The sequence below is a fragment of the Manis pentadactyla genome, chromosome 8 (assembly GCF_030020395.1).
Source record: "Manis pentadactyla isolate mManPen7 chromosome 8, mManPen7.hap1, whole genome shotgun sequence".
Taxonomy (NCBI): Eukaryota; Metazoa; Chordata; class Mammalia; order Pholidota; family Manidae; genus Manis; species Manis pentadactyla.
Window position 1 is genome coordinate 60,158,059 of NC_080026.1, and position 288,358 is coordinate 60,446,416.

Here is a 288,358-nt window from a genome sequence, read left to right on the forward strand (position 1 = left end):
ACAGAAACCCTTTAGGTACTAGGTGAGAAGAGGAAGCCTGTTTTCTTTCACAGAGGCAGGTGGGTTGGATAGCTTGAAAAATGTGATGAAGTTATAGAAGGAAGCTGATCAAGGATAAGTATAAAGATCAAGGATAAGTTAAAAGATTGCTAATCAGTGCTGAAGGTCCAGCCAAATTTGCAGAATATGAATTTGTGGTTATTTCTTTCAGGAACTTAGGTGCAGAAAAGGAGAAAGGGCATAGTTGGACTGATTTAAAGTTAGGAGCTGGTGGAGAGTATGTGTCAAAACATAAAGTGAGGATATTAAAGGGCTATCAAGGAAGCTGAAGGCTAAATCATGGGTTCTAGGCAGCACAGGCAAGGAAATAAAGCTAAAAGAGTGGAAAGGGGGGAAAGGGGGCATTAAGAGACTGAGGCTTGGGTTAGTTGAGAACAGACTAGGGAAAAAGAGACAGATCTGAAAGTTTAAGAGGCTTCTCTATAGATTTAGAAGTAAGAAAGTTTCAGGTAAGATCCAGGTGCAGGTGATGAGGAACTTTGAGAAGTGGGATATAGATTAAGGTTGTTAAAGCACCTTGAAGCCAAGGTCATTCACACAGCTACCGAAGTTGCCCATGATGATGTTAGATAACTTGATAACTCGTTCACCTCAAATTTCCTGATCAAATTCTGAAGTTTTTGGATTTGGGTTTTTTTTAATAGTGGGATGTCAACATGTTGATTTGAAAAATAAATTTATGTATGAATATATAAATTCTTATGAGTAACTATTGCTGAATGTTTTTTGTCATTTTAACTGCACCTTTAGGAGATACTCCTATGCAGAACTTTAAACTACATTTTTGGACAATGTCATTATCCATAGTTGCATACATTTTATTTTTTTAATTTTAAAATTATTTATTTTTGTGAAGTGATTTTATTTTTAAAATTAAAAATTTTTTTATTGAAATGTAGTTGACATAGTTGACATACAATATTTTATTAGTTTCAGGTGTACAACATAGTTATTCAACAATTACACTACTAAGTACTCACCATTGTAAGGGTAGTTACCTTCTCTCCGTATACAGTTATTATAATATTTTTTACTATATTCCCTATACTGTATTTTTAAAAATGATTACTAGGCGGTTGGTAGATGGCAACTGAAAAATGTAGTTCCCTTACGAAAGGAAGACTAGCTTCACTGTAACATAACGGCTAACTGTGCCGGTTCTTGGTTCTGCGTCTTTGCTGACTGTCTAACCTTAGTTATCCTCCTCTGAAGTTACTTATCTTTTTGTGCCTCAGTTTCCTCAACTACAACATGGGAATAATAGTACCTACCTCCTAGGGTCACTGTGAGAAATAGGATTTAAATAAAATGGGAAATACTGAGCACTTCATAAATGTTTGCTATTATTAAAGGGGAGACAAGATACCTAAGTAAATGACAATACAAGGTAATCCTTTGGTATTACATATGAAACATATAGAAAGTAACTGAGGGGCACATAAACTATACTGGGGATAATCAAGGGAGTTTTGTGGTGATAGAGGCAAAAACAAGAAAGTCCGAGAGTTGGACAAATGGCACAGAAGTGGTCAGATCTGTTGAATGCCCATGGTATGGGAGGCACCGTGCTAGCTGTTATACAAATATTATTACATTTAATATCACATCCCTGCGGATAATTTATTTATTTTTCACTGAGGAAAGCGCAGGGAGGTTCGATAACTTGGTCTTGGGCACAAAAGCATGGGACGAAATTAGGATCTTTACTTTAAAAAGTAAGTTGAAATAGCACAAGAGGGACTCAGCAGAAGGAACTTCAAGGAAGTGTGAGATAAACTAGCTGATCATTGAGCATAGTGGGGAGCTGGGAGAGTTGACGCATTTGCAGGAAGGGATCAGATTACAGGGTTTTTGCCCGCCGTATGAGAAGTCTGGACTTGAATCCCTGGGAAATGCTTTCCTCCTGCCACATCGCCGACGTCTAAAGCCCGACTGGTTCCACAAGTGCCCTTTGCGCTCCTCGGGACGCGCGGGGCTGGCTGTGTGCTCCAAAGGCTGACCACGGCGCAGTCATCTGCGCTCTTCAGTGACGTGTGACCGGACCGACCCCACCCCTCCAGCGCCCCCTTGCGTCCGAAGCCTTCCTTTCTCCAGCTTCGCCAACTCATCTTGCATGCCGCCTACCTCCCGTCCCCAGCGGAGGCAGCAGCTTCCTTCCGGCTGCGCCACAAGCCCGGTCACGTGAGTATGAGTTCTCGTGAGTTTAGGTCACGTGCTGAGCCTAACCTGCTTGGAGCTCGGCTTCCGGAAATCTGCGTGTGTGGGAGGGTGCGGTCCCCGCGCGCGTCGGCGGAGCCTCACCGCGGGAATGGTGAGGAGGGCGCGCCGCGGTCTGGCGGGGGTGGCTCAGGGCTATGGCCTCTTTGAGGCTCAGCCCCTCTTCTCGTCCTTTTCGCTGCAGAACGGGATAACCCCCGGCCAGGAGAGGACACCGGCGTCGGAGCCCGTGTGGGAGCGGCCCTGGTCGGTGGAGGAGATCCGCAGAAGCAGCCAGAGCTGGTCGCTGGCGGCCGACGCGGGCGTGAGAGTCTGGCCCCAGGGACGGGAGGGGAGGGCAGACCGCCTGGGATGGCACCCGGCCTGCGAGCTGGAGGATGGAGCCTTGATTCCCTCAACATCCAGTGCGCCCCGCTGCTTCTGATCTTAACGCATCCCTTCTCTCCCTCGAAAACTCCACTGTGGCGGTCTCTTGGCACCAGGGCGTGGGGCTGACCGTAGCCGCTGAGCGCCCCCACTCTGCCTGCTGCCCAGACGCGGAGTTCTTTGCCAGGTTTGGGGTTCTTAGCGATGCACCTGAACGGGGCAGATAGGTTTCCGCCGCGCCGGGGGATGACTGTGGCACTGGTGAGGCGGTTCCAAGTTGGGACCTGGACTGAGTCGGGGGTAGAGGCGTCAGTGTGTTGATATCCTTGTATGGTACTCCTCAGGGCAAGAACCCAAGACGCTCAGAACTGTGATTCTTAAGTCCCATATGAATAGCACTTTCTGGATCAGAGTGGCAGTTTATTTTACCCTTTGTGATCCCTGTACAGTGACAACCAAAAAGGACTTGAAAATTCCTCCGGAAATAAAATAGCAAGTGCTTGTTGACTCCTTGCCACTGTTTTGATGAGCTTTCTTGATGTCTTTCAATTGTTTGGTTTTAGTACTGTCAAAACTTAGCATCCCTTTCACATTCCAACACGCGTAAACACACAGAGGTGAAAGGGAATGGGTTCTTGTTTTGACACGTAATAGATGCATAAAATACTGATACTACTGTACATTTATTTTTTAAATAGCTACTACAGTTTCTGCAGGAATTCTCACAGCAGACTATCTCTAGGACCCATGAAATCAAGAAACAAGTGGATGGACTAATTCGGGAAACTAAAGCCACAGATTGTCGCCTACATAATGTCTTCAATGACTTCCTTATGCTGTCTAATACCCAGTTCATTGAAAACGTGAGTTACTTAGTTACATCGAACTTACACGTAATACTTTTTTCCAGGAGCAGGAGTCATTGTGATACTATGTAATCTATTATTAGGGTCCCTCCCAAATTTTGATAGATACAGGGGTTGTTGGTAATTGAATCTTCTTTCTGTAGGGTTAATCTGTTTTTTAAAATCACTAAAGTGAAGAAAAATTTTTTTTGCCAAGCTTTTAAAAAGTTTAATAATGAAATTTCCTCATATTCTAGTCTTTCCCTTAGTTTTGAGAATAGTCAGCAGTTTTGCTGAACTGTGTGGCACTCAAACAACCCTTGTGCACGTTCTGTAAGGAAAGCCATACACCTGCTTTAATCCTTTGGACACCAGCATGTGGCTGCAGTCACTGTGTCCCTATGTTATGATAAATTATATTAAAGGCATATATGTTTACTTGAAATATTCTCATTAATATTTTGTTGTTATGGCCAAATCTGATACAGACTCATCCTTAAACAATTATTGAGCTTTAACCTGTGTGTAATTTTTGTCTGTATATTGAATTTCAACATGCTAGGCCCTGGTAAAACATAAATTAGAGCCTTTTCTTAGAGAAGATTACAGTTTTCTGTTACACTATAATAATAGAAAGGGCTCAAGTGTGGCTGGAGCTCGGTGAGTGAAGAGGCTATTAAGAGATGAGGATGGAGTGGAAACTTAAGTTGATCTGTATTTCTCATAGGGTGACTGACTATCAGCATTACTTAATTTGTACAAGGATGATTTTGTTAAAGTAGGCTATCTACTGAGATTGTTAGGTGTACAGTAATAGGAAAGGTTTTGAAAATGGAAGGTTGTAAAAAGCCCAAGAATCAGGATTAAGATCAAATACTGTCATGTAGGTATCTTATGCATCATTGTGCATTTTTTAGTAGTTTGGGTTGAAATGCTACTGCTAATAGCTTTTTTAGGGGCTATGTGTGAAATAAAGATCTTAATAAAGGTCTTAGAAGTTTAAAATAAAATGAGAATTCTAGTAAACTCTGTAGTTATTTTCTGATTGTACAGAATGTCCATGCTTGGTCCTGAGCATCTTTCTTACTAGAAGAGGAAGTTTACAGGACTCACCTCTACTGATAGATGCAGCCCCAGCAGTTTTTCACCAAGCTGAATTTGGTGTCCTCTTAAATACACTTGTTGCTCTCATTCTGTACCTTTTCTTGCTGAATTAGGTGCCCAGCTCTTCTCTGTAGTCAGTATTGCAGCTCTAGATTGGGCAAGGAATAGAATTGGGAGGCTTCTTTTGTACCTGATGTGCCTGTATCCCATTGGTACTGGATTGATACCTGATTGATCTTTGACAATGGGGGTGAGTGGGGATTACAAACTTCTCTTTCTGAATCACAGCCTTTAGGCCTTTTTTTTTCTTCAACAGTTCTTTTTTGGCCAAGTTTTCTTAGATTCTGAGTTTTCCATGATTTAGTTTTTGTGGGTTTTTTTTTGTTTTTCTTAATCTTTTTTTTCCTTTTTTTTCTTTTTTTCTTTCTCTTTCTCTTTTTTCTTTTTTGTAATGGTTCTTTATTTCTGTTCACTTCTTGGATTCCGTTTTTCATCCATCTCTCCAGCCCCTTATGCCTCTTCTCCTTCCACCTGCAGCCAGAATTCCACTCTAGATGGGCCTGTTGTCATTGGCAAATTTATCTGCTTCCAAGGCCTCATTATGCCATTACATGTTCTTTTCATTCATTTGTGGCAGAGCATGATGATAACAGTACAGCTAATGCTTAATAAAATTCTGAAAAAATCTACATACTGGAAATACATATGGCAGTGATTTGGCTTTTTATGTGTTTTCCTCAAACCCTGTCACTGGTACTCATTCATGTATTACTTCTGGCTTGAATGATGGTGCCGTTTGTTTCATGGCGGTTTATTGGAAAGAAATTCAAAGTCAGGTTTCTGGATTTTTGTAATTAACCTGGAGTAGCTACCAGGTTGCAAACTGCATTACAGAATTGTGAAACTGAAGAGCAATCAGGACTTTCTAGGGCAACAGAAATTAGTACCTTTAGTAAAGGCTCAAGAGAGGACTCTGAAGGGGGAGAAAGGCTAGTTAACAGTGGCTAGTGCATAAATATGTCATCAGAAAGGAGTACAATTCTTAAAGCTTCATTAATCTGTTAATTTAGCAATTTTGACCTGAAACATTGTGACCTGGTTAATGTCTTCATTAGTAGCACATCCCATAATTATAAGTCTACATTTTTTTATGTGATTTGATGCATCAAACTCCCCTGCTAAATCAAGCCCCATATTTTTGTTAAATGTTGTTTTCCTTGGGCTCGGCACAAGCCTCAGTGAGTATTTGGATGAAGTAATGAGAAAACAGATGAAAAGAGCCAGGGCTGTATATAATCTGTTTAGAAGTCCCTGGCTTCTAGTCCTTTTTTCTCCAGTTCCCTACCTTCCCCTCTTATCCAGTCTCCCTAAATGAGGAAAAATATCCTTTGAGGGGAAATACCAAAGATTGTTCACAATTCTGGGAATAACTACCTGATTTTAAAATTACCAAAAAACACGTGAAGTTCAGCCTGTTAAGGGCAAAGGAATTTAGGGTTGATTATCTGCTGGGTACTGAGTACTTGAGATACATTGTCCAAGTCACCCTTGAAAGATCCCAGGGGATTCATGTATTCGTTGGTTTCTTTGATGTCCTGTTTGACTTTTCCAGCTGTAGGCTGCTGATGTGATATAAGGCAGTTTTTAAAGGTGGGCAGGAAAAAAAGTAGGGTGTTGGTGCTGTTTACACTTCAGTGTGAAGTTCAACCTTTTAGGTGAAATGGTCTTGCTATTTAAAGTCTAAGGTGACCTTGGTAGCTGCTATGTCTAGAAGTCTCAATTTTAAGATAAATACTTTTTTGTTCTTGTCTTTAAAAATCACACTCCAAATTTTTCATCTTTATACAACCATTAGGAAAAAAACCTGGAAAAAGAAGCAGCATCGGAAATTTCAGATGCTAGCAGGAGGGCTAACATCTTTTTGGTGTGTAGTCTGAGTGCCTTGCAGACATTGGGCTTTCAGTTTTTCCTTTCTTATTAAAAAAGTAATGAACACTCTTTGTAGGAAGGATTGACATAGATAAAAAGTATGAAAGTGTAAAACAGACAAAACTACAGAAAGTCAGTTGTAATTACAGCACCCCAACCATTGAATGTTTTGGCCTATGTCTTTCTTTCTAGTCTTTCTTTTTTTTGACGTTAACCTTATCTTTCCCCACCCCATACATCTCTCTCTCTCTCTCTCTCTCTCTCTCTCTCTCTCTCTCTCTCTATATATATATATATATATATATATATATATATTTGTAGGTCTCATTGTAATATTAGCTTATAAGTATTTTAACACATCTTTAAGACTTGTGAACTTATTCTTAATTCCATTGTATGACTATCATAATTTAACAATCCTTTAATATTTATGAAAAAATGGGTAATAGCCACAAATGCTAATAATACACATCACCCTGCATTAACAGATTTTAATAATTTGCCATATTTGCATCAAAGGAACCAACTCCCTATTTTTATTTTTGCCTCAACTCTACACATTTTGGGTGAGGGTTCCTTTGTATCTCTGCCTTTTTATTCTTCCTGCCTAGAGTGGATACATCTGTATGGCTGTGTAGGAGTGTGTGTTGTGTAGGCTGAGGTAGGGGTTGCGTTTTGTGTTTTTCCCTTCTCACTGACTGTGTGTATGGGTGTATATGTGTTTATGTGTGTTCTTTTTTTTTTTTTAATTGGGACCACTTTTATTCTAGAGTGTGAGCCCTCTGATTGATTTAGGGTGTGTCTCCAGGATGTGAGATCTCTGATCTGTTTGGGAGTCGGAGTCTGTGTCCAGGGTGTGAAGTTAGGAGCTGTCTGAATTGTATGACCACTCTGACTTATTATGGACATTTCTGAGCCAAGATCTCTAAGCTACTAAGTGTTCTATGTCCCAAGGCACAATGTTTCTGAATTCTTCTTTTTTTGGGAGAAACTTGTTTATTTCTTTTCCTTCTTTTTTAATTAATTTGTTTTCATTAAGGTATTATTGATATACACTCTTATGAAGGTTTCACATGAAAAAACAATGTGGTTACTACATTTACCCATATTATCAAGTCCCCACCCATACCCGAGTGCAGTCACTGTCCATCAGTGTAGTAAGAAGCCACAGATTCACTATTTGCCTTCTCTGTGCTACAGTTTTCCCCATGATCCCCCACACCATGTGTACTAATCATAATACCCCTCAATCCCCTTCTCCCTCTGTCCCCACCCGTACTCCCACACCCCTACCCTTTGGTAACCACTAGTTCCTTCTTGGAGCCTCTGAGTCTGCTGCTATTTTGTTCCTTCAGTTTTGCTTCGTTGTTATACTCCACAAATGAGGGAAATCATTTGGCACTTGTCTTTCTCCACCTGGCTTATTTCACTGAGCATTATGTCCTCCAGCTCCATCCATGTAGTTGCAAATGGTAGGATTTGTTTCTTTCTTATGGCTGAATAGTACTCCATTGTGTATATGTACCACATCTTTATCCTCTCATCTACTGATGGACACTTAGGTTGCTTCCATACCTTGGCTATTGTAAAAAGTGCTGCGATAAACATAGGGGTGCATATGTCTTTTTGAATCTGAGAAGTTGTATTCTTTGGGTAAATTCCAAGGAGTGGGATTCCAGGGTCAAATGGTATTTCTATTTTTAGTTTTTTGAGGAACCTCCATATTGCTTTCCACAATGGTTGAACTAGCCTCCATTCTCACCGGCAGTGTAGGAGGGTTCCCCTTTCTCCACATCCTCGCCAGCATTTGTTTTTCTTAGTCTTTTTGATGCTGGCCATCCTTACTGGTGTGAGGTGATATCTCATTGTGGTTTTAATTTGCATTTCCCTGATGATTAGTGATGTGGAGCATCTTTTCATGTGTCTGTTGGCCATCTGAATTTCTTCTTTGGAGAACTGTATCTTCATATCCTCTGCCCATTTTTTAATCAGGTTATTTGCTTTTTGGGTATTGAGGCGGGTGAGTTCTTTATATATTTTGGGTGTTAACCCTTTGTTGGATATGTCATTTACAAATATATTCTCCCATACTGTAGGATGCCTTTTTGTTCTGTTGATGGTATCCTTTGCCATACGGAAACGTTTTAGTTTGATGTAGTCCCATGAGTTCATTTTTGCTTTTGTTTCCCTTGCTCGAGGAGAAGCTTTCAGGAAGAAGTTGCTCATGCTTATATTCAGGAGATTTTTGCCTATGTTGTCTTATAGGAGTTTTATGGTTTCATGACTTACATTCAGGTCTTTGATCCATTTCGAGTTTACTTTTGTGTATGGGGTTAAACAATACAGTTTCATTCTCTTGCAAGTAGCTGTCCAGTTTTGCCAACACCAGCTGTTGAAGAGGCTGTCATTTCCCTATTGTGTGTCCATGGCTCCTTTATCATCTATTAATTGACCATATCTGTTTGGGTTTGTATCAGGGCTCTCTAGTCTGTTCCACTGGTCTGTGGTTCTGTTCTTGTGCCGGTACCAAATAGTCTTGATTACTGTGGCTTATTAGTAGAGCTTGAAGTTTGGGAGCATAATCCCCCCAGCTTTATTCTTCCTTCTCAGAATTGCTTTGGCTATTTGGGGTCTTTTGTAGTTCGATATGAATTTTAGAACGATTTTCACTGGTTTGTTGAAGAATGCTGTTGGTATTTTGGTAGGGATTGCATTGAATCTGTAGATTGCTTTAGGCAGGATGGCTATTTGACAATATTAATTCTTCCTATCCATGGGCATGGGATGTGTTTCCATTTATTGGTATCTTCTTTAATTTCTCGCATGAGTGTCTTGTGGTTTTCAGAGTATAGGTCTTTCACTTCCTTGGTTAGGTTTATTCCTAGGTATTTTACTCTTTTTGGTGCAACTGTGAATGGAATTGTTTTCCTGATTTCTTTCTCTGCTAGTTCATTGTTAATGTATAGGAATGCCACAGATTTCTGTGTATTAATTTTGTATCCTGCAACTTTCCTGAATTCAGATATTAGATCTAGTAGTTTTGGAGTGGATTCTTTAGGGTTCTTTCTGTGCAATATCATGTCATCTGGAAACAGGGACAGTTTAACTTCTTCCTTGATAATCTGGATGCCTTTTATTTCTTTGTGTTGTCTGATTGTCATGGCTAGGACCTCCAGTACTATGTTGAATAAAAGTGGGGAGAGTGGGCATCTCTGTCTTGTTTCCAATGTTAGGTGAAAAGCTTTCAGCTTCTTGCTGTTTAGTATGATGTTGGTTGTGAGTTTGTCATATATGGCCTTTATTATGTTGAGGTACTTTCCCTTTACATACATTTTGTTGAGAGTTTTTATCATGAATGGATGTTGAATTTTGTTGAACGCTTTTTCATCATCTATGGAGCGAATCGTGTGGTTTTTGTCCTTTTTCTTGATGTGGTGCATGATGTTGATGGATTTTTGAATGTTGTACCATCTTTGCATCCCTGGAATATATCCCAGTTGATCATGATGGATGATCTTTTTGATGTATTTTTGAATTTGGTTTGCTAATATTTTGATGAGTATTTTTGCATCTATGTTCATCAGGGATATTGGTCTGTAATTTTCTTATTTGGTGGTGTCTTTGCCTGGTTTTGGTGTTAGAGTGATGCTGGCCTCATAGAATGAGTTTGGAAGTATTCCCTCTTCTACTCTTGGAAAACTTTAAGGAGGATGGGTATTAGGTATTCACTAAATGTCTGACAAAATTCAGCGGTGAAGCCATCTGGTCCAGGAGTGTTTTTTTTTTTTTTTTTGAAGTAATTCTTTGAAGTTTATTAAGTAAACGGGATTCTGTACAAAAAGTAGAGTTAATTGAGAAAGACAAGTACCAAATGATTTCACTCATATGTGGAATATAAGAACAAAGGAAAAACTGAAGGAACAACAGTAGCAGAATCACAGAATACAAGAAAGGACTAACAGTTACCAAAGGGAAAGGGACTGGGGAGGGTGGGTGGGGAGGGAGAATGGGGGGGAGAAGAAAGGGGACCTTACGATTACCATGTATAATGGTGGGGGCACAGGGAGGGCTGTGCAACACAGAGAAGACAAGTAGTGATTTTACAGCATCTTACTGTGCTGATGGTCAGTGACTAATGGGGTATGTGGGGGGGGACTTGGTGAAGTGGGGAGTCTAGTAAACATAATGTTCCTCATGTAATTGTAGATTAATGATACAAAAAAAATTCAGTGGAAAAAAAAATAGAGTTAATTGACTACAACACTCATTTCTCCCTATCACTGTTACAGCTCTAGAACTGGCTGATTGCATTATCAATTATAAGCAGTTTAAATCTAAATATACCTTTGTAAAGCAAGGGTTAGACAACTATAAATATACGACTTCTCTGAGACTATTGTCTTGGTTCTGGCCTTGCCATTTTGCCTAATTGTAAAGATAATCTTAGGAATAAGATTACTCTCACATTCAGCAATGGAGCAACCCCAAGTTTAGAGAAAAAGGGAGCAACATTACTAAGTAAGCTAAATGTACCTAGGTGCACTTCAAAGTCCCTAAGTCTTTACTAGACCATACTGTTTAGACTAATGACAATGATCAGTACAATTTTCCTTTAACCCTTGGTCCAACAAAAAAAACAAAGTGGACAGGAGATTAAGTAAATAATTACTTTCTTCCTGTGACTTGGAAAATATGGTGTTTGGCCTTGAAAATCAGGCATTTTGAATACTGTATGAGAAGTCTGTATGTTCCTCCAAAGTCACTAGTCAGATAATATATAACTATTGGTCTTTTTTTTTTTTACTATTTGATTCTATGCACTAATATTTAATAACAAGTAACATTTTTCAAGTACTTACAATGTGTCAGGCTACATGTACAGCAGTTACATTATTTCATTTCATCCAACAACTCTGTAGTAGGTATTATCATTTCCACTTTTCTGATGAGGGAAACAGACTCAGAGAAGTTAATGGGCCCTCTTCTCTCACTACCCATGATTCTGCCCAAGATCACATAGCTAATAAGAGGTAGGACCAAAATTGGAAGTTGGATCTGTTATTAAAAACTTTGGTGTTCAACCAGATAATGGGTATTAATATTTGGGGCAATATTTACCTAGATAACTGGAAAATGCAAAAAATTACCAACAGTGCCATAATGAATAACCAAGAAACAGACCTGAAATACAATTCTTATCTGACAAATGCTTTCTTTTTCTATTCAAATCGGTAATGTATTGATATGTCATTAACACAACTGAGGGATATTATTAGCGAGGGGAGAGGCTACTTTTATTTTTCAGATTTTGGAATAAACAACTTTATCAACTCTCCAGTCCCAATCCAAAATAGTAAAGTTAGTGAGACGATAGCCATCACAGACCTATGCAGCCTATGTAAGAAGCCTGAGTTCTTGCAGATGCAGTTAGTGTCCCAAGCATTTGCAGACGAAGAAAACTTTTCTCTGCTGCGAAAAGTTGTGCCAAAATCGAGTAAGACGGCCAAGGTGTTTATGGGCAGGTCTCCCAGTTTCAAGTCCGTCGAAGTTAGGCCTCATTTCATCCCCGGCACATCCATGAGTCTACATAGACTTTTGCAGAACATCTCTAGAGTCCTGTAGACTTTATCTCGCTGCTTTTAGGAAATCGGTGGGCCTTCAAAGTTAAGCTCGCCTTAGCTAGTAAAAATCTAGATCCAGTGCTTTAATTTCAGAAAATGCTCTTGCTTTAATTTTATTTGAGCGTCCTCAGTGATGGTCTGTGAAGCAAACTAAAGCCTATTTGTCTCCACTTGTAGGGTTCAGAGAGCAGAGCAGGGCCCATGCGCAGCGTCCGGACGGCGCTTGCCCTCAGCCCCCAGGGACGCAGTGTGCAGGGCGTGCCGGGCACCAAGGCGGTGTGCAGGCTGCACACCGCAGCCTGCAAGCTCCGCACTGCTCGTACGGCCATGTTCGCGGGAGTGAGGGGCCCGCGGTGAAGGGCTTGGGGCCGCCAGAGGCTGGATGGGGTTGGGTATGGGGGCCGACTAGGAGTTTTGTTTTTAAGTAGGTTTTTGATTACCAGTACAGTTTTGTTGCTAGTAATTGGTCTGTTCAGATTTTGTTTCTTTCTGGGTCAGCCTTGGAAGGTTGTATTTTTCTGGAAAGTTGTCCATGTCTTCTAGGTTATCCAGTTTGTTAGCATATAATTTTTCATAGTATTCTCTAATAATTCATTGTATTTCTGTGGTGTCCTTAGTGATTTTTTCCTTTGTCATTTCTGATTCTTGTTTATGGGAGTAGATAAGTTTCTTTTTTTCTTGATAAGTCTGGGTAGGGGTTTATCTATTTTGTTATTTTCTCAAAGAACCAGCTCTTGCTTTCATTGATTCTTTCTGTTGTTTTATTCTTCTCTATTTTATTTATTTCTGCTATGATCTTTATTTTGTCCCTCCTTCTACTGACTTTGGGCCTCATTTGTTCTTCCTTTATAGTTTCATTAATTGTGATATTAGAGTATTCATATGGGATTGTTCTTCTTTTCTGAGGTAGGCCTGTATTGCAATATACTTTCCTCTTAGCACAGCCTTCACTGCGTCCCACAGATATTGCAGTGTTGAATTATTGTCGTCATTTGTCTGTAGATATTGCTTGATCTCTGTTTTTATTTGGTCATTGATCCATTGATTATTTAGGAGCATGTTGTGAAGGCTCCATGTATTTGTGGGATTTTTCATTTTCTTTGCATAATTTATTTCTGGTTTCATACCTTTGTGGTCTGAGAAACTGGTTGGTACAATTTTAATCTTTTTGAATTTACCGAGGCTCTTTTTGTGGCCTAGTATTTGATCTATTCTTGAAAATGATCCATGTGCACTTGAGAAGAGTGTGTATTCTGCTGCTTTTGGGTGTAGAGTTCTGTAGATGTCTGTTAGGTCCATCTGTTCTAATGTATTGTTCAGTGCCTCTGTGTCCTTACTTATTTTCTGTCTGGTTGATCTGTCCTTCAGAGTGAGTGGAGTGTTGAAGTCCCCGAGATTGAATGCATTGCATTCTATTTCCCCTTTTAATTTTGTTAGTGTTTGTTTTACAGATGTAGGTGCTCCTGTGTTGGGCACATAGATATTTATAATGGTTATATCTTCTTGTTGGATTGACCCTTTTATCATTATGTAATGTCCTTCTTTGTCTCTTGTGACTTTGTTTGTTTTGAAGTCTATTTTGTTTGATACAAGTACTGCAGCTCCTGTTTTTTTCTCTCTATTAGTTGCATGAAATATCTTTTTCCATACCTTCCCTTTTAATCTGTGTATATCTTTGGGTTTAAAGTGAGTCTCTTTTAGGCAGCATATAGATGGGTCTTGTTTTTTTATCCATTCAGTGACTCTGTGTCTTTTGATTGGTGCATTCAGTCCATTTACGTTTAGGGTGATTATTGATAAGTGTGTATTTATTGCCATTGCAGGCTTTAGATTCATGGTTACCAAAGGTTCAAGGTTAACTTCCTTACTATCTAAGAGTCTATCTTAACTCACTTAATGTGCTATTACAAACACAATCTAAAGGTTTTTTTTTTTCTCTTCATTTTTCTTCCTCCTCCATTCTTTATATATTATGTATCATATTCTGTATTCTTTGTCTATCTCTTGATTGACTTTAGGGATAGTTAATTTAATTTTGCATTTGCTTTAGTAATTAGCTGTTCTCCTTTCTTTACTGTGGTTTTGTTACCTCTGGTGACAGCTATTAAACCTTAGGAAACTTCCATTTGTAGCAGTCCCTGCACAATACACTGCGGAGAAGAAGGTTTGTGGGAGGTAAATTCTCTCAGCTTTTGCTTATCTGGAAATTGTTTAATCCCTCCTTCAAATTTAAATGATAATCTTGCCAGATAAAGTAATCTTGGTTCCAGGCCCTTCTACTTCCTTGCATCAAATACATCATGCCACTCCCTTCTGGCCTGTAAGGTTTCTGCTGAGAAGTCTGATGATAGCCTGATGGACTTTCCTTTGTATGTCATCTTATTTCTCTCTGTGGCTGCTTTTAATAGTCTGTCCTTATCCTTGATCTTTACCATTTTAATTACTATATGTCTTGGTGTTGTCTTCCTTGGGTCCCTTGTGTTGGGAGATCTGTGGATCTCCATGGCCTGAGACACTATCTCCTTCCCCAGATTGGGGAAGTTTTCAGCAATTATCTCCTCCTCAGAGACACTTTCTGTGCCTTTCTCTCTCTCTTCTTCTTATGGTACCCCTGTAAAGCGAATATTGTTCCGTTTAGATTGGTCCCACAGTTCTCTCAATATTCTTTCATTCTTAGAGATCCTTTTTTCTCTCTGTGCCTCAGATTCTTTGTATTCCTCTTCTCTAGTTTCTATTTCATTTATCGTCTCCTCCACCGTAGCCAATCTGCTTTTAATACCCTCCATTGTGCTCTTCAATGAGTGGATCTCCCACTGGAATTCATTCCTGAGTTCTTGAATATCTTTCCATACCTCCATGTTAATGATTTTTATTTTGAACTCCCTTTTAGGAAAATTCATGAGGTCAATGTCATTTAAATCTATCTCAGGAGTTGTATTAATAATTTTACTCTGAACCAGGTTCCTTTGGCATTTCATATTTGTATGTGGCGCCCTCTAGTGCCCAGAGTCTCTACTCTTTGGAGCTGCTCATCTCCTGAAGCAATGTTGGGGGTCACAGGGGAGTGGTATTGATGCCTGGGAAAGGAAAGAGCTGTTTACTTCTTCCCGACTGCTCTGCCTGTCTCTACTTCCTGAACCAGTTAGCCGAGCACACAGGTATAAGCCTCTATGTTTTGCATTTGTAGTTGCTATAGACAGATCTTCCTTCTGGCTGGCGTAATGCAGGGTAGGCTTTGCCAGTTTGTGAGCCAGGTGGGGCTGGCTGGGAGAAAGGCGCAGTAGGCTGCGTATCATGGAGGGGGTCCTTGGAGCTGTGTAGCCAGCCAGGGAGCTGGAGCACCTGGAAATCGTGAAAGCTCCCAGCCTGCTGGGCAGAGTACACCTGGACAATTTTGTCTACCTGTCCTTTCTCCTATGCAGTAAACTCTGTGCAGTCCTTGCCCCTTTAGTAGCCCTCTTGCTAAGGGCTTCCTTGTTAGGAAGTCTCTCAGACTGCCCGCCTTTCTTTTGTCCCAGAGCAGCCAGATATGGATCCCTGGTTTTCACTAGTGGCTGGATTCTCAGTCTCTCCAGGAATTCTGCCTGTCTTAGCTTTCCAACCCCCTAATCATGAGAGTGTCATGCAAGCACCATGAAATGTAGGTTTGTGCTCCCAGAGCAGATCTCCGGAATTAGGTATTCAGTAGTCCCAGGCCTCAACTCCCTCCCCGCTCCGTTTCTCTTCCTCCTGCTGCTGAGCTGGGGTGGGGGAAGGGCTTGGTCCCGCCAGGCCACATCTTTGGTACATTACCCCATTCTGTGAGGTCTGCTCTTTTCTCCAGGTGTATGTAGTCTGGCACAGTCCTCTTTTATGTTGCTCTTTCAGGATTAGTTGTATTAAAAGTATTTTCATATTATATGCAGTTTTAGGAGGAAGCCTCTGTCTCACCTCTCACACTGCCATCTTTAATCCCATCGCCAATGTTTCTGTGTGTGTTCTTGTGAATATAAAATCATGCTTACATGTAATTGTCAGACTGTTTCTTGTTTCTGTCTTTTGTTTATTTGCTGTATGTCAGCATCGCAATCTTAAATGCCAAATTTCTCATGATAGTCTTATAGGTATTTAATAGGTACTTCTCATAAGTCTTAATAGGCAAGTCCCCACGACTACTTATTTTTGGAATTGTCATGGTTGTCCTCGGATTTTTACTCTTCTGTGTGAATTTGAGAATTATTTTGCTGAATTCCACAGAAAATCCTATTAGCATATTGATTGGAATTACATAGAATTACAAATTCAGTGTTTGTGATTGTCCACTAAAAATTATTATAAGCATCTTACTGTTTGGATTTATGATTATTTTTCTTGTAACTAAATTTCAAGAAAAAGAATTCTTAAGTCAGAAGATAGGAATATTTACAAACATTGACTGGATTGGCAGATATTTTTAAAAGGTAGACAATGTCCACTACTGGCAAAGGTTTGGCAAATGGGTATTTGAATACATTGGTGGTGACAGGGTGAGTTATTACACATTTATGGATAGTAATCTGGAAGTACCAACTAAGATTAAATAACAACTTTGTCTTTTGATATAGGAATCCTATTTTTGGGAAGCCTGTAGCAATAAAAGGGCCAGGGCCAAGAATGTATGTGTGTATATGTTTACAGCAGTTTGTTTATAACACCAAAAACTGGAACTCTCCTTAATGTTCACCAATGAGGAACTGTCAGATTAGTTATGGTGAAGTTCATGGCCAAAGAATATTATGCAGATATTTAAGAAATTGAGTCAGATCTGTATCATTGATCTGGAAAGTGGTTTGTGAGAGCTTTAAGTGAAAAACTGGGGCAGAGGAGTGTGTTTACTGGTTGCATTTTTATTCAGAAGCAGAAAGCATGGGAAAACTGCCTATGTCTGTGTGTATTTACATAAGAGCCACAGAAAACATTGAGGAACGCACACCAAGCTTACCTTGGTTATTCTGAGGGTTAGGTTGGATGTAGGGATGGAATGTTTTTAAATATATTCTTCTACATACATCTTTAAATTGGCTTAGTGTTAATTGAGTACAATGAACATACCATAAAATTCTCCCATTTAACAGTTAATACGGCCAGTAGGCTTTAGTAAATTCACAAGTTTTGTAACCATTACCAGTATCTAATTCCAGAGTGTTTTCATCACCCCACTGTTTATAACAAGCATATTTTACTTTGCAGTTTAAAAAACAGTAAAAAGTTAAAAGGAAATCACAATGAGTTGCCAGAACAGTAGCCTTATTTTGGAAAAGAGTCCTGCCTGCCCATGCTAAGTCAGTCAGATGTCTGGCCTTCTAGCAGATCATTGGTGGGGTTGGCCTGTTTTCATATAAATGGGATAATAAAAACTTACCAACCATTTTAAACAAAAGGGTGAAAATAACTGTAACCTTTACCATTTCCATTGATCAAAATACTTCAAGCTCTTGTTACCTAGTAGATAAGTTCTCCCGGATGATGTCCTCAGTAGCCTCACATTTGAGTACCTGTATCATTGCTCTGTCTGCTTTAAGTATTAGGTTAAACAAAAAGGTATGAAAACTGGTATCTTACTGCTTTTGTGACTCTTTGGTCAGCAATGAGATTGAGCTTTTTTTTTTTTTTCATGTTTTCTAGTCATTTATAGTTCTTAATATTTTTAAAATGTAATTTTTTGGTTAATTGATTACTCATCTTTGCTTTTCTGTCCCTGACCAGTAGCCTCAGACATTTGTTGAAAAATCATTCCTTCTGACTGTTGAAGTATTCCTTCCCTGTCTTTGCCCTTTTTTATTGTATGTTGAGTTCTTCCATTATGATTTATTCCCAATGATGTTTATAATTCATTTAAAAGTGGATTTGCTTCCATATTTAGCGTGTATATGATGAAGAAGTGGAGGAGCCAGTACTCAAGCCTGAGGCGGAGAAAGCAGAACAGGTACTTGCATTAAATCTACCATTTAGTTACTAAGTTGGAAGAGAGAAATGGTGGAGATTTGTAATATATCTGGTGGGGGATGGTGGGCGGGGGGAGTATTGGGGGAAATGGGAAAGGCTGCTTCTGAAAGCCCAACAATTAGAATCTTTGGTTTGTATTTTGAAATTTAATGTATTAAGAAATACAAAGTTCCTGAATTCTTGCTTTAGAATAGAGCCTAGGTCCACAGAGATTTTCTGTAGAAGGCCAGACAGTAAATATGTTAGGTTTTGCTGGCCACAATGCTCTCTGTCTCTTCCTCCTTCTTTACCTTCTCGTTCCCTCTTAAAAAAATACCCGTTCTTACCTTGAGGGCTATACAAAAACAGATCGCAGGTGAGTCTGTCATTTGTTAGTTCTTCAAAGACTGTGTTTTCCTATCTTTCTGTTAACTGCTTTGACTCTTATTCCTACCAGTATGAAATGACAGCATGGTGAATGCTGGCATAGTCCACATATTGAGTGCCTTCTGAGTGTCACATGATTAGTAGAGGACACAGAATGTGCAGTGAACAGTTTCTGACTCGAGTCAGATTGCAGGGAGCTGGTGACTTCGAGAAAGACTTTGTCCTTAAGAGGTTATAGTCTTGATTGGGGCAACAGGACAGAGCATGTCAGAGCTGTGTGGCTGCTGTTCTGTAAGTTAAGATGAGAAGGAGCTCAGTGGTGTAAGATAGCAGGGAAAAGCTTCAAGGATGAGATGTTAGCTGGGTGAGGAAAGATGGGCCAGATTCTAAGGCCACTGCAGCAAGAGAGAATGCCGTGAGCTAAGGCTCAGAGTTGGGTTGTACCTGGTATTTTATGGACTGTGTTAGTGGAAGGTATTGGACGTCAGGTAAGGGCAAGGAAAGGGAGTGGAGTAGGAGATTCATAAACAGCCCAAGGAGTTGAGGGGCAGCAGTTTCTACCTTTTGTTCCCTGGTGGCCTCTCATCGTGCAGATGTGCAACCATTCTTCCTGGTGGCTCTCATGTGCCAGGGCCAAAGCCTATGTCAGAGGTTCTCGACTTTCTAGCACTCTGGCAGAAGTTGTACTCTTTTTTTTCCACTTAGGAAAGCACAGTGGAATGTGAGTAAGTTTTATTGTGGGAGTAGCATTTAATCACCTCTAATTTATTCAGAAAATACAAATCACTTGAAAAAGTGGTACTTTATCAGTAACTACTACTTATAACATATGAAGCTATTTAGACTAGACTAGGAAAGGATGTTAAAAACCAGCTATAATTTTGCCTACTAGTCTTTTTTAAAACATTATTTTATTTTTAATAGTACTCAAGGATTTGCTCACTATTTAAATGCAATGGTATCTGGTTACACCAGATCAGGGTACAATTTTAAAGTGATAAGTATTTAGGGAATTATTTTTTAAAAGCCATTATATATTTATTTCACAAACATGTTTCACACATGTAGTACAATGATAGGTATTTAACTATAACCAAGCATACCAGAGTGGAAAAAAGATGCAGCCAAAACAAAAAAGTTAAATTAGACAGACTTCCATACTAGAGGTAAAGTATAAAATAACTCACAGGGATTTCCCTTTTGGCCCTCAGAACAATACTGTATAGTTTGGTTCTTCCTATAATTATGTTATCAACTTTTAGAATATTTGTGAAGAGGAGAAATGACACAATTTTTTTTTCAATATTTCCCACAACTGGTGACACAGTTGAGTGTCTGAGGGGACTGTCATTGAGAGCTGCTATTGTAGGAAATGGACACCTGTGGAATATTTTCAGCAGGTTGGTGATGTCCAGACTTTTATAGGGGGGGGCATTGTTCTAGGGTGAGGTAAAGGATAGATGAGAGATGAAACTGTGAAACAGATAATTGAAAATGACATCTCTGGCTGAAGCTTTTTCTTTTAAAAATTGTCCACAGTACCATTAACCAAGGTTAGTGGGATACAGTCATGGTGAAGCTAAAGGTCTAGGTCCTTTATTCCAACAGCAGGAAGTAAAATGCTGTTTGAGGGCTTATGATGTGTCAGTTGATTGCTAGGTGCCTTTATGTAAGTTATCTGGCTGAACCCTAACACAATGGTTGTGCTTTTGTCTTTGAAGATAATGAATCTGGAGCTCTGGTACCTTAGGTAGTTGGATCCATGACCTGAAATGACAAGCTTGGAATTTAAAACTTACTCCAAAGTCTGTGTTGAGCCATTCAGCAGAACCTGACTTTTGTTAACATTTTTGAGATATTTATGGGGAGCATTAGTTTAGGCATTAGAAGATAGTCACAGTATTTTATTAGGGTGGTATCAATTTATCAGAGATCCATACTGAGTAGTAGTTTTTTGTAGGAGAAGACCCGGGAACAGAAAGAAGTGGATTTGATTCCTAAAGTTCAGGAGGCTGTGAACTATGGTTTACAAGTATTGGACAGTGCATTTGAGCAACTGGATATAAAAGCAGGAAACTCAGACTCTGAAGAAGATGATGCTAATGAACGGGTGGAACTGATCCTTGAACCAAAGGTAAAAACATTCAATTCCCTTATTTATATTGTTAACACCTTTTATGTTTTTTGGGTACTTTATTTGGACACAGAATTAGGAAGACATGGACCTTGCTTTGAGGAAGTGAGCATGTCATGTAGCAATGTCATGTTGAAAGACATTTGCTTTACTCGAGTATTTACATCGAGCACTTACTAGGTACCAGGCAGGATGCCAAGTAGGGAAGTACAAAGGTGCAGGACATCATTCTTGTTCTCTTGATGTTTATTGCAGCATTAGCAGATGGCAGGAGAGAAAAGATACGTATATGAGTCACCATTGTGAGTGCTCTTAGAGAGAACTGACTTCCAGCTGGGGAAATCAGGGTAAAGATGAGACTTGAACTGGTATTTAAAGGATGAAGAAAGAGGCTCATGACAGGTAGAGATTTTGGGAACCTGAAACTCAGTACCTTGCTTTTAGGGAGATTGTGGAGGTGTGGAAAGACGTTTGGGTTGTTCGGTTTTGGCTATTATGTGTAATGCTGCTGTAAGCATTCATGAACAGACTGTTAGCCTAGCAGGTAGTTATTGCTCTCCTGTTGGCAAAGGAGACAATTGGGGCAACATAGAGCCGCTCAGAAGTAAACACAAAAGGTCGCTGTATTGATTTTGAGAGTCCTGGCATCCAGTGCTTTATGAGGTGAAATATGCCACAAAACCACAAAACATGCCAAAAAACTCTACTAGAAGTCACTTGTATCTTAGCACACTTCTCTTCTGATTGGAGCTTCCAGTGTCATACCAAGTTGGGGCCGGTCCTTTAGCACTGTACATTTGCTGGCTTGCTTTGCCACTGCAGAGATGTAGAAGTCGGCAGGGACCCTAGGAAACAGTGCCTGCCAGACATATTACTTCCAAGTCGGACTTCACCTTCTCTTTGACAGGAAAATGTGGGAACACCCTCTGAGTCAGTGAAACAGTTAGCCCAATTAGCGCTTTGGTTTCTATGCATTAAATTGGTTGCCATTGTGTCTTTAACCTTTACATTAACCTTGCCAGAATTTCTGTTGTGTGAAGCATCAGAATTGTTCTCCCCTGTCCCCCAGGTGTCTTTTCGTTAGGAAGGAGATATGGCCAAAAGTCACGCCTGGTAAAGGAGAAGTTAGCTTTTTCTGTGGCAGGTGGAGATGGAATGTTGTCCTAGGGTGGAGCACTTTCTTAACCATAATTTTTAATGCGTGTGGTGGGTGGGGCTCAGAAGTAGAAGACTGAAGTGGACAGATCTCCAACATGTGTCATTATGTACACAGTCTCCTCCGCTTTATTTGGTTTAATCACCTAGTCTTAATTTACCGAATTTGCTTTACTGAATTACACAGTGTGAACCTCTGGGAGATACTGTTCTCTTCTTCGGGTTATTTTTTCTCCCAGGTAGGTTCTCATCAGTCTTTCAGATGTGTTCCTTTAGCTCACTGTGGGGAGTGCAGGTATCTGCGTAGTTGCTGTTCTGTGCCTTTTCATCCAGCCCTTGCTGTATGTGCTCTGTTCAGCCTTCTTTTTGCTCTGATGTAGCATGAAAGAGTCCTCCTCGAGTCCCTTGCTGCCTTGTTGGTGACCTGTCTATCCACTCCCCACCCCAACCCCACAAAACCCTGGACATACCTACCCACAGTCAAATAAAAGTGTTTGAGTTATTTCCTCATTGTGCTTTTCTCCAAATTTAGGATTCTTAACTGATCATTTTCAAGATTGATTTGTGGATTTTTGCTCACCAGTGCTGTTTTTTAGGGAGGCAGGTAGGGTTAGGACTCATCTGAGCAGGTCAGAGCTTAGTTTCTTTCCTTGGTCCTCCTCCTTCTGCACAGGGTATGCCCCTTCTTTTCTGGTTACTGCTGTGGATGAACTTCTTGCTTGCCTTTGCTGTTTTTGTTACTGTAATTAAGCACTCGAGATTCTGTGTGATTCAACTTTACTTTGCCATCTTTACTGAGGATTTGACCTTTTTTATATCAGTGGATTGGGTTTTTTTTTTTTGGACTTTTATTCCTGTGTTTCTTACTCTCCACTTTTATTAAAGTAACTTTTTGAAGTAGTCCGATGGAACAAAATGGAAAACTATTTTTTTATCTATAATGGCTATTTCTTTTCATTACTTACAGGATCTATACATTGATCGTCCTTTACCTTATTTAATTGGGTCAAAGCTATTCATGGAGCAGGAAGACGTGGGTCTTGGAGAGTTGTCTAGTGAAGGTACTCTTTTGCACCAAACATTTTTGTTACTTTTAACATTTATATCTTAACATGTATTTTAAAATAATTTCAAACTTTACATTAATATAAGAACAGTACAAAGAACCCCCTTATATCCTTCACCCCGATCTACCAGTTGATAACCTATTACATTTTTTTTGTCATTCTCTCTATATATAAATAGTATTTTTTTTTAACTGATTTGCAAGACATCATGCCTTATTATCCCAAAATGTCTGTGTATTTTCTGAGAATAAGGACATTCTCTTACATAGCCACAGTGTATTATCAAAGTCAGAATTTTTACTGGACATAATACTATTAGGTAATCCTTACTTATATTGAGATTTTGCCAGTTGTCCTAATAATGTCCTTTTGTAGTCTCTTTTTTCCTCTGGCTTAGGATCCAATTCATGATCACTCACCGTGTTTAGTTGTAAATCTCTCTTAGTCTTCTTTTAGTCTGTTACAATCTTGGTATTTTTGAAGAGTACAGACCAGGTTTTTTTCTTGGTAATTAATTATAGTTTTTTTTGGTAATTAATTGTCTTGTGGGGAGATACTCTGAGGCTATATAAATGTTCCACTGCTCACTACAGTGAAGATACTTTTAAGTCTAGTTAATGGGTAATGGTTTTATCTGAATCTCTGTGATGCTGCTGTATGGTGGTTTGGGATTTTGAGAAGGAACTCAGGACATTTTCTTATGAATATTGGCAATATCCCTTCTCTTGATTCAAAGCAGAAGGTTCAGTAGGCAGCGATCGTGGCAGTATTGTGGACAGTGACGAAGAGAATGAAGAAGAGGTAAGTGCTGTTTGGTGTCTCCAGCTCATGGTGGGAAGGAAACTTAGGGGGTATTTAGTAGGCTAAGTAAATAACATAGCTGTGAATTAGCAATCTGTTTTCATAAATCCTTTAACAGTGGTAGTGTCCATGTCCTAAAGTTTTTCCTTGGAATTTCCTCTTTGTCTTGTGTGTACACAAACAAAGAAAACTACTTTACTCCCTTTTACCATTACCCTTTTTCCCACCTTTGCACCCAAGTCCTCTTCTTACTGGTATGTCCTGAGGGTGGCAGTTTAGATATTTTGGTGGAATCTCTGCCTGAGGTATATATAGTCTTTGAGTAAGTTCTATATTTGAATAATTCTACAGAAAAACATTCACATTTAAAACTTTTTTACTGTAAAGCCTCTAGACCAGAAGAATGCATCCACTTACATTTTAGTTTTGCTTCTGACTCTAGTATATCCATGGAGTCCTTGCTCTGACTCCTTGCTCTAGGATCTCAGGATCTGAGGACCTTGACTATTGTATCTGGAGATGTCCCTTTCTTTAGACATGGTCATTGCAGAGGGCAGAGCGTTCAAAGGATAGTTCTTGAGTGTGGATTTCTAAAAGGAGACAGTATTGTATGCATGCTTCTCTCTTCCCTTCCCTCTTTCTTTCCACAGTTCCTCGCCATAGCCTTCCTTCCACCCATGCTCCAAACAAAATACCTTAACAGTAGGAAATAAGCTTTTCCTGAGTAATCTCACTATAGCTGATGGTCACTAGTTGAATCCTTTGCATTTAGCCATCAATGCAGCTGTTTACCTAATTGCTGGTAGCAAACAACTGATGTTTCCTTTTTGGGCCAGATGAAGTTAGTTATCTTACTTAGAAGGAATATAGAGAGTGGAGTCCAAAATGTGAAATAAACCAACTTCTGATAATTTAGGTAATGAAATGTATAAATCCAAAGGCTAGAAATAATACTTCAGATAGATATGAACAAATTGTTAGAGATACTTAAATTGACCACAAAAATTACATGTTAGACAGGACAACCCTCAGGCATATTGGTAACTAATCTACCATATCTGCACTTTGATACTTCAGGTGACAGTAATCAGTACAAAGAGATCGAGTATTGATGTGCCCTGGAAACTTATACCTGATGTAACTTCTGTGCTCTTGAGCAAAGCCTTTATTAATGTTGCAGGAGAGGCGTTGTGTATTTTCCTCGGTTCTTGTGCCCGCTGCAACAAAGAATTGAAGGGCAGAGACACAGTAGTGAAGCAGAGTAAAAGTTTGATTTTAAAGTTCCTTAGAAAGTAAAGGCAACCTCAGAGAGAGAGGAGCTCCCTGAAAGGTTGGGAAAAGTTAGTTACGCACTCTAAGTGTGGGTGACCTCAGAGAGAGGAGCACTGAAAGGTTGGGGGTTCCCCCTTTTAAGGATTTCAGGAATGTGACAAAGGTCTGGGGTGTGGACTTATTAAGTGGTCTCAAGTATCTTTGATGACACATTAAGTTTCTCATCAGTCCTCTAGGTAATTCTGCAAAACTAGCTTAACAAGAAATTTACTGCTTTACTTCCCTCCCCGGATAGCAGCTTCCTGTTTTGGGAGCACATCAATCAAGACTGTCTGCACCTTCCTCCAAGGTGGACAGAGTTATTTGTTTGTTGTTTGCTAAAGAGTATGTTAAGAATTTTTCTTTTAACTTCCTGGATTTTTTCAAAATGCAATTTTGGCTTTAAGGTGGTATCTCCCTGCCTTTATTATGCTGTTTATAGGTGGGCCTTTTAGCAGGCTAGAGTAAATCTTACAATGGCACAATGAAGAACATGGGCTGTGCTCAGATATTTCTCTTTATCTGGGGAATATTCAAACATTCCAGGCCAAGTTGCTTCTGACCTTTTGAGCTTTAACTGATTAACTCATTAACTCAGTCTTTTCTGTCTTTCTAGTTTTAACCGATTAATTGAGTCCTTTCTAGGGGGTTTTACTGACCTTCTCTCTTTCCATCCCACTCATATCTATTTTCCTGCCTAACATTAACAACAAAGCTTTTTTCTCCTAAAGGAGTCAGATGAAGATTTTGCCAACCGTAGTGACAATGATCAAAACCGGGTAAGCTTCATGTATTGAAGTGATTTGACTTTGAAATTTACTTGAAATGTAACATACATTCTAAATACATGCTAGAATTAACTTTTGAATGGCTTATGGGAAAGTAAGCATTTATCCCTGTTTACAACTAATTTTCCTTCAAGCATTTCATGTTTTTAGGCTAAGGCTCAGTACCCCCCACTACATATTTCTCCAGTTTTGCTTTATGTTTTATTTTCTTTTTTCTTGAGAAGCAAAAAATTTAAAAAGCAAAATTGGGAAACAAAGCCTCTGAAAGAAGACCCAGGTACCCAAACTGAATTTTTCACATGAATCTTCCTCCCCTGTTTAAAAATAGAGACAATAGAGCAGTAATGTTAGGAACACTCAAAAGATGAAAATCTTCTAATCCTACTGCCTTAGCATAGTTGTCTTAATTTTTGTATACCTTTCTAAGGTATCTATGAAACATCTTTTCATAATATGCATAGTTTATTTTCTACTATCATATTTCCTACATATCATAAGGGTTTCCTTGTTATTGTCTTTGTAATTTCCTTTGCAAACTTCTGTATTCTAAGAATACTGATAAAATGATGCTGTCATAGTCCCTAAATGTAAATGGAAAACAGTTTATTTTGGGGATTTTATTTTTGAGAGAATGCTACATCTAGTCTTTTCACACATAAAAACCCTTTGCTTATGTGAACTGTTGCCTTAAGAATAAGGTGGTGTAGAGTTACATTAAAGGCTCTTGATACTATTATCTGGTGGACATTCCAGATTATAGATCATGTGTAATGATTTTCCTACAATATCATCATTGCTGGGATTATGATTTTTGCTACCATAGTATATGTACAGTGGTATACAGTAATCCTCCCTTATCCACGGGTGACATGTTCCAGGACTCCCAGTCTGAATGGGGGAAACTGCAAATAGTACTCAGTGTGCCTTAAACCATGGATAGTACTGAACCCTATGTTCTTTTCCTATATGTCCGTACTTACAGTACAGTTTATAAATTAGGCACAGTAAGAGAGTAACAACTAATAAAATTGAACAATCATAACCATATACTCTAATGAAAGTTATGTGGATGTAGTCTCTTTCTCTCAAAATATCTTACTTTACTGTACCTTCTTGTGATGATGTGAGATGATAAAATGCCTACATGATGAGATGAAGTGAGATGAATGGCTTAGGCATTGTGATCTAGCGTGAGGCTACTATTGATCTGTTGATTCATAGGAGAATCATTTAGTCCCAGAACATGGTTGACCATGGGTAACTTAAACTGCAAACGTGAAATTGGGTAAGGGGGGAACTACTGTATTGAGGTCACCCTAATTTTGCATTTCAGCTTCCTAATTAGGAAATAATTTTTCACAAACATTTTCAACTGTCAAATGAAGGATTTAGTACTTTTTGGTTGGTACTTATATTTTTTCCAGTTGTATTTACAGATGTTGCTAGTCTCTATAATCTTAATTCTTCTTTAAAGGATATTTATTTCTATGGAATTTATTACTGAGATCCATAGATTCAAACAGTTTTTCAAACAATACAATATAGTGATTAAAAAAAGTATCAGCTTAACCTTTTGTATTGAAAGAGACACTGTTTTTGTGTGCCACAGCTAACCTCAAAGTTCTAAGGATTGAATTAGTTAATAAAGTGCTTTAGCATAGTGCCTGATGGTTTATTGATTTTAACATTAAAAGAATTGTTCTATACAAATTATCCATATCAGTAGTTGTTTTTATAAAAGCTAGAACTTAACCGTTAAGCTTAGTTTGAGCCTTCTAATCCTCATCTTCTCACTCTCCAGGGGTGCCTGGTGGTGTGATCTGAGAGTATCTATTTCCAAGTGTTTTTCTTTGCTTCTACAAATACAGCTGTGTCCATAGAAATGGTGGAGTGGGCCGGGTGGCACACCGGGTTTCCCAACAGCATTTATTTTCCTCAGTGCTTTGGATGGTCCCTCCGGTTGTTACAGCTTATTACTTTTAACTTAGCATTCTTATTAAGATAAAACCCTATTTAGTTTATTCATTTCTCTAGTGATGGACATTGTTAGTATTTAATATTTTGCTCTTCTTGCACTGAAATTAAGCCTTGAGTGTTAACTTGTTCCAGCACATTGACTGCTTTATAACTTCTGCTTTATCATCATCATTTAACAAGCTGCTTACCATTTTGCCTTCAAAGCGGAACGGCAGTATCTCTTTTCAGCTTGGTGACCTTATCTAATTGTTCTAACATGGTGGTTTATACTCTTAGCACACTGCACAGATGAGTGATGAAGAGGAGGAGGACGATGGTTGTGACATTTTTGCTGACTCTGAGAAGGAGGAGGAAGATACTGAGGACACTGAAGAAAATACTAGACCTGTAAGAAAGATTGGTATTTGCTATCTCGTGCCAAGGTTTTAGAAATGGTACCTAGGCCTCATTTCCTTATTGTGATTTATGTTTATAACTCTCTCACTTTGCATACTTGTCATTTCATTTACACTTTTGAAAATAATGGTTGAGAATCCCAGGCTGCTTTACAAATACTACTTTTTCTTCCAAATGTTAAAATTTTACAAGTCACATAATTCAAAATGCATTCAGTTCCAGAGTTTTAAAACCCTAAAGTCCCTCCTCCCCCCACCCCAAGTGCTTTATGGAAGCTTTCTTATCTAGCTCTTCAAGTATTAAAGTGAAGTATTAACAAGGTAGGGAAATAAGGAGCATCTTCCTTTGAAGGACCACCGAGTCCTGCTTCTTGGTGACCTGTATAGGGTGCATCTGTTTACATTCAGTTAGTTAAACCCTGTTTCTCATCAGTTCAATTTATTTGCTGTTTTTTACATAATTTTGTTAGGTGTCTGGAAGTAAACTGTATTAATTTGTATGTCACCAAAAGTGATTATTTTGATTATTTCTGCTGATAGACAAAAAGTAGACCTACATCGTTTGCTGATGAGCTGGCTGCTAGAATCAATGGGGGTGCCTGGAGCCAGAAAGAAGAGGAGCAGATAAGTAAGCCACTGAGATGAGTTAATGGTGGTGGGGAAGTGCAAGACCCTCTGCTGGGCTTTACGGAGGATAGACTTCTCTGTTTAATTTACTGAGGCATGAGAGGCTTAAACTGTAGTTCTTATTCTTTTTTTGGTTTCTAGACTCTTTGATAACTGAACACTGAGGAACTCTGAAGAAAAATGTACATATGCACATTTTGTATGCAATTTCAGGGGACTGATAGATGTCACAGAGAACCATGGGGTCCAGATTAAGACTCTCTTGCTTAATATTTACTTTTATCTTTTGACTACATAAAAATATACTATATAGTATATACTAGTGATTTAAGAGGGTAAAGAGATGTCAGAATAATTCTTTTCAGCAGGTGCAGTCCTGGTATGCACATACCTTAGGATGTAAGCTGAAGCTTTCTGCCTTGGAAAGAGGCACTATTGAGATACAAAGTTGATGTCTTGCTCTAAGATTAGGAGCCATGAGGATGACAGGCCTGTGTGTAAAGAAGCAGTGGGTAAACACCGAGGGTAGACTGAATATGGTTAAAACTGTGAACTATTCCTCAAGTCTTGTCTCCAGGAGAAGCAAAACCTCGGGAGACAGTAAAAGAGAAGAAGGAAAGAACTCCCTCAGATGGTTAGGCCTCTTCTCTCCAGTCTGCTATTTTGGGAGGCACTGAACTCAGGCACATGGTTGTTGTAATTCATAAAGTACCTCTATAAGTGCTGACAGATTGGGTCTTTTGCCATTCATGTTTCCAAAGCATTTAAAAGCATGCTTTGGGTTGCTGGGAGGAGATGTGGGTATGTATTAGAAATACTGTAAAATCTGAATTAATAGATGTAGCAACCATTAGTTATCTTTCCAGAATTCTTTAGAAGTATAGAAACTAGGGATCTCTAGCATTTGTTCTCAGTAAAGAATATGTTAGGTGCTTTCATAGTAAACCAGAGCATCCACTATGATCCTGCTTGTGACTGTGTCAGTACATAAATGTCTCTTCAGTCTGCCCTTTCTTTCTTCAAGTTCTTGGTGGGGTAGGTCTTGAATTATTTGGAAAAAAAACCCCCATATATTTACTAGTTTTAAAAAAGGGGTAAATCTAGATGGTGGGAATACCCGTGGAATTCCTCCTGCTCCAGACATTACAGACTTGAGGATGGGAACCCACAGAGCCTTTTAAGGGATTTGGTGGACTGTTGAATGAGTTTCTGTTGTGAAATTTCTGGCTGCCAATACCCATCTTTATCCCTCCCTGCAAAGCTTTCTTTCTGTTTGCTAGATGAAGGCGATAACTTCTTTGTGCCCCCCAAGCTGACTGATGAAGACTTCTCACCATTTGGCTCCAGAGGCGGCCTGTTCAGTGGAGGGAAGGGACTTTTTGATGGGGAGGAAGAGGTAGGTGAGTTGGTGGTAAGCAGTGAAGCTCTCCAAAGCTTTGTCATGGGTCCACAGGGAAGAAATGCACTTTGGTCCATTGGCAGGAAAAAATGGCTTCTTAGTTAGAAGTTACTTCTACTTCCGTATTTTGAGACATTTTAAACTAAGAATCACAAAGTGAAAAACAGTGTATCCTGATACCCTTTGTGAGGTGGGAAGAGGATGTGAGAGTATAAGTAGTAAATAATTTTCTTGATTAGGCATTTCTCATCTGTCATTCTTCTTCCATGTTTGTATTTAACTCCTGGACAGACCAGATTATTTAAGGTCTGATTTTGCCATAGTCTTAACTTTGGAACTGGTTTTCTGGCAGAACAGTAAATATATATCTTTACACTTTACAAGGATCTTTTCTTTAGAAATCAAGTGCAGCTACCATGTCCTGTGCTGTTTTGAAATCTGTGTCGTGTACCTTCTTATGAGCAGAGCGACCTCTTCACGGAAGCGCCTCAGGATCAGGAAGCTCGAGCCTCCATTAATGCAGGTGAGCTTGGACTGGGGCTGACTCTGCTTCTTCCTGAACAGATTTCCAAAACTGCTTACCTCTCGCTAGGAGATAGAACCCCTGAGGCTGTTCCCAGGCCTTGCTTCTTAGTTAGGCAGGAAGCTGTTGTGTTTGCCTTGGTCTAGTTAAAAGCAGTTCATCTTCACTAATCCATGTCTTGCAGAAAAGCAAAAAGCACCAACTGTAGATTCACATCAGTTTTGCTTCTTTCTTAGAACTCATACAAAGTCAAACGAAAAGTACTCTATAGTGGTGTTGAGGATATTTTATGTAATTGTTTAATTTAAACATTTCTAAAGTTCCATGTAAGTTGGAGATCAGTAAATCCCCAGTCCAGTGTGCATCAGAATCATCCTTGGAGCACACATTAAAAAAGAAACAGCTGGTAATATTTATTCCATTAGTTCTGTGTTAGTTCTGGTGAATTGAGAATTAGTTCTTTTAAGTGACCTTACCTCCCCAGGCCATGAGTCGTCAGATTTTGTACTTGCTTTGATGCTGGCTGACTTGACTGTCCTGCAGGCCATGCTCTCCACTTTCTGGCACCAGTGACTTGCCTCGTTTCCCTATTTCCTGTTAACTGTCTTCATTTTTTTTCACTGATGTCTCAGATTTCTAGCTGCTCTCTTTTACCTGCTCATTCTCATCAAATCAGAATGGATAGAGTTGATTGAGGAGCCTGCTTGCGCATACCCCGCCTCCCACATCTGTGCTCTGCACCTTCCTTGGCCTCCGCTGCAAACCCCACCGCTATTGTTGATCAGAGTCAGAGTGATCTTGCATGGGAATCACAGATTAAATTGTATTAGGACTAAGAAAAAAGTCATGACATCAGTAGAGAAAACTAAGTAAGCTGAGGAATTTTTAAATGGCTCTAGAGGAAAAATTTGTTTAAAAAGGTCTCCTGTTAGCTATGTATTGTGTTGTACATATTTCAGGCAAGTGCATTTAATGAGTCATTTTCTGTTGAAATGATTTTCTTTTTCTTTCTCACCTTAGCATCTTCATCCTCAATACCTGCAAAGAAAATCCCAGCAGGAGCTGTTTCGGTATTTTTAGGTATCGAACTTAGGGTTTGTTTTTTAAAACCATCTAAGTGTGTTGGGTCATTTTTAAAGTTTCATTAGCTAAGACGTGGCTTGAGAGCATGAGGAGCTTCCAAGGGCATCTGACTGCCTACAGAAAGAGCTTGTTTACTGGCATTAGTTCATATTCTCTTAGAAACCAGTGGCCTTGGACTTTTTAGTGTTCCACTGACCAGGTGATTCTGTAGCACAGAAGGATAGGGGCTATTGGGTTCTTTTAATGGTTTTGTGGATGAACCGAAACAAAGTTCTTGGTGGGTGATACTGGTTTTTTTTTCTGTAAAGTCAGGAGGCCCACCCACACTGGCTCACAGTTGTGGCTGTCCTGTCCCTCCACCCACAGGGGACACTGATGTGTTTGGTGCCACCTCTGCTCCGTCACTGAAGGAACCCCAGAAGCACGAGCAGCCCACCGCAGGGCAAAGCCCATACCTTGCAGCGCCCACTGGCCTCTTTGATGATACTGATGACGACAACACCTTTTTTGCAGCATCATCTAGCAAGTCTTCCATGACAGGTACCTGCTTCTGCCTCTTTTTTTGGGAATGTAGCCAGAAGAAGAACGTCAACCTAAAAAGGACAGAATGCTCCTCTGGTTCTGTAGCTTGTGCAGTGCAGAACCCCTCCTCGCTCAGAGCAGTCTCATCTCCACCTAAATAGTTACGGTGCCCTGGAGGTCTCTGTTTTATGAGCCAATCTTTTTTTGCTTTGGAAACCAATCACTAGGATTCTTTCTTTTAGAGAGAGCTGAAATCTGTTCCCCTGTAATGTCTGCTGCTCAAAGTTTCTAGTTCTGACCTTTGGAATTACAGGAAAATGTTCATTACACTTTGTTCTAGCAGCCCTTAGTAAAATATTTGAGCAGAAGGTCACATGCTAGCTGTTCTCTGTGCCAGAACAGAAAGCCCAGGTAACCTTGACCTTTTCTTAATATGACAAGGATTCCAGCCCCTTGGTCCCTGTGGCACTCTCCTCTCTTTTCACGGTTAAGCCAGTGTGCTCATAAAAGTCACTCCTCTAAACCAGCTGTTCTTTCATGTGTGGGTGACTCTCCCAGGACTCTTGTCAAAGATTCAGATTCAGTGGGTGTGGGTTGGTACTGGGAATTCTATGTTCTAACGACTTCTCTGGTGGGCAGAGATTGCTGCTCTGTGGATGGCACTTGGAAGAGCAAGGCTTGGGTCCATTGGGTGCTTTTCCAGAAAAAGGTAGACCACTAATGTGCACAGGATTTCCAGCAACTTGAGAAAAGTTGGACGAGATGGACCAGGATGCACTGAGAGGCAGGTGAGGGAAGGAAGGACAGAAGCAGAAACATGAGGGAAATAATACCTCGTTATTTTAGAAAGAGTATAAATACAGACATAATACAGGCAAATGTAGGCCGACAAGATGAGGTGATTGTAAATAAAGGCAATAGTGCATCTCTTGGCCTGGAGCTTTTCACTTAGTGGATATCATTGAGAACTGATTTGGAATCATGAATAAGTTGACAGTTCTTGCTCTCCTGGAACTTTCATGAGTCATTGTCCTCGTTTCAGTGCCACAGTCCTCACTTGGTGCAATAGTGCTATGGTAGTTAAAGGTTGGGAACTGCCCAGTATTTCATCAGAGGGTAAATTGTGGTCCCTCCACTCTGAAATTTTGTGAAGCTTTTACAAAGGATGAAGGCTAAAATTTTGGCACGGGAAGATTCCCCATGTACATTAAGTGGAAAATGCAAATTATGTTATCATTTATAACCTTACTTGTGAATAACTAAAGTTAATAAACGTTAGTATATGCTTTGGGGAAGTTAAAAGCATGTATATCAAACTGTCCCTGATGGCCGTCATGTTTGGATGGGCAGGTAGAGCTACAGGGGTGTTTCCAGTATTTGCTTTTATGTGCCTCTGTATAATTTGACTTTAAAAAAAGCAGGGGACAACCTTCACATCTCAGAGTCCTAGAGTGGTTGACTCTCAAATGGTATTTTTCTCTTATAGGTGTCTCTTTGCCTTTTAAGCCAGTCCAAGCTACTCGTAAGCGTGGCGTGGGAGCCAGATGATTAAGCAGTCTGTCCCGTGTTTCATTTGAGCTGCTGTTGTGGTCTTTGAAAAATTCCAGTTTAGTTCACATAATATTTCTTCAAGCTTGTAAAAAAATAACACACTTTCTGTTTATTGTTTGGGAAGAGTTTTTTTGTCTGGATTTTGTGGAGGCATTTTTGACCTTCATGTAATTTTATGCTCTGGTGTCTTTCTAAAGAAAAAGTCACATCCATTGCCAATATCTTTGATGATGAGGAAGGATATCTGTTCAAAGACAAAGCAGTGGCTTTGCCAGAAGCTACTGTGAATCAGACAGATGAACACCAAGCAAGAGCAAAAAAAAAGGTGAGCGTGCGGGAAGACTAAACACAGGAGTATTGATTCCGGGCATCTTGTTAATTCATTTGGAACTCAGAGGGAAGTATTGTTTCCTTTTGTGTGTGTAATGTTCAAACACAGAAAATTGAAAGAAAAGTACAGTGAGCGCCCACAGAACTACCACTCAGGCTCAGTAGTTGTATTTTGCTTGCTCATTGGTTTTACCCTCCATTGATAGCATTTGTCTGACCGTGTTGGGGGGTGCAAAAGAATGCTTTTTTAATTCTTTCATTTCTTCATGTTTCTTACCTGGCGTTCTCTTCCTCCTCTACCACTCTTTTAATATACTATAGGAATAGGATCATGGGTTCTCCATTCAGCCGACATTCTAGAGTCCATGAGTGTCGTCATCTTTTTTATACTCTAAATGCCCTGGATTTGGCCGGTGGGATGTGTCCGCATTTGTCTTTAAGCTCTTCTGGCTGCTCTCCCTTCCCTTGCTGCCCTGCACAGCTTGATCTTTCTAAAGCACATCTTGTGTCCTGTCCTCTCCATGATATCCTGACCTTCTCGCTGCCAGCCACCTAGGTCTCAGCACTCACACCCTGGCAGGATCCTAGGGCTGTCCACCCTTGCTGACTTCAGTCACGTGTGTCCCATTTGTGCCCATTTGTGTGTCAGGTGGGCGGTCTGTCCTACTTTCTGATCCACCTGATGTACCCACCCGCTGCTTCACCTTAGTTTTCTCTTCTCACACACAGCTGCCCCTGCAGAGAATGTTCTTGCTTGTACCATCTCCCAAGTCCAGGCCTTGTCTGTCCTAAGAAATTTACTTTATCAATGAACTTTTTCTTCTCTCTTTCCTATATACCAAATTTTAAATTCTTTCTTATGATACTTGTCCTTTTGTATTATTCTTTGTACACACTTGATACATGTCCACAGCATCTCCTTTGCCCTGGTGCATGGCCTGGTGCCTTATCCTAGCAGAGACTGCTTACACTTTCTAAATGAATGATTGAATGTACCCTTGTTTCCAGGTGTCTTATTTAACTCTCTCATTTTTTTTTTCTTCAAAGATTGCCATATCTTCCAGCAAAAATCTCAAGCTCTCATCAGAAACAAAGACTCAGAAAGGCTTATTTTCAGATGAGGAGGACTCTGAGGTAAGAAATTCTTTTTCTTAGTTCTGGGAATTAGTCCTTTGATATGACTTAAGAAACTGTTTCTGAATCAGGATTTTGTCAGAAAGATGCAAGACTTTATTAAAGACTTTAGTTCCTTCTTTGAAAATATTGTCTTGAACACATGGCCTTTAGAAAGCATTATGTATGTAGTACTTCTCACTGTTGGGTTTGAATCCAGTTTATGTCCTAGGAGGAAAACATTCTGCTCAGGATGTTCAAATTTAAGGCTGTTTGTTGACCAACAGTACAGTGAGGTGCTTGTACCAGAATGGAAATCAGCACACTACTTCCTTTTTTAGTAGCACTAAATAGCAGGCTTAGTGACATATTTCAGCATAGCCTTTTCTCTCGTAACCAGTGTCGGTTTGTGGGCTGGCATCTGCCTGAAGTACCCTTCCAGTGGAACAGTACTGGTTTCCAAAAGTGTCACTGACTTGTCTGACTCCCACAGGCCCACATCCCTTTGGAGATAATTTTCAGCTAGGTATTTAGGGGTTCGAAGCCTGTCTGTCTGAGAAGGTAGTGAGCAGTAATAAGTCCCACGCACAGAAAGATATGTGGACATAGCAGAAGTTTACGTGTAATTTCAAGAAGCCGTGAACCCTGGGTCAAGCTTTCTGGTTACTTTGCACTAACAGCCAGGATGAACACACAGCTCTTTGGAACAGAGTGATTGCCATTGATGTAAATAAAGCCTTTTGAGGCTTATTTTTTTATTAACAGCCAGTGTACAGAAGATAGGAATGAAAAAGCCCACTTAAAGCAAACTAGTGACACATGAGCACTGCAAACTGGGACCTCAGACTCTGGTCTTAACCCACACTCTCACTTCCTCATCATTAAGCCCCCGCACTCCCCACCTCCACCTCCGTCTCCTATCCCTCCCTCTGGAAATACACTTTCCAGAATCTGGATGGCTTGCTTCCTCACTTTTTTCCAGTACCCTATGAGGCTTCCCCCAATGACCCTTTGCATGATAGCAAGCCTGCCAGCACACACCACACACTGCTTAGCCCGCTTTTCTGCTTTATTGTTCTCCACAGTATGTACTGCCATGTGACATTTCATGTCAACATGCTCATTGTCACCTTACTTGTTCATTGCCTTGGCTAGAATAAGCTCTGTGAGGGCAAGCAGTTTTGTTTTCTGCTTATACCCCTAACATCTAGACTGGTGCTTGGCACCTGGTAAGTCATCAAGTAGTTGTCAACTATATTAAAACAAACAAACATGCACCAATTTCAGACTTAAAAGGTGTTTCAGTTACTTAATACTATGAAATAATACACCAAAACTTAGAGGCTTAAAATACCAGTAAGTTTTATTACCTTTTAAGGTTCTAGAAGGACTCAGCTAAGTACTTTTTTACTTAGGGTTTCTCATACAGTTCCAGTCTGAAGGTGGCCAGGCTGAGAGTTGTCTCACCCACATATCTGGTGCCTGCATAGGAAAGACTCAAACAGCTGGGACTCTTGGGGCACCCCGTTTGTCTCTCTGTGGTCTCTCAGCATGGCAGCTTCGGGAAAGCTGTATTCTCACATGGTGGCCCAGGGCTTCAAAGTAAGATTCCCACATTAGCTGCACGGAAGCTGTATTGCTTTCTGTAACCCGGCCTCCGAAGTGAGCGTTATCATTGCTGCCACACTCTGTGGTCAGGGCTGTCACAAAGACCTGCCCTGGTCCAAGGGCAGGCAGCACAGACTCCACCTCATTATGGTAGAGTGTAAAAGAATTTGTGGACAGGTCTTAATACCATCACCAAAGGCTTTGTCCCATGAGTATTATCATAGACTGTTTTTTTTTGGATGCTGTTGGAGTACTTGGTCAAGGAGAGGTAAAACCAATGCAGTCTAGGAGAGAAAACTTTAGACAAGGGTTGATTTTTGTTTGTTTGTTTCACTCCTGCCTCTGTATCTCAAGTGTGGAGTTAAAACTTGCTCTGTGAAATCATTTTGGAAACTTGTTTGAGGTAACGGAAAAGCCTTTTTTTATTACACCAAAGAAGATTAATGTCAAAGGTCCAAAACCGTGAAGTTAAACTTGTTTTGTTTGTTTATTATTCATTCATTCATTGACTTATTAAAGCAGTAGAACCATTTTCCTAAGTGAAATCTTGCCAATGTGTAAAATGCAGGAGAAGCATGAGAAGCCTGGAGTCCGCCCGTGTGACCTCTTACACCTGAACAGGCCCATGAAACTCCGTGAGGCCCAGGCAAAAAACCACTGGGCTGAAAGGAGCTCTTTTCAATTAGTGATTTCATTAGGCTGTATTTGGAGAGTAGACTGATTCCATAGTAAGAAATATTTTCCAAAGAGCACTTAGAAATTATGTTCTTATCCTAGTTAATTGTCTGGCTCTTGTGTATTGAAGTTTTTCTTCGGGAGAGAATAGTCCTCCTATTTTTGTTTCTGATTCATGGAGCTAAATTTGCAGATCTTTCTTTGCTTTATAGGTTGATCCTTTATAGCATTTTGAAAATTTCTTCAGAGTCTACCAGGTCTTTCTCTACTTTGCAACATCTCCTAGCTATAGTTCAATCGGAAATATCAAATATTTTAAAATAAAAATTTTTGTTGATTTGAAAGAGATAGCATACTCTTATAAAAGGGCAGAGGAGTGTTAGTAAAACAAAATCGTAACATCCAGCATTTTGGGAATGTAGCCTCTATTTCTGTTACTGAATTTAATATCTTTGTAGACAAGGAAAAGGAAGTCATTCTCATTCTTTTTAGTCTGATAGAAGATTGACTGGAAAATTTCCTCCACCTTAAGCCATCCAAGTGGGAATGTAGAAAACTCTGAGTCCCAATGAGACCCCCTGGAGTTCATGTGGGTCTCTCCCTTCTCATATAGAAGTATTTCTGTTGCATACAGCCGGAAGCATGGACCTCAAGGTCTGTCTCAGCCAGCTTCTCTGTTTTTTAAATTTTATTTTAAAAAAGGAAAAGTTTTATTAGGGAAAGTAAAGGACCTAAGCTTGAACCTACCAGCATCCCTCTTTGACAGGGACCTAGACCTGGCCATTATGTCATAGTCTTTAGAGTTTCATATCTGACTGGTACTCAAAACCAATACATCTTGCTAACTGAGAACTTTAATCTTGATCCAACAGGATTTGTTTTCTTCTCAAAATGTGAGTAAGCCGAAAGATGCATCTCTCCTGCCCAGCAAACCCCCAATGTCAGCCTCATTTTTCGATGATGAAGATGAAGAGGTAAACTCTGTTACTGCAACAGAAGATCATCAACTTTCTAATAAGTAGAAAACCACTGCTGATGTAGCTTTATAGCCAGAGGCTCACTCAGTAGAACAAGGTGCTAGAGAAGCAGTCACGCTATCTGAGGCTTATATAACAAAGATATTTTGGATTTATTTCATAAGTTTTTTAACTTAAGTGACTCTTCCTAGGTTCTGTTGGCTGTGCAGTGGGCAGGACATTGAATTCTTGACCCAGATATCATTTTTGAAATCTGCCTTTAAGAGGATAAAAAGAATACTTTGTAATTCTCTTAAACCCAGTGATACAAGAATGTCTTGGGTAAAGTGAGAGTGGAGTGGAGAAGGCTATATCTCACCTTGCTTTTCTTTCCACCGTGAATGAGAGCAAAGTGGGGAAAGAAATCAGGAAGAAGACAAAACAGACCTTCCCTCCATGCAGCGTTGTGCAGTGGCTTAGCTCATGGGCTTTGCGTCAGACCCCTGTGTGCATATCCCAGCTCTTCCACTTGCAATTTAGGGACCTTGGACCAGCAACTTCACTTTTCTGAATCTCATATGGTGTAGTAATATATAGGATTTTGTGACAGCTTAAACAGCTGATGTACAGTGTTTTGGGCACAGAACCTGGCACTAGTAGATGCAGAGTAAAGGTTAGTTCCTATCATTAGTATCCCCATTGGATGCCAGTTCATTTTCTCATGGCCTTTCCTATCTTCCCACACTCTCCTTAAAGCCTGCCTTTTTTTGAATCTTTACATTTCATGACTATTCACCTAGGATATTGTTAAAGAGTGTTTCTCTAACTTGGGCTCAGGCCCTGTGATGATTTTGGTTCCATTACCTTAATGAAAGTACCTTAAAAGGTACTTTTGGGGTGCTTGACTATACAATTATTGACAAATGCCATTGAACCTATTAGAAGCAGCTCTTTAGTAGGCTAGTGATGTTATTTAGTAAACTACTTCATCAGTTTTATTGTCTCTTTGAAATTAACCAGAAACAGTCATTCCTTTCTTCTGTTCCATGTGTGGGTCTTTATTTTAAATACATGTAAGGGATTAGAGAAAGCTCTTTATTTCTCTTCTTCTGTCTGTTGCTCCAGTTTCTAATTCATAGAAAGAATGGTGCAAGTTGCTGTCTGCTGCAGGGGCCTGTGGGGCTCTGCTGCCCACATAGGCTGCAGGTCCTCCCTACAGAGTCTAGAGGGCCTGCCCCAGCAGGTTTGGGTGGGACCAGGCTTCCTCCCATTTCTTTGAGCTTGTCTCCCACATTACCATCCCCCCCCACAAGTGTTCTACCTTTGAGTTCTAAGGTATCTGTTTACCTTCTGTGGATAGAGTATACAGTTAGAAGATTGTAGGCTATTGTTATGGGATTATACATAAGAGAGAAGTGGGATTTATAAGAATTTTGTGATACTCCCCCTGCCCCCTGCAAGAGATGTTACATATATTCTGTACCTGACTAGAAACTTAAAACAATCTGATCTGAGAGACTATCTTAGACCCTTAGTTTCATGTGTATGAAGTTTTAACTGTATGAACATTTTGCCATTTGTTTTTTAGGATAATCTTTTTGGGACTACAGCTGGTAAGAAACAGACATCATCTCTACTAACTCAGAGTCAAGAGAAATCAAAATCCTCTGAGCCCTCTAGAAAAAAAGCATCTGCCTTATTGTTCAGCAGTGATGATGAGGAGGTGGGTTGACAGTTTCTCCTCGAAAAGAGTAAGAGATAGTTTTATGGGATTTAGGAGTTAAAGCTATCCTAAACATTTTCTTTTTCTATCTTTTTTACATCTAGTGAAGTTCAGTCACCAAAGACTTGTATGTTCACAGGACTTGTTGTTTTTTTGAAGAAAGGTACTTAATATACTAACTTAAAAGGTTAATCTTTTCAAAATGGTTAGGAATAAAATATGTCCCTGAAATTGTAATATATGCTAATCAAATGAGTTAGGCCTTATTTTAACTTGTTAAATGATCACTGTGTTTAGTTAAGAACTATAGCTAGACGTAGGTGTATGCTTTTGCAAGTTGAACTCCTTTTTTATGAGTCTTGATCCATTTGCTATATCTACATACATATAAGCAGAGCCAGTGGTGAATATAATTTATCTGCTGTTCAGATTGAGCTATACAGAAAAAGACTTCATACATAATATTAAAAACGCTAAGCATTAAAAATCTTCATTATTATAATTACTCCTCTTTATTTTAATATCATAGGCAAGTTATGAGGGTATGATGTAGATAGATAAACCATAGGTATCTTAATGTTTTTTATGAAAAGCAACTTAAAATTATACAACGTAATTTGTTTTTTCTACTCAAATGTATGAATTTATCATGGATTTTCCTTTTTTTTTATTCTTAGCATTGTTGGTAGTTGTTGATTCTCCCTGTAGTAATGGCCTGTCATCATGGTAGGACGTTTTCCTACCATAGTATTACTGTGGTTCAGGGAAAGTAAAAACATTTGCCAGAGCCAGGAGCTACAGTTCTGGCCAAGTGAAGGGTAACCCAGGGTCTTGATCAGTGACTCTCAACCTTGTCTGCCCATTGGAATCACCTGTAGAACTTTAAAGAGTAGTGATACTGGATTCCATCAGTAGATATTCTGAATTATTTAATTTGGGTATGGTCTATCATTGGAATTTCCTAAAACTCTGTAAGAGATTCTAGCATGTAGTCACTGTTGAGTGTCACTGTTCTAGAGAAACATTTCCCAAAGCAAAAAGTGTGGAGAAATCACCTGGGCATCCTGTTACAAATGCAGGTTCTGATTCAGAAAGTTGGGGTGAAATCTGAGATTCTACATAACCCAAGATGTTTCCTGTGGACCCCACTTTGATTTCTGAAGCCCTAGACTCTAGAGACCAAAGGACCACTTGGCAAGCACTCAAGAGTTACTTGATATGAAGGGGTGAGCATAGCCAGGTGGGGTTTCCCTTAAATACTTTCTAAAGGCCAGATTCAGACTTGTGGTTAAAAAAGGTCACTAGCAGCTTCATTTACATGAGGTTTTTACACATTTTTTTCCAACCTGCTTTGAGGTTTTTAAATTAAAATATCACTTTCCTCCAAGTGTTAATTTTTTTTCAACACTCTTCCTTCTCATTCCCCTCTAAAATTAATTTTCAACCCCCTAAAGTAGATAATTTCCCTTATCCTAACACACAACAGAACCATAGAGGGGGGAAACATTGTAGCAGGCAGTGGAGGAGAAAGGCAAGTGAATGTCTGTAAGGCTAGAGAACCCAGCTGTCTAGATTTGACTTCAAAGAAGTCCTGGACGTCAGCTTTCTTCAAGAGTAATGTACTTAATTTAATGCTTAGTTTAAATACAACTTTGTTTAATGATGAATGTTATTTTATTTCCCAGGTTCCTTAGTCTAAATTATTACTGGATTTTAACATACATTTTATATTTTAAGGACCAGTGGAATATTACTGATTCACAGACCAACTCATCATCTGATAATAGGTCTAAAGGAGAACTTCGGGACTCTGGGACCACCCAGGTCCAGGAGGCCAAGGCTGTGAAAAAGACCAGCCTGTTTGAGGACGATGATGAAGATGACCTGTTTGTTATTGCTAAGGACAGGTGAGCTAGTCATGGAAAGAACTGATTTAATTAGTGTCTCAGTGTCTGTGGTAGCAAGTATAAAGGTACAGTTGACCCTTGAACAACACAGGTTTGAACTGCAGTGGATCCACTTAGATATTATTATAAGACTACAGTATATAATACATGTAGTAATATAGAATATGTGTTAATTGAGTGTTTGTGTTGTCTGTGAGACTTGGTCAACAGTAGGCTGTTAGTGGTTAAGTTTGGGGGGAGTTAAAGGTTATGTGTGGATTTTCAGCTGTGGGACAGATGACAACATGCCCCTAAATGTCATGTTGTCCAAGTGTCAGATGTATTTGATTCACAAGGTGCCGTTGCTTGGGGTGACATGATAATCACTCATTACCCAGTAGTCATAAAAATAAATATGTTGATTTTCACTTGTAAGGTGTCCTTCCCCGATACTGGGCATTGTTTTTTGTTGTGGGATCCTTACCTAATTTCTTCTGCCTAACTTTTTTCACTTTAACCCTAAAATACCATCTTTCTTAGTTTGTTAGAGATTTAAGTACAATTTGTTGTCTTTTGTTTGTTTTTCCTCTGGGAAATCCTAAAGAATGCAAAGTGTGGTTGAGGGTATGTAAGTTTGTCATTTGAACAGAAATACCCTCAGCCTCAGCATTGATACACGTCCTGTTAGGAGAATGGTTTTCTACAGTGCTGTGTTTATCACACCAGTTGCTGGTAAGTGTTAGCTGATTCACATTAACACTTGGCCTGAAGCCAGCAGGAAGTCTGAGCATAAGATGTGGTTGGTGTAACATGCTGCCAGATTAGCTGTGCATCTAGAATAATTCCCTTACAAATACAGAATATGTGTACTTTTTCCTCAAGAGCTTTAAATGATTACTGTGGAATTCAACTGAATGATAGTACCATAAAGAGGTAATTGATGGGACATATAAATCCTGTGGGTTGGTGCGATTAAGCCTTAATTTTGATTTGATAGATTCAAAAGTACCTCATATTTCTATCTCTAAATATTGTAATCATTTAAAATCTCACCGTTTCTTTTAGGCCCTGGTGACTTTACCCTTGAGTTTATCTTTTGCCTATGGTTAAGAATATAGGCTCAGGAATTCCAGTACCTGATAAATTCTGGCCCTGCCAGTTCCTTTCTGAATAACAATAACCTTGGGCAAGTTACCAGAGTTCTCTGGGCCTGAGTTTTCTCATCAGTTACACAAAAATAATAATAGTACCTCTCACATAGGATCATTGAGAGGATTAAATGAAATCCAAAAAATGGGAAATGCTTAGCACAATTGTTAGATTGCAGTCACTTAACATGTTACCATTTATCATCATGACTGCAGAGGAAATAACATTACATTCCTTTATTTTTCTTGCACTCTCTCTCCTGAGATATGCTCTTCTTCCCTTCTTACCTGACCAGCTTCCTTCAAGACTCAGTTTAAGCCCTCTCTTATAAGAATCCTTTCTTGACCTAAAAGACAGGTGAGAGAGAGAAGAAAAAGAGTTAAAGTCTAGAGCAAAAATAATTCCCTCTGTATATGCCCCTCATCTGTGGTCGTGTTGCACTTGAGCATTTTCTAGGTTGTGTAGAACTTATGTTACATATGTGCCCTGTCTCCCTTTGCCCCCTACCACGCACACATGGTCACTAGTTTAGAGATCTGCAAACGTCTCACTTGGAGGTTCCAATATCAGCTACACCCAATACTTAGCTTTCATTAATGCTTTCTCTGCTCCAGATTTATTCCATTTCTAGTTGGTTTTAAAGTTGTCTATAAAGTTTTGTATATGGGCATTTTTCTGAGTAAATAATTCCTAACTTTCATCAGATTCTCTAAAATTGCTTTTACAATTTTTAGACACTAACAAATGTGAGGAAGGATGTGGAGGAACCTTCATACATTGCTGGGGGAATGTAAAATGGTGCAGCCACTTTGGGAAACAGTTGTTCCTTAAAAAGTTAAACCTGGAGTTACCATAGGACTTAACTTCATTTTTAGGTATAGGTCAAGAAAAATGAAAACCTGTCCACACAAAAACTTGCACATGAATGTTCATCACAGCATTGTACATAGTAACTGAAAAGCCCATCAACTGATGAAACAATAAGCAAAATGAATTCCGCCCATACAATGAGAAGGAACAAAATATTGAGACATGCCACAACATCGATGAACTGTGTTAACTGAAAGAAGCCAGTCACAGAAGACCACATGTATGAGTCCATTGGTATATAATGTCCAGACAGATAAATCCATAGCCACAGAAAATAAATTAGTGTTTGCCTGAGGCTGAGGGGAAAGGAGAATTGGGAGTGAATGTTAACAGGTAGGGTTTCATTTTGGGTTGTTGGAAATACTGTGAACTTAGATTATGGTGACTATGCTCAACTCCAAATATACTAAAAATCAGTGAATTGTACACTTTTATAAAAGTGTAAGATTTATGGCATGTAAATTATATCTCACAACCATTCTAAAAAAAGAAAGAAGCTTTATGACCCTAATGAAGTTGTGAAATATTATCTTAGCAAGGCATTCAAATGCCCTGGCTTGCCTGGCAGCCCTGCTTTGTTCCTTTCATTCCAGTATGATTATTAATAACTTTCCCTTTCACTCTCAAAAGTGCCTGGTTTAGACCCATAGACTCTATGGTCATCGAAATGTTTTCTCTGCACCTTTTAAATAAATCAAAATACTTAACCTGTTACTTATAATGAGAAATACTGTAGCTCACTGAACAAGCACATGTTTTCCTGAGGACAGGTCGCCACGGGAGGCCCCCATTTAACCAGCAGTAGCTGAGAGTTAGGGAATGAGGCCGAGGGTAAGGATTGTAGTCTTTTATGTAACTTTGTCCAGAGAGCTAACTAGCTTTTCTCTAGTAGCTTGCCTTCAGAATCAGTCATCAGATGTCTTGTGGGTTGTTCTCAGGGGTTTTGGTTGGTTAGTTTGTTTAGAAATTCTTGTTTGGAAGATAATGAGTAAGATTTTCTGCTATAGCTGCTTTATGAGGTGTTCGGCACTCTTCAGGCATCTGATATAGTCATTAATACTTTGTGATCATTCATCACCTAGTAGTCGGATATTTTGGTTATCATTTGTGTAACTCTGTATTGGTATATGTCCTTAAAGGCATACTAGGTACCACCTTACTGTGCCGTTACAAATTGGCTCTTTCCTTTAATAACTTTTTCAAAGTGCAGACTTAGTTTGTAACTGTCCTTTAGTGTATGTGTCCAGTGAAAGTGCACTCAACTGTTTGGTTGATCCTTAGTTTTTTTGTTTTTTTGTAAGATGTAGATAGACATCAATATTAAGCTAACAAATAAGTTACATAGATTTTGCCTTGTTAATTATAATTTCTAATAGAAGTAGATGGATATAGTGAACAATTTACTAAAGTGACTTACTATTACTGTGCTTTTTTCCTAGCTGTAAATGATTTTGAGGTTTTCATTACTTTGGTAATTCTCTAGTATGTTAGTTGTATAATTCCTTATCATATAGTAAAAACCAGTCCAGTGCTAAGCCTCCCTGTGTTTCTTCACTTTCATATTATTTCTGTTCCTGATGATGTACTGATGAATAGTTGTTCTGGCATTTACTGAGCACCTTGTGTGTAGGGGCCTGCCAGAATCCCAGGTAAGGAGGTAGGTGAAGACAGGCTAGAGGAAGGTGGTGAGGAGAGCTGTGACCGCATTTCGGCTCTGGTTGTCCAACATGGGGTAGGAGCTGGGTGCCTAGTGATGTGATGAACAGGGAAATGAGTTCTGCTTTTCCAGCTCTGAGAGGTTTGTCTGGTGGGGATGGAAAGGGATGGATTTGGGGTTTGAAGGGAAAGCAGGGGAATGCTTGGAAAGACAGGATTAGGTGGCCAAGGAGGTACCAGGTCATAGCCCAAAGCAGGCCCTGGCCCTGTAATCTTTTGACAGCTGCCTTCTGACCACTTTGGAAATAGGCGCTCATGTTCTCTGTTTCTTCCTGTGCCTAAGAAGTTGTGAGAGAGAGTGCTAGTAGTGTCATGTGCCTCACAAAGCTAACAGCTAGTGCACCCGCACCGTATCAGAAATAACTAACAAGGGCCAGGTTGAGGAGGGCCTTAGCTCTTCTGCATAAGGGTGGGGGTCAGAGGCTGATGACTTGCTAGGCACAAATCGCACCTACTTCAAAGGTTTTTCTTACTTGCTTTCAGTTGTATAAGGTCAGCCGATAGCTCGGGTACTTTAGTGGCAGGTGGGTTCGTAGAGGTGTGACCTAGAAACAATACTGTATTTTTTTAAATCCTATTTGCCTTTATTTTGGTCTTTCATCTGTTTGTGTAGCCGAAAGAAGACCCAGAGAGTATCACTGCTCTTCGAAGAGGATGCCGATAGTGGAAGTTCTCTGTTTGGCTCTCCTCCTGCATCTGTTCCTCCTGCAACAAAGGTATTCTTAACCTCTTAGGCTCAGGAAACATCCTTGAGGTGGTGTTACAGAATAGTGATACTCCCTGAATCAGCTCCTAAAACCTGACCTTGGAAAACTTGTTTTCCTAGTTTTAGAAAGATAGCTTCTGGTTAGTGGTATTTTACAGATGAAGCACACATAAAAAAGCCTGGAGAAAAGGACTCCTGCGTGTCTGCAGCCCATTCAGTGTCAGGTATAGTCTTCGGGGGGCAGAGTACCAATGGAAGGAAATTCTGACACGTGCTACCACATGGATCAACCTTGAGCACATTATACTGAATGACGTAAGCCAGCACAAAAAGGCAAATACTATATGATTCCACTTACGTGAAGTACCTAGAACAGTCAAATTCAGAGACAGAAAGTAGAATGGTGGTTGCCAGGGTAGCAGAAGGGGGAAATGGGCTGCTGTTTCAGTTTTGCAAGATAATTCTGGAGATGGTTGCATAACAGTGCCATTATTCTTAACACCACTATCTATACGCTCAAATGGTTAAGATGGAAAAATTTATATTGTGTGTTTTTTACCACAGTTAAAGTTTTTAAAAAAATTAATATATGTGATAAGAAAAAAGGAGTTAATCAGTGGCTCTGTGGTCTTAATGTCCTTCCAGTGATTTTCTCTAAATGGCATTGTTACCACAGTTACCTAAGCTAAAACATAGCAATCTCATGTTATGTCATGAGTATTAGAGAATGAGAGGAAGGTGTCATTAACGTAATGCTTGTCTGGAACCTAGACACACTGGAAGCCTTCTTTATGGCCTGTCATTAATCCCTCCCCAGCACATTCCTGAAGTATGTGCACATAGAACAGTGAGGCCAAGCACTTTTTTATTGCCAACTGACAGTTGCTAACAGTGAACTTTCTAGGCTAGGCCCCATGGAGACCTCTTTACCTGTGCCGGGTTAGCCTAAAAGGCCAAGAATCCAGCCAGCTCACAGCCTGCTGTGACGGTCTTCCGACCCAACTTGAGACCACTCCAGTTTGGCATGGATGAGGGCAGAAAGTCCTGCAAGACAGGGAAGGACATATGAGCCCCCAGGGAAACTTCCCGTGTTGGAACAGCCACAGAAGCCAAAATTGCAACTCCTACCCCCAAGCTTGATGAAGAATCTCACTCTCCCACCGTGGTGATGGGTGACCACATTCCTGAAACCTGTGTGTCCTTAGGGACCTGGTTTCTCCTTGTGTACAACGAAGGAGGCATATGGCAGTAAAAGAACCCACAACTTCCTGTTTCTAGAGGCAGATACTTGGTTCTTCTTCTATACCTACTAAATATTTTCTTTTTAAAGTTTATTTTAAATTACAGTGTAAGACACAGATGTCTTATTTATTTGTTTGTTTGTCTATTTGGTTACTTATTTATTTATTTATTTTGATATCATTAATGTACAATTACTTGAACAACATTATGGTTATAGACTTCCCCTATTATCAAGTCCCTCCCACATACCCCATTACAGTCACTGTCCATCAGCTTAGTAAGATGCTATAGAATCATTACTTGTCTTCTCTGTATATACTGCCTTCCCCATGTCCCCACCCTCCTACATTATGTGTGCTAATCATAATGCCCTGTTTTCCCCCTTATCCCTCCCTTCCCACCCATCCTCCCCAGTCCCTTTCCCTTTGGTAACTGTTAGTCCATTCTTGGGATCTGTGAGTCTGCTGCTGTTTTGTTCCTTCAGTTTTTTCTTTCTTGTTATACTCCACAGATGAGTGAAATCATTTGATACTTGTCTTTCTCCACCCGGCTTATTTCGCTGAGGATAATACCCTCTAGCTCCATCCATGTTGTTGCAAATAGTAGGATTTGTTTTCTTCTTATGGCTGAATAATATTCCATTGTGTATATGTACCACATCTTCTTTATCCATTCATCTACTGATGGACACTTAGGTTGCTTCCATTTTTTGGCTATTGTAAATGGTGCTGCAATAAACATAGGAGTGCATATGTCTTTTTCCAACTGGGCTCCTGCATTCTTAGGGTAAATTCATCAGAGTGGAATTCCTGGGTCAAATGTTATTTCTATTTTGATCTTTTTGAGAAACCTCCATACTGCTTTCCACAATGGTTGAACTAGTTTACATTCCCACCAGCAGTGTAGAGGGATTCCCCTTTCTCCACATCGTCGCCAACATTTGTTGTTGTTTGTCTTTTGGATGTTGGCTATCCTAACTGGTGTGAAGTGATATCTCATTGTGGTTTTAATTTGCATTTCTCTGATGATTAGCAATGTGGAGCATCTTTTCGTGTGTCGGTTGGCCATCTGAATTTCTTCTTTGAAAAAGTGTCTGTTCAGATCATGTGCCCATTTTTCTTGGATTATTTGCTTTTTGTTTGTGGAAGTGTGTGAGCTCTTTATATATTTTGGGTGTCAACCCTTTATTGGATATGTCATTTATGAATATATTCTCCCATACTGTAGGACGTTTTATTGTTCTACTGATGGTATCCTTTCTTGTACAGAAGCTTTTTAGTTTGATGCAGTCCCATGAGGTCATTCTTGCTTTTGTTTCCCTTGCCCGGGGAGATATGTTCATGAAGAAGTCACTCATGTTTATGTCCAATAGATTTTTGCTTATGTTTTTTTCTAAGAGTTTTCTGGTTTCATAACTTACATTCAGGTCTTTGATCCTTTTTCGAGTTTACTTTCGTGTATGGGGTTAGACAATGAATGATCCAGTTTCATTGTCTTACATGTAGCTGTCCAGTTTTGCCAACACCAGCTGTTGAAGAGGCTATCATTTCCCCAGTGTATGTCCATGGCTCCTTTATCATATATTAATCAACCATATATGTTTGGGTTAATATCTGCACTCTCTATTCTGTTCCACTGGTCTGTGGGTCTGTTCTTGTGCCAGTACCAAATTGTCTTGATTACAGTGGCTTTGTAGTAGAGCTTGAAGTTGGGAAGTGAGATCCCCCTGCTTTATTCTTCCTTCTCAGGATTGCTTTGGCTATTTGGGGTCTTTTGTGGTTCCATACGAACTTTAGAACTATTTGTTCCAGTTTGTTGAAGAATGCTGTTGGTATTTTGATAGGGATTGCATTGAATCTGTAGATTGCTTTAGGCAGGATGGCCATTTTGACAATATTAATTCTTTCTAGGCAAGAGCATGGGATGAGTTTCCATTTGTTAGTGTCCTCTTGAATTTCTCTTAAGAGTGTCTTGTAGTTTTCAGGGTATAGGTCTTTCACTTCCTTGGTTAAGTTTATTCCTAGGTATTTTATTCTTTTGATGCAATTGTGAATCGAATTTTTTTCCTGATTTCTCTTTCTGCTACTTCATTGTTAGTGTATAGGAATGCAACAGATTTCTGTGTATTAATTTTGTATCCTGCAACTTTGCTGAATTCAGATATTAGTTCTAGTAGTTTTGGAGTGGAGTCTTTAGGGTTTTTTACATACAATATCATGTCATCTGCAAATAGTGACAGTTTGACCTCTTCTTAATCAATCTGGATTCCTTGTATTTCTTTGTTTTGTCTTAATTGCCATGGCTGGGACCTCCAGTACTATGAAGAATAACAGTGGGGAAGAGTGGGCATCCCTGTCTTGTTCCCGATCTTAGGTGAAAAGCTTTCCGCTTCTTGCTGTTAAGTATGGTGTTGGTGGTGTGTTTGTCATATATGGCCTTTGTTATGTTGAGGTATTTGCCCTCTATACCCATTTTGTTGAGAGTTTTTATCATGAATGGATGGTGAATTTTGTTGAATGCTTTTTCAGCATCTATGGAGAAGATCATGTGGTTTTTGTCCTTTTTGTTGATGTGGTGGATGATGTTGATGGATTTTCAAATGTTGTACCATCCTTGCATCCCTGAGATGAATCCCACTTGGTCATGGTGTATGATCCTCTTGATGTATTTTTGAATTTGGTTTGCTAATATTTTGTTGAGTATTTTTGCATCTATTTTTATCAGGGTATTGGTCTGTAATTTTCTTATTTGGTAGTGTGTTTGCCTGGTTTTGGTGTTAGTGTGATGCTGGCTTCATAGAATGAGTTTGGAAGTATTCGCTCCTCTACTCTCTGGAAAACTTTGAAGAAGATGGGTATTAGGTCTTCTCTATATGTCTGATAAAATTCAGCGGTGAATCCATCTGGTCTGGGGTTTTTGTTCTTGGGTAGATTTTTGATTTACTGGTTCAGTTTTGTTGCTGGTAATTGGTCTGTTTAGATTTTCTGTTTCTTCCTTGGTCAATCTTGGAAGGTTGTATTTTTCTAGGAAGATGTCCATTTCTTCTAGGTTTTCCAGTTTGTTAGCATATAGAGTCTCATAGTATTCTCTAATAATTCTTTGTTTTTCTGTGGGGTATGTTGTGATTTTTCGTTTCTTATATCTGATTCTGTTTATGTGTGTAGATTCTCTTTTTCTCTTAATAAGTCTGGAGATTGGCTTATGTATTTTGTTTATTTTCTCAAAAAAGCAGCTCTTGGTTTCATTGATTTTTTCTGTTGTTTTATTCTTCTCAATTTTATTTATTTCTTCTCTGATCTTTATTATGTCCCTCCTGCTGACTTTGGGCCTCATTTGTTCTTCTTTTTCCAGTTTCAATAATTGTGACTTTAAACTGTTCATTTAGGATTATTCTTCCTTCCTTAAATAGGTCGTGATTGCTATATACTTTCCTCTTTGAACTGCCTTTGCTTCATCCCATAGAAGTTGGGGCTTTGGGCTGTTGTTTTTATTTGTCTCCATATATTGTTCAATCTCCATTTTAATTTGTTCGTTGATCCACTGATTATTTAGGAGCATGTTAAGCCTCCATGTGTTTGTGAGCCTTTTTGTTTTCTTTGTACAATTTATTTTTATTTTTATACCTTTGTGATCTGAGAAGTTGGTTGGTAGAATTTCAGTCTTTTTGAATTTACTGAGTCTCTTTTTGTGGCCTAGTATGTGGTCTATTCTGGAATGTGTTCCATGTGCACTTGAGAAGAATGTGTATCCTGCTGCTTTTGGGTGTAGAGATCTATAGATGTCTGTTAGGTCCATCTGTTCTAGTGTTATTCAGTGCCTCTGTGTCCTTACTTCTTTTCTGTCTGATTGATCTGTCCTTTGGAGTGAATGGTGTGTTGAAGTCTCCTAAAACGAATGCATTGCATTCTATTTCCTCCTTTAATTCTGTTAGTATTTGTTTCACAAATGTTGGTGCTCCTGTGTTGGGTGCATAGATATTTATAATGGTTATATCCTCTTGTTGGACTGACCCCTTTATCAGTATGTAATGTCCTTCTTTATCTCTTGTTACTTTCTTTGTTTTGAAGTCTATTTTGTCTGATACAAGTACTGCAACACCTGCTTTTCTCTCCCTCTTGTTTGCATGAAATATCTTTTTCCAACCCTTCACTTTTAGTCTTTGTATGTCTTTGGGTTTGAGATGAGTCTTTTGTAAGCAGCATGTAGATGGGTCTTACTTTTTTATCCATTGTATTACTCTGTGTCTTTTGATTGGTACACTCAGTCCATTTATATTTAGGGTGATTATCAATTGATATGTACTTACTGTCATTGAATGCTTTGGATCGTGGTTACCAAAGGTTCAAGGTTAGCTTCTTTACTATCTTACTGTCTAACTTAACTCACTTATTGAGCTATTATAAACACATTCTGATGATTCTTCATTTCTCTCCCTTCTTCTTCCTACTCCACTCTTTATATGTTAGGTGTTTTATTCTGTACTCTTTTGTGTTTCCCTTGACTGCTTTTGTGGATAGCTGATTTTATTTTTTTGCCGTTAGTTAGTATTTGGTTTCCCTGCTTTCTTTGCTGTGGTTTTATTTTCTCTGGTGACATCTATTTAGCCTTAAGAGTGCTTCCATCTAGAGCAGTCCTGTTAACATACCCTACCCTGTTGTGGTGGTTTGTGGGAGGTAAATTCCCTTAAGTTTTGCTTATCTGGAAATTGTTTAATCCCCCCTTCAAATTTAAATGATAGTGTTGGTGGACCCATTCTTGGTTCAAGACCCTTCTGTTTTCATTGCATTAAATATATCATGCCATTCTCTTCTGACCTGTAAGGTTTCCATTGAGAAGTCTGATGATAGGCTGGTGGGTTTTCCTTTGTAGGTGATCTTTTTTCTCTCTCTGTCTGCCTTTAATACCCTGTCATTGTCTTTGGTCTTTGCCATTTTAATTATTGTATGTCTTGGTGTTGTTCTCCTTGGGTCCCTTCTGTTGGGAGATCTGTGGGCTTCTATGGTCTGAGAGACTATTTCCTTCCCCAGTTTAGGGAAGCTGTCAGCAGTCATTTCTTCAAAGACACTTTCTATCCCTTTTTCTCTCTCTCCTTACTCTGGTACCCCTATTATGCAAATATTGTTCTGTTTGGATTGGTCACACAGTTCTCTTAATATTCTCATTCCTAGGGATCCTTTTATCTCTCTCTGCCTCAGCTCCTCTGTATTACTGTTCTCTGATTGCTATTCCATTAACAGTCTCTTGCACCTCATCCAGTATGCTCTTAAGTCCTTCTGGTCATTGCTTCATTTCTGTTTTCTCCCTCTGGACTTCATCCCTTACATCTTGCATAATTCTCTGCAGCTCTATCTGCATGGTTATGACTTGTATTTTGAATTCTTTTTCAGGAAGATTGTTTATATCTATCTTGCCAGGCCCTCTTTTTGGCATTGTTTGAGTTATTTTGGACTGGACCAGGATCTTCTGCCTTTTCATGGCGATAGAAGTGATTGCCGGCCAGTGGTGCATGTGTCAGCTAGGAGAACAAAGTCCTTTCCTGCTTGCTGGTCACCTTGCTCTTCTCTGCTACCTGTGCCGGTTACCTGCACACAGGTAGCAGTCTCTGGGTTAATCCCCTGTGCTGCTGTGGGTGGGGTGGCCCTTGGGATAGCCTAGGGCACTGCGGGGTGTCACAGACGCACCAGGTTTGTTCTCTTTTGAGAAGGGCACCCCTTTGTGCTTTCCGGAACCTCCCGCTTCCTCTACCTGTGCCGGGCAGCTGCTTGTTGGCGGCACCCTCTGGGTCTAGACTGGTTAGCTGCACTCTGGGAGAAGACTCTATGTGGTTGTTGTGGGTGGGGCTGCTTCCTGGCTGGTCCACAGCCGTGGCGGGTCAGCTGGCTTGCTTCTAGTCCTGGTTGGGGAGAATGAATGGCAGGCTGCTTCTAGTGCTTGTGGGGGAGAATGAATGGCAGGCTGCTTATAGTCTTGAGGGGCTTCAGAGCTGCATTATCCCCCAGGGGTTTAGGGCACCTGAAGTTCCTTAAGATTCTAGCCTGCTGGGTTGAGTGTGCCAGGACGATTTTGTCCACCTGTTAAACTCTTGTCCCTACAAGACTTTTAAAACTGGCTTTTCTTTTGTCCCCAGGGAGCCAGCTGTGGGGACCCACTTGCAGTCTCCGTCTCAGATTTTACTTTTCCATTTCTCTAATATCTAGTATACCTTGTGCTGTGTGTCTGTGCTCCTGGTGCAGATTACTAGGGCTGGTTATTTAGCAGTCCTGTGCTTCAACTCTCTCCCCCCTCTGATTCTTTTCCTCCCACCATTGAGTTTGGGTGGGGGGAGTGCACAAGTCCCGCTGTGTCACAGCTTTGTATCTTACCCTTTTTGTGAGATGCTGAGTTCTCACAAATGTAGATGTAGTTTGGCTGTTGTACTGTATCTTCTGGTCTCTCTTTTAGGAATAGTTGTATTTGCTGTATTTTCGAAATATATATGGTTTTGGGAAGAGATTTCCGCCACCCTACTCACGCCACCATCTTGAGTTCTCCCTGATTTGTAATCAGTTTAGCACTTTTTTATATTGTGAATTACAAAGTAAAGTGGTATTTCTCTTTCCTCTGAAACATTAGCTTTCTTTTCCATGGTGATCTGTCATCTGCAAGAGATGGCATAAGGCTGTGGATAAGGCTTCTGGCTACATCTGGGAACCAGTGATTACCTCCTGTTTCTATAAACCTTTTCTTATTTTCTAACTTTCCTTTTATTCTTTGTGTTCAGCAACTTAGGTTTAATCTCTCTTCTAGGGCCTGTGAAGAACATTGCATATCCTTTTACTGTTAGAGGCTCCGTGGGGCTACAGTGATAGAAATGCTGTATTTTATTATTGTGTGACATTGTCTTGCCCACGTTTTCATGAGGACCTTTTCTGTGTCCAGAAGCCCCTGGCTTACCCCAGTCATAACCGAGCCCACACTTGTGCTCTCCTGTGCTACCATCTCTCTGCTTGAGTATAAGCACCGTGAAGATGGGGGCCAGGTTTGTTTTGTTCACCATTGTATCTGTACTACTTAGCATATTACTTTGCACATAGTAGGCACTTGAAAAATTATCTCTCTTCAAAGGAGCTTGTTTTTCCTACAGTTTAACCACTCTGAAAGTAGGATACACCTCTTAAGATCAGTGGCATGTTAATTGAGAGTTGTTTTTTTTTGTCCTTAGTGGTTCATATAGTACTAGTGGTTCTTAAATCAGTGGCATCTTACCTGAAATGTGATATACTTCTTGTGGAATGAATAAATGCTGCATCTTAGATTATTTTAGAGATTCTTATAATTGCATAATACAGTGTAAGCCTTTGAAAATTTAAGTGTCTGATTTTGTCAATTAGGTTTCTCTTAGAGACTTATGTATTAGTTAAATACTAGGAAATACATGATCCTCTCCCAATGACTGGCATTTGTGTTGTCTTTATGACGTAGAAGTTATAGTTCATGAGCAACCTGTATGTATCAGTGTTTGTATATATATATATAATGGTAGGAAGGAAGGACCCATGGCTTTTAACTGTTTGGAAAAATTATTTTTGTCTATGAATTATCTGTACAGGACTCTTTATTGGAGCAGCCAATGAAGAACTAGCTCAGGGTTTTGTTACCTGGGAGCAGATGTGATTAGCTGTAGAGCCCCGAAACATGCATGTGGCAGTTACAGAATTAATGAAGAGCTTGGGAGGCCCCACAATAGAATTTGTATTTCCAGGTGATACTTAATTTTTTCCTTATTATTTCCATTTTTAGGAAGGACCTTTGACACTCTCTTCTCAGCAAGCAGCCAAGCATTCTGATTTACTTTCTTCATCTTCCCCATTGGACAAAGGAACCAAAAATAGAACCAAAACTGTTCTTAGCCTATATGATGAGGAAGAGGATAAAACAGAGGATCAGAGCAGCATCCAAGTGCCAAAGAGAGTAGGAACGGTGAGCAAAAAGTAGTACAGTTCATGTTTTGAAAGAATAAAAGAATCTCATTTCATGATGTTAGTTCTCTCATGTGAGTTGCTGAAGAATTGAAGGTTCCAGTTTCTCTACATCCTCATCAACACTTGTAGACTTTTTGATATTAGCCAAGTGTTAGTGGGGATGTGGAGAAACTACAACCTTCCTCATTCATTGCTCTTGGGAATGTAAGATGCTGCAGCCACTTTGGAAGACAGTTTGGTGGTTCCTCATATTGTTAAACGTAAGAGTCACTACATGACCTTGCAGTTCCACTACTAGGTATGTATGCAAGAAATGAAAATATACATTCATACAAAAACTTTAATGTTTCCAACAGCATTATTCAAAATAGCCTAAAGGTGGAAACAGTTTAAATAAATGTTCATTAACTGATGTGGTGTTACTATACAATATTATTAGGCATTAAAAATAGTTATTTATAACATGGATGAACCTTGACAACACATGCTGAATCAAAGAAGCCAATGACGAAAGACAGATATGGTATGATTCCATTTATTTAAAATGCCCTGATAGACAAATCTATAGAGATAGAAAATAGATCAGTGGTTGCCTGGGTGTAAGGAAAGGGGCAGACAGGAACAGAGAGTGATTACTAATAAATAGATTTGGGAGATCTTTCTGGGGTGATGAGAATGTTCTGAACTTGGATTGTGATGGTATTTGCACAGCTATAAATATACTAAAAATCATTAAAGTATACACTTTTAAATAGAGTTTTTTGGACTGTGAATAATACCCAATTGAGATACTGAACAACAACAACAGGTGGTAGGCCATAGGTTACCAGTGCTTTTTCTAAATCAAACTGAGGATATAGTCGATGTTGATTTCTATAAGGAAATGTTTAAAGAATTTTTTTATTACATAAATAGTACAACCCTGTTTATAAATGAGGACTACATCGAGTGAATATGAATAATTTGCTATATTTTCTTCCAGTCTTTTACTGTATATGATTTTGTACTACGATTCTCATAGTTGTGAAACTTACAAATGTAGTTGCTATGTTACACTGGTTTTTATTTATAATCAACAATAATTATTAGTTAATTTTTAATGTGACACATTTTGTCTTAAGTGAGTTTTGTTTAATCTGTGGGTGTGATAGTAAAGAAGAAATAGGGAGAATTTTATAATGTAAAGTCTGGGGCATTATAGTATCAAACCAAGTAATGTGAACAGTAACTTTCAAATGTCAGATGTCTTAGTAAACCAAAAGAACTTGTTTGGAATCTGAAGGTAGTGGGATAAGAGGTGGATGGGTATAGGGGAAGGTTGGCCAGTCATACCTCTGCAGTTCTTTGGACTTCAATGCTGACAGGTTAGGGGGATACATGCTGGACCACCATGTAGTTTCTGGTATTAAGTCTTTTCTTCCCTTTGGGGATGAAATGGAGAGAACTTCTTTAAGTTTGTGTGTTTTTACCCCTAAAATGTTTCTCACTGTGGAACTAATGGATTGTTTTTAAAATAAAACATTGAGATGCTACACAAATGTTGAACAATGATCTTTCCAGATTATGTTTATGTTACTGTACTTATAAATACGTTCTCCCCTTTTTTTGTTAGTTCTGTAATATTCTATCATATTAGTGTGTCACTCCTTTCTGGTTAGGACTTAGGCTGTGTCCAACCTTTAGCCATTATAAACAAAGCTGCGTTGTTGTTGTTTCATCTTTACATCTGTGTGTGATTCTCATAAGGTAAATCCTTAGAACATCCCTCTTTCTCCCAGGGCTCCAATCCTGATGCCTGGCCCAAAAGCACAGGTGTCTTTCAGGATGAAGAACTCCTTTTCAGTCATAAGCTCCAGGACAATGACCCAGATGTTGACCTTTTCTCCAGCACCAAAAAAACCAGGGTCAGTTACAAATGGTTCTCCACATCGTGGCTTTGCTATTGTATTAGAAATTATCTCAGCTGCTGACCTTGTTCTTTGTCATTTGTTTTGGTTTGAATGTTGAATTTGAGTTTATACTCTACTCTAGTTCTTAGAGCCAAGTGTTGGGAGCCTTTTTGGGGATGATGAAGATGACGATCTGTTCAGCTCTGCCAAGTTGAAGCCTTTGGTACCAGCCTTTTATTCTCAATACTGGGGAAAGAGCGGAAAGATTTCTGGCAAAGGAAATTAATGTCCAGTTACACGGTTAAGGAAAATACACGGAATTGTGGTGCTTACCAGTAAATGAAAGGCAGATAATGTATTGTTCGTATTGTCCCCTTCTTAAGTTCCCTAACAGTAACTAACTCACGTTCTCTTACTGTATTTTATGTTTGTTTGGTTTTTAAGTTGCTTATTGAAAGACCAGTGCATACAATATGATGACTAACTATTCATGCCTTTCAGGTGCAGAACCTTAAATCTGAGTGTTAGCTTGTGTATGTCACCTTTTTCCCCCTGCCCAGTAGATTTTATAAGTTCTGTTTTCTTTTTATCATAGAGAGGGCTCCTAAGAAAGTCAGTCTTTAGAATGATATTTCTGAAAAGCCGCCTTTGTGTTGGTTCAAAACCTTCATTTGAGAAGTGACTTTTAAAACTCAGAAGCCAGGGCCTTTTTTTGCAATATGACTTTACTTTAAAATTTCTAAGATACTTGACAGACTTTTGGTATTCTTTTTCTTTAAAGATACCTGAAAAGAAGAAGGTAGTGAAAAAAGACCACTCTATTTCCTCTTTTAAGAATGAGAAACATCTTGAGTCCACTCAAGGTATCAAAGAAAAAAGTGAATGGAAACTGGAAACACCTCAGGTTAGAACCGATCTCTTTAAGGACTTCTGGCTCTTGTTTGCATCCCCGTATAGATTAACTCCATCATGCAGGCCCAAGGGTATTCAGAGTTCTCTTAATTAAGGGGGAAACAGCGACTAGGATGACCTCTTTTCCTTGACTGTATTTTTCAACCCTGCTCATCTCTCCCCTCCTCACTCCACACTCCATTCCTATGAATCTGTGCTTACTAATAATTTTTTGAAGTACTTCCATTCGATTCCAAGATAAAGTTGAGGTATGGTGAAGAACCTTCTTCCCACCAGAACCCCTGGCTCTCCCTTTGGTTTACCTAGAATTAAATATCAGTTACATCCCGTTTCTTGGTTCCCCCTCTGTTACCACTCCTGAGATCATTGCTGATAGGCGTCCGCCCTCAGCAGTCTTGTCTGTGGAGTGCTTCCTGAAGGCAGCCCAGAACTGGAAAGTGAGTACTGGGTCAAGCTGGCTGCTGCCCCTGGATGTCTCACTGAGGCCTGAGTGTCCTGGGCTCTGACAGCAAGGCGCTAGGACAAGCACATATCCAGTGATTTGTCCCAAGTCTCAGCTGCTTTGGCTTCTAGAACCACTGCATTAGGCTGTGTGTGAATTTCTGTCTGCTCTGTAATATTTGCCATGTGAGATTCCCAGCTTGATAATTTCCCCAGCTGGTCAGGTTTTGGTGCTCTGATACCCTAACAGTCTTAGGAATTCTATTCATGGTCTCCATCTCCCTTATTCTGTATGCAGTCTGACAGCCTTCTACTTGTCCAGTGGATAAGGAGGCATAAGTGAAGTGATGTCAGTGAAATGTTGTGAGGCCCCAGGAGACATCTGAATGCCTTTCCCATTAGAGAACTACAGAAAGTGACAGCTTTCCTCCATCACACATTTATTTACAGGCATAAATTTAATCCAAGGAACATTTTCTATTTCCGTAATGGGTTTTTAACTGAATGTAATTTCACGCAGGACTTACCAGATCCCGTTCCATTTAAAACCAAAGAGCCATCCCCTCGGATCTGGAAAATACAAGTAATTATACCATGTCTGGAATCTTCATTGCCTGCCTTGTGGCATCTGTAAACTTTTTGGGGTTTTAACTTTTGTCAGCTGCTGCCAGGCATGTCTCATCTCTTCCCCACCCTCTAGTTGTTGCTGCTGTGTGCTGTCTGTAATGTCCTTTCTTTGGTCCCAGTGGTGGGTACAGGTAGCCTTCTGTTTTAGTTCTAAGACTAGATCAGGAGACTATCCTGCATTTCTCTTTCTCCTCTCGTATTATACGTTATGTACAATGAGTCTCTCACTGTGTGTCATAATAATAATAACAGACTGCTGTGTTTAAGAAAACATACAGAAAAGTGTCATTTTTCTTCTTTAGGCAGATTTAACGATTAATCCAGCAGCCTTGCTACCTGCAGTGACTCCGCAGATCTCTGGAACAAGACCTGTTTTGCCTGAATTGGCTTTCCCTTCATCTGAACCTGGGAGGACCCACAGTCTGGGAAATATGCCCACTCTTTCTGGAAGTGGGGAGGCCGGTGTGAGTTTTGATCTTCCAGCTCAGGCAGACACTCTACACAGTGCAAACAAGGTGATGCAACCACCTCTGCTTGCTTGCTTCCCTTTTTTTTAACCAGAACAACTTGTATGTTTCTTCCTAGTCCATCAGTTACACACATTAGGCTGACCCTAACTCCCCATATGAAGGAGGCATCTCATCTTTCCTTCATCTTTTCTGTCCTTCTTCCACCTCCCTAACTCTGTGTCCACTTCCCCATTTGTTTGATTTACATCCTAATCAGTAGCCACACTGAAGTCCCACTACCTCCAGGCTCTCCTGCACTGCCACTTGAAAGGCTTCTAAACACAGAGCAGATCATGTCCCTCTCTGATGGTCTCTCACTGCCCATTTGAGTTTGAGCTCCTCAGTTTGATATTAAAGCCTTTTATAATCCATGCTAACCAAAGCATCCAACTTTCCCACTAGTCACCCCATACGGCGAGGCTAAACTCCAGTCATATCAGACACCATTCCCTGCACACACATTTCCCTGCCTGCTGCTGCCACCAGCCTGGCTGCTTCCCCTGTCAGGAACACTCCTCCTCACGGACAGCTCTGCTCACACTTAACTATCTCTTCTGCCCCCTTATCCTGGGTTCTCTCCTCTGAGATCCCATGGCAATCTTTGCCTGACTCAGGCAGTCAGACGATCACACTGTTTCAGAGGCTGTGGTCTTGTGCCAGGTGGACTGTGAGCTCTTTGAGGTTTTGCTTTCCTTTTAGTTGGTTCTCTTTTATCTATCCAGTCTTCCTTCTCTAGGAAGTTTCAGCTGATCTCTGAGCAAGCAGCAGCAGCTAGGATGACCCTGGAAAATACATTCATTTCAGGTGTTTCCAAATCTGTTTTCCATGAAAAATAAAAGAGCCTTCCTTTTGTTACATATATTCTTTGTTAGCTTATTTATTTATTTTGGTTAAATTTAAGTTGGCTGCTTCTTAAAATTATTTGTGAAATTTCCTTGAAATAGGCAAATACAGTCAAGTACTTTGCCCAGAGTACTTTTTACCTTCTCAGAATTACTTGATTGTGTATTCTGGAAATTATCACAGACATTGTGTTTAATGGCTAAAAAGTAACTGTATTTTAAGGTTATATTAAAAGTTATGATTTCTAAAGCCACAATTTTTATGTGAAATATTTAACATTTTAATTAGGGTTTGTTGACTTGAAAGAAAGAGCATAGCACCTTAGATCACCTCTCTTCCTTTATTCTCTTATGTCTCCCTGCTCCTGGAGCCTGAGTTTAGGCTAGACCCTTTAGTAAAGATTAGTATCAGCATTCCCTCTGATTCTTACTTGTTTTGAAAGATACTCACATTTAAATCAAAGGGCAGAGTAGGGCTCCAGGGAGGGTTGTAGGACACAGTACCAACATGCCTGCTTTGCAGGGTTCCCACAGTAGATGAAGCCTTTTGTATGAAATTGAACAGAAATTTCCCTTCAGGAGACTGAAAAAATGGATAACACGAAAGGATCAAGAACGACTTAGCTTTCGAGTCCTAGAAGCTATTAAATTCCTCTGGAACTCTTTTAAGAAATAACCTCTTCTGTGTCTTAGTATCTTGATTAAAGTGGACCAGATAACCTTATCATATTTTGAATTGCTAATTATTTGCTATATTTGCTTTGAAAACTTTTTTTTTTAAATCATCAGATCAGCATTTGGTTTTTGCCATTGCAGAGCCGAGTCAAAGTCAGAGGGAAGCGCAGACCACAGACCCGCGCGGCTCGGCGGTTGGCTGCCCAGGAGTCCAGTGAGGCTGAGGACATGAGTGTCCCCAAAGGATCTGTTGCACAGTTGGCAGATGGCACCATTTCACCAGATCGCTGTCAGCCACAGCCCACAGCTGGTGGAAAAGACTCTGAGGAAGCTGTGGCAACTGCTACTCCACCTTGGGCAGGTGGTCCCGTGCTTGGAATGGACGGAAACTCCTTTGCAAAATCTTTGGGTCAGCCTCATAAGGATGATATTTTTGATTCTGAAGACATTTTTTCCAAGGGCTCTGGTTCTCAGTCCACTGGGAGAAAAACAGTCTTGGTGAAGGCAGCAGAGAGCCTTGCTACACTTCCAGGGGGAAGTAAAGAAAAGAGCTCCGTGTTTCCTGCTCTAGGTGAGGCAGGCAGTGATGATGATCTCTTTCAGTCTGTTACACCAAAACCAACAAGGAAAACAAATCCCTTCCCTCTCCTGAAAGATGAGGATGATCTCTTTATAGACCAGAAGGGTAAGAAAAATGAGTCAAAATCCAACCATCAACAGGATGTCATCTCAAAATCACAAGATATTTTTGAGGTAATAAGACATAAAAATATGTTTTGTGCTTGTTCTATGTTAAGGGAAAAAATACCTGATTGGCTTATTTGATGACATTAATGTACATTACATTTGCATAATTAAGATTGCATTAAGCTTGATTCATTGCTGTCTGATCACTATTTGCTTAGTAACTACAATAAGGTTTTCTTATTAATAACTCTGAAACTTACCTAGAAGTAGTATTTCGTTTCATGTAGGGGGTAGTTCCTGGTTAGCCATAACCACTGGTACAGGTCTTGGTTTTTGTCGTTTTTACCAGAATGTCAGTGCAGTTTCCTTGGCATGCCACTCTGACATATATAAACCACTATTGGTACAGCTTGAGAGTTGAACCTCAGGTTCGTGGGAAAACAGGTCCTGGCTGGGGCTGACGATTTAGTGCAGCGGTAAGGCCTTCAGAGGTCAGGTACTCTCTGGCGGGGGTTACTGAGCATCCAGGAACGGGCACAGGGAGAAGGAGAACCAGCATTGTGCTCCTCAGAGTTCTTAGGGAGGAGAGGGGACTACAGGCAGGGCCACAGATAAATAAGAAGTTTTCAGACAAAGTTAAGTGTCATAAAGAAAACAATCCAAGGCCTTGGGACAAGAATGACCAATAGGGAGGGGAGAAGCTCCTGCATGTGGAGTGGTAGAGAAGGCTGCTCCGCACAGCTGGCGTTTGAGCTGAGACAGGCCTGAGAAGGACCAGGGCTGGCAGAGATCCTGGAATAGTGCATTCCAGGCTGAGGGGGCAGTAAAATCAAATTTTTTTAAAATTTAAAATTGTTTCATTTTTTGGCTTAACAAGGATGATATATTTGCTACAGAAGCAATTCAACCCTCACAAAAAACAAGAGAGAAGGAAAGAACATTTGAATCCAACTTGTTTGATGATAATATTGACATCTTTGCTGACTTAACTGTAAAACCAAAAGAAAAGTCCAAAAAGAAAGTGGAAGCCAAGTCTATATTTGCTGATGATATGGGTAAGTTTGACTGTCTTCATATGCCATAGAAAGTCATTCGTTCAGTGACTTGATTATTTCTCCTGCTACCTTTGTCTTGGCCCTTGCCTGGACAGTGTTCCCCAGTGGGTTTCCTTTGGCATGCTATCTAACCCTGAGTTAGGCTGAGGATGGACAAGTGAATGGATTAGTCATTTTGGTGAAACAACTTTTTGGTATGATGGACATTAAGGAATTTGAAGGGGTGGAATCTGATTTTTAAGTATAACTTAGTTTGTATCTTAGTACACCCACTGCCAATTACCTGGAACACTCTGATTATGAAAGGAGACCAGAAACTACCCCACAGGCTAAAGTAGATTGAGGTGGCTGTCTCGGGTGTGAGGTATTTGATCGAGTCAGAGTCCTAACAGGAGAGTGAGCATCAGTGGTTTAGAGAATGGAGGGGCAGTGCAGGAGAGCAGGACTATATAGGAAAGCAGGTTATAACTCATACATTGCATCTCACCAAAGATCTCTGTGTGTAAACATACTCATTTTCTCTCCATGGCATAACTACTTTACTAAGGGCCAAGCCAAATGTCCCATAAACCTAAATGTACAGCTTCTCGTATGTCCTTAGTCAGTAGACAGGGCTTGAGCTGGGGCCAAATACTCATTTACTACTTCTCTCCTTCCTCCTCCAGGGGTTGATCTGGGGGTTAACTGGGAGAAAGCTAGTGTTGCAGGGCCACACTGGGTCTGTTCCCACGCGAACTTTGTGCTTTGTCTCCACATGCTTCCCATTACCTGGGGTGCAGAAGAAACTTCATTTTTTTAATTATAAAAAAAGTAATCCATGCCTATTTTAAAGATTAATACTATTTGGGAAATGTAAAAGTGAAAACCCCGAGAGGTAACCATTATTTCAAGTTTGGTATGTATCCTTTCAGGCACTGTGATACTAACATAGATTTGTATACATATAATATATATTTATTTTTTCCAAAATAAGATTATTTCTGAGTTTTCTCTATTAACACTGTGGTCCTTAACATTTGTGTGTATATATCTTTACTTAAACATGCTGAAATCTCTAGGATAGAATCCTAGCAGTAACATACTGGGTTAGGAACATTACTAAGATGAACCATGAAACACTGGAGTCAGTGGAACACTAAACAGGAATGGAGTCATCAAGGCTTACATTCATACCACTTGCATTGATATACCTCAGACTGATGCATTTATTCTAAAAGAGGGCAACTCCTATTTTGAATTTCCCTTTGCTTACTTTTATTGCTCTTAAAATCCAATGGGAAAAGAATGTAGAATGAAGTATAATGTTACATATCATAAAGTTGGAGTGGATTGGAGATCGTTTTCTTTTCCCTTTCCCTCTCTTGCATATGTACATATATACCTTTGTAGCTGAGAAAATTGTACTCGGAAAGAACCTGTGGCTGGTATGTGATCATAAAACTTAATTAGTTGCAGAGCCAGGACCCAAATTAGGAGGCTTGGCTCTATCATAGTGTTTTTTGGTGTCCCATACTGTTACCAGACTTGAGTCACTGGTGGTTTGTGTAGATGCACCTTAAAAGCACTCATTTTCTTGCCTATTCACATCTCTTTTTCTTTCTTTCTTTCTCTTTTTCTTTTTAAAGATGACATATTCTCCTCTGGTGTCCAGGCTAAGACAACCAAACCGAAAAGTCGATCCTCACAGGCAGTGCCTGAACTAAAATCTGAACAGAAGGTGTCAAACATATTTGATGATCCCTTGAACGCTTTTGGAGACCAGTAGAATGAACGGGGTATCATATCTAATCCTTCAGCTACATCTTTGAGTTAATGATGCTATCTTAGGTGCCCATTGTCTTAACTGAACTATATAAGCAAATACTGAAACAGCTAGCTTACCTCTTATCCAGTGTACTTTGTATTTTTCTGCAGTGGTTTTAATCATGGCCTAATACTGCAAAACAAAAATAAATGTTTCACAATGTTGTTGTGGTTTTTTTGTTGTTTTTTTCCCCTTTAAACTATATTTTAATTAGCCTTGGTAGGATCACAGTATGATTTAGGGCATGTTGAAGAATAAATGTATTTGTGCCTTTCATGGGTGGGCAGGGAATCCTAGAAGTAGAAGATGCCAGACAAATGGCCAGGAGTCTTTCTAACCTGGATGGGACCCCAAGCTTAGTCAGAGCCTGGACAAGTAATAAAGTAAGAGGATGTGAGATTATATACTTGATGATTCTTTGCAATAGGAGAGGGGGATTTCCTCTGATTGCACTGAATTATAAGATGCCTGTACAGTTTCACTGAAGCCAGGTCTGGTAAATTATGGCATTCTACTGTCTTTTTTTGTAAATAAAGTTTTATTGGAACACACCATATCCATTCATTTACATATTATTTATGGCTGTTTTTACCCTACCTACAATACTAGAGGCTAAATAGTTGTGACAGTGGATAGCCTACAAAGCCTAAGATACATTTTCTCCCTGGCAGAAACACTATGCTGACCCTTGCTCTAAGGCATCCATTGCCATTCCTTGGAGCTTTGCATTATTTTGTGAAAGAAGCAGAATGAACCCATGTAATGGTAGGGAGAAGTGCCGAGGGTGGAAATGTCAGCTTCTGGAGCAGCACTGTTCCATAGAACTCTACATTGATGGGAGTGTTCTGTAACTGTTCTGTCCAGTGTGGTAGCCACTAGCCTGTGGATGACTGCACCCCCCCACCCTCTCCAGTCTGTGTTTCCTATGCTGTGCCATATTTGTGCTGAGTATTCAATCTATACCACAGCACAAACTTTGTAGGCAGGCCCAGTTGGTTTCACCAGTCCTGAAACCACCGACTTCTTCTTTGGGCACTTTTAAGATTGAACTGGGAGTTGTTCATGCTCAAGAGTTCAAAAGAATTTGTACAGCTCCCACAGATCAGCTGTTTGCCCTACTGTGTGCTAGGAGAGCGACTTGATGGCAGAGGTGGGTGCTTACTAGTTGCCTTCTCCTTTTCCCTGTCCCTTTTGTCCACCTACCTTCTGTCTGCTAGGTTACTTGTGTACATAGTTTTCTGCTCCAAGTCTGGGCCTACTGTGGGGCTGACTCAGAAGCATTTGTTAAACATGTTGCTTTTTTTTTTTTTGGAGTGATGGAATCTAATGGTCTACCGTTAAGATTGATTCCAGGAAATTTATGAGACAGTTGAGTCAGAAAATATGCCAATTGCTATTTTGAGAGGTTTGAAAGTGGGAGGGAACCTAATAGTCCAATTGTAGGTACTTTGCATGTTATTTAATTTGGTCTCTATAATTACCAGATAGGTAATGGCCTCAATTTACAGATAAGACAGAAATCTGGAAGCAGTGCAGAATAATGGAACAAGTTTGGATTTTTGTATTGAGACCTAGATTTAAATCTCCTTCTCCCACATAAGAGTTTATTGAGTATATGCAAATTGTTTTACCTCTCTTAGTGTCTATTTCCTTCCATGTCTAGTAGGGGTTTCAGTACCAACCTTGCAGGAATGTGATGGGAGAGAATATGCAAAGTCCCTTGTTAACTATAGAATACTTGAAAAATGGTAGATGATGATAATGAGAAAGAATAATTTGGCCAAAGTAACAGAGTGGTCCAGTGTTGGAACCCAAGGCTTTAAATCCAACTACCAGACTCCTAAGCCCCCATGCTCTCAGTCATCCCTGACAAGTGGGGAGGCAGGTTGAGAAAATTTTTTATTAAGTAAGATCCAGTTCATCACAGGCACTATTTTAGAGTCTAGTATGAAAAGATAATCATCTCTGTCTTCAAGGGGCTGCAGTCTATTCGGTGTTGGAGTTTAAGAAGGAACAGTGGAAGAGAGCCAAAAGATGAATGAAAACCCCATGCCTCATCATAAACCTTCGTGTATGCTCAGTAGTTTGTTGGATTGTGGAGATAAATTGGGGAATGGGGTCTTAGAAGGAGAAAGGGCAGAGATTGGGTGCTGGGGTTCATCTTAGACTCGTTGCTCTGAGCCAAAAGATGAAGATGAGTTAAACTGCTGTGGGAGGAAGATTATGTTCATTGTCAGCTGAGTAATCCACCAAGTCAAACAGGCCAGTTTGGTTGGAAAATCTTCAAAGGTTGCATTTAGAACACTTGAGAGAAACAGGGAGAAAGGAGCGGGGGACTGTTTTCAGGCTGGGAGGTTTGTCAGTAGCTTGGGAATTAATGCGGGGTGGGGGTCGGAAACGGGAAGCGGGGTGGCTGGGCTTAACCCAAAGCTGGGATTTAACAGCTCAGGGTGTCCACTCGAATACCCTGGCCTACAGGTCTTAGTAAATTTGGTGAGGAGTAAATGGGTAAGACTTCAGAGGGTTGTTTGCTTTCACCCTTGTTTTCATCCAGGCATTAGCAATGGCCCCCGATTTCAGGTTAGGGAAGTGAGGCCTGAAACGTTAGGGAACAGTGAAGCTCTGGAAACGGTGTCTGTTAAAGGTGGGACGACCCAGGATGCACTGGCAGTGCACAGGCTTTGGAAAGGCCATCGACTGATCGACTGGACATCGTCTGCCGGGGACCCTCCTTACCCCACCACATGGCACCTCTTTTAAGGGCAACCTAGAATGGTCTAGGGAAGGCGCTGTACACACTCTTTGCCGGCCGAAGCCAGTCCCGCACAGTTCCCAGCGGGCTGTGCGGCTTGTCTCCAGCCCTACGGGTTCTGTCCTAGTCAGGTTGTCATCTTAGTAATAAAGGGTTAACATCCGGGCCCCTCGTAACCAACAACCACCGCCGAATGCAAATGAAGCTGCATCTCCCGAGCAACCGCCGGCGTCCGCAGCTAGGCCCCGCCTCCGTTCCCCGCTGATTGGAGAGCGACGCGCGCGCCGGCGAGTGATTGGTACGCGGTGTCACGAAGCAGCTGGGTGTGACGGCAGCGGTGCGTTGCTAGTAGTTCCTGGAGCGGCTTTGCTCGCAGGACTGCGCCTCCGTGTAAGCCTGCGGTCAGGAGAGGGAGTGGACGAGAAAGCCGCGGAGGGCGCCCGGGCTGCGCGGGCCGCTGAGCCTGGCCGCGCTGCTGCCACTGGCTGCCCTACGCAGGGCAGCCGGGCCTGCCTCTTCCGCCGCCGCAGCTGCCCCGGCGTCTAGTCGACAACACATCCTTTGCTTTCCGTCCCTCCGCAAGCGCGACGCGGGGTGCTGCGCCCCTCCCGACGGATGCTGATTTCCAAGTCGCCGACTCTGTCGTGGGGTCTGACAGCTGCCCTCCAGGTCAGGCCGGTGCGTCTGGGTAGTCGGAGAGTATCTTGCAGGAACGCGGGCTGCTCAGGTGACCCGGTAGTCTTCAAGTGCTGTGCATTGAAGGCTCCTGTAGACGTTGGATCCGAAGGATTTCCCTGTTCCACTAGGAAATTGATTCCAGCCTAGAGTTTAGCATATGGATGATGTGTATATAATTCTGTAACCCGTATTTATAACTTAGGGATAGTTTCACACATTAGTAAAAACGGTCAATATTTTTAATGGCTACAGAGCTTTCTGGATCTCTATGCTGGGGGAAAAGTTTAAAAGAGGTGTCTTTTGTGGCTAGTATTCTATAGAACAGAGGATAAAACTGACTCCGAGTTTCTGAAATTATTCAGCGCTATACTATCTTCCTTTTATTTTTGGTGTGTTGTTTAGAAGTTTTTCAAAAGAGAGGTTTTGGAAGTTGATTGAGAAATGGTTTTTTGATACCATTACTCTTAATAACTATCTATTTTTTAAATAATTGGTAAAAATTCTAGAAGTACTTTTCTCTTTACCAGTCATCTGCCTCTTCCTCTCCCATAAATTAGCTGTTCTTGTTCTTGCATCGTTTCCAATCCTGTCTTTGAGTCTTCATTGCCCTTTCTTTTCTAACATCATGGGGTTCTGTAATATGCTGTCTAGCATGACCACACACGACCGCAGAAGCTATCTATAAACCCAGCTTTTAATATACTAGCCAGGTCTTTGACCTGCTGGAGCTTCCATTTGCTCCTCTGCTGTCGTCTAGTGTTCCAGCCTGGCTTAACCAGATTTCATGGCCTCATTTTGTCCTCTGTTACGGTGATTTGTACTGCTGAGAAGTGTAACTGTTTTCTAGGCATACATTTCAGTTTTGCATTTGGTTACCAACCTTGCTTCCTTTGGGTATTTGAAACGCCAAATTTACGGTGGGTGTTCTGTTGCAGGTAGTGCTATACTAGGCAGCTGTCTTTCTTTCAGCCCGTAGTTACTTTACCTATTCTTGTGATAGGTGAAAGACGTCCAAATCTCTCATTCTGTTACCTTCTCCCACTCCCAGCTTGTTTATTATATCCAGGGTATTGCTGTGGGAGAGTACTGTGTGAAGGAAATGCTCCTTTTATCTTCTGTCTCTAAAATTCCTTGGGCAGGCCCGGATCACCCATGCTTTTATTTCTGTAATGGTGATTTCAGCATTCCTGACCCCTGACTTCTGTTGCTAGAACTGCTGCTGTGTAGGTGGGAGTGCTGTTGGCTTTGGGAGAACAGACTCTGATAATTCTGTAGTACATTCTTATTTAAAATATAATATAGTATGATAAGTATATTCTTAAGAATCCACATGTTATCCTAATCATACTATAAAACCGGTTTCCATGAGGGGTCAAGAAGAGGTGTTAGGGATTAGCTGTGTACAAACTCAGTTTTCCTACAGGCATTTCAATGTATTAAAGGTATAAGAAATAAAACCTAAAAAATACAGCCATTTATTTAAAAGTAATGACCTTTTACCCCTATCACCAGCAGTATTAGCATGGTGCTTTGTATTATTATATTTGCTCATTATTTTGATAGTGTAACAGCACTCAGAGCAGCTGTACTGGCAGTGACAAAACTTGTCTTCCTGTAAAGCCAACTCTTTAGAACCATTGGCAGTCTGCACAGTGCAATTCAGGTTCCCTGATTAATTATCCAATTAGTGTTATAAAAATTCACACTATTGCAGATATATCTGTATGTGTATGTATGTTACGACCTGGATAAACTTTGGTGGACTTAATTTGGAGTGAATCATAACAGGTTCCCATGGGAAATTAGCACTCCTCCAAACTAACTTCTGGAGAATAAGCAAACATTCCTTCATCTCTACAACAGGGATGATACCTTACCTATGTCACAGGTTTGTTTTAAGGATGAGTTGAGAGAGTGAATATTTATTTACTCTCTCTTTGAACAAATCTTTAATGAGTGCCATATTACAGAACTGTGTGCTAGGTGATAGGCTGGTAAATCAGAAGCAGTCCTTCAAGTAACTTATAGTTAAGTAGAGTAAAAAAACATGTTAAAAATGAAATTGGTTGTAAAAAACAAATTCACTGCAGAGTATCAGGTGACCGTAATACTCAACTAAGAAGTACTGCAACCAGTTGTGGGGCAGAGAGGAAGACTCAAAATTCTCACTGGTTAAGTGGGAGTTCGTCATATGCAAAAGTAATTCTTTAACAAGACATACTCAAGGTGCTGTGCTGTTTCTCAAGAAACATAAATGACCAGTAATCACTTGAAAAATTATTCTACCTCACTGGTAATCAAAGACAGGCAAATTTACATATAGTAAATATATTCTTCCCTGGTCAAATTGGCAAGGATTTTTGTTTTACATAATAACATCTGGTACTGACTAGAGTGTTGGAAAATGGGCCTCTAACAGTGGTGACAGAAGTTTCTTTCAGGAGGATAACTTAGCAAAATTCTTAAAAACCTTAAAAATGTGCATACTTCACCAATTTTGTTTCCACAAGTAGACTTAATAAAGTGTATTATTTTTTATTTATTTTATTTTTTTATTTTGGTATCATTCATCTACAATTACATGAGGAACATTATGTTTACTAGACTCTCCCCTTCACCAAGTCCCCCACACATACCCCATTAGTCACTGTCCATCAGCATAGTGAGATGCTGTAAAATCACTACTTGTCTTCTCTGTGTTGCACAGCCCTCCCCGTGCCCCACCTCCACATTATACATGCTAATTGTAAGGCCCCCTTTCTTCTCCCCCACTTCTCCCTCCCTTCCCACCCATCCTCCCCAGTCCCTTTCCCTTTGGTAACTGTTAGTCCTTTCTTGGGTTCTGTGAGTCTGCTGCTGTTTTGTTCCTTCAGTTTTTGCTTTTTTCTTATACTCCACAGATGAGTGAAATCATTTGATACTTGTCTTTTTCCACCTGGCTGATTTCACTGAGCACGATACCCTCTTGCTCCATCCATGTTGTTGAAAATGGTAGGGTATGTTTTCTTCTTATGGCTGAATAATATTCCATTGTGTATATGTACCACATCTTCTTTATCCATTCATCTACTGATGGACACTTAGGTTGCTTCCATTTCTTGGCTATTGTAAATAGTGCTGCGATAAACATAGGGGTGCATCTGTCTTTTTCAAACTGGGCCGCTGCATTCTTAGGGTAAATTCCTAGAAGTGGGATTCCTGGGTCAATTGGTATTTCTATTTTGAGCTTTCTGAGGAACCTCCATACTGCTTTCCACAATGGTTGAACTAATTTACATTTTCACCATTAGTGTAGGAGGGTTCCCCTTTCTCCACAACCTCGCCAACATTTGTTGTTGTTTGTCTTTTGGATGGTGGCGATCCTTACTGGTGTGAGGTGATATCTCATTGTGGTTTTAATTTGCATTTCTCTGATGACAAGTGATGTGGAGCATCTTTTCATGTGCCTGTTGGCCATCTGGATTTCTTCTTTGGAGAACTGTCTGTTCAGCTCCTCTGCCCATTTTTTAATTGGATTGTTCACTTTTTGTTTGTTGAAGTGCATGAGCTCTTTATATATTTTGGATGTCAACCCTTTGTTGGATCTGTCATTTATGAATATGTTCTCCCATACAGTAGGGTACCTTTTTCTTCTATTGGTGGTGTCATTTGCTATACAGAAGCTTTTCAGCTGATAGAGTCCCACTTGTTCATTGTTGCTTTTGTTTCCCTTGCCCGGGGAGATATGTTCATGAAGAAGTCACTCATGTTTATGTCCAAGAGATTTTTGCCTATGTTTTTTTTTAAGAGTTTTATGGTTTCATGGCTTACATTCAGGTCTTTGATCCATTTCGAGTTTACTTTTGTGTGTGGGGTTAGACAGTTTCATTCTCAGAGTGCTGAGGGAGCCAGGAAGTCGCTGCGAATGATACCACCATGCAGGGAATGGTGACTCTCAGGCGGGGGCAGGTGGGCCAGGAGAGATCTCATAGACGACCTTGAGACTTGGAATAGGTGTTCACAGTCCTTATTTATATTAATTTTCAAGCAATCAGTGTTATTAACTTTATTATTTTGGGCTTTATGAATTTTTACCTAGACAAAGTCATCCTGAATGCCCATTTTTATAAACTTTATTCTTTTAACATTTATTGCTTAATGTTTCCCATTTTTAATAACTTCTAATGACTGCAATTGCATTTTATTAACATATAGCTTATTTTAATATATATAAATATCTAGATATAAATAAATATCTACTATAAATACCATCTTTGGGCATATATTTTAATCCACAGTTCAAATGATTTAAGATAGTGTCAAGTAGAAACACTGGGTGAGATGATGTAGATATTTTTAAAACTCTTGATTCATGTTACTTACTGAACTGCTTTACTGAAAGGTTTTAACACTCCCACTAGCAGGGTATTGAGTGGCCATGTTAGGGCATCCTTGCCAATGTTGGGTGTTTTTAAAAAAGAAAGGACCTGATTTAACAGGTGGAAAACATCTCATTGTTGTCTTTCTTTGCTTGTTTAAATTATTAGTGAATTTTTAGTGATGTTGGTTTGTTCTTATTTTTCCCTTTAAATCTTTATTAGCTTCTTTTGTAAATCGGCTGTACATCTCCCTTTCCCAGTAATCTTTTGGGATTTTACTACTTTTTTCCCCTGATTCCTTTATATAGTTTATATATGAAAGAAAGTAACCTTATGTGTTATATTTGTCAAAAAGACGTTTCCAGTTTTCAGTTATTTCTTTCACTTTATATGTAACTTATTTTGATATGATTTCAGACTAAAAGAAAAAATATAGGAGTACAAAGAATTACCACATATCCTTTACTACAATTCACCAGTTGTTTATATTAGCTTTATCATACTCTGCATGTATACATATGCATTTTTGTTTTTTTTTTCTGATTCATTTGAGTCAAAGTTGTATATTTCCTAAAACCAGGGCATTCTCTTATGTAACCACAGTAAAATTGTCAGGGAATTTAATAAATGATACAGTGTTGTTATCTAAGTCACAATTCATATTGCATTTTTAACCATTGCCCCTACTATAAAGTCTTTTTTTGTTCTTTTGCTTTTCCTGTCCAGTGTCCAGTGAAAATCTCACTGAATTTTTTTTTATTTGCATGATGTATATTGTCTTTGCCAAGGATTATGTGATCTTGTGCCAAAACTAAGACAACCATTTGGAATGGATGGAGATGATGAAGTCTTGTCCTTATAGCATGGCCACATGTTATTGCTGTTAGGTGGTGTAAAACACCAAGTTGGTATAGTTAATAAAATGAGCTATGATATAAGGGATTGTTAATAAGTCAAGCTCCCCAAATGAAGTGCTGTGGGAAGTCTGAGTTACTGACTGCTGAAAAATGGGGTGGTGAATAACAGGCAAGGGGAGCTTGTTTCTTTAGTTTCCTTTAATCTGAAATCGTTTTCAACCTCTTTGTCATTCTTGACATTGGTATTTTTGAAGAGTACAGACCAGTTGTTTTCTAGAATGTCCCTCAAAATTTATGCTTGTCTGAAGTTTCCTCATGATTGGATTGAGGTTATACATTTTAGACAGGGATAACACAAAAGCTGTTTTTGTTTTTCTCAGTATAACGTATTAGGAGCCACCTGATGATAGTTCCAATATTGGTGATAACATTAAATACTTGTTTAATTTGCTATCTGCTAGAGTTCTTCACTGCCAAGATACAGTTTTCCCTTTGAAGTTAATAATTATTGACATAAAAATATCCTGTTCCTCATCAAACTTTCACCTGCTAGTTTTAGCATCCAATAATGATTTTCCAACTCCATTCTTTCTTCTGTGTTTATTAATTGGCATTCTGCTATTAAGAAGAGCTTTCCTTCCTCTCCCCTTATTTGAATGATTCATAGATATAGTCTTACTTAGTGGCCTATAATTCATTACTCTATTTTGGTACTCCAGTTGTTACAAATTTGGTCCATATGAGCTTTTTGAAGATGGCTCCTGTACCCTTTTTATGTCTCCACAAATGCTTTGAGCACTTACGTGCTTTCTTGCACAAAAAGATGCTCCAGGCTCAGTTTGTATGCCTCAGCCCTGGAATCAGCTCTTCTCCAAGGAGCCTTGTTCCTATTAATGGAGAACAAGATCTGAGTGCATGACGTATTAATGCAACCAGTGTGTCATTACATCTAGGCCTTGTTAGTGGACAGAGCCAGTATATATATTTTTATGTGTATATATACACATGCACAACATCTGTATTTTTTTACTTATATATCTATACACATGTATATATATTAACTGATGTAATATTGATATTAATGTTAATTGAACACCATTCTAGTGTCACTTCTTAATATTGAATTTTGTCAAATACTTTCGCATCTTGCTTATTCATGGTGCAAAGATATTTTCCTATGTTTATTTTTAGGAGTTTTATAGATTTAGGTTTAATTCTCTGATCCATCTCAAACTATTTTTTGTTTATGGTATGAGATAGGGGTTGATGCTCATCTTTTTTTCTATGTTGATGTCCAGTTGCTCCAGCACTATTTGTTGAAAAGACTTTCCATTTCCTATTGAATTGCTTTGGTGCCTCTTCTGAAAATTAATTGACCATGTAAGTATCAATATATTCCTGAACTCTGTAGTCTGATCTATTTGTCATTCCTTAAACCTGGGCCATACTATGCTAATTGCTGTAGCTTTACAATAAGTCCTGAAGTCTGTAGTGTAAGTCCTTCAATTTTATTATTTTTCAAAATTGTTTGGCTGTCATAGATCCTTCAAATTTCCATATAAATTTTAGAATCCAGTGACCGACCAGTTTCTATAAAAATGCCTGATAAGAAGATGAATGGAATTCTGATTTGGGCAGAATCCACATTTTTACAGTATTGAATCTTCCAAATTGCAAACAAAGTGTATGTTGTCATTTATTTAGGTATTTAATTCCTTTCAGCAGTGTTTTATAGTTTTCAGTGTATGAGGCATGTTTGTTTTTTGTTAAAAGTATTCATAATTGCTCTGTTTTTTGACATTAAAAATTTTTTTAATTTCATTTTCTTCTTGTTGCTTTTATATAGAAATACATTTGAAATTTGTGTATTGACCTTGCATCTTGCAGTCTTGCTAAATTGATTTAGATTAACTTTGGCTAAACTAATTTAGATTTTCTTAGGAGTTTCTTTGTTACCAATTATGTAGCTTATGAAAAGAAACAGTTTTACAACTTCCTTCCCAATTTTTATACCTAGTTAGGACCTTTTGTGTATTGTTTACTAGAAGTGGTCCAAGTGGGCATACTTGCCATGTTGCCAGTCATAGAGGGAAAATTTTCAGGATTTCATTGTTAAATATGTTTGCTGTGGGTTTACACGGTTACAGACATTTCTTTCCAGTGTGCTGAGGTTTTTTTTTTTAACTCAGAATGGATGTTGATTTTTGTCAAATGCCTCTGTTGCATCTCTTGTTATGTTAAAAGACCTTAATTCTGTTAATGTTAATGTATTATATTAATATAATGTATTATGTTAAAAGACATGTGAACCCAAGTTTATACTCCGGGGATAAACCCAACGTGGGTTTTTTTTTAAAGTTACTAGTTTTGCTTTTTCTGTTAGTTTGCCAAGAATGTCTTCAACAATATTCATAAACTAAGTTCATAATTTGTAATTTTCTATTAATTTTTCAAGGCTTTGCTTATAGGTTTATGCAAACCACCTAAAAATGAGTCGGGAAGTATTTTCTCCTTCATTTTCTTCCTCATATATTTGATGGAATTCACCAGCGAGACTATCTGAGCTTTGAGTTTTCATTTTGCAAAAAGAAAACTAACCAGTTCAACTTATTTAATAGATATGTGGCTTTTCATATTTTTTGTTTTTTTTTGTTTTTTTGTTTTTTTTTTAATTTTGTATATCCATCAATTTATTTTATATAGTTTTTTTTTTTTAGATAATTATTTTTTATTGAAGGGTAGTTGACGCACAATATTACATTACATTAGTTTCAAGTGTACAACACAGTGATAAAACATTTATATACATGACAATTCTAGGTTCCAGCTATTACCCTACCAAGCTGCTACAATATCTTGACTACATTCCTTATGCTATACATTACATCCCGGTTATTTTACCATTGGACGTCTGTCCTTTTTTTTTTTTTTTTTTTTTAATGAGGGCATCTCTCATATTTATTGATCAAATGGTTGTTAACGACAATAAAATTCTGTATAGGGGAGTCAATGCTCAATGCACAATCATTAATCCACCCCAAGCCTAATTTTCGTCAGTCTCCAATCTTCTGAGGCATAACAAACAAGTTCTTACATGGAGAACAAATTCTTACATAATAAATAAGTTACATAGTGAACATTACAAGGGCAGTCATCACAGAAACTTTCGGTTTTGATCATGCATTATGAACTATAAACAGTTCAAATATGAATACTCATTTGGTTTTTATACTTGATTTATATGTGGATACCACATTTCTCTCTTTATTATTATTATTTTTAATAAAATGCTGAAGTGGTAGGTAGATACAAGATAAAGGTAGAAAACATAGTTTAGTGTTGTAAGAGAGCAAATGTAGATGATCAGGTGTGTGCCTGTAGACTATGTGTTAATCCAAGCTAGACGAGGGCAATAAAACATCCACGTATGCAGAAGATTTCTCTCAGAACGGGGGGGTGAGGTTCTAAGACTCACCTCTGTTGATCCCCAATTTCTCACCTGATGACCCCCTGCGACTGTGGCTGTCTTAGGTTGTTCCTCCCTTGAGAAATCTTACCCGTCTCTGGCTAACCAGTCATCTTCTGGGGTCATACAGGGAAATGTAAAGTTGGTAAGTGAGAGAGAAGCCTTATTGTTTGAAATGGTTAGCTTTTTACTTCTTTGCATATTTATGCCCTGTGGCTTCTATGCCCAGCATTTGTCTTGAGGTATCTTTACCACTTGGAAGAATTATGATACTCGGTAAATTTGATATGAGGCACGAATTCTATTTAAGGGTTGTAATTAGGAAGGAAGAAGAAAAGCTATAGAAGTAGCAGACGGAAGAAAACATGGGAAGATTGATTATTTCTTTGACATATCTTCTTGTAGAGTAACTTCAGCATGTATAGGTTTTAATCTACTACTTAAATTGCGCACACACATTAACATAATAGGAGTATAGTTACATAACCAAAGCATACCTGTAATTACCAGCCATCTCCAGTGAAACCAAGAAAACGAGTTAGGCACCTTAGGCATTTGTGAAAACTTATCTATGATATGGTGGATATTGTCCAACTGAACTTGAACAGTCTGAGAGAAATCAGACAAATTAAAACAACCCATTCCTGGGGAATGTTCACATCCCTTATGTTCTTTTAACAGTAAATAGCCTGTAGTTGAAAGATTTTGGAGCGCTACAATTTGCACTTCTCCTAATTCTTGGCTGAGTTCCAACAGTATAGATCCAGTCAAATTTGTCGTTTTACTGTATGCACAGGCCAGCTTAGATATCTCCTTCATTCCCATGGCAAGTCCAGGAGCTGGTGGGATGAGTGCATCTACAGCTGTAGCAGTGCGTGGATCTTTGTTGGGGTTTTTTGATGATCATCTTCTGGCATGAGTCTTCCAGAGAGTGCTGATGTTGGAAGTTCTTTTTCATATCGTATCTTAGTTCATTTTCGGGGTAGCCCAATTAGGCTTTGATCTTCTGTATAAATGCAAACAGACCCTTTGCCTACACTTTTATATGCCCTTTATACCCTTGTGTAGAACTCATTGGAGGTCACCACACAGGAACTGCCCTTTTTTTTGGTTTTGTTTTGTTTTGTTTTTGGTATCACTAATCTACACTTACATGACAAATATTATGTTTACTAGGCTCTCCCCTATACCAGGTCTCCCCTATAAAACCCTTTACAGTCACTGTCCATCAGCATAGCAAAATGTTGTAGAATCACTACTTGCCTTCTCTGTGTTGTACAGCCCTCCCTTTTCTCCTACCCCCCATGCATGTTAATCTTAATACCCCCCTACTTCTCCCACCCCCTTATCCCTCCCTACCCACCCATCCTTCCCAGTCCCTTTCCCTTTGGTACCTGTTAGTCCATTCTTGAGTTCTGTGATTCTGGTGCTGTTTTGTTCCTTCAGTTTTTCCTTTGTTCTTATATTCCACAGATAAGTGAAATCATTTGGTATTTCTCTTTCTCTGCTTGGCTTGTTTCACTGAGCAAAATACCCTCCAGCTCCATCCATGTTGCTGCAAATGGTTGGATTTGCCCTTTTCTTATGGCTGAGTAGTATTCCATTGTGTATATGTACCACATCTTCTTTATCCATTCATCTATCGATGGACATTTAGGTTGCTTCCAATTCTTGGCTATTGTAAATAGTGCTGCGATAAACATAGGGGTGCACTGATCTTTCTCATACTTGATTGCTGCATTCTTAGGGTAAATTCCTAGGAGTGCAATTCCTGGGTCAAATGGTAAGTCTGTTTTGAGCATTTTGATGTACCTCCATACTGCTTTCCACAATGGTTGAACTAACTTACATTCCCACCAGCAGTGTAGGAGGGTTCCCCTTTCTCCACAGCCTCGCCAACATTTGTTGTTGTTTGTCTTTTGGATGGCAGCCATCCTTACTGGTGTGAGGTGATACCTCATTGTAGTTTTAATTTGCATTTCTCTGATAATTAGCGATGTGGAGCATCTTTTCATGTGTCTGTTGGCCATCTGTATTTCTTTTTTGGAGAACTGTCCATTCAGTTCCTCTGCCCATTTTTTAATTGGGTTATTTGTTTTTTGTTTGTTGAGTCGTGTGAGCTCTTTATATATTCTGGACGTCAAGCCTTTATCGGATGTGTCATTTTCAAATATATTCTCCCATACTGTAGGGATCCTTTTTGTTCTATTGATGGTGTCTTTTGCTGTACAGAAGCTTTTCAGCTTAATATAGTCCCACTTACTCATTTTTGCTGTTGTTTTCCTTGCCCGGGGAGATATGTTCAAGAAGAGGTCACTCATATTTATGTCTAAGAGGTTTTTGCCTATGTTTTCTTCCAAGAGTTTAATGGTTTCATGACTTACATTCAGGTCTTTGATCCATTTTGAGTTTACTTTTGTATATGGGGTTAGACAATGGTCCAGTTTCATTCTCCTACATGTAGCTGTCCAGTTTTGCCAGCACCACCTGTTGAAGAGACTGTCATTTCGCCATTGTATGTCCATGGCTCCTTTATCAAATATTAATTGACCATATATGTCTGGGTTAATGTCTGGATTCTCTAGTCTGTTCCAATGGTCTGTGGCTCTGTTCTTGTGCCAGTACCAAATTGTCTTGATTACTAAGGCTTTATAGTAGAGCTTGAAGTTGGGGAGTGAGATCCCCCCTACTTTATTCTTCTTTCTCAGGATTGCTTTGGCTATTCGGGGTCTTTGGTGTTTCCATATGAATTTTTGAATTGTTTGTTCCAGTTCATTGAAGAATGTTGCTGGTAGTTTCATAGGGATTGCATCAAATCTGTATATTGCTTTGGGCAGGATGGCCATTTTGACGATATTAATTCTTCCTAGCCACGAGCATGGGATGAGTTTCCATCTGTTAGTGTCCCCTTTAATTTCTCTTAAGAGTGACTTGTAGTTTTCAGAGTATAAGTCTTTCACTTCTTTGGTTAGGTGTATTCCTAGGTATTTTTTTTTTTTGATGCAATTGTGAATGGAGTTGTTTTCCTGATTTCTCTTTCTGTTGGTTCATTGTTAGTATATAGGAAAGCCACAGATTTCTGTGTGTTGATTTTGTATCCTGCAACTTTGCTGTATTCTGATATCAGTTCTAGTAGTTTTGGGGTGGAGTCTTTAGGGTTTTTTATGTACAGTATCATGTCATCTGCAAATAGTGACAGTTTAACTTCTTCTTTACCAATCTGGATTCCTTGTATTTCTTTATTTTGTCTGATTGCCGTGGCTAGGACCTCCAGTACTATGTTGAATAACAGTGGGGAGAGTGGGCATCCCTGTCTAGTTCCCGATCTCAGAGGAAATGCTTTCAGCTTCTCGCTGTTCAGTATAATGTTGGCTGTGGGTTTATCAATGATGGCCTTTATTATGTTGAGGTACTTGCCCTCTATTCCCATTTTGCTGAGAGTTTTTATCATGAATGGATGTTGAACTTTGTCAAATGCTTTTTCAGCATCTATGGAGATGATCATGTGGTTTTTGTCTTTCTTTTTGTTGATGTGGTGGATGATGTTGATGGACTTTCGAATGTTGTACCATCCTTGCATCCCTGGGATGAATCCCACTTGGTCATGGTGTATGATCCTTTTGATGTATTTTTGAATTCGGTTTGCTAATATTTTGTTGAGTATTTTTGCATCTACGTTCATCAGGGATATTGGTCTGTAGTTTTCTTTTTTGGTGGGGTCTTTGCCTGGTTTTGGTATTAGGGTGATGTTAGCTTCATAGAATGAGTTTGGGAGTATCCCCTCCTCCTCTATTTTTTGGAAAACTTTAAGGAGAATGGGTATTATGTCTTCCCTGAATGTCTGATAAAATTCCGAGGTAAATCCATCTGGCCCGGGGGTTTTGTTCTTTGGTAGTTTTTTGATTACCGCTTCAATTTCGTTGCTGGTAATTGGTCTGTTTAGATTTTCTGTTTCTTCCTGGGTCAATCTTGGAAGGTTATATTTTTCTAGGAAGTTGTCCATTTCTCCTAGGTTTCCCAGCTTGTTAGCATATAGGTTTTCATAGTATTCTCCAATAATTCTTTGCATTTCCGTGGGGTCCGTCTTGATTTTTCCTTTCTCGTTTCTGATACTGTTGATTTGTGTTGACTCTCTTTTCTTCTTAATAAGTCTGGCTAGAGGCTTATCTATTTTGTTTATTTTCTCGAAGACCCAGCTCTTGGTTTCATTGATTTTTGCTATTGTTTTATTCTTCTCAATTTTATTTATTTCTTCTCTGATCTTTATTATGTCCCTCCTTCTGCTGACCTTAGGCCTCATCTGTTCTTCTTTTTCCAATTTCGATAATTGTGACATTAGACCATTCATTTGGGATTGCTCTTCCTTTTTTAAATATGCTTGGATTGCTATATACTTTCCTCTTAAGACTGCTTTTGCTGTGTCCCACAGAAGTTGGGGCTTAGTGTTGTTGTTGTCATTTGTTTCCATATATTGCTGGATCTCCATTTTGATTTGGTCATTGATCCATTGATTATTTAGGAGCGTGTTGTTAAGCCTCCATGTGTTTGTGAGCCTCTTTGCTTTCTTTGTACAGTTTATTTCTAGTTTTATGCCTTTGTGGTCTGAAAAGTTGGTTGGTAGGATTTCAATCTTTTGGAATTTTCTGAGGCTCTTTTTGTGGCCTAGTATGTGGTCTGTTGTGGAGAATGTTCCATGTGTACTTGAGAAGAATGTATATCCTGTTGCTTTTGGATGTAGAGTTCTATAGATGTCTCTTAGGTCCATCTGCTCTACTGTGTTGTTCAGTGCTTCCGTGTCCTTACTTATTTTCTGCCCAGTGTATCTATCCTTTGGGGTGAGTGGTGTGTTGAAGTCTCCTAGAATGAATGCATTGCAGTCTATATCCCCCTTTAGTTCTGTTAGTATTTGTTTCACATATGCTGGTGCTCCTGTGTTGGGTGTATATATATTTAGAATGGTTATATCCTCTTGTTTGACTGAGCCCTTTATCATTATGTAGTGTCCTTCTTTATCTCTTGTTACTTTCTTTGTTTTGAAGTCTATTTTGTCTGATATTAGTACTGCAACCCCTGCTTTCTTCTCACTGTTGTTTGCTTGAAATATGTTTTTCTATCCCTTGACTTTTAGTCTGTACATGTCTTTGGGTTTGAGGTGAGTTTCTTGTAAGCAGTATATAGATGGGTCTTGCTTTTTTATCCATTCTGTTACTCTGTGTCTTTTGATTGGTGCATTCAACCCATTAACATTTAGGGTGACTATTGAAAGATATGTACTTGTTGCCATTGCTGGCTTTAAATTCGTGGTTACCAAAGGTTCAAGGTTAGCCTCTTTAGTACCTTACTGCCTACCTTAGCTCGCTTATTGAGCTGTTATATACACTGTCTGGAGATTCTTTTCTTCTCTCCCTTCTTGTTCCTCCTCCTCGATTCTTCATAAGTTGGGTGTTTTGTGCTGTGCTCTTTCTAGGAGTGCTCCCATCTAGAGCAGTCCCTGTAAGATGTTCTGTAGAGGTGGTTTGTGGAAAGCAAATTCCCTCAGCTTTTGTTTGTCTGGGAATTGTTTAATCCCACCGTCATATTTGAATGATAGTCGTGCTGGATACAGTATCCTTGGTTCAAGGCCCTTCTGTTTCATTGTATTAAATATATCATGCCATTCTCTTCTGGCCTGTAGGGTTTCTGTTGAGAAATCTGACGTTAGCCTGATGGGTTTCCCTTTATAGGTGAGCTTTTTCTCTCTAGCTGCCTTTAACACTCTTTCCTTGTCCTTGATCTTTGCCATTTTAATTATTATGTGTCTAGGTGTTGTCCTCCTTGGATCCTTTCTGTTGGGGGTTCTGTGTATTTCCGTGGTCTGTTCGATTACTTCCTCCCCCAGTGTGGGGAAGTTTTCAGCAATTATTTCTTCTAAGATACTTTCCATCTCTTTTCCTCTCTCTTCTTCTTCTGGGACCCCTATAATACGGATATTATTCCTTTTGGATTGGTCACACAGTTCTCTTAATATTGTTTCATTCCTGGAGATCCTTTTGTCTCTCTCTATGTCAGCTTCTATGCGTTCCTGTTCTCTGATTTCAATTCCATCAATGGCCTCTTGCATTCTATCCATTCTGCTTATAAACCCTTCCAGAGTTTGTTTCATTTCTGCGATCTCCTTTCTGGCATCTGTGATCTCCCTCCGGACTTCATCCCATTTCTCTTGCGTATTTCTCTGCATCTCTGTCAGCATGTTTATGATTCTTATTTTGAATTCTTTTTCAGGAAGACTGGTTAGGTCTGTCTCCTTCTCTGGTGTTGTCTCTGTGATCTTTGTCTGCCTGTAGCTTTGCCTTTTCATGGTGATAGGAATAGTTTGCAGAGCTGGGACGAGTGACGGCTGGAAGGACTTCCTTTGTTGTTGGTTTGTGGCCCTCCTCTCCTGGGAGAACAGCGCCCTCTAGTGGCTTGTGCTGCGCAGCTGCGCGCAGACAGGGTTTCTGCTTCCTGCCCGGCTGCTATGGAGTTAATCTCCGCTGTTGCTGTGGGCGTGGCCTGGCTCGGGCAGCTACTCCAAAGTGGTGGAGTCGCGTTGGAGCAGGAGCGGCTAGGAGGCTATTTATCTCCGTAAGGGGCCTCCCTGCTCCCTGCAGCCCAGGGGTTAGGGTGTCCAGAGATCCCCGGATTCCCTACCTCTCGATTAAGTGTCCTGCCCTGCCCCTTTAAGACTTCCAAAAAGCACCCGCCAAAACAAAACAACGACCACCAAAAGAAAAAAAAAATTTTTTTTTAATTAAAAGAAAAAGGTGGTCGCTCGTTTTTCTTTATTCTCCGGTGCCAGCCTCAGGCCTCTGGTCACCGGTCTTGCTGCCCTGTTTCCCTAGTATTGGGGTCCCTATCCCTTTAAGACTCCCAAAAAGCGCTTGCCAAAAAAAAAAAAAAAAATTGTTGCTCGCTTTTCTGGTATCCTCCTGCACCAGGCCACCAGTGCCTGCTCACTGTTCTTGCTGCCCTGTTTCCCTATTATTGGGGTCCCTATCCTTTAAGACTTCCAAAAAGCGCTCGCCAAAACAAAACAGCAAAAAAGCAAAAAAAAAATGGTCTCGCTCTTTTCTTATGTCCTCCGGCACCCGGCCTCCAGTGCCCGCTCACTGTTCTTGCTGCCCTGTTTTCCTAGCTTCCAGGGCCCTGCGCTCTGGCCCGGATGGCGGGGGCTGGGTGTTCGGTAGTCCTGGGCTCTGTCTCCCTCCCGCTCTGCCTACTCTTCTCCCGCCGGGAGCTGGGGGGAGGGGCGCTCGGGTCCCCCCGGGCCGGGGCTTGTATCTTACCCCCTTCTCGAGGCGCTGGGTTCTCTCAGGTGTGGATGTGGTCTGGATATTGTCCTGTGTCCTCTGGTCTTTATTCTAGGAAGGGTTGTCTTTGTTATATTTTCATAGATATATGTTGTTTTGGGAGGAGATTTCCGCTGCTCTACTCACGCCGCCATCTTCCTGGAATAGTCCGTGGCTATTCATATTTTTAAAATTTCATCTTATATCAGTTGTGGAAAGTTGTGTGTTCCTTGTCATTAGTGTTTTTATGGTATTATATTTTTTCATCCTCTTACTTTTACCTGTGTTTTTATATTCAAAGTGCATCTTTTGTAGATATAATATAGTTGGGTCTTGGGTTTTTCTTTTTCTTTCTTTCTCCCCAGTCTACCTATCTCTACTTTTTTTTTTTTTTTTTTTTTTAATAATTATTTTTTATTGAAGGGTAGTTGACACACAGTATTACATTACATGAGTTTCACGTGTACAACACAGTGGTAGAACATTTATATACATAATTCTAGGTTCCAGCTATCACCCTACCAAGCTGTGACAATATCTTGACTATATTCCTTATGCTATACATTACATCCTGGTTACTAATTTATTTTACCATTGGAAGTCTGTCCTTTTTTTTTTTTTTTTTTTGTGAGGGCATCTCTCATATTTATTGATCAAATGGTTGTTAACGACAATAAAATTCTGTATAGGGGAGTCAATGCTCAAGGCACAATCATTATTCCACCCCAAGCCTAATTTTTGTCAGTCTCCAATCTTCTGAGGCATAACAAACAAGTTTTTACATGTAGAACAAATTCTTACATAATGAATAAGTTACATAGTGAACAGTACAAGGGCAGTCATCACAGAAACTTTCAGTTTTGCTCATGCATTATGAACTATAAACAGTCAGTTCAAATATGAATACTCATTTGGTTTTTATACTTGATTTATATGTGGATACCACATTTCTCTCTTTATTATTATTATTTTTAATAAAATGCTGAAGTGGTAGGTAGATACAAGATAAAGGTAGAAAACATAGTTTAGTGTTGTAAGAAAGCACATGTAGATGATCAGGTGTGTGCCTGTAGACTATGTGTTAATCCAAGCTAGACCAGGGCAATAAAACATCCACGTATGCACAAGATTTCTCTCAGAACAGGGGGGGTGAGGTTCTAAGCCTCACCTCTGTTGATCCCCAATTTCTCACCTGATGGCCCCCCTGCGACTGTGCCTGTCTTAGGTTGTTCCTCCCTTGAGGAATCTTACCCGTCTCTGGCTAACCAGTCATCTTCCGGGGCCATACAGGGAAATGTGAAGTTGGTAAGTGAGAGAGAAGCCTTATTGTTTGAAAAAGTTAGCTTTTTACTTCTTTGCATATTTATGCCCTGTGGCTTCTATGCCCAGCATTTGTCTTGATGTATCTTTACCACTTGGAAGAATTATGATACTCGGTAAATTTGATATGAGGCACGAATTCTATTTAAGGGTTGTAATTAGGAAGGAAGAAGAAAAGCTATAGAAGTAGCAGGCGGAAGAAAACATGGGAAAATTGATTATTTCTTTGATATATCTTCTTGTAGAGTAACTTCAGCATGTATAGGTTTTAAGCTACTACTTCAATTGCACACACACATTAACATAATAGGAGTATAGTTACATAACCAAAGCATATCTGTAATTACCAGCCATCTGCAGTGAAACCAAGAAAACCAGTTAGGCACCTTAGGCATTTGTGAAAACTTATCTATGATATGGTGGATATTGTCCAAATGAACTTGAACAGTCTGAGAGAAATCAGACAAATTAAAACAACCCATTCCTGGGGACTGTTCACATGCCATATGTTCTTTTAACAATAAATAGTTTGTAGTTGTAAGACTTTGGAGCGCTACAATTTGCACTTCTCCAAATTCTTGGTTGAGTTCCAACAGTATAGATCCAGTCCAATTTTGTTGTTTTACTGCATGCACAGGCCAGCTTAGATATCTCCTTCCTCATTCCCATGGCAAGTCCAGGAACTGGTGGGATGAGTGCATCTACAGCTGTAGCAGTGCGTGGATCTTTGTTGGGGTTTTTTGATGATCATCTTCTGGCATGAGTCTTCCAGAGAGTGCAGATGTTGGAAATTCTTTTTCATATCGTATCTTAGTTCATTTTCGGGGTAGCCCAATTAGGCTTTGATCCTCTGTATAAACACAAACAGACCCTTTGCCTACACTTTTATATGCCCTTTATACCCTTGTGTAGAACTCATTGGAGGTTACCACACAGGAACTGCCCCTTTTTTTTTTTTTTTTTTTTGCTATCACTAATCTACACTTACATGACGAATATTATGTTTACTAGGCTCTCCCCTATACCAGGTCTCCCCTATAAACCCCTTTACAGTCACTGTCCATCAGCATAGCAAAATGTTGTAGAATCACTACTTGCCTTCTCTGTGTTGTACAGCCCTCCCCTTTCTCCTACCCCCCCATGCATGTTAATCTTAATACCCCCCTACTTCTCCCCCCCTTATCCCTCCCTACCCACCCATCCTCCCCAGTCCCTTTCCCTTTGGTACCTGTTAGTCCATTCTTGAGTTCTGTGATTCTGCTGCTGTTTTGTTCCTTCAGTTTTTCCTTTGTTCTTATATTCCACAGATAAGTGAAATCATTTGGTATTTCTCTTTCTCCGCTTGGCTTGTTTCACTGAGCATAATACCCTCCAGCTCCATCCATGTTGCTGCAAATGATTGGATTTGCCCTTTTCTTATAGCTGAGTAGTATTCCATTGTGTATATGTACCACATCTTCTTTATCCATTCATCTATTGATGGACATTTAGGTTGCTTCCAATTCTTGGCTATTGTAAATAGTGCTGCGATAAACATAGGGGTGCATCTGTCTTTCTCAACCTTGATTGCTGCATTCTTAGGGTAAATTCCTAGGAGTGGAATTCCTGGGTCAAATGGTAAGTCTGTTTTGAGCATTTTGATGTACCTCCATACTGCTTTCCACAATGGTTGAACTAACTTACATTCCCACCAGCAGTGTAGGAGGGTTCCCCTTTCTCCACAGCCTCGCCAACATTTGTTGTTGTTTGTCTTTTGGATGGCAGCCATCCTTACTGGTGTGAGGTGATACCTCATTGTAGTTTTAATTTGCATTTCTCTGATAATTAGCGATGTGGAGCATCTTTTCATGTGTCTGTTGGCCATCTGTATTTCTTTTTTGGAGAACTGTCTGTTCAGTTCCTCTGCCCATTTTTTAATTGGGTTACTTGTTTTTTGTTTGTTGAGGCGTGAGAGCTCCTTATATATTCTGGACGTCAAGCCTTTATCGGATGTGTCATTTTCAAATATATTCTCCCATACTGTAGGGATCCTTCTTGTTCTATTGATGGTGTCTTTTGCTGTACAGAAGCTTTTCAGCTTAATATAGTCCCACTTACTCATTTTTGCTGTTGTTTTCCTTGCCCGGGGAGATATGTTCAAGAAGAGGTCACTCATGTTTATGTCTAAGAGGTTTTCGCCTATGTTTTCTTCCAAGAGTTTAATGGTTTCATGGCTTACATTCAGGTCTTTGATCCATTTTGAGTTTACTTTTGTATATGGGGTTAGACAATGGTCCAGTTTCATTCTCCTACATGTAGCTGTCCAGTTTTGCCAGCACCACCTGTTGAAGAGACTGTCATTTCGCCATTGTATGTCCATGGCTCCTTTATCAAATATTAATTGACCATATATGTCTGGGTTAATGTCTGGATTCTCTAGTCTGTTCCAATGGTCTGTGGCTCTGTTCTTGTGCCAGTACCAAATTGTCTTGATTACTAAGGCTTTATAGTAGAGCTTGAAGTTGGGGAGTGAGATCCCCCCTACTTTATTCTTCTTTCTCAGGATTGCTTTGGCTATTCGGGGTCTTTGGTGTTTCCATATGAATTTTTGAATTGTTTGTTCCAGTTCATTGAAGAATGTTGCTGGTAGTTTCATAGGGATTGCATCAAATCTGTATATTGCTTTGGGCAGGATGGCCATTTTAACGATATTAATTCTTCCTAGCCACGAGCATGGGATGAGTTTCCATCTGTTAGTGTCCCCTTTAATTTCTCTTAAGAGTGACTTGTAGTTTTCAGAGTATAAGTCTTTCACTTCTTTGGTTAGGTTTATTCCTAGGTATTTTATTTTTTTTGATGCAATTGTGAATGGAGTTGTTTTCCTGATTTCTCTTTCTGTTGGTTCATTGTTAGTATGTAGGAAAGCTACAGATTTCTGTGTGTTGATTTTGTATCCTGCAACTTTGCTGTATTCCGATATCAGTTCTAGTAGTTTTGGGGTGGAGTCTTTAGCGTTTTTTATGTACAGTATCATGTCATCTGCAAATAGTGACAGTTTAACTTCTTCTTTACCAATCTGGATTCCTTGTATTTCTTTATTTTGTCTGATTGCCGTGGCTAGGACCTCCAGTACTATGTTAAATAACAGTGGAGAGAGTGGGCATCCCTGTCTAGTTCCCGATCTCAGAGGAAATGCTTTCAGCTTCTCGCTGTTCAATATAATGTTGGCTGTGGGTTTATCATAGATGGCCTTTATTATGTTGAGGTACTTGCCCTCTATTCCCATTTTGCTGAGAGTTTTTAACATGAATGGATGTTGAACTTTGTCAAATGCTTTTTCAGCATCTATGGAGATGATCATGTGGTTTTTGTCTTTCTTTTTGTTGATGTGGTGGATGATGTTGATGGACTTTCGAATGTTGTACCATCCTTGCATCCCTGGAATGAATCCCACTTGGTCATGGTGTATGATCCTTTTGATGTATTTTTGAATTCGGTTTGCTAATATTTTGTTGAGTATTTTTGCATCTACGTTCATCAGGGATATTGGTCTGTAGTTTTCTTTTTTGGTGGGGTCTTTGCCTGGTTTTGGTATTAGGGTGATGTTAGCTTCATAGAATGAGTTTGGGAGTATCCCCTCCTCCTCTATTTTTTGGAAAACTTTAAGGAGAATGGGTATTATGTCTTCCCTGTATGTCTGATAAAATTCCGAGGTAAATCCATCTGGCCCGGGGGTTTTGTTCTTTGGTAGTTTTTTGATTACCTCTTCAATTTCGTTGCTGGTAATTGGTCTGTTTAGATTTTCTGTTTCTTCCTGGGTCAATCTTGGAAGGTTATATTTTTCTAGGAAGTTGTCCATTTCTCCTAGGTTTCCCAGCTTGTTAGCATATAGGTTTTCATAGTATTCTCCAATAATTCTTTGCATTTCCGTGGGGTCCGTCGTGATTTTTCCTTTCTCGTTTCTGATACTGTTGATTTGTGTTGACTCTCTTTTCTTCTTAATAAGTCTGGCTAGAGGCTTATCTATTTTGTTTATTTTCTCGAAGACCCAGCTCTTGGTTTCATTGATTTTTGCTATTGTTTTATTCTTCTCAATTTTATTTATTTCTTCTCTGATCTTTATTATGTCCCTCCTTCTGCTGACCTTAGGCCTCATCTGTTCTTCTTTTTCCAATTTCGATAATTGTGACATTAGACCATTCATTTGGGATTGCTCTTCCTTTTTTAAATATGCTTGGATTGCTATATACTTTCCTCTTAAGACTGCTTTTGCTGTGTCCCACAGAAGTTGGGGCTTAGTGTTGTTGTTGTCATTTGTTTCCATATATTGCTGGATCTCCATTTTGATTTGGTCATTGATCCATTGATTATTTAGGAGCGTGTTGTTAAGCCTCCATGTGTTTGTGAGCCTCTTTGCTTTCTTTGTACAGTTTATTTCTAGTTTTATGCCTTTGTGGTCTGAAAAGTTGGTTGGTAGGATTTCAATCTTTTGGAATTTTCTGAGGCTCTTTTTGTGGCCTAGTATGTGGTCTGTTGTAGAGAATGTTCCATGTGTACTTGAGAAGAATGTATATCCTGTTGCTTTTGGATGTAGAGTTCTATAGATGTCTCTTAGGTCCATCTGCTCTACTGTGTTGTTCAGTGCTTCCGTGTCCTTACTTATTTTCTGCCCAGTGTATCTATCCTTTGGGGTGAGTGGTGTGTTGAAGTCTCCTAGAATGAATGCATTGCAGTCTATATCCCCCTTTAGTTCTGTTAGTATTTGTTTCACATATGCTGGTGCTCCTGTGTTGGGTGTATATATATTTAGAATGGTTATATCCTCTTGTTTGACTGAGCCCTTTATCATTATGTAGTGTCCTTCTTTATCTCTTGTTACTTTCTTTGTTTTGAAGTCTATTTTGTCTGATATTAGTACTGCAACCCCTGCTTTCTTCTCACTGTTGTTTGCTTGAAATATGTTTTTCTATCCCTTGACTTTTAGTCTGTACATGTCTTTGGGTTTGAGGTGAGTTTCTTGTAAGCAGTATATAGATGGGTCTTGCTTTTTTATCCATTCTGTTACTCTGTGTCTTTTGATTGGTGCATTCAACCCATTAAAATTTAGGGTGACTATTGAAAGATATGTACTTGTTGCCATTGCTGGCTTTAAATTCGTGGTTACCAAAGGTTCAAGGTTAGCCTCTTTAGTACCTTACTGCCTACCTTAGCTCGCTTATTGAGCTGTTATATACACTGTCTGGAGATTCTTTTCTTCTCTCCCTTCTTGTTCCTCCTCCTCGATTCTTCATAAGTTGGGTGTTTTGTGCTGTGCTCTTTCTAGGAGTGCTCCCATCTAGAGCAGTCCCTGTAAGATGTTCTGTAGAGGTGGTTTGTGGGTAGCAAATTCCCTCAGCTTTTGTTTGTCTGGGAATTGTTTAATCCCACCGTCATATTTGAATGATAGTCGTGCTGGATACAGTATCCTTGGTTCAAGGCCCTTCTGTTTCATTGTATTAAATATATCATGCCATTCTCTTCTGGCCTGTAGGGTTTCTGTTGAGAAATCTGACGTTAGCCTGATGGGTTTCCCTTTATAGGTGAGCTTTTTCTCTCTAGCTGCCTTTAACACTCTTTCCTTGTCCTTGATCTTTGCCATTTTAATTATTATGTGTCTAGGTGTTGTCCTCCTTGGATCCTTTCTGTTGGGGGTTCTGTGTATTTCCGTGGTCTGTTCGATTATTTCCTCCCCCAGTTTGGGGAAGTTTTCAGCAATTATTTCTTCTAAGATACTTTCCATCTCTTTTCCTCTCTCTTCTTCTTCTGGGACCCCTATAATATGGATATTGTTCCTTTTGGATTGGTCACACAGTTCTCTTAATATTGTTTCATTCCTGGAGATCCTTTTGTCTCTCTCTATGTCAGCTTCTATGCGTTCCTGTTCTCTGATTTCAATTCCATCAATGGCCTCTTGCATTCTATCCATTCTGCTTATAAACCCTTCCAGAGTTTGTTTCATTTCTGCGATCTCCTTTCTGGCATCTGTGATCTCCTTCCGGACTTCATCCCATTTCTCTTGCGTATTTCTCTGCATCTCTGTCAGCATGTTTATGATTCTTATTTTGAATTCTTTTTCAGGAAGACTGGTTAGGTCTGTCTCCTTCTCTGGTGTTGTCTCTGTGATCTTTGTCTGCCTGTAGCTTTGCCTTTTCATGGTGATAGGAATAGTCTGCAGAACTGGGACGAGTGACGGCTGGAAGGACTTCCTTTCTTGTTGGTTTGTGGCCCTCCCCTCCTGGGAGAACAGCGGCCTCTAGTGACTTGTGCTGCGCAGCTGCGCGCAGACAGGGTTTCTGCTTCCTGCCCGGCTGCTATGGAGTTAATCTCCGCTGTTGCTGTGGGCGTGGCCTGGCTCGGGCAGCTACTCCAAAATGGTGGAGTCGCGTTGGAGCAGGAGCTGCTGGGAGGCTATTTATCTCCGTAAGGGACCTCCCTGCTCCCTGCAGCCCAGGGGTTAGGGTGCCCAGAGATCCCGGATTCCCTACCTCTGGATTAAGTGACCCGCCCTGCCCCTTTAAGACTTCCATAAAGCACCCGCCAAAACAAAACAACGACCACAATAAAAAACAAGAAAAAAATTTTTTTAATTAAAAAAAAAAAAAAAATTTTTAATTAAAAAAAAAAAGGTGGTCGTTCGTTTTTCTTTATTCTCCGGTGCCAGCCTCAGGCCTCTGCTCACCGGTCTTTCTGCCCTGTTTCCCTAATATTGGGGTCCCTGTCCCTTTAAGACTTCCAAAAAGCGCTCGCCAAAACAAAGCAGCAAAAAAGCAAAAAAAAAAAAAATGGTCGCGCGCTTTTCTTATGTCCTCTGTCGCCCAGCCTTCAGTGCCTGCTCACTGTTCTTGCTGCCCTGTTTTCCCAGTATCGAGGGCCCTGCACTCTGGCCCGGATTTCTGGGGCTGGGTGTTCGGCAGCCCTGGGCTCCGTCTCCCTCCCGCTCTGCCTGCTCTTCTCCCGCCGGGAGCTGGGGGGAGGGGCGCTCGGCTCCCGCGGGGCTGGGGCTTGTATCTTACCCCCTTCGCGAGGCGCTGGGTTCTCTCAGGTGCGGATGTGGTCTGGATATTGTCCTGTGTCCTCTGGTCTTTATTCTAGGAAGGGTTGTCTTTGTTATATTTTCATAGATATATGTTGTTTTGGGAGGAGATTTCCGCTGCTCTACTCACGCCGCCATCTTCCGCCCCCCCCATCTCTACTTTTTGATTGGAATATTTAGTCCTTTATATTTGATATACTTACTAATAGAAAGTTCATCCTCATTATTCATGGGTTCTACATCTGCAAATTTCCCTGCTTGCCAAAATTTATTTGTAACCCCCAAATCAGTATCTGTGGCAGCCTCATGGTCATTCATGGACATGCACAGAGCAGGGAAGGATTTGTTGTCTGACGTGCGTGCTCATGACTTAGATTGAACAAGTCATACTCTGCTTTCTTGTTTCAGTTCTTGCATTGTAAATGTGTCCTTTTTGCAGTCTTCAGTGCCTTCTTTTTCACATGCCATGTATTTATGACTGTTTAAAATTGCCCTCAGCAAAGTGCTGATGTGCTGTCTAGCCTTTCTAAGTATAGGAAGCTGTGAAGTGCCTTAATAGAGAAAACAAATGTTAGATAAACTTCCTTCAGGCATGAGTTGTAGTGCTATTGGTCATAGTTCAATGTTAATCAACAAACAAATGTTAGATAAACTTCCTTCAGGCATGAGTTGTGCTATTGGTCATAGTTCAATGTTAATCAACAATGTATATTTACTAATAAATAAGGTGTCTTGAAACAGAAACAAACATAAAACAAGTTTATGTATTGATTGGTTGACTAAAGTGTGACCAGAGGCTCACAGGAACCTCACCTGTATTTTCCCTAGGAGCAGTGGTTTCATATTCACTACTTCAGTATTTGTGGCAACTTATAAAACATAACTCCTATGAATAATGAGAATTGACTGCAGTTGGGTTTAGCTCTCTTTTTTCTTTTTCTGATACACTCTTTTCTCCTCCTTTATAGAGCTAATTGAATGTTTCTTAGTAGATGATTTACCAATGTTTTTTTACTGGTTGCATTTGCATTTACCACATGCATCCTTATATCCATTTATCCTAGTCTTGGAGTTAATATTATACCACTTCTCACAAAACATAACCCTTTGCAACATTATACCATTCCCATCCTGTTCATTGTGCTATTGTTATCATAGATTTTATATGTATTAACATTAAAAGCCCCAGTGTTTTACTTCTTGCATTAAAAGCCAGTATCTTCTAAAGAAATTAAGAGGAGAAAATGATAGTTCTTTATATTACCTATATATTGAACATTTCTGGTACCCTTCATTCCTTTTTGGAGATCCTAGTTTTTATCAGGTATGTAACTTGCTGGGGAAGAATTTCCTTAGTTTTTGTTAATCTGAACATCTTTATTTTGCCTTCATTTTTGAAGGATACTTTTGCTGCATATGGAATTCTGGGCTGAGAGTTTTTCTTTCAGCATTATCGGTATTTCGTTGTTTTTTTTGCTTTTTTAATGATAAAAAGTCAGCTATTATTCATATTGTTACTGTTATTGTTGTCATTGTTATTGTTATTTGTTTCTAGGTGTTTTCAAGATTTTTCTCTTTATATTTGGTTTCCAGCAGTTTATTATGCTCAAGGGCAGTTCTGTTTATATTGATCCTACTTATTGTGCACTGAGTTTCTTGGATTTGTAAGTCAATATTTTTAATCAGATTTGGGAAGTTTTTGACTATTGCATCTTCAGATATTTTTCTGCTCCAGATTCACTTTCTTCCAGCTCTGTGTGTCCAGTTACGTGTATGTTGGACTGCTTGATATTATCTCACAGGTTTGTGAGAGTTCATTTTTCTCTAATCTTTTTTTTTCTACTTTTCAGCATGGGTAGTTTGTATTTGTCTGTCTTCTGTTTACTGACTTTTCTGCTATCTCCAATCTACTGTTAAGGTCATCCAGTGAGTTTTTAATTTTAATTTTCATTCTTTTCAATTCTAGGATTTCCATTCTGTTTCATAGTTTTTATTTCTCAATTGAGATTTCTACTCATTAAGACCATGTTTTCTCATTTTCTCTTGCCTGCAGTGGGTAACAGCTGAAATAAACCTGTTTTTTCTGATATTATTGTAGTTATCCCTGTTTTCTTTTGATTAAGACATAACATCTTTAATTCTTTTACTTGCAACTTTTTGTGTTATTCGTTGGATATGTCTTGTGTAAGCAGTATAGACCTGGAACTATTTATATTTTATAAAAAAATCATAATCTTTTAATTGGCCATTTTTATTCAATTTAATTCAAATTAGAATTATTGGTATATTTGCAGTGATACCTGCCATTTTACTTTGCGCTTTCTGTTTCACTTCTCTGTGCTCCTTTTCTCTTATTTGTTCTCCTTTAAAAAAATTTGAGGTTTTGCTCTTTTTATTTTTAGGGTTTTTTCTTGTTTGTTTTCATTGGTTTGGGAGTTAACAAAGCTCAAATTATCAATGTCTTAATTGTCTTCCAAGAAAATGCAAGTCTTTAAAATATTTTAACTATAAAGACCTCTCCTTCCTCATGCCTTAACTTAAGCTCTTTTGGTTTTTCAGACTTCTACTTTTCTCTCATTTGTTTAAACCCACAAATTGCAAACTTACTTGTAGCATGTGAAATGTTTGTTTATATGCATGCTTACGAGTATGTTCATATCATTCCTTCTGGTATCTTATTATCTCCTTTTCTGAGATAACTTTTCATTTTTCTGCAGTTTCTTTAATGAAGGTCTGTTGGTAATAAACTCTCTGTTATTATTTACTTGGAAATATGTTTATTTCATCTTAATTCTTGAAGGATAGTTTTGCTGTATGTCCAGTGCTAGATGAGAGTTACATTTTCTCTGTGCTTTGAAGATAAGCTGTTGTCTTCTGGCTTTCCTTGTTGCTGGGGAGAATTCTCTAGTCAAATCTAATTGTAGTAATCAGTCCTTTCTCTCTGGCTGTTTTAAAATCTTTCCTTTGACTTTATTTTGCATTCTCTATAGTGTGTCTAGGTATTCAGTTCTTTTTGTCATTTCAGCTCTACTACCAGAACATAATCCTACACAAAACTTAAGCTCCAAGTCACATTTCTTGACAATGTGGTACTTTGCATTTTTATATAGTTTGTAACTAGTGTTATCAAGGTGAAAAAAAAGAATAGTTCTTCCTTCTTATCACATCATGTTCAAATCACACACATATTGAAAGAATCACTATGCTGGCAATATCTATGCATTCATTAAGTTGCAGTGGTAAATACTTTCATATTTTTATTTGTTTCATAAGTTGGTACCACTCCATATCATTAGTCAGCCCCTGACCACATCAGGCTGTGGTATAATTAGAAAATGGTACTTTCACTATTTTTTTTTGCAATATATTTACCCCAGATTTCCAAGAAAACATCCTTAGTACAGTCTTTCGCTATTGTCTCAGCAATTCAAGTGTTATTTTGTGTAAGTCTGTGGAGCATTAAAGTTACATGTAAATAACTGAACATCAGCTTCTGTTGGTTTTTTAATTTAATATTCTTCAAAATCATTATTTTGTCTTTGAACTCATTTCTTTTTCATGTAAGTAACAAGTAAATTTTAATAGTTCCTTTGCTTTGTAAGCCAGTATAGCCAGTAGCTTTTTCCTACACCCTCCTGGAGGTTAAAGAGAGCTCGGAGGACAAGCTGAAGCATCTGTTTATCTGTGGCTGTTTGTTTAATGTCTGTGGGCATTGGGAGGACAGAAACGCTGTGTGTTTCATTCACTATTTTTCTCAGCGCCCAGCCCCCTAAATGATGTCTAAATGTTCTATCAGCTTTGGCTGAATTAATAATTGCTGATGTCTGTGCTCATCTTGCTCCTTCAGGAACAGAGACTGATGCATTCGTTTCCTAGGGCTGCTGAAACAATCACTGCAAACGAGGGGGCTTAAAACAGCAGACATTTATCCTCTCCCAGTGCTGGAGGCTAAAAGTCTGGAATGAAGGTGTTGGCAGGGCCACCTCCCTCTAAGGATCTAGGGGAGGACCCTTCCTTATCTCTCTCTTTTAGCTTCCCACGTTGCTGGCAGTTTTTATTTGTTTCATAAGTTGGTACCACTCCATATCATTAGTCAGTCCCTGACCGCATCAGGCTGTGGTATAATTAGAAAATGGTACTTTTATTATTTTTTTTGTAACATATTTACCCCAAATTTCCAAGAAAACATCCTTAGTACAGTCTTTGGTATTGTGTCAGCAATTCAAGTGTTATTTTTGTGTAAGTCTGTGGGGCATTAAAGTTACATGTTGGCTTCCTTGGCTTGTAGATGTGTTACTCCAGTCTCTGCGTCTTGTCACCTGACATTCTTCCCCTGTGTCTCTGTGTCTTGTCTCATAAGCACACATGCCATATTGAATTAAGAGCTCACCCTACTCCAGTCTGACCTCATCCCAGTTTAACTATTATGTTGCCCAATGGTTTTATGAACAAAGAGGATGTGCTGACAGGAATAGAGATTATGCATGGGCTCAGCACATGGACTTCTGTTCACCGAGGCTGGCCCTGCTGTGGCCACTGCTGAGTGCCTAGTCTCCCAGCAGCAGAGACCAACACTAAGGCCTCAGTGTGGCACCATTTTTCAGGGTAATCAGCCAGCTACCTGAAGGCAGATTACACTGGACTCTGTCACGGAAAGAACAGTAAGAGCAGTGTTTTTTTCATGCTAGAATAGATACTATATATTCATTTGCTTTTCCTGCACACAGTGCCTCTACCAAAGCCACTAGCCATGGACCTACAGAATGTCCTACCTACTGTCCGGAAGTCTACACAGCATTGTTTCTGATCAAAGAACTCACTTTGAGGCAAATGATTTCTGGCAGTGGGCTCATGCTCCTACTATTTACTGGTCCTAACATATCCCTCATCATCATCCTGAAGCAGCCAGCTTGATAGAGCAGTGTTTTTAATGGACAGATAGTATTTTTGATAGCTTGATAGAATGGCCTTTTGAAGACTCAGTTAGCAGTGCCATCTAGGGCTCAGGGGTGGGCAGTGGTCTCCAGGAGGTTGTTCCAAGTTAATGTCCTAATACATGGTGCTGTTCCTGTCATAGCCAGGGTTCCGTAATGAAGGGCTAGGGATGGGAGTGGCACTACTCACTATTACCTCTAGTGACACACTGGCACAGTTTTTGCTTCCTGCCTGCAACCTTATCCTTTGCTGGTCTCAAGGTCTTAGTAGCTCTCTTCACAATGTTGTCTGGTGCTCAGTGAGGTCTCCCCATCTGTCATCTTGAGTCTTCCGTGAAGGACAGCAGATGATGGAACTATTTGCAGACTGTGGAATCTAGAGGAATTGCTATGGAATATGTAACAAGTTGTTTAGACACTTTTAGTGAAGATTCCTTATCTGAAAAGCATAAATAAGAATATGCTTCCTTCAAAGGGTTACATTGAAATTCAAATGAGGTGATGAGAGTACATATCTTACTGCTTAGACCTGGTATACATGCTGGCACTAATTTCTATCACTGTCTCTTCATTTGGGGAATTTTTCTCCTATGATCACTTGAGTTATTTCTGTCTTGCTGTGTATTCCATAATTTGTTTCTGAAATTCCTTCCATGTATTCCATTTTTATGCTCTGCATCCTTTATAATTTTAATTACTGCTGTTTTCCCCTCAGACTTCTGGAAAAGTTCCTTTAGCCAGTTTTCTAAACCATTAAATTGTTTTTCTGTCCACTTCTCACTTTAGGGGTTTCAACTGAGTAATTGTGTTTTTTATCTGAAAGGAAGCTTTTATTATTTTAGATTATTTAATATTCACACAATCTCCCTTTTGAAAACAAATGTTTTTCTACTATAGAGCAGTACATATTCATAAAAATTTAGATAGTAGCTACTGCTAGCATTTGGATGAATACTTGCCAGGGCATTTTTAATTGTATATATGTTGTATATGTATAAATATGTATATATATATATGCACATGTATGATGAAAGATCTCACTACAATGCTTTGTTACCTCCTTATTCCAGACACTTCAATATTTCAAGTTGTGAAGAAATCTGTAAGTTTTAAAAAATCAGTATTAGATATTTATTTCATTATATAAGCCCATGTGTCAGGATGAGAAGTTAGAAGTAGGATGGATTATAGACTGGGGACAATTTTCAGAATAACTTAGTTTTACTTCTCCTTGGTACCCGAAACTAAGATACCACCACTTCTGCTTTTGCTTGACCAAACTCTGGACAAATGAGGAAATGGGAAAGGGGAGGTGGGGCAGGGAGAGTGGGTATTGGAAGTTGCCCGATCCTGGGATGTACTTTGGCTGCTTCTGCCCAGTGTTACAGATATGTTTGAGTCCCTTAGGTATGCTAATCCCTCTGCCAGGCACTGTCTGTCTGTCTGCATAGTGGGGAGTTAGGTGTGGTCACCGACACTTCAGTTGCTGCACTCAGTGGCAGTAGTGAGATCTGCATAGGGGCTGTTTGGGGGCTTGGAGGAGAAGAATAGCTTTATTTGGGTTTTGGGGGAAGGTTTGCTGGGGGAGGTGACATCTGGATTGAAGATCATCCAATTAAGAAAAGATGGAAAGAGAAAAGTACATGATCAAACTACAAAATAACATGGGGTATAGACAGAGAAATGTAAGTACAATGTTTCTGAAATGTAAAGTTCAGTACTGGGGAGTAATGAGAGATGAGATGAGGTTTTAGAAAGTAAGCAGGGACCTGCCAGAACACGAAATGTCTTAGATTTCAACTAAAGGGCACAAACTTTATTATGAAGATAATGGAGAGACATTGAAGAATTTTAGTAAGAAGGTGCCGTGATCAACTAGGGCAGTTTGCATTGAGATGGAAAGCAGACTCGTATTTTTCTGATGAAATTGGCAGACTTACATGTGATTAATGACTTGTGACTTATAAGTGATAGAGGAGTGGTAACAAATTATGCTGTTAATATTGTAGCCACATGTAGTAAAATAAAGTTTAAATATAAATGATATGTTTACATAAGATAACAATTTCCTCACTTGCAGCAGCCACATTTCTAGGGTTTAGTGACATGTTACTGTGGCTACCCTTTTGGGAAGCACAGATATAGAACGTTTGCTTCATTGTAGACGGTTTTGTTGGGAAGTGCTAGTCTAGAATAATTCATAGATTTCTTGCTCTAATAGATTCAGAAAATAGAAAAGGAGTGGTATATAGGAGAAAGTGACGAGTTACGTTGCTCTAAGTGGAGTTGATTAGCAGGGGGTGATACATGTGTTCAATAGGAGTGAAGAGGGTAGGAGGTAAACAGGAAGTTTGAAAAGAAGGCTGAGGTTTGGAGTCCTCACCAAAGAAGTTGACTGAAATACAATGACCAGGAAAAGCATTGCTGGAGGTGCTGAGGTTGGAACCTGTACATTTGCAATAGCAATGAAATATGCAACTGTGTAATTATTTTCTTCCTCAAAGCCTAACTGTAGGATTCCTGAACACAGGTTACAGGATTGGCCCACAATGTTGTCCAGTATAGTAGTAAGATTCAAAGATGAAAGGAGTTGACAGTTTGGCTAGAGAATGATTCAGATAATCAGCCATGGGGTCTAAATGTAAGGAGATGAATGGAGCCAGGGGCCAGTCAACTAGGAGTAAATGGAGGACATAGGGGACAGGATAGCACCATTCTGTCACATTGTTGTTGGGACTGAAGTGAAGCAAAAAGGATGTGGTAGCATATGAACTTCTGGTCAGAAAGTGATGTTGGAGCTTAAGAACTGGAAGATTTTTGATATTGGATGTTACAGGTAATGGTAAGTCATCCTAGTGAGGACTAGAAGAAAGCAGCAGCCTCCTCTGCAAGAGAGAAATAAAAATGCTGTGTGGTTAGAGTGTCTTTCAGGCTGTAAGATCCTGAATTTGCCCTGGATGATGCCAGAATCTGTGATAGGGAGTGTAAGGTAAAATCGAGCCAAAATGACCAGGCGAGGAGGCAACAAAGGAGCTAAAGTTTAATAGGGCGCAATCCCAGGTGATGTTCACTGGTCTGGTTAGTCACAGGCCAGAGAAGTTGTGCCCTGCAGGGCAGGCAGTGAGTTTATAAAGAAGTTAGGGGGAGGGAGAGCATAGGTCTACAGTGGTGCGAGGATTGGCTAGCCTAAGGCACGTGTCATTGGCCCTTACAGTAGACAAAGAACTAGAAAGTTACTACTCCTTTTCCAGATTGGGAGGGGGCAGCAGCTGGGGATTTTGGCACGTCATCAGGCCAGAATCTGTTGGTCTCTTTCCCTTACTAGGCCGGTGTTGGGGGCTTTGCTGCCCCCTTTCCTTATTTGGTGAGGGCTGAGCTCGTCTGACATGCTCACCCCTCCCTCTGGTGCCACCAGCCTTACATTCCAGCCTTTTGATTATAATGGGCGCCGACTCTATCTGGCTACTTCTGGCTGAGGAGGGGGGGCACGGGCAAGGTTAAGGCTCGTGGGAGGCCGGAGGAGGCTTGGAGGGAAGGGGCGAGTACTGATGTACCAGCATAGTCTTGTGCATCTCTACCGTCTGACCTCTCTATTGGTGGCCGGAGGTTCCAGCAGATATGTTGTCCTTGTCTCTCAGGACAGACATATCCAGCATGATTACCCAGGCTTCACCTCATCCAGTACTGTTCTCCAGGCAATGAGAGACAGACTGAGGCTAGTTCGTAGCAGGTATCCTGGATGAAGGAATGGAAAGAGGAGCATTGGGTGGGACAAGGGGGTATCTTTCCTTGGGGATTTGGTGGAGGGTCTGGTACCCAGCAAATGGTATTGCCGAGTCCTCCTGGGCAGCCAGTTTGGAAATCTCTTAACATTATAGCAGCCCAGTACAATTGGTCTCCCTGCTGACAAGGTATCTTTTGAAAGTAGCATGTCTGGGGGACCAATTGGTATAGTTGGAGCATACCTGATATGATGCCCTGGTTACAGACCCAGTTTGCCAGAGCCAGATAGGTCGTTGTGGCCAGCACCAGTGCGAGTAAGGTGCAAATGGAGGGGCCCTGTCTCTCTAGACCTCCACCTGTCATGACTGGGCGCTTGTTTGAGCCTGGAGATGTGGTACCACGGGGAGTGTCCCAATAGCTTGGCAGCCGTGGGAGTGGTAAGGATTACCATGTACGGTCCCATCCACCATGGTTGGAGTGACCGAGGTTGGAGTTAAGAAGGACTTCATCTCTCAGCTGCAGAACCTCTGTGATTCCTGGATCCAAGGGGGAGGTGGGTTGAGGCAGGAACTGGTCCGCATGTTCCCTGAGAAGATGTCTTAGGAGTGAGAAGTAAGGCAGGTAGGGGGCTAGAGGGGGTGGAGTTGTAGGCAGGTCTGTGTTTAGAAGGAAGGGTCTACCATACATTAACTCAAAGGCACTTAGTCCGGTGGGTCCCCTAGGGGCTGCTTGCAATAGGGTGAGAGCAATTGGGAGTAGGTCTGGCCAGGAGGTCTTTATCTCTAAGGAGAATTTGGTAAGTTGATCCTTGAGAAGGCCATTGGCCCTTTCCACCTTACCCGAGGATTGAGGGTGATAGGGTATGTGTAGTTTCCAGGAGATATTTAGAGTCAGCCACCAGTTGTGTGACCTTTGAGATGAAAGCTGGTCTGTTGTCTGACTGGAGTGACATCAGGAGGCCAAAACAAGGGATGATGTGTTCCACCAATGTCTTTGCCACCACCAATGCAGTCTCTTGGCAGGTAGGAAAGGCCTCGATCCAACCTGAAAATGTATCAACCATGAACAGTAAATATCTGAACTTTCTGTGTCTAGGCATGTGGGTAAAATCAATCTGCCAATCCTGTCCAGGTAGTGCTCCCCGCAGCTGGTGGAGGGCTGCATGGCGTTTGAGGGCGCCTTGAGAAGAAACATGATGACAGGTGGTGCAAGCCATATGTACCTGGTAAATGGTCTTTCGGAGCCCAGGTGGGGCAAAGATAGGGAAGAGAAACCTGTACGTAGCCTCCGGACCAATATGGAGGAATTGGTAAACTGTAGATATGATTTCCCTGGCCTGGGCCTGGGGAAGGGCTATCCTGTCCTTAAGATGTATCCATCCCTGTTGTTCAGCCATTCCACCCCGGTCTAAAAGTTGCTGTTTTTCCTCTTTGGAATAATTAGGAGTTATAGAGAGGAGAGAAACAATACTGGGGAATAATCAGGACCTGAGGTTAGTTGTCGGGCAGTAGCATTGGCTCGAGCATTCCCTTTAGTGACCAGGTCAGTACCTGTCTGGTGTCCCCGGCAATGAACAATAGCCACCTCCTTGGGTTCCTGTAAGGCCTGGAGTAGGTGATGAATTGTTTTACCATTTACAATCGGGTAGTGAGGAATCCCCTTTCCTTCCAAATCACCACATGGCTGTGTGCAATTAAGAAAGCATACTCTGAGTCGGTGTAAATGGTTACTTTAAGATCCGCCGTCAACTGTAAGGCTCGGGTGAGGGCTACTAGTCCTGCCTTTTGGAGGAGGTCCCCATTGGCAGGGGAGCCACCTCCACTATTTCTGAGGAGGAGGAAACTACTGCGTAGGCCGCCCACCTGCACCCATTTGAATCTCTGAGCTTCCATTTACTAACAGAGTTAAGTCCGGGTCAGTGAGAGGCATGTCCTGGAGACCCTCGCATGGGAGTCAAAGGGTTTCCACCAGCTCCGTGCAGGAGTGGCTGGGCGTGGCAGATGAACTGGCAGGAGGAAGGAGGGTGGTTGGGTCTAATGATGGTGACACCTGTAAAGTTAACTCGGGGTGTTCAATAAATAGGAGGTGAAATTCCTGCACTCGTGATGGGCTGAGAGAGGGCAAAGATTTGTGTCCCAGAAGGTCCTGTAAATGATGTGAAGAGTATACAGTTATCACCTGTAGGAGGGTTAGTTTCAGAGCTTCTTTGGCGAAGCACGCTGCCGCTGCCAGGGCTCTAAGGCAGGGTTGCCACTCCTTAGCGGTGGGATCCAGTTGTTTTGACAGGATCAGTGTCCGGGTCCTACTGGCTGTACCAGCACCCCAGTTGCTATTCCTGTCTTTTCTGTAGTATATAAGAGAAATGGTTTGTTAGGGTTGGGCAGCATAAGTGGAGTTGAGGAGAGGAGGGCTTATTGGTCGGGTTGGGGCATCTCTTTGCAAGTCATGGCTGCACTGGAAGGAAGATCCCAGAGGCTCATGAGCTCCAGACCGGTCTTTGGTGTGATGAGACCCCTGTTCTGTCAGTTGTAGGGCCGCCGCAAAGGCTTGAGTCCGGGATGCCATCCTCCTCTCATGTTCTTCATCATGGGCATTAAAGACTTTAAAGGCCATGGTTACCAGGTCACGGAGTGGAGTCTGGAACCCATCCTCTGCCTTTTTGAACTTACGTCTTATGTTTGGGGCTGACTGTGTAATAAAATGAGTAGCCAACACCGTGGATCCCAAAGATGAGTCAGGGTCAAGGTGGGTATGTATAGAGAGAGCCTCTGTGAGCCAGTTAAGGAAACAGGCTGGGTTCTCATCAGGTCTCTGAGTAATCTCTCTCAGCTTATCATAATTAATGACCTTTTGAGCTGTCTTATTCATACCTTCCAGTAAATACTGGAGTATTTGGTCCCACTGAATTTCCCCATCTTGGGTATTATAGTCCCATTGGGGGTCTGTGGGAGGAACCGCCTCCATCCCAGTTGGCTTGGCCTAATCTATGTTATGTGCCTTGTTTGCACAATGTCGGGTGGCAGAGGTAACACGGTCATATTCCTCAGAGGTAAGAGTAGAGGTTAGGATAACATGTATATCATGCTAGGTAAGTTCGTAGGCCCGAGTTAGGTAGTCAAACTCTTTGGTATAAACTGTGGGGTTCAAGGAAAAAGAGCCCAGGCATTTTTCAATCTGGGAAAAGTCTCCTAGGGAAAAAGGGGCATGAACCTGGACAACCCCTTCTGCACCTGCAACCTCTCAGAGAGGGGCTACTAGTTGGGCGTTTGTTTGGGGCGGCCGCTGGACCTTGGATCTGGTGACCGGAGGGCTAGACCAACTGGGCGCTAAGGGCGGCATGGGCACATAAGATTGTGGTGGGGTGGGAACAGGAAGTGAAGGACAAGATGGTGGTGATGCCAGAAGAGGAGGATACAAACAGGGAACAGGGGTGCGGGGAGGGGTGTGGGGTTGGGAGAGAAAGGAAGTATGTCTGTGCTAGGAGGAGTCTTGTCCATGGCTTCCAGAACTGGAGGGCAGGAAGAGCCTATTCTGGTGGGGAAAGAGAGTGGTGAAGGCAGAAGGAGAGGGGGAGGGGGTGGCACAGACACCAGAAGGAGAGAGGAGCAGGAAGATGGCGTGGCTGAGAACGAAGGACCTAAAGATTGCAGTGAAGCATGTGAGGACAAAGGACCTAAAGATGGTGGCGATGCAGGTGAGGACAAAGAACCTAAAGATGGTGGTGACGTGTGTGAGGACAAGGGACCTAAAGATGGCGGTGACACTAGGGGGAGGGGATCGTGGGCTAATGGAGGTGGGCAACCGAGGTCCTCTGGTGGATCTCAAAAGGAGGAAGGACTGGGCAGAGTAAGAGGCTGACAATCCTTAACTGGAGATCAGGCAAGGAGAACCTGGGTCATTGAACACTTAACGTAAAGGTCAGGGTGGGAGTGCAATATCCAAAAGTCCTGGACATATGGGACTTCAGACCACTTCCCATTTCGGTGACAGAAGTTAGTTAGGTCGGTGAGGAGGCTAAAATCGAAAGTTCCCTCTGGGGGCCAGTGAGATTGATTGTCCAGAGGATACTGGGGCCAAGTCTGGGAACAGAGTCAGACCAGTTTCCATTTATGGGTCTCCTCCACTATATCTAGGGTCGTCAGATTGCATATGAGGCACCGCAGAGGGGTCTGAGCCTCCAATTTAGAGGACTGGTTCCCCATGTCTGTTACCTGTTTCCCGGAGCTCCTAAACTGGCGAGCCTAGTGTCCCAAACTCGCTCACATTAGGAGGAGACAGGGAAGTTATCGTACTCTTCCCTGGAGATCTGGGAGCCCGTATGAGGACATCTTCTCTGTCTTGGGACCAGGACAGGCTCAATGCCTGGAGAACCTGGACGTAGCTAGGATTTTGAAGTTAACTGATCCAGGTGGAGACAGGACTGGGACAACAGACCGGAGGAAAGGAGGGACTCACCAAATTGCCGTCCGAGGTGCTGAGAGTAGGCAGAGGTCCCAGATCGGGGAAGGAGGTGTGGGAGCTACCAGTGGCTGGCTGGAGCCCTGCACCTTATCTGCTTCCCAGGTTTCAGCACCAGATAGATGTAAGATCGAGCTGAAATGACCAGGCAAGGAGGCAACAAAGGAGCCAAAAGTTTAATAGGGCGCAATCCCAGGTGATGTTCACTGGTCTGGTTAGTCACAGGCTGGAGGAGTCGCACCCAGCAGGGCAGGCAGTGAGTTTATAAAGAAATTAGGGGGAGGGAGAGCATAGGTCTACAGTGGCGCGAGGATTGGCTAGCCTAAGGCATGTGTCATTGGCCTTTACAGTAGACAAAGGACTAGAAAGTTACTACTCCTTTCCCAGGTTGGGAGGGGGCAGCAGCCGGGGATTTTGGCACGTCATCAGGCCGGAATCTGTTGGTCTCCTTCCCTTACTAGGCCAGGGTTGGGGGTTTTTGCTGCCCCCTTTCCTTATTTGGTGAGGGCTGAGCTCATCTGACATGCTCACCCCTCCCTCTGGTACCTCCAACCTTACAGGGAGAAGAAGGTCAGATTCTTCAGTACGTGCAACCAGGAGGTTTAGCACTGAGCATAGCAGTGAAGAGATAAAGCTAAGCGGTATGAAATTTGAAAGAAAGAGGGGTTTTTATACAAGGAGAAGGAATAATGAATTAGAAACAGGAGTGAGCAGCCAGGAGTGTGCATCCCAGTCTCTATGCTGTTTTACCTGGAGCACAGGACAACAGGTGGCCCCATTGGAAAGGGCAGCAGAGAGGGAAGTGTCTGTGGGAAACAAGGAAGTGGACGAAGCATTTAGGGAAGTCATGGGGGCTTCCAAGAGTTTACTGTGGGATGGGGGCCTGAGGGAGAAGTTGGAGAGATAGAGGAATTGGAAGGGAGCAGAAAAGATAGAGTTGAGGAGCTCAAGGAAGATGGGTACACAGAGTGGTGACCAGAAAGGCCAAGAATAATAATGGGGACAATGATGGGGAGCTTGCTGGCTGTGTGCTAGACACTACTTGCTCTGTACCTCTGTATTCCTGGGGATATACCTGATCCGTCACTCCCCTAATACTTGTTGATTCCCTCCTATAAAGTAGGTATTGTGCCAGGTTTTAGAGACAGAAAACAGATACAGTCTCACCTCTTAGAGTACTTACAGTCTAGTGGGGAAGGAGGACACCAAACACATCAGTTCCAAATGATGTGTGATATATGCCATGGCAGAAGGTCAGCATGCTCGGAGATACACAGGCCAGGTTGGAGGCACAGAGGAGTGATCTGTCTACAGGGATTCAGTGTTGGGGTCCAGCTGGGGAACCTTGGCAAAGGGGTTTAGGATGATGGCCTGAGGTCCACAAGCCTCAGCACCACGGGGTTCATGTTTGGAGAATCTGCTTTGGGGATTCTGTCTTCATGGCACTGGGTCAGGTAAGACTGAGGCCCACTTTTATTCAGACTGTCATTGGTCAACAGCGGTTGGAGAGATTAACCTCTGGGATACGTGACAGAGTGAGAGCTATCCTCAGCTTGTTGCCTTCACAAGATTTTCAAGTATTGTTTTCATCATTTAGTTTCATGTACCAATTTTTCAAACTTGAGTTTTCTATTTGGAACTTAGGAAAATTTACTTCTCTCTGAAACTTAGGAAAAAGGTATATTACGGAGAACAGAGGAGTAAGAAACCCATCATGAGTTTTGCCACGAGGGTCCCCAGTGAAGTAAAACAAGGGCTTCACATTGGAGAAAGGGTGATCCCTCTGGAAGGGATGACAGGTAAACTCAAAGTGCTCCATCTGTCAGTGCGGAGGAGAGTTTCGTGACTGCACTTGCAGGGGGTTCAGCGCCGGAGTGGGAGCTCGGCCCCCTCACGTGGTCATTGAGCACCCCGGCATCCTCCTTACCAGAGAAGGCTGGTGCTCCTAGTCAAGCAACTTGACAACTTCAAACCTGTTATTATTGAATTTCTAATCATAAAATATTTAAGCTAAGATAGATTACTTTTCTCTTTAATTTCTAACATGTTAGCCCATCTCTCACCCTCGGTTTTTTGGATTCTTGGTTTTTCTGCAGTCTCATAGTGCAGAAAAAAGGTGGTAGATTTGGATTTAGGAGGCAGGCCTACATTATAGTCCCAGCTTTAAACATGTGAGCCTTCTGAGCTAGCATACATCTCAGTCACCCTAATCCTTTACTTTTTTATCTGTAAAATGAGGAGAAAATAGTGCCTACCTCCTAGGGTTGCTGTGAGGATGAAGTCCCTAGCACAGTACCTTGCACATAGTAAGTGCTCAACTTATGTTACCTGTTAGTATTCTTATTTTTATTATTGTATTACCATATAGCCATTATTATTATTGGTATAATAGAAATTGAGATGAGGTCTCTACTACAGGAAGCTGGTAAATCTCTCTTTCCCCCTTCTCTCTCTTTTCTGCCCCCACTGTCTCCCTCCCTCTCTGTGTCTCAACAGACAGGATTCAGTCACTTTGTAAAGCACTTGCAGTTCACCGACTGACCAGACCATGGCACTCCTGCCTCAGTAGATGGTTTTATACAGTATGTTCGTATGTGAGGAAGAGCCACCTTACAGGACCCATTATTGTTCACTGCAGTGCAGGTGTGGGCCTGACAGGGGCGTTCCTGCATGTGGATGTTGTGTTCTGTGCCATTGAAAACAATTTTCCGTTAAGTGTATAAATTCAGCAAATATACCGCTACTTTTAATAGCCTTCTAATATCCGAAGACTAATGTTTGGCCTTCAAGAGCTACTTAGTAAACATACAAGCCTTGGGTACCTCCTTTTCACTTAACTGCTGCAGATTCCTGGAGGTAGTTGTGAGGATTAGTCTGTCTGCAAGTGCATAGCTTAGTACAGAGTATGAAAACAATAAATACTATATTTTATGTTCCTAAGGAGAATGCTTTTATCTAATATTAGACCTTCTTTAAACTAAAAATGTGTTTTATAATAAGCCATTTGTCAGTTTAATTGACAGTGTTTTTTTTTTCTTAGTGCTCCAGAAAATAATGATGCATTTTACAGTTAAAGATGCTTAGATTTGATGAACAGTGGTTCAAAAATAGGAAATATATCCATTATTTCCTTATTGGCTTTCCATAGCGCCTTGAACCACTGAGTGTTCTTACTGATGCTCCTATACTCTTCAGAAATTCTATCCAGAGCTGTTCAAAGTGTGGTGCTGGAACAGCACCAGTCTGTGGATGTTTGCTATCTGAAGCAAGATAAACTTAGAGAACTTGAGAGTAAACATTTAGAAACTTTCAAAGCAGTTTGATGGCTGGCTGTGACATTCCAGAGTGTGACCAGTGGTTTGGTCTTATTGAACAGGGTATGGACCAGGGAGGAATTCACATAGGGAGCCTCACATATTGCAAACTGCACACACGCCACGTGCAGCTGGATGAGTTGGGACCTGTGACATGTTAAGGTTTATTTATCAACAATAACTCTAAAGAATATGAAAATCTGAGAATATGTAACCATTTATTTCTTTTTATTAATTGTTAATTTTATAGCCATTTTCATTTTTAATCAAGCCTACTTAAAAAATCATTAAGACATTGGGATCAAACTGCCTCTTTGTAGTTCAACCATTTTTGATAGCACTTTCCCCTCTAACCATTTTCAGCATGTCATAACAGTTGTTAAATTATCAGTTCCATATTATCATAAAATGAAATGAATAATCCAAAATTTAATACATTAACCTTTACATAATTAAAAATTCTTACTACATCACTATGCACACTGTTAAGTTCATTTGGTGGTTTTGTTTTGTCTTTTAATAACAAGACTTCTTCGATGAACCAATATGTTGATGTATTTCATGGCATGAATTCCTTAATCTGTATGACTACCTAAGACTGCATTTTTGTCATTTCAGCTCTACTACCAGAACATAATCCTACACAAAACTTAAGCTCCAAGTCACATTTCTTGACAATGTAGTACTTTGCATTTTTATATAGTTTGTAACCAGTGTTATCAAGGTGAAAAAAGGAATAGTTCTTCCTTTTTATCACATCATGTTCAAATCACGCACATACTAAAAGAATCACTATGCTAGCAATATCTATGACTTCATTAAGTTGTAATGGTAAATACTTTGCTATTTTTATTTGTTTCATAAGTTGGTACCACTCCATATCATTAGTCCCTGACTGAATCAGGCTGTGGTATAATTAGAAAATGGTACTTTCACTATTTTTTTTGTAACATATTTACCCCAAATTTCCAAGAAAACATCCTTAGTACAGTCTTTTGCTATTGTCTCAGCAATTCAAGTGTTATTTTATGTAAGTCTGTGGGGCATTAAAGTTACATGTAAATAACTGAACATCAGCTTCTGTTGGTTGTTTAATTTAATATTCTTCAAAGTCATTATTTTGTCTTTGAACTCATTTCTTTTTCATGTAAATAACAAGTAAATTTTAATAGTTCCTTTGCTTTGTAAGCTAGTATATCCAGTACCTTTTTGCAATTAACACAAGTGTGGTTTTAGCAGTTCACAACCGGTAATGGCTATAAAGCTCAATACATGAGGAATCAAAAGTTCCAGGTGAAATTAGCATGAACTCTGTTGGTCTTCATTTCTTTGCAGTCACTTCCATTATCATCATTTGGTTAACCACACAGTTACAGTCAGAAAGCTTTGTCTTTTCTTAACAAGACCATCCAGTGAAGCTTGTTTTGCCATCAGTATATTAAGGTTAAAAATGAATAATACGAATGTATTTGCATTATTTGCCTAATATTAAATTATAAATTAAAAAACAGATTTTCAAAGAAGCAGTGTTTTTTAAATTCAGTGAGGTTTTTTTTTTTTTATCAATATTTCCCTTTATGGATCATGCTTTTAGTGTCAAGTCTAAGAACTCATCACTTAGCCTAAGTCACAAGGAATTTTTCCTGTGTTTTCTAAGACTTCTGTAGTGAAATGTTTTATATTTAAGTCCATAATCCATTTTGAGTTAGTTTTTGTATAAAGTGTGAGGTTTAGGTCAAGGTGCAGTGTTTTATTTTCTACATATGTCCAATTGTTTCAACACCATTTGTTGAAAAGGCTATTCTTCTTCCATTGAATTGATTTTGCATCTTTGTCAAAAATCATCGGGCATATTTGTATGGACCTATTTCTGGTTTTGTATTCTGTTGCATTTATCTATGTGTCTATCCTTTTCCAATATACACTTTGGATTCCTGTAGTTATGTAGTAAGTCTTAACATTGGATACACTTATGCTTTCCACTTTATTCTTCTTTTTCAAAATTGTTTTAACTATTATGGTGTCTGTGCCTTCCTATATAAATTTTAGAATTAGCTTGTCTATCTCTACAGAAAAATTTGCAGGGATTTTAATAGGAATTGCTTTAAATCTATAGATCAATCTGGGGAGAACTGACATCTTTACTATGTTGATGCTTCCAACCCATGAACATGTTATGTCTCTGTTTATTTAGGTCTTTGATTTCTTAAATCAGTATTTTGTCATTTTCAACATTCAAATCCTGTATGTGAATTTTTTTTTAGATTTACCCTATTTTGTTTTCTTTGGAGCGATTGTATTGTGTTTTTACTGTTAGCTTCCAGATGGTCATTGTTAGTATATAGAAATGCAATAGATTTTTGCATATTGATCTGTATCATGTGATCTTGTTGAACTCACTTATTGGTTCTAAGAGGATTTTTTGTCTTCTTTTTTAATTCCTTGGTGTTTTCTATATAGACAGTCATTCCATCTGCAAATAGGAGCAAATGTTATTTGTTTCTTCACATCTATATGCCTCTTATTTCTTTTCCTGGCTTTATTGTGCTATTTAGAACTTCAAGTTCTGTGTTGAATACAGGAGGTGAGAGCAGACATTCTTGCTATCACTGATATTGGGGGGAAGCAAATTAAAACCATTCATCCTCTGAAAGACCCTATAAAGAGGATGAAATGGTCAGCTACAAACTTGGAAAAACTTCAACATAGGTCTTATATTTGGAATATATAAAGAACCCTCAAGACTCAAAGGTTAAAAAAAACCAAAACAGGAGGGGCGGAAGATGGCGGCGTGAGTAGAGCAGCGGAAATCTCCTCCCAAAACAACATATATCTATGAAAATATAACAAAGACAACCCTTCCTAGAATAAAGACCAGAGGACACAGGACAATATCCAGACCACATCCACACCTGAGAGAACCCAGCGCCTCGCGAAGGGGGTAAGATACAAGTCCCAGCCCCGCGGGAGCCGAGCGCCCCTCCCCCCAGCTCCCGGCGGGAGAAGAGCAGGCAGAGCGGGAGGGAGACGGAGCCCAGGGCTGCCGAACACCCAGCACCAGCCATCCGGGCCAGAGTGTAGGGCCCTCGATACTGGGAAAACAGGGCAGCAAGAACAGTGAGCAGGCACTGGAGGCTGGGCGACAGAGGGCATAAGAAAAGCGCGCGACCATTTTTTTTTTTTGCTTTTTTGCTGCTTTGTTTTGGCGAGCGCTGTTTGGAAGTCTTAAAGGGACAGGGACCCCAATATTAGGGAAACAGGGCAGAAAGACCGGTGAGCAGAGGCCTGAGGCTGGCACCGGAGAATAAAGAAAAACGAACGACCACCTTTTTTTTTTTTTAAATAAAAATTTTTTTTTTTTTTAATTAAAAAAATTTTTTTTTTCTTGTTTTTTTTTGTGGTCATTGTTTTGTTTTGGCGGGTGCTTTTTGGAAGTCTTAAAGGGGCAGGGCGGGCCACTTAATCCAGAGGTAGGGAATCCGGGACCTCTGGGCACCCTAACCCCTGGGCTGCAGGGAGCAGGGAGGCCCCTTACGGAGATAAATAGCCTCCCAGCAGCTCCTGCTCCAACGCGACTCCACCATTTTGGAGTAGCTGCCCGAGCCAGGCCACGCCCACAGCAACAGCGGAGATTAACTCCATAGCAGCCGGGCAGGAAGCAGAAACCCTGTCTGCGCGCAGCTGCGCAGGACAAGCCACTAGAGGCCGCTGTTCTCCCAGGAGAGGAGGGCCACAAACCAACAAGAAAGGAAGTCCTTCCAGCCGTCACTCGTCCCAGTTCTGCAGACTATTCCTATCACCATGAAAAGGCAAAGCTACAGGCAGACAAAGATCACAGAGACAACACCAGAGAAGGAGACAGACCTAACCAGTCTTCCTGACAAAGAATTCAAAATAAGAATCATAAACATGCTGACAGAGATGCAGAGAAATACGCAAGAAAAATGGGATGAAGTCCGGAAAGAGATCACAGATGCCAGAAAGGAGATTGCAGAAATGAAACAAACTCTGGAAGGGTTTATAAGCAGAATGGATAGAATGCAAGAGGCCATTGATGGAATTGAAATCAGAGAACAGGAACGCATGGAAGCTGACATAGAGAGAGACAAAAGGATCTCCAGGAATGAAACAATATTAAGAGAACTGTGTGACCAATCTAAAAGGAGCAATATCCGTATTATAGGGGTCCCAGAAGAAGAAGAGAGAGGCAAAGAGATGGAAAGTATCTTAGAAGAAATAATTGCTGAAAACTTCCCCACACTGGGGGAGGAAGTAATCAAACAGACCACGGAAATACACAGAACCCCCAACAGAAAGGAACCAAGAAGGGCAACACCAAGACACATAATAATTAAAATGGCAAAGATCAAGGACAAGGAAAGAGTGTTAAAGGCAGCTAGAGAGAAAAAGGTCACCTATAAAGGGAAACCCATCAGGCTAATGTCAGATTTCTCAACAGAAACCCTACAGGCCAGAAGAGAATGGCATGATATATTTAATACAATGAAACAGAAGGGCCTTGAACCAAGGATACTGTATCCAGCACGACTATCATTCAAATATGACGGTGGGATTAAACAATTCCCAGACAAACAAAAGCTGAGGGAATTTGCTTTCCACAAACCACCTCTACAGAACATCTTACAGGGACTGCTCTAGATGGGAGCACTCCTAGAAGGAGCACAGCACAAAACACCCAACATATGAAGAATCGAGGAGGAGGAACAAGAAGGGAGAGAAGAAAAGAATCTCCAGACAGTGTATATAACAGCTCAATAAGCGAGCTAAGTTAGGCAGTAAGACACTAAAGAGGCTAACCTTGAACCTTTGGTAACCACGAATTTAAAGCCTGCAATGGCAATAAGTACATATCTTTCAATAGTCACCCTAAATGTTAATGGGTTGAATGCACCAATCAAAAGACACAGAGTAACAGAATGGATAAAAAAGCAAGACCCATCTATATGCTGCTTACAAGAAACTCACCTCAAACCCAAAGACATGTACAGACTAAAAGTCAAGGGATGGAAAAACATATTTCAAGCAAACAACAGTGAGAAGAAAGCAGGGGTTGCAGTACTAATATCAGACAAAATAGACTTCAAAACAAAGAAAGTAACAAGAGATAAAGAAGGACACTACATAATGATAAAGGGCTCAGTCAAACAAGAGGATATAACCATTCTAAATATATATGCACCCAACACAGGAGCACCAGCATATGTGAAACAAATACTAACAGAACTAAAGGGGGATATAGACTGCAATGCATTCATTCTAGGAGACTTCAACACACCACTCACCCCAAAGGATAGATCCACTGGGCAGAAAATAAGTAAGGACACGGAAGCACTGAACAACACAGTAGAGCAGATGGACCTAATAGACATCTATAGAACTCTACATCCAAAAGCAGCGGGATATACATTCTTCTCAAGTGCACATGGAACATTCTCCAGAATAGACCACATATTAGGCCACGAAAAGAGCCTCAGAAAATTCCAAAAGATTGAAATCCTACCAACCAACTTTTCAGACCACAAAGGCATTAAACTAGAAATAAACTGTACAAAGAAAGCAAAGAGGCTCACGAACACATGGAGGCTTAACAACATGCTCCTAAATAATCAATGGATCAATGACCAAATCAAAATGGAGATCCAGCAATATATGGAAACAAATGACAACAACAACACTAAGCCCCAACTTCTGTGGGACACAGCAAAAGCAGTATTAAGAGGAAAGTATATAGCAATCCAAGCATATTTAAAAAAGGAAGAGCAATCCCAAATGAATGGTCTAATGTCACAATTATCGAAATTGGAAAAAGAAGAACAGATGAGGCCTAAGGTCAGCAGAAGGAGGGACATAATAAAGATCAGAGAAGAAATAAATAAAATTGAGAAGAATAAAACAATAGCAAAAATCAATGAAACCAAGAGCTGGTTCTTCGAGAAAATAAACAAAATAGATAAGCCTCTAGCCAGACTTATTAAGAAGAAAAGAGAGTCAACACAAATCAACAGTATCAGAAACAAGAAAGGAAAAATCACGACGGACCCCACGGAAATGCAAAGAATTATTGGAGAATACTATGAAAACCTATATGCTAACAAGCTGGGAAACCTAGGAGAAATGGACAACTTCCTAGAAAAATATAACCTTCCAAGATTGACCCAGGAAGAAACAGAAAATCTAAACAGACCAATTACCAGCAACGAAATTGAAGAGGTAATCAAAAAACTACCAAAGAACAAAACCCCCGGGCCAGATGGATTTACCTCGGAATTTTATCAGACATACAGGGAAGACATAATACCCATTCTCCTTAAAGTCTTCCAAAAAATAGAGGAGGAGGGGATACTCCCAAACTCATTCTATGAAGCTAACATCACCCTAATAGCAAAACCAGGCAAAGACCCCACCAAAAAAGAAAACTACAGACCAATATCCCTGATGAACGTAGATGCAAAAATACTCAACAAAATATTAGCAAACCGAATTCAAAAATACATCAAAAGGATCATACACCATGACCAAGTGGGATTCATTCCAGGGATGCAAGGATGGTACAACATTCGAAAGTCCATCAACATCATCCACCACATCAACAAAAAGAAAGACAAAAACCACATGATCATCTCAATAGATGCTGAAAAAGCATTTGACAAAGTTCAACATCCATTCATGTTAAAAACTCTCAGCAAAATGGGAATAGAGGGCAAGTACCTCAACATAATAAAGGCCATCTATGATAAACCCACAGCCAACATTATATTGAACAGCGAGAAGCTGAAAGCATTTCCTCTGAGATCGGGAACTAGACAGGGATGCCCACTCTCTCCACTGTTATTTAACATAGTACTGGAGGTCCTAGCCACGGCAATCAGACAAAATAAAGAAATACAAGGAATCCAGATTGGTAAAGAAGAAGTTAAACTGTCACTATTTGCAGATGACATGATACTGTACATAAAAAACCCTAAAGACTCCACCCCAAAACTACTAGAACTGATATCGGAATACAGCAAAGTTGCAGGATACAAAATCAACACACAGAAATCTGTGGCTTTCCTATATACTAACAATGAACCAACAGAGAGAGAAATCAGGAAAACAACTCCATTCACAATTGCATCAAAAAAAATAAAATACCTAGGAATAAACCTAACCAAAGAAGTGAAAGACTTATACTCTGAAAACTACAAGTCACTCTTAAGAGAAATTAAAGGGGACACTAACAGATGGAAACTCATCCCATGCTCGTGGCTAGGAAGAATTAATATCGTCAAAATGGCCATCCTGCCCAAAGCAATATACAGATTTGATGCAATCCCTATGAAACTACCAGCAACATTCTTCAATGAACTGGAACAAATAATTCAAAAATTCATATGGAAACACCAAAGACCCCGAATAGCCAAAGCAATCCTGAGAAAGAAGAATAAAGTAGGGGGGATCTCACTCCCCAACTTCAAGCTCTACTATAAAGCCATAGTAATCAAGACAATTTGGTACTGGCACAAGAGCAGAGCCACAGACCAATGGAACAGACTAGAGAATCCAGACATTAACCCAGACATATATGGTCAATTAATATTTGATAAAGGAGCCATGGACATACAATGGCAAAATGACAGTCTCTTCAACAGGTGGTGCTGGCAAAACTGGACAGCTACATGTAGGAGAATGAAACTGGACCATTGTCTGACCCCATATACAAAAGTAAACTCAAAATGGATCAAAGACCTGAACGTAAGCCATGAAACCATTAAACTCCTGGAAGAAAACATAGGCGAAAACCTCTTAGACATAAACATGAGTGACCTCTTCTTGAACATATCTCCCCGGGCAAGGAAAACAACAGCAAAAATGAGTAAGTGGGACTATATTAAGCTGAAAAGCTTCTGTACAGCAAAAGACACCATCAATAGAACAAGAAGGATCCCTACAGTATGGGAGAATATATTTGAAAATGACACATCCGATAAAGGCTTGACGTCCAGAATATATAAGGAGCTCTCACGCCTCAACAAACAAAAAACAAATAACCCAATTAAAAAATGGGCAGAGGAACTGAACAGACAGTTCTCCAAAAAAGAAATACAGATGGCCAACAGACACATGAAAAGGTGCTCCACATCGCTAATTATCAGAGAAATGCAAATTAAAACTACAATGAGGTATCACCTCACACCAGTAAGGATGGCTGCCATCCAAAAGACAAACAACAACAAATGTTGGCGAGGCTGTGGAGAAAGGGGAACCCTCCTGCACTGCTGGTGGGAATGTAAGTTAGTTCAACCATTGTGGAAAGCAGTATGTAGGTACATCAAAATGCTCAAAACAGACTTACCATTTGACCCAGGAATTGCACTCCTAGGAATTTACCCTAAGAATGCAGCAATCAAGTTTGAGAAAGACAGATGCACCCCTATGTTTATTGCAGCACTATTTACAATAGCCAAGAATTGGAAGCAACCTAAATGTCCATCAATAGATGAATGGATAAAGAAGATGTGGTACATATACACAATGGAATACTACTCAGCTATAAGAAAAGGGCAAATCCAATCATTTGCAGCAACATGGATGGAGCTGGAGGGTATTATGCTCAGTGAAACAAGCCAAGCGGAGAAAGAGAAATACCAAATGATTTCACTTATCTGTGGAATATAAGAACAAAGGAAAAACTGAAGGAACAAAACAGCAGCAGAATCACAGAACTCAAGAATGGACTAACAGGTACCAAAGGGAAAGGGACTGGGGAGGATGGGTGGGTAGGGAGGGATAAGGGGGGGAGAAGTAGGGGGGTATTAAGACTAACATGCATGGGGGGTAGGAGAAAAGGGAGGGCTGTACAACACAGAGAAGGCAAGTAGTGATTCTACAACATTTTGCTATGCTGATGGACAGTGACTGTAAAGGGGTTTATAGGGGAGACCTGGTATAGGGGAGAGCCTAGTAAACATAATATTCGTCATGTAAGTGTAGATCAGTGATAGAAAAAAAAAAAAAAAAAAAGGGCAGTTCCTGTGTGGTAACCTCCAACGAGTTCTACACAAGGGTATAAAGGGCATATAAAAGTGTAGGCAAAGGGTCTGTTTGTGTTTATACAGAGGATCAAAGCCTAATTGGGCTACCCCGAAAATGAACTAAGATACGATATGAAAAAGAACTTCCAACATCTGCACCCTCTGGAAGACTCATGCCAGAAGATGATCATCAAAAAACCCCAACAAAGATCCACGCACTGCTACAGCTGTAGATGCACTCATCCCACCAGTTCCTGGACCTGCCATGGGAATGAGGAAGGAGATATCTAAGCTGGCCTGTGCATACAGTAAAACAACAAAATTGGACTGGATCTATACTGTTGGAACTCAACCAAGAATTTGGAGAAGTGCAAATTGTAGCGCTCCAAAGTCTTACAACTACAAACTATTTATTGTTAAAAGAACATATGGCATGTGAACAGTCCCCAGGAATGGGTTGTTTTAATTTGTCTGATTTCTCTCAGACTGTTCAAGTTCATTTGGACAATATCCACCATATCATAGATAAGTTTTCACAAATGCCTAAGGTGCCTAACTGGTTTTCTTGGTTTCACTGCAGATGGCTGGTAATTACAGATATGCTTTGGTTATGTAACTATACTCCTATTATGTTAATGTGTGTGTGCAATTTAAGTAGTAGCTTAAAACCTATACATGCTGAAGTTACTCTACAAGAAGATATATCAAAGAAATAATCAATCTTCCCATGTTTTCTTCCGCCTGCTACTTCTATAGCTTTTCTTCTTCCTTCCTAATTACAACCCTTAAATAGAATTCGTGCCTCATATCAAATTTACCGAGTATCATAATTCTTCCAAGTGGTAAAGATACCTCAAGACAAATGCTGGGCATAGAAGCCACAGGGCATAAATATGCAAAGAAGTAAAAAGCTAACTTTTTCAAACAATAAGGCTTCTCTCTCACTTACCAACTTCACATTTCCCTGTATGGCCCCGGAAGATGACTGGTTAGCCAGAGACGGGTAAGATTCCTCAAGGGAGGAACAACCTAAGACAGGCACAGTCGCAGGGGGGCCATCAGGTGAGAAATTGGGGATCAACAGAGGTGAGGCTTAGAACCTCACCCCCCCGTTCTGAGAGAAATCTTCTGCATACGTGGATGTTTTATTGCCCTGGTCTAGCTTGGATTAACACATAGTCTACAGGCACACACCTGATCATCTACATGTGCTCTCTTACAACACTAAACTATGTTTTCTACCTTTATCTTGTATCTACCTACCACTTCAGCATTTTATTAAAAATAATAATAATAAAGAGAGAAATGTGGTATCCACATATAAATCAAGTATAAAAACCAAATGAGTATTCATATTTGAACTGACTGTTTATAGTTCATAATGCATGAGCAAAACCGAAAGTTTCTGTGATGACTGCCCTTGTACTGTTCACTATGTAACTTATTCATTATGTAAGAATTTGTTCTACATGTAAAAACTTGTTTGTTATGCCTCAGAAGATTGGAGACTGACAAAAATTAGGCTTGGGGTGGAATAATGATTGTGCATTGAGCATTGACTCCCCTATACAGAATTTTATTGTCGTTAACAACCATTTGATCAATAAATATGAGAGATGCCCTCACAAAAAAAAAAGGACAGACTTCCAATGGTAAAATAAATTAGTAACCGGGATATAATGTATAGCATAAGGAATATAGTCAAGATATTGTAACAGCCTGGTAGGGTGATAGCTGGAACCTAGAATTATGTATATAAATGTTCTACCACTGTGTTGTACACTTGAAACTCATGTAATGTAATACTGTGTGTCAACTACCCTTCAATAAAAAATAATTATTAAAAAAAAAAAAAAAAAACCAAAACAAAAAAGCAATCCAGTTAGAAAATGGGTAAAGGACAGGAATAGATACTTCACCAAAGGGGATATATAGATGACAGATAAGCACATGCTCAGCTTCACTTGCCTTTAGGGAAATGCAATTAAAGATCTGATGAAATATTATTAGACATCTATCAGAAAGGCTAATGAAAAAGTAGTGACAGCACTGAATGCTGGTAAAGATTTGAAGAAATTGGATTAATCATACATTACTTGTGGGAATGTAGAATGGCATACCCATTCTGGAAAACAGATTTACAATTTCTTTAAAAAAAAAACTAAACTAAATTAAACTTACCCCAGCAACAGTGTTCGTGGTTTTTTATCCCAGAGATATGAAAACATTTTCACAAAAACCTGGACATAAATCTTCATAGCAGATATTTTCATAATAGGCAAAACTGAAACAACTTAGATGTCTTCAACAACTGCTACATGTCCACAGCATGGAACTATTTAGCAATAAAAAGAAGTGAGCTATTGATACAACCTAGTCACAAGGAATTAGTGTGAATGAAAAAAACCTCAGAAGGTTAGATATACTATAGGATTCCATTCATATACTCTTGAAATAAAAAGGTTATATATAGAGAGAATAGATAACTAGTTGCCAAGGGTTAGGAGTTGGGGTGGGTGGGTAGTTCTAATGTTCTAATCAAGAGTTACATACCTTGACTGTCATATGAATCTTCACATGGTGGTAACATTGCATAGAACTGCACACACTCACACAGAAATGATTGCATATAAAACTAACAAAATCTGAATAAGCTCTGGATTGTACCAATGTCAATTTCCAGATTTTGATATTATACTACAGTTATATAAGATAGTATAATTGGGGGAAATTAGGTGCAAGATACACAGGATTTCTCTGTACCTTTTTTTTTCAGCTTACTGTGCATAACTGTTTCAAAATAAAACATTTTTAAAGGCTTAAGTTTTTAAATTAAAAAATGACAAGTTATAAAAATAAAGGAATGCTTACATTTCTCTAATTTTTCTGTACTTTGGGGATAAAATTTCTTGAGTCAACATGGTCTTGCTGCATGTGACTGGTCCTCACCTTGCACCACATGTGTCTCTGCAGGCAGGTTTCATTATCACCCGAGCTGTTCTACATCTTGTTCCACTGACGGTGATCCTTGAATCTGCGCTACCGTCAGATTGCCAGAAGAGTTTCTAAACGTATACTCCCAGTTTCTGGACTCATCTCATTGTTGAATAATAATAACAGCCCTTTGCAGACCTGCAGTAGCTCAGCAACCACACTGGGTAGTGCTAGTCTCCATGCACAGGTGCAGAATTTGGTGTTGAGCCAACTGTTCATCAGGGTCTCCATTTGAGTTAAGAGGGCTCTTTATATGAGAAACAGCTGTGTTATTAGTGTGGCCAGAAAAAGTCTTCTGTGCTTCTGAGTTTTCCAGAATTACAATGCTGCTTTAAGTTCTCTCTTCGGAGAATAGGAATGTAGACATAGGGGCGAATTTGTTATTTATTTTGGAGAACATTTCTTGTTATAAATGATTGCTTCCTGCTTTTTAGTGGAAACCCATTTAAGCAAGTCTTATCCACTAGACTAGGTTAAAAATAATACATTTTATTATGATTGAAAAGGAGACCATTCTGGTTAAATCTTGACATCTTGCTTACTGGAAAGAAGTATGAGTATGCAATGTATGGGTTTATGTTTTTCCCCTCTATGGATAATACAAAATTACTGTCATCCTGTTGTAGTTCAATATCATGAATATAGTGACCCAAGTGAGAGAACAGCATCACAGCATGGTTCAAATAAAGGTAAGCGCGACCACATACATTCTAGTAAGAATAATGAATATAAAAATTAACATTGTATAGCACATTACAATTTATAAATCTCTTTTACCTACATAAGTTCATTGAATTCTCACCAAGTAGACATTAGTTTTTGCTTTATTACTGATGAAGTATTTCAAGTTCAGAGCAATGAAGTCTGTTCTCAGAGGTCATTCAGATAGCAAGTGGGGGAGCCAAGACTCAAACTGAAGTCTCCCGGTGCCCAAACACACACTTTGTCCGTAATGCTGTGTTATTTAAGTAACATATCTGATGTTGTTTTTCATAACTTTCTGGATAGCAATTTTGTGATATTTACTTGCCAGTAAAATGTCAAAATTTTTGGCAGGTCTAAAAAGATAGCATATCACAGATTAGTTATTAATCATTACTGGGTGTAGTCAAGAGAGTATGGATAATGAAAACAAACAGGTACTCCTCAATCTTTCAGTTGACCAGTTTTTTAGGCCAATGTTGTATGAATGATGTGAAATGCATTTTATTTGAACCAAGGTTGCCTGAGAGACCTGAGGCTACATTAAAAAAAAAAAGTTTGAACTTGATTTATCCTGGGAAAATATAAGGACATAGAGATTGAGAGTCAGTTTCCCTTCCGTGCAGTTAAGCCTTCAGTTAACTAGTTCTAGACCAAGAACTTTATTGTGATCATTTATCCTCATGATAGTTCTAAAAATTATATTCATTTAAAGAAGTTCTTAGTTAATTAAATGTTTGCTCTTCTTAGGAACTTTACTTTTGGTTGAAAATTACAACTGTGTTCTCTGAAAGTGGATACTGGTATCCAATTACTTAACCTTCTGTTGTTTTTCATATATATTTGTATAGGAGCAGTTTTACTTTTGTTATCAAGTCGTACTTAAAGTTCTTGAGAAGCTACTGACTTTCAATTAAGAAAGACTTCTGTTGCCTCACTCTTGAAATTACCAAATGGCTTGGAGACTCCTCATAAAGAACATGTTCAAGCTGTGCTGAAGCGATTTGCTTATGCAGACAATGTGTTTTCTTGGGATATCATTTAATTTTCTTTCTGACAGCTCCCTGAAGGCATTATCATCTGATTTAGGGTGAACAGTGTTTACCCATTGATCTTACTTAGATAATATCAAAATTTTCTCCCATTTTTTCCAATAAAACTAAAGCTACATAGAACAACTCAGCCTATTTTGTTGAAGGGATTACAGAGCCCAATAAAGGATTTACACTATATTCATTAATATTTTATTTGGAAAGACAGCTAAAGGGAGCTGAGGATTTCCAGGACCTCATAAAGCCCTTACTCTGGGAGAACACAAAAGGCTCATAGACTCTAAGATGCCATCATCTTATAGGCATTTCAAGACAGATACTTATGCATGGGTTTTAGCTAGAATCTCCTTTTAGTTGGTATTTGAATAACTCAGTTCCCTAAGAGTCCAATTAAGAGGGAGTAACTTTCTCCACAAATTGGATTCCGTTTTCCTGACCTCCACATTCCTGGGGGTCCCCCTGGGGCCTCAGAGGACAAGCTGTCTTTCTAGAGCAGCTGGACAAGGACCTGTTGGTCTGGGAAGCATGTCAGGATGGCACAGGTCCTCCTCTCCTTCACATGAACACACTGGTCAACAGTCCAAAACTGAAATAGAGGTATGTATAGAAAGTCCAAGAGGAAATTTTTGCCTGGCTTGAGTTCTTTCCTATCCCACCCTAACACTTAACATATTACTCATTCTGCTTTGTTAAAAGCAAATACTACATTTTTCTTGCCTCTTACTCTGCCCTTTAGCTAACCAATAAACTTTGATATAGGCATTACTGTATAATTCTGAGGGTCTCTTATGCCAGATATATTTTTAAACTAAGATCTATGATAGTTATTTTTTTCTTCAGAGTTCTATTAAATCATTTCTTTCCATTACTGCCCCACCTCTGCTGTAACATTTAGAAGTTGGCACTGGGAATCAGATCTTGGAAACCCAAATTCGTAGTTGTGAAAACAGTTCCATATTCTGTTTTTGAAAAGATGTGGCCATTATTACATTCATTTTATTATAGGACTTTGCCTCATACAGTTAGTGATATTTTGGTCAGGGAATTTTAGTGACTAGGTATATCTGATTATAAGTTGTAAAGCAATTGATACATGTCTTTGTACAGTATAATTCAGTAGAGATCAGAATATTCCATGTATTATATTGAGGATATTTCTAATATTAATTTGTAAATCTTGAATTTTTAAGAAGCTTGTTTTCTTCCCTTGGCTAAATGAATACTTGAATTGGTTGAATTAAAATTAATAATTTTCATTTAAAAAATAATTATATGTCAGAAATGTATTTTGTATTAAATCAAATTGTGACTCCACCTGTTTATATTGTTCACATAAATAATAGTCTATGGTAAATATTAATTTAATTTTGATAATTGGCCTTTAATTTTTGTACCCCTAATTTAGTTTTCTCTGTTATTGTAAAATAATAGATATAATATACAACAATATTCCTGAGAAGGATTCTATGGTATGATCTAAATGAAAATACTGTGTTTTGCCTGAAGTACTTTTATTATTTGGATTTGAAACGTTCTTGTAAAGAAAAATTTCACAATTCTTGCTGGTAAGCATGTCTCTTCTTTAATGTATGCCTCATATTTTTGTAGCTGGACTAATGTTTAGATTTTCAGAGAAATTAAATAAGTAAAATATGGAAATAGTGATTGAATTTGTTTTTATTTCATTTTTGGGAAGTGAATTCCAAATTGAAAACTTTTGACTAATTGAAATACTAAGTTTCAAACCAACAGTAAATCAATTTTTGCCTAGGATATGAATATGAAACTCCACTGACACCTTTGTGAATATATGACTGCTTCTGTGGGGAAGCTTTTAAAATATTTATGTATGAGCATATATGTGTTTATTAACTTTCAACTTAAAATACATATTTTTAAATGTGCATGTGCTTGATGGACTTCTGTGTTGAACCAGAGCTTTTCAGAAATAAACATTGTAGGTTTCTTTCTCATGTAAGTCTTGGTAATTTATTTTTCTTTGGACCTTTCACCCCCAGTCTGTCTAGAACATTACTGAATTTTCAATTAAGTTTACATTTGCTATGCAAAGGTCAGTTCAGTGATTTATTTTTATTGAAAAATCTCAAAGGGAAACACCTTAAGTAACTCTAAAAAAAGTTTCATTTCCTACCTTAGTTTTCTTAAACCTTGGGAAGAACTAATTTTCTTCTATACTGTCTTGATGTTCAAGTAATTGACCTAGAAGATTTGGAAAGTATCCATTAAGTAAAAACAGGTCAGTGGTATTCAATGGGGGTGATGGATTGCTCAGTGGAATACTCAGTTTGTTTACAGCTACAATAAAAAAGCAGCAAGTAATGATCATATAATGAGACAATTTGAATTAGAAGGGATCTTAAAAGATACCTAATGCAACTGTCATATCTGAGACTTGAATGGGATTAAGAACATTTTTTAGAAACTACTAGCAGCATCCTATTTGAAGGTGAAAAAATAGTCTTCCCATTAACAAGACAATTGAGTATTGCTTTAGAGTTATCTAGCTAATGCAATAAAACTGTAAAGAATAATTGGTATAAATACTGGAAACTTAGAACAAAATGATCTTCTGTGTATTTGCCACATAGAAATAGTAGACTCAACCAAAATAGAGTATTAGAAAAGTCATTAAGAGGTCTGGGTACAAGGTAGTACATAAAAATTGATCTCTATATCAGGGTTAAGCAACTATGACTTTCAAGTCAATTCTGACCTGTTGCCTGTTTTGTAAATAAAGTTTGGTGCCCATTTGTTTACATATTGTCTATGGCTGCTTTTGTGCTACAATAGCAACAGCCAAGTTAAGTGGTGACAGAGATGATGTGGCCTATAAAACCTAAAATATTTACCCTTTGGCCCTTAAAAGAAAAAGTCTGCCAACCCCTGTTCTTTATCTATGGTAGGAAATATATCTCCGAGCAACAGGGATACATAAAATAAATATTTTATAAAATATATAAAATACTCAAACTTACCATGAACTTGACCAGTTGATGCTCACATACTAAATGAACAGTAAATGCATGAAAAGAACAAAGATGTTTTTGAAATTTACTTAGGGAAGGGAGAGGGTTCATCTTAGCAATATTAAGAGTATTGTCTAAAGTCACAGTGATTACAACAACGTGATTCTAGTACAGGGACACATAACTGGATCAATGGAACAAAATAGTCCAGAAATAGACTCAACAGATTCATATATTTATGAATTTATTATATGCTAAAAGTAGCATTTGAAACCCAGAGCTTCAAAATATATTAAGCAAAAACTAGTAGAACTGATAAAACTGGAAAGATAGACAAATCTACAATTATAGTAGATTCCACCATTCCTCTCTTTAGTTGATAGAATAAATAGACAGAAAATCAGTAAAGATATAAAAGATTTTAATAACAGTATGAATCAGCTTGATCTAATTGTCATTTATAGAACATTGCACCCAACTACAGCAGAGTACACATTTTTTCAAGTGCGCATTGAGCATTTACCAAGAAAGATTATATTTTGCATCATAAAATAAATCTCAGTATAATTCAAAGGAAAGGAATTGTATATTTTTGGATTTAACCAGAAATCAATAACATAAAGATATTTCAAAAAATCCAAAGTATTTAGAAATTAACAATGTACTTATTAGTAATCCATGGGTCAAAGAAAAAAGTCTTAAGACGAATCAGAAAATATTTAAAAATAAATGAAAGTGAAAACACAACATCATAACTTCTGGGATGCAGTGACATGTAGGGGGAAAGTCATGTACTTGGTTTGGACCGTGTTGAACTTCTATGCGTATGGGACCTCCACGTGGCTCTACAAGCCTGATGTTTATAAGATCACTGAGCTGAAGAAGAACCTAGATCTGGGGGAAAGTTTGCCCTGAAAGTAATGCTTCAAGACACGGGAATGGATGTGCTCCCCAGAGAAAGTGAGACGGAGGCCAAAGGCAGGCGAATGAACGTCAACATTCATCACCTTGTCTGCCCTTCGTGGCCCAGTCTAAAAACCACTTCTTCCATGATGCTGCCTAACATTCATCTTCCCCTCCTCTGAACCCTTCATCAGTGCTTCTCAAACTCTCTGGTGAAGGACCTGTTTTATTTACATACAGATGGACCCCAAACAGCCAAAATAGCCAACCTTGAAAAGTGTGGTGGGCTAATTTGAGAGCAGCAGCTGAAACTGGAGGAGTATTGCCATTGCCCAGTTCAAAAGTGAAGAAGTGCAAAGAGTGCTTGGTGAGGGCTGGGGCAGTCTAGTTCTTATCCACTCTGAAAACCGGCCATCCAGGACTCTAGAACACAGTCCCACACTGAGGAGAAACTACAATCAAAACTGAGTGGAACAGATTTAATAAGAATGAAGAAAACAGAAGGTCCAGGTAAAAGTGAGTGAGGGGAACAGAGCTGGTGAACCTCAGCAGGCAAGTTCAATGAAGGTACAAGAGCTATCTGAACAAACCACCTAAAAGTTTGGGAAAACTAAATCCACATAAAAAAATGACCAACAGGAAGTATCATGATCAAGTCCCACATAAGTTACTGTAAGAAAAAAAAAAGGGGCTAAGGATAGCATCCCTACAGACAATAAAGGTATATCAGAAAGACGTGCTCAAAAGACAGACTGAAACTCTGACCTAGCATTTCAAAATGAGCTTAAAGACACTAGGAACATTACGACACTGAAGAACCACAAAGATCAGGATTAGAAAAAAATTCAAAATAGTATGACATCAAGAATTGGAGCAAAAATATAAGAAATGAAGATTGAACTAGAAGGAACACAAGTAAATAAACAGTAACTTACGCCGTAAGGGAAATAGGAGGTTTAGAGGATGAACAATTTCAAAACAAAATGAAGAAAGAAAACAACTTGACAGCATGGCAAACATCAATATTGGAACATCACAGGACACACACAAGCATATAAAATGAGCTTGACCAGTACCAAGAAATGTTTTGGTAAAATTAGTGAAGTTTGAAAAAAAAAATGCTTTGGGCATCTATACAAGAAGAATAAAATTAAATTATTATCAAACTTTTTTTATGGTAATACTTTATAACAAAAAAATGAAGTAATATGTTTAAGATATTCAAGGAAATAAAATACGAGCCAAGGAATTTATATCTAATAAAACTGACCTTGATGTATAGAAGGCAAAAATTGATGGGAGAGTTCAGAGAAAATTGTTTTTAAGAGCCCTTCCTAAAGAATCTATTAAAGAACATGCTTCAAATAACCAAAATGCTTGGAGAATCACTGACAAACGTAAGTATTTCTAATTATATATTTGTATATATAATATATATAAAATGCTTTATACATATTTAATGCTAATAAGTATATGCATATATATATTTTGAAATATAAATGAAATATACCTGAAACTAATGTTATATGTCAGTTATACCTCAAAAAAAATGGAAGAAAAGAGATTATTATGAATGAGTTTATACCAGTAAATTTGAAATGGACAGAGTCCTAGAAAAATAATAAAACCAACACAATCAAAATAGAAAACCGTAACTGAAATGAAAAGGGGATGTGAACTCAACAGCCCAAGCAGGTTTATTACTAAACCTGAGAGGGACCCCTCTTTTCTGGCCGGCAGAACAAAGAAGGGGTCTCTAACAGGTCAAGAGGCTTTTTATGGCCAGGGTTTTTGGCGGACTTTCTGAGAGGAGGGGTCAGGGTGTGCTTGCAGCTTGCTGATGTGTCCTCTGGAGAATGCTTGTAGCCTAGGTAAGATGAAACCTAGGTCCTGCTGTGATGGTGGGTGGCCGTATTCAAAAAGGTGGTATTCCTGTCCATATTCTATCAATAACAGGTCTACATTTTCAGAAGTACTGATTCATAATTAAAATCATTCTTCACTGACAAGTTCTACAAAATAATTAAAAATTACTCCAATCTTACACAATTCTTTGAGAGAAAAGACAAAGTTAAGCATAACATTGGTACCAAAACCCAAAAAAGAAAACTATGAGAACAAGACAGGCCAATTTCATTCATGCATGTATGTATCCTAAACAAAGTAGTAGCAAGCTGAATTTAGAAATAAACTGTTAAAAGATCATTTTTAAAGAAAGTATAATTACTACTCTCATAATTTAAAATATATACAATTCAAATATTTCATTTAATTCATCACTTAATGAGAGAACTCAAGCTGGTTCACAAGAAAATTAAAAAAACACACATAAATGCTGAAATTTTCAAATAGATAATAAACTAGCTTTTACCATAGAGGGTAGAAAGAAGAATCAGTTGTCCCTCCACTGGTCAGAATTCACTCATATGTCTATGGATAAGAATCATTTGTATCAGTATTAGTTATCTACAATTTACAGAGTTGCAAAGTAGCTCAAAGACTATGTAATATGTAGTTCCCATAAAATGAGAAAACCTAAAATTAGAAAATTCTTAGTCTTTCAGTTGAGAACACCAAATAATCTTGGTCCATTTCAAAGCCTTTCACAATTTTTCCTGACAATATACAAAGTATTTTATGTCATGATCAACTGGGTTTATTCTAGGAATGCCATATTGGTTTGACATTGTAAAATCAATGAATGCAGTTCATCACACTAATGAATCAAAGGAGAAAATCCTATGGACAGCTGAATAGATGTGGAAAAAAATTCTGATGGAATTTGATTTCTATTCTTGGTTTTGATGAAGAAAATTCTTAGCACATTAGAAGGGGGTTGCCTTAATCTGCAGGTAGGTAGCCAGAGCTAATGTATAGCAGTCATTCATTTCATCGTAAAGTACCATTCCACTCCTACAAATCAAGGACTATCTTGGACTTTTCTGAAAAATGGGTAGGAGTGGACCTGGGGAAAGCTGAGTCTGACACACAGCCGGGCTTGATAATAACCCCAAAGAAACAACTATATGTCCTTTTTATGCAAAAGATCATGTCTTCCTCACTGGTAGTAATTCTTAAGTTCTTTCTTAAGAAGGAGTGGATTTGGTTAATTATAATTAACCCCATAGAAATTATTATTTCTTCCCAGGATCACCACTAAGATGTTAGCAATCCAGAACCAATCCTCTTACAAATCCAATGTGTAAAAGGCACTTCCCAGGCCAAACAGAAATGCATGTGCTAGCAGTATTTATTCTCCTGGGTAATACATCTGAAAAGCACAGTGGTCTAGTGTTAAAGTGCTTTTTTCCAGGGTATTCTGTTTATATGAAGCAGAAAATGAAGCGACACATTAAAGCTATTTGCAACAAAGGGCTAAATCAAAGAGGCACAGCATTTCAGAGTCTATGCATTACTGGTGTGGGTCACTTAGTGACTGTCCAAGCTGGATTGCCAATGAGAACAGGGGGCACACTGCCCAGGATGCCCAGGCTGGCATACTTACAGGAACGGCTCATTTTTTTGAGTGTACTAATGGCCTCAGGGGAGACAATGCCTGTGCCCACAGGCACTGACTGCTGGCTCCACTGGCATTTGGGGACAATAGCCCCCCTAACTTCCCAAGTCAAGTTCTGTGGGGCAGAGTTGCCAGGGGGTAAAGAGACTGCCAAGGCTTCCAACAGAGACAAGGGCCATGAACAAGGGTTGCCTAAGGGAGGCCCGTAGGGAGCAGAGTTCTTCCTGTTTCCTCTGGTTCTAGACCTTCGGGGTAAGGATGTCAAATTGAGAGTAAGCAGATGGAATGACAAACTGTAAAAATAGGTTGAACACAGTAGTGCAGTAAGAACCAGTGGTCTGGGAATACAAGTCATTGGGTGGGTCAGCAGTTTTAGTGAGAAGTGTCCTCAGCAGCTTGCTGTAGGGAGGAGGCCAGGACTCGAGCTGTGCCTGTGGCCCAGAGGTGGCATACCCAGGAACCGGAGCATGAGGAGCCCAGGGGGCCTGAGGGGCAAGGAGCAGTGCGAGAGTGCCTGGTAAAGCTGGGAGACAGGCTGGGGGTCCTCTGGGCTGAGAAGGCTGGTGGCACTCTAGTCTGGCTTTATTGAGACTTCTGCTCCTGGTAAGTCATGACATATTTCTAGTACCCTCTCCTTTCACTCTCACACATGCCTCAGTTGCCCTCAGCTGGAGACATGGGCATTCATAAAGGTGCCCACCTCCTGGGACTTCTCCACTTGCCCTGCCACCTTTCCTCAGAGCAGGGCAGGAGGGAACACTGTCACTCTGCCCATAGCCCTCTCCTACCAAATGTGAGCAAAGGTATGAAATAGATGCCTATTGATGAAGAATTACACATCTTTGTCCCTCACTGGACTGGCCCCCACACTCCTACAGTGAATGTACCACTTCCATGACAAATATAAACATTATGCAGCTATCCGCTAGTGGCCATCCTGTGAGCTCTCTGAGAGCTCTCCTGGGCTTCATCCTGCTTGGAGACACTATTACCGAGCACAACACCTTACAGAGTAAGCTGGTCCCCAGTAAATGTAGGCGAATGAAGAATGAATGGACAGAGAAACTGAGATCACTTAACTATCATATAATATCAGTACTTTGGAGTACTATTCATACCATACACATTGGCTTATGACATGGGTATACCATCCTGAAATACTAAGGCATGTTCCAGAGAAACTAGCCCCCTAAGGCTGAGAGAAGCTTTCTTTGAGCAAAGACGTTTTAGAGATACTGCATTCCACATGCCCCCCTTGAGTTCCACTGTGCACATCAGTATATTAGTATCTGATGATGGAGGAGAACCTGCATGTGGAAAGGTCATCACTCAGCCTCTGGTATGAATGTGGGACTATAAGGAGAGCAATGAGGGAATTAAATCTCTCAATGTAATAACAGGCTAGTTTGTGTCTCTTCAGTGGATGTATAGAAATTCGATTAGGTGGATTAGAGTTCATCCTCCAGTGGTTTTTTTTAAGATGCACAAAATTACTTTCTCAGCATTGAGTGATGTTGTGGAAGAATTTAGTGTTTGAAAATATAATTCTTATACAACTAGACAGTGAGCACATTTAATTGTTTCATTTAACCCATTAATGGGTGAAGCAGCAGGAAGACGAAAGGACTGGGCTGGATCGAGGAGCAAGAATTATGTTCCCCAAGCCTTGGCAACTCACTTCTTTTTTTAAATCTTTTAAATTTTTATTTTGGTATCATTAATCTACAATTACATGAGGAATATTATGTTTACTAGACTCCCCCCATCACCAAGTCCCCTCACATACCCCATTACAGTCTCTGTCCATCAGCGTAGTAAGATGCTATAGAGTCACTACTTGTCTTCTCTGTGTTGTAATGCCCCTCCCGGTGCCCCCCCTCATTATACATGCTAATCATAATGCCCCCTTTCTTCCCCCCTCCCCCTTATGCCTCCCTTCCCACCCATCCTCCCCAGTCCCTTTCTCTTTGGTAACTGTTAGTGCATTCTTGGGTTCTGTGAGTCTCCTGCTGTTTTGCTCCTTCAGTTTTTGCTTTGTTCTTATACTCCATCGATGAGTGAAATCATTTGATACTTGTCTTTCTCTGTCTGGCTGATTTCACTGGACATAATACCCTCTAGCTCCATCCATGTTGTTGCAAATGGTAGGATTTGTTTTCTTCTTATGGCTGAATAATATTCCATTGTGTATATGTACCACATCTTCTTTATCCATTCATCTACTGATGGACACTTAGGTTGCTTCCATTTCTTGGCTATTGTAAATAGTGCTGCGATAAACATAGGGATGCATATGTCTTTTTCAAACTGGGCTGCTGCATTCTTAGAGTAAATTCCTAGAAGTGGAATTCCTGCATCAAATGGTATTTCTATTTTGAGCTTTTTGAGGAACCTTCATACTGCTTTCCACAATGGTTGAACTAGTTTACATTCCCACCAGCAGTGTAGGAGGGTTCCCATTTCTCCACAACCTCGCCAACATTTGTTATTGTTTGTCTTTTGGATGGTGGTGATCCTTACTGGTGTGAGGTGATATCTCATTGTGGTTTTAATTTGCATTTCTCTGATGACAGCGATGTGGAGCATCTTTTCATGTATCTGTTGGCCATCTGAATTGCTTCTTTAGAGAACTGTCTGTTCAGCTCCTCTGCCCATTTTTTGATTGGATTATTTGCTTTTTGTTTGTTGAGGTGTGTGAGCTCTTTATATATTTTGGATGTCAACCCTTTGTTGGATCTGTCATTTATGAATATATTCTCCTATACTGTAGGATGCCTTTTTGTTCTATTGGTGGTGTCCTTTGCTGTACAGAAGCTTTTCAGCCTGATATATAGTCCCACTTGTTCACTTTTGCCTTTGTTTCCCTTGCCCAGGGAGATATGTTCATGAAGAAGTCACTCATGTTTATGTCCAAGAGATTTTTGCCTATGTTTTTTTCTAACAGTTTTATGGTTTCATGACTTACATTCAGGTCTTTGATCCATTTCAAATTTACTTTGTGTATGGGGTTAGACAGTGATCCAGTTTCATTCTCCTACATGTAGCTGTCCAGTTTTGCCAACACCAGCTGTTGAAGAGGCTGTTATTTCCCCACTGTATGTCCATGGCTCCTTTATCATATATTAATTGACCATACACGTTTGAGTTAATGTCTGGACTCTCTATCCTTTTCCACTGGTCTGTGGGTCTGTTCTTGTGCCAGTACCAAATTGTCTTGATTACTGTGGCTTTGTAGTAGAGCTTGAAGTTGGGAAGCGAGATCCCCCCTGCTTTATTCTTCCTTCTCAGGATTGCTTTGGCTATTCAGGGTCTTTTGTGGTTCCATATGAATTTTAGAACGATTTTTTCCAGTTCGTTAACGAATGCTGTTGGTATTTTGATAGGGATTGCACTGTATCTGTAGATTGCTTTAGGCAGGATGGCCATTTTGACAATATTAATTCTTCCTAGCCAAGAGCATGGGATGAGTTTCCATTTGTTAATGTCCTTTTGAATTTCTCTTAAGAGTGTCTTGTAGTTTTCGGGGTATAGGTCTTTCACTTCCTTGGTTAGGTTTATTCCTAGGTATTTTATTCTTTTTGATGGAATTTTGAATAAAATTGTTTTCCTGATTTGTCTTTCTGCTAGTTCATCATTAGTTTATAGGAAAGCAACAGATTTCTCTCTATTAATTTTGTATCATGCAACTTTGCTCAATTCGGATATTCCAGTAGTTTTGGAGTGGAGTCTTTAGGTTTTTTTTATGTACAATATCATGTCATCTGCAAATAATGACACTTTGACTTCTTTACCAATCTGGATGCCTTGTATTTCTTTGTTTTGTCTGATTGCCATGGCTAGGACCTCCAGTACTATGTTGAATAACAGTGGGGAGAGTGGGCATCCCTGTCTTGTTCCTGATCTTAGAGGAAAGGCTTTCAGCTTCTCTCTGTTAAGTATGATTTTGGCTGTGGGTTTGTCATATATGGCCTTTATTATGTTGAGGTACTTGCCCTCTATACCCATTTTGTTGAGAGTTTTTATCATGAATGGATGTTGAATTTTGTCTAATGCTTTTTCAGCCTCTATGGAGATGATCATATGATTTTTGTCCTTTTTGTTAATGTGGTGGATGATGTTGATGGATTTTCGAATGTTCTACCATCCTTGCATACCTGAGATGAATCCCACTTGATCATGGTGTATGATCTTCTTGATGTATTTTTGAATTCGGTTTGCTAATATTTTGTTGAGTATTTTTCCATCTATGTTCATAAAGAATATTTCTGTAATTTTATTTTTTGGTGGAGTCTTTGCCTGGTTTGGTATTAGGGTGATGCTGGCTTCATAGAATGAGTTTGAAAGTATTCCCTCCTCTTCTATTTTTGGTAAAACATTAAGGAGAATGGGTAGTATGTCTTCTCTATATGTGTGATCAAATTCAGTGGTAAATCCATCTGGCCTGGAGGTTTTGTTCTTGGGTAGTTTTTTGATTACTGATTCAATTTTGTTGCTGGTAATTGGTCTGTTTAGATTATCTGTTTCTTCCTTAGTCAGTCTTGGAAGGTTGTATTTTTCTAGGAAGCTGTCCATTTCTTCTAGGTTTTCCAGTTTGTTAGCAAATAGATTCTCATAGTATTCTCTAATAGGTCTGTATTTCTGTGGGGTCCATCATGATTTTTCCTTTCTCATTTCTGATTCTCTTTATGTGTGTCTATTCTCTTTTTCTCTTAATAAGTCTGGCTAGGGGCTTGTCTATTTTGTTTATTTTCTCAAACAACCAGCTCTCGGTTTAATTGATTTTTTTCTATTGTTTTATTCTTCTCAATTTTATATATTTCTTCTCTGATCTTTATTATGTCCCTCCTTCTGCTGACTTTGGGCCTCATTTCTTCTTCTTTTTCCAATCTCAATAATTGTGACTTTAGACTATTCATTTGGGATTGTTCTTCCTTCTGTAAATAGGTCTGGATTGCTGTATACTTTCCTCTTAGAACTGCCTTTGCTGCATCCCATAGAAGTTCGAGCTTTAGGCTGTTGTTGTCATTTGTTTCCATATATTGCTTGATCCCTATTTTAATTTGGTCATTGATCCATTGATTATTTAGGAGCATATTGTAAAGCCTCTATGTGTTTGTGAGCCCTTTTGTTTTCTTTGCACAATTTATTTCTAGTTTCATACCTTTGTGGTCTGAGAAGTTGGTTGTTAGAATTCCAATCTTTTTGAATTTACTGAGGCTCTTTTTGTGACCTAGTATGTGGTCTATTCTGGAAAATGTTCCATGTGCACTTGAGAAGAATGTGTATCCTGCTGCTTTTGGATGTAGAGCTCTATAGATGTCTGGTAGGTCCATATGTTCTAGTGTGTTGTTCAGTGCCTCTGTGTCCTTACTTATTTTCTGTGTAGTGGATCTCTCCTTCAAAGTGAGTGGTGTGTTGAAGTCTCCTAGAACGAATGCATTGCATTCCATTTCCTCCTTTAATTCTGTTAGTATTTGTTTCACATATGTTGGTGCTCCTGTATTGGGTGCATATATATTTATAATGGTTATATCCTCTTGTTGGACTGACCCCTTTATCATTATGTAGTGTCCTTCTTTATCTCTTGTGACTCTCTGTTTTGAAGTCTATTTTGTGTGATACAAGTACTGTAACACCTGCTTTTTTCTTCCTCTTGTTTGCATGAATTATTTTTTTCCATCCCTTGACTTTTAGTCTGTGTGTGTCCTTGGGTTTGACATGAGTCTCTTGTAGGCAGTATATGGATGGGTCTTGCTTTTTTATCCATTCTATTAGTCTGTGTCTTTTTATTGGTGCATTCAGTCCATTTACATTTAGGGTGATTATTGAAAGATATATACTTATTGCCATTGCAGACTTTAGATTCATGGTTCCCAAAGGTTCAAGGGCAGCTTCTTTACTATCTAATCATCTTACTTAACTCACTTATTAGGCTATTATAAGTACAGTCTGGTGATTCTTTGTTTCTCTCCCTTCTTATTCTTCCTCCTCCATTCTTTAGATGTTAGGTGTTTTAATCTGTATTCTTTTGTGTTTCCTTTGACTGCTTTTGTGTATAGTTGATTTTATTTTTTGCCTTTAGTTAGTATTTGGTTGTTCTGCTTTCTTTGGTGTGATTTTATTTTCTCTGGTGACATCTATTTAGCCTTTGGAGTGCTTCCATCTAGAGCAGTCCCTCCACCATAGCCTGTAGAGTTGGTTTGTAGGAGGCAAATTCCCTCAATTTTTGCTTGTCTGGGAATTGTTTAATCTGTCCTTCATATTTAAATGATAATCATGCTGGGTACAGTATTCTTGGTTCAAGGCCCTTCTGTTTCATTGCATTAAATATATCATGCCATTCTCTTCTGGCCTGTAAGGTTTTTGTTGCGAAGTCTGATGATAGCCTGATGGGTTTTTCTTTGTAGGTCATCTTTTTTCTCTCTCAGGCTGCCTTTAATATTCTGTCTTTCTCTTTGATCTTTCCATTTTAATTACTATATGTCTTGGTGTTGTTCTCCTTGGATCCCTTTTGTTGGGAGATCTATAGGCTTCCATGGTCTGAGAGACTATTTCCTCCCCCAGTTTAGGGAAGTTTTCAGCAATAATTTTTTCAAAGACACTTCTTTCAATCCCTTTTTCTCTCTCTTCTTCTTCTGGTACCCCTATAATATGAATATTGTTCCATTTGGATTGGTCACACAGTTCTCTTAATATTCTTTCACTCCTGGAGATCCTTTTATCTCTCTCTGCCTCAGCTTCTCTGTGTTCCTGTTCTCTGATTTCTATTCCTTTAATGGCCTCTTGAACCTCATCCAGTCTGCTCTTAATTCCTTTCAGAGATTGTTTTATTTCTGTATTCTCCCTCCCAACTTGATCCTTTAGCTCTTACATAATTCTCTGCAGGTCCATCAGCATGGTTATTACCTTATTTTGAATTCTTTTTCAGGAAGATTGGTTAAATCTATCTCCCCAGGCCCTCTCTCAGAGGTTGTCTGGGTGATTCTGGGCTGGACCAAATTCTTCTGCCTTTTCATGACAATAGAGATAGTCATAGGCAGGTAGCACATATGTTAGCTGGGAGAACAAAGTCCCTTCCTGCTTGCTGGTCACCTTGCCCTTCTCCACTGCCCGTGCCAGTCATCCACACACCAGGAGCAGGCTCTGGGTTAATTTCCTGGGCCATGGTCAGTAGGGCTGCCCAGAGCCCTGTGGGGAGTGGCTGGTGTGCTGAGTGTGCTCTTCTGTGAGAACAGCACGCTTTCGTTCCCTGACCCAGCTTCCTCTGTCTACACAGGGCAGCTGCTTGCCAGTGGCTGCTTTTCCATCTGGCCCAGGTGTCTGTTTGCTGGAAGAAGGCTCTGCACAGCTGCTGTGGGTGCAGCCACTCCCAGGTTGCTCTGCCGGGGTCGCACGGGAGGGGGAATGAATGGCAGGACATTTATCGCCATGAGGGGCTTCAGAGCTGCATTGCCTCCCAGGTGATTATGGTGCTTGAAGTTCCCCGGGATTCCCAGCTGCTGGGCTGAGTGTGCCGGGACGATTCCATCCAGCTGTGAAGACCCTTTCCCTTTAAGACTTTCAAAAAGCACTCACTTTTCTTTTGTCCCAGGGGAGCCGGCTGCAGGGACCCACTCATAGATTTTACTTTTCCGTTTCCCTAATATCCAGCACACCATGCAATGTGTGTCTGTGCTCCTGGTGCGGATGACTAGGGCTGGTTATTTAGCAGCCCTGCACTTCCACTCCCTTCCTGCTCCAACTCTTCTCTTCCCGCCAGTGAGCTCAGGTCAGAGGAGTGCTCGGGTCCCACTGGGCCGCAGCTTGTATCTTACCCCCTTTGTGAGATGCAGAGTTCTTGCAGATGTATATGTAGCCTGGCTGTTGTACTGTATCCTCTGGTCTCTCTGTTAGGCATAGTTTTATTTGTTGTATTTTCAAAAATATATATGATTTTGGGAGGAGATTTCCGCTATCGTACACTCACCGCCATCTTCCCCAAATCCTGGCAACTCACTTTTAAACTTGTTTTGTCCCATTACCGTTTTTTGAGTGTCTGTCTCCCCTGTAGTTCTTATTTAGTGAAACATAATTTTCATCTGGTGAGACTCCTTGCCACCTACTGCATGTTTCCTGTCCTCTTTGAGTGGCTTCCAGAGTCAGTCCTTTGTCCTTTGAAAAACAAGCCCTTCTCTCTACCATGTAATGCTGAAGGGTGCTGCATGGAGGAGTCAGCCAGCAGCTTGGACTTGGCTCTGTCATCTCTAAACGTGTCCTCCGTGTATGCCCATGAGCCTCAACTTCAAGCAGTTGAAAGTTCTAAATGAATAAATGCAAATAACTTACTTTCATGATGCATTTTCTTGTACTTTGGTGAAACACACTCCCGCAAATGCTCTTTCACTTTCAGAGAAACTGAGTGCCACAACAAGGCCGAGAATAAATAGCTGAAGTACAGTCACAGAGGGCCCTCAGGAATGCCCTTTGTTTTGGAATGAAGAGACATTTTGTGAATGTCATTGCAATGCACTCTAGAGTTGGTACATACATAACATTTGACAGATGGAATAGCTCCCTGGGCTCCATTCTCTCCCAGGCCATTTTTCAAGAGAGGCAAGCTGGTGGTAATAATGAATGTACAATCACCATTTTAACTCCTATTGCTGTTTGTGTAAGACATTTGGGGGAAATCTTGGTTAAGCTAATCCTTCTGAATTTTGGAATTCTTGTTTCACTTAGCAGCTTCTGCTGATGACAGATACACCAAAGATTACTGGTTAAAAATAAGTCACAGTGTATGTCAACCCCAGGACTCTGCTCTCCATGTGAGTAGTAGCTCAAACACTGTAAAGCCCCCTGCTGTGCTTGTCTCAGGGAGCTGGAGAAGGTGCCAGTGAGGAAAGGTGCGGAAAGGTGAACTCAGAGCCCTGTTCATCCTGGAACCTCACCAGCGGCGACTGAGAGCAATCTGAAATAAAAGGAAAAAGGACGAAGGGAGGACAGAGGGGTAAAGTATCAATCCTTGAATCAAAATTGGAGCTCACTGTTGCACATGGGCGCCTTTATAACACTGCTGTTGAGTGTAAAGCACTTTTCACGCTTGACCTGGCTTGTATGGATTTTGGCCTTTCCCTGCCCTGTCCACAGGGTCCCCTGTTGAGGGGGAGGTCTGTGTGTGACTGCCCATGATAGGAAGGAGGTGCATGGGTGTTCCCTGAAGTCGGTGTGGCGCCTGATCCTTTCAGACATTAGTCAGACTCAGAGGCCAGTTCTGCGTAACGCTGTTTCCTGAGCCAGAAACATTTTGATCTGTCTAGAGCACACACCAGCCTTGCACTCCAGGCCGTTGAGGACAAGTGTGGGCATCAGGCTGGCTGGGCAGGGCCTGTTGCTGGGATCAGCTCTCATTTGTCTCTTTCTCGGTCATATACTAAATTCTTTCTAACCCACAGTCCCTTTCAGACAAGGGATGGCTAGCACAAGGGTGGGTTTAGAAGAGGCACATCTCAGAACTTTTATTCTCTGATTAACAGGGTGAATTTCCTCTTGCAAAAAAGCCAGTCTTCCCACCCCCTGCCAGTGCGCTCACCTGAGGAAATTAAAAAAATAGACCGCAATTTTAAAAGTTTATCTTTGGGGAATAATTACACTACTTAACTCTGAATTAATCTTGGCCAAACATATTTCCAACTTTGCTGTATTCATTTTGTATTGTCAGAAACATTAATTAAATGAGTGAATAAATAAATATTACAATGGGCAGCAGACCGAGTTCACCCTAACTGTAGATATTCGTGGAATGCCTGTTCTTTGTGTGACCTGTCAGGGAGAGTAGCACCAGCCTCCTCAGGACCTGAGATCTGTCCTTTCCTGCAAGACAGGATGACAGCACAGAGTGGATACTCCCGCCTATCCCCTTCTCTGAAACTCACAGTAACCCCATGGAGAGAGAGAAAGAGGGAGGGAGGGAGGGAGATTGATCGGTTGATCAGTCCTCATTTGGCAATGAGGACTCTGAGTCAGGCCTCGTTCACATCCTTTACAACCACCTCAAAATGGTCTTCCTGCTGGTAAACTCTGTGCACATCAACCATGACCCCACCACCCACCCACATGCCACATGCCACAGCCATGGCATATGTCTTCCTGGAGAGCCAGCTCTCTCTAAAGGACACCTCAAATGAGGTTCCTTTGCTCAAAAGCCTGGTGTGGCTCCCTGCTAAGTAACCAGCATGTTCAAACCACCTGGGTCAGCCGACTGTGGAGTTTTCTCAACTGGCACAGCCTTCTGCCTCCTGTGGAAGGGAACTAGTTGAGAGCAGCTCTCACATCTGGGGCTGGAAGGGAGGGGAGCTGGCAAACAAGTCTCCTTTGAGGTTCTGGGTCTGCCTCTGGGACAGACAGGCTCTGCTCTCCCTGGGCCCAGGCGCTGAGCAGGGACAAGGCTGAAAGTCTGAGGCCAGGGACAGCTGCCCACAGGGCTTCTAGATGAGGAGGCCATTGCTCCAGCCAAACACTCTACAGGAAGCAACGCCAGGCTGTGAGACATCCTAATGGATCCTTAACCTCTCACGGCGACTGGCACAGCAGGCGAAGAGCTCAAAGGGCATGTGGACCCTTCCAGCACATGGGGAGCCATAAACCCACGGGGGAGGCCCTCAACCTGGAGGTTCTTGGTGGAGGTCGTCACTGTGCGTGGGGTGCAGTGCCCCGGGCAGGCTTCCCCCACACAGGCTCTCTTGCAGAGCCACACACGCTGCTGGCACTCATCAGGTCGTAAATCACTGTCCCGCAGTGACTTCAGCTGGGATAGCTCCACAGCTGGAAGAATTTTCTTTTTTTCCCCCAAACTTAACACATCATAAAACACAGGGATTTGGGGAATGAGAACAATCAGGAGGTGTTTTCACCTCTGACGCTCTTCTGGGAAAGCTTAGAAGTTGAGGTTCAGAGTCTGTTGTCTCCTCACCATCCAGCCTCACAGCAAACACTGAGAATGGCCATTTCCACAGGTCCCCAGACCCTTTCTGGACCAGTGGGCCAGTGGCCCAATGTCAGCTGACCAAGCCAGATCTAGGTCAGAAAAAGGCCATGGTTTCCTCTCCAGGGCAATCTTGAATTTGTGACGTGGGTTGACAGTAAACAAGTTTGTCCTGGAACTCATACTGAATCTTCTGTACTTTTTGAGTCTGTCAGCATCTGCTTCTGGCCTGGGTAGTTCACATCTTATCTATGATCCCACAGATGTCTGATACCTGCTTCCCAGCCATAGTGGGCAGAACACCTACCAGAAGCTCCTTCCCCAAGCAGAACGTCCAGGTTCAGGATAGGCAATAGGTGGTCTGTGAAGGTAGCTACCACTGAGTCCCCCCTTCCTTACCAACTGCCCTGTTATGAGAGCACTGTCACTCCCTGACGCCTTGACTCAGGTCTGGTCTTTGACTGACTTTGACCAATAAATGTAGACAAAGTGACAGTTGTAAGCCAGTCTCCTGGGTCTGGTCCTTAAGAAGACTGGCAGCTTCTGCTCCTTCTTGGGAAATCTGTGTCATGCTATAAAGAAGCTTGGGCTAGCTGATTTGTACTAAGAGGCTATGTGAAGAGAGTGGCCCATATGGTTGAGCACCCAGCTGTGAAACAGTGATGGCTGTAAGATTTTAGGTTAGGAAAAAAATAGAGGAGGCACATCTCGACAACAACACAGGCTTATTGGAGATAAAACTTGCAGAGGGGTTCTCCAGCAAAGGACTGAAGCCCTTTCACTTACAGGCTGGGGTAGATATAGGGCAGAGGGAGGAAGTACTTCAGGTGGTGGGAAATTTTGTGGTTACTGTTGCTAGGGGTTGCTAGTTCAAGTCGCATTGATAAGGGCCAAGCAGGATATTTTCAAGGCTTGAGCTCAAGCGGCAAATTGCTATTCTTCACAAAATGGAGATGGTGTTAAGATGGTGAATCTCATGCTAACAATGGCATTTGCTTAAGGAGCTTGCTGCCAAGATCAGGTGGGTTGGCATGGGTAGAGTGCTCAGCATAGAGCCAGGCACATAGTAAGCTCTGGGCCAGTGCTCCCTTTCTTCTCCTCAGTTCCCTTGCCCATCTGATTCCAGAGACGCCATCTTTGATTCTGGCAGCCTGAGGGCCAAGAAGATTAACACTTCTCTGCTGCAGGATGTGTGGGCCCAGCCTCAGTTCCAGTGTGAGAAAGGAGAACACTGTGTTGGTTCAGACAGAAGTGTAGATATACCACTTCCAATCCTGAGCGACTTGGCAGGCACACATCACATTGTGGCAGTCACCTTTTGACCCTTCACCAAGGCCCTTCCTGGGACAGCCAGGTGGGCAGCACGGCCATCTTCCAAATGTCAAGATGATGAGCTGGAATGCTTACGATTTGCCCAAGGCAGCTGGGAGAAAGCCAGATCAGGGTCTATGTGTGAACATGGATAGCTTGTCAAAGCAAAACTGCGCCAGACATTTGTTAAAAACAGCAAGGCAGATTTTATTTAAACAACTGCAGTAGGGAAGAGAGACTTCACTATAGAAGCGAGCTCAACACTGAGTCAAGCAAAGACAGCTAGAGATTTATACCCAAAGGGCAGAGTGAAGAGGTCAGTGATGGAAATTACTGTGAGGCACTGGATGAAACATCAAGGGTGAGGAAGTCTTGGTAAACTGGGCTCAGCAGGCCAAGCAGGAGGCCTCATCAGGAAGAGGGCTTGGAGAACCTGATTGGATTTTGCCGAGGAGTCTTTGCCAAGCCACAACCTCTACTTCTTATCAGATCAAGATTCTCCAATACGAGTTTTATAAGCTCTGCTTTCATTCATTAATTCACTTACCTCTCTCTCTTCCTCTCTTTCATTTAGTAAATATTATTGAGCATTTTCTAAGTGTCAAGGGCAACTTAATAAGCAGAAGTAGATACAGGGCCTGTTCACATAGTACTTTCAAACTTATCAGGAAGATTAAAATGCATACCTCTGAAACTGTCACAATGCCTCTTTGAAAAGATGAGAAGTCTGAAAGGAAGGGGGTGCCGGCAGAACATTTGGCAGAGGGACCAGACCTATTCTCAGTGTTCAGGACCAGTGCCATGAGGGGAGCGAGGTTTGAGCTGAGGTCCGCTGGTTGAGTGGGTCACTTTGCCATGCAGAAGAGAGAGTGGCTGCAGCCAGGCACTGGTGCAAGGGGCAGTGGGCTGTGTCCAAGGGCAGGAAGGAGCCGAAGAGGGCTGGAGATGGCAAGTGGAGGGCAAGGGCTGCGGGCGCCGGCCCTGGGCTCTGGGGCTCATGGGGACTGTACCCCATGACCAGAGCTCCTCCTGGAAAGCAGGGGCAGGGTCGTCTTCTTGGAGTGAGGGGGACTGTGGGCAAAGGGAGGTTTTAGGAGAACGAAGGTTAAAATATTCGTTTTGAAGGGCAGGAGAGCAAGTTGATGAAAGCATGGTAGGTTTGAAATAAGACATTTGAGATGTTGAAAAAGGGACCCATAGTGTTTGTCCACTTCATCTCTTTCTCTCTCCCATATGTGTGTGTGTGTGTGTGTGTATGTGTGTGTGTGTGGTGTTTGCACATCCTAATATATATGCATTTCAAACTTCATCTATGTGGTTATATGTGTGTATACATATAGTTATATATACATATTAGCATATATATGTATATATGTATGCTTGCATGTGGGATATATATATGATTATATGTATGCAAGCATATGTATATATATGATAATACATATACACATACACATATATAATTATTTATATGTATGATTTTCAGCTGAAGTTAAGTAGTGTGAGAACAGGCCTAGAGGTGAGAAACAGCACAGTGACTTCAAGGATCTGTAAGCCATTTAGCCTGACTGGAGCCAAGGGTGAAGAGGAAGGGCAGCTTAGCTTATGTCAATGAGGGTGACCAAAGAGAAGGAGCAGATGGGACGTATTAGCTTCTCTGGATAAAGGTCACCTTAATTGGAGACTGGGGATGATTGCACACCAGTGAAATGGTAATTTCCCCCTGCTGGGACTTGCAGAATGCTGGGGGACCCACCTGCTTATGCATGGCCCAACAGCCTCCTGAGAGCATTTCTCTTAGTATAAAGTGGTGTTTTTCAAAACCACCAGTCCCATGAGTCTGAGGAAAAAGGCCAAGTAAGTTGAAAAAAAAAAAAAAGTTCCAAATTCTCTTTTCCTCTCCTTGGGGCAATTGTCTTTATTAAAGTTTCCTTGGTATGTGAAGCTGTGAGAAGTGTTGCAGTTCAGCAACACTGAAACCTTTTTTAACCCAGAGTCAAACTTGTGTGTTCTGCATAATGCCTGTTACCACCTGGGACGCTTGGTTCCCTCTAATATGGCATGAGAAACACTAGCTAAGATACCATGTTTCCAGAGGCTCCTCTTCTCATTTAAATATGTTGCCCGGGAGTAGCACGTTGGCGCATTAACACACATACAGTACTCTGAAGGAATGCAGTAGAATCCCGTCTGCAAGCATCCCTGTTCAGCAGAGTGGCTGCCCCCACCCCCTGCTACCCACAGATGAATCAGACTGGAAGCTCGTGGGCTGCCAGAAGAGATGTATATGGAGAAGGTGGGCTGAGGAAGTGCTGGGAAAGGCTGTAAACTGCCTCAGGGCCCAGACTGGGGGAGGGAGACTGAGATGATTTTCTAGGAAATGGCACTTTAATAGGACCTTGAATGAAAGCTGAGTCTTTGATCAGTGGTACTGGGGGAGAAAGGGTTCCCCCAGGTGAAGGAAAGGATGGTAACCTTTTTCAGGCAGAAAGTTGTAACTCCAGTTCAGGAGTATCGAGGAGCCTGTCATTGGGGATACAGATTTGGAATCAAGGTATTCCATGTGTTTAGTCAACATAAGCAGTGGGGGTCGGGGTGGCATTGTGCAAAGCAGTGGTTCTCACGTTTCCTTTCTCTCACACTTGAGGGATGTGGCACATGCATCAGTAACTCTGGCTCACTCAGGCAGTCATTCTTATTTGGGGAGGTAAGAGGAGGGTGAGAATGGGCATGTGCTTTTTGGAAAAGCCTCTTTAGTGACTTTGATAGATGCCTGTATTAATCATGTCTTTTATTTTCTGAATTCTCATGCTTTGACATCTTGGGGCCTTGCTGTCTCCTCTAGGACTAGTCAGTTCCTGAAGACAGTAAACAATTCACCCATGAGTGTGTTTTTCAAGTACAAACCAACTAACCATTCCAGAGTGGATAGGGCCACTATCCACCTGCCCTAATCACTCCAGGGCCAGGTACCAGACAGTAGGGCTGCCCCTGTGCCCCAGAACCTGTTGAGATTATTCAAACTAGCCAATCCTAAGCCTTTTCACCCTGCCTCACCCAGTATTTCCCATGGAAACTGCAGTAAAGGCTTTTGCCCATGTTTTCCCCTCCCTCTGTATCCTGACCGATCCTGGGGCTTCGCTGTGTGGTCCTGCAGGGTGGGCTGTGCCTCCTGTTTCTAGGGACTTATTTTACAGATTTCTTCCTTCATGACAATCATTTCATGCCCACATGTCTTATCACACCTGTTTCAAACAACCAGGTACCCTTACAACAGCCCCTATGGGTAGGCTGACCAGAACAGTCCTTCTTGACACCTATTGCCCTACATAATTATCTATTAATCACCCTTCATTCTCAGAAGTGCCCCAGTTTAGATGATAAGTTTAAAGGGCCATGCCTCCCTGTTGAGAATTACAGGTGAAATGTAACAAGAGAGGAAGGTTAAGGAAAGAATTCTGGAGATTCCCAGGAAGGAGACAAAAGATTGATATGAGGGAGGAGGAGAGCCTGCGCTTGTCACATCAGAGAAATTGAGACTTGGGAAGTCACAGGCGCAACACATCTTGGAGAAGGTGAAGAGCGTGAGAATCATGAGGGAGCCGTTGTACCTGGTCTGCAAGGTGTGCAGAGCTGGGACACAAAGCAGTGGGGCCGAGGAAGATTGGGGGCAAAGTGGGAAGTGGTGATTGGATAGTTCATCATTCAGCAGGGAAGGAGATGAGGCAGGAATCTGAAAGGCAACAAGGTTGAGGAAATGTTTTATTTTAAGTGGATAAACTCAGTGTTCATGAGTTTTGTGGAGGAAAAAAAGATTACAAGACAGAGCACACATGCAGAAAGGACAGTCTCTTCAACAAATGATACTGGAAAAACTGGACATATACACATGCAAAAAATGAAATTGGATCTTAATCTTACACCATAAGTAAAATTAATTCAAAATGGATTAAAAAATAAAATGTAAGACCTGAAACTAAAACTCAGAGAAAATAGGGAGAAAAAACAACATGGATGAACCTAGAGGATATTATGTTAAGTGAAATAAGCCAGTCACAGAAGGATAAATACTGCATGTTCCTGCTTATAGGAGCGATCCAAAGCTCAGACTCATAGGAGCAGAGAATAGAATGGCTGGTGCCAGAGGCTGAGGGAGGGGGAAAAGGGGAGTTGTTTCTTAGTGGTTATTGTGTCTGTTATGTAAGATGAATAAGTTCTAGAGATCTGTTATATAACACATATGGTATATAACCATATGGTATTGGATCCTCGAGGTATGTTAAGAGGATAGATCTTATTTTAAAGGTTCCTACCAGAAATGCACACACACACACACATACACACACACACACACAAGTACTTCGGGGCATTGTCTTGGAAGTGATGTGTATTTCAGCGCCTTGGTGACCTGGTTGTAGTGATGGTGTAATGGATGTATGCATACACCGGAACTCATCAAGATGTATAATTAAATGTGTCCATGTTTTTGTATATTTAAATACCTCAATAAAGCTAAAAAAAAGAGTTAAAAGAGGTTACAAGCCAGAAAAATGAAAACAGGTCAGGAAGGAATCAGGAAGCAAGGAATCCAGAGTCTGGGGGAAAAAGGTCTTCTTGAAAAGAGAACAGATATTTCTTCATAAAGACCCACTGGGGGAAGATAGAGGCATTGAGGAAAAGGGGAGAAAAGGTGAGAACATCATTATCAGATGAAATTCCCAATAAATTATGAAGTGCACTCATGTAGCACGAGTTCAGGAAGCGGGAGTGGGCTTGGTGGACTTGGGGAGAGGATGAAGACTGGGACCAGCTGCTGGGGGAGTCTGCAGGAACACCAGCAGGAATGAAGGGCTGGGCTGTACGGCAACCTCCAGGGGCCAGAGGAGGCTAGCAAGGACTGGCTTGTCATGGAGCCAAGATACACAGTTACACAGCTTCCCTCCGTGCCGCATGGGCCGGGTCAGGGGAGGGGAGGGCAGGTGGTGGTTCATCCAGTGCTGGTGCCTGACAAGGCAGGAATGGAAAACTCCAGGCGTCTGGAGCTGCAGGTGAGGACAGGGATCAAAATGATTATAGGAGGGACCTGCAGGACAGAAAGAAATGGGTGACATTTCTAGGAATAAAAAGCAGGTGAACAAGGACTAGAGAGAGGTGAGAGGGCAGGCAGATTGTGGGCAACATCAGAGGGCTTGGCCTTGAAGCTGGAATGATTCTGGGAGAGACCCAAGGTGAGGGCATGTCTATGTGTGTCATTGAAAAGAGGAATCAGAGGTCACCAGAGCACCTGGGGAGCAGAATCCAGAAGAGTCAGCACCATGGAGGTTGCTGTCCTATCCTCACTTCAGCCTGGAGAGGCAAAGAAAGGGGCAGAGTAAAGAGCACTCTGGGGCCCTCATCCCCTGAGAAGACACGGAGCTTTGGGAGAGTGGTGATGGTGGGGAGACAGTCGGGCAGATGGTGCCTCAGGAGGCGGCATTGTTTTCCAAGGATGTGGTGAAAATGTCGGCGTGGGGTGGGCATAGATAAGACAGTGGGACTGTAGTATGGTGGGGGTTCTAAAATGGGAGGTAAAGTTCTGCTTCCTTTATGAGTGTTCCAAGTGTTGGTGCCAATTCACAGAATAATATGTGTGATGGGACAAGGTAAATATGAGAAACAGGGTCTGTTTTTGATAAAGTAATCAGTATTCTCAAGATGGGGAGATGGAAAGGTAGAGAGATTTGAGGGTGCTAAGCTCCAATATGATGGAAAAATGATGTTTAGAATTCATGAAGTCACCAGGAGTTGCAACTGGCATAAACGTGGAAAGGAGAGCAGAGAATCGGGGGCTACAATTTTATAACAGCAGGCGGATGGGTGAGGTTGCTGGATGGCCGTGCAGTGGAGATGACAGTCTAAGGGACAGGTTGGAAAGTCAGTGAAGAGTCTGGATCTTGGGGAGAGATCAGGGCTACATGCATACATTTAGGCACTGTTGACATCGAGGAGACAGGAAAAGGCTTGAGAGTGCACATGGGATAGTGCAGACAGAAAAAGGAAGAGCTAAAAACCAAGAACTTACAATGTGACAGCTGGGAAGATGGTGACACTCCAGCAGAGAAGACAAAGCCAGAGCTGCCTACCGTGTGGCAGGAGAGCCAGGGGAGGGGTCTTCAGGGGGCAGTGCTTCAGGAATGAGGGAGAGGACAGTGGAGTCAGATGCTCCTGAAAACGAGAGGAAGGTGAAGACTAGGAGCTGATCAGTGGGATGGAAAATAGGTTGAAGAAGAAATAAAAGAATGCAGCCTCAGGAAACTGAAGGGCTACATGAACTTCTAACATTGTGCCATCAGAGTCCCAGAAGAAGAGGAAAAGGAAGGTGGGACTGAGGAAGTATTCTAAGAAATAATGGCTGAAGTTTTCCCAAATATGGAAAATGACATAAACATACAGATTAAGAAGCTGAGCAAACCCCAAACAGGGTAAGCCTAAATAAATCAATGAAAAGATACATCATAGCGAAACATCTGAAAAGTAGAGACAAATAAAAAGCTATGATAGCAGCGAGAAATGACACATCACATATAGGAGAAAACAATTAGAATAGCAGTGGATTTCTCATTTGAAACTCTAAAGGCCAAGAAATGGAACAGCACATTTTAAGTGCTGAAAGAGAAGAGCCTAGAATCCTATGTCTAGTGAAAATATCCTTCAGAAATGAAGGGGAAATCAAAATTTTGCAAGCCACATTTCTGACAGAGGACTCATATCTAGAATACACAAAGAACTGTCAAAACTCCACTGTAAAAAATAAACTAGTCAGAAAATGGGCAAAAGCCCTAAAGATACATTTCACAGAAGAGGGTATATGCATGGCAAATAAGCAATGCAAAGATGTTCAACATCACCAGCCTCTAGGGAAATGCAAATTAAAACCCTAATGAGCATTGTGCAGAGCCAAAAAAGCCAGTATCAAAAGGTCACAGATTGTATGGTTTCAGTTATAAAATATTGTTCAAATGATTATCTAACAGAGGTGGAGAACAAATCGGTGGTGCTAGGATTAGTGAAGGGGGTGTGTGAGTGCGAATACAAGGGGTGGGATGAGGGGGGTCTTTGTGGTGGTGGAACAGGTCTGGCTGTTGGTGGTCACACAAATCTAACGGGTTAAAATGGCATTCAATTATCGCACACACATTGTGCCAGTGGCAATTCTGAGTCTTGATATTGTACTATGTTTAGGTAAGATGCAACCATTGAGGAGACTAGATGAAGGGTACGTGGGACCTCTATACCAATTGTAATTGCTTGTCCATGTGTAGCTATTTCAAAATAAAAAGTGAAGTCAATCAACCCGTCAATCCAATGAAATAAAAGCACAAGAGAGGAAAGATGACCTTCAAAGGAACTACAGAGAGACAGTAGACTTCCTACAGGCAGCAAGAGATGCCAGGAATAAATGGAGTGACCATTTCAAAATGCCAGTGGGAGACTGTTAGCACTTGACTTTCATATGCTAAACTGAAAAATGAGGTAAGAATACAAAGATGTACAAAGACCATGAAAGTTACATCCATCAGATGCACAATAAGGGAGGTATTACCAAAACATGTTCAGTCCTTGCTTTCCATAGCAGTGGAACGCTCAAAAGACAATGTATAAGTGGAAACCATGAAAAACTGTGTTAATAATCAGTGAAGAAAGCTGTGATTGCTCTGTGACTTTTAAAAAATTTTGTCAGTCATTAAAACAGTAGTATCTTCTTGCTTGTCATAAATACATAAGAAAATGAAAAATACAGTAGAACAAATATACATTTGATACACTGCAACTTAAAACATTAGAAACATGGAGAATCAAAGTGGTCTTATTTCCTTGTAGGGAGCTTGTGAAGAGTACAGTTGACCCTTGAACAAGGTGTTGGTGCCACCTACCTCCTGGGCAGATGAAAATCCATGAATAACTTTTGACTTCCCCAAAACTTAACTCCGAATAGCCAACTGTTGACCAGAGCCTTACTGATAGCAGAAACAGCCGAGTAACATACGTTTTGTATGTGTATTATATATGTGTTTTTTTGTATGTGTATTATATATCATGTTCTTATAATAAAGTAACTTAGAGAAAAAATATTTTTTCAAATTATTTCAAATCTCTACAAATTGTCCCCATGTATTTATTGAAAAAAATCTGCAGATAAGTGGACCTGCACAGTTCAGACCCATGTTTGTCAAGGTTCGGCTATAGGATGACCAGTTGCTTGCCTGTTCAAAGTCAGTTTAATGCCTTATCACTTTTTGTTTCTTTGCTGCATTTTCATCATTCTTTTGGCTAATATATTTTCTTGTGATTATCCCATCAGTTACTTTTATAAATAGTTACTTTCACTCTTCTTCTTAAATCCATTTTTATAAAATGTCCTTGGGAGATAAGGAGAGACCACATCTGCATGCTTGCTGTCTGGCCATGAACTGAGTAACACATGTGCAGCAACCGATTGCTGACCGGCCTTGAAAGATTCCCAGTGACTGATCACCAATCATGATTGGCAGACAGAAGGGCTAGCAGCAAATTCATATTTTTGCAACTTCTCACAGTTAATATAGCATTATAGTGTAAATTTGAACTGTGAGGTTAGGCCACAGATGTTATTTCATAGCCAAGAAATCCACAGGAACACACATCGCAGTCAACACTGACAACTAAAGACAAAGGAAAAATCTTGAAAGCAGGGCCACTGAAATTCATGCAGCTCGGCACAGTGCAAAAGGACACTACTTGTGATTCACAGTACAAACTTGGCCTGAGAGGGTCCATCAGAAATTATAACTAACTTTTGATTATGAAAATTAAAAGTAATATTTTGTATCGAATGATAATAGGTAAAACTGACTGTAGACAGAAATTACAAATTGAGGACAGAGGCCACGGGTGCATCATTATGCCTGGCAAGATGCTTGTCATACTTGGAATAGAGATAATGAATGAGGTAGATTTACTCAGAGAAAAACGTAAAGTTTGGTAGTTTGGAAAGGCAAGGGTAGTTGTTATTCTTAGAAAAATAACGTCTGAACCATAAGAGAAGCAAAAATTAACTATGCAGGAAAAATGAAAATAAATCCAGAAGCAACAGAAAAGTATGGAAAACAGAAACTGTAAAATAAAATAGCTGAAATCCAAATATATCAGGACAAAAAAGCAAGCAGATAAACTTGCCTATTAAAAAATAGGTATCATCAGGTTTAAAATGTTTAAGTCCATCTATATTCTGCTTACATGTGACACAACTTTAAACAAAATCACACAGAAATATCAAGGGATGTAAACAAATAAAATATATCAGGCAAACACAAACCTAAATAACGATAGTGACAAGATATTAGGACCAGATAAAACACAATTTAAGGCAAATGGCATTTGGGGAATAACGTAGGACAATACATTATCCTGAAAGGAACAATAAGCAGTTCCAAGCTGTACACACTTCTCGTAGCCCTGGAATACCAAAAACAGTATCACTTCAACACACATAAAGCAAAAAACAATGGAATTTTAAAAAGTGCAAAACTATAATCATAATGGGAGACTTTAACTTACTTCTATACAAACTGAAAGCAATACACACAGATAAGACTATTAGTAAGGAAATGGAGAATCCAAGCAACATCCCCCTGCTTGGTCTGCTAAATCAGTACACAATCTTGCAATCAGCAGGGCAGTTTTCTTAATCTGCCTTTCATGGGCTGGTGCACCTTTCTAATGGGGACAACAGCTGCAGTAACAGAAGACAAAACTCACTGTCCTTGAAAACTTAAGGAGTAACTGCAATGACATGAGGTAAACTAGAAACCCCTGAGAGGAGGCATCTTAAGCGTCATTCTGCATTAGTGCTCGAAGCCTCCAGATTCTTGTCTGGAAAACTGGCAGGGGAACCGCCCATGGTCTGCTTCCCAGGAGTATGGCTGGGCCAGGGAGGAGAGGAGGTGAAGGGACTTCTAGCACAGTTAAATGCCATCTATGCACCAGGGTCAGGGTTTGCTAATCTGACCCTGTCCTTGTGCAGCTGGCCCAAAATGCTGTTGGGTTCAGAGAGGGTAAGAGACCAGTGAAGGCTGGGCAGCAGATTAAATCAGCCGCAGTATGAGTTTGAGACTGGTCCTTTGGGAGGAATGTCTGGTCTGAGCAGGAGCAATTTTGTACTGGAAATGAGGGAACTGGGAGTATCCAGGTCATCCGAGTCCAGCTAATTAAGACTGAGTCACCCTGACGGGAAGTCTGGGAGGCTGATAGCTGGGGACAAGCAGCCTAGATGCTATCGTGCCCTGGACCCTGAGACCTGAATGCTCAGCCTGCCCTGGATGGCTCTGCCAGGCCATGGAAGCTCAGTGGAGGATGCTAGGCTCTCCCTCCATGCCTGCCCTCGCCTTCCTGGTGGGTAAGCCACTTATTCCCAATGGCTGGCCCACTCTGTAGACCCCACCCCAGCCAGTGCTGGAAGGCATGCAGGTCCCCCTCTTTGCAATGAAGAAAGAAAGGGTACTTCTGGGGAAGGGGGAGCCTGGGAGCAGAAGGATTGGGTCACAATGATTTTCTATTGCTCTGTAACATGTCACAAGTTTAGCAACTTAATACCTCATTACCATCTCACAGTTCTGTAGGTGAGAGGTATGGGTGGGTTCCACTGGGCTCTCTGTCTAAAGTCCCACAGGACTGAAATAGCTTGGTCAGGAGGCTCTGGGGGAAAATCTGCTTCCAAGGTCTCTTGGGTTGTTGACAGAATTAGGGTCCTGGTGATTTGGGGACCAAGGTCCCCACTTTCTTGCTGGCTGATGCCTAGGACAGCTCTCAGCTCCTTGTGGCCACCCTCAGGTCCTGCCCTCTCCCCTCCATTGCAGCAAAGTGCACCATCCTCCATGCCCAAGCCCCCTCACACTTCAAATCTCTCTATGTCATATCCCGCCAGCCAGAAAACTGCTTTTTATGGTCCCTATCTGAAGGCCACTGCCATCCACACAGTCCCTCTGTTGCAAAGCAGCCTTACTGTGGGAGTGCTGTCTCAGCTCACAAGTCTTACCCACACTCACAGGAAGGAGACTGTGTAGGGCAGGGTCTTTAGGGGTCGCCTTGGCATTCCACCCCCCAACCACTGGGGTAGAAGAGGCAATCCAGGATGATATGCCTGAAAGGAGCCTCCTGGCGCTGGCAAGATGTGGAGTCTGATTTGGGGGTGTCTTTAGGCCTGGCTTCTGTGAGCCTCCCAGCAGTGAGGAAATCGGGGAGGCTGCCACCCTGGGAGTCAAGAGAATGAACTTTGATGCCAGCTGAGCTGTGTTCACCACTTCTTGCTGTATCAGGTACTCAGAGTCATCCCCACACCCACTGGCTTGAACACCATTTATGTATTTCAGGAAGCTGCAGTGCAGATTGGGGCAGGACTCGGAAGGGAATGTGTGTCGGCTCCACCTGCTGCCAGAGGGGGTGGCAGGACAGGGCTGAACGGGCCACTTCTAAGATGTCTTGGCTCGTGGCTGGGGAGCTGTTGCTGGCTGGCAGCAGGGAGCTCGGCTGAGCTGAGCTGGGGCCTGGGTTCCATGTGAGCCCCTCCACATGGGCTTCCTCATGGAATGGGGACAAGTTCCAAGGGCATCGTCCCAAGAGACAGGCAGAGGATGCTCCCCCCATTTCTTATGGGCTGCCCCCAAACTGTCACTGTCACTTCTGCTCTGTTCTCGTGGCCAGGCAGCCCCAGCCCCCGATTCAAAGACTGGGGGCATAAACCCCACCTCTCAGTGGAGGGAGTGACAAAGAATTTTGGGATCAGAGAATGTTTAGGAACTGCCACCCCCGCCCTCTGACTTCACCAAAGCCTGAACCTTGGGGTCTTACTTTCCTCATTGGGAAAGTAGTTCAAACAACACATTCCTCCCCGAGTTGCTGTGAGGGAGGTTAAAGCAGGAAGAGGCCCCGTCCTTGAGTCCGATATGCACAGGGGCCTCACTTTGCCATGCCCTTTGCCATGTTGGGAACCAGTGTGTCTGACCTGAGGGACAGTAGAAGAAGGCCTCGGTCAGCTCCACCTGGAGGGAGAGCCCCCCTCGAATGCTGCTCCAGGTGCTGGAGGCCAGGCCCGGGACCCTCCCAGGAAACCAAAGATCAGCATGCTTGTGGGTTGGCCTGGGCAGCAGGAGACTACGAGGGGGAGCCCCGCCTCTACTCCTTAGCCAGGAGGATAGACAGAGGGACTTGGGGGTGCCTGGTGGGACTCGGGCAGTAGCACCTGGGCAGGTGTGCCTCCCTGCAGCTGTGGGTGGTGGCCAGGTCCCTTCCTGGGCCCACTGTGACAAATGCAGAGTCAGGTTGCTATTCAGGCTGTCGGCATCAGAGAACACCCAGAAGACCCTCTGAATGCTGGAGCCCTGGCCCCATCCTCGCCCTGGAGAGGGTGGTTCAGTTTCCTCCAATGAGAGCAGGGAGCTTCTGTGGCTGGGGGGTCATTACCACCCCCACTACCCCCATGGAGGGAGGCCCAAGCTGACGCCTTCAGATCTGCTGTCCTACTGACTGCTGGGACATCATTCTCCAGAGGCAGCAAGCTGTGCTCCAGTCATGGGCTGGGAACGGGTGGCTCTCTGTCAGCCTCCAGTCTCGGAGCAGCCTCTCTTCAGGTTTCCCACCACAGCACCCTGTTTAGGAGAGCAACATGCCATACTTGCCCTTCAGCATGGAAAGAAGGGAAACTATTGTTGAGTCTCTCTTTTGTGCCAGGCACAGTGTTAAACATGTCTTTAGGGAAACTGGGGCTCATAAAGCCAAGGGAAAGACACAGTGTGTTAGTTATCTATGGCTGCATAACAAATCACTCCAAATGTAGAGGCTTAAAACATCATTTATCACCTCTCCATTTCTGTGGGTCAGGAACATAGGCATGGCTTAGCTGGGCCCCCTGGCCAGGGTTGCTCATGGGCTCCATCTCAGTGTTGGCTGAGGCTGTGGTCTCATTTCATGGCTCAACTGGAGAGGGTGTACTGCCAAGCTCACTCAGTGGATGGTGGCACAATTCGGTTACTTGCTACCTTCTTGGCTGAAGCCTATCTCAGGGATTCCTTGTCGTGCAGACCTCTCCCCAGGGCAGCTCACAGCAGGGCACCTGGCTCCCATTGGAACAACTGAGAAAGCAAGAGAGGGCACAAGGAGTGGAACCCAGAGTCATTTTTGTAACCAAATTTTGGAAGTGACATCACTTCACTTTTACAATATTCATTAGAAGAAAGCCAGTAGAGACAGCTCATATTCAAGATGTGAGATTCAAGAGTGTGAACACCAAGGGGGGGAGCACAACCAGGATAACAGGGGACAGAACTGGCCCCCTCTCTCTCTGCAGCATCTATGCTACAAAACCACCCACCACACACGTACACACACACCACACCCATGCACACTCACACAAACAGACCACCACACACACAAACCTCAAACACCACATACATGCACACACACACACACATGCACACATTCACACACCCAGCACACCACATATATGCACACATACTCATACACACCACACACCTCACATGCACACACATGTGTATGCACATGCACACACACACCACATTCACGCACACTCATACACACCACACATACATGTACATACACACCACATGCATACACATACCACACAGCACATATACATGCACATACTCACACCCACCCCCCACACCCCACATGCACTTTCATACACTCACATACTCCATTGTTGGGAGGAGGCTGAGGACACAGTAGGTATGACAATGATCTTTGAGAATTGGGGTTCTGGTGTCATTTAGAAAATCATAAGTACTAAAAATAGAATTATGGGCCAATTGATTCTGTTTCAAATTAGATCCTAGTTCAAGAAGTCACCTGTGACTGTTCTGAAAATTGGCATAGTTTGTGGCACTTAGCAGAACCAAGACCCCAGTCATGCAGCATGGGCTTGGGGTCACTCGCTGGCAGCGTGGGTAGTTAGCTTTCTGTGTGACGGGGGCACCTACCTCAAGGCTTGGAGCCTGGCATGTTCTAGGCCATTAGCGAATGTGACCTCATCCTGTTTCCCTTTCAGACAATTTGGCTGTCCTTACAGTCACCACATCATTTTTTGAAAAAGAAACATTGCTTTATGGCTGCTGATGGCCAGCTCCAAGATAGGACCAGCCAGAAGGAGGCTAGGAAAGTTTGTGTGAGGGGGCAGGTGTGAGTAGGGGCCTTTGATATATGCTCTTGGTGTGTGGCAGAGATGGACGGGGAGAGGGAGAGATATGAAATGAACCCCATCAACCAGGATGCAGTTGCTGATCATGTCCACTAGGTGGCACTGCCTGCCTGAGCAGCTGCCATGTGGGTGCCAAGAGCCTGTGCTGGGAGGCAGGCTCCCCTGACTGACCCACCCACTCTCAACTTCTGATCTGTGTCCTCTGCTCCGTTCTGAGCCAGAAGTTCATGGCCAATAGATGAGCCTCAGCTGGAAACTGCTGCCACCAGATTTGAATCCTATTTGAGCACCTTCTCAGGCTGTACTTACTAATTTCCAGGAGGAAGGAAAGTCTTCATTTGCCCTATGCAGAGCACTTTACACACATTATGGCTTTGGATCTTCACAACTACCTCTCAGGTGAGGAAACTGAGGTTCAGAGAAGTTCAGCAATTGCCCAGGGTCACACAGACTTGAGGTACAGGAGGCCACTCTCTTCCTGTGCAGCTGCCTGGGCCCTGCCCCAGGCTGGGGGAATGAGGTTGTGCTGGGTACAAGGCAGAGAACTTGTGGGTGCACCAGGATCAAAGGAACTAGAGAAGACTTGGGGCAGATGTGGAGAGGCTTCTGCAGTTGGGGGCTTTGCTCCTCCCCTGTCTGCTGGTGCAGGTGTGGCTGGACCCTATTTGTGCCGTCAGTGGCTTTCCGTATGAAAGGGGCTTGTGGCCAATTGCTAGACCCTGTCCACACGAGTTTGCAGCCTGTTGGCCCCTATTTGTGCCATCAGTGGCTACTCCCTTCTTAGAGGGCTCATGCTCCCTGGGCAGCCAGAGCCCCCAGTGGGCCTCATGCTTAGTTCTGTATTGCTCCTACTTGGCCCCAGTAGGAATCTGAGGAGATCAGGAATCCAGGAATCAGGCTGGAGCTCTGAGCCCTGTTTCCCCTGGGCCGAATCCCTGTAGACTGGTTAGGACAAAGAGAAATCTGCTGGGAGGAGGCCCATGAGCCCCCAGCTGCCCTCAGAGGTGGGCATGAATGACTTCAGGGAGAAGGGAATGCACATAGCATAGGGCTTGTCTGGGGGTGGCCACTGTGATTCCACAACTGCCAAGTTTTCCCACATTGGATGCCTCCTGCGGGCACCCAACACCCTTATACTAACAATTCTAGAGCCCTGGACTGAGGCAGGAGCCTTTCCACTGGGCACATCTTGGCCAACTTGGGATACGGAAGTGTTGGAGCTGGGAAGGAAGCCCTGGGGGAGTTTAAAGGGGGGTTAGAGGAAGGGAAGGGGCAGGCTTCTCCCCTGAACTTCTGCAAGGCTCCCAAACCCTGATAAGGAAATCCAGGATGCCCTACATTCCCTGAGGTTAGAAAATGTGGCCCTATGGGGAGGGAGGCACAGGCTGGGAGAGGAACAGCTGCTCCACACCAGCCCCTGAGCCAAGCTGCCTGGCTAAATCCTGGCAGAAACCTGCCAAAAGAGCTGGCTTTGCCCAGGGAGCAACAGCACAGGCAGAGGGGCAAAGGCGCCACCCAGGCTCACAAGCCACTGTGGGCTAGACTTCCAGCGCATGCGTCCTGCCTGGGGACACAGAGCCTGGGCAGCGGCTCAGGGCTCAGTGGAAGGATCCCCATCCAGGCATGCCCTGGCCTGGCCTGCTCAACCTGCCATTTCCTCATACACAGCCTGTCCCCTAGGAAGCTGCCACTGCTGCCCTCTCTTCTGCCCTGAGGCATTCCCAGGGCTGTCCACACAGCCCAGACAGAGCATCTGTCTCCGCCCATCACAGCCGGTTGGTCATCCAGCTCAGCCTGCTTTTATGTCTGAAACACATGAAGTCACCTCCCTCGGTTCCCCACTGCTCTGCCCTACTTGTGGTGACCACACCCCACATTTGGTCTCCTGCTTCCAGACTCACCTGCCACAGGTCCACATGCCCAATTCCACTCCAGAAATATCCAGTGAGAATCTCTTATGAGGCTGTGCACTGTCCCACAGGGAATGATTCCCACACGGACAGCAAAATGCCGTCTCCTTCAGCGCCACCCTTCCGCTGGGGCTCCCCATCACTTATAATCCAGAGTGCTGTCCCCTCAGTGACACTCAGCAGGCCCCAAAGGCGCAGGACCTCTGGCCCCTGCCTGTCTCTGCAGCCCACGACACCCCCCACCCATCCCCGCCTCTCGGCAGGCAGCCTGGGCTGAGCAGTGAGCCTCAGTGGTGTCTCCGCCTCTGTGTCAGGACGGGCTTGGCAGGGTAGGAGGTGGGAACAGGCTTACTGAGGGGGCCCTGGAAAGGGAGGAAGGTCCCTACATTTCACTCTGGAGCCTGGGGACATATAAAACACATATTTGGTCTTTGTTCCTGGTTCCTGGCACAAAGTTCCTAAAACCCTGGGAATTTCGTGAGTGATAGAATCATCTTTTGTTATTCATAAGGAGCCCCTTTTCACCTTACTTGAGTTTATATCTCACAAACACGGGGACCACGTGGGCCCTCAGAGCCTTTAAGGGAAGGGTTGGCCCCGGAAAAACCACACACAGGACAGGGTTGGAACTTCTAGCTCCAGCCATTCCTGACCCTTTGGGAGAGAAGGGGGCCAGAGATTGAGTTCAGTCAGCTGGGTGGTGATCTAATCAATCATGCTTATGTAAGGAAACCCCAAGAAGAACCCTCAAACAAGGCAGCAGGAGGGGCTTCTGGGCTGGTGAGCACGTGGATATGCTGGGAGAAGCCATGGAGGCTGCGCCCTGCCAGACCTTGTGTCATGCTTGTGTCCTGTATAATGAACTGTATTAGTAAGCCTCTTCCCAAGTTCTGTGAGTTTTTCTGACAAATTACTAAACTTTTAGGGGTGGTTCGTGGACACTGGCATGTGCAGTCTTCTGAGCAGAGGACGCCTGAGACTTGCCGCTGTAGTCGAGCTTGAGGTGGTCTGAGGGATGAGCTCTCATCCTGTGGGGTCTGCTGAACTTCAGCTGTGTCAGAACTGGGTTGAACTGTAGCACACCCAGTGGGTGTCAGAGAGCTGGATGGCATGGCCAGCAGCCTCCTTCTCCCACCTCGCCTCCTACATTCTTACCCCAACAGTGTCACAGACGCTGGTGGGTGGCCCCAGATGCCATCCTGAGGGGGTGTGAACCTGTGCAAGAAGCAGGAGGCACAGGGCAGCACCACCCTCTGGAGGCCAGAGGGCTGCAAAGGGTCAGACTCACCAGGGAGTGGGGAGAGAGGGCGGCCTGATCCTGTGGGGAGGCTCAGCACTAAAGCTCAGGCCAGAAGAGGGCTGTCACTGGGATTGCTGTGTAGCACCCAGGGGACCTGCAGCTGGACACAGCAGCCATTCACTGCACAGCCTCTGTGAAGTACTGGGGTACTCAGTATGATGCCCACCACCAGGTCCGTCCATGTGGTCAAAAATAGCAAAAAAGCACTCTTTGTCATGGCTAAGTAACATTCCATTGAATCTAAAAACTAAAGTGAACAAAACAGAAACAGACTTATAAACATGGAGAAGAAACTGGTGGTTGCCATAGGGAAGTGAGATAGGGAGATGGGTAAAATGGGTGAAGGGGATTAAGAGGTACAAACTTCCAATTATAAAGTAAATAGGTCACAGGGATGAAAAGTACAGCATAGGGAATATAGTCACTAATACTCTAATAACTTTATATGGTGGCAGGTGGTAATTACACTTACATTAGTGAGCATTTTGTAATGTGTATAATTGTCAAGTCACTATATTGCACATCTGAAACTAATATAATATTTTATGTCAACTATACTTCCATAAAAATAGCGCTGCCTGAGAGAGCTGACTCAAATCCAGCTGCTTTTCATTTTCTCAATGAACAATTGGAATTTCAAGAGGTTTATTGTGTGCACATCAAGGCTGGGCTGAGTGATATTCAGAGATGCCCAGAAGGATCAGATCTGAGAGGTCCCCCCAGTGGGAGGACAGTACAGGCATTGGCACCAGCCTCAGGGGCCTGATACCCCTGGACCTCTTGCCTGGAGCCCTTCACAATGAATCCTCAGCTGGACTCCTCAGCCACTGGCCAAGGACCCTGAGCATGTGTACTCACTGCCTAGGGCTGCTGTAACCACCACTGGGGGGCTGAAACAACAGACATTTATTTTCTCAGGAGTGGAGGCTGGAAGTCCTAGATCTGTGCCCAAATTTCCTCTTCCTGTGAGGATACCAGGCGTATTGGATTAGGGCCCACCCTAAATACCTTGTTTTAACTTAATTACCTCTTTAAAGATCTTATTTCCAAATATGGTTACATTCTGAGATCCAGGGCTTTAGGATTTTGACTTATGAATTTGGGGACAACTAATGACAGCATCCCAAGAGAGAAATGGATCTCAGAGACTTGGGGAAAATTCTCTCTTTAAAGATGGGTTGGAATGCTCCCCTTCCAGCCTAGTGGGTCTGAAAGGGAGGGTGATCTGACCACCAGCTCTCCCTGGTTAGCTCCTGGTTACCGTGGGGGGCTCATAGTTAAGGAAAGCTGAGGGATGGGATAATGGAAACTATTTCTGTTTGTCTATTGTTTTAAAGATCAGAGTGGGCCAGCCTAGGCCCCAGGCTCAGTGATGGCTGAACCAGGGGTGGCCAGTATGGCCGTGTTGGGCACTGGGGTCTTCTTTCTACAGATCATGACTCTGGAATGTGTGAAGTCCCCACAACTACTATTTGGCCAGTTAGGAACTAGCTCTGCTGCAACAACTCTAGCATGTTCTGGGTCTTTCACATTGGTTTTCCTTTTTCCAAACTCCCTCCATGAGAAGGGGCTTCTGGTGCATTGAGAGCTCAGATGTTTGCTGGCTTTTGTCTGCTGAGCTTGGCTGTGGCCTGGGAACAGGACATGGTAGCAGGAATCAGGGCAACTGGAAAATCACAAAAACATGTGTTTTGATGATGTAAACTCTCTAGTCTATAAAGAAATCCAAGTGATGTGAAGGGAATGCAGCCAGAGATCCCAGGCCCCTCCTGTTCCTACCTCTGTGTCTGGGAAAAATACCAACTCCTCCAGGTGCACAGCAAGGCCCCGACCACAGGAGAAACTCAGATGGGCCCTCAGGACCATGGGAGAGGCATGCTGTAGCTCTGTCTCTTCACTTCCTCATGATCTCCTCACAAGATTACCATACACACAAGAGCTGATCAACAGAGTCCTCCTGATTGATTGGCTGCAAAATTTTGGTTGGTTAGTGTGTGGATGCTATTGGTTTGTTCAGCTGATATTTACTGAGTCCTTCCTGAGTGCTTGTTGAGGCCCTACAGCAGTGGTTCCTCATGTGTGGCCACCAGATGAGCTGTATTGGCATTATTAAGACTGGAAGTTGGAAATGCAAATTCTCAGGCTCCATCCCAGCTTCACTAATCAGAAATTCTGGGTCTCTGGGGGATCCCAGCACTGTCCTTTAACAAACCCTAACAGGAATGCTGATGCACCCTCCAGTTTGAGAACTGCTGCCCTAGAGTATGATCAGCACTGGGGATGAAGGACAAAGTGGTCCACATATTGAGCGGGTCACAGGGAAGTAGAGGGACAGGAGGGAAAGGCAATGAGGTAGAGAAGTGGGCCAGAGCCAGGTTAGGAAGATCATTTTCCTTGAAACTTTTGGGGAGCCACTGACGTATTTTAAACTGGGATTGTGTTGGACATTTAGAAAGATCTCGAGGACTGAGTTGAGGGTGGGTTGGAAGGGATCCAGCTGTTAGGAGGCTGGTATGATGCTAGTCCAGACAAAACGTGATGAGAGTCAGAATTAGGGAAAGGATGCTGTGAAGGGCAGGGGTGGCTGGATTTGGGAAATATTAGGCAAAGGCTACGCATAATGCTAACTCCTTGGTGGGGTAGACATCTCAAATGATTCCCAGGTTTCTGGCGTGGAGACTGGGTGGTGGTGACACCATTCTCTGGGTCAGGGAACAGTAGGAGTGAGTTTGGAGGAATCAGTGCTGAGTTCAGTCCAGGACATGGTAAGTTTGAGCTGCTGTGAAACGTTCAGATTGGAACACAGGTCTGGTGCCAGAGGAGATGGGGCTGGAGGCACAGGGAAGTGGGAGGGGCTCTCTGGGGAGCACAGAGTGGGGCCCAGGCCCGGCCTTATATAAGCACAGCCCCTGCGATACTGTGGTCCACTGAATCACCGCTGGCTTGAGTGCAGTGATGCAAAAGCATCGGGGACTTCGTGTGCAGAGGGCAGGGAACAAGCTCTGCTACTCCAGCTGGGCGGGGCTGCGGGAAGGAGGAGGCCCCCTGCGAGGCAGGGCAGCCGGACTGCCAGGAACACCGTCCCCATGCTCCCTCCACCGACGGAGGCAGAGCTGCCTGAATGAGGGCAACAGGCCTCCTCAGGGTGCAGAGCCCATGTCAAGGTGGCGCCTCTAGAAGAGACAGAGCAGGAAGGAGCGTGGCCTGGGACCCGTCGGAGGTAGTGGGTGGAGGGGTCGTTCTGCCTGCCGAGCAGGGGTAGAGGGAGCAGGTACACTGTTCCCGGCCGCACTCCATCTGGGGGACTCTCGGTAGCTCCCCGAGAGAGAGACAGAGAACAGGACTGCCAAGACTTAGAAGGGGCTTCCTGACTTCAGAGCCATTGCTTATCCCAGATGCCCCTCCCCTAGCGATGTCTTGGGGAAGCTGGACTCCATTTTGGGCATATTGTAGATGGGGCCCTTCTCTCGGAAGCTGGGTTTGATTGACTGCAGAAGTCCCCCCAACAGTGAGATGGGGTGATTCTGTGACTCATTCTCCAGGCAGTGGCACCCGCTGTTAGTGGTCGAGGTGGGCAGGTCATAGCCTGTCTTCGCCAGACATCACTTCATGGAACAGGGTACCTTGAGACAGCCTTCCATCTCAATGGACAGGGGTGGTTGTGGTGGTGGGTTCAGACTTTATTCCATTCTCCTTTCATTCATCTGCATTTTTGCTTTGGTTCTGGTTCTCGGGAAGGGGGAGACACCTGGGACTATCGTGAGCATGAAAAGGGTGGGCACAGGCAGTGCCAAAGTCCCTTGCGCAGCCCTGTACTGAGCCTGCTAACTAGTCAGTGACAGCGCATGATCTGAGGATGGCCCAGGGCAAGTCTACACCTCCCAGGGAGCCCTGTGAGGGCAGGTGCTGCACAGACAGGTCACATGAATGTCTCATGCTCCTGACTCTGGCACCTATGGCCTGGCAGTAATGAGACACAGATGGATACTTGTAATGGCAGGTGGAGGGTGTGGTGTGAGGGCTGGTGTGGTGGATGTGTTGGAGCGGGCACAGAAAGGTGCATGACTCGGGATAGCTCATGGGATGTTGTCTGATAACTGCCAGTAAAGAGGGGAGGGAAGACCCTTCCCAGCTGGGGAGAGGTGGTGTTAGATGCTGGTGGGGCCAGGGCCCTCGGGCAGGCTGCAGGAGTTCCCAGTGGTTCCGCATGACTGGTGAAGCGAAGGGGAGGCCAGGAGTGGAGGGAGATAAGGTGGGGCTAGCAAGGGCCCTTGCAGGGTGCCCTGAGGAGCTGCACTCTACTTGGCAGGAGACAAGAGCTCTTAAAAGACTTTATGCTGGGAAGTGGGGGCATAATTTTAGCAAGACATATTCTGTAGGAGTGGCCTGGAGTATGTGTGACAAGGATACAACTAGGTCAGGGGGAATGGACGGGGAGAAGAAAGCGTGGCCAGATAGGAGGTGGGACCAGCAGGAATCAGAGGCTGAGTGGGGACAGTGTCTCCTCGGGGCTTAGAAGATTTGAGACCCTTACTCCCTTGGTGTTAAAGGTGAGCCCAGAGGCTTCATCCCAGGGGTCTGGCTCTGATGCAGGCTTTAGTCAGAGTGAGAGGCGCATGATCAGAGCTGAAAGACGAAATGTGACTCTAACCTGGCTCTTGTTGACTCCATAAATTGTGTTTTCCACTCCTTCCAGAGTCCTCCCCACTTTCCCAATTCTAAAATTCATCTTTGCGCGCGCGCGCACACACACACACACATGCACACACACACACACGCACATGGCTACATTCAATACATTCAGTAATTAAGCCCTGCTTGAATGGAGAGGCCCATTAGTGATGGACATGCTTAAGGTGACAACTCTTGACCGCAAAGTCACCCAGCACAGACCTGCTCACCCTGCAGCCCACAGGAAGCCAGCTCCCTTGAGTCGGGGAGTATCTTTGGGAAGAAGAAGGTGCAGCACAGGGTCATTTTCTCAGGCATTTGAGGAGACTGGAGCTGGGCTTTAAGACAGACAGACATGGTTGGGTTTTTGTGGGTAAGTGATCATGAGCCAATGTCTGTTTCCTCAGCTATAAAATGGAAGAATCAGCAGAGAATCCCGATCTCGTGCCGTGTTGTGACTGTGAGATGGGAAGGATCGGGTTCTGTGGTTGGCACCGTACCTGGCCATGCTGGCGCTCCAGAAGAGGCAGCATCCATCGGCATCAGTTTTGACAGCTGCCACCTCCCCTCATCGTCCCTGTCGTCGTCATTGCTGTCGTTAACCTTCCCACTTCCTTGGTTTTACAGCCTGGTCAGGCCCTGTGCCTGCATGCCAGCAGCCCATGTAAACCTGGGGACGGTGAGTGGGGAGAACAGTAATGAATACAGATGGCTCCCCTGGCACCGCGGAGGCTGCTGTTAGCATCCCATCCTCCCAGCGCTAACTGCCCTGTTACCTCCGGAGCTGCTGTTGGAAGACTGGCCTGATGAAGACAGATGATGGCAGGGGCCCTGCTGCGCTAGCGCAGAGCCCAGCCTTTAATCAGAATTCTGCTGGCTGCCAGAGCTCAGTGATTGGAGGCAGGTGCTTAGTGCAACTTAAATAAAATGTTGAGTTAATAAGGACAGTTGACAAGGATATTACAAGTCCCCTGTCCAAGTTTTCAACAGGAATTTGAAAGCAACTTGGAGGCCTGAGAAAGTAACTTCATTTCTTATCTTTCTCTTCAAAAACAAGAAAAATGAATTCTTTTTTACAAGTTTATTTATTTTGGTGCTGCGATCTTAAGATGACAAACATATCTGTGTGACACTCATTATGTCCCCCATCACTGATGTGGGTCGCATTAGCCTGGGCCGTCATGCTGGCCTTTTGAGGAAGCACCCCCAGGTGAACACAGTCAAATGCCCAGGGACATAGACACTGGGCCTTGAACAGCAAAATCAGGACCCATGGGTCCCGAGATTCCCCCTAGTGTCTGGCCCATCATCCAGCTTAGGTCAGGAGGATGTGGCACACAAACTAGAGAAAGAAGTAAGGTAAAGATCTGTCCATATATCCCCAGGCTCAGAAAGTTAAGCTTCAGGCATTTAAAAAAATCTGAGACCCCAAGACTCTCACACCAGCAGGTATGTGGGAGTTCTGCTGGGGTGCAGGCAATGGCACTGCAGCCAGCCCTCTGGGCTCCCCACCTGTATGACCCCGCCCCAGTGGCCACAGCCCTGCTCTTCCTGCTGGGGGACAAAAGGCAAGTCACCACAGGCTGGCTTTCTGTGCTCTTTGATTTGGCCTCAGGTCCTCCAGTTACTTACCCTGCAACCCCTCCATCCTCCAGCTAGAGCCCATGGATAAGTCGACTGGAACTTTCCAAGCCCATCCCTTCCTTCTTCACTATTCCACACAAGAGTAAAAACTCATCTGTCATTTCTGGACCCCACCTGATCATCCAGGGATTTGAATGTGATTCCCAGGAAGACAGAAGAAGGAGTGTATCCTGAGCCTGAGAAGCGTCTCTAAGGGGGCACTGGCTGGGCAGTGGGCTGAGGGTGGTGTCGGGACAGTGTGATGCAGCCTCTGGGTGGTGGCCGATTTCTGAGGTTTTAGAACAAGTGGTGTCACTCCTTGAGAGGCAGTGTGGATTGGCAGGAAGACACATGTTTTGGGGTCCAGAGAAGCTGGGACTGAATCCTAGATCTGCCTTTTACTATTTGTTTCACTGTGGATGAGCCATCTAATCTCTTCAAGTTCCATTTCTGCACAGACGTGAGTTGACTTCAGTAAACATTCCACTTATTAGAGGAGATGAGGTGACTACAGAGAAGCCTGGCACACAGGCTCAGAGGACAGGCAGGAATCAAGGCAGGTGTGGCTGCCCAGGTGAGCTGGGAGTATGGGGGCCTGGGCCAGTTCTGCTGACACTGCCCTGAACTGCCTCAGTCCTTGAACCCTGGTGGTTCAAGCTGGTGGAGCTCACAGCTGGATGGTGGAGTTTAGGGGACATGGCCAAGTTGGCATAGGGGCAGGAAGATGGACAAGCCTCACCCACTCTCTCAGGTTCTGTGATGTGGCCTGCATCCCCCCAAGACTCACACCACAGCTGTTTCTCCAAGCATGAAAGGACGTTCAGAGGCTTGGTACCCAACTAAGAGGACAAGTAGTCCAGTACCCCTTCATCTGCTTTCTGAGGAATCCTAGGGACTGGAGGTGAGGTCTGTGGGATTTCAGGTGCCTGGAAGGAATGAGCTGGGTAACCACAGGCCCTGCCTCAGCCACTTCTCTGCAGCCACAATCAGGCTCCTCGCGCTGAGTCCTACTGTGCAGTGAGGAGACCTCTGACAGCCCCAGGGAGGACCCCGTGGGGGTCGGCTCTGGCCTTGCCCATCTGGCTCTGGCCCCGAGCATCCCATGCCTGGATCAGAGGAAGGAGGAAGAGGCTGACTGATTGATTGACTTTTATGTCACAAAAACCCAAAGGGAAGAGGAAGGAGGTAGTTGTCTTGGTGATTAATTTTGGGATCTTGGGTGATAACAGAAGGTCATTTGTCTTTTGCTTTTAATCAGGATTCCATGGAGAAAAGCTGGGGTCTGTTGCTAGACATCCTGCTGGTTTGGGAGCCACGGTCCCAGCTGCCCTAGCCACAGGGGCCCGGTGGCAGTTCACCCGCAGCTTGCTCTACCAGAGATGTGAGAGAAATGGTACATGCCAAGAGTACGGTCTCAGATCAGATAGATGTGGGTTTGAGCTCGACCTCCCCTCCTTTCCAGCTGGGGCTTCTCTATGGCTTTGCCAGGCCACAGTGCTTCTGTTCAAAAGGAAATCAAGGTCTACTGCTGAGGCCATTGTGAGGATACAACAAAACAATTTTTGCAAAACTCCTGGAACAAAGGTTGGCAAACTGTCCTTGTAAAGGGCCAGATAGTAAATATTTCAGGCTTCACAGGCCACACTGTCTCTGTTACAACTACTCAACTCTGCTGTTGTAGCCTGAAAGAAGCCGTAGATGAAATATAAGTGAGTGGATATAGTTGTGTTCCAATAAAACTTTATTGACAAAGAGAGTGGGCTGGATTTGGCCCACCAGCCTTTATGGGTGGAACTGTCCTAGAAAATGGTAGGTCCCTTCTCTTAGAGGATGCTGGACTGGGTGATAAAGAAATTGAAGAACACATTCAATGAAAGTGGGCACTGAGAACAGTAAGAAGGAAGAAGAAGAGAGAGGCTTAGAATGTCTACTCAGAGAATTATTGGGTTGCACCACAGAGCTTCTGCTCCAGCATGTCACACTGGCCATGGGCAGCCTGCCTTGAACACCCCATCTCTTGCAGGGGTCCAGAGGGAGTTATGGAGGGTGTGCTGGGTCACTGGGTGGGGCTCATATGAGTGCATTGAGTGGTGCCCCATCATCTCAGGCCATGACCGACCATCACTCCAAACTGGATGACAGGTGCCACTGCTGGGAGCCCTGACCAGAGGGCTCTGAGCTGGACCCCTGCAGCATTGTCTGGGCCTGGCAGTGGTCATGCTTGCTCAGGTGGGACTGTGCCTCTGGCCCCTTCCTGTCCATGGGAAGCTCTTTGGAGATGGCTCCAGACCATATGGATGCTCTCTATGCCAAGCTCTCTCATCCAGGCTGCAATCGATGTTACTGGTCTCACATTTCCCGCCTTTGCTTTACAGTCAGAAGTAGGAGTCTCCAGTCCATCTATCTGGGACTGGGAGCTGGAGCAAGGCTCAGGGGACAAGCTGGGAGCTAGGGTGAGGCTGGGCCATAGTCTCCAGAGTCACAAGAACTTGAGTGAGTGTGGGAGGCAGAGGAAGATGTGACCGATACATGGAGATGTTATCTTGCCTCATGTGCAAGGGTCTGAGCTCTGCCATTCACTCAGATGGCCCCCACCTTGTACCTGCCTTTTGGGGGACAGGAGCAGAGCAGTTATCCTTATGGAGCTCACAGTGTAGTGGGCCCAGAGCCTGGGAAACAGAATAAGAGTTGAAGCTGTTCAGGGTTACATTTTCTTTTATTTTCCTGTATGTTTTGATATTTTTCATTATTCAGAATTGTCTGTGAATTTTAATCTTTTTTTTTTTTAATGACAGAGATATAGACACTCAGAACTTCCCAAGTATCCTAGTGGATCATAAATATGTTGCAATCAACATGAGAATCACCCACCCCCAGGGCCCTTCCCTCCCTCCTGCCCTGAAAGCAGGGCCCTGGAAGATGAAGGCTCTGGGGTGCTGGCAGCATGTGGCTGGGATCTGACAGACACACCCTCTGTGGCCAGCTCTGGGCCCAGAGAGGAGCATCCCCCCACGGTACCTGGCTAAGTGAGACCTGTCATCTCCCCTGAGGCACAGCAGACGGTCACCCTTTCATGCCTGTCTCTTGGACTTCGGCAATGTGGGCTTTCTCAGCCTGCAGTCCCAGCTGTGCTTTCTGAGGACCCATTAGCAGAGGGATGGAGCCTGAAGGAAGTCTGCTCCCCCAACCCTGCCTGGCCCCACAGTCTTTAATTAGAGCATGACACAAGTGGTCCATAATTTCCGCCCAAGCCCTGCTTTGATTTCCCCAGCACAAACAAGGCTCAGGGACCACTGATAAGGGGCAGAGGGGACAGAGAAGAGAGCCCAGCAGTTCTGCAGTACAGGCCAAGGCATTGCACAGCCCATGTTGCTAATCCCTTAATGAGGGCCTGGTGGCTGCAGAGGGCAGGGGCCAGGGAAGCAAGAGGTGGTGGAGCACAGTCTGGGCTGCACTGAAGTCCCGGGAATGCCTGACATTAACAAACAGCCCATGGTGACTGCTCTTCCCTCTATGAAGCTCATGGAAACTTGTGCTAATTAGAGACAGAGCAACTTAGCTCTGGAGAGGAAACTGTTTTTGAAATCTCAAGGCCTCCAGCGACAATATTTTAGAACTGTGACATTAACATAAACAGTCCATGGTAAGTGGGCAGGACAAGAATGTGCTGGCCCAGCACAGCCCCTGCACCCATGCCTGCCAGAGGGATGAAGGGTAGGATCGGGGGTAGGACAGTCCAGCCACAGAGCACGGCCAGCTAGTATGGCTAGCACGATCATTTGCTATGGCTAGAGGTTTCCGTTTTGCTATTTCAATTTTCAGGACAGCCTGGAAAGGCACATGTCACTGCCCCCATGTGACAGATTAAGAATCTTTCTCTTGGGCCCTTAAAAAAGGTGCCAAATGTCACACAGCTGATAGTGGCAGAAGCAGGACTTGAATCTAAGCTTATCTGGTTCCAAAATGCAGTTAAGAACCACTTCGACGGCACAGCTGCTCCGAGTGTTGAGAGCTGGGCTCAGGTGATGCACCAGGCTGGCTGGGCCAATCTTGGGTCCTCATCGTTCCTGTCTGCTCTGCTGCTCCCCGACTCTGACCTGCAATCTGTTGGTGCTGGGCCAGTCCTGACCAGGCCAGCGCCATGGGGCAAGCCCCGTCTTCAGTGAGAGGTGGGCACCAGCCTCAGTCTGCCACAGGCTCAGCCTCTTGGCCAGGACTGGGCTCTGACATAGGAGGGGTGACACCGCCTGTTGAGTGTGTTATGTCCAGGCTGCGAGACTGCCCCACACCCATCCGGGAGCCGGATCCATTCCCCAAGTCCTGCCCATACCCATGCTGGACACCCACACATGGGCATGGATGGAAATGTGGCCTGTCCCTCCCTCTGCTCTCTCAGAGGCTAGGTGCTGCTCAAACTTGAGCAGCCTGCCTGTACTCTGGATGGAGGCCATGATCACTCTCTCCCTGGGCTGCAGAGAGCTCCATCAGCTGAGTCTGCAAGGCTGGTAAGATGTTGAGACAGTATTTCTGTGTGATCCCCACCTGAGTTCTTTGTACTCCCCTGTGCTCATGAGAACGGAGGGAGGCCAGATGATGTCAGCTCATTGTTGGAGTTCCACAGGAGGGAACTGATCTCCGAACAGAGGGGATTCTTTTAGGAGGAAAGATGGAAAAAACTTAGGACTCAACTCTCTGTTTCCTTACCCTGCTTTAATTTTTTCATTAAACTTCGTGTGTCTGTGTGTGCGTGTGTATGTGTATTTAATATCTTTCTTCTCACTTTAGAGCACACGTGCCATGAGAACAGGAACTTTGCCCACTGCTGTATCACTAAGGCCTGGGCAGTGACCCTGGCTTGGTGTAATCAAGATGCTCAAAGCTGAGCTGTTGAGTAAAGGCAGGGAGGAAGGAAGGTCTGTCCTCAAAGCTAAGGGTCAGAATGTTGTGATTTAGAGTGTGCTGTAGGGACCAGCAGACCTGGGCTGATGTCCTGGCTTGAGGACATGAGCACTTGCTGTCAGAGTTTCAACTGGAGTGTGGAAGCCATGACAGATGCTTGCCGAATGGATGAGCAAACAGCCCTGAAAGGTACATGTTGTCATCCTGAATTTGCAGAGCGAGAAACTCAAAAGTTGCCTGTGGTTTTCACAAGGTCGCAGACATACTGGGTAAACAGCTATAGACCTCCCAAGCGAGGAAATTGTCATTTGTTGCCAATCTTTACTACATCTCATATTTTGCTTTTAATTTGGCTTTTAAGAAGTTAACTCATTTCTTGTTAACAAACAAATTAAAAGTACATTAAAAAATCTAAGCTCACTTACTAAGCCAATACTTATTCATGTTGAATTCATTGGTACCCAGATGACAACATGACTTTTTAAAGCTTTTTGCATAAAGTTACCACTGCACTTGAAACAGATTACAGAACTGTGTTTATTTTTCTAAGACACCAATTTGCAATAGTAGGTTGTTTGCTAAAAACAATTCCACTTATTAAGACACTTCAGTTTCCTGAAACAAAGTGGACATCATGTCCCAGGCACCACTGTCCTTATAAAGTCAGTGATGTAAGAAGTTAGTTTCCCGTTGAGACAACATCCAGATCTGAAAACCTTAGTCAAGAGGTTTCTCCCTGCCAGTCATATCCAAAAGTCCCTGAGCACCTGCAGGGAAATTTTCACAAGAGCCTTTTCAAGATGTATCCACATGTATCCCACTCAGAGAGGGTGGGACACTCGCCCAAGATCACAAGAGCTGTTGGGTGAGGAGGTGGAATTCAACCCCAGTTCTAACCACTTTTACTCCCTTCAGTTGTCCTGGAGTTTGCAGTAGCAAATTGCTCCCTGCTGTGCTGGGAAGTAGAGGGATCTGGGTTCTAGGACTGGAGGAGCAAGAAAGTGCCTCCAGCCTGATGCTCCACTGTGCTGCTTGGCCCAAAGACCTTTCTCCCAGTGTCAGTCCGGGGAAAGGAAATCTCAGGGCAAAATACCTCTAAAAACTAAAATCAGCCAAAGGGAGAAATAAAGTTTAAAATCGTTTATTTCTCACAAACTGCAGTCCCAGTCCGTCTTTCTTCTCTGCTCCAGCAGCAACCACACCGGCCTTCCCCCCTCATCTCTCAGGTACAGATGAGCCCTCCGTTGCCCAGGTAATCACCCATTGATATGGAGATGAACTTCTCCACCCCTGAGGAAAGATGCAAATGCACTAAAGCCATACTTCTTTCCACTTCTGAATGCCTATTGATATGCAGATATACTAAAGCCAGGTGACATATTCTGGAAATGCGACAATTTTACCCACACTACACCCTTCCAGAAGTCTCGCCTTAACAATTTACTCGATCCCCCTCTTTTGACCAATCTCGTAACACGCAGTAGCAACTGCAATAAAATCTTGATAATCTTCAAGCCAGATGATTCAGCCTATGCAGATTAAGCAAATGTACTTTACAGCACAATCTCTCACTAAGCACAAAATACGTTTTTACACTTGTTTACTCATTTTTAACAATCATGCTAGATTGCTCACAAAACTTTTATCAAACATTAGAACCAAGTCAAGCCTCTCTTTAAACATTATTTTCTTAACAACAGCAACACAGTCATAATTCTCAAGCCAGAGGATTCAGCTAGGTTCAAAATCCCATGCAGATGAAGTCCAAAGCTGTCCATTCCAGTCATCACGCGGCAGCTGCAGCCAGAGGGCGCATCTAGGACACAAAGACCATAGAAGCAAATAACCATGATCGTCCGGGGCCAATTTGCTGTAATTACAGGAATAAACAAAAGGCCAGCTTTCAGGCCTTTTCCTCAAGGTGCCAGAAGAGCCAGCCATTGCAGATCTATGTGTTGAAATGTCTTGGGCTACGTCCATTTTACTCCTAATTGCTGCACCCATCTTTGCAACACATGTCCAATAAAGTGGGTACCTCAATTGCTCAGTAACCGGTAACCGACCATAGGCAGCAGAGAGACACTCTAGGCCCCTCTTGGTGGTTTGCTGATCTGCACAATGTGGAGGGCGCTCCTTCTGAGCTTGGCTGACTTCTTCAAAGGTGAAAGACAAGCTACATCGATGGGCCCACATTGTCTTTTGAGGTGTCTGTGCCACGCACGGCACTCCGTAGCCTTTGGGTCCAGTCTCGCACCCACCCTGTGATGGGATAGGAGGTTATTACCTTGGTCAGAGCTGTTCTGGCGACAGCCTCTGTAGTCAGCAAGGCGTGGTACACAGCAGCCAGTTGCTTCAAGGTGACCCGGACCTCTGCTCCTTTCCACGGTTGTGGCCAGGCTCCAGCCGGCAGCAAGAGCAGCAGCAGTGGCAGAAGCAGTAGCCTTAGGCTCGAGCCACGGGCTGGGGTCGGTGTGGCCAGCAGCGGTGGTGGCGCCTCCACAACCACACGAGTGTAGACACACGTCCCTCGGCATGAGTGCCGCTTCTCTCCATCATTTCTAGGGGAGGCCCTCCCAAAGGTCGCACCCATTGTGACAGATTTTGGGTTCACAGGAATCCTGCTGACTGCACCAATTGTCAGTCCGGGGAAAGGAACTCTCAGGGCAAAATACCTCTAAAAACTAAAATCAGTCAAAGGGAAAAATAAAGTTTAAAACCCGTTCATTTCTCACAAACTGCAGTCTCAGTCCGTCTTCTTTGCTCTAGCAGCAACCACACTGGCCCTCCCCCTCACCTCTCAGGTACAGACAAACCCTCGGTTGCCCAGGTAATCACCCATTGATATGGAGATAAACTTCTCCACCCCTGAGGAAAGATGCAAATGTACTAAAGCCATACTTCTTTCCACTTTTGAACGCCTATTGATATTAAAGCCAAGCAAGATATTCGGGAAATGCTACAATTTTACCCACACCCAGCATGGACACTGCCTCCTGGTATCGCATCAATCTGGGGTGTGTGCACTGTTTTTAGGGGTCCCAGGGGCTTCTGATGGAGCCAGTGGGAACCCCTCCCAGATGCACCCCCGAGTTCGTCCTGTGCTTCCTGGGTGACAGTGGTCTCTTGCTAAACTGCGTGGCTGTCAGGGGTTATACACCTAGTGTCAGGGAGGCCAGGGATGTGATGCAAATTCATTAACTTGACAACTACTTATGAAGCCCTTATGTTGTTTTAGGCTCTGGGACTATAGCATTGTAGACAATAGAAAAGAATTCCAGTCTTTAGGGAAATTACATTTAGAGATACCATGACCCAGGGGTTAAAGATACCACAGACCCTGGGGCCAGACAGGGCTGGATAGAATCCTTGCTTTGCCATTTATAAGCTGGTCATTAGGGCAAGTCACTGTAAGTCTGGGGAGTGGAAATCCCAGGGCAAAATACCTCTTAAAAACCAAAATCAGTCAAAGGGAGAAATAAAGTTTAAAACCCATTTATTGCTTACAAACTGCAGTCCAGGGCCCTCTCTCTCCCGTGCTCTGCAACAAGCAAGCAAGCCAGCCAGCCCCTCCCCTCACCTCTCAGGTACAGATGTGCCTTGGGTTGCTCAGGTAATTACCCATTGACATGGAGATGAACTCTCCACCCCTGAGGATATGCAAATGAACCAAAGCCAGGCGAGATATTTTGGAAATGTTACAATTTTACCCACAGTCACTTACTGTCTGTGGGCCTATTTCCCCACCTGCAAAAGGACCTCAGTGCTTGCCTTAGGGGAGATACTGAATGGATCTGTGGATTAATATTTGGAAAGTACTTAGAGCCGAGCTTGGGCCTATGGAGGCACCATGGAAGCACAGTATGTTGCCAGCAAAGGGGAGGATCCAAGAATGAGCAACACATGAGTCAAATGTGTAGTTTCAGTGGGGAGAGACGCCATGGAGGAAATGGTAGAGCAGAGGACAGGGATGGGGAGTTTGTATGTGCGTATGTTGGAGGAGGTCAAGGAAGGCTGCAGATTTGAAGGAGAGGAGGCACAAGAGTGTTCTAGAAATGGGGACAGCACACACATATTCCTTCAGCCTCTGCCTAATGTTGAGACAGGGACCATGGTTGTAGTCCGAGTAGGGTGAGGGCCTCCGGGAAAAGCAGGACGGAATATTTACAGTCAGAGCAATGTAACAATGGGCAAAGAAGTCCCTACTGAAACTCTGTGCTAAGCATTATGCAAAGTCAAGGTTACACTAATTCTCTAGGGTAAAGATATAGACATCTTCAGTGAGATCAGTTAAAGGTCAAAAGGCCAGGAGCAACTTGGCCTAGGATGTTTGAGTGTTCTGCAAGGGTATCAGCACAACCCATGACTCTGCTGTCAGCCCTGGCAATCCGACTATGACCCAGCCCACCTTGAGGACAAGGGCAGGTGGTACAAGTCCACACCCGTAAGCCTTTTTGGATGTTCTCAAAAAATCCTCAATTGCCTATAAAACCTCTAGACAATGCACCACCACAGGCTCTCTTGTCCCCTCCTGGCATGAGCCAGGAGCTCTATTATCTCACTTTATTTCTAAGTAAAAGCCTCCTTGCTCTCTTACCTTGAGTGTTTGTGAAGCCCATTCTTCGGCTTCGTAATCAAGAACTCTGGCATCAGTGTGATCTGGTCTATATCATTTTGTCTTCTTTTTAGTTGAAAAAAAATATAGATACTCACACTCCTGTCCTGCACTCCAATCCTCTCACGCTTCCTCTGTCCTCTATATGGGAAGACCAGTCTCCATCCTTGTAGGTCACCCAGTGAGGCTCAGCTGAGGATTCGCCTCCTCTGGGGGTTCTCCCTGCCCCAGGCTGGATCAAGGGCTCCTTAATTGATGCCTGGCATGTAGGTTGCCACTCTCCAGACTGCCTTTGAGGGCAAGGCCAGAGGTCCACCCTCCCTTTGCACACTGGAGACCCTCAGTGATTCTCCCTGAGAGACGCCCTGCACTTTCCCCTTAAAGGTGTTCAAAGGATGCGTGCCAAACCAGTGGACAAGTGGTCCACTAAACAGGCAGAAATCCCTCAGGCCACAGAGGCAGGCTTGCCTTGGGTCAAGAGGTCAACTTTGCCCTTTCCCTGGAGTCCCTGCAGCCAGTCCCAGGCTGCTGTCAGAGGCTCAGCCACTGGGTGGCAGTGCCAAGCAGGGGCCCACGCCCTCCCCATCAGCTGGCTCTGATCAGAATTCCGGGAATGCAGGGCTCAGGGCCTACAGGAGAGGCGTCCTGAGTGGAGATACGCTCTCACCTCATCCTTCAGGGCACCATTAAAGCTGCAGTATCTCTTGCCAGGTGCCACCACTGGACTTCAGAGAGCCCAGAGGGCCTTGTCCCTTTTTAATCATAGATCCTGTGGTTGTCAGTAGTTTGCAGTCTCCACTCAGCCTGGGATTTAGTGGCAGGTGCCTCTAAGCAGTTCCCCAGAGCCCATCACCAGCATCCCATGAGAAAGAAGGAAAATAATTTGTTCCCCCATCCAAAAAATCTTTGTAGAGAAAATAGGCCCAGCCTTAGATGTGTGCCAATTCCCTTCAGTTTGATCTTTCTCTGAAGAAGTGAGAAAGTGCAGAGGTTTCCCCCTGGGTGGGAGTGAAGCATGACAAGAGCCAGGGAAGTTGGCAGGGCTGTCCTGGGTAAAGCTCTGGCATCCGGCCAGCTTGGCAGAGGGCAGAAGCGTTTCAGTTGTCCTGATGCAACTTCCTGAGCTTGATGCTGCAGACCCACATGCGGCACACTGCAGATGGGAATCTAGCCGCCAGAGAGGCGGCACTCTCCCACTGACCTCGAGTCCGTGGACACTTGCCAGCATTTACTGAGCACCACTGTGTGCGGGGCACTTCCTCCAGTGATGGTGACTCTGGTGGAGCAAAGCCCTGATTCTGGCTGGTGTGTCACAAGGCATGGAAGTGGGTTCAGGTGTGCTCTCTCACCTGCTAAGTGAAGAGCATCACCTTGATGGCCTGCGGGATACTTCCTGATTCAGAATCCGAAGTCCTCATGTGGAAGTTTGAGTTGGATGGTGCCTGACTTCTGGATATTGGGAATCATCCACACAACCGGAGGCATGCTCACTGTTCGACTCAGATCAGAGAAGTGCCTTGCATAGGTCCCTCCACCTTGTTGGAAGAAAACTGGGCCGTCAAGTTAAATGCTTTTCCTGTTCCTGAGGAAATCAAAATAGATATCTTGGCCTCCATTTCCAGGAGCTGGAGTTTCCTGTGTTTTGTATGGAGGGGTGACCTTGGAGTGCAGTGGGGCCTTGAGCCCCCAGCAGGCTGCCTCCCATCCACTGGCTACTGGCAAAAATGGGCATGAGGTGGCCATTGGGCTCCAGCCTGCCTGGAGGAAGACAGAGCAGCCAGCGTTTCTGGGCAGCGGTGGGTGTGGACTCTGGCGGGGTTAGGGTTGCTGGCAGGGCAGAATCCCTGGCCCAAGTATGCCCTGGCCATGACCCCAGAGGAGCTCTGGACATCCCTTGCAGTGGTAGCTGCCCCTGGTGACCCTCTGATGAGAATGTGGCCTTGATGAGCCCCCTTCAGCTGTGTTCAAAGAGGAGAGGGCCATCAGGGCCTTGGAGCCCCGAGCTGGGGGTTCAAACTGAAGGAAGGGGCATCCAATGAGCAGGGCTGGGCAGAGCCATGGGAGTCGGGGGACACCCCAACTCACCTGAGCCAAGTACAGCAACCCAGGCCCTTCTGGTTCTGATGCCCTGATGCTGCCCGCTTCCCTTCAGGAGACTGAACCACTGGGTGACATGCCTGTAGAAAACTGGTCCGCCTCCACAGGAGGTTGCTGGCAGACTTGGAGGGCTGGGTGGTGGGTGGTGTAGGTTAGGTTTTTGGCACCCCAGATAGAAAAGACTCTGTTCTGTTGGAGGAGAGCTACACAGGGGCCTCATGGGAGCACTGGGCCCATGGAGGTGCATGGCGATCCTGAGATGAAGATTTGGGAGGATGGGGGGATGATGTGGCCTGCCTGGCAAGGTGCAGCCCTATCACTGTGAGTGGCACAATGCCCCTGCCCAGACCAGTTGTGTCATCCCTGAGAGGCAGGAGAACCTTGCCTTTCGTGGGGTGCACACTCTTGAGTTTGGCTCCCGGCCTTCCCCAGGAAGTCACAGAGCCATGGAATCTTGGAGAGAGTGGGAATCCCGCTGCAGTGTCCCCCCAAAGGCCATCTCCTGCAGCCTCAGTGGGTCCTGCCTGGTCACTCTGGTTGTGCTGGCCTGTGCATGTTTTCTGGCCTGTGCATGTTTGCTCTGTATCCTGAGAAACAGTGGCCATTAGACATGGCACAGGACTCTTTGTAGAACCTGCTCAATCCTTTGCCTCATACTTGCCCACTTCTTTCTCTTATTCTCACTGATGCTTTTCTGTTTGGCTGAGGGTGTCCCCCCATCCTCACTGCTTCCTCCTAGGCCTTTCTGCCCATAGGCCTCCCAGCTTTCCACTGGACAGTGCTCTACTTATCAGGATGAGAGTATGGGGGTCCTCCCAAAGTTGAGATTCCATGAGGCTGAGAACAGCCACAGGCAGGATCCTCCTCAGAGTGCTCAGTGCCCTGGTGGCATGGGAGCTCCACTCCCTCCACACGGTCTCCCTACCTTGATAGGGTGTGGGCCCTGGGAGCCCCTTAGGGCTGCAGAGGGATGAATCCAGCTCAAGGCTCTGTCAAGTGTCAGTTGCCAGGCTCTGAATTTGCCATTCTAGGCACTGAGTTCCTGTGTGTCTCACCTCCAGAACATTCTTTCATCCAGAGCATTCACCACCAAAGGAAATGGATCCTGAGAGGCCTTAATTGGCTCTGGGCAGCCCACCTGAGCACATGTAGGGCAGAAAAGACCAAAGGGCCAAGACCAAGGGACTGTCCTGGGATGAGCTGGAGGTCATGTCCAGATCTCCAAATCCCAGAACTGAGTCCAAAGAGAAAGCTGGGTTGGAAGGAAGGGTAAGAGAATCAGAACAGGGTCTTAGCAGGGTGGCTGCAGAGCAAGGAGGAGCCTAGTGGTTGGCTTCACCTTCAGTGGCCATGTGGGCATGTGAGGAAGGTTCGGTGGTCCTGGGAACCCATCTCACCCCATGCAAGCATATGTCACCCCACCCATGTGTCCAGGCCTAACGGGAGAGACCCCCTCAGAGGGGACCTCAGCAGGTGACCCTGAATTTTTGGCACTGTGTCCTGAGGCTCAAAGGATCACAGCAGCCATGGCCCAGGAAGGGCAGGGCCTCCATGACTGCAGGCTCAGGAGACTAAGGAGCTAGTGGGGTGGACAGGTTAGAGCATCAGTAGGAAAGAGGCATGGGGAGGCCACAGACAGCAGGACAGGGGAGTCTCTCCAAAGACACCCGGGGCGTGAGAAGCCCAGGTGGCCAGCAGGGTCTGTGTCCCCTACTAAAGAGCATCGTGAGGACACAGGTGTGTTCATCCCTGCCCCCGCCACTCTCTGCCAAAGGGTCTGCTCAGCGGCTGGGTGTGAGGGGGAGAAATCCCAGGGCTCATGGCAGAACCTGTCAGAGGAATAGAGAGGGCTGGAAGTCCTGTGTGGCCCAGCAGGTGCGGGAGTGGAGCAGAGAGGTGGGACTCAGAGTACAGGGCCACCCAGGCCTGCAGCAGGTGGGGAAAGGGTCAGCACCACACAGAACATTGTTCAGGGGAAGCAGAGTGCCAGCACCTGGCCCTGAGGGCCAGAGGGAAGTGGGCATCAGGCTGAGCAGGGAACCCACCCCACTGGGCCCTAGTCAGCCAGAATGAGGCTCCCCACACAAAAGGGAGAGACCAGCCCACCCTGTTTGGGGGTGTCTGAGTCCTGAGGAAGCCCACACGTGGGGCCAACAGATTCTGGGTGGTGGACAGTGCAGGGGGACATGTGAGGAGGGATGTGTTGGTACCAGGAGCTGTTCTTGAGAATATTCTCTCTTAATCTCCACATGGGGCCTCTAAGCTTGTTTTAGCTTGAGGGCATAAGGAAAGGCTCCTGTCACGTGCCTGGGATCACACAGCCACTTGGAAGGGGCCCAGAGATGTGGATTTAGTTCAGTGGGCCCCCAGGCTCTGTGCAGGCCAATGCATCTCAAGGAGGTGGGAGAGGAATTCTGAGGGCCAGAGGAATCCTCACAAAGGGCTGCATCAGCCAGGAGCCTGGCCTGCCTGCTAGAGCCTCCTCCAGCTCTCTCCCTGCAGGCTGTCCCCTGTGATCTGGGCCAGACAAGGTGCCATGCGAGGCTGGGGCTGCGGTTGCTGTGGAGCAAGAGAGCTGGAAGCCGATGTGGGAAACTTCTGCCTGAGGGGAGAGGCTCAAATGACCACTGGGCCCCTGAGTATGAGGCCTGTTTTCCTGCTGCCTTCTAGAATGGAGAAGGGATTCTGGGGTAAGGCCTGCCTGGTTGCAGCAGCCAAGGTATGAACAGTGATCCTGCTGGCTGCCTGTCTCTCCCCTGTCACATGGCCCTGAGAGCTGGTGCCGCCCTCCTGAAGGACCATGGCTTCTCCTGGGAAACAGGGTTTTGGGGCCATGACCTTTCTCCATGGAACCCTGCTCTGTGAGGAGGGATTGTGGGTGGGCATGAGAGAGTGTCAGGTGAGTGGGTGCCTTTGGATGTGGGGATCTCATGTAGAGAGGTGACCAGTGGGGATGTGCATGCAGGAAGAGAAACGGGGGTGGGTCCACCCATGGGCATGAAGGGGTGAGGGCTGTGTGTGGGGTGTGTAAAGTGTGGTGCACCTGAGTAGGTGACAGGGGCCGTGGAGGGCCTGTGAGGCTGGAGGTGGGAGGTGTTGCAGGAAATGGTGCTGGGCACTGTGGTTTGCTTTGAGGGTGGATGGATGAGGGATCAGAGTCAGGGAAGCCTGTCCTCAACTGGTCTCAACACCCAAGGTTTTTCTGGGCTTTCCCAGAGAGGGGCGACCTGGAGGGCTGGGGGCAGGCAGTGAGGGTGTAGTGCAGGGGCCAGTGTGCAGGAGGATGCAGAGGCAGGGCACCTTGTTGGGCCCTGGGCGCTTGTCCTGCGGGGGCCGGAGCTCCAGGGCTGGAGCCCTGCGAGAAAGGGAAGGGGCAAGGGCCAGTGGCATGGGCTGGGGGACATTGGAGGTGGGACAGTAGGACTCTATGGCAAATTGAAGACAGGGAGTGAAGGCCAGGGGACACTGCAGAGGAGGTCTCTGCAGACAGTAGGCGCCTTTGAATTCGTTGACTGATTCACATCACTTGTTTGTTAGTGGTGCCAGTGGGCAGAGGGGGTCCTCAAGAGATGTGTCAGCATGTGTGTGTCTGTGACAGAGAGAAAGAGAGAAACAGTGCACTCTCCACACCCTGCAAGCGTGGTCCCCCTGCAGCAGGGACCCATGTTGAGTGAAGCTGCATCGGCATGACCAGCAGAGGGCGCTGTGCCATCGAGTGGCATAGGCCACCCTGCCCCTTCCTGGCCCAACAGCTGGAAGACATATTTTTACATTTCTGAGGGCTTGCCCACCTCTGGCAGTGCTCAGATGGTAATCTAGCCCCAGTCCTAGCTGACAAACCGTCCTCACCTCATCACCTCATCACCTCCTATGCTAATAATACCACTGGATGTCACACCCAGAGAGGCCTGGGGCTCCTGAAGCTCTCAGCGCCATTCAGACCTGAAAAAGGCATGCACTATCCCTGATGAGAAGGCATCTGAAGCCAGGTGTGAAAATACAGCCAGACAAAGGGATGGTGTCCCAGTCCACACTGAAAGAGCAAAGTGGATCATGGAGGCCGGGGGCTTAAACCAGGGCTTTATAGCAGAGCCCAGGGGGGGACACCCAGCACAGACTGGCTCCATTCTTGTAAGCTCTGTGGTCCTGGGGTCTCCCACCAGGGTGTGGTTTGCTTGGGAGTAGGGATATGTGGTGTGGGGTGGCATTAAAGGCAAAGAAAGGGGTCCCTGGGAACAGCTGCTAGGACCCTCAGGTCAAGGCAGGGGCCCCAGAGGGTGCTGCTTCACCTCTGCTCAGATATGTCACTCTGTATCTTGAACTCATTCCACATGAAGAGCACTCTATTGAGGCAAGAATGGGTGCTGAGGTGGCCCAGAGGAGGGGTTCAGTTCAGCCTGGGAGTTGGGGGGTTGTCTGGCAGGGCTTCCAATGTCTGAACTGGGTTCTGAAGTATGACTAGGAGTTGGTTGGATAAGTGGGTAGTGATATATGCTTTCTAAGCCTGTGTTACACAGGTAGGAAGTGGGAGTCATGTGGGAGGAGGAAGGTGGGGGAAGGCCAGCAGGTTCATGTCAAAAGTTAAGGCTGAAAAGCCCCTGTGGGGTGCTCAGGCAGCTGTACTCACATGTATTGGACCTGAGGGCTAATGGCAGGCTCAGGAGGTGGGTGGTGTTAGCTCTAGGGCAATGGAACTGAAAGAGCTAGAGGTTGTTCACTATACACAGCTGAGTTGGCCCAAAGTCCTACACTGGTATTTCTAGACATGCCCTTAAGACAAACCAAATCCCGAAATCTGGGCTCTTTCAGCCCAACTTTTCTAGAGCTCAGGATTCCATTTGTAAAGTGGAATTGGGCATTGGGAGGAGGGAGTGATGATAACCCCCCAAAGGGCTGTTGTGAGGATTGGATGAGATGATATTTTTAAGTCCTTCTCCAAGTGCCTCACACATAGTAGGGGCCAAGAAATGTTAACATGATTATGATTATTATCCCAGGGTTTCTGCAGGGAGGAAGATGGGAGAAGACTTAAGTAAGTTATTTAATTTTGCACCTTTTTCTCTAGGCATGAAGTAATGTTACTTTTTTATGGATGAAGAAGCAGGTGAGCTGAACTGCCACTTGCCCAGGTCACACAGCTGGATATCAGTGAGGCTGGGAACTAGCACAGACAGGTCCACCTCTCCCAGCCTGAGGGGCAGCCCCAGCTGGAGCCGCAGTGCACAAGCAGGAGCCTCCTGGGGCTGTGGGACTCATCCCTGGCATGGCGCTCTGGCCTGGTTGCCTGAGTAGAGACAGAAAGTAGCTGTGCTTAATTATCATCATCTTCAGTAACAGCAAAGAAGGGGAAAGGAACCCAAGCAAACGTGTTGCCTGCAGCCTGCCCCCACCCAGCACTCTGGGCTGGCTTGCTGCCGCGGCTCGTCTGTGATTGGCCAGCCATGGAAGGAGAGAGCAGGGAAAGCAGCCCAGGGTCTGCAGGCCTGCAGCCCGCCGGCCAGTTAGGAGCCTGCAGACTGCAGTGGGCCCTGGCCTGGAGATCTGCTAAGTATCCTGACGGCTCTGGGGGAAGAGCCTGTGAGCCAGGCAGGAGTGGGGGACCTGGGAGGAGCCCGCTGCAGGACCCCATAGTAGTTGAGAGGTTAGGGGGTGAATGTTAGGGGACACCAAGCAGAGGTCATAAAGGTAGTGTGCAGGCCAGATTCATTCTGTCAGTGTATTTTATTTGGCTTACAGAATGCTTCTCAAAAAATCTTTAAAATTATTTCCCAACATTTTTATATAAAAATCGAGATTAGCAGTTTCTTTTTTTTTTTTTTTGTGAGGGCATCTCTCATATTTATTGATCAAATGGTTGTTAACAACAATAAAATTCTGTATGGGGAGTCAGTGCTCAATGCACAATCATTAATCCACCCCAAGCCTAATTTTCGTCAGTCTCCAATCTTCTGAAGCATAACAAACAAGTTCTTACATGGAGAACAAATTCTTACACAGTGAATAAGTTACATGGTGAACAGTACAAGGGCAGTCATCACAGAAACCTTCGGCTTTGCTCACGCACTATGAACTATTTAACAGTCATTTCAAATATGAATACTCATTTGATTTTTATACCTGATTTACATGTGGATACCACATTTCACTCTTTATTATTATTATTTTTAATAAAATGCTGAAGCGGTAGGTAGATACAAGACAAAGGTAGAAAACATAGTTTAGTGTTGTAAGGGAGCAAATGTAGATTATCAGGTGAGTGCCTGTAGACTATGTGTTAATCCAAGCCAGACAAGGGCAATAAAACACCCACGTATGCAGAAGATTTCTCTCAGAACAGGGGGGGCGAGGTTCTAAGCCTCACCTCTGTTGATCCCCAATTTCTCACCTGATGGCCCCCCTGCGACTATGCCTGTCTTAGGTTGTTCCTCCCTTGAGGAATCTTACCCGTCTCTGGCTAATCAGTCATCTTCCGGGGCCATACAGGGAAATGTAAAGTTGGTAAGTTAGAGGGAAGCCTTATTGTTTGAAAAGGTTAGCTTTTTACTTCTTTGCATATTTATGCCCTGTGGCTTCTATGCCCAGCCTTTGTCTTGAGGTACCTTTACCACTTGGAAGAATTATGATACTCGGTAAATTTGATATGAGGGACAAATTCTATTTAAGGGTTGTAATTAGGAAGGAAGAAGAAAAGCTATAGAAGTAGCAGGCGGAAGAAAACCTGGGAAGATTGATTATTCCTTTGACATATCTTCTTGTAGAGTAACTTCAGCATGTATAGGTTTTAAACTACTAATTAAATTGCGCACACACATTAACATAATAGGAGTACAGTTACATAACCAAAGCATACCTGTAATTACCATCCATCTCCAGTGAAACCAAGAAAACCAGTTAGGCACCTTAGGCATTTGTGAAAACTTATCTATGATATGGTGGATATTGTCCAACTGAACTTGAACAGTCTGAGAGAAATCAGACAAATTAAAACAACCCATTCCTGGGGACTGTTCACATCCCATATGTTCTTTTAATAGTAAATAGTCTGTAGTTGTAAGATTTTGGAGCACTAAAATTTGCACTTCTCCTAATTTTTGGTTGAGTTCCAACAGTATAGATCCAGTCAAATTTGTTGTTTTACTGTATGCACAGGCCAGCTTAGATATCTCCTTTTTCATTCCCATGGCAAGTCCAGGAACTGGTGGGATGAGTGCATCTACACCTGTAGCAGTGCGTGGATCTTTGTTGGGGTTTTTTGATGATCATCTTCTGGCATGAGTCTTCCAGAGAGTGCTGATGTTGGAAGTTCTCTTTAATATCGTATCTTAGTTCATTTTCGGGGTTGCCAAATTAGGCTTTGATCCTCTGTATAAACACAAACAGACCCTTTGCCTACACTTTTATATGCCCTTTATACCCTTGTGTAGAACTCATTGGAGGTCACCACATAGGAACTGCCTTTTTTTTTTTTTTTTGGTATCATTAATCTACACTTACATGACGAATATTATGTTTACTAGGCTCTCCCCTATACCAGGTCCCCCCTATAAACCCCTTTACAGTCACTGTCCGTCAGCATAGCAAAATGTTGTAGAATCACTACTTATCTTCTCTGTGTTGTACAGCCCTCCCTTTTCTACCCCCCATGCACGCTAATCTTAATACCCCCCTCCTTCTTCCCCCCTTTATCCCTCCCTACCTACCCATCCTCCCCAGTCCCTTTCCCTTTGGTACCTGTTAGTCCATTCTGGAGTTCTGTGATTCTGGTGCTGTTTTGTTCCTTCAGTTTTTCCTTTGTTCTTATATTCCACAGATGAGGGAAATCATTTGGTATTTCTCTTTCTCCGCTTGGCTTGTTTCACTGAGCATAATACCCTCCAGCTCCATCCATGTTGCTACAAATGGTAGGATTTGCCCTTTTCTTATGGCTGAGTAGTATTCCATTGTGTATATGTACCACATCTTCTTTATCCATTCATCTATCGATGGACATTTAGGTTGCTTCCAATTCTTGGCTATTGTAAATAGTGCTGCGATAAACATAGGGGTGCATTGGTCTTTCTCAAACTTGATTGCTGCATTCTTAGGGTAAATTTCTAGGAGTGCAATTCCTGGGTCAAATGGTAAGTCTGTTTTGAGCATTTTGATGTACCTCCATACTGCTTTCCACAATGGTTGAACTAACTTACATTCCCACCAGCAGTGTAGGAGGGTTCCCCTTTCTCCACAGCCTCGCCAACATTTGTTGTTGTTTGTCTTTTGGATGGCAGCCATCCTTACTGGTGTGAGGTGATACCTCATTGTAGTTTTAATTTGCATTTCTCTGATAATTAGCGATGTGGAGCATCTTTTCATGTGTCTGTTGGCCATCTGTATTTCTTTTTTGGAGAACTGTCTGTTCAGTTCCTCCGCCCATTTTTTAATTGGGTTATTTGTTTTTTGTTTGTTGAGGCATGTGAGCTCGTTATATATTCTGGACGTCAAGCCTTTATCAGATGTGTCATTTTCAAATATATTCTCCCATACTGTAGGGATCCTTTTTGTTCTATTGATGGTGTCTTTTGCTGTACAGAAGCTTTTCAGCTTAATATAGTCCCACTTACTCATTTTTGCTGTTGTTTTCCTTGCCCGGGGAGATATGTTCAAGAAGAGGTCACTCATGTTTATATCTAAGAGGTTTTCGCCTATGTTTTCTTCCAAGAGTTTAATGGTTTCATGACTTACATTCAGGTCTTTGATCCATTTTGAGTTTACTTTTGTATATGGGGTTAGACAGTGGTCCAGTTTCATTCTCCTACATGTAGCTGTCCAGTTTTGCCAGCACCACCTGTTGAAGAGACTGTCATTTTGCCATTGTATGTCCATGGCTCCTTTATCAAATATTAATTGACCATACATGTCTGGGTTAATGTCTGGATTCTCTAGTCTGTTCCATTGGTCTGTGGCTCTGCTCTTGTGCCAGTACCAAACTGTCTTGATTACTAAGGCTTTATAGTAGAGCTTGAAGTTGGGGAGTGAGATCCCCCCTACTTTATTCTTCTTTCTCAAGATTGCTTTGGCTATTCGGGGTCTTTGGTGTTTCCATATGAATTTTTGAATTATTTGTTCCAGTTCATTGAAGAATGTTGCTGGTAGTTTCATAGGGATTGCATCAAATCTGTATATTGCTTTGGGCAGGATGGCCATTTTGATGATATTAATTCTTCCTAGCCACGAGCACGGGTTGAGTTTCCATCTGTTAGTGTCCCCTTTAATTTCTCTTAAGAGTGACTTGTAGTTTTCAGAGTATAAGTCTTTTACTTCTTTGGTTAGGTTTATTCCTAGGTATTTTATTTTTTTTGATGTAATTGTGAATGGAGTTGCTTTCCTGATTTCTCTTTCTGTTGGTTCATTGTTAGTGTATAGGAAAGCCACAGATTTCTGTGTGTTGATTTTGTATCCTGCAACTTTGCTGTATTCCGATATCAGTTCTAGTAGTTTTGGGGTGGAGTCTTTAGGGTTTTTTATGTACAGTATCATGTTATCTACAAATAGTGACAGTTTAACTTCTTCTTTACCAATCTGGATTCCTTGTATTTTTTTGTTTTGTCTGATTGCCGTGGATAGGACCTCCAGTACTATGTTAAATAACAGTGGGGATAGTGGGCATCCCTGTCTAGTTCCCGATCTCAGAGGAAATGCTTTCAGCTTCTCGCTGTTCAGTATGATGTTGGCTGTGGGTTTATCATAGATGGCCTTTATTATGTTGAGGTACTTGCCCTCTATTAACATTTTGCTGAGAGTTTTTATCATGAATGGATGTTGAACTTTGTCAAAGGCTTTTTCAGCATCTATGGAGATGATCATGTGGTTTTTGTCTTTCTTTTTGTTGATGTGGTGGATGATGTTGATGGACTTTCGAATGTTGTACCATCCTTGCATCCCTGGGATGAATCCCACTTGTTCATGGTGTACGATCCTTTTGATGTATTTTGAATTCGGTTTGCTAATATTTTGTTGAGTAGTTTTGCATCTACGTTCATCAGGGATATTGGTCTGCAGTTTTCTTTTTTGGTGGGGTCTTTGCCTGGTTTTGGTATTAGGGTGATGTTAGCTTCATAGAATGAGTTTGGGAGTATCCCCTCCTCCTCTATTTTTTGGAAAACTTTGTGGAGAATGGGTATTATGTCTTCCCTGTATGTCTGATAAAATTCCAAGGTAAATCCATCTGGCCTGGGGGTCTTGTTCTTTGGTAGTTTTTTGATTACCGCTTCAATTTCGTTGCTGGTAATTGGTCTGTTTAGATTTTCTGTTTCTTTCTGGGTCAGTCTTGGAAGGTTATATTTTTCTAGGAAGTTGTCCATTTCTCCTAGGTTTCCCAGCTTGTTAGCATATAGGTTTTCATAGTATTCTCTAATAATTCTTTGTATTTCTCTGGGGTCCATCGTGATTTTTCCTTTCTCGTTTCTGATACTGTTGATTTGTGTTGACTCTCTTTTCCTCTTAGTAAGTCTGGCTAGAGGCTTATCTATTTTGTTTATTTTCTCGAAGAACCAGCTCTTGGTTTCATTGATTTTTGCTATTGTTTTATTCTTCTCAATTGTATTTATTTCTTCTCTGATCTTTATTATGTCCCTCCCTCTGCTGACCTTAGGCCTCATTTGTTCTTCTTTTTCCAATTTTGATAATTGTGACATTAGACCATTCATTTGGGATTGTTCTTCCTTTTTTAACTATGCTTGGATTGCTATATTCTTTCCTCTTAAAACTGCTCTTGCTGTGTCCCACAGAAGTTGGGACTTAGTGTTGTTGTCATTTGTTTCCATATATTGCTGGATCTCCATTTTGATTTGGTCACTGATCCATTGATTATTTAGGAGTGTGTTGTTAAGCCTCCATGTGTTTGTGAGCATTTTTGCTTTCTTTGTACAGTTTATTTCTAGTTTTATGCCTTTGTGGTCTGAAAAGTTGGTTGGTAGGATTTCAATCTTTTGGAATTTACTGAGGCTCTTTTTGTGGCCTAGTATGTGGTCTTTTCTGGAGAAAGTTCCATGTGCACTTGAGAAGAATGTGTATCCTGTTGCTTTTGGATATAGAGTTCCGTAGATGTCTATTAGGTCCATCTGCTCTACTGTGTTGTTCAGTGCTTCCGTGTCCTTACTTATTTTCTGCCCAGTGGATCTATCCTTTGGGGTGAGTGGTGTGTTGAAGTCTCCTAGAATGAATGCATTGCAGTCTATTTCCCCCTTTAGTTCTGTTAGTATTTGTTTCACATATGCTGGTGCTCCTGTGTTGGGTGCATATATATTTAGAATGGTTATATCCTCTTGTTTGACTGAGCCCTTTATCATTATGTAGTGTCCTTCTTCTTTATCTCTTGTTACTTTCTTTGTTTTGAAGTCTATTTTGTCTGATATTAGTACTGCAACCCTGCTTTCTTCTCGCTGTTGTTTACCTGAGATATGTTTTTCCATCCCTTGACTTTTAGTCTGTATATGTCTTTGGGTTTGAGGTGAGTTTCTTGTAAGCAGCATATAGATGGGTCTAGCTTTTTTATCCATTCTATTACTCTGTGTCTTTTATTTGGTGCATTCAGTCCATTAACATTTACGGTGACTATTGAAAGATATGTACTTATTGCCATTGCAGGCTTTAAATTCGTGCTTACCAAAGGTTCAAGGTCAGCCTCTTTAGTACCTTACTGCCTAACTTAGCTCGCTTATTGAGCTGTTATATACACTGTCTGGAGATTCTTTTCTTCTCTCCCTTCTTATTCCTCCTCCTCCATTCTTCATATGTTGGGTGTTTTGTGCTGTGCTCTTTCTAGGAGTGCTCCCATCTAGAGCAGTCCCTGTAAGATGTCCTGTAGAGGTGGTTTGTGGGTAGCAAATTCCCTCAGCTTTTGTTTGTCTGGGAATTGTTTAATCCCACCGTCATATTTAAATGATAGTCGTGCTGGATACAGTGTCCTTGGTTCAAGACCCTTCTGTTTAAATGCATTAAGTATATCATGCCATTCTCTTCTGGCCTGTAGAGTTTCTGTTGAGAAGTCTGATGTTAGCCTGATGGGTTTTCCTTTATAGGTGACCTTTTTCTCTCTAGCTGCATTTAAAACTCTTTCCTTGTCCTTGATCTTTGCTGTTTTAATTATAATGTGTCTTGGTGTTGCCCTCCTTGGATCCTTTCTGTTGGGGGTTCTGTGTATTTCCGTGGTCTGTTCGATTACTTCCTCCCCCAGTTTGGGGAAGTTTTCAGCAATTATTTCTTCCAAGATACTTTCTGTCCCTTTTCCTCTCTCTTCTTCTTCTGGTACCCCAATAATATGGATATTGTTCCTTTTGGATTGGTCACACAGTCTCTTAATATTGTTTCATTCCTGTAGATCCTTTTATCTCTCTCTATGTCAGCTTCTATGTGTTCCTGTTCTCTGGTTTCAATTCCATCAATGGCCTCTTGCATCCTATCCATTCTGCTTATAAACCCTTCCAGAGTTTGTTTCATTTCTATGATCTCCTTTCTGGCATCTGTGATCTCCCTCCAGACTTCATCCCATATCTCTTGCGTATCTCTCTGCATCTCTGTCAGCATGTTTATGATTTTTATTTTGAATTCTTTGTCAGGAAGACTGGTTAGGTCTGTCTCCTTCTCTGGTGTTGTCTCTGTGATCTTTGTCTGCCTGTAGCTTTGCCTTTTCATGGTGATAGGAATAGTTTGCAGAGCTGGGACGAGTGACGGCTGGAAGAACTTCCCTTCTTGTTGGTTTGTGGCCCTCCTCTCCTGGGAGAACAGCGACCTCTAGTGGCTTGTGCTGCGCAGCTGCGCGCAGACAGGGCTTCTGCTTCCTGCCCGGCTGCTATGGAGTTAATCTCCGCTGTTGCTGTGGGCGTGGGCTGGCTTGGGCAGCTGCTCCAATGTGGTGGAGTCGAGTTGGAGGGGGAGCTGCTGGGAGGCTATTTATCTCCGTAAGGGGCCTCCCTGCTCCCTGCAGCCCAAGGGATTAGGGTGCTCAGAGATCCCCAGATTCCATACCTCTGGATTAAGTGTCCTGCCCTGCCCCTTTAAGACTTCCAAAAAGCACACGCCAAAACAAAACAATGACCACACACACAAAAAAAATTTAAATTAAAATAAAATAATAATAAATAAAAAATGGCCGCTCGTTTTTCTTTATTCTTCGGCGCCAGCCTCAGGCATCTGCTCACCAGTCTTGCTGCCCTGTTTCCCTAGTATTGGGGTTCCTAACCCTTTAAGACTTCCAAAAAGCGCTCGCCAAAACAAAAGAGCAAAAAAAAAAAAAAAAAAAATGACCGCTTGCTTTTCTTATGTCCAGGCCTCCGGTACCCGCTCACTGTTCTTGCTGCCCTGTTTTCCTAGTATCCAGGGCCCCACGCACGCACTGTGTCTGCGCTCTGGTCCGGATGGCTGGGGCTGGGTGTTCGGCATTCCTGGGCTCCGTCTCCCTCCCGCTCTGCCTACTCTTCTCCCGCTGGGAGCTGAGGGGAGGGTCGCTTGGGTCCCGCGGGGCCGGGGCTTGTATCTTACCCCCTTTAAGAGGCACTGGGTTCTTGCAAGTGTGGATGTGGTCTCGATGTTGTCGTGTGTCCTCTGGTCTTTATTCTGGGAAGAGTTGTCTTTGTTATATTTTCATAGATATATGTGGTTTTGGGAGGAGATTTCCGCTGCTCTACTCACGCCGCCATCTTGGCTCCACCTGGCAGTTTCTTTTTAAAAAATTGGAAGAGCTGGCCATGCTGTGTGAAAGGAGAAGAGTTCCCCAACCTAGTTGGTGAATGAGTTATTGCAGACCCACCATTCTCTATAGCACTCCCCTTCACTGCTTATGTTCCCTGTCTGGATCTCTTTGGGCAACTCTGTTAACATGGTCCTCCACCATTTATGGGGACGCCCTCCATGAACCCTCAGCCCCTTGCCCCTGACCCTCAATCTGACTATAATCCTAGTGGCCCTAGAAAGGAGCACAGGGGATGTGACAGGCACCCAAGGTCATCGGTCTCAGCTGACTGGAGCAGAGTCAGTACTAAGAGTGGGGACAAGGATCGGGCTACTCCATCCCCTGTGACAGCAATTCAGGGGGTTTAGGCTGGGAACTTGGTGGGAGCAGCCACCACAGGACCCAAGGGGCTGCTGGCAGATTGGCCTCTGACCTCTCTTATGCCGAGAGAGAAAGCCAAAGCTGATTTTCCCCAAGCACATCACTGACACAGGGAAATACCACGCACCCTTAGCGAGATGAAGAGGAAGGGCAAAAGTAGTTTCCTGAAATCTGCACAAACTTCCAGGACAGAAAACAGATAGGCAGCTCTTCTCCGCCCCAAGCTGATGGGAGGCAGGGACAGGGAAGGCGGGGCCTCTGCAGCTCCCAGGGGCAGGGAGAGGGCGCACACTCTAGGAAGGGCAGTGATGGCTCCATGGTGTCAGGACGCAGCCTGCAGGTAGATGAGAGGCAAGCGCTGGGCTGAGTGTGGTCTGGCTGAGCAGTGGGGCAAGACCTACCTCAGCAGGACTGCAGGTGGCCCTGTGCACAGAGCAACTGCTGCTTGGGGAACAGGACCCTGGAGGTGATCAGGCGGGGCGGGGCGGGAAAGAGAGACAGACAGAGAGACAGAGAGGAGACAATGAGACAGTGATGTAAATGGAGATGCAGAGACACACAGAGAGACAGAGACAGAGAGGAAGAGACAGAGAAGGAAAGGGAGAGAAATAGACAGAGAGACAGGCAGAGACAGAGACAGATAGAGAATGAGAAAAAGACAGCTGGAAGACAGCAGTGGGTGCAGGAGGTTGCCTTGTGCTATGGGCTCCAGCCTGACTTGGGACAAGCTGGGTGTCCACCCCAACTCCCAAGGCCCCCCTAGAGCTGGCTGCCTGTACCACCTCTCCCCCTCCAGTGCCTGCATGTTCTGGCTCTCGCTGGTGCTGCAGAGTGCCCTGGGCTAACAATGTGACACATACTAGGTGCTTTAGTCCCCTGCCACCAGGTCCCTGTTTGCCAGGGAAAGAGCCCTGGAAAGGCCTCCGCCAGCCTGGAGATGTGCTGGGAAAGGACCCCCGTGATTAGATGGGCTTTTGCAGATGGCCAGTATGGAGCAAGTAGGCCCAATGCCTTGCTCAGCAGCAGGACCCTGCAGGAAGGCTTGGCCACGTCACTGAACTCAGCCTGGGGCTACAGGCCCAACCCACCAAAAGGGACTTGTCCTCGAGGCCCCATGAACTGGGGCTTGGGGCTGCATCGACAATACAATCCAAGCCATATCTTCCTGTGTTGGATGACCAAGCCATGATAAATTTGGAGAGTAATAATATCAGAACTTTGCAGACCATCTGCCAACATCTCACAGCAGATTGGCTTCACACAGTCAGAGTGGCATGACCCCAAGTGCATGCAGCCTGGACCAGCCTGGATCCCTGCTGCAGTGGGTAAGGTGGAGATGTGGTCTGGATGCTGAGAGCATCTCATTATAGGCTGGTGATGGGGAGCCTCCAAGGGCATGGTTTGGAATCCCATGAGCAGACATTATGGGTGGAAGTGCCCCAAGGGGGTTGTGGCCAAAGCTGAACTATGGTTATTCACGCTGTGGTTTCCAGCTGCTTCCAAAGCTGCCTTTGCCAGCTGGGGCTGGAGTGAGTTATGTCTCCTGTCATGGGTCTCAGTTTCCCCAGTTTTTGCAAGATGCTGGTCATTCTTCTCTGATTCTAACATTCTTCAGAGCAAGCTTGATGGCTGCACCCAGCACATCCTGGAGATGGAGCTTCTGTATCAGATGGTTCCTTTCCACATGACTAGGCTGTATAACACAGAGGATCAGGGACTGAAACAGGCCCGTATGGGGTTGGCTTCACCTCATTTCTGTGGCCTTTGTTGGCTACATCAACACAGAAACCCCTTCTGTGTGAAAGCCCTGCTGAAGGAGATCAGAATGTGTTGGGGTAAAGCCTCCAGGAGATTGAGGTCTAGGGACCACGCTGTGTTCAGGCACCCAGTTTAGGGGACCTTCTCCCCGTCGGGTGGCCTCTGAGCTGTCCTGAGCCCACCGTGCCCTCATGACCTCCTGGACTGAACCTGGGTAGCCCTCTGTTTCCTGCACAGGACATTCCTCTGGTTTGTGGAGACTCCTTTGTAGCCCCAAGGCCCTTTGCCTCTGCACTGCGGCCAGCTGTGATGGAGACACTCACTGGGCTCTGCCATAGCCTGAAGGCGGGCTGTGCTGGGTGGTGGCACCAGCTCAGACCCTACACTGAGCACCGCTTCTGCTTGCCCCTCCCGCCGCTCAGAGGTGATGGCCTGGCTCGCCACGTGACCTTGTCCCACGCATACACAGCACCATGTATAAACCAGCCACACAGAGGCACATACTGTTTTTGGCTCCTGTATCCTTCTTCATTTCTGTTTTAAAAATTATGCCTGTACAGCATGTTTAATGTATATATTTCCATAATCCCATCCTTATACCTAAAGAGACTCGAGGAGACTTCAGAAGGTAATTTGATTTCAGGATGAATAATATTGACCAGGCCAGCCTAAAAGGGAGCCTCGACAGACAGTCACACTGAACGCATGGGCCCTGTGTCCTGGGTAGGTAGTTCTCACAGTGCACCACGTGGGTTCCATGGTCGCCTTCAGAGACCCCCACCTGCTCACCTTACAGAGAGGGGACGGGAGGGGAGTTCATTTGCATACACTCTTGGTTTTTCTGCTTCCTGGCTCTCTCCAAGGTCCAAAGGACTCCCTGGCTGGAGGACAGGCCTTTCCAGGCTATACCTTCTTAGACATCCTGGTTCATGCATCTCCATGGCTCTTGTAGAATGAGAAGCAAGGGGACTGCCTGCCGATCTCAAGAAGCTGCGAGCAAGGGCTCACCATCCAGCATAAGGGCAAAGGGCTGCTTCAGGTTCACTAGTATTACTGAATCAAATCAAGGCATCTGAGCAAAGGCTCCAGGGATTGTGGATAAAGGGGGAAGATGGGGCCTATTTTTTGTCTGTTGAAACAATTCATTTTAAAGAAAGACTGATGAGTACTAAGACATATCTGTGGGAGCAGGTGTGTCAGCCACCCCAGGATAGGTGTCTGATCGTTAGTTATTTGTGTTCATTACACACATATGCACATAAACACATAGAGATAAATAGATGAAGAAGGAAATGACAGTCACAAATTTGTACCACTCAGGGGCATTTAGCAACTGGTAAGTTTCTTCTAGTTTTAGATACCTAGCTTGGAGACACATAACAGAGGGTCTTTTCTGAACACTGTTGTACCATCATTGTGCCAGGTAATGCTGTGGGAACTTCATTTTGCCTGCACTTCTAATTATGTCTGTTCATAAATTCCTGGAAGGGGAACCACAGGTGGGAAGAGTGTGAGCATGTTAAATATTTATTGCCAACTTGTCTTCCAGAAAGTCTGAGTCACTATATTTGTTCTCCAGGAGCGTGGCAGTGCCCACCACAAGACTTTAAAAAAGAATCAGGGCTGGAAATGACCCAAAACTTAATCTGGTGCCCAGATATTCAGTGACTTCATGCCAGTCCAATCCCCGATTGAAGCAGGTGCTCCCCAGCAGGTGCTCCCTGCTGAAGCTTCAGGGACAGAGATCTTGCTCCCTGCAGGTAAGGCTGCACATCTGCAGTCTGTCAGGTTGAGTCTGCATGCTCTTGGCCACCACGTAACTTCCCACCTAAGGCTGCCTGAAGCAGTAAAGGGTTTGTATGCTGGCTGGGCCTGTGCCCACCCCTCTGTCACCTGTGCCAGCCGCGGCAGACTGCGTTCAGTATCCCTTTGTCGATTTGGGGAACTTCTTTAAGAAACAAACAGCAAAAGTATGAGTACAAAATTAGGTAAACAAGTGATTATTTCTTTTAAATGGAGAAGAATCACATCAAATGACAAATTTAAAAAAGCTGATAAATGACATCAGAAAATCCTTCAGAAACACAATTTTTTCTAGCTACAGACATACTTCTATAATCTTTTCCTTACATTTTTGGCTGAGTATTCTTTGTTCTCTTCATATGACAATGATTTTCTATAGTCATAAAAAAAATTCAGTCTTTCTTCAGGCTGATCAAAAACATACAAACATTTTTTGGGGTAGTTCAGAAAAAATAGCATTCAACTTCATAACCTATTGGTAATGATGTTATGATATTATTATCAAATTTGGGGAATAATTGTATCATGTTGCTATCATACCCAAGCTGTCAAAGTTTAGAGCATTTCAAGTTTTCCACATGGTTATTAATGATGATGTTCACATCAATGTCCATGTTAGAATGGCATTAATGAGACTGGTGCTTTCTTTGTTACTGTCAGCTCCAGTCAGTTCAGAAAGAAATTTAAATATCTTCGCAATATCTTCGTGTGCTCACTCCCCCTTGTTAGATTACTAAACACTCCAAGAGCCTATTTATTACATTTATTAGAGATTTAACTTTTTCTTTTCATGATAAAATCTGAACATTTAAAAATATATTGTGATTAACAATTTCTATTGATTCCATTGCTCATCTTTGTAACTTATATTGTATTAATTTTTATCTGATTTTTCTCAGTGTCTTAATTAAAAATTTAAGTAAGACAAATCATATTTCTATCTAAATTGGGAGACTATAACTTCTTATTTATTTTATTGCAACCTTTTAAAAACAGCCTTCCAAATTATAGCTTTAACGATATATTCCTAACTGAGATTCTTGGCTGCATCCCCAAATGCCAGAGACCCCATCAGTGTCACCTGACAAGACAGAGTAGCAGGGACAGAGGAGAAGCCCCAAAGCGAAGAGAAGCCTATCTCACTTCCTTACAATGCTGCAGCCGTTCATGGGACCTTGGAAGGAGCTCCTGCAAATTGGAGTCTGTCCTGAGAGTGTCATTAGCTTGAAGGTAAATTTATTTCTGACATCAGTCCTGGATTGCAACCTTCCCACCAGTTCTGCCCTATCCAAAGGACTTTGGGCCTTTGCACCCCAAAGCCTGAGACTGGGCACTGGCCAGCCCCAGAGAAGGAAATGGGTGACTGTGCCTTAGCAGGCCAGGCATGGCAGGCTTGACCATATTCATTGTTCAACTTTACCAGTGCGCTAAGAACCCCCGTAACTTCCGACAAACGGGCTCTCTCATATTGGAGTGCCTATAGATCTGTGACTGTACGTGAGAAAAGACCTTGGCTCTGTCTTATGTAGATGACAGACTCTTTAACCTCACCTCAGGTTTATTTTTGTCCTTAAAAATCAATATAATTCAAGAGAATGAAATAACAAGCCACAGACTAGGAGAAAATATTTACAGAAGACATGTCTGATAAAGGACTTATGTAAAATATACAAAGAAATCTTAAAATGCAGCAATAAGAAAATGAACAACCCGATTACAGTATGGGCAAAATATTATATATACTGTATGCTTCCAATTATACGACATTCTGGAAAAGGTGAAACTGTAGAGACAGCAGAGAGATCAGTGATTTCCAGGGGTTGTGGAGAGAAAGGGATGAACTGCAGGAGCACAGAGGCTCTCTAGGGTAGTGAGACTATTCTGTATGGTACTGTCAGTGTGCATGCCCATTGCCATACACCTGTGCAAACCCATGGAATGTGCAATACTGAGGGTGAACCCTAACGTAAACTATAGACTCTGGATGTAATGACGTGTCAGTACAGGTTTATCGATGATAACAAAAGTACCTCTCTGGTGGGGGATGTTGATAATGGGAGGCTGCGCATAGGGGCCACGGCAGGAGCATTTGGGAAGGCTCTGTAATTTCATCTCAGTTTTGCTGTGAATCTAAAACTCCTCTAAAAGTCTATTTAATAATCAATATATTCAATGATTTTATAAGTTACTTTAGTAGCCACGTGTAAGTAATCCATTCAATCACTATTTACTAACCCTGTTATATACTAGATGTGAACAAGGCGGCAGGGACATGGTAGAGAAACAAGCTGAGGGGCTCTGTGAACATGGCCTTGTAATCCTACAGGGAACACACTCATCCAGAAGTACACAGAACAGATTAAAATTAGAATTGCTGTAAGTGCTTTCTGTGGCCCTGTGTTTCACAGGACAGTGGGTGGGGGTGCTCAAGCTAGTCTAGAGGGGTCCTCCCTAAGGAAGGCGCATCGAAGCCTGGAAGGTGGGTGGATGCACTCAAGTCAAGAAACTGGGAGCAAGAAGCCAGAGAAAAAGACAGTGTGGAGGCCTGGAGTGGGCCAGGGCTCTGGGGAACTGAATGTCAACTGAGGCTGCAGACAGGGCAGGGCCAGTCCTGCTGGGCCAGGGTCCATGCCAGGGTTCCAGATCTCTCTCCAGGTGCATCAGAAAGACTTGACAGGCTTTAAGTGGAGAAGTGAAATGATCATATTTGTATTTCAAAAATATTATACTGGCGCAGAGAAAGCAAATGCCAAATGATTTCCCTCATTTGTGGAGTATAACAACGAAGCAAAACTGAAGGAACAAAATGGCAGCAGACTCAGAGACTCCAAGAATGAACTAGTGGTTACCAAAGGGGAGGGGTGTGGGGCGAGTGGGAGGGAGGGAGAAGGGGATTGAGGGACATTATGTTTAGTACACATGGTGTGGGGGATCACGGGGAGAACAGTGCAGCACAGAGAAGGCACATAGTGGATCTGTGGCATCTTGCTGCACTGATGGACAGTGATTGCAATGGGATATGGGGGGGACTTGATAATAATGGGTAAATGTAGTAACCACACTGTTTTTTATGTGAAACCTTCATAAGAGCGTATATCAAACATACCTTAATAAAAAAAAAGTTATAAAAAAGTATCATACTGGCTAGTCCACAGAATGGACTCAGGGGCAGGAGTAGGAATGGGTGACCGATTAAGGGGTCATCATAGTAATGCATACAGGAAAGCACGCCAGCCTGTGGGGACCGAGCCAGGAAGTTTCTCAGGTGACACAGGGATAGTGTCGGGGAGAAAGTGTTAGGGACTGCGATGGAGATCACTGCAGGAGAAACAGACCTGGATGCAGACACTGGGCCGTTACTGAGGGCGTGCTGAGTGCCAGGGGCTGACAAACTGGCCGAGCTAGATGGGCCTGGGAGGCACGCATCTGGAGCCAGGCTCACAGCCTGCGCTGGAGACATAAATCTGAGCAGATAGATGGTAATTGGATCCATGTGGCGGATGAAATCATCTAAGGGGAACGTGTGGGCTGAGGAGAGCAGGGAACAGGGCCACAGTCACTGCCACATCTGTAGCTGTGGGGAGACAGAGGCAGGAGCCTTCACAGGGATTATCAGAGACACAATGGACAGCAAGATCTAGCTCGCCAGATTGGCTCCATGCTCTCCAGATGACAGGGCTTCCCACCAAACAAAGTCCCCATGAGTCCTCACCTAACCCTGAGAGGCAAGCATGCTTGTACCCACTGGAGGCTTTGCAGTGCAGAGGAAGGGGTGGGATTGGCAATCACAGACACCGAGGCTGAGATTCACAGGGTAATAATTTCAGCCCCCGAGAACTGTGGGGATCAAATGACACGGTGCATTTACAAAGCACCAGGCACTGTGCCTGACACATGGCTGTGGAGGTTTTAAAGAGACTCATATATAACACCCCATTATTCCCTTCCTCTGCCACATCCAGCTGAGAAATGAGACACACGGGACAGATCGCTGGAGGTTGACTGATGGTGTTCCTGCCGACCCAGCAGGCTGTGGCCCTGGGGTCCACAGAGCTGCTACCCCCCAAGAACCCTGAAAGTATCCTTCCTGCCACTTTGTGTGGCCGGCAGGGTAGTCAGACTTACCCTGAGCAGAAGGGGAAGACCAGGAGGGAGGAGCCTTCAGAGCAGGCTCCTGAATGGCTCTGTATGGCTCTGTATGGCTCCACTCCTCCAAACTAGAACTGAGGACATTGCTGCCAGTCATCACCACCAGAGGTGAGGGGAGGGAGACAAGGAGAGTCACTCTGGGGAGGTCTCCCCACATGCATCATAAAGCCTGGGGAGAAAGGGTTCTTCCTTGATCATACTCCCACTAGTAGGTCATCATAAATACTGAGCCCCTTGACCTCAGTTTACACATAAAGACAAGGAGGTCTGGAGGAGAGGGGGACAGCTAACAAGCAGGGAGCATGGATTGAACACAGGAGACCTTGTTCTAGGCCTGTCTGCCAGGTGTACTTGGCATTTGTAGCTGAAGACTGGGTGTGGTGCCCCCTCCTCCTGTCCCCATGAGTCCTGGGTGGGTCCTGGGTGTATATCTGTGCTGGGATCATGTGAAAGTTCCAGCCTCTTACCCAGGCAGCTCTTCTCTGACCTCTGCTGCGGATCAACATTTGGCCATGGGAGCAGCTCTGGCCATGTCCCAACTGTCTGCTTTAGGTACTGTTTGCAGAGTCACAGGATGGTGGCTCTTTCTGTCCTGTTGGTTTTGTCTACCAGACATGAAGTCTGGGTCACAGTTGCCAGAATCTGGGGCCAGCTTCCCCCCATGTGGTGCTTGGGTCCCTGGGATGTGGCCACAGTGTGGGTGGAGTATGTTGACCTGGGCATCTCCAGCTGGCTGTGCTCAGGGGACCAAAGAGGTAAGCCACAGCCCTGTGGGGAGCTCATGTACTTCATTCTGTTCATGGCTCAGTGCAGCCCACCCTGGCAGGCATCAGGGCCCTTGACACATTTGCCCTGTCTGTCTCCAAAGGCTCCTCTCCTTCTCCTCAATCCCTCTCTCTGGCCAAGGATCTCTTGCCCTTGTCAATCCTCCTCAGAGCCACACATCTCACCTGTCAGGGCCACTTATGACAGCTGGCTCTGCAATCGGGTAAGTGGACAGCAGAGATACAAATGGCATATGTATGTGTGTGTCAGGATGGGGAAAGCAGAGTGAGCTCTGGCTGGAATTCCCTGTCCCTGCCCCCCACAGGTGAGGCATTCTCACCTGCCTTTCATGCCAGGCCAGTCAGCCATTCAAAGTAATGACCAGAATAACTTGTTTGGCAGGCATGTGTCTTGTTTTATTAATTTGTGGTACTTCGGTCAGGCTGGAGGAAGTTCAGTCTCAGTAACGTTGGAGACTTCTCTGCATCTGAGCTTATGAAGGTTTCAGAAGTTCTATGCAGAGCAGGTCTGGGGAGCATGCAGGGTCCCAGCCTGCATGGTCTTATTGGGCCCAGTGGCTCCACTTGCTCTGCACCACAAGGCCCTCTGAAGAGGACAGCTCCAAGCCTGAGTGGGACCTCCCTATGCAGCCACTTCCCTCAGAAGTCTTTCACTTCCCTGTGGTGTTGACATCTGGCTGGGAAGGGTCTCCTCTCCTCTAGGGATCCCTGGGATTCTGGCTCCTTTCCAGTCTGGACAATCTCTCCTCTCCAAACCCTCCTCTCTGGTTTTGGCAGCAGACTCCCTTCCTTCTGCCATCACGCCTTCAGGCTTCTGAAGGACAAAGGTCAGGAATGGAGATGTCTCTGGGCAGCTTCTGCTTCCTGTCCTGTTGCAGAAGCATGAAGGCTGACTTCAAGCCTAGAACAGGAGAGGGGACATAGAACTGACAGAAGTCACATGTCAGCCAGGTGACCCTGCATTGGTCTGTCCTGCACTTAATCTCATTGCTTTCCTGTTTGTGATCTCCTTGCTGCTCTGGCAGAACTGCAGTGCCGGCATCTTTGGGAGAACCTGGGGGGTGTGGCACTGAGCCTCAGGGAGTAAACTTTGCACAGCGATTACCAGCCAAGGTAGCTAAGTGAAAACATGGTTTATTTTTGAAGTCCTTATTGCATAAGGAGAGACCCTAAATCAGCTGTTACATTGCACTGATTGCAGAATTCACAAGAGGAGCTGGAGGTTTGGGATGGGATTCTCCACTCTGTTCTGCAAAGTTTACCTTCCTGGTTGCTCTGTCTGCTATGTCTAGTTCTAGCCCTGTGGGTGACCCCATAGTCCCCCTGATACTAAGACAGAGATATCTCTTCCTCCTTGTACTACACTCACTTTACTCTTTTCTGCTCCCCACCAGGAGGACCCCAACCTGGCTTCATGCGAGGGGTCAACTCCCTGCTGAGAGGCCCCTGCTGGACCCTGGGGTAGAGCAGACAGGACAAGGGGCCTTCACAGTGCTTCCCTGAGTGATGCAAAGATGATCAGACATTTCACCCTCCCCATATTTACTAAGAGTATCTATCCTTTGTCATCCTAGCCTGGTGTATGCCTGGCCCAAGAGGAGGAAGGAGAAAGGAGAAAAGAAAAATAAAAACCTATCACATATTATAAAAAGCAAACAAAGATGTATTTTGAAGGAGAAGAAAACCTTGTTCCTGAATTTTAAAAATGACAAGCAAAACTTTCAGGAATTCTCTGGACCACAGCCCCCTTTAGGTCTGTGTACTGAATGCCCAAAGTCATTTTTTCATTCATTGGAGATACGTTGGTTAGAAAATTTGAAACATGCTGACTTCAAGCATTTAATCTTTTCCTTGTTGTTTCTTTGGTAGTTTTCTCTCTTTTTTTAAATTTATGTTTATCCAAGTCATGCATGTACAGAGTTTTAGAAGTTAAATATTTCTGTAAAGCTTATAATGAAAAACAGCAGCTCTCCCCACTCCTGCTTCTCACTCCCCAGAGACCAACACTTTGAATTCATGTTGATTCTCCTATGTTTTCCTCTTTACTTTAAAATAACATGCTCAGACTGCCATTTCTCAGTTTTCCTGTTTAAATGCTGTTCAATGAATTCCTATCATGGAAGAGGAGAATTAAACTCTTTCAAACCACCTCCCCATGTGCCTTTGTGTCTTTCTGTCTTCTCCTCAGCCACCACCCTGGTAGTTATACTGTAGTTTTTGGCCCCATCAATAGTCGGCATTTACACAGTTATGACTGTGTTCGTATTTTTCACAGCTAAACCATGTAATGCAGGCTTCTTATTTTGTACAACTCTTTATTTTGCTTGGAATAAAGATTGCCAAATTTTCCCTTTGTTCAGTGTTCTATGACAATTCGTTCCTAGAATGGGCTGAAGGGGGCGCCCCTGTGGTTTGTTTGCATAGGTGCACTGCTGAGACCTCAGCTGCCTTCCAGGGCAGGCTGGCTGCTCTCCGTCCTGCTGCCCTGCTGTGGTCTTGGAGTCCTAGGGACCCCTTGGACTTCCTGTCTTGGCTCCCTGTTTGTCGAATCCAATGCCTTCTTCATTTTCTCCCTCGTTTGAGTGAAATACCTACTCCAACAGCTTCTTGAGAAACATTCTGTATTAGGGAAGTTGGTTTTGAGAGCCTGCACAGACAAAAAGGGGTTATTCCACCCTCCTATTTGATTGGAAGCTTGGTTGACTATTCTTGACCCTCAGACTTTGAAGCCTTTGCTACCGCCCTTTGGCTCACAGAGAAGCTGTTGAGAAGACAGATGCTGTTCTCTGCTCTTTCCTTCACACGAGGCTAGTTTCCTCTCCCGTTTCTTTAAGAATTTTCTTTTATCCTTGGAGAGCTCTGGTGTGAGTCTCATTTCATATGGGGGCACTTGTGGGTCCTTTCAAACCAGAGGTTCCTTACTGTTACTCATAAATTTGTATATTTTCTTCTTATTTTCTACCTCCCCCCTCCATATATTTTCTCTGTTCTCTTTTCTAAACATTTCTGTTTTTCAATTATGGACCCCCTGGGCTGATTTTCTAATTCCTGTAGCTTTTCTCTCTTACATTCCATCTCTTTGTGTTCTTTCTTTTGGAAGATGTCTTGAACTTTCTATTAAAGCTTTTATGGATCTCTGCCATTTTAACTTTCAAGAATACTTTTAAAATTCTGATTGATCTTTTAAAGATTTATTTTGTTATTATTTTTAAAGCAATTCTTTGATGGTTTTCGTCTTTGACCTTATAATAGGGGTAAGGTTGTAACACATGTCTTGGAAGCTCTATGCACGTGGGTGGGGCTTTGCTGGAGGAGGGTTGGGCTGGGCAATTTTACTGGGGACTCTGGACTGCCAGTAGCTGTATACGTTTTATTGGGCTGGCCAATATTCCCAGAGAAGAATCATTGAGTATCCCGCATAGGGATTATAAACTTGGCTCCTAGTTCTCAGGGTGAGAGAGGGGCAGGTTGTGGGATGCAGCATTCAGTATGTTGACTTTCACTTCATCCTTGTTGTGAACCTGGTGTCCTCACCTGCATCTGTGCCCATGGTTCCAGAGCCCATGGGTCCCTCTCACTGGACAGCAGAGCCCTATCTTCTGCTAGGATGATGGGGAGATAGTTTCTCATCTGTACAGAGTAGGGCAAGGGACCTTGAGTCAAAACATAATACTCATTTTAACCAATCCTCTGTTTCCAGCCCCACCCACACCAGTACTTGCAGAAACCCCTGTGGCGTCCAGTCCCTGGCCCGTCTGTGACTCTGGTGTACTTCAGTTTGCTTCCAGGCTTTCCATGCCCCCTTGCTGGTCTCAGGCTCCTCAGCTCTGCTGCATCATGACCAATGCCACTGTTTTCCAGATTCCGAGATGGTATCCCTGTTGCTTCCTGCCCATTTTCTAAGTCTGTCAAGATTTCTTGCCTTGTTTTCCCTCCTCTACTGCAGTTTAGTGTACTTTCAGGAGGGAATAGAGATACACATGCCAAAGTGGTGCCAGGTGCTGGGGAACCTCCGGGCCTTTCTTTGCTTGGTTCCCATCTGGAGACTCCTCGCACCCTGTGTTGCCCTGGCCCTGCCCAGCCTGGGGACCAGCTGCCCTTCTGCCTCTGCCTCTGGTGCAGGCAGGAGGTGAGTGATTCCTTCAGCAGGTCCTAAATCAGGGGTACAGGCTTTAGACCCTGGGGGTTAGTTGGTACCTGCTGTATTTTTCTTGACCTTTGGAGTCTCTGCCCAAACCAAGCCTGGAAGAGTTCTCCTTCAGCATCTAACCTTCCTCGCCCTTACCTTAATGTTTATTCATATTCTTTACCCATTGCCCTACTGGATTGTTTTCTTATGATCTGTAAGAGCTATTCTTGGCTGCTAATCTTTTGCTCATTAGAAAATTCTGAATGCTAGTTTTTTTTTTTTACTTTATTATGTGTTTTGATCTATGGAAGTTTTTGATTTTTATGAGATTAATCTGTTGGTTGTTTCCTTTATGGCTTTTGGGTGTTGAATCTTCTGTCCTAGGGAAGGGAATCCCCACCCTAAATTTACAAAAATCTTTTTTTCCACTTAAAATTCTCATGATTTTGTTTTTCATTTAGCTCTTTCAAGCATTTATTTTTATGACCAAAAAAATGCATTCTATGTAGCAAATCAGTCAACACAGAAATATATAACAGAATAACAATATAACAACACCTCTTATCACTTCCAGCCCAGCTTCCTTAGGTTACCAAAGTTAGCAGTTGGAGGTCATCACACCTTCCTTATGCTAATCCAAATGTGAATTCAGATATATGGGATTTGTTTTTGTTTTGCTTGACAAGAAGGGGAAGATGATATTTAATCAGAAACTAGCATTTTTTTTTACTTTAACATAGATTTTATTGAAGTATTTAAAAAACATTTGTAATTGATGTTTTTATTGAGATAACTGTAGGTTCATATGTAGTTGTAAACAGTGATACAGAGATATTCTGGGTACAGTTTACCTGGTTTCTTCTGGTGGTAACATCTTGTCAAACTGTAGTGTAATACCACAGGCAGGATAGTGACATTAAGACATTCTTATCCTCAGCTTTACTTGTACTTATTTGTGTATGTGTGCCTGTATACAATTTTTTCCCATGGGTGGGTTCATGTATCCACCACCAAAATCAAGATACAGAGCAATTCCGTCATCATCAGGATCCTTCCTGCTGTCCTGTTATAACCACCCTCTTCCTTCCTACCCCCACCTCATACACAACTTCACCTTCTTCCTAACTTTTTCCCCCCACCTCAAGGTGTTCCAATTACCTTATTACTGAATGACCAGCTACCCCTAAACTTAGTGGCCAAAACCAATAATTTATTGTATGACATTTTGTGATTATAGGATTAGTATTTGGGCCAGGGAATAGCAGTGATGACTCGTTTATGTCTGGGATGACAATGTCTGGGAACTCAGCTAGGATGACTCAGACTTCTGGGGGCTAAAAAGGTGAAGGGCTGGTCCAGAATCTTCCATTCTCTCCCTCTTTCCCCAGGGCCTCTCCACATTGGCAAGCATGGACTTCCTTGCAGAATGGTGTCCTCAGGATAGTCAAACTTCTCTCAGAGCAGCTCAGGGCTTCAAGAGAGAGGCAGAAGAATCTGCTGTCCCTCAAAGGCTCAGACTGGAACTGGCATAATTTGACTTCTGCCATATTCTGTTAGTCAAAGCATTAAAATCCAGCCCAGATTCACGGGAGGAGGCACAGACCCCACCTCTCAATGGGAAGGGTACTGAGGCTTTATAATAAACTTTTTTTACACATATGTGGATACTCAATAATGCTAGTGCTGTTTATTTTATTATGCTTTGTTTATTTATTGAATTGAAATCATACTTCTTTTTCTGTATGGTCTATTCTGAGAGGTTCACTGATTCATATGTTCTTTCCTCCCTGAAACTGTTATGTTTTCATTCTTATGGCATTATAATTTTGACATCTAGTAAGGCTTATACTCCATCATTGGCTCCACTGCCCCAGAACTTGCTGGCAATTCTAGCTTCTTTACACATTCTGGTGAACTTTGGGTTAGCTTTTCATATGCTATAGAAATCATGGTGGGATTTGCACTGTAATGGCTCAAAATATATGTAAATAATTAAAGGATAACTTCTACCTTCACAAGATCATTTCTTTCCTTTAAAGACATTATACATCTATTTATTAAGTCCTTAAAAATTTTTTTCACTCCAGTTTTTCAATTTTCCTCACACAGGTGTTCTATGTTTTGTAAATGGATTCCTAAGCATTTTATGGATGTTTTTGTTATTGCAAATAAAGTTAATTTCATTATTTTTTGTAGTTGTGTCAGTATGTAAGATTTGTCAACATTCCTCTTACATCTGGAGAAGTAATGAAAGTTTCATTGGTTGCAGTGTTTTTTAAAGATAAACCTCTTGGATTCCTTCAGTAACGGTAGTACTAATGATGTTAGTACGTCTTTTACTCTGATGGTCATAGCTGTTGTGAACACTTCTTGTTTTATTGCCTTGATGAATACTTCAACTCATGCTGAAGGTTGGATAGTGGTGACAGCAAGAGGCATTGTGAATAAAATTGTAACATTTCCAGAGTATCTTGCCTGACTTTAGTGCATTTTCATATCCTCAGGGGTAGAGAGAAATTCATTTCCATGTCAATGAGTAATTACCTGGGCAACCTAGGGGAGGGCGTATCTGTACCTGAGAGGTGAGGGGAGGGCAGATTTTGCTTCTGCTGGACCAGGAAAGAGAGACGGCCCCAGACTGCAGTTTGTGAGTAATAAGCCCTTTGACCAATTTTGGTTTTTAGAGGTATTTTGCCCTGGGATTTCCTCTCCCTGGACTTACAGGTATCCTTTCCCTTTTCCTGTCTTTAGTGGTAATATACTGTCCACTCACTTTTCAGTACATTATGTAATAGAATCTTCTGGTATAAAACCTTCCTCAAGTTAAAGAATTTCCCATCTATTCCAGTTTAGTTCAGAGTTACTATCATAAATAGGATTTGAATTTTTTTCAAATGCCTTTCTTATGCCTTTTAAAATGATCATATGGATTTTCTCCTTTAATTTTCTAACAATAAATATCATGGGCAGATTTTCAAATGTCAAACACTTCTTGCCTTCCTGGGATTAAACTCTATATGGAGATGAAGTAGTAATCTCTCCAGGCCATGGTTCGAAGAATGTACTCGGGGAAAGCCAGTGTGAAGGGCTCCTCTCTCAGCAAACAGGCCATGGTTTGAAGAATGTCCTTGGGGAAAGGCAGTGTGAAGGGCTCTTCTCTCAGAGATCATTGCCCAGGGTTAGCTGAGGTCCAAAGTCTGGAAAGAGTTGTATATGCTCAGTTCAGCTTTTATAGGGGTTTGCAGAGGGTCAGTATCTCCCATTTCAGTTCTGTCCTTTTCCTACTTTCTGTATTTCATTTATTTTTACTTTTCTTAATAATGCAAAAATGCACAATTTCACAAATGAATCTTTTATGTGCTTCATGGTTCTTTCATTAAGATAGATACTTATAAATGGAATTACTGGGTCAGTGTGTTCTTGATCTGTATTGCAAAGCTTGCTTTACAAAAGACTGTACTAACTGACGTCAATTGACAGCAATATAGAAAAGTGTGTTTGATTGCACCTAAGTCAGTCTGATTACTACTAAACCTTAAATCTTGATTAATGTACAGTTGGAAAAGAGTTTACACCTCATACTCTTTACATTTATTTAAGAGTGAACATTTTTGAAAATAAACTTTTAATTTTATAACAGTTTTAGATTTATAGAATTGTGTGAAGACAATGCAGAGTTCTTGTATACCCAATATCCAGATTCCTTACTATTAACATCTTACATTAGTAGAGTATCTTTGTCACAAATAATGAACCAATACTGATACATTATTATTTTTTTAAATTAAGGTATTACTGATATAAAATCTTATGAAGGTTTCACATGAGCAACTTTGTGGTTTCAACATTCACCAATATTACCAGGTCCCCACCACCCCATTGCAATCACTGCCCATCAGTTTTTACTTGTCTTCTCCATGCTATACTGCCTTCCCCATGACCCACCTACATTATGTGTACTAATCATAATGCCCTTAATCTCCTTTTCCCTCCCTCCCCAACCACCTTTCCTAATCCCTTCCCTTTGGTAAATGCTAGTCGCTCCATGGAGTCTGTGAGTCTGCTGCTGTTTTGTTCCTTCAGTTTTTGCTTTGTTCTTATGCTCCACAGATGAGTGAAATCATTTGGTACTTGTCTTTCTCCGCCTGGCTTATTTCACTGAGCATAATGCCCTCTAGCTCCATCCATGTTGTTGCAAATGGTAGGATTTGTTTTCTTCTTATGGTGTATAAGTACCACTGTGTATATGTTCCACATCTTCTTTATCCATTCATCTATTGATGGACACTTAGATTGCTTCCATTTCTTGACTATTGTAAATAGTGCTGTGATTAACATAGGGGTGCATACGTCTTTTTGTTTTTTGGGTGTTGAAGTGTGTGAGTTCTTCATATATTTTGGATGTTAACCCCTTATTGGATAAGTCATATATGAGTATATTACCCCATACTGTAGGATGCCTTTTTGTTCTGCTGATGGTGTCCTTTGATTTTTAGTTTGATGTAGTCCCATTTGTTCATTTTTGCTTTTGTTTCCCTTGCCTGAGGAGAAGTGTTCAGGAAAAAATTGCTCATGTTTATATTCAAGAGGTTTTTACCTATGTTTTCTTCTATGAGTTTTATGGTTTCATGACTTTCATTAAGATCTTTGATCCATTTTGAGTTTACTGATGGAGTTAGACAATAATCCAGTTTCATTCTCTTACATGTAGCTGTTCAGTTTTGCAGTTGTTGAAGAAGCTGCCATTTAGCTATTGTAGATCCATGGCTGCTTTATTGTATATTAATTAGCCATATATGTGTGGGTTTATGTCTGGGCTCTCCATTCTGTTCCACCGATCTTTGGGTCTGTTCTTGTGACAGTACCAAATTGTTTTGATTACTGTGGTTTTGTCGTAGAGCTTAAAGTTAGGGAGTATAATCCCCTCAGCTTTATTCTTCCTTCTCAGGATTGCCTTTTTGAGGTCTTTTATGGTTTCATATGAATTTTAGAACTATTTGTTCTAGTTCATTGAAGAATGTTGTTGGTATTTTGATAAGGATTGCATTAAATTTATAGATTTCTTTAGGCAGGATGACCATTTTGACAATACTAATTCTTTGTATCCATGAGCATTGGATGTATTTCCATTTACTGGTGTCTTCTTTGGTTTCTCTCAAAGTGTGAACCATTGTTTCTTCTCTTGAAAGGGTGAGTAATTAGTGTTGTTTTGGTTTTGATTTTCCATGTCAAAAAAAGTAAAATGGCAAAAATGTTCTATTTTCTCTGAGAGCTGCTTTTGACAGCCTAGAAGCCTGGTGGGGTTAGTGAGAAGATTGATGTATGACATTTATATATGGGGTTTGGGAAGATGTTGTTAGTTTTATAAACCTATTTCTTTGATCTCAGTAGATATGGATTGGTCACTGGTGGTAGTTAAACCATAAAATAACCCAGACAAAGTTCCTATCCACTTCTACTGAAGAGTTCATGATAGGCCATAGCAAAATGTGCATGTGTAACTTCTCTTGGAAGGTGGGTGGGGGAAAGATATAAATGTGTGCAGACTGCTGCTCCAGGGCATGGAGGTGAGGAGGAGCTGTGCAGTTGTACACTCTGGACACTGAGCAAGGATAAAGCTGTCTCTGCTCCCAGCTTGTATGAATTAGGGAAAACAGTATGTACCAAGTGATAGCAGAGCAAAGAGGTAGGTTAAAGGAAATGGTTCTATTAAACTTTTTAAACTTGATAAAATATGTCAGAGCAACCATGAAAGACTGCTGCCAATAGAGTGGCAAGGAGTATAGGCCTTTATCTGAGGTGGCATGTGCAGTGGGGGCTGGGGTGGGGGAGTGGAGCAAGGCACCTCCGGGGCCCAAACACAGCACACTTTCTTTGGTGCAGCTGGATCAGCTGGGAAGAGCCAGATCCTGTGTCGAGGTCAGTGCCCAGGCAGAACCCATTACTATAGGATGAAGGGGAATGGGTGTGGGGGTCCTATTAGATCTGTTAGCCCCTCCTTACTTCCTTAGCATCCACAAATTTGCCTCTTAATTGCTGTCGCGCCTCTAGCTAAACTTTCACTCCACCTTGTCCCTTCTTTATTTAGGACATTCACACACGAACAGCTCCCTCTGCCTGTGGTACTTCCCCTGACACTGAACCTGACCTCCCCCCTTCATGTTTTACTCTATCTACCACCTGGGGTGAGGTTAAAGACCCCACCAGGACACAAACATAAGCACTTCTCGGTCTGCCTCCCTTCTGCCCCGGTGCCCGCTCCACCAGGTCTCAGTAGAATGGCCCTCCCTCAGCACACTCGGCTGCTTCCCATGACCCAGCTACACTCTCCTGGAGGTTAAAGAGAGCTCCCAGGACAAGCTGAAGCATCTGTTTATCTGTGGCTGTTTGTTTAATGTCTGTGGGCATTGGGAGGACAGAAATGCTGTGTGTTTCATTCACTAGTTTTCTCAGTGCCCAGCCCCCTAAATGATGTCTAAATGTTCTATCAGCTTTGGCTGAATTAATAATTACTGATGTCTGTGCTCATCTTGCTCCTTCAGGAACAGAGACTGATGCATTCGTTTCCTAGGGCTGCTGAAACAATCACTGCAAACGAGGGGGCTTAAAACAGCAGACATTTATCCTCTCCCAGTGCTGGAGACTAAAGTCTGGAATGAAGGTGTTGGCAGGGCCACCCTCCCTCTAAGGCTCTAGGGGAGGGCCCTTCCTTATCTCTCTCTTTTAGCTTCCCACATTGCTGGCAGTCCTTGGCATTCCTTGGCTTGTAGATGTGTCACTCCAGTCTCTGACTCTTGTCACCTGACATTCTTCCCCTATGTCTCTGTGTCTTTTCTCATAAGCACACATGTCATATTGAATTAAGAGCCCACCCTACTCCAGTCTGACCTCATCCCAGTTTAACTAATTATACCAGCAATGGTCATATTTCCAAGTAAGACCTTATTCTGAAATTACAGGAAGGACATTGATTTGGGGGATGCTGTCCAACCCAGCACAACCAGTAAGTCTCCCTTTTTGCCCTGAGTGATTGCTGGCGTGATGGCCCTTGCATGGCCTCTTGTCCAGACACCCATGGGCTCCCATGGAACAGCTTGTGCTCCAGGATTGGTGCCCTTTGATGTACCATAGGAAGTTGTGGTGGAACAAAGAACAGCTGAGGACTGCTGAGAGAGGAAACGCAGTCTTGCACTGACAATCCAGAAGGGAGGGTTCAAATCCAGGTTCCCCTGAAGTCAGCAAGTGCGTGTTTCTTCTGTGCATTCTGCAAATCAAGAATGGGAGGGCTGGCTCCTGCCTGTCAGGACTGGCCTGAGGTCTTCCCTGCTAATGTGGCGCATCTTTCTCATGGGATCTGAGTACTGTTTTGGATCCTTCTTGAATCATGTCGTTTGAATTGCAACTTGTCTGCAGAATGGGATGCAGCCTGGTCCCACTTTGCCAGCATAAAGGGCCTGAGTATGTGACCTTGAGCATGGACATATTTGAGGTCTAGAACACATAGGTCAGAGCAGTAGGAAGTGGGCCTCAGACAGACTCCTCTAACACCTTGGGGTCAGATATGTCCTGGGGCAACTGGCAAGCCCCAGTCTCTAAACAGACTCACACTCCATCACATTTTGTCATTGCCAGTGGTATGGAGGGGGATGTGTGTGGGGGTAAGCTTGGCTTGGTCTCCAGGAAGCAAAAAGAATAAATACAAAAGCAATTGTCTGCAGGAGACTAGAGGGGTTGGGGCTGTGATGATTGGGGAGGTCAGAGTGTCTCCGCAGTTGGTTTTCAAGAATGTAAATCTGTAGCACGCTGCTAGAGAGATAGAAGTAATACTTGTCAAGTAAAACCATGGATACTGTATTTTTAAAACACAGCTTTATTGACATAATTCATGTACCATACAATTCACCCATTTAAAGCATTTAATTGGATGGCCCCCTCAACAATTTTAGAGCATCTGCATTACCCCAGGAAACCCTGCACCCCTTAGCTGTAACTCCTCCATTCCCCAGCTGTAGGAAACCACTAAGCTACTTTCTCTCTCTGTAGATTTGCCTACTCCGGACATTTTCTATAAATCAAACCATATAATATGTAGACTTTTGTGACTGGCTTCTTTCACTTAGCATGTGACACTACATCATTCCTTTTTATGGCTGAATAACCATTCTATGGTGAGACCTCATTTTGTTTATATGTTCATCTTTTGATAGACATTTGGGTTTACACCTTTATTTGGCTATTGTGAATAATGTTATTAATTCATATGCAAGATTTTGTGTGGTCAGATGTTTTCATTTCTCTTGAGTATATACCTAGGGGGACTTTTTGAGTCATATGGTAACTCTATGTTTAATCTTTTGAGAAGCTGCCATAGCAGTTGCTCCATAGCAGCTGCACCGTTTTGCATCCCTATCAGCAGTGTAAGAGGGTTCTGATTGTGCCAATACTTGTAATTATCTGACCTGTTGATTCCTAGTGGGTATGAAGCGGTATCTCATTATGGTTTTGGTTTGCAGCTCCCTGATGGCTAATGATGTTGAGCATCTTTTCATGTGCTTATTGGCCATTTGTTATCTTCTTTGGAGAAATCTCTATTTAGATCCTTTGCCCATTTTTTAAAGTGGGTAATTTGTGTTTTAATTATTCAATTGCAATGGTTCTTTACTATCCTAGATACATGTCCCTTATAAGATGTATGATTTGCAAAAATTTTCTTCCATTCTATGTTGATTTTTCACTTTATTGGTGGTGTCCTTTGAAGAATAAACGTTTTTAATTTTGATGAATTCTAATTTATCTGTTTTTTCTTCTGTTGCTCACGCTTTTGGTTTATATCTAAGAATCCTTTGCTAAAGCCAAGTTCACAAAGGTTTATGCTTGTTTTCTTCTAAGATTGAATGGTCTTAGCTCTTACATTTAGGTCTTTGATGGATTTTGATTTAAAACCATAGATATGCCTTACAAGAGCAAGATATTTGGAAGGAATATGTAGGACAACTGATCCAATGACAAATGTGTGTTTTACACAGATTTGTCAGCTTCAAAATTTCATTTCTGTATGTTCATTTATTTATACACACACATATAAAATTAATGGCAATACAATAATAGCTATTGTGGCCACAGGTTCGATGGTGTATAAATGTGGAGTAGAGCAATAAATTGAAATGTGACACCCACTTAACAATGAATTCCACATATTCTTGAGACCACCGCCCTTTGGAGATCACCCCCACTTAAAGATCAAAGAGAGCTGCGAGACTTTTGACTGACAGCATTAAAAATATGGCAGAATATGTGAGCCGAGATATATATTCTCTCTCTAATTTAGGGGAACCCAGAACAAAGAAAGCCTGGAGCAGATTCCGTGGACAGAGTTTTGAGCAGGAGGAGACACTACTAAATTGTGGGGGGTTGGTAGGGCGGTTGTGCCTGGCAGCCAGGAAATACGTGCCGTCATCCCCCATAGGATTGCCCTTACAAAACACGTTCAAAGATAAGATCATGAAGAATATCCAGACGGCAATCAGCAATGGCAGAGCGTAAAACCCCAAGCATGGGCCCTTCTGAGTACGAGGTCTGGTGGGACTGTATCAGTCGCCCACCACAGGGCCAGTCCTGGTGTCCCACGAGATTAGCTGGGAGACAGGGCTGAGGTAGCAGCCCAGTGAGGGGAGTGGGACACACTGTAGCCCTCATGGTGCTGAGGAAGGTCACCGCTGGACGCTCCAGAGGGTCCCATTTCAGAGAGCTGCTCGAGCCATCGCAGCCGTGCAGACCATTGCTTAAAAGAAGGAGTTGCGATCAAGGAGTGACTCACCCCACTAGAAACGGGCAGCTGGCCAGGTGATCCCTCAAGGTCCTGCCCTCCCCTGGGAGCTGGAGAGGAAGGGGAAGGGGCGGGGAGAAAAAGAAAGAAACCTTGAATTTTCACCAAAGAGGTGAAATTTCACAGTGGAAATGACTAAGTTACTTTGACTTGGTACTATTACATTCACTGGTCTCAAATCCAATTAAGGTTTGAGCTTTGCTCTAAGTAAAGTTCACCGCGAAGGCTAAAACGACTGCATTTGTTTATACAGCTGCCATCCACGGACTCACTGCAGTGGTGCAGCCTCCACACTGGCACTTATCAGAGCTTACTCCAGGCCAGGCAAGGTGCTAAGCTTCTTACGCGGTCACACTGAATTGTCATAACAACTGCCCATGTCAAGTACGGCTTCGGTGCCACTTTTTGCAAGCGGAAACTTGAGCAGGTGGAATATTTCAGCCAAGGCCATGGGGCTGCACTTCAAATGTGGTGGAGCTAGAATCAAACCTGGATAGCTCTGGCCCCACCCTCACTCCCACCCACAAGTAGGGTCCTGGTCTTCCTTTTAGTCTGAAAACTTTTCTGAGTGTTGTGTCCTCTTCCTGAGGCAAACAGTTTGAGAATGCACCAAATGAAGAGGGAGTCATTAGGGTGACAGCTCGGAGACGTGTGGTGAGGGCAACTGGGGCACAGGTGCCCTAGCATAGGTGGCCCCTCACTGGTCGGCCGAGCTAAAGGACAGATGATGGGGGCTGTGGTGTCCAAGAAAGGAGCTATGCCCTTCCTGCCTAGTTAGTGAATCATGAAGGACCTTGTGGCCCCTGTCAGAGGATTTGTCAGGCACTGGGGGAGCCTCAGAGTGATCTCTACCAACGTGCGGGCAGCCCACAGAGCACTTTCCTTGGGGCGGCCATGGATATTCATCTTTGGGGATCACAGGTCTCTAAAAAGTTGATTAAAGCAATCACCCTCTCTTTCTAAACCAGAGTATTATTATAATTTTGCACATAATTGCCAGGGAATCTCAGACAGTCCCGTGCCCATGGAGGAAGTCGGTTGGGCAGCACAGGTGCCCCTGCCAATGTGAGAGCAGACACACCCCGAGCAGAAAGTCTCCATCTGGAGCAAAAACTTCCGAGAAGTGTATTTCTTGCTAGGGTGACAGAGGAGTGGAGGAAGAATACTGTAGGGAGACTTTGCAGAGCCAAGAGCCTGTACCAGGGACCTGGGGCTTCTGACTTCCCGACAGTACTGGGTAGGGCCACTCCTGTCACCCCAGATATTACATTTTCTCAAGATATTGGCATCTACAGAGAACAATTTATATATAGTGGCCAGGGTAATTATTTTTCTGATCTAAGTATGTTTTTAACTAATAAGATGTTGACTCCCTTCTCTGTGTCACAAAACATTGCAGACCAACCACAAAACTCTTAAAAGAAAACATAGGCAAAAATCTCTTGAATATAAACATGAGCAACTTTTTCCTGAAAGCATCTTCTTGGGCAAGGGAAACAAAATAAAAAATGAACAAATGGAACTACATCATGCTAAAAAGCTTCTGTACAGCAAAGGACACCATCAGCAGAACAAAAAGGCATCCTACAGTATGGGAGAATATATTTGTAAATGACATATCCAACAAGGGGGTTAACATCCAAAATATATAAAGAACTCACACACCTCAACACCCAAAAAATAAATAACCCTATTAAAAAATGGGTGGAGGGTATGAACAGACAGTTCTCCAAAGAAGAAATTCAGATGGCCAACAGACACATGAAAAGATGCTCCACATTGCTAATTATCAGGGAAATGCAAATTAAAACCACAGTGAGATATCACCTCACACCAGTAAGGATGGCCAACATAGAAAGGACTAAGAACAACAAATGCTAGCAAGGATGCGGAGAAATGGGAACCCTCTTATACTGCTGGTGGGAATGTAAACTAGTTCAACCATTGTGGAAAGCAATGTGAAAGTTCCTCAAAAAACTAAAAATGGAAATACCATTTGACCCAGGAATTCCACTCCTAGGAATTTACCCAAAGATAACAACTTCTCACATTCAAAAAGACATATGCACCCCTATGTTTATTGCAGCACTATTTACAATAGCCAAGATATGGAAGCAACCTAAGTGCCTGTCAGTAGATGAATGGATAAAGAAGAGGTCATACATATACACAATGGAATACTATTCAGCCATAAGAAAGAAACAAATCCTATCATTTGCAACAACATGGATGGAGCTAGAGGGTATTATGCTCAGTGAAATAAGTCAGGCAGAGAAAGACAAATACCAAATGATCTCCCTCACTTGTGGAGTATAACAACAAAGCAAAACTGAAGGAACAAAATAGCAGACTCACAGACTCCAAGAAGGGACTAGTGGTTACCAATGGTGAGGGGTTGGGGAGGACAGATGGGGAGAGAGGGAGAAGAGGATTGTCGGGTATCATGATTGGTGCACATGGTGTGTGTGGGGTTATGGGGAAGACAGTGTAGCTCAGAGAAGACAAACAGGGACTCTGTGGCATCTTACTACACTGATGGACTGTGACTGTAATGGGGTATGGGTGCGGACTCGATAATGAGGGTGAATGTAATAACCACATTGTTTTTCTTGTGAAACCTTTGTAAGAGTGTATATCAATGATACCTTAATAAAAAAAAACACTTATCACTATTATATTATTATCTTCTTGATTCTAATACAATTATAGATGATATGGTAGGTTCCAAAAATGTGTCTATAAAAAGGCATGCTGGAAGAAAGTTTTAAAGGGGAACATTTGAAACATAAAATGTGGTCTCATACCTCAAAAATACAGTCCTCATCCTTGACTAGTAATTATATATCTGTTTACTGAATGAGTATTTCTTGATGACATATATATAGGCCAACTGGGGAATATAAAGGTTATTTAAAAATTGAAGAAGTCTAAGCCGGCAAGTTTGTGCTAATCTACGATGGCAGCCCCAGGAAACAAGTACAGAAGTATACAAATAAAATAAAACATGATAAAAGCAAGTGGAATATGCAATATGGTTTCAACTATGAAACCATTCAACAAATATTTACTGAGTATCTGTATGCCAGGCATTTTTCTGGGAAAGCATCAGTGAGCTAAGCAGATTGAGGCCCCTGCACTCATGATGCTTTTATTCTAGCTATATTCTGTTTAGGGAAGGCTCTTTAACCTTTACCAAGGAGTATTCATGTCTATAACTATATCAGAAGCAATTATTAAGCACAGCTGGGATAAAGACATCACTCAGAGATTGAAGATTATATAACATCTTGGGAAGAGCTTACTCTCCATGGAGAATGTAAGCCCTAGATTTCCAGACAGGAGATACTGTTTTTTAACATGGATAGCTGAAGAATGACATTCAGGATTTTATAACCTTCAGATTCTATTCAGCTAATGGGAGATATTGAAATTGTCTGCTCAGCTGCAATGGAAAATTGACCTTCTATAAACAAACACAAGGAATTCTACTTAAATGGAACAGCATTCAAGTTTGGAAAAAATAAGTAAATAAAGGAAATTTTTCTCATAAAAAAAATAGAAGAAGTCGTAAGTTTCTTCATTTCTGCAAGTTATGAATATATATTCTTACAAAAGGACATAAAAACTGGTTAACAAATGTATAGCTATCTGTGTGAATTCAGAGGAGGGCTAGAGTATAGGCAGCCTAGTGACCAACTGCATACTGTAATACTTCACAACTTAATTAATGGTTTAAGTCAACTCATAGCCAAATGAAGGCTAACAATGGCAACAAAAGTGTTTCCAAGCCTTCGATTCATATTAACATAATCTTCAGATGTACAGACTGGCAGGTTAAATTAAGCCATCTCAAAAATGATTAAATAAAAAATTTAACAAACAATACCTGGAGTTATGCTTTAGCTCTTTTTCCCATAATATTGCACAATTTCCACATCAAATCATTTTTACTTACTTATATTTTGACAATAAAATTTTTCATTGCCAAATCCCCCACAAAAATCATTGCAGAGCACTGTGATCCAGGTCCTTCCCATGTGTGTCTGGAACCAGCATGTCACTGGTAGAGTTCTCTGGGAAGCAGGCTCTGAGTCTCAGATTTCTGTGCAGGAAATTCACTGGGAGTGCTGTCAGAACGACACACGTGAAGGGTTACAGAGGCAGGCTTGGGCAGAGAGAGAAGGTGGGCCATGAGGCAGTTCCAACAGATGCCTCAGCCACCCACACGAGGAGGACAGGTGAGAACATGGCCATGTGGAGTAGTGCTGAATTGGGTGAGACGTGGGACCTTTGGGTCCCTGCACTGGCCAGTCGCTGACTGTGGGCTGGCCCTAGGAGCACAGCTATCGCCTCAGCTTTGAGCTGTCAGTAGCCAACACTCGGGCTGTGAGGGAATAGGGACTGGGTCCTAAATGGGCGGGGGCTCTCAGTGCCCCACAGTCTCCACTACCAAACCACGCAGCTGTGTCACTCTGACCTGGAAAGTAACCATTTAATCCAGTTTATGAAGATCAGTTCACAGAGGCTGTGCTTGTGTGTTCACTCCTTTTAATGACCAAGGAGCTGCATCTGTTGAGTGATGCTGTTGTTAGATGCTGCTGGGGTAACTGAGTGATGCTAACTTCCTAGAATTTCTGTGATTCCATCTACCCCTGACAGGGCAATCCAGGATACAGGGAAGACATGCCAGCGTCATGCCAGTCAGGATTGTTCTCTTGCTCTGGACTCACTACAGAAATAAGAGTCCCCCATGCTGGCCTGCTCAGGCCATCTGGAGTTGGAAAAGCGGATGGAAACAAGGCCAGGACCCCTGTAGATGATCAGTGAGCACCAGCCATTTGAAGCTTAGCCAGGGAGCAGGAGCCAGACAGGGGGCTGGCTGGTGTCTGGGCTTGGTTTGTCTGGAGGAATCGCTGGCAGGGCCCAGGCCAGACTGGGCTCTTTTGAGAAGCAATGCAGGTAAAGAAATTTCGACTTCTTATGGTACCTGGAGCTCATGAAGCACAAGGCATTGACTCAAAACAAACAAGCTCTCAAGACACTGGTCATCATGACAATAATGGTGATGATGATGGTGATAATGACAAGAGCTGACATTTATTTCAGAGCTCCCATGGACCAGGGTCTAGGCTAAGTAGTTTGCATGAACTATCTCCACTAATCCTCCTGACAAATCTATAAAGTAGATCCTACTTTTATCCCTATTGTACGGTGGGGAAACTTATCATAAAACTAGTTACACTGCTCAAATTACATAACTTGTAAGTGATGAACCATTATTTAAACCAGGACCATCTTCTCCCAGGCCCTGAGTTCTTCCCCAGACCCTCTGTTTCTCATTAAATGGTGTTGTCATTCACCCAGTTGCTTGGGTCAAATTCCCTAGGTCATTCTCTAGGTCTCCTGTTATTAAACATCTAGCACTAGTTTACCAGCCAGTCTCATAAACTTTACCCTGAACATCTCTCCTCAACGTAGTTACTTAGCATTGTCTCCCAACCTACCGTTGTGTCAGTCAGAATGAACTAGATTATGTCTCAGTGACAAAAACTCTCAACTCTCAGTGGCTTACAATAAACAAAGCTATTTCTTGCTCTTGCTATGCATGAATTGCAAGTCAGTAGGAGGACTCTGCTCCATGTCATCCTCACCTAAGGACCCAGATGGACAGAGTTTCTAGAATGTGTAATGCCACCATGGTATGGCAAAGAAAGGGACATTCGTGTACTAACTCTTACTTCTCATGCATTACTGGTGGAAGCAAACTACATGTCTCTGCCTAACTTTACAGGGCTGGGAGGTGCATGAGGATCCAAGAGGAGACCTGGAGACAGGTGAGCAGCATGCATTACTGCCCAGTCACTGTAGATCCGGTCTCCATTCTCTCTTGCACAAAGGACTTCAACAGCCTCAAACTGGCGTGTTTCTGCCCTTGCTCTTGTAACCCCTTCTCCACGTACGATCTAAAGCATATACCAGATCACTTTACACTTAGGCTTGAAATCTTCAAATAGCTTCCATTTATTCTACAAGAAAAGTACACATTTTCACCCTGGCTTCCAAGGATCCAAAACAAGGGTCAGCAAATTATGGCCTTCTGCCCAAATCTGGCCAGCCACCTGTCTTTGTCAATAGAAGACAAACACAGCCACACTTTACTGGAACAGAGCCACATTTGTTCATTTACGTATTGCCTATGGCTGCTTTTATGATAAACAGCAGAACTGAATAGATATGACAGAGACAAGATGACCACAAAGCTTCAATATCTACAAATTGGTGCCTTACAGAGAGAGTCTGCTGATTCCTGTCCTCAGTGGCCTGGACTCTGCCTCCCCTCGAGATGTTGTCTCCTCTCACTCCTGCTTACTTCCTCCAGCCACACTGGACTGCCTGTTACTTCTCAGAATGCCCAGCTCACTCCCACCTTAGGACCATTGCACATTCCATCCTTCTGCCCTGAAACCTTTCCTTCACTTTTTAACATGGCTCATTCCTTCTGTCCATCTGGCTTCTTCTCTGATTACCCCTCCTCAGGACATCCTGCTGGTCTATAACAGCACCTCCTCAAACTTGTTGCTCTTTAATCCATTCTTCAGAGATTTCCTCTCCACTTGAAATTTTATTTACTGACATGTTTCCCATCTTTTCCCATATTAAGGTCTATGAGGTCTTGAAGTTTTGGGTTGAGCAACAGAGTGGTCTCATACCTTGATAATCTCTCAATTCATGTCTTCTGTATCTCTCATTTCAAGCTGCCTAGTATCCTTCTGGGAGGACATTTTTAATTTTTGGCCTCAGCTCTAAAGAGAATATATTTCCATGAGATTTTCAACATTGCTTTACTTCTGAGGATTTCAATTTTTGCATTTTAGGGTCAAGGACAATAGTGGTATTATTATGCCTTTTTAAAAAACGCTTCAAGCAAATTCCGGTCATCTCTGGGAGGCAAACTTTGAACATCTCTGCAGTCCCCAAGGAGAACAATCTTCTGTACTTTGAAGCCAAATAGGATTTTTGAAAGGAAGTTATAGTCAATTGAAAACTCTCAGTGGAGCGTGAAGAGCAGAGGGTTCCCCATGGCGGGGCTGCAGCTAGGCCTGCCCAGGCTGGACGTGCCATTCCCAGCTGGAGAGGGACCGCACAGACAGTAGGGTGGGCATGCTGGAGCCTGCCTGGGCCTCAGACCTGACTGTGAGCTCAGAGAGAACTCAGAAGATGCAACATTTCTTCTTCATCTTTGCAATAGGCTTGGCCACTTTTGAATTAGTTTGAGTAAAATAGAATAGGCAGGATAAAAATAAAATAAGACTTCACTCACCTTTTTCCAGATCAAGATGTTCTCAAATATGGCAGAAACAGATGGATATGACAGAGGTGAGGCTACTGATGGTTAGGGTAGGTGTCTAAGAGGGATGCTGGTATCAAGAACCCCTGTCTTCCTGCCATGAGCTCCCTGACCACCCTCCCCTGCTTGACTGTGTGGGAGGGCTGTTGAGAAGGACTGCTGCCTGTCTGCTGGCCAGCCCCTGGGTTCCCTCACCATGCTCACATGACCTCCTGCAATCCTCATCCTTGGTTTCCTGCTCAGGTACTGGAGCTCTGGGCCCTTCGCTGGAGTCCCCTGTGCTCTGCTCTGTCTCCCCTCAAATGATCCCATTTGCCCGCTCTTGACAATAAAGTCCAAGCTTAGCTGAGCATTCCAGGCCATTTGCAACCTGTCCAAGATCATCTCCGCTTTATCTCCTACTTGGATCTACTCTGCATTTAACCAATTGGACATCCACCTATTTCTCAAAGGCCTGGCTTTGCTCTATTCCCTGCTTTAGTTTGAGCTTTTCCCAATTCCCTGGCATCTCCTACTTCTGCCTACAGGAACATCTCATCCTCCAGGCCTGATTCCGTGTCACCTGTCCTTTGAAAGTCTGTTGGGCCCCTTGGAACCCCACTGCGGGCAACCGCACCCCTACTGTGACTTGTGCCTGGCTGTGACTATACATGCCTTTCCTCTTCCTAGAGGCTCTGCAGAAACATGGCAAAATCTGTTCATCTGTATTCAACCCCCTCCACTGGCCCTGAACCATGCCTGGCCCAGATAGTGGGGTAGAGGCTATTTATGGAATCAACAAATGGCCTGAGACAGGGACTGGTGAGTTAATTCACACTGAGAGGTAAACACCTGATAAGGTTTCATGTGTAGCCTTCCCAGAAAGCTTGTTTTCTCTGGGAGGTGAAGGTGGGAGGGGAAGGTGGCATGAAATAGGTGTGGTGGAAGGGAAGGAAGCCTAAGTCAGAGAAGGCACCCTGGCCATGGTCTTGTGCAAGCCTGACTGATTGACTGGGGTGATTGATTGGGGTGATCAGTTGGGATGATTGGTTGGGGTGATTGGGGTGATTGGTTGGGGTTATCCCTCAAGCACTGTTAAGGGGCTGGGAGGCTCTGTGGATCCCTGTTCTGGGATCTGGCTGACTAGGGAGCCACATCTGTTGTTATCTGTGTGGCACACCTGAGTACTCCCACCTCTGCCACTGGTGCGAGCCTCAGAGACAGGGGAGGAGGCAGGTCCTGGCTCCAGGGATCATGTGAGCAGGGCCTGGAGAGGGGACAGGAGTGCCTGCCCAGGCCCTGGCAGTGCTCCTATGGAGGCTGTCTGATGCCCAGGCAGGCTGAGTGAATCTGCACTCTCACCTTGGTCACCTGCACTGAGTGGGAAGCCTGTCCTGTGCCCTGGCCTTGTGACCCTGGGCCTCTGTGTGGTTGTAAAGCACCGCCTCACCTGTATAGCCTTCTTTGTGTGACCTGTTGACATGACCCCCCAGCCACGCCCCCTGTGGTCCCAACCACACACATATTCTGGACCCAGACACACTCAGGGGTCTTCCTTCATTCCAGCCCCCACACTCAAGGGTCTAGAAGCTTCCACAGGTACGATCAGTTACAGTCAATCATTGGTCTTCTGGAAAGCTCACTTGGACATGGTTCTGACAGGGGTAGGGCAGTCGGCAGGTTGCTTGGTTCCCATTCCTGTGCAGCCCACCACTTTTAAATAAATTATTATTTTTAATTGAAGCATATTTGACATATTAGTTTCAGGTGTACAGCATAGGGATTCAATAATTACATATACCATGAAATATTTGCCATAATAAGTGTAGTTACCCACTGTACCACAGTTACTGCAGTATTAGTGACTATATTCCTCTTGCTGTACTTTCCTCCTGGTGACTAGTTAATTTTGTAATTGGAAGTTTGTGCCTCATTATCCCATTCACCTATGTTGCCCCCCACAGGTGGCACCCACCAGTTCTGTATTTGCCAGTCTATTTCTGTGTTTGTTTGTTCATTTGCTTTGTTTTTAGATGCCACAGATGAGTGAAACTATGTGGCCTAGTGCCTTCCCCACCTGTGTTCATGGAGGAAGGCCCAGAAGGTCCCTGGGCAAGCTCACAGGCTGCTGCTCCTCTCCAGGGGCTGAGCAGAATGGCTCCAATCTTGAAGTCCTTCTGAAGGCCAGGAGCTGCTATGCAGAGGGGAGCAAAGGACTGTCACTAAAATCCTGGACGACGGGTATAGAGAAGCAGGGAACCTGAGGAATCATGAAGGGTGGGGCTGTGGCGACCAGGTGGGGACAGGGACTGACCAGGGCAAGCTGGGCCCACTGTCCCTGCTGGATGGGCTTAAAATTGTAGGCTTCCTAGCAGATGGCCCAGAGGCCAGTGTCACCTCCAGGACACCTCCACTGAGCAGAAAGAAGGCAAGAAGAAAAGGCTCTGAAAGAGCCAAGTGCAGGTGAAAGGGGACAGAAAATCTCTGGTGACACATCACAGCATTAAAGGTCAGCCATCCGCTGCTCTCCAAGCAGACTCATGGGCATGTGGGGCTGGGGTCAGGATGGGGGCCATGATGCAGCCGTGGTGGAACAGTCCTCATGGTTCCCACCGAAATGGTGCAGAGCCCATCCTGTGGTCTCCAAACTCATATCACAGCCACATCTTAGACCAACAGCTTGGGGTCCTCCGGTCCACCCACCCAACAAGGACACCAGTTCACATGCTGGTGAGTCCCTCCCAACTACCTTTGGGGCCTCCCATCCCCAGCCTCCGCCTGCACTGGGCAGGGCACGTCCTTCTCTCATCCCCTGCCACCGCTCACAAGAGCATCCTCTGCCATCTTTCTCCACCAGTCTACCCTCCACGGGCTGCCAAAAAAGTCTCTCAAGGTGGAAAGCTGCTCTCACATCTCCATGCCTATCATCCACCATGGGCTCAAGCCGGCCTGTGGAAGACCCCTGTCCTTAACTGGGTGACCCAGGCCCTCTGCACTCTGTCCCTCCCAGAAGCCATATCTCCCTCCTCTTCTTTCCAGTCTTATGGCCCAAACCTGTCTTGCCAAACTTTTCCCCATTGCTAGAATATTCTGTGTCCTTCCCAACCTTCTCCCTTTGCACAGCTGTGCCCTTCTTGTGGAATACCCTTCCCTTCTTCTGCCTTGAGCAGGGACTGGAGTGGTGGGGAGGAAGTTTGGGTATCCAACAGCACTGGGCTGGAGACTGTTGGCTGGTGGGTGATACTCAAAGTTGCTCATGTGGCAAAGCTTGTGGAAGATGTGGGCCCTTTACAGAACACCACAGACTATTAATAGACTAATTCTGTTATGACAACAGAAATGCATTTATTAGATTCAAAGATAGTCCTCTTTTACACAGGACCACCATGCTCATCATGTGCACCCAGATCTTGGCACATATATAATGTTTTTTAAAAAACACATTTCTAAGTTTTTTACAGTGTGCATTTTCCATTTGCTCAGTAATTTCCAATTTGTTTGGGTTAATAAATTGTAGCATGCAGTTGCATAAATCTCTTCAGCTTGGTGAGTCCTGAGTTTCTTTCCCTATAAGATTTCCCGTCATACTCTTTGCATACACATTCCACAAGCTCCTTGGCTACACATACACTGCAACCCAGGGTTCCCAGCTGGGACCCTAGTCTGTTTCCACGGTGCATATTAATAGTTTTTTTCTTACCTGGTATCAACTTCCTTTCCTAATACCCCCCCCCCCATATCTTTATGGGGCATTCTTCTCCCCTGGGTGGAGGGCTGAGGGAGGTTAGTGTAAGTTGCCTGCCTGCCTTCCACTGGGGTAACAGGGCAGTGTTCTGCATGCTGACGGGTGGGTCTGTCGAGGGAGCCAAACTTATTCCCTAATTTTCCATGATAAGATTCTTAGATAGACTTAGTTTTCTGTATGAGAAAAAGTTGTGGGAATGGCTGAGATCCATAAACACCCATAGATGTGTGTCATATAGTCACCTTAACCCTTCAGGGAGGTCCTGGACATAAGAAGTCAAGATATTCTGGGTTTACACAGGGAGATGGGTTAAGGTCTAGAAAGTTTTGCACAGAAGGGCTTATTTTGGTTTCTGAGGGACTGGGCTCTCTGATGTTCTTCAGGGTGCTTCCACATGGGGCACAACCACCACTCGTACCAGCACTTAAGTGTAAATCAGAAGCCACATGCAGAAATCCTCAGCAGAAGCCCAGGGCATGCTGCAGCCACAAGACAGGGAGAGAGAACTGGGGGTGGCCTGGGAGTGTCAGTGTCCACCCGCCCTCAGGCCAGGTACATCTGTCTCACTCTAGGACTACTAGTTATATCTCAGAACCTCTGTTTCTTTGTCTAGAAAGTGGGCTTAATATTTGCCTCTTGGGATTATCATGGAGATTAAATGAAATCATGTATCAGAAATACCTGGGATATCGAGGGCACTTGATAAATGTGGCCCTCTTCCCCTTTGGGCAAATGCCAGGAGAAGAATAGAGAGGAAGATTCTGGTATGGAGAAAGTTCATGGTATCTGCTATGACCAGGACAGAAATGATAGCAAGGAGAAAGCATTTGTGAAGAAGTTTATAATGATGGCAGGGAAGCCTGGCAACAGAATAACACGATATAAATCGCAGTGTGTGGACTGCAGACAGACAAAGGACCCCAAACCAAGCTGGAGTGCCTGGTACACCCCTGCCCCTGTGTTCTTGTTCCCCAAAGCTGATGCCTGTGCATGCACATGGGTCCGGATGGGGGTACATTGTGGATGTCTATGGGTGTGTGTGTGGAGGTTGGTGGTCAGAACTAACGCATGCTGCAAAATTCTTCTTCTAAGTAGTTGTTTCTGTTGCACTTAACTGCTCAGGAAATCTAATTTGGACATTTATCCAAGATGCAATTATGTTATTTTCACATAACCTCTTTCCTTTGAGAGTCCCCATGAAAGAAGGCTAATTGAATGCTGTTTGTAATACTCAAAAGCAGGAGGAACCAACCGGCCTTGTGGTCCCTGGCATGGGGCCAAGGCAAGGGCTGCCATCCCTGACAGGGTCTATCCACACCACCGCTGCCTGGGGAGAGAAAGGCCCTGGTGGCCCAGCGGAGCTGGGGCAGGACAAGCATTCAAGGACAGAGGAGGCAGCCTGCCTCCTCCTCTTGCTTGCACTCTACCCTCCTCTTGGGAGGCAGCCTTTGGCCTCATTCTCAATTTCCATCTCCCTTTCCGACAATCCAAGCCAGTCTCCCAGAGAAAGAGAGATGAGTTTCTAGTGCAGAACAGAATCTGCTTGACCAAGCTCAGAATAGCTTTCCAGTCCCTGTCTCCCATCAGACAAGAGACCTGAGATGAGGCGGGGCATGCAGGCATGGTCAGGTGGGGAGGCTCGGAAGGGAGCTGTGGGCACCAGGGCGGGCCTGCCAGGAGGAGCACTGGGACGGTGGTGGTCTTTGCCCCTTATCCTGATGCTCATTGTTCATCCCCGTTTCATTCTGCCAGGGCCCCTCTGACCTGCTACAGGTAAGCAGAGGATCTGCTCGTCTGAGCACACCACCCTAAAGAGGTGCCGCCACTCAGCCCCCAGGCGGGCTGTGGGGACGCACAGCAGGGGGAGCTGTCCTCCACCTGCCAAAGGGCCACCTCCAAGGCAGAAGAGAGACAGGCCAGGTGGGGAGCATGCTGAAAGGAAGATGGACAGAAATTTGCCACAGGTGGCCCAGAATCATGTGCAGGACCTCAAATGGACAGGAAAAATAGCCAGTTTCCCCAGCAAGGTGGCCTCTTGCTGGTAGGAGAGCAGGCAGGGAGGGTGCCTGGACACCAGAAGTCATTTCTCCTGCAAGAAGGACGGATGTGGCCAAAGTGAGGAGAGAAAGTGTGACAGTTAAGTTCCCAGAGGAGAGCAGAGGGCAGGGAGAAGACACCGGGCAAATTCCAGAATGTGCTTCCTCTCCTGTGCACACTTACCTGGGCTCCAACAAACCTTGCTCATTTCCCCTCCACTCTTTGGGAAATGTGATGTGGCTGCTGGAGGGAGACTGGGCAGCAGAGGATAAAACCTGCATCCCAGGTGGTTCTCTGAGGCCTCGGTAACCAAGCCCCTGTTGAATTGGGGGACATCTGAATTTCAAGGGTTTCCTCAGGCTGCAAGAGATGGGGTGAACCCAGGCTGAAGACCCACAACAAAACTGCAAAAGAGAGTGACAAGCCCAACTCTCCATGTGAAGCCCGCCTGCTGGCCAGCTACCCCTCTCCTGAAGTAAATTTGCAGAAATCCAGCCCTGTGGACTGTAGCTCCTAGGGAAAGAAAACAGGCCTCAAATTATGTGGAGAAAATGCCAGTGAGATTTCTCTGGACTGAATCAAAATAAATAGAAAATCTAGGCAAAGCCATTCACATGAAGCAGGGCAGGATTTAACAAATGTCAAGGCATGTATGCAAACATACTTTAGCCAGAAAGACAAAGGCCAATGGAAAGAAGGAAGGAAGGAAAGGAGGAAGTAATCAGTTTCTTGTAATTCCTTTTAGAAAAAGCACTAGTATTGGCATATACTGCTTGGTATCTGTGCACAATTGTACGTGTGGGTATTTTCTTATTCTTGTTGAGAAATTTATTACCTTATATAATTTTCTGCTTCAAAGATTCCACCTTTGACAGTATCTAGTTATTCTTTTAATTTAATGCTAAGGAAGAGGAGGAAATCAGTTTCATCTGTTTACTCTCACCTTTTCTTCTCTGCTTCCTAATTTTTATTTTAGTTACTTTTATATTGTCAGAGTTCATAAAATTTAATTTCCCACAGTTCTTTTGATTTAGATTTGTATTTAGAAAATGTCCACCAAAAATCCTTGACAGTGTTTTTTGTCATTGACGTTTGGTTTGCTTCTTTTTCTTTTTTCCTTCAGGCCAAGTTTGGCTCTCTTGCCTGCAATGTTTGCAATGAGAGGGTGGCTGTGGGAATTAGCAATGAGAATGAGCTCTGCAACAGAAGAGGCGAACTCAGGTACCTGTTTGCAGTGGCAGGAAATGGATTAGCCAACTGGGGGCAATAATCCAAGGTCCAGGTTGAACCAGCAAACCAGATATATAGATCCTTCATCAAATCATGGCTCCTTGGGTCATGACCAGTAAAGTGAAGAATGCCCACAGTGGCCACAATGGTGGGCTTCCTCAATGTTGGACAAGGAGGAAGAGGGGTGAGAAGCAGCAGTGGCCTCAGAGTTAAGAGTACAATGTAACTGGCCACATCTGGAAAAGCACCACTGACAGACGAAGCAGCACAAGTGCTGGTGTGACCCTGCCTCCTTACCATCCTCTGCAGCTTGTTCCTGGGGGCCCAGAGAGGGCAGACAGAATTCTCATACTTTGAGAGAAGTGTTTGTCATCAAAAGGTAAGAGACACTGGTTATTCTTTTTCTATCTTCCTAATGACTTTGCTCTCTCAAGAGGTGGACAATGATATGCACTTCTTACTCAGTGGCCACTGGTTTAAAAAAAATGCTGGCTTATCTCTCATTCCATTTTGGTTGGAGAAAGAAACTTGTGTGTTACATGAGTTCCAACTCCCCCAGAATCACATTGAAGTGGCTAACGGTGTGGTTACTGAACTCTGGTTAACTGCACATTTGTGAATCTCACTCTTCTCTTTGTTTCTACATTCTCCAAATTCCACCATTGCATAAGTTTTGTTGTCATTACTTTTTTAATAACAACTATTTAAGCTAGTTTGGGGTTATATTCATTTCCCCCAGCACTTTGTAGAAATTGCTTTACTGTCTTCTCACTGTTACTGTGGCTGTATGACATGCCATATACATGGCTTAACATTTTTGTTTCTTTACTCTATCTTTACCCTTTACATTCAGTTTCTTAACCAAACTCTGTCCAAATTAGCAATTATTTTATCACTTATATGATATGTGCTTTTTACATGTAAACTAAGGTTTCATTCATTTCAGGAAATTTAAAAAACTTATATCCTTAAATACCTGTTTTGTTCCTATTTTGGAATTCTCTGAGACACCAGTTTTGTCTATTATCTTCTTCCTAATAACTTCTATCTGCTTTCATGAAAGTCTTTCCTACATGTCAATAGTTTGACTTTTAGCTACACTGGCAACCCAAATCTTGATTTTTTAATACTGTTATCCACTAAAACAAACCATCCTTGGAGAAGTGGCTGATTCCAGGTCTGAGGCAAGGAAAATAGGAGATGAGCCTGGAACATTCTTTCATTTCAGACAGTAAGGAAGCATTTGAAGAATAATGAAAGTGCATCAAAAGGATGCTGAAACCAACTTTAAGGGGATCTCATTGACCATATGGGACAATTTAAGTATCAAGAAGTATTAAACATTGAAAAAATAAATCAATGAATCTATAGTAACATGAGAGAGATTGCTTATGTCTATATAAGGTTACTAGATTTAAAAAAACAATAGCTTTATGTGTTATTTCCCAAACAAGAAATAACCCAATTAACACTAGAATGGATAAATAAACTGTTATGTGTGTACAATGAGTAATACATAGTGTTGCCTTTTCCCACTGCAGTAACCCATGGTCCTCCCCAGGGGCAGCTCTGAGCACCAGGGAGGAGTCACAGCCCTCACCTTAGCCAGTGCCCCTGCCTCCCCACCGCCCACACACACTCACAGGTGCTCTCATGAGTGGATATTTGTCTCTCCACCAGCATCAGTAGACCAGACAGAAGCCCAGAATTTCATAGATTCTACATGGCAACTAGTGCTTGCCTTATATTAGAATCATACTAGTGCCCAGGCCTCACCCACATGACTGATTCAACTTAAAAAAAATTGTCCCGAGTCTATCTAGAAAAAGGTGACAAATTCTGAGACAAAGGGATATAGTTCATACATATCTCAGTCTCAGTAGACAGTGTAATGCTGAGCCTGGCACTGTTTAATTCTGGGCACAGTGAAGTGAAATATTAGCCAGGGCAAATTGAAATCCAAAATAGCTTTGCCCGATTTCAATTAAACTTTTCACAATAACTAACACTTGTTAATGTTGCATGTTCAGTTACAATATCAATAAACAGTAAAGAGCTTGCAATGTGCCAGCCACTGTTTACTTTACATGTACTTATTCGTCATGGCAAATTCAGTTTCAAAGGAAGCCACCCTCAACAGCAACTAACATTTGTATTAGGCTGAATCATATGAAATTGCCACCATCTGATCATTTGTGTCCTAAAAAATGACAATTTCATATACTACTACTGGAATGGAGTTCAGGGGTCAGAGGAAGGGAGAGGAGGTTTGGCTCGACCTGATACTGTAGGGCATCGTCTGCTAGAACTGAACTTGGAGGATCTGAATTCTCACCCTGTACAATTGTTTCCAGGCCACTAAGCTGCACCTCCAGGAAGTGAGTATGCAGTCCCCTGGGAGCGGGAGGGGGCTTCCACTTCAGATGAGACCAAGGAGGAAACAGACAAAGGAGATAATGCAGTTAGGAAGTGCCGGGGCCACAAAGGTGGTGGACAAGTGAGACCCGACCCTATTGTTTAACCTGGAATTTATTCCAGGGCTAGGGAAGGGAATCCTGTTTCTGATGAGCAGGATTACATCAATGCTATAACCAGTGCCAGTTCAGAGTGTTTCCTGTGAGTTTCTACTGGGCTTATCCTGTTTCTTCTGTGCCCTTTATATTGAGGTACTGGGGGGATAATTTGTCTTTAGGTTCATAGTTCACCAGGCCACAAGGAGCCAAGCTGATACCTGATGGGGGGCTGGCCATTACTGAGACCACTGAGGATGATGGTATGGGTGACACCTTGGGGTCACATCCCTTGAGGAGAGGAGGTGTGCATCCTGTGGACAGGAAGAGGATGTGTGACTGTTGGGTAGCTTAGAGGATGGATGGAGGCAGAGGCTGCCCTGGGGAAGTTGCCTGCCCCGTATGCATTGCTCTCTCTTGCTTACTAAGAGCACCCATATTTCATTTGGGGCAGTGACACGTGCAGCTGAGAAATGCCATTTTCTCACCTCCTTTGCAACCAGGAGTAGTAAATTAGGCATTGCATGGGCTCCAGGAACACTTTGTAGTGGAAAGCATACCCCGTGCCTCTCCCCTCCCCTTTCTAACACCAGTGAGGTACCCCCAGCTCCTCCCAGTGGCCCACCACAGCACTGGTGTTGATCATCCCACAAGTCCATTGTGGTCCCCTCTTCCCACGAGGTTCTCTCTCAGGAGATGCCCTTGTCCTGAGATGACCTAGGGTCTGGCAGGCCCACTTGCCAGTCTTCCCTCCTAAATCCCAGGTGGGTGCTCCTTTGAGTCAAGCTGGAAGCCCTTCAGGCTGGGTAAAAAATAACAAAAGAACAGTGTGGGAACTGAAAAGCAGCCAGCTCAGTATTTAGCGTCCTCCCCAAAGCTCATAAGATATCTCTTTCTGTTACCCCCAAGCTTGCCATGGCTTTCAGGACCATCACCTTCAAAACTCTAGGTTGCAGGAAAGAGCACTTACTTCGAAAGGCAGAGACTGGGCACTGGGGCAGGCCTTCCATCTCAGAGGACGGTAGATTCAGTAGCTGAAGGAAGAGGTGATATTTTGTCTCCAGCCCTGATATTTTGGAAAGGGAGAGGGAGAGATGCTGTTTTCCTGAGGAAGTATGGTGTCTTAGAGCCATTTCCACTTTCCGCTCAAAGCTGCCCCACCCATTCATTTGTTCCTTAACTCCAGCAGCTTTTCCAGGGTGCTCTATGCCAAACACTGTCCTAGGTCCTGAGGCACAGGGAGAAATCAAACGTTGTCCCAGCTCAGCTCTTGAAAAGCGGAACAAAATAGGCACAACTCTGCTAAGTCTAATAGAGTAAGGTGTGGAGAGCAGCGTATGAACATATAAACACACCACATCAGGGAGGAAAGAGGCAGAGACAGGTGTCAGGAGGTTGAGCAGGGATGCTCTCAGATCAGCACCTGTGGAAGGGACAGAGGCAGAATGGGGAGAGGGGAATTGGGCTGCAAAGCAGTTAACAAGAGCCTGGCTGACCCCAGCAGAGAGCTGAGGCTGGATGGCCTTACAGGGTTGGCAGGTGGGGTCAGGAGTTGGGACTTCATATCCTGCATTGGCCAGTCATTGGATACAGGCTTTCCAGAACAGAATTAGACGTGGGCCAGGTGACTCCTTTCAGCTGGGACAAGCTGAAAAGGGCTGGGGCTGAGAGCTGACTGCCCACAGCTGGCCCAGCAGTTTGGAGAATAAATCCTTCAGCCCTGAGGGTGATGGTGGGGTACATGGAGGCATCCTGGGCAAGCTCATGTAGGTCCGGGAGGCGCCTTGCACCACATGCCTCTCGTGGACACTTGTTTAACACTGTCTAACCCAGTCTTTTGGGAAAGAACTTTGAGCACACCATACATGGCTCTTCCTGGCAGGCTGTCTGGGGCAGCTCAGGAGAGGAGAGCTGTAAGGAAGCTGGCTGGGGGTGCTGCCCTGCAGGATGTCTCCCTGGGTGCTCTCCCTAAAGGCTCAGCTCCTCCCATCCCAGCCCCATGCACCCAGAGACACCTGAGGCTCTGACCACTCACAGGGCAGACTTTTCTGCAGGGCTGTGGGTCTCATACTCATCCCTTGGCCACCATGGAGACTACTGGTCTCCCCATCCTCACTGGGGTCAGCCCAGAGCACCCACTTGGCTTCAGTCTACTGCCTCACTTTGCTGTCCTCTACCTGAAATGAAAGCCCACTGCTGAAATTCCTGTACCTCCAGGCTTACAGCCTTTTGGAAAATACTTGTCAATTTCTTGTTTCTTACCTTTGGGCTGTATTTTGGCTCCTTTCAGGGCTTCACAGTCAGAAAACACCTCCCAGCTCCTAAAGCCCCTCTCATTCTTACCACCAAAATGCTGTTCCACAAGACCTGGAAGGAGGATAGAGAGCATTGTGGTTCCTTCATCATTCCCTCCGAAAGTCTGCTTCCAGGCCCATGAAAACCCTCGCAGCCAAACAGCAGAAAGGTGGGGAGAATGTCTGCCAGGTGAGTCACCCCTTAAGACACTGGTGGCTCAACTTCTCCCAGATTTTGGTTCCCCAGGTGGTATTTCAGTGGATTTTGAATTTCTCTTCTCAGGGAAACTGAAGTTGGGTTTTAGAGCTTGATCCAATCCCATCTTTGCCACAGAAGTGTTCTAGAACTTTCTGAGCCTCTTTCTTTTTTTTTTTTAACCACCTGCATACACATTTATTTATTTATTTATATAATTTTTTATTAAGGTATTATTGATATACACTCTTATGAAGGTTTCACATGAAAAACAGTGTGGTTACTACATTCACCCTTATTATCAAGTCCCCCGCATACCCCACTGAAGTCATTGTCCATCAGTGTAGTAAGATGCCACAAAGTCACTACTTGTCTTCTGTGTGCTACACTGTCTTCCCCATGATCCCCCCCATACCAAGTGTACTAATCACAATACCCCTCTGAGCCTGTTTCTTTATCTGTAAAATCAGAATAACAAAAATACGTACCTGCTATGATGGTCTTGATGGTGACATGAAATTACATTTTCCATTCTTTCTATGGCAAAATCAGGGCGACCCATTCTGTTCTTTGGTTAAGAGACAATAACCAAGCTCCTGCATATTTTCTCTTTTGAGACAAAAGGATTTATTTTCATTTTTGGCATTTACTTGTGTGTTTGTTGCACTAAGAAATTGTTACAGATCTTTTGCCAGTTGAAATTGCTCAAAAAAGATTCCTACAACTGAATCCCGATTCTTTTTCCTAGCTGTAAAATAATTTCAGCACTCTATCACATAATAATTTTTATTTCTGTGTAGCAGATTTATTGAGGTACAATAAACTGCACATATTTAAGGTGTACAATCAAATAAGCTTTGACACATTCAGACACCTGTGAAATCATTGCCACAACAGAAGGATGAACACATCCACCACCTCCTAAAGCTTCCTGATGTCCCTTTATCATCCCTTCCTCCCATCTCTCTACCCCACCTTCAGGCAATCATTGACCTGATTTCTGTGACTATACATTCGTTTGCCTTGTCTTGGGTTTTCTGCAGATGGCAGAGTGTATACTGTTTTTGTGGGTGGCCTCTTTCACTCAGCCTAATTATTTTAAGACTCATTCATGTTGTTGCATGTATCAATAGCTCATTCCTTTATAATTGCTCTTAAATCATACTTCGGTGCAGGAGATAAATGCTATAGAAATATGTCCATTACAGTTTTCTGCAATGTCAAAAATGTAATATTATAGGAAATATCCTGGACTCAATTTAAAAACTTCTTTAGTTGGTGTCAAGCGGTGTATCCACAGGCATGTCATCAAATGTCATCACACCTCAGCTTTCTCCCCTGCAGTATGGAACTAATAATAGCACCTCACTGGGAAAATTCACCAGTACTTTTGCCATAGATTTGAGAAGCCCAGTCCCTGGGACCTCTGTCTGTCTGCATGCCCAAATGGCTTAGTGGACTGGCACCTTTTATGGCTCCGACCCCACAGGGAGATGACTGAGGTTTGTCAAGGGTCCGGCAGTGAGCCGTAAAGGGAGCAGGGCTCTGGGCCCTCCGGCCAGGAGAGCTGCCAGAGCGGGAAGCACTCTGCCTTCATTCTGATGAGTGCCTGGGAAGCAGGACCCTGCAGTGCTGCCACAGGACAGACGCAGGTTAACACAGGTCCCCCCACCAGGAGGAGAGGTTCTAGAGCTCTCTCAGAGGGGCTCCAGATGGAAAACTAACCACCAGGTGAGACGGGAGCTCAGGGAAAGTGGAGGTGGTGGTGGCATGGTACACACAGGAAGTTTCCCTCTTGCTTCTCAGCAAGGATGAGATTTAGGAGGAAACCAGAAAGCTGTTCAAACCCCTCTGAGAGAGTGAGGAAGACATTAGGGAGTCCACCAAACAGGTTAGCAAAGTTAAGTTAGAGAAGTTTGGAGAGAACTGCCCTTGCAAACAGGGGAGGCGTTTCTCTGAGCTGAGGATGGAACTTACAGCAAATTGTATTCTGCAAGGACAACTGCAGCAACCTCTCCCACATGCTCTTTTACAACTTACCACCCCCTCACCCAGAACTGGCATCTACAGCCCCTCCCCATGCGCCAGGCAGGTGTGACCGGTGGAACATGGAGGAAGTGGCATTATAGAACATCTGAGGCTAGGTTATAACAATGTCATGCACTTCCTCCAGGTTTTTTGGGGACAATCACTCTTGGAACCCAGCCACCATGCTGTGAGGAAGCTTAAGCAGCCTGTGGAGAGAAGCCTACAGGAAGAGAAGCAGAGACCCCAGGCCACAGCCCCTTCTGAGCTCCCAGCCAATAGCCACTGCCAACTTGCAAGCCACAAAGGTGAGCCAACTTGGAAGCGGGCCCTCCAACCCTCAGCCATATGCCACCAAGGGCAGACGGGACCCACACTGTCCAATTTAACAGACTCACTAGAAAAATAAAGGGCTGTTGTTTTAAGCCACTGATGTTTTGGGGCAATTTGTTGTGGCAATAGATAACTCATATAAAGCTCAACTAGGAGAAAGATGAAAGTTGATTGCAATATTCGGTAGCTGACTCTAGTCAATATGAAGAGATGCCAGCCCTAGAGTCACCTGAGAGGCTACTCTGCTGAGCAAGGCTCTCCACCATTCTGGCAAGTCCAGGCATTAAAGGACAAGAGTAAGAACTGCCTGTGTTCTGCTGGACATCCAAGTTTAAATAACAGTGATAGCATCTCTTGTCAGAGGCAAATATTTTTGGGGTTGGCTTGAAAATATTCTTGTTATAATGCTGTTTTTGAATTGTGGGATTCACAAGAGCTCCATGTAACTCTACTGCAAATGTCAAAGATCTGATCTATCATCCAGGTTTATAAACCTATTTCTGCATAGTTTGCAGGATGCCCAGGCTGTCAAGAGCATTCAGTGACCACTTACTGAGAGCTTACAACCTGAATATTATTTCGCTGCATTTTGTCGATGGAGAGACTGAGGGTTCCAGAGGTAAAACCTACAGAGCAGGAAACTGGAGAAGCAAAGACAAGAGCAGAGGCCCACGTGTAACTTTGACTTTAAATTGGGGATTTATTTCTTTTCACTCGATTGGGTGATAAGAATAAAAGCATGTATCTTTAACTCTTTTTTTGGTACATTCCCATTTCTTTTATTCCTCAAAGATTTTTATTGCAGTAAAATACATGCAACTTAAAATTTTCCATCTTAACCATTTTCAGTGTATGGCTTACTGACGTCATTGGTTGTGCGAGCATCACCACTATTCCTCCCCAGAACTCCTTTCATCTGGTGAAACTGAAACTCTATACACATTGAACAACTCCTTGTTTCCCTACCTCCCCAGTCCTGGCAGCCACCATTCTACTTTGTTTATGAATTTGACAACCTACATACCTCATACCAGTGAGACTGTACAATGTATGTCTTTTTGTGACTGGCTTATTTCATGTAGCATAATATCCTCAGGATTCACCCATACAATAGCATGTGTCAGAATTCCCTTCCTTTTTAAGACAGCTACTTCTTTTGGTCCAAATGCAATGTCTTGCTTTGGTTAAAATATCACATCTTGCCATATTCTGTGTTTAAAACCTCCAATGAATAGAGTTTCTACCCATTCTCTTCTCCATGCATACAACTACAGTTGCTTAGCAAGGAAGTGGGGCTGGGGAGGGACAGCACCCCCCAGGTGTCTCACTCCTGCCTTCCAGCTCTGGAAAAACACATCCCACTCTAGGCTCCTCTCGAGAACTTTCTCTCACCTGTATTAGGAGCTCCTTTCTCCCATAGAAGGTAATGGTTCTTTCATCCCACACTTCATCATACTGTATCACTAATTGGATCATAAGGGTACAGGGAGTGCCTTTTTTTTTCTTTATGTATGTTTTTTTTTTGGTATCATTAATCTACAATTACATGAGGAATATTATGTTTACTAGACTCCCCCCATCACCGAGTCCCACCCCACATACCCCATTACAGTCTCTGTCCATCAGCGTAGTAAGACACTATAAAGTTACTACTTGTATTCTCTGTGTTGTACAGCCCTCCCGTGCCCCCCCTCATTATACATGCCAATCATAATACCCCCTTTCTTTTACCCACCCCCTTATCCCTCCCTTCCCACCCATCCTCCCTAGTCTCTTTCTCTTTGGTAACTGTTAGTCCTTTCTTGGGTTCTGTGATTCTGCTGCTGTTTTGTTCCTTCAGTTTTTTCTTTGTTCTTATACTCCACAGATGAGTGAAATCACTTGATACTTGTCTTTCTCTGCCTGGTTTATTTCACTGAGTATAATACCCTCTAGTTCCATCCATGTTGTTGCAAATGGTAGGCTTTGTTTTCTTCTTATGGCTGAATAGTATTCCATTATGCATATGTACCACATCTTCTTTATTCATTCATCTACTGATGGACACTTAGGTTGCTTCCAATTCTTGGCTATTGTAAATAGTGCAGCGATAAACATAGGGGTGCATATGTCTTTTTCAGACTGGGCTGCTGCATTCTTAGGGTAAATTCCTAGGAGTGGAATTCCTGTGTCAAATGGTATTTCTATTTTTAGTTTTTTGAGGAACCTCTATGCTGCTTTCCACAATGGTTGAACTAACTTACATTCCCACCAGGAGTGTAGGAGGGTTCCCCTTTCTCCACAACCTTGCCAACATTTGTTGTTCTTTGTCTTTTGAATGGTGGCCATCCTTACTGGTGTGAGGTGATATCTCATTGTGGTTTTAATTTGCATTTCTCTGATGACAAGCGATGTGGAGCATCTTTTCATGTATCTGTTGGCCATCTGAATTTCTTCTTTGGAGAACTGTCTGTACAACTCCTCTGACCATATTTTTATTGGATTATTCACCTTTTGTTTGTTGGGGTGCATGAGCTCTTTATATATTTTGGATGTCAACCCTTTATTGGATCTGTCATTTATGAATATATTCTCCCATACTGTAGGATGGCTTTTTGTTCTGTTGGTGGTGTCCTTTGCTGTACAGAAGCTTTTCAGCTTGATATAGTCTCACTTGTTCATTTTTGCTTTTGTTTCCCTAGCCCGGGGAGATATGTTCATGAAGAAGTTGCTCATGTTTATGTCCAAGAGATTTTTGCCTATGTTTTTTCTAATAGTTTTATGGTTTCATGACTTACATTCAGGTCTTTGATCCATTTCAATTTTACTTTTGTGTATGTGGTTAGACAGTGATCCAGTTTCATTCTCTTACATGTAGCTGTCCAGTTTTGCCAACACCACCTGTTGAAGAGGCTGTCATTTCTCCAGTTTATGTCCATGGCTCCATTATTGTATATTGATTGACCATATATGTTTGGGTTAATATCTGGACTCTCTATCCTGTTCCACTGGTCTGTGGGTCTGTTCTTGTTCTAGTACCAAATTGTCTTGATTACTGTAGCTTTGTAGCAGAGTTTGAAGTTGGGAAGTGAAATCGCCCCTGCTTTATTCTTCCTTCTCAAGATTGCTTTGGCTATTCAGGGTCTTTTGTGGTTCCGTATGAATTTTAAAACTATTTGTTCCAGTTTGTTGAAGAATGCTGTTGGTATTTTGATAGGGATTGCATTGAATCTGTAGATTGCTTTAGGCAGGATGGCCATTTTGACAATATTAATTCTTCCTAGCCAAGAGCATGGGATGAGTTTTCATTTGTTAGTGTCCTCTTGAATTTCTCTTAAGAGTGTCTTGTAGTTTTTAGGGTATAGATCTTTCACTTCCTTGGTTAGGTTTATTCCTAGGTATTTTATTCTTTTTGATGCAATTGTGGAAGGAATTTTTTTTCCTTATTTCTCTTTCTGCTAGTTAATCGTTAGTTTATAGGAAAGCAACAGATTTCTGTGTATTAATTTTGTATGCTGCAACTTTGCTGAAATCAGATATTAGTTCTAGTAGTTTTGGAGTGGAGTCTTTAGGGTTTTTTATGTACACTATCATGTCATCTACAAATAGTGACAGTTTGACTTCCTATTTATCCATCTGGATGCCTTGTATTTCTTTGTTTTGTCTGATTGCTGTGGCTAGGACCTCCAGTACTATATTGAATAACAGTGGGGAGAGTGGGCATCCCTGTCTAGGTCCCGATCTTAGAGGAAAAGCTTTCAGCTCCTCGGTGTTAAGTATGATATTGGCTGTGGGGTTGTCATATACATCCTTTATTATGTTGAGATACTTGCCCTCTATACCCATTTTGTTGAGAGTTTTTATCATGAATGGATGTTGAATTCTGTCAAATGCTTTTTCAGCATCTATGGATAAGATCATGTGGTTTTTGTCCTTCTTTTTGTTGATGTGGTGGATGATGTTGATGGATTTTCAAATGTTGTACCAATCTTGCATACCTGAGATGAATCTCACTTGATCATGGTATATGGTCTTCTTGATGTATTTTTGAATTTGGTTTGCTAATATTTTGTTGAGTATTTTTGCATCTATGGTCATGAGGGATATTGGTCTGTAATTTTCTTTTTTGGTGGGGTCTTTGCCTGGTTTGGTATTAGAGTGATGCTGGTTTCATAGAATGAGTTTGGAAGTATTCCCTCCTCTTCTCTTTTATGGAAAACTTTTAAGGATAATGGGTATTATGTCTTCTCTATATGTGTGATAAAATTCAGTGGTCAATCCATCTGACCTGGGGGTTTTGCTCTTGGGTAGTTTTTTGATTACCAATTCAATTTTGTTGCTAGTAACTGGTCTGTTTAGATTTTCTGTTTCTTCATTGCTCAGTCTTGGAAGGTTGTATTTTTCTAGGAAGTTGTCAATTTCTTCTAGGTTTTCCAGTTTGTTAGCATATAGATTCTCATAGTATTCTCTAGTAATGCTTTGTATTTCTGTGGGGTCTGTCATGACTTTTCCTTTCTCGTTTCTAATTCTGTTCATGTGTGTAGATTCTCTTTTTCTCTTAATAAGTCTGGCCAGGGACTTATCTATTTTGTTCATTTTCTCAAAGAACCAGCTCTTTGTTTCATTGATTTTTTTCTATTATTTTATTCTTCTCAATTTTATTTATTTCTTCTCTGATCTTTATTATGTCCCTCCTTCTGCTGACTTTAGGCCTCATTTGTTCTTCTTTTACCAATCTCAATAATTGTGACTTTAGACTATTCATTTGGGATTGTTCTTCCTTCTGTAAATAGGTCTGGATTGCTGTATACTTTCCTCTTAGAACTGCCTTTGCTGCATCCCACAGAAGTTGGGGCTTTGGGCTGTTGTTGTCATTTGTCTCCATATATAACTTGATCCCTATTTTAATTTGGTCATTAATCCATTGATTATTTAGGAGCATGTTGTTAAGCTTCCATGTGTTTGTGAGCCTTTTTGTTTTCTTTGTACAATTTATTTCTAGTTTAAGACTTTTGTGGTCTGAGAAGTTGGTTGGTATAATTTCAATCTTTTTTAATTTACTGAGGCTCTTTTTGTGGCCTAGTATGTAGTCTATTATGGAAAATGTTCCATATGCACTTGAAAAGAATGTGTATCCTGCTGTTTTTGGGTGTAGAGTTCTGTGAATGTCTGTTAGTTCCATCTGTTCTAGTATGTTGTTCAGTGCCTCTGTGTTCTTACTTATTTTCTGTCTGGTTGATCTGTTCTTTGGATTGAGTGGTGTATTGAAGTCTCCTAAAATGAATGCATTGCACTCTATTTCCAACTTTAATTCTGTTAGTATTTGTTTTACATATGTAGGTGCTCCTGTGTTGGGTGCATAGATATTTATAATGGTTACATGCTCTTGTTGTACTGATCCCTTTTTCATTATGTAATATCCTTCTTTGTCTCTTGTTACTTTCGTTGTTTTGAAGTCTATTTTGTCTGATACTAGTACTGCAACACCTGCTTTTTTCTCCCTATTGTTTGCATGAAATAACTTTTTCCATCCCTTGACTTTTAGTCTGTGTGTGTCTTTGGGTTTGAGGTGAGTCTCTTGTAAGCAGCATATAGATGGGTCTTGCTTTTTTATCCATTCTATTACTCTGTGTCTTTTGATTGGTGCATTCAGTCCATTTACATTTAGGGTGATTATTGAAAAATATATACTTATTTCCATTGCAGGCTTTAGATTCGTGCTTACCAAAGGTTCAAGGTAGCTTCTTTACTATCTAATCATCTAACTTGACTCACTTCTTTAGCTATTATAAACACAGTCTTTATTTCTCTCCCTTCTTATTCCTCCTTCTCCATTCTTTATATGTTAGGTGTTTTAATCTGTACTCTTTTGTGTTTTCTTTGACTGCTTTTGTGTATAGCTGATTTTATTTTTTGCCTTTAGTTAGTATTTGGTTGTTCTGCTTTCTTTGGTGTGATTTTATTTTCTCTGGTGATATCTATTTAGCCTTAGGAGTGCTCCCATCTACAGCAGTCCCGTTAAAATATCCTGTAGAGGTGGTTTGTGGAAGGGAAATTCCCTCAACTTTTGCTTGTCTGGGAATTGTTTAATCCCTCCTTCATATTTAAATGATAATCATGCTGGATATAGTATTCTTGGTTCAAGGCCCTTCTGTTCCATTGCATTAAATATATCATGCCTTTCTCTTCTGGCCTGTAAGGTTTTTGTTGAGAGCCTGATGGGTTTTCCTTTGTAGGTGACCTTTTTTCTCTCTGGCTGCCTTTAATACTCTGTCTTTGTCTTTGATCTTTGCCATTTTAATTATTATATGTCTTGGTGTTGTCGTCCTTGGGTACCTTGTGTTGGGAGATCTGTGGACTTCCATGGTCTGAGAGACTTTTTCCTTCCCCAGTTTGGGGAAGTTTGCAGCAATTATTTCTTCAAAGACACTTTCTATCCCTTTCTCTCTCTTCTTCTTCTTCTGGCACCCCTATAATGTAGATTTTGTTCCATTTGGATTGGTCACACAGTTCTCTTAATATTCTTTCATTCCTGGAGATCATTTTATCTCTCTCTGCCTCAGCTTCTCTGTATTCCTGTTCTCTGATTTCTATTCCACTAACAGCCTCTTGCACCTCATCCATTCTTCTCTTAAGTCCTTCCAGAGATTGTTTTATTTCTGTATTCTCCCTCCCAACTTGAGCCTTTAGCTTTTGATCCTGGCTGTTGTACTGTATCCTCTGGTCTCTCTGTTAGGCATAGTTTTATTTGTTGTATTTAAATATATATATATGGTTTTAGGAGGCGATTTCTGCTGCCCTACTCATGCCGCCATCTTCCCAAAAATGTCCAGGGAGTGTTTTAAGCAACCTTGAGTTCCTGGAACCCACCCAGAGTAGGTCCTCCATAAAAGTCTGTCCTGAATGAGTAGATAAGTGAATGAATGCAACCAGTGGAAGGGACGTTGGTTAGTTGAAAGTCTGGCCAGTACATGAAAGTTACTACAAGCACTTAGCAATATAGGAAGTATGAATGAATAAAACATTTTAAATGTACCCTTACTGCAGAGATTGGTTCATAGCAGAGATGATGAAACCCTTTTAATGATTCCCAGGCTGTAATTCTTGACTGTAACCCAACTGTGTGTGTCAGCAAAGCTATTGCCCCCATCAAAAGGCAACAATTGGTGTGCTGGCTCTGTGTCAGGCCCTGTCTTAATTTATGCTTCTTGGGAAACTAGTGTGTAGGCACCACTGACTTCTCCATTTACAGGTGAGGAAACTAGCATGCTGTGATGTTGGGTAGCTTTCCTGAAGTCTCCCTGAACTGCCTGAAACTTGAAGCTGTGCAGGTGGCTTCAGAGGGAAGTGCTCAGCCAGGGATGTGCAAATATGAAGCATCCCAGGGGACTAAGTTGGCCTTGTGCATCCCTGTGTTGCCTGAGGGTGCCACTCAAATGCCACCATGCTCTTGAATCTCTAGGGGATCCAACTCAGCAGCTGTGAGGGTGAGCCTGTGAGTCTGCATGTCCAACAAGCCTCCTAAGAAGAAAGTGCTGGGAAAGGGATAGCACTGGCTCCAGGTCACAGACTGTTAGCTTCCTGGGTCAGATCTACATTTGGACAGAGGATACGGAAGCATTAGGCTATTTTGGCAAACTTCCAATTTTACTTTGGCTTCTGTATATTTTCAACATACTGTGTGGGAGTTTGCCAGAGAAGGGTGGATCCTATGCCTGTTAGCACCCATGTCCTTTCTGCATTACAAATACCAGGTGGAAGTTGGATACATCTGTGTACTTGTGCTGGAGCAGCCAGCCTGACTCGGCCGCTGAACTCTGGGCTACTCAGCACGGACTGTTGCAGCCTGGACTAACCCAGGCAGTCTTTCAGGACACAGGGTGGCCTGTCTCAGCCTTGGCCTCCTGTCTGCCTCACACCTGTTATATGTGGAACATTGGTAGGAAGGCTGCCTGTGGGGCTAGGTACTTCAATATGTGTCAACAGTCCAGCTCGGAACCCCTTACCAGCTGTTTGACTGCAGGGAAGACCCTCCCTCTTCTGGACTTGATTTTCTCATTTGAACAATGAGGCAGCAACACCTCCTCAAAAGTCCTTGAGATGATGGAAAAAGTACAGGTGATGCTGGGGTTCTTGTTCATAGAGTCTAAGAATGAACTTTGCAAACACTCAAGGTAAGAGAGCAAGTGAGAGGCTTTTATTTAGAGATAAAGTGAGGGGACAGAGCTCCTGGCTCAGGCCAGGAGGGGAAAAGAGAGCCCCCGGGGTGGTGAGCTGTCTAGGGGTTTTATAGGCCATTGAGAGACAAAGGGCTAGGGATGTACACCTGCTAAGTGGTCCCAAAATGTTTATCTTTGATCTTTGAAGAGATAATAAGTTTCTTATTAGTCTTCCTCATTATTTATAAGAAATTTACTGCTCTGATTCCCTCCCAGGGTAGCAGCTTCCTGGTCTGGGAGCATATCACTCAAGACTGCCTGCTTTGCTCCCAAGGTAGGCTGAGTTATTGTCTGTTAAAGAGTATGTTAGGAAAGTTACTTTTTAACTGATTGGGTTTTAAAATGCAATCTTATTTTCAAGATGGAATCCTTCCTGTTTGTTTTGGGCTTGCTTGTTAAATTGCCCAGGTGGCAAATCACTTGACTAGGCTGGAGGAAGAAAAGCAGCACCTGGGTAAAATCAGAAAAATAAGCTGGGCCCTCCAGCAGGCCAAAGCAAATCTCACAATGGATTATCTTGCTTTGTTTTTTCCAGAGGCTCTCACCCTACTCTGACTACACCCATGGTCTCTGTCTCACAGAGATGTTGCCTAACAGAGTGATGAAAACGTGGACACATGCCTGAAGAGAGAGCTGGAAGACACAGCTTGGCAATCTGGCACACATATATCAGTTAACAAGCTTTCAAAATGAGATATCAAGGTCTTCACTGATCCAAGACCCAGTCCATATGATCCTACAGAAACGATTCGTAAGCCAAGAGGTGTGGACTGAATACGCGGTTTTCTGTGCCTTGTACAAAACACTGCTCTGTTACACACTCGAACACATTGCAGAGTCAGAAACCAGAGGCCCACATGTTTTATGAACTTCTCTTGCTTTTGAAATTGGTATTATAAAGAGAATTTTCTCGGCCTCAAATGTCTCCTCCTCCTGCAGCCACCATTCCCCAGCACCTCAGCAGGACATGTGCAAAGGCAGATATTAAACATCACATCCCCTGATGCTTCCTGTGACCACCTTCAGCAGGATCTCTGGGTTCCCCCTGTGACTGTAGGTCCATCCTGTCACACCCTACCTCTGTGATAACCCCCCCACCCACATGCCACTGACCTCTAATGGGCTCCTAGTCTGACCTGGGTTCCCTTGAGAGGAAGAAGCTTGATCACTCCATGGCCTCTGATTTCCACCTCCTCCCTAGCCCCACCTCTGAGGTGGGTGGAGTTATGGATTTTGTTTTTTGTGAAGTGTGGTTATTCACAGTAAGCTTTTCAATCATGCCTCTGTCATTTGGAAGCACTTTTATTCAGGACATGTGGACTGGATTATGCAGGCTCGTTTGTGGTCAAAATGGTGTGCTTTATATATATATACTTAACTGTAAGGCTAATAATCATAAGCCACAAGGATGCTAAAAGCTAGGCAGAGATTTTATTTTTCCTGCTGCATTAAGAGAAAAGTGAAATCAAAGTGATCAAGCTATTGTTTACACCAGGTGATAAAGCTTGCATGTGGAGGTCCCCTAGCAGGGCAGAGGGCACAGTGAACCTGCTGTGTGTGTGCCCAGAAGGTGCCCAGAGGGGGGTCATTCTGCTCTCAGTGACTGATTGTCCGCTCTGTGCTTGATGCTGCCTGGGGACACATCTCCTTTAATCTCCACATGAACTCTGTGAGTCCTGTCTTCTTTAATCTGCTAAACAGGAAAAGTGGCCAAGGATGCTAATGAAGTACAAGGTCATGTGTCAGAAGCTGGAGGGTCTGGGAATCAGACCCTGTTGCTCTGTTCCTTTCACTGTACTCCCAGGACAAGGGGGAAGCTCTGGCTCAGCAAACACCTCCTGCTAATGCTCTGAGCTCAGGTGGTTCCCAAGCACCTGTCTTGAAATTGGTATTATAAAGAATATTTTCTTTGACACAAGCAAATGTGTACCAGCTCCAGGACTAACAGTGGACAATCACTTCCCTCCAGAGGCCTCAGTTTCCTCATTGTACTATACACTGCAAAGAGTTCCTCCTCAAGGACAAGCTGGGGTCCTATTGAGAATCGGCTCTTAGGACCAAGGTGGAAATCCAGTTACCAGAAGTGGAACACAAGGCCAGAGTTGGACCAGGTATTACCCTAAACTCAACCCAAAGTGCACCACTGGGGCTGTCGAAGGGCCCCTACTGAAATCAGGCTGGGGTGGGAAGAGAAGAGAGGCTGAGGTAGGCCAGGCACATCCTTCCTACACCCAGTTTCTCTTCTCACTCAGCTGTGGTTATTACTCATTGCATGTGGCTATTTGGAGCACAATGGGAGGAGTACCTCACAACTTCCTCACATGCCAAGGCCTTCCAGGTAAGAGGACTTTTGCATGTTTGCACAGATTGCCTTTCGCCATTTTGGCAGACTCTGGGTTACCTGTCACAGCATGGCTACATCTAACCGTGGGCTTCTACTGCTTTGCAACTCTTCAGCCCATGGATGTGCATGCTCGGTGCTGTGCTCTCTTTGGCCTTCTCCAGGTTAGTGCTCATGAGAGCCCTGAAAGGTTAGACCCTATTCCTTGAAGGATAGGAGTACATACATGCATAAATTAGTAAATGAGAGAATGAGTGGTTGGTCAAGGCTAAATGCTCTGTGTCCTTGTTCATCTCCATTGATCAAAACATGACCTCCTGCTCCATATGAAGCCTGTGTAGGCTGGATTCCCACCAATCTTTGCCATTTAAACTCCCGCTGAGTCCAAACACAGAGGGATCCAGGCTGCCGTGGCTGCTGTCACTAGAGGTTGGCCTCCTCATCCCCAGTGGTAGGTGCCCTGCCTGCCTTTGCTGACGGTCCTTCTGTGTCCAGCTGTGGCTCTCCCACTGTGACCACCCTGTGTTGCCTGGGGGTTGTCCTACCCCTTTCCTCAAGCTCAACATAACTGAGAGAAAACCCACAGGGAAATGGCCCCTTTCTAGGTGACACGTTGAAAGCCATGGGTGGACTCTGCAAGGGATTAAATATGCTCAGGGAATTTTCAAGGCAGCCAAGGAGTTCTCAGAGCTGGCAAAGAAATCCAAGATACATGCACCATATTCTGAGCCTCAAGCAATAAAATTGGAAATAAAGAGAAAATCCAGGACTTAAAAGTACCTAAATCTAAAAATAGTTTTCTAAATATCAACCAGACAGGGAGAAAAGTCAAAGAAAGTAAGAGCATTTATGAAAATAATTAAACTAAAATGCAGATACTCTAACAGAGTATGTGGACTCAGGCCAAACCATTCTCAGAGAGAAAGTAATTTCTTTAAATGGCAATTTTAATGAAAACGCTAAGGGAGATTTAATGACCTAGAAACTTAACAAAGAAAAAAGGCACAGGATCCCAGAACAAGGGAGGAAAAAAGAAATATAAACAACACAGATAAATGAACTAGAGAGAGAGATAATGAATTGCCTGATATGGGTTAAGTTCCTTGAAAAAATGTTTACCAAATTGACAAGTCACACTTTAAAATATTTTTAAGAGAGGCAGAGAGAGGAAAACACGACAAACTTAGAAATGAGAAAGGGCTGAGAAAACATTCAGAACAATTTACAGGTTTGACGCCATGGCAAGCACTTTGAGAAAGTTCACAGAATAGTGGGCTTCAGAGCCAGACGGATGGATCCCAGTCTCTCTACAACAGTTGTCTTCAGCCAAGTTTCTTAACTTCTAGCTGTGCCTGTTTCCACGTGTGATATGGGGAGGATTATAACCTGGCTGTTAATGGTTTTTGCAAAGTATGAGTAAATTTATTTGTGTCACTTAAGGGATCATTGCAGTGGCAGAGCCAGGGAGAGAAACCAGTCTCCAAGCTCGACAAGATACTAATCACAAGAGCTCCCAGCAGCCCATGAGGCCTGAGCTATTCTTATCCCTATCTTACAGAGAAAGAATGTGGAAGAAAGAAAGGCTAAGAAAATTGCCCAAGCTCATTCAACTTTCTTAGAAAGATTTTCCAAACTGGGGTAGGATTGCAGAGTTGTCACATATTTGAAGGATTTAGGGGTGTTTTCCCTGAAGAAAAGAAGATTCAGGAAGGCATGCCTATGTGCCTTGGGGAATAGTTGACACCCATGGGTGGAAGTTAAAGAGAGGATCAGTGAGGTGGGGTGGCCACATGTGGGCAATACTATGGCATGTGTGACTGAATGGGGTTTGCGCAGTTGGAGGTGTAGCTGATGTGTGACAGCCAGTGTGCTGTAGGGGAATGATGGATGGGGGTGTGACTCGGAGGGTGACTGACGGCAGATGTGTGAGGGTCTACATGATGTGGGTGTCAGTAGAGAGGGTAGGCGAGGTGTGCATTTTGAGAGTGGTTGTGTACAGAGCATGAAGCACCCTATGCTGGGATGTGTTGGTGGGTTGGGTGGTTTTTCCTCTATGAAAGAATAACCCCTTTCATGGGTATTTGGAAATGTGGCAGATTAATTTTTTAAATGATTTAACTTGGAATTCTGTGAGCTTTTTTAAATCTGTGGACATTTGCCTTTCTTCAAATCTGCAATGTTATCAGTCACTGTCTCTTTAAATATTATCTTTTTCTTATTCCGAAACTCCTGCTAGCTCTTAATCTGTCCTCCATGTCTATTAACTTCTTTGCTGTATTTTCCATCTCTTTTTTTGCTTTCTTTTCTAACTAGGTTATAGAGGTATTTTCACAGTTTGTTTTTCTCAATCATCAATTCTTGAAATTCTACTCAATCCCTTGTTTATCTCTTCAATCATCATTTATTTTTATTTCAATGACTATACTTTCCACTTCCAGACTTCTAAGTTTTTGTATGCTCCTATTCTAGTTCATAATCTCTGATACTTGATTCACAATCTCCTGTTCTTATTTTATGGATGTAACCTTACCTTTGTTCTCTTTAGGAATTTTAAGTTTACTAATTTCAAAGTCCTTTTAGATTACTTTTTTCTTTCCGTTTTCTCCGGAGGTTAGTACTCTCATTTATTGGATTTGTTGACTGTCGTTTACCGTGTTATACTTTCTTATTTCTTTTTTTTTGGCTCTTGGGCTCATCTTGCTGGGAGTTTTATTTTTTGGTTGTTATTTTAAATGTTTTCTTTCCAAATTTGCTTCTTAACTGCATGGTGGTTTTCCAGATTCAGCCAGGCTTCCTGCGGTCTACATATCAGAACAAAGTCTTATAAAAGGGCTCAGTGATCTTGCCCTTTGGGACACTGCAGTGTCCCTGAATCTGTGACTAGCAGTCAGTTGCACCAAGTTGCACACTTCTAGAGGTACCATTTACATGGCACAAAACATCAAGAGTGCCCCCTAGAATTATGCAATAAGATGTACCCCTTCTTTTTGAGTCTCAGAGAAGATAAATCACTTACATAAAGAAATTCACTGGAGAATGGTCTGAAGTCCATGCATTTTTCTGCTACACTGTGTTGCAACCAGAACTGTTAAAGAATGCTATAGAGAACAAGTAGGTCTTTTCAATTTGGAATTGAAGCTATTTCTAAGGTCAACTGAAAATAGATCCTTCATGTTTTTCTGTGTGTATGTTTATTTCTGGGGAGAGGATGATGAGAATACGCTAGTTGGGGCTTTACTGCCTCCAGATTGCACCATGTCTATGACAATTGCTGGAGTGACCAAGCATGAGAGGACAGCAGAAACTGGGCTTTGTGTGTGCAGGGAAACTTGTCTGTGATTCTTGTGGCTCCTTCCACCACTACTGAGACTGAGTGTGGCCATTCTCCTCCAGTCAGAACTCTCTCTGGATTTCAAACAGCCTCAGGTTGTATTACATGTTATTGGATGTGATTTTCCAAAACCACCTTTCACTTTGAGTTTGCATCACTGTCAGGCAGCCCTCTCCACTGCTTCAGAGGGGGAGGATGGAGCCGAGCTGAAGACTTAGCAAACATACACATAAGCCTTTGCACATTTCCTCTCTGATATATGACCTAATGGGTTCAGCAACCCTGGAAATATTTGATCTTTGTGCCACAAGTCTCTGGGGTCATTGGTTTACTGGAGACCAGTGTTTGAAGTCTTTCCTTCTAAAATCCCATCACCAAAGAAAAGATTAAGGCTACCATAGGAACTGACTGCAGATTCAGCCAATCAGATCTTTGGGAGGAGGGCCCAAACCCCCTCTTCTGGCTGAGTCTATCATATACAGTGGGATAGCTGGCAAGTTGGTTTTCCCCATGCCTAGCATGGTGCCGGGCGCATGGGTAGCTCTCAGTGACTGAAGATCATGATAACAGACCTATCCATTATCACCATCCAAGAATGGAGAAGGGATGTGAAGCAAAATGGCTTATTTTCAGTGGCTCTAATTCCAAAAGATGACAATCTGCATGCACTCTGGGTTTTCAAAGTAGATGGAACTGCTTTTCTAAGTATTTTAGGTCTGGAAAACTTCAAAGGTACTTGGCCAAGCAAGTCCTCTCTTAATTTTTAGGTCATCATCTATTTTAAGAGAAATTCAAGCCGCCTGTTTCTGATTCACTTACACACTTGATTTGTCAAAAGACTCTTCTGTGAGAGGTGTTTGCTGTCCAAAACTCCTTACGAACCGCTGTTAGAAGCATTACATCCTAAGGTAGAGAACTGGTTATGGGCAATTTGTCCTCAGTCCCAACCTTGATTTCAGCTCCATATCTCATGCCTCTGGAGAGCTCCTAGATCCTCAACAGGGATGCCTGTCTCTCCCCATCTTTGAGAAGCAGACAGGGATTTTAAAAGAAGGGGCTGTGGCTGATTGTCCTCAGATCCCCAACCAAGTCTTAGAGGTTTGGCTGAAAACCTTGAACACCCTTCCCTGAGGAGAGTAAATAGAGCCTTGTAAAAATACATTTGTGTTCCTCTTACTTTATGAAGCTTATATACTTGAAGTGTAGCATGATAAATGAGCATGTTTTTCTGTGGTTACCTCTATTTAGTCTGCTGCATAAGGGTCTGCATTCATTCGAATGATATCTAAAATGACAAATCACCCTTCAAAAATATTTTTAAATTGAATCTTCAAAAAAATATTTTAAAATTGAAGAAGAATTTGCACGGACTGAAGTGTACAGGTCTTAAGTGTATAAACTGAAAAGTTTTGACAAATATATATACCCATGTAACCATCAACCCAATCAGGTTACAGAATATTTCCATCACCCCAGAAAGCTTGTGTCCCTTTCCAGTTAATTCCCATTACCCATTAGCAGCTGCTGTTCTGATTTCTGTTACTATGGTTGGCAGCTTCTAAGACAGTCCTTAAGGATTCCCACCTGGATATTCATGCCCTTGAGTGATCTCCTACACCAACTCATGTTCTGCATCAAGTGCCTTGCTCTTTTTTTGCTCTCTTTTCTAACTAGGTTATAGAGATATTTTCACAGTTTGGTTTTCTCAATCATCAATTCTTGAAATTAGGTTAGGTTACAAAGAGACTGTGACTTCTGTTTTGCTTGCCATCTCTTGCACTACCTCCTGGAGCCCCAGCTCTTGGGGAAGCCAACTGCCATGGGAGAGGCCCATAGGGAGAGGCCAATATGGCAAGAAACTGATGTCTCCAGCCAAGAGCCACCAAGTACCTGAGACCTGCCAACAGCCACGCCAGTGAACTTGGGAACAGATGGTTCCCCAGTCAAGCCTTGGGATGACTACAACCGTAGCAGCACCTTGTGGCAGCCTTGTGAGAGAGTCTGAACCAAAGGCGTCCAGCTAAACTGTGCTTGTAATCCTGACCCTCAAGAACTGAGATAATACATGCTTGTAATTTTAAACTGAAAAGTTTTGGCTTAATTTATTATGCAATAATAAATAATTAATACAATAACAGTGGATATATATTTTTTGTGCCTGGCTTCATTTGTTTAACAGTACTTCTGCAATATTTAGCATGTTAGGTGGATCAGTTGTACATTCTTTTCCTTGATGAGTACATTTCATTGCATGAATATGTGATGATTTATTTTTATCCACCATCCTGTTGATAAATATTTGGGTTGTTTTCAGTTGCAGATTTTTTTGAGTAAAGTTGAATACAGATGCTATGAATATTCTGGTACAAGTTTTTCTATGAATAGATTTTCATTTTTCTTGATTAAATACCTAGGAGTCCAATTGCTGGGTCACTGTTGGTTACACTTAGAAGAAACTTCAACACAGGCTCAAAAATGGCTGTACCAGTTTGAACTGCTTTTTGTGAAATATTTATTCAAAGCTTCCTCTATTAATTTTTTTCTTCTATTTTGAGCTTCATTAGGAGGAAATTAGATCACTGATTTTAAATCTTCCTTTTTCTAATATAAATATTTAAAGGTGTAAATTTACCCTAAATACTGCTTGATTTCCACAAATAAATGTTGTATTTTCAAGTGTCATTCACTTTAAATTATTTTCTAAATTCTACATTTTCTTTCTCCCTGGTGATAGATTTTTAAGTATATTGTAACTTAATTTTCAAATATTTGGGGTTTTCTTATTTATCATTATTGATCTCTAATTTTACTAGTTGGTGAATATACTTTGTTATACTTTAATCTTTTTAAATTTATTGAGGCATTTCATGGCCCAGCTTATGATCTGTCTTCTGAATATTCCAAGTCCACTTGAAGATAAGTATAGTCTGCAATTGTTTGGTGTCATGTTCTATCAACATCAATTAAGTCAGGTTGGTTGTTGATTTTGTTCTACCTTCTGTATCTGTCTGGAGTTTTTGTTATAGTTATATTAACCACTAAGAAAGGGGTTTAAAAACCTCCAACCATAATTGTAGTTTTCTATTTCTCTATTGTCAATTTTTCCTTTATGTATTTTGAACATATATAATATGTTTCCTTTATGTATTTTGAACATTATAATAAATTAATTATATGATGCATATAATTTTGGCATTGTTATGTCCTCTTCATGAGATGACCATTTCATTATTATAAAATTGTACCTCTATATCTCTGGAAATGCTTTCTGTATTGAAGTTTACTTTTTCTGATTTTAATATGGACATAGCTTCTTTCATGTTTCCTGTTTGCATAATGCTCATATTTCTTTTCCTTTCAACATCTTTTGCGTATTTGTATTTCAAGTACATTTCTTGTGTCAGCATTTGGTTAGGTCTGTGTTATTTTCCATTCTGATAAGGTCTATGTCTTGATTTGAGTGTTTTGTCTAATTACATATCATATAATTATTGATATATTGGGTTTAAGTCTACTATTTTGTTTTCTACTTGCCCCATCTGTTTTACTCCTATGTTCCTAATTTTTGTCTTTTTTTAAAGTTACTGGTTTTGGGGGGGTATTCTATTATAATTTATTTATCCTTTAGTTACACATCTTTGTATTAGTTTCTAATGGTTTCCCTAAGGATAGTGATATACATTCTCAACTTACCTTGGTCTACATAGAATTAATATAGTAACTTTCTATAAAGTATAAAAACCTTAAATATTGAAATTCCATTCTTTGTGTCATTATTACCATAAAATTTATATCCTAGGTGTAGTAAATGTATGTAATGCAATGTAATAGAATAGAATAGACTATACATATACAGATATGAAAGATTATGTATTACATATTTTTTAGTAAAAATTTAATAAAAAATTTAAAAGACCATATTACATAGGCATACCTCATTTTATTGCACTTCACTTTATCACTCTTTGCAGATACTGTTTTTCACACATTAAAGGTTTGTGACAGCCCTGCATCAAAGAAGTCTATTGGTGTCATTTTTCCAACAACCTTTCCTTACTTCATGTCTCTATGTCATATTTAGATAATTCTTGCAATATTTCAAACTTTTTCATTTTTATTATATTTGTTATGGTGATCTGTGATCAGTGTGACCTTTGATGTTACTAGTGTAATTGTTCTGGGGCACCACAAACTGCTCCTACAAATGGCAGTGAACTTGACTGATAAATGTGTGTTCTGATTGCCTCCTAGACTGGCTGTTCCCCATCTCTCTCCTTCTCCTTGGACATCCGTGTTCCTTGAGACATAACAATATTGAAATTAGGCCAATAAATAACCTTACAGTGACCTCTAAGTGCTCAAGTGAAAGGAAAAGTCTCATGTCTATCATCACTTTAAATCAAAAGCTAAAAATGGTTAAGCTTAGTGAGGAAGGTAGGTTAAAAGCTGACTGAGAGAAAGGCCTCTTGCACCAGTTAGCCAAACTGCAAAGGAAAAGTTTTTGAGAAATTACAAGTGCTACTCCAGTGAACACATGAATAATAAGAAAGTGAAACAGCCTTATGGCTGATATGGAGGAAGTTTTAGTGGTTTGGATAGATCAAACAAGCCACAACAACATTTGATAACCAAAGGTTAATTCAGAGCAAGGCCCTAACTCTCTTCAATTCTTTGAGGACTGAGAGATGTGAGGAAGCTGCAGAAGAAAAGTCTGAAACCAGCAGAGGCTGGTTCATGAGGTTTAAGGAAAAAAATCTTCATAACATAAAACTGTAAGGTGAAGCAGCAAATGTTGATATAGAAGCGGCAGCAAGTTATTCAGATCTAGCTGAGATTAATTAATGAAGGTGGCTAAACTAAACAATAGATTTTCAATGTAGATGAAAGAACTTTATGTTGGAGGAAGATGCCATATATATTATAAATTACATAATATATATAGATATATATTACATAGATACATATTTTAGTCTTATTAATTGCATCATAAAGATCCAGCTTCTTACCAAGTAAGACTTTTCTATTGATGGTTAAATACTTTAGGTGTTATAGGGTGTCTGAGTTGTGTTATTCTCCTTCATAGGATGTTGAGTTCGGTTTGGTAAGCAGTTGAATCACCAGTAGATCCTTCTTGCTCTAGTGGGCTTGGTTTTAGTCTCTGTTAGGAAAGGTCTAACTGTGACTTGTTTGTTTATTGCTTGTTTGTTTTGATTTTCAACCTAATTTCTTAACTTAGTCCTGGGGCAAGTCCCTTACGCTAGGGTCTGGTCCTTTATTCCTAGATGTGGCTTTTCTGGGGTGTCCAGTGAATGTCTGAGGCAATCAGAGTTATTTTTGAACTCTGGCTTAGCTGGAACTCTGAAGTCCTTTAGCATTGCACAACCCTGGCATCTTTAATCAGCTCTCAGGTCCACAGCACATGATCTCCTCTAGGTCTTATGGAGTCTCAACCTGCCCATTCCTAGACCAAGCCTCACAAAAGACCTGTGGGGAATCCCTGTGCAGACTTCTGTGGCTCACTGGAAACTCCTTTTTCTCCAATACTGTGCCTCACAAATCCTAGCCACTGGAGCAGTGTGAGCCTCCTAAATCTCTCCTTTGTGTCTCTTTGGCTCAGTGAGCCTTTCTGCGTGAGCTCCATCTCTGCCTCCTTGAATGATGGCCACAAATCGCTTCTTGGCAGAAAACTGGGGTGGATGCAAGGCCTCTGTCCTGGGTTTCCTGTTAAATATCACAGCTCATCGTTCAGTTCCTCATATGTTCTGTCCAGTTTTATTGTTTTCAGCCAGGAGGACAAATTTGGAACCAGCTGCTCTGTGATGGCCAAAAGCAGAAATCCTGACTGATCATTTTAAAATTTTGGTTCAAGGGCTCAATAACTTTTTTTTCTGCCAATTTCCACTTGCCTTTCAGTTTTGGCTCCTTGACATTTGTTTTTGGAGAAAGGTCACTCTCTAGCTGAGACATGAGCTACTGGAAAGGTAGTTGGTGCTATGGAAAAAACATGGGCTTTGGGAAAACCTGACTTTAAATCTTAGCTTAGTCACTTACAGGCTTATGACATTAGACCAATTAACTAATTATTTTGAGTTCCAATACTCTCGTCTGAAACTGCAGGCATTAATAATAACAATATGAATACCGATGTTGACAGTTAACATTTATAGAATGCTAACCCTGAACCAGGAATTTTTCTAAATGTTTTAAACCTCAAGGTTCTTTGTGAGGATAGATGTAATGGTATATGTGTAATGGTCAAGTGGTCCTGGGGTTTAGGGAGAGAAAAATGAAAGATTATGGAACTCAGATGTGGTCTAACAGCCCTAGTGAACAATCTTTGCCTGAGTGATATCACTTAATTCTTAATCCTCATCATAGTGGTCCCATTTTGTCTCTCCTATTAATTAGGAAGATCATAAGCCTCCTCCAAACATAACTGACTGAATGTCCTTTAGATATGGGCAAACTAATGGACTATGGACATTACTTGATATTTTTCTACATGAGCATATTGGCCATGATATTAGACCCATTACAAGTTCTCTGTAATATTTGTAGAGTGAGGAAATGTTTGAATGATTACAAATTTCAAGCAATAAAGATATTATGGAAGTCAGAACTTAACTAATTAATGGTTTCCTGAGTCATTTTGCTTTCTTGTTACTTGGCAAAGTAGAGAGTAGCAGCATTCTTCATCAAGGCTGTTAAGTAAATGTTAAATTTGTATCAGTCAGTATAGTCCAGATTATATTTCAGTAACAAACACTACCTAAATTTCAGGGATTCAACACAGCACAAGTTTATTTCTCACACATGTTACATGTCAAATTCAGGGCAGGGAATTATGCTCATTGTAGTTTCTCAAGTGTGTAAACTTACCAAGATTTATTATTTATACATGATTTCATCAGCTTTGAGGAAGGAAAAAGAACAGGGAATTCTTTGCTGTCTTTGAAGGGCTTCTAATCATTTCATTGGCAAAAGCAAGTCATTCAGCCACACAAATTTACATGGCATAAGGGAAACAAATTTTAACATATATTTGTAGAGGAAGACTGGTCATTTGTGACTGGCCCTGTTGACTACACTGTCTCTTTCTGAGTTTCACTAACCAGCTTGAGCCATTTCAGCCACACTTCCATTTGGCAACACCTAATATTCACAGGTGCTTTTGCCAAGAACTACAGTATCTTTAAAATGGTAATTTGTCTTTTGGACATATGGCCTATGTTTTCTCCTTAAAGCTCTCATAACTAACAAGAATGTCATTTTAGCCAGAGCTGTGTCCAGCTCCATCTTTTCTAAACAAAGATTTTTAAAATAATGCTGTTACACTTTAGCCAATGAAAAAAGAAACAGAAATGACAAAAAGCTAAAACTTTTGTCAGAAAATCAGGACTGCATACTGTCTTTGTTTTCTAAATACTTCTGAAACTTTCTTAAATCAACAAATAATTACAATTCCACATAAGCTTTAATTCATTTGTATATTAGTTCAACAAAATTTTTATGCCATCAATAATTGCCATCAAATTTTCTTACATTGCCTATATGATAAAAGGATCCCAGAACAGTCAAAACTATGGATATGTGAGATGTAAGGTTCATATTTTAGTGAGCAAGTTTTTCCATCAAAAAGACCAGGGTAAACTACAAACCACACAGTGAGATAGGAACTGATCTGAGGGTTTTTGGAAAATGAATCTCAAATGTTTGTTTCAGTTTAAATAGTTTCGCAATACCTAGTCCACAAAGGCCCCAGTTCCTGGTTTTAAGCACACGAATTTCATGGAGCATGTCCCTGCTTAGCACTCCTGGAAATATTTGCTATTTGGGATAAACATTGCTTTGCCGGTCTCACCACACTTAACTATAAACACTATGGAACACAAGGTTATAGAAAGAGATTCATTTATAGAGAAAAGTATGCAACAGCCATAATATCTGTAGATTATATGTTGAGGCCATAAGTCCACTCAAATTCCCAATCTCAATGGACTTATGCATATTTTCATAAGCCCTCAGGTAGGAAAAGTTGAAAGTCATTTTAGATTCCCAAAGCCAGTGCTTCTGTGCCTCTGAGATGTCTACACCTGTTAGATGGCATCATTTCAAACACCACAAAAATAGCTGTCTTTCACCCTTGTTATAGTGATTTCATCAGTAAAAATGCTATTTCATTCCCATAAATGTTTCCATCTCTCATTTCACCATGATAACCATCTCTGTCTGCTTTCCTTCTTCTACTACTTCAAACATCAGGATGTCATAACCACTATGGGAGGCTAACTCCAGACTTGCTATATCACCTTGCTGCCTCTCCAAAATCCTCATATCATGCATATTATTGTAGGATAAGAAAGTTAAGCCAGAAATCAATAACAAAATGGAAACTAGAGACCTCTGTCCTGGACAGTATGGCATAGACCTGTTTCTTCCTGTTCTTCCCCACTAAGGACAACCACAAAACCCTGAAAATAAAGAAGAGGCTATCAACTTTGAAAGGTGGAAAGAGGAAGAAAAACTCTTTAGGGACCCCAGGGTGGAAGAAGCAATATTGCAAGGTGTCCTTCAATCCTTCCTCATACAAAAGAAGAAGGAGATCCTTCCAAAGAAAAAATGCAGATGGCCAACAGACACATGAAAAGATGCTCCACATCGCTAATCATCAGGGAAATGCAAATTAAAACCACAATGAGATATCACCTCACATCAGTTAGGATGGCCAACATAGAAAAGACTAGGAACAACAAATGATAGTGAGGATGCGGAGAAAGGGGAGCCCTCCTACACTGCTGGTGGGAATGTAAACTAGTTCAACCATTGTGGAAAGCAGTATGGAGGTTCTTCAAAACACTAAAGATAGAAATACCACTTGACCCAGGAATTGTATGCCTAGGAATTTACCATAAGAATGCAGGAGCCCAGTTTGAAACAGACATATGCACCCCTATGTTTATCACAGCACTATTTACAATAGCCAAGAAATGGAAGCAACCTAAGTGTCCATCAGTAGATGAATGGATAAAGAAGATGTGGTCCATATACACAATGGAATACTATTCAGCCATAAGAAGAAAACAAACCCTACCGTTTACAACAACATGGATGGAGCTAGAGGGTATTATGATCAGTGAAATAAGCCAGGCAGAGAAAGACAGGTACCAAATGATTTCACTCATATGTGGAGCATAAGAACAAAGCAAAAACTGAAGGAACAAAACAGCAGCAGACTCACCGAACCCAAGAATGGCCTAACAGTTGCCAAAGGGAAAGAGACTGGGGAGGGTGGGTGGGAAGAGAGGGAGAAGGGGAATAAGGGAATAAGAGGCATTATGATTAGCACACATAATGTAGGGGGAGCATGGGGAAGGCACTATAGCACAGAGAAGACAAGTAGTGACTCTATAGCATCTTACTAGGCTGACGGACAGTGACTGTATTTGGGTATGTGGTGGGAACTTGATAATGGAGGGAATCTAGTAACCACAATGTTGCTCATGTGATTTTATATTAAAGATACCAAAATTTAAAAATTTAAAAAAGCTAATAGAAATGGTAAAATGAAATAAATACTAGATTAATCCAAAAGAGTACAAGGGAGAATAAGAAAATAATCTATAAAAATAAATTTAAAGAAAAGAAGGAGATCCACACCTAGCATTTCCCAGCTCCCAGTCTAGCAGCAGAAGGCAGACCAAGTAGACTCATCCCCAGATGAATGTCCTTCCAGGGACTACAACAGACAAACCCTGTTGACATGTGCTCAGGGGAAACCTTCTTTTACCTTCCTGGGCTCAAGACTTTCATCTCCTAAGAGATCCCAGAAGGCCAGAAAACATTGTCAGAGAGATCCCACCACAGTGTGCACCTGGCTATGGGAGCTTCTTCGTCCCCTCAGGCTCAAGATCCCTTTCACTCAGTGAGAGACTCTAGGATGGCATTATGGGACCAACAAGGGGATCCTGTCATAAGCACCAACTAGTAAGCACTATCTACCCACCACAGGCAAGGGAGATCTTGCCAAAATACCTTCCAGGGGTTTCTTTTATGTAGTGGTATCAGGTGGCCCAGTCTGGGAAAATTCCTTCTGCCCCTTCAGGTAGCACCAGCAGGAAACAGTAGGAGACCAAAAAAAAAAAAATGACATAAGTAAGTAAACCAAAATAATACTACAAAGGTCTGAAAATTACATTGTCATTGGGACCAAAGATGACTAAAGTAGTCCAGGCCTTTGCACTAAACCTGAATAGGGTCACTGCCTACTGAAATAAAATATTTAAAGAGAATCTAGAGTGTTAGAGTAGCCAAACTTTTCAGGGTACAATCTATACAATTCATCACAGCAACAACCTGGAAAATCACAACTTGAATTAATGAAGACAATCAAATGACCCTAACACCAAGAGGAATTATCTGATAAGGGTTTTTAAGGCAACCATCATACAGTTGCTTCCACAATCACTTGTGAAATTATCTTGAAATAAGTGGAATATTAAAACATTGCAGCAAAGCAACTTACTTAAAAGAGCCAAATAAAAATTACAAAGATGAAAACTACAACAGAAATAAAAAACTTGTTAGATGGGCTCAGTGGTAGAGTAGAGATGGCAAAGGATAGAAACAATGAACTTAGGGACATTTCAATACATATTCACTCATTCTGAACAACAGAGGTAAAATAGCCTAAAAAAGTGAATGAACAGAGACTTAGGAACCTGTGGGACATTAACAAAAGATCCGATATTCTTATCAGTTAAGTCTCAGAAGAAAAGAAAAATGGACCAAAAGTATATTTGAAGAAATAACTATTGAAAGCTTTCCATATTTACCACAGGTTTTAAAAACCAAGCAAACTCCAAACAAGATAAACTCAAAGAGATCCATGCCAAGATACACCACAATTAAACTTCTGAAAACGATAAAAGCAAAAAACGAAAACCTTGAAATCAGCTGGAGGGAAACAAGACATGACCTATAAAGGACACCATTTTGACTAAAAGCAAGATTCTCTTCTAGGGCCATGGAAGTAACATAAAATTTTTCAAGTGCAGAAAGAAAAGCCAACTGGGAATTCTATATCCAGCAAAACTATCCTTCAAGAACAAAAGAAGAGTAAAGATATTCTCTCAACCAAAGAAAAACTTTAAAGCATTTGTTATCAGCAGACCTACTCTAAAAGAAAGGCTGAAGGAAAATTTTTAAACAGAAAGTAAAGGATACAGAAAGGAATATCGAAATATCAGGCAGGTAGAACAACAGACAACAGAGGTGTGGGATATACTGTAAACCATCCTCCTCATGAGTTTTACAAATCATATTTGAAATAAAAGCTATAACACCACCTGACTGTCAAGACACTGATTATAAAAGTGGGAAGAGTAAAGGAATCTATTAGATGTATGGTTTCAGAGCTTCATTTAAAGTGTAAAATATTGATACCAGTAGACTGTGATAAGACACATTAGTATATGTCATGCCCTGAGAAACCACTAAGAAAACAATTAAAAGAGATGCACTTGAAAACACTAAATAAATTGAAGGGGAATCATTAAAATAAATGTTCAAGTAACCCACAGGAAGACAAGAAAAGTAGAGAAAACAGATTATGAAATGGCAAACATAAGCCCTACCATATAAATAATTGTCTTAAATATGAGTGGTTTATGTCAATTAAAAAGTAGAGATTGACAGATTGGACTGAATAAAAGGATTTAACTCTAAATTGTTTAAAAGCAACTCACTTCAAATTCAATGACTTTGGTGGGTTTAAAGTAAAAGAATATACTCTGTAAGTATTAATTTTAAAAAGCAAGAGTGGCTATATTAATAACAGATAAAGTAGACTTCAGGCAAACTACAGACACAAAGAGAGACATTACAGAATGAAAAGGATCACTCCAAAAGGACATAATGATCCTATATGTATTGCACCAAACAACAGAGCTTCAAAATACATGAAAGAAATATTGATAGAGCTGAAAGAAGAAATGGAAAAATTTGCAATAATAATGAAAGTTTGAATACCTTCCTTCCAGCAACTGAACTATTAGGCAGAAAATCAGCAAAGATATAGAAGACTTGAACAGCACAGTCAGCTTATAAGATCTAATTGACCATATGTAAGACACTCCACTCAATAACAACAATACACCTATAAATATAAATATACATATACACATATATAAATATATATATACATATATATGTGTGTGTGTGTGTGTGTATATATAGATATATTTTCAAGGAAAATTCACTAAAATAAACCACACCCTGGACCACAAAATATCCTCAACAAATTTAAAAGAATTGAAATCATATAGTGTGGTCCTTGATCATAATATAATCAAGAAATGACTAACAGAAAGAAAAAAGGAAAATCTTAAACATTTGGAAATAAACAGCTCACATAAATATCCATGGCCAAAGAGGAAGTCTCAAAGGGAATCTAAAAAAAAACCATAACTCTGAATTAAAATAAAAACACAAAATACTAAAATATGTGGTATATATATAATCTAAAATATGTGGGACACATATTTTCAGCACAAAGAGTGCTGCAAGGGAAACTTACAGTGCTAAACCCTCACAAGAGAAAATAAGAAAGGTCTCAAGACAATAATTTACTTCCTGCCTTAAGAAATGAGCAAAGAAACAAAATAAATCCGAAGCAAACAGAAGGAAGGAAATAATAAAAATAAGAGCATAAATTAATGACGTAGAAAACAGAGAAACAATAGGGAAAAATCAGTGAAACAGAAACCTAATTCTTCAAAAAAATCAATAAAATTGATAAATGTCTAGCAAGAAAGAAGCTATGAAATCACCAGTGTCAGGAATGAAAGAGGGGATATCACTACAGATCCTGCACCATTAAAAATATAAAAAGGAGATATTATAAACAACTTTATTCTCATAAAGTCTGCAACTTGAAGAACAAACCAATTGCTTGAAAGCCACAAGCTACTAAAATGCAACAAAGATGAAATATATAATCTGAATGGTGCTATTGAACATTAAAGAACTTGACAAAATCTTTCAAAACAAAAAGCCAGAACAGTGCAGAAGGGGGTGAGGGCAGCCCCTGCGTCTGGACCCTGACTCTGAGTCAGTGTGCTGGTCAACAACCCAGTCAACCTGGTGTGGTGACCCCACTCTCTGCTGCCCAAGGAAGGTCTCATCCCTGGGACAGAGAATAAGAATTACAAACTAAAACGAGACCAGAGAAAAGAAAGCACACACTGAAATCCTCCTGCTAGCTTCTTTGTCACTGATTTCTTTTGTGTAAGGCAACTGATCAGTTTGTAATCTTTGCAATATTTTGGGAGGTTTTCAAAAGGATTCTCTTGAAGAGTCTGTCATATTAGACTTCTGATTTTAATGGAATGATTGAAAGTGGTTATGTTTGCCATACTTAAATGTCTGGGAAATATGTAGTATGAACTAAATACTTGGAGACATGTTTATTTAACATTCAAAGGAAAACAAACTGTTTGATAACTTCATACAGTAAATAAATCAGACACTATCAAAGTATGAATTCTAGGAATATTAATTGCCATGCATTAAAACTTTTGAAATATTAAAAAAATTATCAATTAGAGAAACCAAATAATTCTTATTCTAATCACTATTAATTCCATATTGTTTATTGAGCACTACTTTTGTGCACCTAGGAACAACAGCAAAAATTCCCTTACAGGGCAGGTCTCATCACTAATAAAGATATTCTAGCAAGGGTCGCTAGCTCGTGGGGATATTTGTTACCAGGTCCTAGGAGCGAGGAGCGAAGAGCTCAGAAAGACAGACTCGTGCTGTAAGGCTCTGCAACCAGACTGGCCGGGTGTGTGAGTTTGGGCAATCCACTCCCTCTCTGGGTCTTATTTCACCTTTAGTAAAATGGAAATCAATACAAGTGTGGAGGTCTTCAACCCTGTCTGCATGCTAGTATCACCTTGGGGCTTTACTACAACAGGCCAGTCTGGTTTAGCTTGGCTTAGTCTAAGGTGCAGCTTAGGCATTCATATTTATAAAACTCTCCTGAAATGTTTCTAATGTGTATGGGGCTGAGAACCACTGTCTCAAAATTTGGGGAGGTAGGCGCAAGAGAGTAAGAAAAGATGACCAGGAGGAGGAGGGTTAAGGCCTTGGATGCAAGTCTGAGTTCACAAGCTAATATGCAGGTGGATGGGCAGGACCATTCCATGGCCAGACTACCTTCAGAGCAGGTGTACATTCTAGCGTTTGGAGGCATAATTCCCCTGACACAGTCTCTTCCAGGCAGGATTCTCTCCCCAGAGTCAGGGACTATCTGCCTATCTGATTGGCCAGGGGAATCTACCCCTGCCTGAGCAAAGTGTGGAGGGAGCAGAACATGTTCTTTCTGCTAAAACAAAATAGAGGGGGGTGTCCCTAAATGGTGCTGTATCTCAGTTAGAGAGAGACTGGTGGAAGAACATTGTGGGGGTGGCCCGTCTATGCTGAGTGAGAGGACAGTAGCCACAGAGAATGTGCAGCTGGTCTAAATGTTGGGATTATGTGTGGAACCTCTTTCCTTTCCATACATACTTGTTGAGAGTTTTTCAGTATCATTTTCATAGGTGCTAAAAGACTGTAGTGAGTAGAACAAGGCCCTTGCAGTTAAGAAAGGGATCCAGACAGCAAATGGTCATGACCCAGTGTGATAAGCACAGGAGAGCAGTAACTACCATGTCCTGAGGAGCAAAGAGCTCAGAAAGACAGACTGGTGTGGTAAGGCTCTGCAACCAGACTGGCCCGGTGTGTGAGTCTGGGCAATCCACTCCCTCCCTGGGTCTTATTTTCATCTTCAGTAAAATGGAAAACAATATAAAATGAAATAATATGATGCGATATATTTGGCTCAGGGTTTCTAGGAGGTTTAAATGAGTTAAAACATGGAAAATATTCAAAACAGTGACAAATACATGGTTAGTACACAGTGGATGTTATTTATTATTATTATTATTAACAAACCCCTGGGAATCTAGGGAGACTTCTCAAAAGAGGTGATGCAGGAGTTGGTTGGTAAAGGGGAATGGCAGTGTTTTCAGTGCCGTTGAAGAATGGGGGGGACCTTCCAGGCAGAGGGAAAGCATGTGCGCAGGCTGAGGGATAGGACACAACATGTGGCCTTTGTGGAAATGCAGGTGGATTGGTACAAATGGAGCAGGCATGGAGGGAGGAGGCTGGAGGCCCAGCAACCCAGGTCTGGGAGGGCCGCAAATGGAGGCTGGGGGTATGGACTTGGCCCTGCGGGCTAGAGTGTGCAGACCACCATTAGGATCACAATTATCTTCTCAGGGGAGCTTATTCTGTGAATATTTAGTAACTCTGTTACTGTGTTTTTATGATTCTTAAAAGAATCTTTTATAATGATAGTTTACATTTTGAAGACATTTTAATTAAATAAGATTTTAGTTTCATAAGTTGGAGTCCTGACTAGGGTCCCCAGGTGCCTCAAAGTAGGATCCCTGGTCACCCAGGAACCCTGAATCAAAACTCTTATGGAAGCTCTTTCTCTCTTTCTGGATATTAGATAGATGTAGATTTAGATATAGCCACACCTATGTGTCTAGGCTAATACATGGGGCTATATTATCCATACCATCAGCCTTATGAGATACATGTATATTTTTTCCTCCTTTCTTCATGTGGGCAGAACCCTTTTATGAGCTTTAGAAACACTATGAGCAATGGGAGAGCACGGGCAGGGCCGTCTTTATGGACATGGGCCTGCGCAGCCCCACTGGGCCTTGTGCTCAGCAGGGCTCTGTGCTAGATGTAATGCTTTGCTGATGCTGTCTTGAGATAACTAATAACATTTGTACAAGGAGCCCCATATTTCTATTTTACACTAAGTCTGCAGATTATGCAGCCAGTCCCATGTATGGGGCAGTATTAGCCTAGTTTCCTCTTGGCAGGTGTGAAAACTGAAGTTTAGAGGGGTGCCCATCCTCTGCAACTGGCAAGTGGGAGATGGATGGGGCCAGCCTGTCAGACAACTTCTTATTGTGCGTGGGAGTCGCCACGTGCTGTATCTGAGTTTTGGGGGAAAGATATAATTAATTTCAATAGTTTTCTTCGAATCAATAAACAAACATTCCCGTCACCAGGGGCATCCCTCCCTGGACCCTGCTGTGGGCTCTCTGAGGCCTTCTGCCTGTAGCAGCTGCCTTCTTGGTGCCTCCTGCCCAGGATTCAAGCTCTGGAACTGACCATGGAGAGGCCTGCTGAGCTCAGAATCATCTGGTACTGACAAGGGGAGGGGGCAGAGCCAGCTTACATACCGACTAATGTAATACCCTGAGCGTTCAAGATGGCAAAGCCTGGATTCTAGGGGTCCCCATCTGGCTGCCATCCTGGGCACCCAAAGCTGCTGCCGCCCAGGAGTGAACGTCACTGGAATTGCTGGCAGGTGAAAGGAAAGCTCTCCTCACACCACACCCCCAGGCACCTACTTGCAGACCTGGAATTTGCTCCAGGATGGTCGTGGAAGGCAGGGCTGGGGTGCTCTGTGGCTGAGCCTGTAACTGGCTCTTTCATCTTCTCTGCCTTTGGCCCATAGGATCACAGGCTGCAGAGGACCCTCAACCCTCATGATTCTATAATCAAACTCCAGAGTCCCCATCAAGTGGCTGTGCAGCTTCTCCCTGGTTGGTAATGGCAGGGGAGACCCTTACTCCAGAAGCAACCCCCTCTACCTCAGGACAGGGCAAGAAAAACCTTACTGTGATGGCTTCAGAAAGTCAGTTTGGCTGGTCTGAGATACATTCCTGAGAATTCACTTTCAGCAGTGTTTCTGGTTAGGGTGGGTCCCAGGGAGATTCTCGGAAGACTAGGAGGGTCAGTGAGGAAGTAGCAGCAGACACCCGTTATTGCTGACTCCTGATTCATGCCAACAACATAAAGCCACAGCCTGTCCTGCCTCTCCAACTCCTGGGCTAGGTATGTATGTCTACCCTATGATGGAGGGACCAGCTCCTGCAGAACACCTTGCCACCAGGTTAGAGGCAATAAGAATGAATAGTTCTAGAACAGCCTCTGCTTGCAGGTTCCACCCAGCTTGTGCCCCACAGACTGCAAGCTCCAGCATCAGCCACAGGGACAATGGCCTCTCAGAGACTGCTGAACCAAACCACCTCTCAAGACTGGGTGAGGTCAGTTCCCTGCAACAAAGCATGTGTGCTCTCTGGGTGAACCCTGATGACACACTAGATCATACTAGAATCAGGCTCCTTTTCACTTGCACTGTGGGCTCTAACTTGACCTTTGTCATAGGAGCCAGTCTATCCTCCCCTCTGTCTCAGCCCTCCTGTTGCATTTGCTCTTCTCCAGCATAGAGAACCTCAGTACCTTCAGCTGACCTGCAGGGGAACGTGTGAGCCTTTCACATCAGGCACCCTGTGTTCAGTATTGTCCTCACAGCAGGACACCCAAAACTGGGCCTGACTGCCCAGGTGAGGCCTTTGCTTTCTTAAGTCCTATAGCAGATCCCTCGCACAGCGATCAGCCCAACAAGTAACAGTGACCCCTCATTCTTGCTGGAATTCACAAGAACCCTTTCTTCTGACTGTGGGGAAGAGAGACTGGACATGGGAGAAACCAACCCATTCTGGGTTTGTTTGGTTTTCTGCCTGGAGATTCCATGCCAGGCCAGGCTGGCCGCCTCTATCCTGTTATCACACATCAGGCATCTCAGGTTTGGCGGGCTGTCTGCTAGCCTCAGTACTTGGCTTTCATTGTTTTGGCTGCAAGAGGGCTGCAAGGGCCTGGCAGCAACATTGCCTCACCTAAGCAGTGCCTGCTACCTGCTCCCCTCACTCCCAGGGCAGACATGGAGTGGAGCCACACTAGTTGGCTGAGGTTTTCCACCTGGTTCTCTGTTGCAATGGCCCTGTCACCGAGTGCTCCAGACTTCTTTCACCTACCCTCTTACCCCACAGATGTAAAGAGAGAATTAGAGATGGACCCATATGTGTGATATGTTTCTTCATTACTATCATCCCAGGCCTGGGGTTCAGTCCTGCGGCCTCTGCCCAGGGAATTTATCTGCCCAGGGAAATTAATCAGTCCTCAATTCAGACTTTTTCATTATAACATAAAGCAGTGAGCAATTCCCTGACAATTTTACCTCTGGATTCACCCAAAAGAGCCAGCTAACCCCCAAATTCTAGGCAGAGGCCAGACCCCACCTTACCCTTTGGCCACCGAGACTCCTTAATTTCTGGCTGCATATGTACACAATCTATACTTGTTAATCTCTCCACCCATTGTTTCTACAATTTTAATGACTCTGGTAGCCTTGGAGCAAAGATCTCTTCCAGGAAAACCAATCCCAAGGAAAGTCAGAATGCATTTCTGGGATCTCAGAGCAGGAAGATTCAGGGCAGAGGTCTTAGAAGTTGACTCATGTATGTTTAGTATTACTATAGGCACCAACTCTGGATAAGGCACTATTGGGAGCATCATTCAGGCTGACAGTGGCATCTAGGGCAGTATGTTTCTCCATAGAACATTTCTGTATAGATGGTTACAGGTAGGTCTGTAAGATTAGCTTATACATTTCTGCAAGCTTCTAAGACCCAGGTGAATCTGAGGGCCTTGACCTCAAAACGGAAATAGCCCTTCTCTGATTTCCCTGGGGCAGCCAAGGAGCAAGCCCAGGAGCCCACTGAGTCACGAGAAGTGCCATTTCAGGCACCTTCCAGAAGTACTTGTGGCCACTGTGTGAACTGCCAGTCCCTGAACTGTGGTTTCCAATTGGCTTAGCAAGTGTTCAAGAAGTGAGATAAAAGGCCAAGAAATCTGTTCCTCTTACCCTTCAGCTGAAACTACACATTCTTCTGGGGTGACAGTCCTCATGCAGAAATGAGAAACTGGAGTCTGGGAAGCTGTCAAGTCATTATTCCCCACATTCATCTCAGCTCCTAGTCTGCACTGTGATGGGAGAATTAGGAATAGGCAGGGCACCACTTCTCAGCTGGGCCCTTCAGGCCATCCATAGGGTCAGCTGGGGTCAGCAGGACCATAGCTCTGATGCCTCACCCTTCCCCATCATGTCCCTGTCTCTTTCTCCTAACTCCCAAGCCTGGGACCTCCTGGAAGGTAAGAGAAGTTTGGCCTAAGCTGAAAGTGCTCCTAACCCCCTTGCCACATGCGGTTTGCCCCTCATTTGTTCTGAAAGTGATGGTTCTCTCTACTCACTCTTCTCTTTCCCACACCAACCAGTGGACCTTTCTTCACTAGGGCACAGCTTTGGAGGCAAAGCTAGATTTGAATCCAGGTTCTCCATCTGCTCAATGGGTGCTTTTACTGAATGACACCTTTGTGCCTCCATTAAATGGAGAAAATCATAGCCATAAGGATGATTTATGAAGGTACCTGGTGGAGGTCAGCACTGTGTAGGCATCTTGCATATACAAGACCCCTCTTCTCCTGTTATTGCCCTGCTAGTTCAACCACAGTCATTCAATAATTGCCCCCTCTTGCCCCTAACCAAGAAGACAGTTCTCTAGTCAGTGGGAGCCTGGGGCTTAGGGGCCTCAAACTGCATGCTCTGGACTCCTGGGTAGGTCCAGGCCTCTTGGCCCCACTAAAGTTCCCTCCCCAGGAGGCCATCAAAACAGAGAATATAACTCCTAAAACAATTCTCCCATGAGGTTCTGTAGTTCCAGAAATAGCTTACCACATTTTATAGAAAAGTTTATTCTGTAATCAAAGTTTAAGTAACACAACAGCCTTTCCTACCCCATGCTGCTGAGGCTTATGATAATAACTTGGTGATTTCTTAAAAAAAAAAGCTGTGTTGACATATTTCTATCCCTGGTCTAAAAGGGAAAGAAAGAGAAAATACAAGTGTGATTTTGCCTGAGCTCAGAGAGAGCCTGTGCCCGTGTTTCCCCTCGAGGCAGGAGGATTCTGAGTCACGATGTTTGTGGTCCCAGAGCTTCAGCAGGGCTATCTGAGCACTTCCCAGTGTCTTGACTTTGATGAAAAAAGAGCAGTGAGGACCATAAAAGGCAAGGATGGATGCAGGCACAGGACAGTGGGACCACGTCTCCAGCTGGAAGGGCCCGGCACTAGGAAACAAGGTCTTGAATCTGCCGAGCCAGGCAGCTAAGACACAAGTAATCTAAAGCAAGTGACAGGCCAGCCCCCTCCCTGTCATCCCCTCTGTTAAAGGCATCTCAAAGATCTTCATGATAACTGAGAGAAGGTGCCTGGTCTCTCTCTCCCCTCTGTCCCCTTGGGGAGGATGGGGGTTAGGCACTGTGCCTGCCTTGGTGTTTTCTTCCTGTCCCCCACATGCATGAGGCCTGTGGGTATCCTGGGAATCTGCCAGCCCTCCCCTGGCAACAAGAGCAGAGTACCAGCAGGGATGAGTCCATAAACCTTGCAGTATCTGCAGAGGACACTGAGTTAGTAGGGAGAAGCTTCCCTTGAGAATAGCACAAACGGCCACTGTTTACCAAGACTGTGCTATGTGCCAGGCACACTCTTTATTCTCATGACAGCCCTGCAAGGCCAGAGTAGAAAATAAGATCCAGATTTGGTCACATACACAATGCATCCAGCCAGTGGACCCAGAAGGCCCAAACCACTTCTGAGAGCTGCCTCCCTGCGAAACGGCAAAAAGTCCACCCAAGAGGTATCCATAGTTCACGGGCATATTCCCTGCTGCAGATGGTTGCATGCTCTGTCTCCGCTCTGTTTTGGTTCATCATTCCTGAGGTCAGACACTGATGGATGAGAATTGCTGAGTCCTGAGGAGCCTGTTGTCCAGAACTCTGCAGTCACTGGGGCACTGCCTCCTCTAAGCCATGGGCTTATAGCTGCCCAGAGATGCCCAAAGGACCGGGCATGACACCGACTCCTTGTTCCATGACTTGCCTATTATACAGATGGGGGAACTGGGCCTCAGAGAAGTTCAATGATAGTCCAAGGTCACCTGGCATGTGAACCAGCTCTACTTCCCCGCAAAGCTGGTGAATGGGCCATCCCAGCCCTACAAGGGATCAATACCAACTTAATCCAGCTGTTGTGCAAACAGGGGGAGCCCATCAGCAGACTCTCAGGAGCAGCTGGCTATAGAGAGGATTCATCAGGATAAGTACAGGACATAAATGACCTGTGCCTGACACCTAGAAGGTTCCTTAGAAATAAGACAGCAGCTAATGTACACACTTGTTTGTATCTTGTGCCAAGCTCTGTTCTTAGTGTTCCGCATATACTAACTCATTTATCCTTGCCACATTTCTGTCAGATAGACACCACTGTCATCTCCATTTTACAGATGGGGCAACTGAGACTCACAGCAGTGTGCTCGTCCAAGGCTCCACAGGACTGGGTTTGAACCCAGGGTTCATGCTCTGACAGGCTTTTTCCACAGCTTTGTCTTCCTCTCGGAGCCTAGAGGAAGAGCAGAGGAAGGCCCAGCCTGGCAAACTCAAGGAAAGACCTTTCAGAGCAGAATGCCATGAGCTGGAGGGTGGAGGTGAGAGGATGTGGCAAGTTTTAAACCTTGCATATTTCACTTTTGGAATTCTCCCCTGAAACTTTCCAGATGCAGGAAGTGGATGAAACTCACATTATTCAAAAATCATCCCAGGAGGATAACTTGACACTAAAATAGAAGGAAAACAGGTTAAGTGCGAGGGGACATTTATCTGCTTTGCAAGGGCCATGCTGTGCACAAGCTGTCCTTCACCAGAAATCCAGGGAGGTTCTTCTGAGGGTGGCTACTGTCCATATGCCCTTGTCAGACAATTTTATCTTCACGGTTCTGAGACATGAAAAACAGGACAGGCCAAGGGAGCATACCCCACCACAGAGCAAGACAGCCATATATCATAGACCTCTGATGGTGTCTGTGAGAGGACAGATTTTCTAAACAATGTCCAACAAATAGTAATTGCATTTTTCAATTTTCAGCCAACAAATATACCAAGTTGTCCTGTGTCCTCTGGGCCTGGAACCCCAGGCACTCAGCCCCACTCACTGAAGCTAGAGCATGTCAGGGGCCAATGTGTTCCCTCCGCTGTCAAAGTTGGGTTGGTAAGTGCCCAGACCACTGCTCAGCAGACTCGGGGGTCTGCACTGTGTCTTCAGTGTCAGGAACAAGAAAGACCTGCTCTCGCTGGGGTCCTACACGCCTTTTTGGGCCAGCCTGCTGTGTGGGGCCAGGAGCTCCCAAGTGGCAGCTGCCTGGGTGCCGGGCCTCAGCTAATGTCACCACCTTGCTGGACCTGAGCTTCCTCATTTGTCAAGCAAGGAGAGTGATGCCTCCCTGTAAGAAGCTGAGAGGCTGCTCTGGGGGCAAAAGAGGGAGCAGGAACCCAGGTGTTTGGTTCCTGCAGAGGAAGGAGGCAGAGACCAAGGAGCGAAGCAGTGAGATGGGAGAAAGATCCTCAGCATTATGGAGTCTTCACCACTGAAGGGCAATGGCCCCATTGGAAAGTGGCTTCTCCAAAGTCAGTAGAGGGAGCCACCACCCAGGAACAGATTTGTTAGAGACTGGGTGACCCTTGGCATCTTGCTCTTCATGTTCCATGTCCAACACATCTCAGGGATAATGTGTCACCCCCTAAAGGCCCCCCAAACCACCCACCTTCCTTCATGCCCACACCCTCAATTCTAGTCCAAATCCATCCCCCATCTCAGGCATGCGCCTCCTTCCCATACAGCAGCCAGATTTCACTCTAAGTAGTCTGTTCCCTGCCCAACCCTTTATTATTATTTTTAAAATAATTTTATTATTTATTTCTTCTTATTATTATTTATTATTGCTTGTGGAATTAAAATAAATGTTTGCCCCTCACCAGAGTCCATTTGTAAACTGCATTGATCTCTCTACCCTCCTTCCCCACCCTGTCCACCTCAGCCTCCCAAACCTCCACATCATCACACTCCCCATGCCCCAGGGCCTTTACACATGCCATTGTCACTCCTCACTTCTTCCCTCTCCTCTTCACATGGCTTTCTATCTCATCCTTTGACTACTTGGTCTCCCTGACTAGGAAAGAGTCCTAAGCATGTTGGTGTACATGCATGACAGCCCCATTCTGTCTGGCATTTTCCCACAACTATGCCTTTTATTTTGGGATGGGGCTCCTTGTGCATTTAATACCTGCTTCCCTTCCACACTATAGGGTGATCTTCATGAGGGCAGGAGGCCCTATGCCCCAGGGCCCCATGTTGGACACAGGAGGAGGTGCTGAGCATTGGAACACTGGGCCCAGGGGAGCTCACTTAAGCACTCGGATTCTATAGTTTTCTATCAGCTTAGAGGAGTGGCTTTCATGTACTGTAACCATTATCTTTCAGGGAAGTGGAGCATGCAGTGAGTTAGCCCCTCTTTGTTCTTTGGTTGGGTGTCCAGTGAAGATGTGAGGATTCCTGGTTTGCATCGGGAAGGAAAACAGAAGCAGAAGGCTGCTGAAGGAGGCTTTCCCCATCAGGGTCCCTGAGAGCATATACTCAGGCTGTGGCTAAGATCACACACACCTATCACAGGTGTTCACACCTTTGTGACAGTGTGAATCACAGTCACTAAGTTATGCCCTGCCTCCTCCTGGAAGTAGGGCCTGAATCATACTGGAGCTCCGATTTCAGAAATAAAACACCATGGTGGGCTAGGCCTACCTTCTGGGCTTTTGACTCTTTTCAGCCCATATAGAATAGAGAAGTTACTGCCACTAGGTCCAGCTCAAAAGCAGGGATAGCTCAGGCAAGTCCCAACTAAAGGTGAGGGTTTATTATTGCGGTGAAGGTGAGGTTTGAGCTTTGTCTTAAAGCAGGGCTAGCCTCTGGGAAGATCCACGGGGCATTTGGGAGGAGGTCCAGGTAACAGTGTAAAGGGATGGAGGACAGATGTGGAATATTCAGGACATTGTCACTGGTGGCCTTTAAGGGAGGTGCTAGGAGAAGGGACTCAGGCTGTGTGGTAGCAGCAGTGTATGAGCCACCAAAGGATGTGAAACAGATGCTGCTGTAGGAACTGTGACCTTTGCAGCTATAGGGGGCTCTCCCAGAGAAGGGAGGCTGGGGCCACACTCCAGCAGGGAGAGGGGACGCCTGGATGAAGGCCAGCCCACAGAGGGCAGCAGCCTGCCTGCCTTCTGCTATATGATGACTGAGCATTTAACCTGTGGCCACAAAAATCCGGATTTGCTCCCATCCATTAGCCTCATCCTCTGGAATGGATGCTAAAGAATAAACACATACAAAAAAACGGCCTTACAAACTGATAAGTGTAGGGAAGGAAGAGAATATGGTGCCTAAGAGAAAAGATGGGCTGGGCAGGGGGGCAACATAAGATTGAAAGTTAGGGAAGTCTCTCTAAGGAGGTGGCTTTTTAGCTGATTCCTGAGAAACCAGTAGGCGTTAGGTAAAGAGTTAAGGAAAGGGCTTCCAGGCAAAGGGAAGAGCATAGACTGAGCTTCTGAAGAGGTAAAGCATGAGTGCCTGGAGGAGCAGACAGTGAGGGGTGGCTGCTGTGCAGCGCCTGAGGGGCAGCAGGAGTGGAAGCTGAAGAGGCAGCGAAGCCCTAATGGCCCTAACGGCTCTGGTGAGGTCCTGGTGAGGCCCTCATGGGCCCAGTGAGGCCTGGTGTGACTTCGTTGATTGAGTCCCCAAGAGTAGGAACCAGATCTGGGGCCTCTGTGTCCCCAAGTCCAGTCCAGGTCCTGACACAGAACAAGTTCTTGGTAATAAATAATCAGCCTCATACAGGAATGGATGATCTTTTGGCTGACGCCCCTCCTTGCCACTGAAGCAGAGGCCTTTGGGAAGTCTGGGCCTTACCTGGACTCCATGTGGCCATGCCCTACTCACTCTGGCCTGCCTAAAGGAAGAGGACCCTTGGGAGGCAGTACATGCTCTTTTTCTTTGCTAATTACTACCTGACATTTTAATGTTCATGTTTAATTGCATTCTCCACCACTTGGTGCAAAAATATAAAAATATATGAAGTCTTAGAGACGTATAAACCAAATAAGGAACTTTTGTAAAGCCTTTTGAAGTCCCTACTGGAGTCTGAAACTCTTTGAATGTACCAGTTGTGTGATGGGGCTTTTGAATGAGGAAAGACTCTGAGATCTGGGGTCACATTCATGTTAAAGCTCTGAGTGCGTGCACGCGCGCGCGCGCGCACACACACACACACACACACACACACACACACACACACAATGTGAAGGTTTTGCTAACTAACAGTAAGGTGTTTTTGAGGTGGGTCCACAGCTCACATGAGCCAGGCTCACTAATTCCCACTCGCTTTCTTTCCCAGTCTCTCTGGAAGCAGAAAGAAATGTGCCCTTAAGGCAGAATGCAATTTCCAAATGATGCATTAATAGCATCTCCCATCCCAAGTACTTGTCTGCAGTGAGATTTGCCATTTTCCTACAAAACAAAAAGGTGGAGGCCAGTCCCTACTCCACTGTGAGACTAGGCTGGCCATAGTGACTTAATTCTAACTAAGAGAATAAAATGGAAGTAATTCTGCATGGCTCTGTTGGGTCAGAAAAAGCCTTGTTAATTCCCATCTCAGTCTCCAAATACTCCCTCCTGGGACATTTCCTCTTGGAACTCAGATGCCATGCTGTGAGAAGTCCAAGCCCAACCAAGAGGCAGTTTATAGACACAGCAACTGAGATTAGCATATCTGGAAGCCCAACCTTCCAGTCACAGTTCAGGCACCAAACATAGAAGTAAGGAAGGGTCCCGACGGTTCTAGTCTCCACTGAATCCCACATGTCAGGGAGCATAGACCAGACAAACCCTCTAAGCCTTGTACAGATTTCTGACCCACAAATCTGTGAACATAATAACATGGCCCTTGTTTTACACCATTAAGTTGGTGGTGGTTTATTAAATAGCAAGTGAAAACTGAAACAGCTATGAAGATTTCTAAGTAATACATTGCTGGAGGTCAAATTGGGAAATGAGAAATGGATAGTATGGCCATACAATTTATTGTTCAGCTTGGCATACTTTTGAATGTGAAAGGGGGAACTATTAAAATATACATATATGTCATAATAATAAGTACAAACTGGAATTCTCCTGGACTCCTGACTACCCTAATAATGGGTCTACTTCATCACCAATCTTCCTTTCTCTGTCTTCCTATACCTCAGGGTATAAGGCTGGGATTGACTTTAGAAAATCTGGAGATATTTTCTTGTCATTTTACCAGCTGAATGACATCTAAATAATCTAAGACAACATTCTCAAACCTCAGTGTTGTAGTCTGCAAAATGGAAAAATAACTGCTCAGTCTTCAAATCATAGCTATCAAACTTTTGCCCCTATGATATCACACAAAAAAATTGTCTTGGAAGGAGTCCTCAATGACTGGCTCATGCCAAATTCAAAATGCTCTGTTCAGTTATTTCCTTGCATGACCCTTCTGTGATGCCCAACTGTGATGATTAATTTTATATATCAAGTGACTGAGTGATGGGGTACCCAGATATTTGTCTAAACATTATTCTGGGTGTGTTTGTGAGGGTGGATGAATTAACATTTTAATCAGTAGACTGAGTATACCAGATTTCCCTCCCCAGTGTGGCTGGGTCTATGCCAATCTACTGAAGGCCTGATAGAACAAAAGTTTAAGTGTAGGAGAATTCACTCTCTGGCTGTCTTTGAGCTGGAACATCTGTTTTATTCTGCCTTTGGACATGGACTGGAACTTCTACCATTAGCTGTCTTGTTCTCAAGCCTTTAGCATGCAGATATTGAAGAATTCTAAGCCTCCATAATTGCATGAGTCAATTCCTTATAATAAATATCATATCTCTATTATCTATCTATCTATCTATCTATCTATCTATCTATCTATCTATCATCTATTCTATTAGTTCTGTTTCTCTGAAGAATTCTGGCTAGTATACCAACCCTTCTTTTCACCCTTATATTCTTGTAACAACTTCTCTTTTAATTTCTTCAGCATATCTTCCTGTTGAATGAAGAATGCCTTAGATGGGCTCATCATTAAACTTCACATAGTTGAGGAAAAAATCAAGGAGTTTGAGGATTGGTTGAAAGAAACTTTTAAAATTTCTCAAACTGAAACACAAAGTGAACAAGAAGAATGAGAAAAATAACAAGGAAACAGAACATCCAGGAAATGTGAGATGATATTAAAAGATGTTAAAAGACAAAACTGGAATACCAGGAGGAGAAGAAAGAATTAAATAAGGCAGATGAAATATTTGAAGTAATAATGGCTAAGAATATTTTACAGGTAGTGACAAGCACTTAGACCACAGATCCAGGGAGCTCAGAGAAAACTAAGTAGGATAAATACCAAAGGTAAAAACAAAACAACAACAATAAAACACACATAGGCCTACCATATCCAAAAGGCAGAAAGCCAAAGACAAACAGAAAATCTTGAAAGAAGCCAGAGGGAGAAAAACCACCTTACCAATAGGGCACAAAGATAAGGATTATAGCAAACCTCCATTAGAAACTATGAAAGCCAGCAGAGAGTGGAATAAGATATTTAGAGCATTGAGAGAAAAGTGACACCAATCTAGAATTCTCTATCCAGAAAAAAATATCTTTCAAAATTAAAGGAGAATAAAAACTTACTCAAGCAAACAAATATGCAAAAACTTGTCTCCAGTAAACTTGCCCTACAAAAGATGTTGAGAGACATTATTCAGGCAGATGGACAAAGACATAGGTCAAAAACTTGATCTAAATAAAGAAAAGAACAGCATAAGATAAGGAACAAATAAGGGTGGAATAAAATATTTTATTTTTCATATTCTAAATGCTCTAAAATATAATTTTATATATAAAAAATCATTGTAACAATGTATTGCATGATTATAGCATGTGGATGGTTGAAATAGATGATAGCAATGTCACAAGGAAAGTACTTTACTTCACAAGGAAAGTATGTACAGTGCTATTGAAGGTTGAGTTGGATTATTTTTTAAATGTCTATTGGAAACTACTAAAATGTTAAAAAAGAAAATAAATCTAAACGATATGCCAAAAGACAAGAATAGATCATATATTAGGTCACAAAAAGAGCCTCAGTAAATTAAAAAAGATTGAAATTGTACCAACTAGCTTCTCAGACCACAAAGGTATGAAACTAGAAATAAGTTACACAAAGAAAATGAAAAATCCCACAAACACATAGAGGTTTAATAGCATACTCCTAAATAATCAATGCATCAATGACCAAATAAGAACAGAGATCAAGCAATATATGGAGACAAATGACAACAATAATTCAACAGTGAAAAATCAGCGGGACTCAGTGAAGGCCATGCTAAGTGGGAAGTATATTGCAATACAGGCCTACCTCAGGAAAGAAGAACAATTGCATATAAACAGTCTAAACTCACAATTAATGAAGCTAGAAAAAAAAGAACAAATGAGGCCCAAAGTCAGTCGAAGGAGGGACATAATAAAGATTAGAGCAGAAATAAATAAAATTGAGAAGAATAAAACAATAAAAAGAATCAATGAAACAAGAGCTGGTTCTTTGAGAAAATAAACAAAATAGATAAACCCCTACCCAGACTTATCAAGAAAAAAAGAGAGTCTACACACATAAGCAGAATCAGAAATGAGAAGGGAAAAATCACTACAGACACCACAGAAATACAAAGAATTATTAGAGAATATTATGAAAAATTACATGCTAAGAAACTAGATAACCTAGAAGAAAGGGACAACTTTCTCAACAAATGCAAACTTCCAAGGCTGACCCAGGAAGAAACAGAAAATCTGAACAGACCAATTGTCAGTAACAAAATTGAACTGGTAATCAAAAAACTACCTAAGAACAAAACCCTGGACCAGATGGCTTCACTGCTGAATCTTATCAAACATTTAGTGAAGACATAATACCCATCCTCCTTAAAGTTTTCCAAAGAGTAGAATAGGAGGGAAGACTTCCAAATTCATACTATGAGGCCAGCATCAACTCTAATACCAAAACCAGGCAAAGGCACCACAAAAAAAGAATATTACAGACCAATATCCCTGATGAACACAGATGCAAAAATACTCATCAAAATATTAGCAAACTGAATTTAAAAATACATCAAAAAGATCATCCATCATGATCAATTAGGACTTATTCCAGGGATGCAACAATAGTACAGTAGTCAAAAATCCATCAACATCATAAACCACACATCAACAAAAAGGACAAAAACCACATGATCATTTCCATAGATGCTGAAAAAGCATTTGACAAAATTTAGCATCCATTCATGATAAAAACTCTCAACAAAATGGGTATAGAGGGCAAGTACCTCAACATAATAAAGGCCATATATGACAAACACACATACAACATCATACTTAACAGCAAGAAGCTGAAAGCTTTTCCTTTAAGATCAGCAACAAGACAAGGATGCCCACTCTCCCCATTTTTATTCAATATAGTTCTGGAGGTCCTAGCCATGGCAATCAGACAACACAAAGAAATAAAGGCATCCAGATTGACAAGGAAGTTAAACTGTCCCTGTTTGCAGATGACATGATATTGTACATAAAAAACCCTAAGAAATCTACTCCAAAACTTCTAGAACAACTGTCTGAATTCAGTAAAGTTTCAGGACACAAAATTAATACACAGAAATCTGTTGCATTCCTATACACTAATGATGAACTAACAGAAAGAGAAATCAGGAAAACAATTCCATTCACAATACCATCAAAAAGAATACCTAGAAATAAACCTAACCAAGGAAGTGAAAGACTTATACTCTGACAACTACAAGACATTCATGAGAGAAATTAAAGAAGATACCAACAAATGGAAACACATCCCATGCTCATGGCTAGGAAGAATTAATATTGTCAAAATGGCCATCCTGCCTGAAGCAATCTACAGATTCAATGCAATCCCTATCAAAATACCAATAGCATTCTTCAGTGAACTAGAGCAAATAGTTCTAAAATTCATATGGAACAACAAAAGATCCTGAATAGACAAAGCAATCCCGAGAAGGAAGAATAAAGTGAGGGGGATTATGCTCCTCGACTTCAAGCTCTACTACAAAGCCAGAGTAATCAAGACAATTTGGTCCTGGCACAAGAACAGACACATAGACCAATGGAACAGACTAGAAAGCCCAGATATAAACCCAAGCATATATGGTCAATTAATATATGGTAAAGGAGCCATGGATATTCAATGGGGAAATGACAGCCTCTTCAACAGTTGGTGTTGGCAAAGCTGGACAGCTACATGCAAGAGAATGAAACTGGATTATTGTCTAACCCCATACACAAAAGTAAACTCAAAATGGATCAAAGACCTGAATGTAAGTCATGAAACCATAAAACTCTTAGAACAAAACATATGCAAAAATCTCTTGAATACAAACATGAGCAACTTTTTCCTGAACACATCTCCTCAGGCAAGGGAAACAAAATAAAAAATGAACAAATGGGACTACATCATGCTAAAAAGCTTCTGTACAACAAAGGACACCATCATCAGAGCAAAAAGGCATCCTAAAGTATGGCAAATATATTTGTAAATGACATATCTGACACATCCAGAATATATAAAGAACTCACATGCCTCAAAACCTAAAAAGCAAATAACCCTACTAGAAAATGGGTGGAGGATATGAACAGACACTTCTCCAAAGAACAAATTCAGATGGCCAACAGGCACATGAAAAGATGCTCCTCCTCACTAATTATTAGGGAAATGCAAATTAAAACCACAATGAGATATCAACTCACATCAGTCAAGACGGCCAGCATAGAAAAGACTAGGAACAACAAATGCTGGTGAGGATGTGGAGAAAGGGGAACCCTCCTACACTGTTGGAGGGAATGTAAAATAGTTCACCCATTGTGGAAAACAGTATGGAGGTTCCTCAAAAAACTCAAAATAGAAATGCCATTTGACCCAGGAATTCCACTCCTAGGAATTTACCCTAAGAATGGAGGATTCCAGTTTCAAAAAGACATATGCACCCCTATGTTTATCACAGCACTACTTACAATAGCCAAGTTATGGAAGCAACTAAGTGTCCATCAGCAGATGAATGGGTAAAGAAGAGTTGGTACATATATACAATGGAATATTCATCCATAAGAAGAAAACAAATCCTACCATTTGCAACAACATGGATGGAGTTAGCTGGTATTATGCTCAGTGAAATAAGCCAGGTGGAGAAAGACAAGTAACAAATGATTTCACTCATCTGTGGAGCATAAAAACAAAGCAAAAACTGAAGGAACAAAACAGCAGCAGAATCACAGAACCCAAGAATGGACTAACAGTTACCAAAGGGAAAGGGACTGGGGAGGGTGGGTGGGAAGGGAGGGAGAAGGGTAATAAGGGGCATTACGATTAGCACACATAACGTGGCTGGTGAGGGTATGTGGAAGGCAGTATAGCACAGAGAAGACAAGTAGTGACTGTATAGCATCTTACTACATTGATGGACAGTGACTGTAATGGGGTATGTGGTGGGGACTTGATAATCGTGGGAATGTAGTAACCACAGTGTTGCCCATGTGATTTTATATTAATGATACCAAAAAAAAAAGAAAATGATATGCCAAAAGAGAAAATAAATAGAATCATATAAAATGCTCTTAATCTCAGAGGAGGCAGAAAAAAGGAGGTAGATAAAAGAGCAAATGCAATGAGTAAAAAACAGTTACAAAAATGGAGATTTTAATTCAACTATATTGATCATCACTTTAAAGGCGAATGATCAACAGAAATTCTTCTCCTATGTGTATACCCAATAGAATGGAAATATATGTCCACAAAAGTTGTTCATGAATGTTTATGGCAACATTATTCAAAATAACCAACAAGTGACAAAAAGCCAAATGTCCTTGAACTGATGAATGGATAAACAAACTATGGTATATCTATACATTGAAATATTTTTTCAGAAGAATGAAGAGACTTCCACTTAAGGGCAGAGAGTATAGATGTACCATTTCCTGTTTCTCCTACTAAGGACAACCAAAATCTCTGCACATTATATATAAAACAAACATGAGAAGACTCTGAAAGTGGAGAGGAAAAGAGATGAGTTAGGGACCCCAGGGTCCAAGTAATAACATGATGGTGAGTTCCTTGAGTTCTCCTTTTGCCTCATGTATCTCAGACTTAGAGCTCAGGAAGGTAGCAACCTGGAGTCATCAATGGTAAAGACAAAAATATAGAGCAAGGTAAAGCTTGCTTTTGTTAGAGGGCTAGAAAATAGAACAACCTAGAAAGATAGAAAATCTTAGACAAAACCACTATACTCCAGCCAAGCAGCACAGAAACCCACATGGTCCTGTCCCCCTGACCCCCAGCAGGAAAGGTAATGTTGGGAGCCTAGCATCATGAGGCTATAACAACAAGGAACCTCTACATGCTCCCCACCCCAGGAGGTATCAAGGAAGGCAGAATAGGGAACCAGCCCTTTATCCCGTCCAGGTGGTAATGAAGGCTACCTGGGGAACAGTAGTGAGGCACTGCTACTCCATCCAGACAGGGGACTCACCAGAGGCCTATGGGGAGACAGAACTCACACCTCTCCCCAGAAGTAAGAAGGGACCCTTCCTGCCTTTGGATGTCCAAACAAGCGGAATGGGGAACCTGGACTTTTCTTCATGGCAATTAAAAAGCAGTCGCCACCCCCTCTTTTGCTTGCTAGAGCAGTATTAGAGAAAGTCAGCTAAAACAAAAGGTTTAAATAACATCCAGAGTCTCATAACATCACACCCACAATGTCGAGGTTTCAATAATAATCACTTGTCCCATCAAGAACCTGGAAATCTCGAATGGAATGAAAAAAAGACAGTTAATAAATGTCAACACCAAGATAACAGAGAAGTTAGAATTTTTGACATTAAAGCAGCCGTCATGGAAATGCTGTGGTGAGTAATCACACACATGAAACTCCCAGCAAAGAAATACGAATTTGCAACAAAGAAATAGGAGAACCAAATGGAAATTAGAGAAATGAAATACACAATATCTGAAATTAAAAACTCAGTGTATGGGCTCAAGAGCAGAATGGAGGGGACAGAGGAAAGAATCAGTGAACTAGAAGATAAAACAGTAGAAATGACCAAATCTGAACAACAGAGAATAAATAGACTGAATGAAAATGAACAGAGCCTCATGGACCCATGGGATTAAAACAAAAGATCTAACATTTGTGTTATTGGAGTCGGGTGGGGGGAGGGAGAAAAGAAAGGGGGTAGAAGTGAAAAAGTATCCAAGAAATAATGTCTGAACATGTCCTGATATAAAACCAAATCTAGAGATGAATGAAGGTGAGCAACCTCAACAGGATAAACCAAAGAAACCTATACCAAGGCACATCATAGTCAAACTTCTGGAAGCTAAAGGCCAAGAAGAAAAACTTGAACATGGTAAAAAGAAATGATACCTTATCTACAAGGGAAAAACAATTGGAATTTCTCATCAGAAACTATGGGGATCAGACAGAGGTGGCAGAACATTTCTCAAGTGCTGAAAAAAAGACCTGTTGACCTGAAATCCTTCATCTGAGTGAAAATGCCGTTCGGTGAGAATATCAGAAATAAAGATATTTTCAGATAAAGGACAACTAGAAAATTTGTGGTCAGCAGATCTACCCTAGAAAATGGCTAAGTTCTCTAAACAGAAATGAAATAACAGAAGGAGCTTTGGAACATCAGAAACAGAAATTACCCAGCAAGCAAAAATATGGGCAAATACAATTAACTGACTTTCCTTTTCCTCTTGAGCTTTCTAAATTACATTGGTCAATTGAAGCAAAAATTGTAACACTATTTGATGTGGTTCTAAATGTATGCAAAGCAACTATTTCATACAATTATATTATGACTGGGGAAGGATAAAGTGATTGAGATAATTTTTCTATATTCCACTCAAATTGGTAAAATGTGAATACACTATGATTTGTTTCATCTATGTTACATTATGTATATCCATTATATCTATGAGATAAAGTGACATAAAAGAAGATAATTTTTCTATAGCTCACTCCAAATGATATTTCAAATATAGTATGTTATGTATATACATTATATATATATATATATATGCATGCATATAGCTCATGTGACTCATATATATATATATGTCTTAAATAGTTCCACCCTGCATTTAGAATCACAACAGACAGTTACAATTTTTGCTTCAGTCCACCACCATAATTTAGAAAACTCAAGAGGAAAAACAAAGTCAATATTTATATAATGTAATACCTAGAGTTACACTAAAGAAGTTATACAAGGAAATACACAAAAAAACTATAGATAAATAAAAATGGAATTTAAAAAAAATACCTAAGTAACTCATATGTAGGCAGACAAAAAGAAAACAAAAAAGTGAAAAACAGAGATAACAGAAAACAAGTAATAAAAAAGACAGGGCAGATGTAAAGCCTTAATGCAACAATCATTACATTAAATATAAATGAATATAAATATACCAATTAAAAGGTGTTGGCAAAATAGATTAGAAAACATGACCCAACTATATGCTGTCTAAGAAACTCACTTTCAGTATAATGACATAGGCAGGTTGAAAGTTAAAAGATGGGAAAAAGTTGTCGTGCAAACATTCATCAAAATTAAGTAGGAGTGGCTATATTAAGACCAGATAAAGTCAACTTCAGAGCTAAGAAAATTACTAGAGACAGAGAGAGATATTATATAATGGAAAATGGGTCAATGCTCCACGATGTAAGACTAGGATCTAAGCGATCCTAAATGTGTAAAGACCAAACAACAGAGCAGCAGAATATATGAAGCAAAAATCAGAACTGGAAGAAAAAAATACCTAACCAGTACTTCTCAAAACTGTCAAGGTCATCAAAAACAAGGAAAGCCTGAGAAGCAGTCACAGCCAAAAGGGGCCTGAGGAGGTCTGGCAGCTAAATGCAACATAGCGTGGATGGAATCCTGGAACGGGAAAAGGACATTAGGTTCAAAACCAAGGAAGATTCAAATAAAACATGAACTTCAGTGTAAAATAATGGATCATTACTTGTTCATTTGCTGTGACAAATATGGGAAACTAGATGTAGACAATAGCCATACTGTACTTGAATCTTTTCTGTAACTCTAAAACAAATTTATAATGTAAAAGTTCATTAAAAAATTTTTTTTTACCCTTCTTTCAGATAGCCAAGCCAGAAATAAAAGTGGTGGGTAGTTGGCTAAACTGCTTTCTCTCATTCACTTCATATCTTCACTCCATTTCAGACTAAGCCCTGTGGCTTCTCCCCCTGGACCTTCTCTCCCCTGCCAGGCCCCTCAATTTCCACTGGTCTCCTTGGTTCAAGGTGCCCTCATCCTTTCCCTGGACTAAAGCAATAGGCTCCTCACCTATCTTCTTATTTCCAGTCTTACCCCTTCTCTTTCCACCACCACCCAAATCCAGTAGGCACATACTCTTCACATCACAAATAATGTTCCTAAAATGCAAGTATGATCAGGTTCCTCCCCTTTGAAAATGGCCTCTGTGGGTTTCCACTGACTTCAAAGGAAAGGTGACTGATGCTCCTTTGGAATCTTCCAGATCTAGACAAGGCTCCTTACCTCTCTAGTATTATTCCACTTCCTACAACGCCCCACTGTGTGCTCAGTTCTCCTGGAACCCAGAGCCACTCACAGTTGCCCTAACCTGCCAGATTACTCAGACATCTACACATTTCCTTGTGCTGTCTCCACCTGTGTAGACTGGCCTCTGTTTTCCCTGTGTTGCCTCCTGGTAAATCTTATTTGAACTCTTGTCTTATTACTCAGATCCACAGTTCCTTTCTTACTCTAAAGGAAAGGTGCCAGGCACAAGTTATTGCTCTCCTCTGTGTCCCAGCTGTAACCCATGTGGCTTTGGGAGAGTCCTAGGGACAATCTTACATTACAGGACCACAAGCTCTTTGAGTGGGGAACAGCATATAATTCTTCTTTGTACCCCCAGCACTTACAGCATGGAGAGCATAGAGTCCTTGGGATGACCAGTACTTTAACTGTGGGCAGAATTAGGAAAACCAGAAAAGGAGTCTGAGAAGCAATGGCCAGAAAAGCAGGAAGAGAACTGTGAGAGGGTGATGCTGTGGATGCCAAGGGGAGGTGTGGTTTGGTTGGTATGGGTTGTTTAGGTCTCTGTGAGGGGCTCATGATGGCATCCGAAGAGCAGTCCCAGGAGAGCCAGCAGAGCAGCTGGGTACGACTTTCCCAAACTAGAGAAGGGCTGGAGACACGCGCTCAGCCAAATACTTCCTATGGCTTCAGCCACAGCAGCAAATGCATGAAATGATGCTCACTCACAGTGTGGTTGCTTATAATCAAAGCAGTAACACCAGACTGGAGGAACTGAGGGTCCCTTGTGCTCCCAGATAGCAGAGAGACCCCCAGGAGTGAGCTTTACCCAGCATCTCAGCCTCTTCTGGAAGTCTCACAGCAGTAATGTTAAAGCAGGCAGATGGGCCTAGGGTTAATTCTCCATCAATTTGTGTTGGGTAATCCTGATCAAGGGAACTTCCCTAAGTATCTGTCTGATGAGAACAAACTGTCCATTCCACCCAATCACTAGGAGCATTATGTGAGAATGATAAGGAAAATATTCAACACAGCCGTCAAGGTCAGCAAACTGCTTTTTCCTCCAGTTGGCAACGCACTCCCAGCTCTCTCCCCCCTCCTCTGGGCTCCTCTTTTGCCCTGTGCATGCTGAAATGCCAGAATCAAAATAATATAAATTGCTCCCCTTGCTTGTGCTCAGGGCTCAGACCTTGGGAGATTACTCCCCTCTGAGCCCGCCAGTGTGAAATAAAACCTCAACACTCCCAAGACCTCCAAGTGCAGCTTGGTTCTTCCGTCAGCGATCCAGTCCAGGTTTTCCAGTATTTTCCATAACAAGAGAATGTGCGTTAAGGGCTTGACATATAGTAACTGATAAAGACATGCTACTGCCCCTTCTATGCATTTTCTTTGTTATAAAGACAATAGGTTCTGAATCTAAAATCTTTATGGTTGATATTTTTCTCTTTGAATATCAGAATAGCCCTAGAACCCACAGAGGATAAAATGTGAGCATTCATTCCTTCAAATGACATTTATTGAGTTCCCGACCATATAGGGAAGGCAATGGTGGATCACACAGACAAGGCCACATCGTTGTGTCTTGAAGGATGTCTCAGCCAAGAAGACAAATGCAAGGGCGCACAGGTAAGGAAATGGCTTGAACAAAGGCACTGCACATAATTGGAGGGTTGGAAGATGATACAGGTGAGAGGGGAGGTTAAGTAGGACAAAGAGCCGAATGTGGACACAGAGGGTGTTGAAGTCACCACGCAGATACACAAGTCTAAAGCTGCCAGAGTCCGTGGAGAGCCATAGGCTGGACAGTGGCAACAGACTGATCCCCTTGCCCCACTACCTTTTCAATCTGCTTTTAGTTCTTAAAATGTCAGTTGATGAACTAATCAAGATTGACAGTAACAGAGTTTGTTCTAGATTTTTCTGTTCCTATTCCCTACAATTCTCTCTGAGGAAGAACCCTGGGTAACTCAGTGTCTGGCATTGATTAGGTGTTGATGAATATCTGTTAAAATGAACAAAGTGTACTTTAATAAAAGCTGCACTAAAGTCAAGCCCTTTGGAACAACGTTGGAACATGAATGAAAATATCATTCAAGATGCTTAATGAAAAGTATATTTACCCTTAATGAACATTAGGTGAGCTGTGCATTGTTCATATCCAGTTGAATAACTGGTGGTTATTTGACTAAGTCTTGATCACATGAAAAGGCCAGAGCTAGTCCACAGATAACCTTGCAAGGCTAGGTTCCTCCTTCTCTGGCCTGGACAGCCTTTTTCACAAAAGAACACTTTCCTGTTTGTATAGCAGCTGGAGACTCACATGTGCATTCTTTATATGCAGTACAAGCAATCCAAGCATCTGACTGCCATTCTCCACTCACAGCTGGGAGCAAGTGCGAGAAATCAGCAGTAAGTTGGAGGTTTGTTAACACGGGGTTTATTTTGGCATCCAGTTGCAATTAAATCC

The 288,358-nt window shown here is 42.6% G+C and overlaps 1 protein-coding gene and 1 non-coding gene across 19 annotated transcripts; both read left to right on the plus strand.

Moving 5' to 3' along the window:
* Positions 1-2,245: 2,245 nt before the first annotated feature.
* WASHC2A (WASH complex subunit 2A) lies at positions 2,246-65,351 on the plus strand. Of its 18 annotated transcripts, XM_057505785.1 has the most exons (30): positions 2,246-2,371; positions 2,462-2,581; positions 3,342-3,506; positions 18,024-18,086; positions 20,433-20,606; positions 22,729-22,822; positions 23,568-23,629; positions 25,672-25,719; positions 27,982-28,092; positions 28,641-28,728; positions 29,293-29,361; positions 30,008-30,123; positions 30,592-30,649; positions 31,670-31,729; positions 32,099-32,272; positions 34,003-34,130; positions 35,183-35,269; positions 38,404-38,505; positions 40,076-40,210; positions 41,948-42,117; positions 46,445-46,547; positions 55,559-55,738; positions 57,519-57,644; positions 57,772-57,852; positions 58,411-58,533; positions 59,503-59,565; positions 59,912-60,124; positions 61,777-62,388; positions 63,200-63,377; positions 65,003-65,351. In XM_057505785.1, the coding sequence occupies exons 1-30, from the start codon at positions 2,369-2,371 to the stop codon at positions 65,140-65,142; spliced, it is 3,846 nt and encodes a 1,281-aa protein (XP_057361768.1). In that variant the 5' UTR covers positions 2,246-2,368; the 3' UTR covers positions 65,143-65,351. The 18 variants fall into 18 exon arrangements, with proteins under 18 accessions (XP_057361768.1, XP_057361753.1, XP_057361751.1 ...); XM_057505770.1 differs by lacking the exon at positions 29,293-29,361; XM_057505768.1 differs by lacking the exon at positions 29,293-29,361 and having other exon boundaries at positions 61,777-62,387; positions 63,190-63,377.
* Positions 65,352-68,700: 3,349 nt separating this feature from the next.
* LOC118929367 (uncharacterized) lies at positions 68,701-124,847 on the plus strand. The gene is made up of 3 exons (XR_008998867.1): positions 68,701-68,779; positions 122,055-122,117; positions 122,982-124,847. It is a non-coding gene; the product is annotated as an uncharacterized LOC118929367 (transcript).
* The last annotated feature ends 163,511 nt before the right edge of the window (positions 124,848-288,358 follow it).

What these genes read in the sequence shown, in the direction of transcription:
- WASHC2A (XM_057505785.1), top strand. An exon ending in TTTTTGATGGGGAGGAAGAG is followed by an intron (nt 30,124 to 30,591) that starts GTAGGTGAGTTG and finishes TCTTATGAGCAG; the next exon opens with AGCGACCTCTTCACGGAAGC. An exon ending in CTGCCAAGTTGAAGCCTTTG is followed by an intron (nt 57,853 to 58,410) that starts GTACCAGCCTTT and finishes TTTTCTTTAAAG; the next exon opens with ATACCTGAAAAGAAGAAGGT.